This window comes from Peromyscus maniculatus, chromosome 6, assembly GCF_049852395.1.
Source record: "Peromyscus maniculatus bairdii isolate BWxNUB_F1_BW_parent chromosome 6, HU_Pman_BW_mat_3.1, whole genome shotgun sequence".
In the NCBI taxonomy this organism is placed as follows: domain Eukaryota; kingdom Metazoa; phylum Chordata; class Mammalia; order Rodentia; family Cricetidae; genus Peromyscus; species Peromyscus maniculatus.
The window spans coordinates 89,096,775-89,383,442 of record NC_134857.1 but is presented as its reverse complement, the minus strand read 5'-3'; the positions used below and the strand labels follow the sequence as shown (position 1 = coordinate 89,383,442).

At 44.4% G+C, this 286,668-nt stretch overlaps 7 protein-coding genes across 49 annotated transcripts in view; 4 read left to right on the top strand and 3 right to left on the bottom strand.

The window, feature by feature from the left end:
• The first annotated feature begins 458 nt into the window (after nucleotides 1-458).
• Prpf38b (pre-mRNA processing factor 38B) lies at nucleotides 459-9,856 on the top strand. The gene is made up of 6 exons (XM_006979451.4): nucleotides 459-1,063; nucleotides 4,266-4,334; nucleotides 4,537-4,688; nucleotides 4,769-4,829; nucleotides 7,227-7,450; nucleotides 7,885-9,856. The coding sequence occupies exons 1-6, from the start codon at nucleotides 779-781 to the stop codon at nucleotides 8,735-8,737; spliced, it is 1,644 nt and encodes a 547-aa protein (XP_006979513.1). The 5' UTR covers nucleotides 459-778; the 3' UTR covers nucleotides 8,738-9,856.
• Nucleotides 9,857-26,356: 16,500 nt separating this feature from the next.
• On the top strand, nucleotides 26,357-61,664 carry Fndc7 (fibronectin type III domain containing 7). Of its 2 annotated transcripts, XM_006979452.4 has the most exons (13): nucleotides 26,357-26,552; nucleotides 27,075-27,093; nucleotides 35,513-35,767; nucleotides 36,821-37,081; nucleotides 41,742-41,999; nucleotides 46,215-46,469; nucleotides 47,817-48,074; nucleotides 49,541-49,795; nucleotides 50,551-50,805; nucleotides 53,896-54,156; nucleotides 57,681-57,710; nucleotides 60,574-60,635; nucleotides 60,719-61,664. In XM_006979452.4, the coding sequence occupies exons 1-12, from the start codon at nucleotides 26,490-26,492 to the stop codon at nucleotides 60,615-60,617; spliced, it is 2,214 nt and encodes a 737-aa protein (XP_006979514.1). In that variant the 5' UTR covers nucleotides 26,357-26,489; the 3' UTR covers nucleotides 60,618-60,635; nucleotides 60,719-61,664. The 2 variants fall into 2 exon arrangements, with proteins under 2 accessions (XP_006979514.1, XP_076430969.1); XM_076574854.1 differs by lacking the exon at nucleotides 26,357-26,552 and having other exon boundaries at nucleotides 26,947-27,093.
• A 14,913-nt stretch (nucleotides 61,665-76,577) lies between these two features.
• Nucleotides 76,578-127,211, top strand: Stxbp3 (syntaxin binding protein 3). 2 transcript variants are annotated; one of them, XR_013052306.1, is made up of 20 exons: nucleotides 76,578-76,749; nucleotides 88,313-88,362; nucleotides 88,806-88,887; nucleotides 91,068-91,144; nucleotides 95,446-95,524; nucleotides 96,112-96,212; nucleotides 100,207-100,361; nucleotides 104,786-104,876; nucleotides 107,881-108,005; nucleotides 112,261-112,356; nucleotides 112,478-112,535; nucleotides 116,246-116,311; nucleotides 117,483-117,563; nucleotides 118,932-119,070; nucleotides 119,617-119,723; nucleotides 120,747-120,839; nucleotides 121,580-121,660; nucleotides 122,805-122,890; nucleotides 125,438-125,589; nucleotides 126,520-127,211. XR_013052306.1 is itself a non-coding variant. In XM_006979454.4 (19 exons), exons 1-19 carry the CDS (start codon nucleotides 76,701-76,703, stop codon nucleotides 126,612-126,614), a joined length of 1,782 nt encoding a protein of 593 aa, XP_006979516.1. In that variant the 5' UTR covers nucleotides 76,578-76,700; the 3' UTR covers nucleotides 126,615-127,211. The 2 variants fall into 2 exon arrangements, 1 of the variants encoding a protein (XP_006979516.1); XM_006979454.4 differs by lacking the exon at nucleotides 121,580-121,660.
• Nucleotides 127,212-139,369: 12,158 nt separating this feature from the next.
• On the bottom strand, nucleotides 139,370-174,793 carry Aknad1 (AKNA domain containing 1). Of its 17 annotated transcripts, none has more exons than XR_013052305.1 (12): nucleotides 174,653-174,793; nucleotides 170,043-171,128; nucleotides 168,876-168,915; nucleotides 168,585-168,730; nucleotides 168,402-168,464; nucleotides 158,252-158,379; nucleotides 150,434-150,531; nucleotides 146,935-147,057; nucleotides 146,737-146,844; nucleotides 143,190-143,282; nucleotides 140,429-140,558; nucleotides 139,370-139,768 (listed from the first exon to the last, which is right to left on the bottom strand). XR_013052305.1 is itself a non-coding variant. In XM_076574838.1 (12 exons), exons 2-12 carry the CDS (start codon nucleotides 171,066-171,068, stop codon nucleotides 139,849-139,851), a joined length of 2,124 nt encoding a protein of 707 aa, XP_076430953.1. In that variant the 5' UTR covers nucleotides 171,069-171,128; nucleotides 174,653-174,793; the 3' UTR covers nucleotides 139,370-139,848. The 17 variants fall into 17 exon arrangements, 16 of the variants coding, with proteins under 16 accessions (XP_076430953.1, XP_042135683.1, XP_042135684.1 ...); XM_076574838.1 differs by having other exon boundaries at nucleotides 139,370-140,031; nucleotides 143,190-143,268; XM_042279749.2 differs by having other exon boundaries at nucleotides 143,190-143,268.
• Nucleotides 174,776-233,730, top strand: Gpsm2 (G protein signaling modulator 2). Of its 7 annotated transcripts, none has more exons than XM_042279741.2 (15): nucleotides 174,776-175,109; nucleotides 205,418-205,722; nucleotides 213,410-213,631; nucleotides 214,201-214,336; nucleotides 214,821-214,963; nucleotides 215,858-215,981; nucleotides 216,086-216,201; nucleotides 219,661-219,816; nucleotides 220,131-220,239; nucleotides 221,196-221,325; nucleotides 226,007-226,077; nucleotides 229,157-229,333; nucleotides 230,952-231,105; nucleotides 232,074-232,291; nucleotides 232,991-233,730. In XM_042279741.2, the coding sequence occupies exons 2-15, from the start codon at nucleotides 205,667-205,669 to the stop codon at nucleotides 233,213-233,215; spliced, it is 2,037 nt and encodes a 678-aa protein (XP_042135675.1). In that variant the 5' UTR covers nucleotides 174,776-175,109; nucleotides 205,418-205,666; the 3' UTR covers nucleotides 233,216-233,730. The 7 variants fall into 7 exon arrangements, with proteins under 7 accessions (XP_042135675.1, XP_076430948.1, XP_015853617.2 ...); XM_076574833.1 differs by lacking the exon at nucleotides 174,776-175,109 and adding an exon at nucleotides 176,524-176,595; XM_006979456.4 differs by lacking the exon at nucleotides 174,776-175,109 and adding an exon at nucleotides 192,823-192,971.
• A 271-nt stretch (nucleotides 233,731-234,001) lies between these two features.
• Clcc1 (chloride channel CLIC like 1) lies at nucleotides 234,002-253,103 on the bottom strand. Of its 10 annotated transcripts, none has more exons than XM_042279752.2 (12): nucleotides 253,027-253,102; nucleotides 250,386-250,527; nucleotides 249,885-249,986; nucleotides 247,155-247,262; nucleotides 243,281-243,502; nucleotides 242,727-242,867; nucleotides 240,550-240,643; nucleotides 238,804-238,901; nucleotides 238,294-238,440; nucleotides 237,051-237,392; nucleotides 235,873-236,147; nucleotides 234,002-234,319 (listed from the first exon to the last, which is right to left on the bottom strand). In XM_042279752.2, the coding sequence occupies exons 2-11, from the start codon at nucleotides 250,512-250,514 to the stop codon at nucleotides 235,899-235,901; spliced, it is 1,632 nt and encodes a 543-aa protein (XP_042135686.1). In that variant the 5' UTR covers nucleotides 250,515-250,527; nucleotides 253,027-253,102; the 3' UTR covers nucleotides 234,002-234,319; nucleotides 235,873-235,898. The 10 variants fall into 10 exon arrangements, with proteins under 10 accessions (XP_042135686.1, XP_042135688.1, XP_076430964.1 ...); XM_042279754.2 differs by having other exon boundaries at nucleotides 235,877-236,147; XM_076574849.1 differs by having other exon boundaries at nucleotides 235,877-236,147; nucleotides 252,957-253,067.
• An 8,642-nt stretch (nucleotides 253,104-261,745) lies between these two features.
• Wdr47 (WD repeat domain 47) overlaps nucleotides 261,746-286,668 on the bottom strand; it is a 49,395-nt gene continuing 24,472 nt past the window's right edge. For 6 of the 10 annotated variants that reach the window (XM_006979461.4, XM_042279736.2, XM_076574829.1 and 3 more), the window contains exons 6-15: nucleotides 283,323-283,449; nucleotides 281,748-281,926; nucleotides 278,532-278,789; nucleotides 276,378-276,453; nucleotides 273,391-273,548; nucleotides 269,172-269,341; nucleotides 267,696-267,866; nucleotides 266,925-267,056; nucleotides 264,668-264,886; nucleotides 261,746-263,039 (exon numbers count right to left, since the gene is read on the bottom strand). In XM_006979461.4, coding sequence (XP_006979523.1) covers nucleotides 262,897-263,039; nucleotides 264,668-264,886; nucleotides 266,925-267,056; nucleotides 267,696-267,866; nucleotides 269,172-269,341; nucleotides 273,391-273,548; nucleotides 276,378-276,453; nucleotides 278,532-278,789; nucleotides 281,748-281,926; nucleotides 283,323-283,449 — 1,633 coding nt within the window. In that variant the 3' untranslated portion in view covers nucleotides 261,746-262,896. The remainder of the gene's footprint in view (nucleotides 263,040-264,667; nucleotides 264,887-266,924; nucleotides 267,057-267,695; nucleotides 267,867-269,171; nucleotides 269,342-273,390; nucleotides 273,549-276,377; nucleotides 276,454-278,531; nucleotides 278,790-281,747; nucleotides 281,927-283,322; nucleotides 283,450-286,668) is intronic. The other 4 variants (XM_042279738.2, XM_076574827.1, XM_076574831.1 and 1 more) reach the window with 1 other exon arrangement.

The window sequence follows — 286,668 nt, the reverse complement described above, 5'->3', positions numbered from 1 at the left end:
ATTGGGGCTGTCTATGACTTCCAGTCGGACACACCTCTAAGAAAGCCTCAATGACTCTTTATTGGAGTCATACAGAGAAGTGGGATTCTCTGACTCTAGTCCTTTCTGGAGAACCTTAACAAAACTAACTCTCGAGACCTCGGATGCTCCCTACGAGTCAAGAGTCACGCACTCGCCAAGTACGTAAGGGTCACGAGACCCTCCTCCCTGCTTCTAGAAAAATCAAACCACCGGGAAAAAAAAAACTCTTAACACACAGCGATTGGGTCTACACACCCTGCCCCGAGGGCCAAACTCCCAGGAGAAACCGACCGGCGTAGCCCACGGACCGCCGCAGCGGACCCAGCACGCAGCGACCTCGCGCAAAGCCGGAAGAGGAACCGCCTGCCCACCCGGGCGGCTCTGATTGGCCACGAGCTTAGCGCGAACGTCCGGGCGTGTGGCGTCACTTCCGCTGGGCCCGCCATCTTGTTCCCAGGGGCAGTTGGCGGAAGAGACCGCGCTCCTCGGCCGCCCGCTCTCGCTGCCTTGCGCCCGGAGAGTTCTCGCCGCCGCCGCCGCCGGCGTCTGGTGTCCGCCCCCGGGGCCCGGGGTCCGTGTGTCGGCGTCTCAGTGGCAGTCCCCTCGCCCGGCTGGGGCACAAGCGCGGCGGGCTCCCTGCCCCGACGGCCTTCCATGGAGTAGGTCCGGGACCGTTGTCCCGAAGAGCGCGATCGAGCTTGGCCCCCTCCTCCTCCTCCTCCTCCCGCCCGCCCGCCCTCCTTCCTGCCGCGGCAACATGGCCAACAACAGCCCCGCGCTGACCGGCAACTCGCAGCCGCAGCACCAGGCGGCCGCGGCCGTGGCCCAGCAGCAGCAGCAGCAGCCGTGCGGCGGCGGCGGCGGCGCCACCAGGCCGGCGGTGTCGGGCAAGCAGGGCAACGTGCTGCCGCTGTGGGGCAACGAGAAGACCATGAACCTCAACCCCATGATCCTCACCAACATCCTGTCGTCGCCTTACTTCAAAGTGCAGCTCTACGAGCTCAAGACCTACCACGCGGTGGTGGACGAGATCTTCTTTAAGGTACGCATCCTCTGGGCCTCGGCACGGGGGTAAGTTCGCCAAGAGCGGGTCTTGTCGGAAATCGGTGGGAGCGTCCCCCCCCTCCCTCCTCCTCCCCGCCGAGACCTGAGGATTTGGGGGAGGGGGGGAGAAAGTTGGCCGAGGGAGAAAGCGCGGCGCACGGCTGGTGTGGGACGGGTCGGGTCGGGGTAGGGCCGCCCTGTTTTGTTTTTTTCCTTTTCAGGTTGTGTGTGTGTGTGTTTTTTTTAAGAGCCGGGCGAGCCCGCCACAATCGATCTTTAACCTACCCCAGCCTCCCCGGGGAGCTGTTGGGCAAGAGGGCTAAGGGAGAGGAGGAAAGTAATACCAGAAGCCCGTCCAAGTTGACCATTTTAAAAATGACTCTTTTTTTTTTTTTAAACCCGTGTCGACTAAGCACTCACTCGGGGGTGCTTCTGCGGCCCCTCGGGCCAGCGGAATTACTGAAGTAATTACTTGAATGTCGGCCTCGTGTTCTTCGTTAACTCTCCAATCCAGACAGAAGTTGGTTAGTGTGAGTGTGTCGGGCGGGCCGGGAGGGTTGAGGGTGGCGTGGTGTGCCAGTGCAGAGAGGTAGGTGTACAGAAGGCCTGGAAATTTTCCCAACAGGAAGTCAGGAGTCGGAGGTCTCAGCCACCTGTGCGTTGGGCATAATTAGAATTATCTGGGCCCTGGGCTTCTGCGGCAGGGTCGGTGCTGGCTTGGCTGTGCTGGGGAGCTCACCTGGCGCCTCCTCACTGCACTCTTGTCTCAGTTCTTGTTTCGTTAGCAGGATTGACTCAGTCTTGCAGCGAGGCTCGGAGCAGCCCAGGGTCGCAGGTAGAGGTATGCACTATTAATCATGCTCAATCGCCATAAATGCATTTCCCTGGTTAAATGAATGGCTAATTAGTTTTTTGTTTGTTTTTGGGCCATTGATTTTGGTCTTCCTAACTAGATTCTCCACTTCTTGCAAATTAGGTAGTTCAAAAAATACCTTCCAGGCCTCCGAAGTTAATTTATATTTTAATGAGTATTAATAGTCTTAATGTCTTTTAAGCATTTTCGCTAGAGCATGTAAAATAAAATGCATCTAATTTTCTTGTCTTGATACTTAGAAATTTGAGACAATATTTTCTGTCGTCTAAATATACATGTGGAGATGTTGACAAAAAGAAATTCTCTATGTATTTTATTTACCTACGTTTCTCCCAGTTACATGCTTAGGTAAATGAGAGATTTTTGAGATACTAATTGCTTTTTATAGCAAAACCTTTTAACTGGATAGAGTATAGGAGTACTCTTGGTGTTCTTTTACAAAAGCTTGTTAAGTAGGTGTAACTGATACTGTGGAGTAGATATTTTTAAAACTAGCATTTAAAAGGTAAGACCTTTTCAATGTGGATATAGTATGATGAACAATAAGTTTATGCAGTTAACTTTGAAAACTGGGTCCCTGTGCTTTTGTGACAGGTTGCTTTAAAATATAGGCTAATATTTCAAGTTCATTTCAAATATTGTATTTTGAAACCACTTTTTCCACCAGAAAGGATGTTTAAATTCATTTTTAAAACGCAAGTTTCAGGTGTTGAAGAGATGCCCCGTGGATTAAGAACATATTATTGCCTTTGCAGAGGACCTAAGTTCAGTTCCCATTATCCACATTGGGCAGGTCACAACCTCCTGTAACCTCAATTCCAGAGGATCAGACTCACACATACACGTAATTAAAAATAAAATCATAAAACATGACCTAAACTTACTATGAATTTCTTTGGATCAAATAATCTTTGAAATCTATAGGCTTCCAGTTTGCATTGTATCCACTCCTTTGGGTACTCTGAGGAATAGAAACGGATTGTGATTCAATTCAAACTGGTACTGGACTTACATGGACAAGGCCCTAGGTTCAGCCCCCAGCACTGGGAGCTGTGTGGGGCATGACTTACACTGTATGTTGGGAACTGGAAAGAACTGTAGGAGCTGGGCAGAACAGCTTCAATTTAATGTGGGGTTTTTTTGTGTGCTTTGATTTAAATGTAGGGTTTTTTGTTTGTTTTTTGTTTTGTATAAAACCACTGAAATGAAATGTTACCATGTATGGGCAGAAAGAAAAACTTTGAGAATAAAGAACAGGGTTTATTTGTTTTAAGAAACAAAAACAGATCTAATATTTTTGGCTTGTCTCTTTCAGCCTTAACTTTTTGCACTTTTTTGGTTTTTCAAGACAAGGTTTCTCTGTGTAGTTCTGGTCATCTTGGAACTCACTCTGTAGACCAAGCTGGCCTCGAACTCGCAGAGATCCACCTACCTCTCCCTCCCCAGGGCTGGGATTAAAGGTGTGCACCACTGCTGTCTGGTGCTTTTGTTAGTTTTTAGGTAAAGCTGTTTTTGTAGGGTGTTCCCTTTAGCAAAGGTGGTGCTGTACTATTGATTATATTTGGTATATATATTAATAATGTCACGTTTAGCTTTTGACAGTTTATACTCTGGGTTTGTATCTAGGCTGAAGGATCTTGTGGCTTTGTGATTTTAATCTTTAACTAAGAATGAACTTGATCCAGATAAAAAACTAGAAATAAAACGTCCCAAGCTAAGTGTGGTAGTAATCCAAACACTTGAGAGGCAGAGGCAGGAGGTTCTCTAAAGTTCTGAGCCAACCTGATCTAAGTAGTGAGATCCAGGCCTGCCAAGGCTACAGAGTGAGACCCCATCTCACACCCACCTCCCTAGCCCACAACCCCAGGCCCTAAGCAAGCACCTTACCTTCTGAGCAACACCAGAAGCCCTAGAAAACTTCACTTTATTATATGGATTTAAATTCACCATAAGACTGCAAAAGCTTTTTTCCTTATAATGAGAACTTTTTTTAATTATATAAAAGATAAAATAGTACCAAATAATTTTTGCAAATGTAGGAAATTATAGAAATTTCGTGACCTCCACATAGATATGACCTGTCTATAAAGCTAGTTTAATGAGCTGTCTGCCAGGGGTTTGTTTTGTTAAGTCACACAATTTGGTAGTGTTCTGTCTGAGCAGTTTTCCCGAAGGTGATTTCTATACTTAGTGTGAGTGCAGGGTGGTGTGGATGACACACTACAGCCACACGACACTTGGGCAGAATTGCTCTTGTGAGCTGAGCTTGTGAACTCAGACTCTGAAGAGTACGAATGTTTGTTGTCTTCCTCTTTTTTATTTTCAGGTCACACATGTGGAGCCATGGGAGAAAGGAAGCAGGAAAACAGCTGGCCAGACGGGGATGTGCGGAGGGGTAAGTAGAAGTACGTGCATTTTTTTCCAGTTTTTTTCGAAAATGCAAAATACAAGTTTCTAATGAATTAGGTTAGGAGAGTTATTAGTTTTATGCTCTATTTTTAATTCTAGATCATGGTTATTGATACCTAAAACAGCACCAATCAGTAGGCATTAAGGATCTGTTTATTATTTTTTATTAACTCTGTTTTCCTTTAAAGGTTCGTGGTGTTGGAACAGGAGGCATTGTTTCTACAGCTTTTTGCCTGTTATACAAATTATTTACTCTGAAGTTAACTCGAAAACAAGTGATGGGTCTCATAACACATACAGACTCTACATATATCAGAGCCCTTGGATTTATGTATATAAGGTACATGTGCATTTATCTTAATTTTTAAATAAACATTTTATTTTAATTCCCATAAACTAACAGGTTTTCCATGATCTTAGGTATACACAACCCCCTACAGACCTGTGGGACTGGTTTGAGCCGTTCCTTGATGATGAGGAGGTATGTCAGCAAGGGGAATCGGCTTTCTTCGGCTATTCTGCTCTTGATCTTTTATTTGTTAAAGTTTACTGACCTCAGAATTTTTGTAAATTTATTTCAGTCCTACTTTTGGGATTGTTGTCCTCTAGCTAAGACTTGATGACTTTTCCATGTTAGGTTAAAATTTTAAGTTATTTGAATATGTTTTCAGAGTTAGTATGTTTTAATAACTTGAATAATAACCTTTTCTCTTCCCAATTAGACTGTATTGTGTTGATCCTAACTTGGACAGCTGATAGTGGCTTTCTAAGGTGGTAGAAGACATGTGCTGCCGTACCTGTAGGCATGATAAGTCCCCTGGACCTTTGGTTGTTTACTGTGACTTTTCTCAAACAGCACCATTCATATTTGCTTATGAGTACAGACTTAGAAAGAGTTAAGATTGGCTTAAATGGCCTGACAATTACACTTTTTTTCCAAGGTGAGGAAATAATTATACTTCTTTTCCATTTTCCTTTTGAGCCAGATACTCAGGACAACTGTAAACCTGTAATCTCCCCGCTTTGGCCTCCTGATTAGCTAGGATTACCAACAGGCATTTACCACCTTGCCTGCCTGAGTCTAGCTTTCTCACACAGTATACCATACAGTAGAGACCAGGCTTAAGATTGAAAAACTTACTACTCATCTCTACTCATATGTGCATGGCTCTGGGCTTGATCCCCAACACTGCCGTCCCCAACCCACCCCCCCCAAAAAACCCAACCATTGCTTTTCCTTAAATTAGATTAGCACTTTAGTCAATCTGGTCACCATCTCAAGCCCTGGGACATAATGAGCAAGGCTAGAGTCAGATTAAAATCATACCTGTATTAATTGACTTAGATATTGAAGACGAGAGTATCAGCATACATTCAGCTGTGAGCAATGGTTATTGGTATATCTACTTTTTATCACTATTTGTTTCACAGTTGATATGGTATGGTTAACAGCTACTTAAACTGGTTTGATGCTTAGTGTGGCACACCTTTAATCCCAGCACTTAGGCAGAGGCAGGTGGATTGCTGAGTTCAGACTAGACTGGTCTGCAGTCAATTCCAGGCCACCAAGGGTGAGGCCTTGTCTTAAAAGAATTTTGTTGTTTTTTGATGAATTCATGCTTCTAATGAAAATTTCATTTTTGTTAGATGCCTTCCTTAAAAAAAAAATCTCATTGATGTAGACATAGAGAAAAAACTTTTTTGAGACAAGGTCTTATGTAACTTGGATTAGCCTCAGACTAGCTGAGAAAGGAAGGCCTCTATCCACTACTGCAGATCCTGTCTCATTCCCTGCTGCTGGGGTTACAAGCATGCCTGTCAAGCCCAGCAGTGGTTATTTTCCTTCCCTGTTTTGGGCCTGTTTACCGAGCTGTCTATTTAATTCAAAAGATCCAGAAAGTTAGGTAAAAAATCATGATTGTCAATTTTTTCTTCTATTTACATAAGTTTTTTTTTTTAAAAGAAAGATTAAAGCACTTTTTAAAATTGTTGTATTAGGTTTCTGAATGCTTCTGATTTATCTGCTCTTTATTGTATTTACAAGCCTGAGGTCCTCTATTTGAGCTAACATATGTTTTCTTCTTTAGATATCTGCAGCGATTATATTTGGAAATACTGTATATCTGAACACTTAAATGTGTGTGAGTGCAAGCAGTTTTACCTTTAGCTCTTGTTTTCCTGTTTAGATAACAAATCTCACTTTCCTTGTGTGCTTGCACTATAGGTTTGGGACTGACAATAGCTGACTAACATGTCCTGAGCTGTGAGAGGGCATAGCAAGAAGGCCTTCATGCGGTAATGACCCTTTTCAGAGACAATGGTCATCATGGATTATGCGTTTCCAATTCTTTGTTCATTTATTTCTTTTGTACATAACTTTAGAAACCTCACTGCTTCATGGCAGTTGGTTTGCTATTGCTTCCAGTTTTAGCAGGGCTCCATTTTAGATCGCAGCTGTTAAAAGATAACCTTTAGACAGGCATTATCTGAAAGTAGTTCCTACATAGCCAGGTTTCGGTGCTAGGTCTGATGTGTGCAAATGGTCCTCCAGTGTAGGTATGTGGAGTACAGATTTAAATACTTGTTCCACATAGTTTAACAATGTAAGGGGCTTTTTCATACTTTTGTTAATGAGTGAGTCAGTTCCCTTTATGCCCAAGAGGCTGCAGGGTTTGTTCTCACCTGCATGTATACAATTAGCCCAAATAGTCTTCATTCATTACCAGATTAGGATACAAAAATGGAAATTTTTCTGTTAGTTTTTTATACTTGATTCCAAAGATGGTTAAAAAAAAAATTTTTTTTTTTTAGTGTTCACGTATGTGTTGAGATAATGTGTTTTTTGTTTAACCAGTAGGGTATCTTTTATGTCTCATAGGACCTGGATGTGAAAGCTGGCGGAGGCTGTGTAATGACCATTGGAGAGATGCTTCGCTCCTTTCTCACAAAACTGGAGTGGTTTTCTACTTTGTTTCCGAGAATCCCAGTTCCAGTTCAGAAGAATATTGATCAGCAGATTAAAACCCGGCCTAGAAAAATAAAGAAAGATGGCAAGGAAGGTGTTGAAGAACTAGACCGACATGTTGAGCGAAGGCGGTCCAGGTGATGCAGCAGCCACTGTTTTAGAATGGGCCTCTGCAAAGTTGGCGATTCTTGGGAGTGACAAGTTCTTAGGATCGATGTTTGTTTTAGTTATCCCCCTTCAAAAAATAGTGGGTTTGTTTCTCCCACCACATTTTTAGTAAAATTGTGCATCTCTAGTGAGAACAGTTGAGTTATTTTTTGTGCCCCTTTGGTGCTGAGCATTGACATACGCGTACATGCTAAGCAAGCACTCTGCCACAAGCTACACCTATCCAGAGTTTTTAGAGCAGATTTGGTTGGTTCGTGTGTGCAGAGTACTAGGGAGTGTTTGGTATTGACTGTCAGTCCCAATGGCCTGAGAGTGTGCCAGGCAAGTGTTCTACTGAGCTACAAGTACCCTGGCCCTTCTTGTGTTTTATTTATTCCAGTTTCTTCCTTTCCTCTTCTCTCAGGTCTCCAAGGAGATCACTGAGTCCACGGAGGTCTCCAAGAAGATCAAGAAGTAGAAGTCATCACCGGGAGGGCCATGGATCTTCTAGTTTCGACAGAGAATTAGAGAGAGAGAAAGAACGCCAGCGACTAGAGCGGGAAGCCAAAGAGAGAGAGAAGGAGAGGCGAAGATCGCGAAGTATCGACCGGGGGTTAGAACGCAGGCACAGCCGGAGCAGGGAAAGGCACAGAACTCGCAGTCGGAGTCGTGATAGGAAAGGGGATAGAAGAGACAGGGATCGGGAAAGAGAGAAAGAAAATGAGAGAGGTCGGAGGCGAGATCGAGAGTACGATAAGGAGAGAGGTGCTGATCGAGAAAGGGACAGGGAGAGGTCCAGAGAGCGGTCCAAGGAGCAGAGGAGTAGGGGGGAGGGGGAGGAGAAGAAGCACAAAGAAGACAAGGAGGACAGGCGACACAGAGACAACAAGAAGGATTCCAAGAAGAAACACAGCCGAAGTCGAAGCAGGGAGAGGAAACATAGAAGTAGAAGCAGAAGCAGAAATGCAGGGAAGCGGAGCAGGAGCAGGAGCAAAGACAAGTCGAGCAAACATAAAAACGAAAGCAAAGAGAAGTCCAACAAGAGAAGTAGAAGTGGCAGTCAGGGAAGAACTGGCAGTGTGGAAAAGCTGAGAAAACGAGAACACAGCCCTAGCAAAGAGAAGTCTAGAAAGCGCAGCAGAAGCCAAGACCGCTCCCACAAGAGAGAGCATGGGGACGGCAAGGACCAGTCAGACAGACAGGATAACCAGAGGAGCCAGAGTGGAGAGCCAGAGAGCCAAGAGAAAGAACACAAAAACAAAGATGAGACTGTGTGAAGATTTTGTAAAATTGGATCACATTGAATCCTATAAATGTTGATTAAATTCTGCTTTTCTCCCCCAAGTTGAGATTGTGCAGTAGTTATGCACTCTTTGAGCTCCCTGTAGGCTGTGTTTTCATTTCTTTTGTGTAGGGAAGTGCCTTTGTAATCCCATTTATTGCATTGATGTTTTCACCCGGTTGAGTTGACACCTGATGCACAGATTGTTCTTGCATTTTTGTTTGTTTTTAAAGTGTACAGTCTGTACATATGTCCTGAAAATGTTTTAATTCCTTTGGCATGGTTGCCATGTTGGTTAAATTTGTATAAGGCAATAAACTGCCACTAATTCTATTTTTGTTTGGTAGGTGTGGGATTATGGTTGTGTACTGAAGTTAGCATGGCTGTGCTTTTCATAATAGAATGCTAAAGACTTTGGGAATGGATCTTGGATGTTTGTTTTATGAGAATTATGTGCTTTCAATATACATGAAGGCAACAGTTGTAGGGTTAACATTCTTGTCCACTGTATATTACCTTGGAAGCTCTTGTTAATATGTTATACTTAATATTCTCCACAGTTAATGTTAGAAAATTTATGAGAGGTTTAAATTAGGCTGTGATTTGATCAAAAGTCCTTTTAGCATTCTACCTCAAAGGGACACTGTTAGTATGCCTAAAATTTATTCACTTAGTTTTTTTTTTTAAACTACATTGACATGTGCTTTTTCCCTCCTTGAATTCTTTCTCAGATTTTAAAAGTACTATATTAAAAAAAAATGTGTAAAGCCTGGCATTGCAGCAACCCTATACTGACCAGTGATGGGAGAGGGCGGGCACATGAGGAAAGAAGCATTCAAGCCTCAAGCTTCCAAAGCATTTTTATAAATGGAGAATACTTAAATTATGAAACAGCTTGATAGAGTATCCTTTTTTAAAAATTCAAAACTTTTTTTATTGATAATGAAGACTGCTGTTTGAGTTTTTAAACTTAATCTAGGACAGAAGTATTAACTAATGCAGTGCTGCGTTATTTAAGACTATCAGCAAATTATTTGATAGATTGTTCTTATGACTTGTATTCTGATTTCAGAAAACCATCATGAGTATGGAATAAATACTGGATTAAATCCTTTATCCTGGGTGTTGGCTTCCCCCCCTATTTGTTAACATTTAAGAAAAAATATTGTGGAAACTGGTAAAATGTCTGCAGTTTTGTGTAGAGGATATCTTGAGCAAAAGTGACTTAAAACCATGCATTGCTCAGCCTGTAAAGGTGCTTGCCACCAAGCCAGACCTGAGTTCATCCTGGGAAGGAAGGAGAGCCCTCTGACTTCAACACCATCTCGTGTGCACGTGTGCGCCTGTACACTTTTTTAATCCTTGTAGATTGCTTGCTAGAATTCTTAATGGCAGGGTTTATTGGGATGGGGAGGGGGGGTATGTGTCAGTGGCTTTTTCACTTTGTCCACATCAAAGGTGATTGTTGACATACTTGGATTGTATTAACACCAAGTATGTTCTGAAAATTTCTAAGGTCTTTTTTAGAACAGAAAATAGAGATCAAAAGAGAATGTTGGTTGCAGCATAATGGCCTTCTGTTACGGATTGTCTTAACCCACTGGCTAATATTGGCCAATTGAAGAGCACTCAGAAGTTATCTTACAAGTGTTCAGTGGAGCAGGAGACATTAGTACCAACTATTTTAAGGGGGAAAAAAATCACATTAAAGGAAGGAAATGCTCTACTACAAAAAAATCTAGTACTGTTTCAAGTTAAGCAACTGGAAATAAAAGGGTCAGCAAGGTAGTTCCGTGGATGCTGCCAAGCCTTGACAACCTGAGTGACCTTCAGAAACCTGCAAGTCTTCTGACCACATGTATGCTGTTACTTCCCAAAAAAATTTTTGAAGGAGATTGGAAGAGTATTGAGTAATAGGTCAGGATTACATTGAATTGAATTTGTTTTATTTTGCAGTGATGGGGAGTCTAACCCTGGGCTACCTGGTAGGCAAGTGCTCTCTTGCTGAGCTGTGTCCCAGCTTTTGGGCATACCTTAATTAAGACACTACTATATTTGAAGTATGTGTTGGTGTATTGTAGGCAGAAGGGGGAAAGCTTTTAGAGTGCCTTAAAATGAGATGAAAGTACTCAACAGCTGAGTCTCAGGAAATGTTTTCAAAGGATGCCTTTGGTAGGTTGAGGACATGTAATCCCATTGTCACATGGATACCTGCTTTACTTGGACAGTGACTTCCTATGACTAGGGAGATAAGTTGGCTCTAGAAGATTCATTAATCATTTCTTGGGACCTGGGGAAGTTGGAAGAGTGCTTTAATAGAGCCTAATAGAGCTGGGCATAAAGAAAGGCACAGGCCTTTAATCCCAGCACGGAGAGGCAGAGGAGGCCAGCCTACTCGATAGAGCAAGTTCCAGAACAGCCAGTAATGTCTTGAAAAAGCAAAGGAAAAAAAATAGTATAAGCATCCTTTGTCATTTTCTGTGAACTTAGAAATCTTCCATGTTCTCTTTGCATCTGCTTTATGTCTTTGTTAGGTCTTGTAGATGACTCAGTGTATTGTTCTTAAATTTTAGTATAAAACATTAGTATTTATGCTGCTCAGTAATCTTTATGATTGAGGCTCTCTGTTGCTTTATGGTGGTTTTGTCTGCCCACCCCCATTCTGGGGATCCAGTGCAATGCCTAGCACACACTAAGCACAGATTGTATGACTGCTGCATCCTCGGCTTTAGTGGTTGAACCTTTTAACTAGATCTATTCACGAGGAAACACGTCTTATAAGTCTTGGCTCCCTTTGAAAGCATCTTGTCATTCCTTCCTATAAGATCCTATAGGATTTTCAAATACCTCTGAAGTGACATTACTTGTTACTAGAAGGAATAACATGAACACAACAGTGTTTGTTGCAGCTAACTTCAAATCCAGTCTACTCAGGAGGGCGTGCCTCCTGGTACACAGTGTGGTGCACAAGTGAAATGTGCTGAGTGAGCGCTGTTTCCAGTTAGGCTTGTTCAAGGCAAACAGCTGCCACAGTCTTGTCTTGATTAAAATTCCTAAGAAAACTGGTAGTTTTGATTTTCAAGTGTAGCCCACCAGTCCTCATTTTTTTTTTAAAGATTTATTATTTATTGTGTGTGTGGGGTGGGGGGGTAATTGCAGGTGCCCTTTGAGACCAGAGAGGTCCCACCCCCTGGAGCTGGAGTTAGGAAGCAGGCCAGAAGCACACTATACACTCAGCCACTGAGCCATCTCTAGCCTCTTCATGGTCACCCTAACAGCCTAAACAGGATGTAAAAGTGAATGATGCTTGTTAAGCTGATGAAAGAGCAGTCCTCTCCTCTGATCCCCTCTACCTTGGCATCACCAGTTCCTAGATAACCCAGCGTTCCCAGTAAGGCAGCCAGTCTTACTACTGTTCTGAACATTTTCCCCAGACACTCTTATCCGGCCACCCCCATCCCCTTCCATGCCAAGTTTTGTCAAGCTGTGTGTGGGAACCTCTGCTGGTTTATGTATATCTCGTTTTCTGTGTTGGCTCCAAATCCAGCCTTCCCAGCCCTTCCTTGTGATCTATCTGGAGCTGGCCATTCCACACATTGTTCTCTCCCAGCTGTCATAGGGATACTGGAGGGACACTGCAGAAGTGAGGACCTGGTTCCTAGTAGTAACTGCACTGTGTAGGGGCTTAGCTTTAGGACACCCCAGGGACTTGGCCATCAAATTGCAGTGGCTTCTCAAGGAAGTGAGCAGAGTTTCCAGCAATTCCATAGGAACCCCAGCAAGCTTTGTTCCACCAGACAACTTCCCCATGAGTTTCAACAGTACTCCAGTGTAGGGTGGCCTAACTTTTGTGGGGGAGGGGTAACCCAGTGTGACATTTTAATACATCATGAAAGGATGGGGTTTTCTATTTCTTCGTTCCTAAGACACCTCAAATCTTAGCTATTTTGTAATGTGCATATTTTTAATTGAAAATTCATACAATATATTCTGATCATGGTTTCCCCTCCCTCATCTCCCATGTTCTCCCCACCCATCCAACTCCATGCCTTCTCCCCCCCCCCCACCCCCCAGACAGTTTCTCTGTATAGCTTTGCGCCTTTCCTGGAACTCACTTGGTAGCCCAGGCTGGCCTCAAACTCACAGAGATCCACTTGGCTCTGCCTCCCGAGTGCTGGGATTAAAGGCGTGCGCCACCACTGCCTGGCTTCTTTCTCTCATATTAAACAGGCAAGGAAGACACACACACACACACACACAAACACACAGGGAACAAAACATAAAGACACAGAATTGGAAGCCATAATACACAAGCAAAAGACCAGTAAGATTTTTTATATATATATATTTAATGCCAAATGCTGTTTATTGAAGGAGGGAGGAGGTCTTAAATACAGACTTACAGCACAATGGGAGAACCCCAGAGGGCAGAAGTTCGCTACCAATGTTATAATCTTGCATCTAAGCTGTTAATGCCCATTATGCAGGATACACAGACAAGGAACTTCCCTTAAGCATTCAGGAGGGTGGAACCTGGCAGGGAATTAGCATAGGAAGGATATCAAGGTCAAAGTCAGCAAGCAAGGCAACAGTTACCCAAAACAGGGGCCAGGGCCCTACAGGTCCCCCTTTTACTAAAAAATGAGCTTCTGACTTAGGTTGCGTGGAAGTTTTTCTTTGTTTTTTTTTTTTTTTTTTTTTTTTTTTTTTTTTTTTTTTTTTTTTTTTTTTTTTTTATGCACAAACAAAGCAATAGGAGACAAAATAACCTGCATTGAGTTTGTTTTGTATTGGCCATCTACTGCTGGGCACAGCCCCCTCCCTTCAGTGTGGTTTATATACCCGGTGAAACTCCACTGAAGAAAACTGATCTTTCCTTTGCAAACAGTTGTTGGTTGGAGACAGTTTCTTCGTTGGGTGTGGGAGCTTGTGTCCATGTCCCCTCTGCACTAGGACCCCATGGTCTAGCTACCTTTGACACTCCAGTTCTCCTGCTCCAGCTGTCAACATCTCAGCAAACAGGGCCACAGTTATATCCTCTCCAACGGTGATTCGCAGGCTTGCACGGGTACCATTTTTTTCCTTCCTTGGAATCTCTGCCTCATCCCTAAACGTTTCATTGTTTTTCTATATGCACCATTTCTCTATTTTGTAGATATCTTTATCCTTAGGAATTCATACTCTCCTTACTGGTTAATCATTCCTTGCATCAAACCTTCCTTATTGAAGTGTGTTTTCTGTGTCCTGACTGGATCCAGAGTATTATGATGATACTGGCCATATTGATGCCACCTCTTCACACTGCTTGTGACCTCTGATACACTCTAGTATAAGGAAGGGCTCAGCTGAGCAAGTTTGCTAATAATTATGCAAGTGAATCAGACTGGCTCCCTGCAAGCATTTTGACTAACAACAACATAAGGTGTGGCTGGTGTCCCTCAGCGATGCGTGCTGGCCTGGCATGTGCAAGGCCCTGGGTGGAATCCTCAATGACAAGAACAGAGCGGACCTTAGAAGACCGGACACACAAGGATGGGCACATGAAAGAGATCCCGAACCTAAGTCACTGGACCTTGAATCCGCCTTGTTTCCTGCTGGCTCTCCGGATTGTCTGGTTTTTTATTTTGTTTTCTTTGAGTTTGGACAATGAATACCCTGGTAATTTCTCTGCTTTCCTTAGAAAAGTCTGAGTTTCTGTCCCTTGGAACCAGGAGCCAACCCTGGTTTCTTTTTACCCTTATCAGCATTGAACCTTGATCGGGGAGGTTCTGCCTAGCATTTCCTTACCTAGAAATTCTACCGAGCCTCAGCACCAGTCTGGGGGAAAAAAAAGTCATACTTGATTTGACCAGCCAACCAAAAATGTTTTAGGTGCAATTCCTCTTCCTTGGTAGAAATTCTCTGCCCATGGGTAGAAGAGGATTGGGGGAAAGCAGGAGTGTGACTTGGGGCCACTGAAATGTAGTTTCTTACTGTTTCCTGTGCAGTCAAGCCTGCTTCACCTTTCATCCTTGTAAACACTTGGTGTATGTGTGTCCCGGGGAGGAGACCCAGGTGCAACACGAATCTTAAAAGGTCTTACTAATAAAAACAAACCCAGAGACAGGTATTAGGGTGAATGCTGAAAGATCAGAGAAACAGAACAAGCCACAACTAACCTCACCTCGCCAACCTTTCAGCTGATCCTGTTTTCTTAGACTGGAAGCTTCTGAGTCCTCATGCAAATGGATCTCAGCTGAACTGCTGCTCAAAAGCCTAAAAGCTTAACCAGCTCTGTTCCTGGTTTTCACGCCTTATACACCTTTCTGCCATTATTTCCTGGGATTAAAGGAGTGAGTCACCATGCCTGGCTGTTTCCAGTGTGGCTTTGAACTCACAGAGATCCAGGTGGATCTCTGCCTCCAGAAGACTAGGATTAAAGGTGTGAGTGCCACCATTTTCTGACCTCTATGTCTTTCTAGTGACTGTTCTGTTCTCTGAACCCAGATAAATTTATTAGGGTACATGATATATTGGGGAATACACTATCACCACACCCAGGTCCTTGTGTATTCTAAGCAGGTGCTCTGTCACTGAGCTATATCTCTGGCCCCCAAATAATTCCATTTTGTTTGGTTAGATTTTGTGTTTTGTTTGTTTACTTGATTTTAAGACAAGGTCTCACTATGTAGCCCAGGCTTGGAGCTTGCCACATAGATTAGGCTGGTCTTGAACTCAAAGAGATCCACCTGCCTCTGCCTCCAGAGTGCTGGGATTAAAGGCGCGTGCTACTGCACCAGGCTACTGAATCTTTTTTTTAAATTATTATTTAAATAGGATCTTTCTATGTTGTCCTGACTGTTCTAGAATTAGATATGTAGAAAAGGCTGGCCTTGAACTCACAAAGATCTACCTGCCTCTACCTCCAGAGTGCTGGGATTAAAGGCATGCGCCACCACACCCCGCTCCCTAAACAATTCTCATATATTCCCTCCAATGGCTATTTCAAATTTGGACTCTGCCTCCAAACTCATTTTCAAGCAGACTATTAAGCGGAGTCCCTCAGCTCGATACCTTCTTTTCTCCAGACTGCGAGATTAGCTGCAGTCACACCTGCCTTCCCCACCACCACCACCTGGCCCCTCTTTTTCTTGGAAACACTCTATCCATTCCAGTTTGTGCTGCTCACTGTACTCCGGGATATGTGACCCTTCAGTAGACCACGGTCCATTTGCCAGGCGCCACACCCTTAACGGAAACCGACTCTCCCACTCCCAGAAGCCATCAGTTGCCCACAGCTTCTCGGTTAGGGGTGAGGCTCCTGTGGCTCCCAGTCTCCCTGATGGAATGTTGACCGGTTTGATCTTGTTCTGGCCACATGCCAGCAAGCACAGCTGTTGTGAGTTCATGAGGCTGTGGTCCTGCCATGTCCAGAAGGCACTGTTATTCCAGTCTTCGCCAGCCTCTAGTTCTTATACTCGCTCTGCCCCTCTGACATGACACTCCCCGAGCCTTGGGTGGGGTTGTGTAATAGAGACGTCCCCTGTGTGCTGAGCACACTTCATACACCGATTCTCTTCACTTTGATTAGTTCTTGTTTCTGCATTAACCAGCACTCACTGGGAAGAGTCTTCTGTGATGAGGTCTGAAAGCTGCATTAATCTATGGGCAGAGAGATAAGGGGCAGAAGAAGCCAAAATGAGTATACAGCATCCTCAATTTCAATCTTTCATTTCAGATACTTGTCATTCTCTTCTAATATTCAGATACCCTCCAGATCTTGGTACCACTGCTGGGTGTATGTGTGTAGGTGTTGGTTATCAAACTCAGGACCTCACCCTTGCTGCGTTAAGTACTCACCCTTGCTGCGTTAAGCACCACCGAGTTAAATCTTCAACTGGTTACTTCCAATGTTCCAAGTGTTACCCTATTGCACACTAATGCTTAGTCAGCCCATTTTTTGTTGTTATTGTTGTTGTTTTCCTACTGTTACTGTTGGTTTTGTTGTTTGAGACAATATCCATGTAGCTCAGTTTGGCCTTGAACTCACTAAATAGTTGAAGATGACCTTGAATTTCTGATCTTCATCCTTTTATCTTCTGACCCCTTCCTCCAGGTTTTATGCAGTGCTAGGGATCAGACATTCTGGGCAAGCACTCTATTAACTTAGCCACATCCCCAGCCCAGTAGGCTCACTCTTGTAGCTGACCCTGTTCCCTTACTGTCTAAATTTATGTACTTTCTACTTTGCCGAATCCCATTTCTGAAAATAGGATTCAAACAACTGGTAATTTTGGTAATTCAAAGCTATATACTATACATATACTATATAATTCATTTCTTTAAAAATCATTGTTTTTTGCTGGTGGCCATGCCAGAGGAGCAGCAGGTAGCAAGTGAAGTTCAAGGTGTCAGCCCACCAGGAGGAAACTCTCTGATGGGTCAATCTTGGATAGGCAAGCCCCGGAGATCCCAGACCCCGGAATGTTTTTTTGCTTCTGCTGTGCCTTTACATGTTTGCTGCTGCCGTCTTTCTCTGGTATCTGGCATGGTGTGAATGAGTGTGGGGAGACCCCCACTGCCTGTAATGTAGTATGTTTATCTCATGGAAACATCCCATTCTACTGGGCATTTTTTCCTGTGAATTACTATAAACATGATTTCTTCCTAAGCTGTACTATCTAAATGATAATAATAATGTAGTTTAAATAGAGTTTTGATGATAGAAATATAAACAAAGAAGTGTCACACTGCTACAATACATGAGTTTCTATTGAGGAACTGTATAGACTGTGGCTTAGGTTAATGATTAAGAAAAATAATTGAGTCTCAGTTAGCCCAGCTAGCTTAAATTCTTTTAACCTTAATGTTGGGAGATGTGTTCACAGGTTTCAGAGTGCATCACAGCTGAAACAAAGCTTTGAAAATAACAAAGTTAGACTAAGATGTTTTTGTCAAGTAACTTTGAGGTAAAAAACCCAAGAAGCCGGGCGGTGGTGGTGCACGCCTTTAATCCCAGCACTCGGAAGGCAGAGGCAGGTAGATCTCTGTGAGTTCGAGGCCAGTCTGGGCTATAGAGTGAGTTCCAGGAAAGGCACAAAGCTACACAGAGAAACCCTGTCTTGAAAAACAAAAACAAAAAACAAAAAAGGGAAAGAAAGAGAGAGAGAGAGAGAGAGAGAGAGAGAGAGAGAGAGAGAGAGAAAGACCTAAGAGGATAATCTAAAGTTTTAGAAAGGCATATAGTTGAATGTGGAACTCTTTAAGGTCAGGGGACAAGAACAAAGCAGCCCAGTTATCATTAGCTGACATACCTTTCTTGCTAGGATTGTTTGATGACCAAAGGTGATGATTAATCCCTTGTACCCATTTCTGTCCTCAATCTCCTGATATAAGAAACTATTGATGAGTGGGTATGTACCCCAAAGATTTAAAGTAGAGCTGACTGATTCTTTTTCATATATAAAAGTTTAGATTCCTTTAAGGTTCTTTATAAGATTACCTTTCAAGATAACTAATAAAGTAATTGGCCCTTTCTTTATAACTGCAAAATTAAGCCTACCAGTAAAAGACCTGACTGAGAAGAATATCTTGCTTGCCCATTCAGTTAATCTATAGACAAGTTGCTTGGGTATGAATGTATGGAAATTATGTTGGGATAATTTGTTTTTGAACTGTAATACAGAAAATGTTTAATCATGCAAGGGATATGGAAAACATGCTGTTTTTTACTGTTTGTTTTTATTCACTTGAATAACAGAATGTAACCACAGTGTAATTTTTTTATTACCTGAAAGATTTCGCTGGGGTATATAAGCTGTAAGGGAAAGAATAAAGATAGAGTTAAAACGGGCTAGAAGGAAAACATCAAGAATGAGAGAATTGGGAAGAGAACATGAAGAGAGTTAGAAGAAAAACATCTAGAGAGACAGAAGGGACATTTCTGGACAGAGATTAAAAAAAAGAATATAGAACACAGAACGAAGAATACAGAAGAATAAAGAAGGAAACCATCAAGAGAATGTGTGTCTTTTTCCCTGCACCCCCTCAGAGAGAAAAGTCTTAGTACATGCTGCCTCTGTGGATTCCCTGTGAGCCCTGCGTGGATGGGAGCTGCGCATCCCCCCAAGGCAGTGAAAGTTTTCCAAGCCACAATTTCTCACTCTGTCCTAAACCTCCTGCTTTACTCCCTTTAAAACTAGTGTTCCTCAGTTATTCTTATCATTCATTGTCCTTGGGAGTACCCCCCCCCCCTTAGGGTTTTAACAGTGCTTAGAAATTTCAACAGATGTCTTGCTGGGGCTTGGATCTTATTTGTCTTGTTTTAGTTTGATTTTTGAGACAGGGTCTCATATACCTTAGGCTGGCCTAAAACTTGCTGTGTAGCTGAGGCTGGCTTTGGACTCCTGATCCTCCTCCATCCACTTCTCAAATGCTGGAATTACAGCTGTGTGCCACCACACCCAGCATATCATTTAGATCTTAAAAAACCTCCCAGAGAACCCTGGGGTTTTGTCCCCAACTTGTGGTCTTTTAGGAAGTTATGAAACTTATAGATGGATGTTAAGTCATCAAGGGTGTGCCCATGAAGGGAACATCAGGACTTCCATCTTTTCTTGTCAATCTCTGCTTCTCGTCTGCCCCGAGGTGAGGGGCTTTCCTCCACCTGCCCTGTCTACCATACTGTTCTGTCTCTAGAGGTTCACCCAAAGGCAATGGGACAGAGACCATGGACTCAATCCTCTGAGAGCATATCAGAAATTATATCACAGTAATAGATAGCTGGCTGGCATGTGGCTCCATGCCTCTTCCTCCCTGTTCTTGCCATAGGTCTTTGTGTGTGTGTGTGTGTGTGTGTGTGTGTGTGTGTGTGTGTGTGTGTGTGTTTTGGGGGTAGGGGGAGACAATGTCTAGCCCAGGCTATCCAAAAACTCAAGATCTTCTTGTGTCTGTTTTCTGGGTGCTGGTATCCAGGTCTGAACCACAACCATCTGTCTGCCTTTGGCTTTTTGTTTTGTGTATTTCTTTGTTTGGACTAGAATCTTACAGTGTAGCCCTAATTGTCCTAGAACTCACTATGTAGACCAGGCTAGCCCCTGAACTTGGAGGTGATTCTCTACCTTCTAACTGCTAGGATTTCAGGCATACACTACCATACCTTCACATCATTCTTCCATGTGTTAATTTACTTGGCTGTTGGTCTTTGTGCTGCAAGCACTCTGCTACTCAATTACACCCTGTCCTGCTGCTATAACTGGCAGTGGTTTCAATGTCTACCGAACAACCTTCGCAAGACTGAGGCTCCTTGATCTCCAGTGCTCTCTCGCCCTCCACCTAATCTCAGTTGCACTGCGGTACCATCCCAGAACTAACTGTCCGTTATCAACAGCTAAAACCTGTCCCACCACTCCCGTTGGGACCTATCCCCTAACGGCCCGCATCTCTGTGGAAGTTTCAAACAAGTACACATTGTGTGTTCCTCTTCCTCCCACACTCGCGTGCCCCTGCTTCTCTCCCCACCCTCATCTCCTGTCGGTCTCCTTTGTTCCGCTAGGCCGTTTTACTTCTTCTTTCACATCAACTATACACACAGGCTTGAGTTTTCAATACAAAATGCAGGAACCGTAAGTGAGGGGAAAAACAGGGTATCTATCTTTCTGAGGCCGGCTTAAAATTCGCTTATTGTGGTTATATCCAGTTGATTCACAGCCTGCAAAAACCCGTAACATCACTTTTCTTTATGGCTGAAAAAAAATCCCATTGTCCACATAGACCACGCTTTCTTCATCCGTTCCTCCGTTTTTTGGACACACGGGTTGGTTCTACAATTTAGCTATTGCGAAACCAACTCCACTAAACACTGATGTGTGGGTTCTCTCTGACATGCTGACTTGGAGTCCTTTGGCTGACCACCAACTTCTGTATCTCCTACTCATTCTCTCTAATATCCCATCTAACACTTACCTGATTGCCTGGGTCTTCCAGTCTATTGCCCTGCCAGCTTTTTATTCTCCATGGTAGCCCCACCTCAGCCTTCATCGCAGTGAGTGAGTGCAAGCCTCATTTCCTTGTTTGTCTCCCTTAGTCTCCGCTGCCCACTGTCATAAATCACTTCCTGGCAAACATTTTTGACTCCTCGCTGATGCCTTTTCTAGCATGTCTCTTCCTAGTTACTTAGTGATACCCAGAGGCAAATTAAACACAGCTCTCAGTCTACTCTGAGGCTATAGGCAATTGACTGAATACAAGACAATAATGCTGACTGCTATTATATCATTAAGTACCAAATCAGTTGTAACCTGTCAACAAAGAGGCAGGAAAAGTACATCTGGACAGAGAATATGATGGGAGAATAGGGTTTAATCCTTCAGGATGCAGTGTTGTACCCTAAGGCAGTGAGCACGATTTGGTGCTGAATCCCAAACAGGTTAAGCAAATGGGCCTTGAACCAAGGATGGATGCAGAATTGGCCTTTTTGACCATCGCTCCCAGAATTTGAGCTTCCCACCTCTGGAATTCTGGATGTGCATGCACTTAGGCTGCATCTCTTGCAATACCCCCAGCCCTGGTGGATGACATGGTGTGTTACCCGGTTACCTGAAATCCCTCACCGAGCTGTCCTGGATTCAGGCAAGGGACACTGCTAATCTTTCTTTCTTTCTTTCTTTCTTTCTTTCTTTCTTTCTTTCTTTCTTTCTTTCTTTCTTTCTTTCTTTCTTTCTTTCTTTCTTTCTTTCTTTCTTCTATCCTTCCTTCCTTTCCTTCTTTCTTTTTGTTTTTTGTTTTGTTTTTATTTTTGTTTTTCGAAACAAAGTTTCTCTGTGTAGTTTTGGTGCCTGTCCTGGATCTCACTCTGTAGACCAGGCTGGCTTCAAACTCACAGAGATCCGCCTGGCTCTGCCTCCCAAGTGCTGGGATTAAAGGCGTGCACCACCACCGATGCCTGGCACTGCTTATCTTTCATGCATCAGTCACTGAATGCGTTTGTGGGTGTGCATGTGGCTTTGAATAAGGAAATCAGTTAACAGCAGGTCAGAGAAAGACTGCCAAAGCTCATAGCCACGAATACTCCCAGTCACTGAGTGCCCACACCAAGTGTCCTAACCAAGCCCTTGTCCTCCCAGAATTCTTCCTGAATTTGTATAAACTAGCACTATATCCTTCAGTCCTGGCCCGTTACTCTGGTCAATTTTTCCTTTTAATGGTTTGCACACAGGGTATATTTTATCAGCATAGCTGTTGATTTCTATCTTCCTCTGCTAAAGTGTGTGCTCAATGAGAGCAGGGCTGCCATTCCCTTAGGTCTCTAGCCTGGTGCCCAGAACAGTTCTTGGTGTGGAGTAGTTCCTCCACATCTATTTATCGACCACACAGTTGAAACTACCTCGATTCCTAGTCGTCAGCTCATGGCAGGGTTAGCAGCAGGAGCTTGGGATGTTGCAGTTGGACAGGCTTTGCTTTGAGACAGGTCTCATGTGGTTGACCTTAAATTCACTATGTAGCCAAAGGTGATCTTGAGTAGTTAGTTGATCTTCCTACCTTCATTTCCCAAGTACTGGGAGTATAGGGTGTACCACCATGCCTAGCTAGACTGATCTTTTTACATGTCTTTTTTTTTAAGTGTGTGTGGTTGTGTGGTGGTGGTGGTAGTTGTGGTGGTGGTGGTGGTGGTGGTGTGTGTGTGTAAGTCCCATGGCGTACATGTGGAGGTCAGAGGACAACCTGGAGGCATCAGTCCTTCTACTATGTAGATTCTGAGATTGAACTCAGGTCCTCAGGCTTGAGAAGAGCCCGTACCCTACTCCGGCATCTTGCTAGCCCCAAACTTACTTTATTTAGGTAACACTGACTGTGATAGTTAATATTGATTGTCGGCTTGACCGGATCTAGAATCACCTGGAACACAAGCTCCCTGATACCTGAGGGGTTTTCCAGATTCGCTTCATTCACACCAGAAGGCCCACCTAGCTGTGAGCAACGCCACCCCAGGGGCTGCAGTCCTGGACTGAATAAAAAGGAGACCGTGAGACGCACACCAGCCTCCATTATTCTCTGCTTCCTGACCGTGGACACGTGACAAGATGCTTCAAGCTCCGTCCCCAGGACGTCCCCACCATGATGGACTGTACCCAGAACTGTGAGCCAGAGTAAGCGCTTTCTCCCTTAAGTTGCTTTAGTCCATTTTGTTGTTGTTGTTGTTGTTGTTGTTGTTGGTGGTGGTGGTGGTGGTGGTGTGTGTGTGTGTGTGTGTGTGTGTATAATCACAGCAACAGGAAAAGTAACGGATGCAGCACATTTCTGTTTGAAAGTTACCCGTGAAGCATAAACAATGTTTGACATGTGTGCATAACCTATGAACCATCAGCACCCTTCAGATGATGAGCAAAGCCTCCACCCCTGAGGGGCCTCCTCTGCTTCGTCCTTCCTTCTTCCTACCCTTCCTGTTTCTAGGCAACCATTGATTTGCTTTCTGTTTTTAGAATAGTTTGCATGTTTTACAGAAATTTACCTAAGTGTATAAAGCCAGCCAGCTACCTTCTTCTCCGTTCTTTCTTCGTCTCCCTTCTTTCTCTCTCTCTCTCTCCAGTCCTTTTTCTTGGTTTCTTTCATTCAGTTGTTTATAAAGTACTTTCCTCTTTGAAGTCAGGGTCTCATGTAGCCCAGGCTGGCCTCCAGCTAACCACGTAGCTGCGGATGGCCTTCCATTCATACATAATCCTCTTGCCTGCACTTCTTTTGTTTTATTTATGCATTTAGTAGTAGTAGTAGTTGTTGTTATTGTTGTGTATGTGTGTGTAAGAAGACATCTCAGGTCTCTAGGTTTACACAGGCTTTACCCACTGAACCATCCTGCCAGCCTCCTGCCTGTACCTCTTGAGTGCTGGGATTACAGATGTGCAGCACAGCAACTGGTCTCACTCTTTACTTTATTTTGTGTGTATACGTGTTTGCCTCCATGTATGTCTGTGCACCGTGCGCATACCTGTCACTTTGGGAGGCCACGAGAGCGTTAGAGGCCCTGGAACTGGAGCTGCAGGTGATTGGGAGCTGACCTGTGAGTGTAAGCCGTCTCTCCAGCCCCTCGTTCTTGTCTTCCTGAAATATTCCACATGCTCATAATGTGTCTTGGTTGGTGAACATTTGATTTGCTTATAGCTTAAGGGTTACCGGAAACGATAGTACTGGGGCTGGAGAGATGGCTCAGTGGTTAAGGGCACTGGCTGCTCTCCTAAAGGACCAGGGTTTGATTCCCAACAGGGCAGCTCAAAGTTGTCTGTAACTTCAGTCCTTCAGTCCCAGGAGCTCTGTCGCCCTCTTTGGGGCTCTGCCATCACTGCACACACATATGTACATGCATGCAGCCAAACACCCACACACATAATATAAAAAGGAAGGTTAACATACATTTTACAGATAAATAAAAACAATACTATTCTGAATATTTGTGTATGTTTTGTATGAAGATACGCTTTCCTTTTTTGGCAGCGGGGGGGGGGGGGGGGGGGGCGGAGTAAACATCTAGGAGTGAAATGCTACAGGTAGTCCAGGTTGGCTCAAAATCACAATCCTCCTGCCTCAGCTTCCTGAATATTAGGATCACAGGCATGAACCACCACATCCAACTGATATTGTTCAACTTTTTAAGAAACAGTCAAATTTGCCGGGCGGTGGTGGTGCACGCCTTTAATCCCAGCACTCGGGAGGCAGAGGCAGGTGGATCTCTGTGAGTTCGAGGCCAGCCTGGGCTACCAAGTGAGTTCCAGGAAAGGCGCAAAGCTACACAGAGAAACCCTGTCTCGAAAAAGCAAAAAAAAAAAAAGAAAAAAAGAAACAGTCAAATTGTTTTCCAAGGTGGCCAAACCATTTCACATGCCTACCAATATAACTGTTGCCGTGACTTTTCCTGGGGAGATGAATAAACATTACAAACACAGTTCACCCCAGGTGAAGTAGATAAACAATTCCACCTAAGTCTAGCTTGATGAAGCAATGGTTTTAATTGGGGTTACTTACAAAACTGTGGGTTAAGGACTACTTAAAGGTGCCGGGCGGCAGTGGCGCATACCTTTAATCTCAGCACTCAGGAGGCAGAGGCAGATGGATCTCTGTGAGTTCGAGGCCAGCCTGGACTACAGAGCGAGTTCCAGGAAAGGCGCAAAGCTACACAGAGAAACCCTGTGTCAGAAAGAAAAAACAAAAACAAAAACAAAAAAAAAAGAAAAAAAGAAATACAAATTGTAAAGACTTAAAAATGCATAAATAAATGGACTCAGCCTGAGAAACATAGTAGGATTGACTGACTTCTCCCCAAATTATTAATCCATTAGTAAAAGTAGACTCAAAACCTAAAAATATATCAGAAATGAGAAACTGTGTAGAAGAAAATATTTATGACCTTGAGTTAGGTAAAGATTTTCTTTTTTAAAAAGTGTGTGTGTGTGTGTGTGTGTGTGTGTGTGTGTGTGTGTGTGTGTGCGCGCGTGTGTGCATGCACGTATACATATGCATAGGTGTGTGAATTATTCTCAAAACCCAGTAAGAGAACAATTGAGGGCTGTCGAGATGGCTCAGCAGTTAGAGGTACTTGCCGCTAAGCCTGACAGCCAGAGTTGGATCTCTAGAACCCATGTAAAGGTGAAAAAAGGAAATCAACTCAATTTGTATTTGCCTCCATGTGTGTCTTTGTTCCACATGTGAACCTGGTGCCCACAGAGACCAGAAAAGGGCAAACAATGCCCTGAGATCAGAGTTATAGGTGGTTGTGAGCTACCATGTGGTTGCTGGTAATTGGACCTGGATCCTTTGCAAGAGCAGCCAGTTCTGATTGTTTGTTTTTCAAGACAGGGTTTCTCTGTGTAGCTTTGTGCCTTTCCTGGAACTCACTCTGTAGCCTAGGCTGGCCTCGAACTCACAGGGATCCGCCTGGCTCTTCCTCCCGAGTGCTGGGATGAAAGGCGTGCGCCACCACCGCCCGGCTGATCCATCTCTCCAGACCCAAGTCTTCTTTGTTTGTTTTAAGACAGTGTCTCACACAGTCCAGGCTGGCCTCGCACTCACCATGCCACTGAGGATGTCAGAATGTCCTTCCCTAGCAGGTGGACAGGTCAGCTAAACTGACCCCTCTGGGACCACAAGCCAAAACCAACCTTCTCTCTCTTAAATTGGTTATTCAGGTCTTTTGGCCACAACGGCAAAAAGCTGACTAAAATACACAAAGTCTAGCTAATACATAAGCATCAACTAAAGGCGAAAATAAGACAGGAATCCCCGAGTTTAAAATCACTCTACCTTATCAATAGTTTTCTGTACAGCTCTGTAAATTTGTTTTTGTTTTTTTGAGACAGGGTTCTGACTGTCCTAGAACTCACAATGTAGACCAGGCTGGCCTTGAACTCACAGAGATCTGCCTACCTGTGTCTCCCAAGTGCTGGGATTAAAGGTCTACTATGCCAGGAGTAAAATTTATTAAAAGGGAGAGCATTGAACATAGTTTCTTGAAACCAAGGTTACAGGAGCTTCTTTGGCCTGCCCGGCGTGGCTTTCTCCGACTCTTTTTTTTTTTTTTTCAGTCTTTGCAGTACCTGTTCCTGCCAGTCCCCAGTGTCCCTCATTACAGGTAAGCGCTGCGCCAAAGGAGAGGCGACTTCCAGAGTCTGTTCCCAGGCCTGCGCTCTGCGACCTTCACCTTCGGTGCTGTGCTGCGCCTCTGGGAGCCAAAGAGGACCCAGATCACCGGTTTGTGCTATGTGAGTACTTCATCTAACAGGATGGCTGGAAGACCCAAGAAGTCTTTGTCTGTGATAGGATTCACTCTCCTCTGTCTGACCACGGTGAGTCTGCCTTTTCAATCAACTACAACTAGTTAGGGGGAAAAGATACCCATCTTTCTCTCTTTATGAAGGGCTGAGGAGTAGGGAAATGTAACTAGAAATACCTTAAAATCTTACTAAGATGGTATGTTTTTGTGTTTGAGATGTACTAAGGAAAGGAGACAAGAATATCATCATGTTTCAAGAACAAAGACTTCTGGGGAAAGAAAATCTGTCAACAGCTTCTGACTTAGTTCAACAGGCAGATTCAAGGGGAAAATGAAATAGTAACACAATCTGATAGTGCCCAGGCTCGGAGTCATTTTCAGTGTTGCTTTATGATAAATAAATGAGTTGAACAGGAAAGCACTCACGTGAACGGAAAGCTACTGACTGTGAACAGAAACATCGTGATTATTGTGTTCTGGTTGATGTGTTCGTAGAAACATCGTAATTGATGTGTTCTGGTTGATGTGTTGGTTTTGTTTCCCCAAATGCTGTTTTTTTCCTTATTCTTCTAACTTTCTAAATTTTCCTTTTCAGGTTATTTCATCCAAAACAGGTAACGATTTCTGACATGCAAGTTTTCCTTTCTTATATTTGATTTTAACTCCTACTGTTGATTGCTCTAGTCTCATCTATAAAGACTATCGTAGAGGGCGGGTATCAACATTTGCTGAGCATGCACTCTGGGGGTTAACACCACTCTAAAAGGTGCTGGAGAGCGCATAATTGGTAAGGTCTTGCTAGTGAGAACTATAATACAGCACCACGTTTCCCATCCAGCTAGCTGTGGACAAACTACCACAGTGATCATCAGTCCAGTTAAAAAGTAAAATCGCATCACAACGATCTACCTATATAATGTTCCTACTTGTCTTCTGAGACACTAGAAAACAAACACACAAACAGAAATGCTGCAGTACACTTTCGAGATCCTCTACCAAGAAAAAACACAAACAAAAAACTTTGTTTCAGGTGTGGTGGTGCACACCTGTAGTCCCAGAACTTGGAAGGCAGAGGTGGGAGGGTAAAGGTTGCCTTTGGCTACATAAAAATTGTGGGGCAAGCCTAGGGTGCAGGAGATCCTATCTCAAAAAAGCAAACCAGAGGGGGGGAGGGGGAAGAAGGAAGGGAGGGAGAGAGAGAGAGAAAGAGAGAGAGAGAGAGAGAGAGAGAGAGAGAGAGAGAGAGAGAGAGAGAGCTTTGTACATCTAGCCTTATCTTGAGATCAATCCAGTAATATAATGATTCAGAACTGAAAAGAAGTTTCCTTATTTAAAAAAGATTTCAATCAACATTTTTTTCTTGAATAAATGACTGGAGGCCACAGTAATTTTTTTTTAGAAATACTTTCTGCTTCATACATCTATAAATCTAAGTCCACAGGATAGCAATTTATGTTGAATAGGTTTTAAATTATCGGCAAAAAAACCCCATAAAAATCAGCTCTCTTAGAGATAAACTCTCATAGTGATTTAACACACACTGGAACAGTTTTTATTGTTTTACCAACATCATAAAAAATGTAGAATTAGGAAATTTTACATTGAATATATGGCTACATTTTAATGTTTCCTAAAACCCATACATATACAGTGTAGTTTTTGTTTTGTTTTGTTTTCCAGACAGGGTTTCTTTGTGTAGTCTTGGCTGTCCTGGAACTCACTCTGTAGACCAGGCTGGCCTCAAACTCAGAGATCTGCCTCCCTCTGCCTCCTTAGTGCTGTGATTAAAGGCGTGTGCCACCACATCCAGCTATTTAGTTGGCTTTTAAAACTAACTTTCTGCTTTATTCTTACTCATTATATTATTATTTGAAAAATTTTAAAATTTGTTTATGTGTATGGGTATGTTGTCTGCATGTGTGTCCATGTACTACACACATACATGGTGCCCAAAGAAGCCTGAAGAGGCTATTGGATCCTCTGGGACTGGAGTTACAGATAGCTGTGAACCACCATGTGGTTGCTGGGGATTGAGCCTGGGTCCTCTGGAAGAGCAGCCAGTACTCTTAACCACTGAGCCACCTCTCCAGCCCATCATCATTATATTACTCTTGAGAGACTTCATGATTGTCCAGGAAGCTATGAGAAAGGCTGATTAACCACATTCCTAATGATTTTTTAATTTTTTTACTATTGGTTTTATTTATTTCATTTGAGATGAGTCCCTATGTTGACCAGCCTGGCTTTGATTTCCCAGGCTTATGCAATCCTGCCTCAGTCACCTAAGGAGCCGGCACCGCATGCACACACCACTCTGCTTGGTTGATAAGTGATTAAAAAAATAAAGAGCGGCCCTTTGTGTAGCAAAATCAGACTTCATTGTGTCTTACAAAATCCTGGTAAACCCAGGACTCATTGAGACCTTCAGATGGTCTCCTTTTAGTCACAACATGATCCATCCCATTGGAGAGAAATCAGGAGGGCTAGATTTGATGCCAGTGATGCTGTTAATGAATTCGTCTTGGCTTTTCAATAGATGCACTGTATCTGATTTGTACTGTGGAGAAGGCTCCATCGTGCATGTGTGCACTTCTCTTTGGGCTTTGGCATTGCCGCTGATCTGTGTCTGGGCTTTGAGGACTTTGAGCTGATTTAGATTCTCTGAGTTGGTCAAACTCACAGATGCTGAGAATCAAAGGGTTTCATTTTGGATGCATCAGTGTGGTTATATGCACATCTAGGGAATAAAGTCTTCCCTTTCATCAACCCAAGGAGTGCCTGACACTTGACATCCCTACTTCTCAGTTCTCTCTCTCTCTCTCTCTCTCTCTCTCTCTCTCTCTCTCTCTCTCTCTTTTAGATTGAGAGAGTGGGGTAGATAGGATTTATAATTTCTTATCATTCTTCCCCAGATTTTAATAATGATAAAATAACAATATTAAAGCTGGTCCTGGTGGTGCACACCTTTAATCCCAGCACTCGGGAGGCAGGGGGTGGTGGATTTCTGAGTAGAGGCTATCTGGTCTACAGTGCAAGTTCCAGGACAGGGACAGCCAGGGCTACACAGAGAAACCCTGTCTCGAAAACCAAAAAAAGAAAAGAGAAAGAGAGAAAACAAACAAAAAAGCAAAGGAAAACAAACAAAACAAAAACTCCATGTGTTGCACAAATCCTAAATGGTCTTATGATACAAACCTGGAGCCAGATATTTGGGTAAATGCTGAAAGATCAGAGAGACAAAGGAACAAGCCACAGCTACTTCTCACCTCGCCAACTCCACGAATCTTTTGACTGAATATCTCTGAGTTCTCAGCCAAAAGGCTCTCTAGTTGCTGGGGATGTTTTTCTGTATACTGTGAATGTGTTGCTCTGATTTGGTTGATAAATAAAATGCTGATTGGTCAGTAGCCAGGCAGGAAGTATAGTATAGGTGGGATAAGCAGAGAGGAGAAATCTGGGAGGTGGAAGGCTGAGTCAGGAGATGCTGCCAGCTGCCGCCATGAGAAGCAAGATGTAAAGATACTGGTAAGCCACAAGCCACGTGGCAAGGTATAGATTTATAGAAATGGGTTAATTTAAGATGTAAGAGCTAGATAGCAAGAAGCCTGAGCCATTAGGCCATACAGTTTTAATTAATATAAGCCTGTGTGTTTACTTGGGTCCAAGTGGCTGCAAGACTGGTGGGTGAGAGAGATTTGTCCTGATCACGGGCCAGATAGGACACAGGAAAACTTCAACTACACTAGTTCCTGTCTCCTCACGCCTTATATGCCTTTCTCCACCTACCACTTCCTATCTCAGTCTTCCTAGTGCTGGGATTAATGGCGTGTGTGCTTCCCAAATACTGGGGTTAAAGGTGTGTGCCACCACTGCCTGGCTCTGTTTCTCTGCTAGACTGGATCAATCTCATGTAGCCCAGTGTAACCTTGAACTCACAGAGATCCAGACAGATCTCTGCCTCCCGAATGCTAGGATTAAAGGTGTGTGCCACCACTGCCTGGCTTCTATATTTAATCTAGTGGCTGGCTCTGTTCTCTGATCTTCAGGCAAATTTTATTAGAGGACAACAAAATATCACCACACCCATGTTATTACTAAATGATAATACTATAATTTAATCATCATTTAGCTTGGGGGTGGTAAGCTCAGTTACAGAAGCATGCTTAGCACATGTGAGAACTTTCGCTCAATCTCTAGCACCACGGGTGGAGGGGGACAAAGCTTAGCCCTGTCAACCAGAATCTCCAAGCCTCTTATTAATAGATGCTACCTGGTCTCAGAGGAGAAACAGTGCCAATAGATGTGTCTGCTTCCTTGGAATCAGCTTCATCCCGCTCAGCTATCCCTTCCCAGGCTCTATCTTCTCCCCAAAGCTCTGCATTTATTTTACTTTATGACAAGGTCTTACGTCCCTCGGGCTGGCCTAAAACTCCTGGTGCAGTCAAGGATGACCTTGAACTTGTGATCTCCTTCCTCCTAAGTACTAGGATTATAGGCCTCCACTGGGTTTATGAGGTGCTGGGGATGGACTCAAAGCTTTGTGCTTGCTAGGCCAGCACTCTGCCAACTGAGCCACACCCCCCAGCCGCTGAAGAGCGGCTTTGCTTCTTCCGTTCTTGGAAGGTCTGTTGAAAACTGTCATGGCACCATCTGTCTCCCAGTCCATCCCTCTCACGGAAAAAATGTCCTCAAAGTCTGGTCCCACCTGGTCTCGTTCTGCCACACCAGGACTCCTTTGCACTACAGCAGAGGATCCCACTTGCTCCTTACATCAGGCTCACCGGCTCTGATACACTCAAACGCTCCCATCCAGAGCATCTGCCCATGCCATTCCCCCATGAACACTGGGATGCTGCGTCTTATCTCCTAGAGCAGCGGCTCTCAACCTGAAGGCTGCAGCCCTTTTTGGGGGGGGTCGAATGACTCACAGGGGTTGCCTAAGACCTTCAGAAAACACAGATATTTACATTATGATTCATAGCAATAGCATAATTATTGTTATGAAGTAGCAACAAAAATAAGTTTATGGTTGGGGGTCTCCACCACGTGAGGAACTGTGTTAAAGGGTCGCAGCATCAGGAGGTTGAGCACCACTGGTCTAGAGGGCTCCGTTAATTTGCTTTTGTGGCTGGCACGAGAAAATCTGCTGAGAGCCAACTGTGAACCAGGCATACTCCCCCCCCTCTCTCTCTGTTTCTCTCTATTTCTGTCTCTGTCTCTGTCTCTCTCTATGTCTCTATCTCCATGTCTCGTCTGTCTCTCTGTGTCTCTCTCTGTCTATCTCCCTGTGTCTCTGTCTGTCTCTGTCTCTCTCTGTCTCTATCTCTGTGTCTCTGTCTCTCTGTGTTTCTGTCTCTGTCTATCTCTCTGTGTGCCTCTGTCTGTGTTTCTCTGTGTGTCTCTATCTCTCTGTCTCTGTCTCCTTCTATGTCTCTGTCTCTCTGTGTGTCTCTGTCTCTCTGTGTGTCTCTGTCTCTCTGTGTGTCTCTGTCTCTCTGTGTGTCTCTGTCTGTCTCCTGCCTGTGTTTACCCCAGAGTCTCACTGTCACTGGACCTTCATGGCTATACTATATGATCTGGCTTTTCAAAACCCATCCACACTTGCTTACATTGGTACACACACACACACACACACACACACACACACACACACACACACGGGGTGAGGAATGAGACACGTTCAAAATACCTTTGCATATACATATAATCTTTACAGTAATCATAAGTTACAGGTATTTTACACATTTCAAAGTAATTCCTCAAGTGTAGTTACCCAGTTTCCTCAAAGGAAACTTACACGAGAATAGCTTACATGTCACTCATACACAAAAGTGAAAAGCAGAGGCAGGCCTCAAACCCAGAACGCCTGAATCCAGATGCTTTGCTCTTTCTGCACCCTGATTTCCACTCCGCTGATACAGCTTCCTGTGGGCCCCCTCTCTGCTCAGCGGGATGGGAACATGCAGCGTGCTCAGGCAGTATGGCGGCCTGTGGGAGATAGTCTGTGCACACCGCCTTTTAGCTCTTCTCCATGAAGGTAGCTCCAGGCCTTCTGTGTCTGCAGCTGGTCATTTTCCCAGAAGTTTGTCCATTCCGATGAGCAGTTCTGTCTAGCACAGGAGCTGAAATAAACTGTGGGACAGAGGAAACAGAAGGCATTGAGAGACACCAGAGAATAAGAAGAAAGGAGGCACAGACCACAGGGAAATGACGCCCCGAGGGTGGGGTGGGAAAGCTTGCAGAGGAGAGATAGGGGGACTGGAGAGGGAGGCCCTCCTGGGGGCTCTTGGTTCTGTGGGGACAGAAGGGGCATCCACTCTTCCTGCAGAATCAGCTTCACTGGCAAAAGGCCACCAGGCCCCCGCCTTTCCCCAGCACATATGACCAGCATGATTTTCTTTCTGTGACAAAGAGATACTCCTGGATGGTGTTCCAGAAGTATCTGGCCAAAGGACAGTGAAGACTTTGTACCTTTGGCAGCCTGATTATTTCTGACTGACTGCCAACACGCACTCTCTTGACTACTGGGACAGAAAGAGAAGGTTGTCTGTGTTGTGCACCCAGGGGTTTGGTTGAAGGGAAAGCCAGGAAGAGTTGATGCTGGCAAACCACTTGGCTTTTATTCTGTCTTCTTGCCCTGTGATCTTTTTATTTGTTTGGTTTGGGAATGTTGGTTTGGCCATCGATGGTTTTGGATTTCTTTGGTTGTTGCGGGGCGTTTACCCACCAACCCCACAGTTCCCCAGAGTCTTCTTGAGTGCGAGCAGCAGGAATTATTAGATAGAAGGATTTAGATTGCGGAGATAAAGAGATAGAAAATACAGGATAGGAGGGTCTGGAACCTATTCCAATGGGCCCTGACGGTCTCTGCCTCAGGGTATTTAGAGATGCCAAGGGGTGGAGCAAAAGACCTCCCCCCAGCACAGCCAAGTGCAGACCATCTCAGACACCTGTGGTCCAGTCATCCTCTCTCTGCAGACCTGCTGGGTAAAGCCACAAGGAACTTGAAAACGGGCTCCCACAGGCTGTTGTTTTTGAGACAGGGTTGCAAATAGTCTGGCCTCTTCCAACCCTCTATGAAGTTGAGGACACCACCACCACCACCCCCTCGCGAGTGCTGAGATTACAGGCATGCATGCCATACCTGGCTTTGGTTTGTTGTTGTTTTGTTTGTTTGTTTGTTTGAGCCATGTCTGGCTCGCCCCTCAGTTTTGGCATGCCTTGACTGTGCTCAACAAATGGAGTCCATTAACACTTAAAGGTGGAGAGCCAGTTTCAGAATTAAAAACACAGCATATGTTTATTGATCTCTTCTGCTTGGATCTCCTACAAGATACAGGACAGTGTGTGTGTGTGTGTGTGTGTGTGTGTGTGTGTGTGTGTGTGTATGAATGTGTGTGTGTGTGTGCCTCCCTCCTACAAGATACAGGACAGTGTGTGTGTGTGTGTGTGTGTGTGTGTGTGTGTGTGTGTGTGTGTGTGTGTGTGTGTGCCTCCCTCCTACAAGATACAGGACAGTGTGTGTGTGTGTGTGTGTGTGTGTGTGTGTGTGTGTCTGTGTGTGTCTGTGTGTGTGTGTGTCTGTGTGTGTCTGTGTGTCTGTGTCTGTGGATTTTCTCCAGTGGTAGATCTGATTCTCACACTGTATGTTCCACCCTGTATCATAAACCGAGAGCTCTGCTGTATGCTCATGACACGAACATTCCCACTCCGAACTGCAGTCAGCCCCGGAAGGGCTTCAGTATCTAAGCCTTACTTACACTGAGGCGTATATTTTGGCAGGCAAAGGAAGAATGAGTTTCTTGTATACAGAAGAACCTGAAAGTTGTTCTGCTCCGATAGTAACAAAGCGCTCTGTTCTCCTCCTTCCTGGGTTAGATTAGAGCCCACTTGGGAAATGTGCGGAGTCATGAGAAAGTGACCACAGGCAGCGAGGTGGCCATGGAGGACCCAGCTGGAAGTGGTGCTGCCTGGGTGGGGGCAGGGAGGATGTCAATGACACAGCAGCCATGGTAACTCACAGAACACCAAACCAGAGGAGAAGCCTCCAGAATAAAGCCCCTCCGTTATCTTCTCCCCCTTCCCAGCTCTTTCCCACAGTCTCTTCCCACTCCTACTTAGCTTACTTAAAAGCATGGAAAGTGCGAGTGGCCCACAGGCAGCTGGGAAGTGACGGCTGTGCTCTGGCTGTCTTGGAAAATAATTGTTCCGTCTAGCTTCCCCATCTCTTTCTTTAGCTCTTTCTACTTTTTTAAAAATTTGTATTTTTATTACATTTACTTATTTATTTGTGTGTGTGTGTGCGCGTGCACATGTGCATGCGTGTGTGCTTTGTGTGTGTAGCATGCGTGTGTATGGTATACATGCATGCCTCTGTGTGTATGTGTGTATGTGAATGTATGTGGTGTGCCTGTACGTGCTGTGTGTGTGTGTATGCGGTGCATGCATGTCTCTCTGTGTGTGGTGTGAGCGGGTGTGTGTGGTATGTGCATGCATGCCTCTGTGTGTGTCTGTGTGGTGCATGCACCTACATGTTACAATGCCTGTATAGAGGTTAGAGGACTTCAGATGTCAGCTCTCTCCTTCTGACATGTGGATCCCAGGGATCAAACTCAGATCGTCAGGTTTGGTGGCAAGCCTCCTTGCCTTCTGAGCCCTGGCATCAGCCCCTCTCTTCTTTTCTTTCTTTTTTGTGATATTGGATGTTGAGGCCAGGGACTAGTCAAGTGCTCTACCACTGAGCTACATTCAGATACCTATTATAATCGTGATCATTATTACTTTACATTTTGAGACAGAGTCTTATGAAGTTTTCCAGACTGGCCTTAATTTCATCCCTCTGCCTCTGCCTCTTATGTATCTGGACCACAGATGTGCATCACCACACCCAGCTTCCCTCTTTCTCTGGAAAAGGAAGCTTAAGCTCATGTTCATGGGAAGAACCAGAAAAATGTAGTTTAGGGAGGAAGTGACGAAAGATGTCATCCTTGTAGGGTATCCTGGCTAACGTACAACTTCAAAAATATCTTCCAGCACCCGAAACACCAACTATTGATCAGGCATATTCAAAAATCAGCAATAGTATCACTGTAGAGTGGACGACTGTGCCAGGGGCCACAAGTTACTTGCTCACAGCTGAAGATGGGGACACAGTCATTGAGACCACGGTGGCCAGCTCCCCAGGCACTGTGACAGGCCTGAAGGCTGCGACCTTGTACCAAATCACCATCCGATCCATCGGTGCCTCTGGACAAAGTGATGCTTCATCTCCAAAGCTGGCGAAGACAGGTAAGACAGGTAGAGAGCGGGATGCTAATGCGGTCTGAGTGTTTGCTGGTGACTTAGATCAATTTTAACAGCACTGCAAATGTGTTGTGTGGTTTGTGCACACATGAGTTCCACAATGCAAGGCCCAGAGGCAAAAGCCACCAATTTTTGTTTGTTTTTGTTATTTTGACTCAGCAATTTGTGGAGAAAGTGACACTTTAATGCCTAGTACTCTGCTTTGGAATTAAAATCCACTTCTGGGCAACTTTAAAAGCAGAATGCTTTTAAATCCATGAACAAGCGATTTCTGTTTTTACCCATGCCAAACAGGGAACACATAGAACAGATTTTGTGGCACACTGAGCATATGGCAGATACGGTAACAAACAAAAGTTTTGGGATTTGCTATTAGCATTCAATTCACTTCATAAAGTCACACCTGGGCATATTTCTGAAAAGCTATGTGCAAGGACTGGTGTCTAGTTCGGTGGGAGAGTGCTGGCCTAACATTTACAAGGCTCTGAGTTCACCCTCAGCATTGAAAAATAAAAGTAATTTGCACACAAAAATAGTACAAACAATCATTTTTTCTTATTCATTTTTATGGACACTTTATCTAACTTCTCACCAACTGCAAGTGTTGAAAGTATGGCCTGGTGTTTTCTAGTGTCTTCCTACCTCAGATTTTTTGAGACAGGATAGCCTAACCTGGGCCCAAACTCCAAGCAATTCTCCTGCCTCAGCTTCCTGAGTGCTGGGATTATAAGCGTGCACCACCCCTTCCTGCTTGAGTGTCCACATTTCCTGCCACATCATTTATTATTATTATGTATACTTCAATGGCTTTCCTAAAAATCATACTGTAGAATGAACCCAGGGCCTCCATGGTGTCAGACAAGCAAGCACCGGGCTACGTCCTCAGCTCCAGTTAGCAATTACTGAATGGAACTCCGCCATTATAATATGAATAAAATGGATTGACAACTTGCACGTATTTATCCCTCGATAACTTGAATTATTCTCTACAGAGTTTTATGATACGCATTCACGGTTTCCTTTTGTTTTTACTAACAGTGTTGGCTGCACCAATTCTGGAAGTTGGCTCTCCGAGTCCAGACTCCATCCTTGTGAGGTGGGATGCCGTGTACATGGCCATCGGCTTCTCTGTGTCGGTTATGCGAGCCAATGGCTTGGGAAGAATCTGGAAGGAGAATACCACAAACACCTCCTTGACCTTCAGCAGTTTAGATGCCGGGACTCTCTACACTATAAAGGCCTATGCGTGGAATGCCAATGGAATCCCTGGGGATGACTCCACCTGCAACCAGAGAACCAGTAAGGACTCCTCAGCTCAGCCTTGAACAATCTCCTTTTGATTAATGAGGGGGCTGTGTATCACAGCCGTGGAGAGCAACGATAAGTGATGAGTACGGAGCAGCTGGCAACAGCTGTTTAAATTTCTACGAAGTTATTTATAGTGCCTTGACTATTCCTCGGCAGCAGTTCAAAAGCTCTCTGAGAGAGGTGGAGCCCAGCGCTTCCCGCTCTGGTAGCCAAGTCCACTGCAGCGGGCACATTCCAGATCCCAGAAGGAAAGGGCTCTGGTTAGGTTGACCAGTCAGTCAGTCCTTCCTTGTGCCTTCCTGGTCTTGTTGGACCAACTCAAGCATTCCCTGCTTTTTTCCCTCCTGTGTTCAAGCCAACAGCCTAAACAAAAAGCAACTGAGGCAAATAGGAATTCATTCATTCAACAGACATTTAGTGAGTGTGTGCCGACCTGCAGCCAGCATTGTCCCAGGGACGCAGGCACAGAGAGAGTCCCTGCTGCTCCTGGGCGTGACGTGAGACTCTGTTTCAGATGTTATAGCTCCCCGACACTTTGGCACAAGGCTGAAGCTGACGTGGGGCTGCCCACTGCCCCTTCTCTAGCTGTGAACTGCCCAGTGGGAGTGTAATGTGTTCTCTCAGCCTTCCACCCTAGGAACACGGGGTAGGGGGGGTGGGGGGAAGTAGAGGGGGGGCGTGGGGGGGGGGTAGGGGTGGTGCTCTAAGCATGAAAACCGGAAGTTCAAATTCAGCTGCTAGAATCTGAAGAATCAGAGGGAGCAAGGGTGTGTGTGTGTGTGTGTGTGTGTGTGTGTGTGTGTGTGTGTGTGTGTAATAAATGCCAGACCTTCACCAACCTAACCAGAGTAGATCTCTTAGGGGAGGACCCAGGAAAGGTGGGAAGAAACTGCAAACAGTCTCTTCAGCTTTCTCTAAGTTTGGAATGGGAATCTCATGGCTTATGAGCCAAGCAGAAATTCAGGGAGAAGAGAGGGTTTGCCTTACAGAGTACTCATATGGGGAAAGGATGGTGAGCAGCCCCAAGGTGATTTCAGGGTTGGCTTGATGCCTCGGGGTATTTGTGCCAAACCAGCCTTCCTGGGCCTTTTAGTGGCTTGCCTGCCCTGGCCCCTCCTTCCCTCTTTCCTTTCCTCTCCCCTTCCCACCTTCCCTTCTCTTTCCTCCCCCTTGTCTTCCTGAAAACATTTAGCTGCTGGGAGTACAAGATGAAAAGAAGCAATTCCTGCACCCAAAGAACTGAGCCTGTCCAAAGATGCAGAAATGGACGTTACGGTCACGTGTAACAAAGGACTTTGCTAGAATGTACACGGTACCCTGTGCCCAGAAAGGATCGTCTACACCAGGGCAGGGAACAAGAGAACCACCTGGTTTCTTTTTTAATAATATTTTTATTAGTTTTAGAGAATTTTTTGTTTTGTTCTGTTGTTGTTTTTAAGACAGGGTTTCTCTGTGTAACAGTCTTGGCTGTCCTGGAACTCACTTTGTAGACCAGGCTGGCCTCGAGACCTGCCTCCCAAGTGCTGGGATTAAAGGCGTGCGCCACCTCTGCTGGGTTAGTTTTTGAGAATTTTTTTTTTTTTTTTTTTTTTTTTTTTTTTTTTTTTTTTTTTTTTTTTTCGAAACAGGGTTTCTCTGCATAGCTTTGCGCCTTTCCTGGAGCTCACTTGGTAGCCCAGGCTGGCCTCGAACTCACAGAGATCCGCCTGGCTCTGCCTCCCGAGTGCTAGGATTAAAGGCGTGCGCCACCACCGCCCGGCCTAGTTTTTGAGAATTTTATACATATACTTTGATATTCACCCCTACTGCTCCCCATAACTCCTCCCACACCCACCTCATCCTTCATCCCCAGCTTCATGTCTTTTTTAAAAAAGTGTATATAGGCATTTTGCCTGCCTGTATGTCTGTATACCATGTGCATTCCTGTGGCCTGAGGAAGCTAGAAGAGAGTGTCAGATCCCCTGAAACTGAAGTTACAGACATCTGTGAGTCACCATGTAGACGCTGGGAATCTGCACCCCGCCCCCACCCTCTGGAAGAGCAGCCAGTGCTCTTAATCACTGAGCCATCTCTCTAGTCACCCGCCTTAAGAAATAATCCAGCAGAGGCTGTAGAAATGGCTCAGTGGTTAAGAGCACTGGCTGCTCTTCCGAAGGACCCAGGTTCAATTCCCAGCACCCACATGGCAGCTCACAACTGTAACTCCAGTTCCAGGGCATCCAATGCCCTCATACAGACATACACTCAGGCAAAACGCCCATGCATATGAAATAAAAACAAATAAATTTAAAACAAAAGTTAAAAAATATAATCCAGCAAGACTAATTTGTGCTGCCCATATACTCTTGGGTGTGAGGTCATTGGAGCTTAGTCAGCCTACCAGGGGCCACGCCCTTAAATAAATTGCCCCGCCCTCCTCCAGAAGCCATCAACTGTCAATGGCCCCTCAGTTAATGGCAAGGGCTCCTGAATGCCTTCCCCCTCGATGCTGGGATGCTGACTAGCTCATCTGTGACAGCCTCGGGGAGCAGCCGTAGCCGATTGGAGTTCGCTCACGCAGTGGTTTTGACATGTCCAGAGACGCTGTTCCACGTGGGTTTCTCCCCGACCTCCCTCTCTCGATCTCCTTCTACTGTTGTGTGATGGTCCCTGAGACGGGGCAAAAGAGAATCAGATGTCACCACCTGCTTTCTTCTCTCCTTTTGCTTGTTTCCCCGGGGTTTTTTCTTTTGTGTTGTTGGTTTTTATTTGAGACCGAGTTGCCCAGCTTCCTTGGGGCTCACTCTGTAGCAAGGCTGCCCTTGACTCCTGCTCTGCCTGCCCCCAGCTGTCATTCACCAGGGCACCTCACTGTTTCCTCCTGTTTTAGAGCCTGGATTTTGTCTCTGTGTCAGCTTTCTAGGGCTGCTGTCAGAAAATACCACAGGCTGGGTGGCTTAAGTAATAGAGACCAGTTGTTCCACAGCTGTGGAGGCTGTGCTTACCCAAAATCTAGGCATTGGCAGGGTTGGTCTCTCCTGAGAACTAAGGAAGGATATATACAGAAAGGTATATTCCCCTTGGCCTGCGTGTGGCCATCTTTCTGTTCACATTGCGTTTCCTCTATATGCATACGTCAGTGTCCCGATTTCTTCTCTTTCTAGGGACATCATCTTGTTGGATTAGGTCCCATCCTAATGACCTCATTTAACTAACTTATATCACCCACGACCCTATTTCCAAATAAGGTCACTCTCTGAAGTGCTAGGGGCAGCGAGTCAGCATGTGCATTCTGGAGCACCCAGGTCAGCCCTTGACAGTCTCCCCATGTCCCACCTGTTTCCCTAAGTCACCTATGTTTGGGTTGGAAAGTTAGTTGTCTTCAGACACTCCAGGCAACCCCTCCCAGCCTTGATCCCGCGCTACCTCAAGGGAGAAGCTGAGGGCTCTTTGGGGACGAGCAGACCACGTATGGGGGAAAGGTCCTGTCAAGATGGCCTGTAAGGGAAACAGGGAGGGCGCCTTCCTCCAACAGAATGAGTCAGTGTCTAACTGTCTCCTCAGGCAGAGCCTGCCCTGTACCTCAGATGTGTGAGGAGGATGTGCTCCGTGGAACCAGTCCGTGCAGATTCCCCAGGAGACCTGAGGCCAACAACCTTTCCTCATAAGCGCCTGCTCTCCAGCTTTTTAACAAGTAGTTTTCTATACTTTCGGTGTGTGTGTGTGTGTGTGTGTGTGTGTGACTCATGCCATGACACACATGTGGAGGTCAGAGGACAACTGGCAGGGGTCAGTTCTCTCCTTCCACCGCGCGGATTCTGAACTCAGGTCAGGCTGGCTCAGTCCTCCAGGTCTGTAAACAGTCTAACCATGAAGACATCGAGGCATGTTTATAAGAATGGGGGAAAGACGACCATCACGTGTGAACTTATATTTGAGACTTTTATCCTTTGATTTAGAATGGGCCGCTTGCCTATCTAGAGGCGACTGTGAACTACAAGCTGTTGAGAGTAGAAGTCATCAGAGGTCAAAAACAAAAGGGGGGTGGGGGCTGAGACTGAACCTTGCCCCCCCACTCTCTACGCCCATGCTTGGCAAACACTTCACTACGGAGCTGCTTTCCCAGCCTAAGAAGGGATGCATTTAGCTTCGTGGGTCAATAATAGAGAAAACATTTGACCTGCCATGTGACAGCATACTCAGATGACCCTTTCGGTCTTTCACATGTATATGCCCGTTTTCTTCTTGTTTGGTTGGCTGCTTGGTCTTTTTGACCCAGGGTCTCACTATGTAGCACAGGTTGGCGTGAACTTCCAATGTCCCTTCTTCAGCATCCCAAGGGCTGAATTATACTACCATCCCAGGCTTCCCCAATGTGACTTTTCACCACTTGTCAGTATATTTATGCATTCAAAGTATGCTTTTAAATGTCAGTTATGTGTTAAATAGTGCTCTTATATCAATTTTTACAAAGAGAAAGATTAAATAATATGACCCAGGTTGCATAATTAAGAATGAGTCTGCACAGAAATGGCCATTACATTACCAATCCCAGGTACACTAAGTCCCAATTAACAACTTAACGTTAACCAGCTACTAGTCTCATATCTCCTGATGGCCTCGGCATTACTAAGCTAAATCTTACATGGGTTCTTGTTTCTCAAAAACGTAGGCCCTCGTGCCCCTGCCAATATCCAAGTCGTCTTTGACAGTGGGGCCCTGAAGGCTTCTGTTTCATGGACACCAACGGAAGGAGCGTTCAACTACACCGTGATGGCGTCCAGCGATTCTTCCCAGCGGAGTTGCAGCACAGCTCTGAGCTCCTGTAGCCTCGGTTCCCTGCAGTGTGGAACGGAGTACCTGATTTCTGTCTCGGCCAGTAACGACGCTGGGTCCAGCAGGTCGTCCTCTGCAGTGACCCTGAAGACTGGTATGTGAGAAAGAGTGAAAGCCCTGCAGGGCCGGTGATCAGCGTGGCTGCCATAAGGGGAACAGAAATCCCCAGCAAGCTTCTAGACTATTCCAGAGGCAGTGAAGAACAAAGCCTGGTCTGAGACAGACATATATTTGTAATCTCAACATTTGGGAAGCTGAAGCAGGAGGATTGCCCAGGCTACATACTGAGTACTAAACCAGCCGGGGCTATGTAGCAAGAGCTTGCCTGCAAAAAAGAAAAGAGAGGCTGGTCAGGAGGGCTTAGTGGGTAAAGGTGCTCGCTGCACAAAGCTGAGCTCAGTCCAGGAACCCACACAAAGGTAGAAGGAGACCAACTCCACCAAGTTGTGTCTGCCCTCCACATTCCTGCTGCTGCATCCTCCCCCACCACACTACACATACACACAATATAATGATAATAATAATAATAATAATAATAATAATAATAATAATAATAATAGACTATTTTGTAAAGAAAAGAAAAAAGAAAGCTAACCCTGGTCTAAATGAAAGTATTGAGCTGAGGGTTTTGATGAGTAAGTAATATCAATGGAGAAGTATGTATTATATATTGCAAAAAGCACTTCTTTGACTATTCATTCACAAGTGTGCCTCCACGGAGGCCAGAGCAGGACAGCAGGCATCCTCCCTGTCACTCCTGTCACTCCCGTCACTCCTGCTTTCTTGCCTTGGCAAGCACTCAACCACCTCTCACTGAACCGGAAGGTACCGGTTTGGCCAGTGAGTCTGGAAGATCCGCCCGTCAGATGCAGGGATCACACGCATGCGTAGCCGTCGGCTTTTTGTGTGATTCTAGGAATCGAAACTTGGGTCCTCACGACTGAAGAGAGTGCTCTGACCCATTGAGCTGTCTCCACAGCCCCTAACGTCTTGACATGTTTTATGACTGAGGCTTGGTAGAAGCTGTTTTAAAAACTAAAGATGGGGCCGGGCGGTGGTGGCGCACGCCTTTAATCCCAGCACTCAGGAGGCAGAGGCAGGCAGATCTCTGTGAGTTCGAGGCCAGCCTGGGCTACCAAGTGAGTTCCAGGAAAGGCGCAAAACTACACAGAGAAACCCTGTCTCGAAAAACCAAAAAAAAAAAAAAAAAAAAAAAAAAAAAAAAAAAAAAACTAAAGATGGGAGATTTCTACTTCTAAGTGTGTTTCAGTATTTCCCCAATTATACTCTTGTTAGAGATGTAAAGGCACATACGTGGAGGTTTGCTGCTCCATTTAGAAGTGTCTATTTGTCTGGGGAGTTGGAACAAACGTTTAGTGAGATCTACAACATCTCAGGCACCATAATTACACTACTTAACTCAGGATAGTTTTGTGAATTGTCTCCTTTATTGTTTTTGCTTGTTTGTTGCTTGTTTGAATCAGGCTCTAATAAAGCTCAGGTAGGCTTCAAGTTCACTTCTGTAGCTGGATCTGGCCTTGCACTCCTGATCCTCCAGCTTCCATCTCCCAAGCGCTGCGGTCACAGGCAGGCACCACCAGGTCTGGCTTTTCTTTTCTTTTAGATACAAAAACTGAAGCTCAGAGACCATGTAGACTGTTTACTCCAGGGCACACCGATAATAAGAGGTGCCACCGAGATCTGCGCTCACCCATACCTGATTGCGATCCTCTGGGCTGAAGACAATGTAACCATGTCCACTCTGTTCAATGGTCAGAACTATGTCTTTGTAAGGTGAAAAGGACTCTGAACAGAGGATTGGAGCTCTCATCAAGCTGGTGTCCTCTCTTCTTCAAGGGGAAAAACATAGTCAAACTCTCAGACCCACAGCTTCTTAGAATGGTTAATGAGGTCATCCACACAAGCTTGGTGATTAGACCTTGCTTTTGACAATTACAGGTTCGTGTAGCAGATACAATAAAAGTGATTCTGAAGACAGAGTGGCTGAGGGTGAAGGGAGGGATAAACACTTCAGAGACATAGACATTCTGAGTCAGTCATGTAATGCAGGAGAGAACCATCCTGTGTTCTTAAATTCAGATGCACATCAAAAAGTATGTAGGGAATGCTCCTAAAATCTAAATACTCAAGTCCCACCAAGATCAATTAAAGTGGGATTTCTGGAAATAGAGTCTAAATAGAATGGTTTTTAAAAGCTCCCCAATTGATTTTTAACATGTTGTCAGTGTTAAGTGCTACTGAAAGAGTCCTTCCAACTTTCAATTCCTGCCCTTATTGGTCCAGGAATTACCACTGTAGTGTGGGTATGACAGTCAGTACTGACCATGAGAAAACCTTGATTTGTCAATTAAAGGACTATGTTTAGAAAGGATTATAGTTCCCAAGGGCCCAGAAATGGGAACTCTGTTTCAGGAGGACTTATAAGTAGAGATGACAAAACTTTTGAAAGCTTATGGTTTGAATGGATGACCTTCATTTGAAATCATTCCTTCAGAAGACTTCAGTCCATGCTGATATTAGCTAAAAGAACTATGATCAGGCAGTGGTGGTGCACACCTTCAATCCCAGCACTCGGGAGGCAGAGGCAGGCGGATCTGTGAGTTTGAGGCTAGCCTGGTCTATAGAGTGAGATCCAGGACAGGCGCCAAAGCTACACAGAGAAACCCTGCCTTGAAAAAACAAAAACAAACAACAACAACAAAAAACAACTATCACCTTGATACAAAAACCCAAGCAACATTAGCCAAGGAGATCCATGTCTGTGGAAGAGATAGTGTAACATCTATTGCATGAAATACAAATGGAGGGCATCTGAACATATCTCCTTGGTTTGATTTGGTACTTGTCTGAGCACCTAGCATCTTACCTATCTGCTCAGGATGCTCTCTGGAGATGGAATGGGCTCAAGAATGTGGTTGGGTCACTGAGTGCATAGAAGGCCGCAGTTAGAACTCCCCACTCTATGAAGGTTTTCACGCAGCCCCCAGAAAGAATCAGTCACCCCTGTGTCCTAGTCACTGCTCTACTCCTGTGAAGAGACGCCATCACCATGGCAACTCTTGAACAGGGAGGCATTTAATTGGGGCTTCCTTACACTTTCAGAGGCTTAGTCCTTTATCATCATGGCAGGGAACTTGGTGGCACTTATGGCACTATGGCAGTCCCTGAGACTACATGCTGATTCACAGGCCACAGGAAGAGAGAGACTGGGCCTGGCATGGGCCTTTGAAACCTCAAAGCCCACCCACAGTGACACACTTCTTCCAACAAGGCCACACCTCCCGATCCTTCTCAAATGTGCCACTCCCTGACGACTAAGCATTCAAATACATGAACATCTAGGGCCTGTTCTTATTCAAACTGCCATACCTTACCTTTCTAGCTATATTATCTGGGGCAACTTATTTATCCTGTGTGAGCTTCATTTTATCAGTTATAAAATGATGGTAATTATTGTGAGAATAAAAGTGTTAGCAAAAAAAACCATAATGGGTGTATTTTCGCCTTGAAAAAGATAACTTACAGGCATTTGCTGTTTGCCTCACATCAAACAGACTTCATCTCTGAATAAAGTCAAAATCTCTCCATAAATATCCCCAAAATGAAAACCCACACTTTTTTTTTCCTTAGATGGGGTCTCTCTATGTAGTCCTAGCTGTCCTGGAACTCACTCTGTAGACCAAGCTGTCCTCAAACTCCCAGAGATCCTCCTGCCTCTGCCTCCCAAATGTTGGGATTAAGAGCACACACCACCACATCTGACAAAATCCACACTTCTTAGGTTGACTCTCAAACTCCCGTGGTCTATGCTGGGGATACAGGCTGGTTGCTAACGTGTTTGCCTAGCATGCACAAAGTCCCGGGTTTGAGCTCCAGAAGCACATAAAAAAGCTAGTGTGGCTGTAATCCAAGCACCTAGGAGATGCAGGCCAGAGGATCAGAAGTTCAAGGCTATCCTTGGATGTCTAGTAAGTTTAGGTGAAGCCTAGGGTACATATGACCCCGTTTCAAACAAATAAACACTTCCAATGGCCTATTATTTCAGATAACATTTGTTATAATGAAAGAATTTGGAGAGCTCATTGGTGTCTAATGTAGTCTTTGTTTCTATAAAAATATCCTCTAATGTTTCTGGTACACGGCTCTGCGTGTTTTGCATCAAATTCAATCTGTTACAAAACTCCGAGTTGCTGATTTGGGTTGTCTTGACATCTCAGATAACTGCCAAGATGCAAAGAAAGTCTCCTACGAGAGTCATATGACTGCTTCTCTTTTTATTGCTTCCTAGTGGCTTGTGCACCCGGGAGAGTGACAATCCAAGAAGACCCCCCTGGTCACTTGTCCGTGGCTTGGTCTAATGTAGAGCTGGGCGATTACTATGTGGCTTTCGTGAAGAGTGACGATGGCCTGGAAGTACACTGCAATACCTCCCTCCCTCAGTGCACCTTCCTGTCCGAATGCGGCTTCACATACTTCATCAGCGTATTCGCCTATAACAAAGCAGGGCAAAGCCCCCTGGGTGACGTGTTCAATTACACCACCGGTAAGTCACGGGTGATGCCGGGAAAGAGAGTTCCGAGTTCAGGAAACTCAGCAGCAGGATGAACAACCTCTTGTACTTACTAATTCACTGTCTGGGAGTCATTGTAGGACCAGGACTAGCTCCTAAATCCCTTGTTTTACATTCTCTCCAGAGTAGGGATGAGCCGGTTTCTGAGACCCAGTCTAACAAGAATGCAAGATTAGGAATGAGAGTGGGGGGGAAAGGCATTCGCTCAACCCTACCCTGAAAAACGAAGTTCCCACCCCAACCTCGGGCCTGCTTGAGGTTCAGTCCCTCCATTTCAGGATCACAGTCCTTCCCTGGACACAACAGATGCAGTGGCCCAGATGCTACATGGTGTGGAGGGCTTTCGAGTCGGACACCTGGGATTACGTCCGACCTTGACCCTAACTCACTCACACAGTAGGCTAAGGATGGGTGCGTTCCCGCCCCGTCAACATCCTCCCTCCATGGCAAAATGGGCCAATAATAACAACACAGGTGGGAAAAGGGTCTTTGTGTGTGATAAAGCAGAAGGCAAATATTTTTACTGGCAGCACTATTATTATGTCATTATCGGCATCTGTTGTCTTGGTTACCATCACTGTGGGGCAGGGATGGTGCGCGATTTATTTCTGTCATCGTTTCTAATCCCAGTGCCACGAGCACACGGAGATACTAGATCTTTAGAGAATGGTGGAGTGGGCGCCTTGAAATGAATTATTTATAGCATATTATAATTATAAAGTGTTCCAAGGGTGGATTATGATAAACTCTGCCAGGGTGAGGGATCTGAATAATCAGTGCTTTGGGAATTCAGAAGAGGTTGTCCACAAGGTCTCAAGAGCACAGGAGTGGCCTCCAACCAGAGTTCAAGAATGGCTGGAATGTAGGTGGGAAGAACACCAGAGAAATCTCAAGCCGAACTAGATATTTGTCAGCGGGGTTCTTTGAGCCTCTTTTAAGAGTTACTAGTACAGTCCTCATCTCTATACACACACATCCCCCATCTTTATCTGTTTAGAGTCTAGGCAGACTGACAGCATCTGAGGACTCAGGCTCAGTATGACTTGATCAGACAGAAGAGATCGGGTTTTCTAGCAGAGACCAAAATTCTTCAAGACACAGAGAAGTGAGAGCAAAGGTCAGGCGTAGACCTGGGAGGTCTGATGTACCCTGGGGTGTCATACCGAGGACTTGGCCCCGGGTGCGGTGGGAATAAGGTCGAGGTTGGAGCTGACCAGTCCTCTTGCAATCATTTAGGAAGGCAGTGGCCAGACTCAATATCCCCCTCTGGTGGCATTGCTCCTGTACTGACCTTGGTTCCCTCTGGGATCCCGCTTTCAGCTCCCTGTTGTCCTAACGACATCAGCTGGGTGTTGGTGTCCAGTGACAGAGTGGAAATCGCCTGGTCTCCTGTGCGTGGTGCCGAGCTCTATGAAACCAAGGCCATAGCTGGGTACAGTGTGGTGGAGTGCAACGACCCTGCTCCTGCTTGCACCCTCTCTGCTTTGGACTGTGACACCAAGTACAACATCACGGTGTATTCCTTCAGCGAGGTCCGGGGCAGCAACCTGTCCTGCTCTTCCCACTACATCACCACGGGTACGGTACGGCTACGCTGTCATTCACTGATGTCTAGATGGTCACCCTCCCTATGTGCCTCACGAGGGCTGTTCAGCAAGACCCACACAAAAGGGGGCTGGAGAGGTGGCTCCGTTGTTAAGAGTGCTGCTTACTCCTCCTACCGAGGATAGAAGGTCAGTTGCCAGCACCTGTATCCGGAGGCTCACAGCCTCATGTAGCTCCAGATCCAGTGATCTGATGCCCTCTTCTGGCCTCTGTGGGCACTGCATGCGTGCGTCCAAACCCACTCGGGGACACGCATGGATTACTGAATTCAGGAGAGGCAGAGAAGAAGGTTAAAAAGGGAAAGTGGAAAGGAAGACAGAAAGAGAAGAGGTCACCGAGAGATGGGGGTTGGGGGCAGAGATTTCTGACCTCGCCCATGCTGTTCCTGCTGCCCCCGGAGACTGCCTGCCTGCTCTCTCCATGAGGTGTGCAGATGTTTGTCCTGGGTATTTTGGATTTTGAAGTTCAAAATGTTTTATTTTCCAGTTGGCACAAAACTGCAGGAACCTAATACCCTATGCCAATGTCAACATTTTTCTGCAAAAAGGTTCTGTGAATCTGACCCATGTGCGTGTATGATTGAAAATTGTAGTTTTAGTTTTTTGAAAGAATATTTTTGGGGTTGGGGATTTAGCTCAGTGGTAGAGCACTTAAGCGCAAGGCCCTGGGTTCGGGCCTCAGCTCTGGAAAAAAGGAAGGAAGGAAGGAAGGAAGGAAGGAAGGAAGGGAGGGAGGGAGGGAGGGAGGAAGGAAGGAAGGAAGGAAGGAAGGAAGGAAGGAAGGAAGGAAGGAAGGGAGAGAAAGAAAGAAAGAAAGAAAGAGAGAAAGAAAGAGAGAAAGAAGGAAGAATATTTTTCCACAATTTCATACATACATAATATATTTTACCATTCTGTCATTTTCTCCTTGTATTCCTTCCCCCACCAGGTGATCTTTCTTAATAGATAACTTATTTTTTTTTTTTAGACAGTGTCTCTTTAACTTAGGATGACCTTAAACTCAGAGCAATCCTCCTGCTTGCTTGCAAGTACTAGGATTACAGGCATAAGCCACCATACCTGGCTCCATTTCAATGTACTTTTCTTTTTTGAAGTGGGTCTCATGTAGCCCAAGTTGGCCAGACTCACCCGTGCAGCCAAGGATGACCTTGGACTTCTGATGTTCCTGCCTCTGCCTCCCAAATGCTGGGATTCAAGGTGTGCTTCCCAGCCTAGTTGCTACAGCGCTGGGAATAAAACACGGGGCTTAGTGTGTTCTAGGCAAGTCCCCTACCAACTGAACCATATTCCCAGCCCCGAGGGGTTGTTTGTTTGTTTGTTTGTTTTGTTCATTTGTTTGTTTGCTAGGGGGATGAGAGGGAGAGGAATCCATTTTAGACCAAATGGCACGTGTGGCACTTTTGACTCTGGTGTTCAAATTAATAATCTAACACTTCTTAGCTCCTTGCAGTCCTGAGATAAAAAATATTTCAAAGGATGCATTCTCCACGATTAATGTGCACTGGCGATCTACCAACGAAGGCGCTACTTATACGGTGACTGCCCAGGGGCAGAAGGGGCTGTTCCGGTGTAGCAGTGCCGGGGAGACTTGCATGATTGGGGGCCTGCCCTGCGGCTCCGTGTTCTCCGTCACAGCCGTGGCCGAAACTCAGGCGGGAAAGAGCCTGCCCAGCTACAGCGTGCCCCTGGAAACAGGTATGGAGCAACCCGGACTGGGTGAGATTTGATTTAATCTGCCTTAAGGATGATGGAAATACGGTACTACAATACTCGGTGGCTTTCAAAGAGTCCCAGTCTTAGAGGGGAAAAAAGAAAAAAACTTTGTCATTTTACACACTTTGTAAATGTATCTTCAGAATTCTCTTGTCTTGCCCAACATTCCCATCTAAGGAGCAATACGCTGACCCCGCAGAAACCTTCTCTAGAATTTATATTATCCCAAGCACTGTCAAAACAGCTAACAGGAAATCAGATGATCTGATTCATGTTTTTAGTTGAACCCTTTCAAATTTTTCTCTAAAAACGCTTTCTGGGTTTAGTTTCTGGGGCTGGAGAGATGTATTGGTGGTTTAAGAGCATTGACTGGCTGGGCACTAAAAAGAGAAAACATGGGAAACTTAGGATTTTGAGTAAAACGTGAGCAAAGTCCCGTTCTTTTTATTAGCTATTTATTATTGTGTGTGAGTGCACATGTATGATGGTGTGGGGTGTGTGTGTGTGTGTGTGTGTGTGTGTGTGTGTGTGTGTGTGAACATATCAGATGTGTGTGGAGGTCGGGGGACTGTGGAGTACATTCTCTGCTTCCACCGTGAGCTCCCAGGGCTTGGATTCAGCTTGCTCCTCTTTTAAGGGCTCTAGCCCGAGTGCAGCCTCAGAGCCCGGTGACTGGGTGCCGTCTACAAGCACTCCGTGGAGCGAAACTCAGTTCTGTTCCCTTTTTTCCATTTCAGAGCCGTGCTGTCCAGCTGGTCTGACCGCAGCTCAGGTCTCCCAGTCTCTAATCAACGTGAGCTGGACTGTTGGGACAGCGGCTCAAACCTACGTGGCGGTGCTGGAGTCACACATTGGACAGTCTAAGTGTCACACCCATCAGAACCACTGCCTTCTGGGATGCGTTGCGTGCGGCATCAACTACACGGTGGCACTAAAGGCCATTAGCCCCACTGGGCTGACCGCGGACTGTGCCCACCGAAGTTATTCCTCCAGTAAGTGGACTCTGAACTCTAGCTCTTGAACATGATGTCTGAACTACTGTTCAGTATGACCAAGGCAACGTTTTTCCATTTGTTTTTCATTTTGTTTTGTTTTTCAAGATATAGTTTCTCTGTGTAGCCTTGGCTGACCTGGAGCAAGAAGAGAGAGAGAGAGAGACAGAGAGAGAGAGAGAGAGAGAGAGAGAGAGAGAGAGAGAGAGAGAGAGAGAGAGCGCCTGGGCCTGGCATGGGCTTTTGAAACCTAAAAGCTCACCCCAGTGACACACCTCCTCCAACCAGGCCACACCTCCTCATCCTTCCCAAACAGTTCCATCAACTGGGGACCAAGCATTCAAATACATGAGGCTGTGGGGACCGTTCTCATTGGAACCGCCACAGTCGCTAAGGAGTCCATGATCCCTGGTCTAGGCCCAGTCTGTCCTTCCCTTTTAAAAAGATGGTGTGGGGCTGGAGAGATGGTTCAGTGGTTAAGAGCCGTAGCTGCTCTTCCAGAAGACCCAGGTTCAATTCCCAACACCCACAGGGCAGCTTACAACTGTCTGTGATCCAGCTCAAAGTGATTTGATACCTTTATACAGACATAAATGCAGGCAAAACACCAATGCACAAAATAAAAAATTATTAAATCATTAAAAAAAAAAGATGCTGCATCTCTACCCAGCTTTCCTCAAATTCAGATTACTTTCTTAGCGTGTGTGTGGTAGGGAACAGCTGATGTTGCTAACCATCCTCAGTCACTCATCACCTTATTTTTTGAGATAAATTCTCTCACCAAATCTGGAACTCACCAATTTGGCTGGATTGGCTGGATACTAAGCACCAGGGATGGTCCTGTCTCGGCCTCCCCAGGGCTAGGATTATAGGTACATGCCATCCCAGAGCTGTTACGCTCATTTTCCACATTAGTGCTAGAGGTCAAACCCATGCATGTGTGGCAGACACCCCACCCACCCCGCCATCTCCCCATGCATGTGTGGCAGACACCCCACCCCACCCCACCCCCGCCATCTCTTCATGCATGTGTGGCAGACACCCCACCCACCCGGCCATCTCCTCATGCATGTGTGGCAGACACCCCACCCACCCCACCATCTCCCCATGCATGTGCGGCAGACACCCCACCACCCCACCCCACCCCCGCCATCTCCTCAGCCCTATTCATGCCGAGTAGTTTCTATGAGTTTACAGTTCTCTTTGGCTTGGAACTTCAAAGCTCAGAGGTTTCTGTCGGTGGTTGGGGCATTGCTTCCCCTGGTAAAAAAGGCTGGGCTGTGTCTCCTGAAGGGATGATGGTTTTTTTTCATATGACGGAGAGATCTGTAGTGAAGGGTAACTCAACCTGGCAGAATTTCCGGAAAGCGTTAGGGTGTATCTGTTCTACCTGGTTTGAATTGTCATCACCCTGTGTTTCTCTCTCTCTCTCTCTCTCTCTCTCTCCCCCTCTCCTGAACTATTGCAGCCTTCTGTAGTTTCTCATTTCAACAGGCTGGATGGGAGCGAAGCCTTCTTTCCACAAATGCCAAGCCGTTGGGGAATAACAGGAAGAGACAGCAAGCAGAGCGGACTAGCAAAGACTTCCCCTTCCGTAATTCTAACCTGCTGAGGCAGCTGCTGGGAGGGCCGTTTCGACAAAAACTCCAGAGACTGCCTCCAAGCTAGAGGAGGCATCTCGTGGTGGTTATTAGCTATCTCTTTGCTGGGCCCGGGGCAGTGGGGTTAAAATATCATTTTGGCTTCTTGGAGTCAGTAGAAAATGTCTTAACTGGGAGCCTAAATTAGAAATGGCTTCTTACAACCTTGGTTGCCTTTATTTTCCATGATTCTAGTTCCTTTTCGGTAAGAAAGAAATAAAGGTAATGCCTGCCCGGCCTCCCTGTGGAAGCATTTATAATGTCTTGTCTGAGTGCCAGTCCACTGCTTTCGGTTATTGTTGCCTCGTTTTCCTCTTCATTTCCAGTCCTGAGAAGATGGTCGACTGCTTATTCGTCCACCTAACACTTTAAATTTTAATTAATTAATTTTGTGTGTGCTCCCACGAGCATGTCAGGGTATGCTCATGGAAGTCACAGGACGTCATACGTGAACTGGTTCTCTCCTTCCACCACGTGGGGGCCAGAGACTGAATTCACTTGGTCAGCCTTGGCAACAAGCACCTTTACCAGCTGAGTCACTTTGCCAGGCCTAAAACATTTAAAAAAAAAAAAAAAAGAATAAGTTGAATCAGTCCAGGCAAGGTGGCTCATGACTATAATCTCTGTACTTGGGAAGGACCGGTGGGTGACAGGGTCAGGGAATTAAGGTCATCCTGTGTCACAGGGCAGCCTGTGCTAAATGAGACCCTATCTCAAACAGAACAAAACAATACAATTGTTTTCAATAAGTAAAAAGAATCAATTAAGCCAGGTATATTAGCTACTTTTCTTGTTGCTCTGACAAAAAGCCAGGTGGTGGTGATGCTCTCAGGAGGCAGAGGCAGGCAGATCTCTAACGCAGAGCCCAGCCTGATCTACACCGGGAGCTCCAAGACAGCCAGGGCTACACAGAGATACACAGAGCATCTAATCAGTTAGCACAGATGAAGCGGGGACCAGGCAACTTGCTCACTAGCCCGTCACAGAAGTGGCTTCTTCCAAGGGGTGCTACTGCTCCCGGCTGCTAGGTGAACACAGTGACATATTTCAGCTTAGTCCCACTAAAGTCAAGTGAAATCGGGCATCGTGCTATGTCTTGATAGGATCGTGGGCACTGGACTCATTGCTTGAGTCTTGAGCAGGGCAGCATCTCTCTGCCAACTGTAGACCTTTGATTCGCCAGTGGTCTATATTAGCGACCCCCCCTACACACACACACACACACACACACACACACACACACACACACACACACACACGGACTTCTGATCGTGTAGCTCGGCATGGGAAGAACACATGTGGCCCTTCAAACCTTGCTGTGTTCTAACCAGAGATTAATCATTCTATGCACAGGACTCTAGCTGTGTTTTTCCCTCTGCAGTAACTGTAAACACGGCTGTGCTCATGTGATGATGAAATGAATAATTCTGGACTTGTTTTTCTCCTGTAGGTGCCTGCTGCCCGCTGGGGGTCAAATTATATAGGCTGGGCCCTAACGGCATCCGGATCTACTGGCAAGCCTCCAGGGGCTCTGCCAATTACAGTACTGACCTCTATGGTTCCAAAGGCATCTTCACGTGTGCCCCAAGTGCTGGCCTAAGTTTCTGCGATGTCACCGACATCCCCTGTGGGGACGTATACACTGTGATGGTCTCACCGGTTACTGAAACAGGACTGAAGCTTACATTCTGTCCAAAAAAGATATATTCAGGTAAATCAAGTTATGAGCCTTAGTTTAAAACCCACCTTTGAGCTGAATGCAGCTCAGTGGTACAGCACTTGGCACAGCATGCGCAAGGCCCCAGCGCCCAAAAGAAAAACACACAAGGAAGATTCAAACTAACCCTGGGGCTGGTAGGGTGGCTCAGTGGGTACTCTAGTTTGCTTTCGGTTACTGTGATAAACACCACGATCAAAAGCAACTAAGGGGGAGAAAAGGATTTGTTTGGCTTATGGGTCACAGTCCATCATCAAGGGAAGTCAGAGGCAGGAAACATGGAGGAATGCTGCTTACCGGCTTGCTCTCAGGCTCAGGTTCAGCTCCCTTTCTCAAACAGCCCAGGTCCCCCTGCCTACGGATTGTAATGTCCACAGTGTACTGGGCCCTCCTAGATCAGTCATCCAAAAAGTCATCCATGTCCACAGGCCGATATGATGGAGAAAATTCCTCAACTGAGGCTTCTGCTTCCCAGGTGACTTAAACTATGTCACGTTGATAATAAAAACTAACCAGGACAGTGGGTAAAAGCACTTGCCTGGCCAGACAAGCCCGATGACCTAAGTTCAATCCCTAGGGCCCGCATTGTGTGTCTTCGTTAGGGTTTCTATTGCTGTGATTTAACACCATGACCAAAAGCAACCTGTGGAGAAAAGGGCTTTATTTGCTTGCACTTTCATTACCGAGGGAAGTTGGGGCAGGGGCTGACACAGAGACCGTAGAGGAACACTGCTCACTAGCTTGCTCCCATGGCTTGCTCAGCCAGCTTTCTTACGGAACCCAGCTAAGGTGTGACACCACTCGCAATGACCTGGACCTTCCCACATTCGTCACTAATCAAGAAAACGCCCCACAGGCTTGCCTACAGCCCGTTATGGAGGCATTTTCTCAATTGAGGTCCCCCCTCCTCAGATGACTCCAGCTGGTGTCAAGTTGACAGAAAACTAGCCAGCACACGGTAGAGGGAGAGCACTGACTCCTGCAAGTTGTCCTCGGACCTCCACACACAACAGTTTGTGTACATCCGTGTACCCACACTCTCACGTACACAAAATTAACAAACCCGAAAAATATTAAAGCCAACCTTTCACTCAGCCCCGTGGATTAAGATGCAGGGCAATCCCACTTAACTGTTGGGTGTGGATTGTCTGCAAGCTGCAGGCATTCAGACTTCTTTAGAATTGTGGTGTTTTGTTATTTAATGTGGACCAGATACTTAGTATCTTCATAGAGAGTGAATTGCAGTGATTGGAGATCTGGGGACAGATTTTTAAACACAGTCTAGAGATGCCACTTGACACCTTGTCATGTTGGACCTTCAAAGACTTGAACTTTGCTGGACAACGATGATGCACACCTTTTATCCCAGCACTTGAGATACAGAGGCAGGCAGCTCTCTGTGAGTTTGAGGCCAGCCTGGTTAAAAAGGAAGTTCCAGGACATGCAGGGCTCTGTTACACAGAGAAACCCTGTCTCAAAAAACCAACTTAAAAAAAAAAAAACAGTGCAAGTTTCATTTGCACGGATTGAGAATGAGGATGAGGGAAAAGTTTGAGGATCAAAGAAAAGGGAATTTATAAATCATAAATTTATAAATCATAAATCATAAATCAGGGCTGGAAATATGAGTGGGTAGACAGGCTGTGATCACAAACCAGGGCTGCCAGGCAGGCCATCTCAGCAGAGCTGGCAGGGGACATTAGCAATTCCCTTGTTCTGTGTCCCAGAACCCTCTGCTACCCTACCCAGGGCACAGTCATATATTTTTCATGTGCTTCTAAGAGAAAGAAGAGAAACGCAATAACAAGGCCTTGGAACTTGGCAGGTGAACACAGGAATAAGAAAAGATGAGTCGTGAACCCTTACTAATAAGCAGTCTAATTTTCTAATTAAACGTAGGTGACAGGAAGTCCAGTATGGCTCCTGGGGACAACACATGGCCAGCTCTTCCTGAAGGGGTGTTCCCGAGAGCCTTAGATGTCATGCTTTGAATGTTTTTTTTTTTTCTTTAATCTTGTCCCACCGCAAATAGTCTGGCCCATAGCACAGCCTTCTGAGTGGATTCTTGGGGTACAGATGAGCTCTTTGGAAGATGAGCTCACCACTCAATTACAACATGTCATGTTCGCTGGATATTTTACAACTTAACAAGTGTCCTCACATTTATATCTGGTTGAATGCTCAAAATAACCCTAAGAAGTAGATTCAGCAGACCTTACTGTGTCCGATTTATAAATAAGGAAACCGAGACTCAATAGCTCCCAAGTCTGTATCTACCACAATTCTCTGCAAGTCACTCAATTGTATACAGGCGCAGTTATGCACAGACTTGGAATGGTAACTGGAGGGTCCCTCCTAAAAGCACGCTTGGAGGACATAGTTTGCCTTACTACTCATGAGCCCCAAATCAGTTCAGGCCAGGTCATCCTTTCCATTCTTCCCACCCTGATACACTTGGAATATTTTTTGGTAGAAATTGTCCATGTGTGGTTGTTCTTAGGAGAGGAGAACCCTATCCCACCGTAAGAGAGGGGTGGACATGGAGCTGGGTGCAAATGTGGGTCTGAGGTTGCTAGATGCGTTGTTTGGGGAGGGACATGTGTGCATGGCCTGTGCAATGCAGAGGCGCTAGGCTGCCAAGTACATCGTCAGAAGAGGGGACTCTGTGTACAGCCCGAACCTAGCAGCGTCCCAAGCCACCAAACCATTCACTATGCTTGCCTACTTCAACATTGCCTTCTCTTATTTGAGTTTTTTTTTCTTCTTTATCTTTGGCCTACTTTCCATTTATTGGGTTTTTTGCTTGTATGTTTGTTGTTTGTTGTTTGTTTTTGTTTTTGTTTTGCCTTTTGGGGGGTTGGTTGTTTTTGTTTGTTTTTGGTTTTTGGTTTTTTTGCCGTTCTGGAGATTAGACTCAGGGCATTGTGCATGCTAGGCAAGCACCATACTGCAGAGCTAACATCCCCACCACCACCCCCGGGCTTTTCCCTGGCCTTTTCTTAAAACTTTAGTTTTGAAACAATGGCTTGCTAAATTGCCCATAGTGGCCACAGCTGCCGAAGTAGCTCCGATTACAAGTGTGCACCACCACGCCCAGCCCTTTTCTTCTTTTTTAAATGTGTAGCTTTTCCATCTGACAATAGGGCGGGGAAGATGGCCCAGTGGGTAAAGTGCCTGCCACACAATGTTAAGGACCCGAGTTTGGACCCCCAGAACTTAAGTAAAAAGCCAGGTGTGATAGGTAGCGCACGATTGTAGTCCCAGTGCTTGTTGGGGAGGCGAGGTGATGAGCACATCCCTGAAGCTTATTAAGCCACCCTATCCAAATCAATGATGCTCAGGTTCAGGGAGAAACAGACACTGTCTCAAAGGCCAACAGTGGAGAGCATCAAAGAAAGACCCCTGGCATCAGCCTCAGGCCTCCACACCCATGCAAACTCACATGCGCGCGCCATAAATAAATACATCAATGAGTGTACTTTCAGTGCTTATGTTTTGTTTTGTTTTTGTTTTTACAGTCACCTGTTCTGGAAGTACACTTGGGATGGGTAAGTGATTTTTTTTCCTCCATGGATAGAGATAGGAGAGACTTTGTGATGCTGTGTTTTGTAGTTACTTAATGAAATCGTGATCAAAGCTTATTCAATAATTACAAAGAATGCCAAGTGTTTCTTTGATGCAAGAGAGCCCTGCTTCCCCATAGCCTTTCCCTTATTAGGGTGCTTCCCTTCTCACCGCACAAACCGAGATGAATTCCTTTAGATGCTGAAGTCTTTTTAGTCTGCTAGAGTCCCAGAGAAAAATGCAAATATTTTTTTAGAGGGCAGTTGATTCTTCCTCCTCCCCTCATCCATACTTTAGAAGATGATCCCAGCCATGCTGCACATTAAAATTCCTTGGAGAGCTTCCAATTTCCTGGTGCTGGGGCTCTGGGCCTGGAACATCTGGCAGCATTGTTCTAAGGTGAAGGCCGGGCAGCAGGGTTTTAAAAAGCTCTTCAAGGCCTGAGAGCTGCTGCTGTAAGCAGGGCTCCTCCATACTGTGTGCACAGCTCCCCAGGGCCGCATCAAAGGCACATGGTGACTCGGCAGCGGCAGAGGCTCCGTGCTGCTAATGAGGTGAGGGCTGAGCATGCTTTGAATAGCGCAGCGTTGAGAGAATCAGCCCCTCCCCCTCTCGGAGTAAGTCCTTGGACAGCCTCTGCAGGGCCATGGAAGGCAAATCTAGGAAGAATACAGGACTGGCCAGAACAGAATCCTGGCTGGCAAGGGCCTTCTGACCTGCTAAAATGAGCCCTGGGATTCTGTTTGCTGAAGATTTTGGGGACTTATTGATTCTTGGGTTATCGTAAATCTTGTCAACCCCACTAATTAACATTTGGGAGAGGTGGGGGGTGGAACAGGATCTCACTATGTAGCCTCCTCTAGCCTGAAACTCACTATGTAGACCAGGCTGGGCTTGAATTCACAGAACTCTGCCTGCCTCTGCCTCCCAAGGCCTGGGATTAAAGGTGTACACCACAATGCCTGGCTGAATTGACTTTCTACAAGACAGTTTTGGATTCAAAACCTGCTGCTCTCATTTGCCCTTAGCCAAATTAGTTAAATTCCCTAAGCCTAGTTTTCCTCATCTGAAAACTGAAGTAATAGTCGATTCATAAAACATAATAAATGTAACCAACTAGTGAGAGGCCTGTAGTAATTAGTAAGTGGCAGTTATTAATTCAGGATCAAGTTCATCTCATAAATTTCTATTATGTTCTAGATATTAACATTTTAATGGGCCACCTCTAACATAATTACATTTTAACCTTATAATACTTTAACACATTGTTCTTTAAAATGTGAGTCTGTTGTGCCCTCTGGCGAGACCCCCAAGCAAGACCACCACAGAGCCGATATCTGATGCAAACACACAGAGGTTTTTTAATAACAAAGCAAGCCCTTGGTCCTTATTCCAAACACTTGACACAGCAGGAGGAGGAGAACAGCCCGGGGCACTCACTTTAAGGGGTTTATATAGGAAAGGTTTACATGCAGAGAGTCACATATCTTGGCATTGGATGAGGGGGCTGGGGTGAGGCAGTTCTTTGAAGTTACTGGCTGAACTATAAGCATGAGGTTACTGATGGATAACAGGATGCAGGGTATCTACAGAGACATAGTTTTTTTACTCCCTATATCCTGGTTTTGCTGAACCCAGGATATATACATTCAGATTTATTGTTCCAGTCCTATTTTCTTTTAAGATCAATTTCTGGTCAGTTGAGTGCATTACTCCCCATACCCTGTTTTACCAAGTCCAGGATATATAGATTTATTGTTTCAGCCTTATCTTCCCATGAGTTCAGCTTCTGGTCAGTTCTAAAACTGCTGGTCAGCAAATACCTTTAGAGAAGTGGGGGGGTCCTCTCTCAAGATGGCTACTGATTTTTCCCTTTCAAGTCTAACATCACCAGTGTTTCCTGGTAAGCTTTTAGAAATGCCCTGATACTGGTGGTGGCACACACCTTTAATCCCAGCACTCGGGAGGCAGAGGCAAGCAAATCTCTGTGAGTTCCAGGCTAGCCTGGTTTACGGAGCAGGTTCCAGGATAGCCAAGGCTACACAGAGAAACCCTGTCTTGGAAAACAAAAACAAGAAAGAAAGAGAGAGAGAAGGAAAGAAAGAAAGAAAGAAAGAAAGAAAGAAAGAAAGAAAGAAAGAAAGAAAGAAAGAAAGAAAGAAAGAAAGAAAGAAAGAAAGAGAAAGAAGGGAGGGAGGGAGGGAGGGAGGGAGGGAGGGAGGGAGGGAGGAGGACAGAAGGAAGGACAGAAAAATGCTGTCTCTGGGATTTGGCCAATGGCCTAGTAACTAGGAAATTCTGAGGCTGAGCCCAGCAACTTTGCTTTAACAAACCCACCAGAGTGAAGCGGCCTCAGGTCTGAGGACCAGGGCTGTCATTCAGGAGGGCTCCTTTGCAGGAAGCTTGATGCCTGGTTGGAGGAGAAAGCGACAGGTGGACAGTCTGTGCACTGTGTCGCCTGCCCAACCTGGGGAGCTTTGGGGACTTTCCTCCCCACAACCTCCTTATCAGTTGAGGTTTTATGTTCCCCTCCTGCAAATGCCTGGATGAATGAAATGGTGGCGCTTGCCAGGGACCCAGCAAGTTGGGCTGGGAATGAAAGGAATGTTCCTCATCCAGTCAGCAATGTGAGCTCAGAGACACTTGGAGGGTTGGTTTTGTGAAACGCGCTGGTTAGTCAGAAACCCCTGGTCACTTTGAACAGTTTGGTAGCTTGCTTTCCTCCATGCTTGCTGTGAAATGCTGCAGAAATAGCCATCTGACCGTCATCACTAATCAACTGAGTGCTTAGGCAGAAGTCTGCGCGGGGAACGGGTCTCACGTGTGTCCTCTCCCCGGCCCCTTCAGTGATTTACAGAGGGAAGAGGAACGAGACGGTGGGCCCCAGGTAAAAGCAGACTCTCCGCCAGGTGAGTAGTGAGAATTCATTCTGTATGATTCCACGGCAAAAATTTGTCCTCCGTTTTAAAAATTCTTCTCATTTCTTCTGCAGAGTCCCTCCCTGGGTTGTTCCCGAGCAGCGACGGAAACAAGCTCTTAGAACACAGAATGCCCGTAGGATAGGAAAGGCCCCACTGGCCTTTACAGGGGTAACTCGTACTCTGCATTGACAGCGCAAGGTCAAGTGTGTCATCAGCCGCCGAGAAGTGTGGAGAGCTGTGGTTCGGAGGAATGATCCAGGAAGGCCCCTGGAAGGCTGCCAGAGTGAGTCAGCTCCTCGTCAGAGCCTGCACGCATAAAAGCTCTGCTTAGCAGAAATTTGTTCCGAGGCTTCACATCGAGATGCACCCCAGAACGTTGCCCACCCCAACCCCATGTAGCTCAGACTGCCGCAGCCTCCCAGAGTGCTAGGATTACAGGCACGCGCCTTTTTGCCCAGGACTCCATTATAGACTTGAACATGACCCGTTCATGAGTGTCTCAACAGCTTGCCATACAGCATCCTCCCCGCAGGAAGGATGGGCGTGTACCCCCACAGCAGTCAGGTCACCCTCAGGAGGACAGCATCCACCCCAAGACACGCCTCGGTTGGGACTTTTTAGCTGGAGTCGGTTAGCAGCAGTTGCCAGGGCAACGTGGGGTAACAAACGCCCTCAGCACAAGTTCCCGGGGAAGCTGAGCTGCGGGCCTGCAGACTTCGCTGAGTCAGAGCAGCATGTGAGAAGACATCTGCCAGAGCCTCTGGGAAAAGCAGAACCGCAGGCCAGTGTTTGGAGAGGTTGCCATCACGCTCTCAGGGTGAGCGAAGATGTCGGGTGGAGCGGCAGCCAAGGGCAGAGTCTGAGACCGTGGCCGACTGACACACACGCAGCTTTTCAGGGGTTCCTCAGTCTTGTAGCCTGTTCTGTACGCTCCCCTCACGTTGTAATGGCTTCTTGCCATGTTTTGGAGAGAAAAGGCAGTGCTATATAAACATAAATCTGTCGTACCTAGAACAATGTCTGTCTAATGCCAGAAGCCCGATTTTAGAATGGTGGGAATAAGATTTGCCTCGCACGTGCGCACGCGGCCGTGGGGCTCAGTCCTCAGAGCAGTGGCTCTAGGGTCTGAAGCAACGACTCAGTTGTTAAGAGGACAGGCTGCTCTTGCAGAGGACCTGGGTTCCGTTCCCAGCCCTGACATGGTAGCTCACAACCACGCGTGACTCTTCTTCTCTTGTTCCGCGGTGGTGATGGTGGTGGTGGTGGTGGTGATCCATACCCTCTTCTGGCCTCTGAGAGCGTCGGGCACACCAGCGGTGCACAGACACCCGTGCAGAAAAGATACCCACACTTGTAAAAGAAATCATGTTTTAAAAAGCGTAGCTATGGAGTCAAGAATGTGTGTGCTTGGAAGCGACTCTAAAACACTGCCCAGAGGAACTGGAGCGTGAAGTTAGACATGAGGCCAGCCAGGAAGAGAGAGCAAGCTTCCCTTCCTGCAGCTCCCTTCCAAGGAAACCAATCAAAATCCAACAGAGAGGATGAGTTTTGCTTTTTTGGTTTTTTTTTTTTTTTTTTAATCTATAAGATCAACCAGAAAGCCATGTATAAGGGCACATGCTGGTAATCTCAAAACTTAGGAGTCTGAGGCAGGAGGATCATGAATTCAAGGCCAGCCTGGCAAACATACAGAAATATCTCAATAAATCAGAGATGCAAAATGTGTCACTGGTAAAGAGAGCTTTATAGTATGTAGTTCTAAAATATTTATTTTTATTTTCTGTGTGTGAATGTTTTGCCTGAATGTATGTCTGTGTATCACATGTGCGCCTGTGGAGGCCAGAAGAGGGCATCAGATCCCTTGGAACTGGAGTTACAGGTGGTTGTGAGCTGCCATGTGGGTGCTGGGAACTGAACCTAGGTCCTCCGCAGAAGCAACAAGTGCTCTTAACCAATGAGCTGTCTCTCTGGCCATTATTGTTATTATTATTATTATTGTTATTATTATTAATTTTACAATTTCCTATCTGTACACTTTGCAAACTCAACACTCACTTCCCATTTTCCTATCATCCCTGTCCACTCTCTACAACATCTCTGTCGTGTTCATGTCTGTCTGTTTTATTTAGTGACCCACAAGATTTGCCAGGGCCATCTGTGTGACCCTGGGTTTGGGGTTATCTGTTGGGGTGTGGTGGGCTCAGCAGAGGACACACAACTAAAGACAGCATCCCTCCTCTCATAGGATCTACTGATATCCAGTGCTTCAGAGGGGGAGGGTGGGGCTCCAGGAGCCCCTTGATAAAGAGATCTCCCCCAGAGTCAAGACAGTCCTGAAGGTGGAGTTTAATGTTTCAAAAGCACAAATAGGAAGAGTTGAGTTTTGTTCACTTAAAAAAAATTATTTTTGCCAGTCATAGGAGTGTACACTTTTAATGCTAGCACTTAGGAAACAGAGGTAGATGGAGCTCTGTGAGTTCAAGGCTAGGCTAGTCTATATAGGGAGTTCTGGGCCAGCAAGAACTAGATAATTAGGCCCTATCTCAAAAAACTTTGTTTTCAGTTGGGCATGGTGGTGCACGCTTTTAATCCTGGCTCTTAGGAGGCACAGGCAGGTGGATCTTTGTGAGTTTCAGGACAGCCATGGCTATGTCGAGAGACCTGTCTCAAAACAAAAACAAGTAAGCAATTTATTCATGTATTTTAATGAATTAATTTTTGTTAATGAACAACGTAAGTGTCGTTATGAAAATTTTACATGTATATTATTATTCCTAGCTCATGGTCAGCCCCCGTTATCCTCCCTTGTCCCATTCCGTGAGTCTCCTTTCTCCTTCGTTTCTGAACCCCAGCGAAAGAACAGCAGTCTCTGATGTAGATGCTCAGCTGTCATTCTGGAGACCTGAACTAATTAGGTATGAGACCAGGCCCGGAAATAGCTGTTGGGTTTGTTTGTCTTATGCTCACCCAGTGCTTCTGACATGCAGAAGTTTGGGGAACTTCCTGTGCTTGCCTTGGTGAGTTCTTTTTTGAAGTAAGATTCCAGGGACACTGAGACAACAGAGAACTGTGGCCTGTAAGGAAACACTGGTGAGACCCACGGCGTTCAGAGGAGGTCCATGTCCTGGTGGGGAAGCCTCGCTGGAAGAGAAGTGGAAGCATATTCTGGACCGTGTAGGCTAGCACCCATGTGAGACTATACGATACACTTAGCTGACAACAGGTACCTCAGAATGGCACCTCAGAATGGCACCTCAGAATGGTACCTCAGAATGGTACCTCAGAATGGCACCTCAGAATGGCACCTCAGAATGGCACCTCAGAATGGTACCTCAGAATGGTACCTCAGAATGGGGCCTGTGGATGACTGGAAGAGACAAACAGCTTATGCTGAATGGAAGGGCAGGATCTCTGTTCTCAAAGATAAGCACAAGAAAACGGCCGTATCCGCTTGGCTGTGTCTAAGGCTAAGATGTGCTGGCCAGAATTCCACAAGAGGCAATGTGGGGGCAAAGTTAGTGTTTGCTTCATTTGCTTGTATATGTAATGCACAGACCACACACTGCTAAGGGCTTTCTGCGTGTTCATTTCACTTCCATAAGAACCCCACAAGCTCGGTAAGAGCATCATCCTCTTCCCACAGATGGAGAAAAGAGACCCAGCAAAGTCAAGACACTCACCCACGTTCACACATCTCGCCGGTGCAAACACTTCCGGGGGGTGGGGTGGGGGGTCACAATCAGGAGTGCAATTGCAGACACCTGCAGGTCAGTGTTTTATTTATGGAAAGTTTTTCGCTAGATTATTATGATAAATTCATCAGTTGCTGGGGGGAAAGACCAGCGCTGGATAAAGGGAAATGGGATAAAAGGTGGGCAACCTGCTCTAATTCCAGTGTCGGAAATTCAAGCTATTTTATCTGTTTGACTGCGTTATGACCTGCGCAGCTTTTCATCTCTGGCCAGCGTTGGTGCGCTCTGCCTTCACTCTGCTGTGTCAGAGTCGAGGAATCCAAACACGCCTTCTAATCTGTGTAGGAGAGCCAACTAGAGGAGACCTGAAGAAACAGCTCGGGGAGGCTGTGCAGAGCTAGGAAGCGGGGGAAGGCAGACAAGGGCGCCCGTGATCTTCAGATCCCAGCTCATCCTGCGATCTTACATGTTGGACTTAACCTTCCTCAACCTCGCTTTTCTCATTTGTAAACCAGCAACAAAGATTTTCAGCTTGCTGGGTTTTGCAAGGGTTTGGATGTATATATTCAGGAGCTGAGGAGATAACTCGGTTGGTTAAGTATTGGCTGAGTCAGCACAGGATCTGAGTTTGGATCAAAAGCTGGGCAAAAGTTGGCCATGGTGTTGTGTGCCTGTAATCCCAGTCCTGGGGAGGACCACTGAGGCTTGCTGACCAGCCCGGCTATTCCAAATAGGCGAGCTCCAGGTTTGAAGGGATGTGGCTCTGGCAGGCCTTGCCCCTCTCCTCGCTTCCCTCTGCCTTGCTAAAAACCGTTAGATTACATTCCCGAAGGTGGCCCCCAAGGTCTATTCCCTTATTTAGCCAATCATATCCTCCGCCCCCCCCGCCCCCCCCCTCTTGAGGCTGACTACCAAGGTTCAGCTATCAAAGTACTGAAATCCACCAATCAAAAGCCCCCCATTGGCTCTCCTAGCACAGGGGTGGGGGAGGGGGGGTTGCCCTTGTACCTTTATGAACTGTCATTTCCCCATGTGCCAGGTCTGTCTCCTCTCTGTCCAGAGGCAATCCTTCACCCCTGCCCCATTTCCCTGGTTCCCTTCCCCTTCTCCCTCTTCCTCTGCCTCCTGTCTTTGTCTCTTGTCCCTGACCTCTGTCCCTCCGGGCCAAATAAATGTTCTTTGTGCTGAGAACTTGCTCTTGGGGGTCCTGAGCCGATACTTTTCCTTGCAAGATTTTGTGAGAGATCCCACCTCAAAAAAGCAAAGGTCGCCCGGGTGGTGGCGGCACACGTCTTTAATCCCAGCACTCGGGAGGCAGAGCCAGGTGGATCTCTGTGAATTCGAGGCCAGCCTGGGCTACCAAGTGAGTCCCAGGAAAGGTGCAAAGCTACACAGAGAAACCCTGTCTCGAAAAACCAATAAATAAAAAAAAAAAGGAAAAAGTAAAAAAGCAAAGGTGGTGGAGAAGTAACTGAGGAAGCCACCTGACATTGACCTCTGACTTCTTCCCGCACATCTCCCACACATGCTATTACACACATGCTCCTACACACATGCTCCCACACATGCTCCTACACACATGCTCCTACACACATGCTCCCACACATTCTCCTACACATGCTCCTACACACATGCTCCCACACAGCCTCCCACACAGGCTCCCACACATGCTCCTACACACATGCTCCTACACACATGCTCCCACACATGCTCCCACACAGCCTCCCACACAGGCTCCCACACAATGCTCCCACACATGCTCCCACACATTCTCCTACACAGGCTCCCACACATGCTCCTACACACATGCTCCTACACACATGCTCCCACACATGCTCCCACACATGCTCCTACACACAATGCTCCCACACAATGTTCCCCACAAAACACAAAGATAATGTATCTCACACAGACAGTGGAACCGGTTTGAATCCACACTGTTAGTAAGAATCAGACCTGGAATTTGCACGTTGTGGACTTGTGTATGTGTGCAGTGAAGGCCTAGACTTGTTCCACTACTCTGCATCGTCCCAGGGCCTTGAGGGACACAGGTCATAACCACAGCTCCTGTGACCGTACTTCCAGCTCAAAGGGCATTTTGTGTCATTTCCTGACACCCAGTCTTTTGAAGGGTCCAACACAGAGGAATCTCACCCACCTTACTTCTTCCTCTCTGACCCCCAGGGTGAGCAACTCCAGGGAGATTTGCTCCATTGGGATTTTTCTTATGGGCTGGGCTCCACCCTGCTACACATACTAGGCAGAACTTGACTTAAATTTGAAAGGGTAGTGGGAAAGACAGTGCATATATTTAAAACTGTGAGCAACTGAACCAATTTAAAGGCGGTTTAAAGGGAGCTCAGGCTCCCGCTTCTATTGCCACAAAAAGCTCAAACAGAGAAAACACTCCTGTCGTAGTCTTTTCCCACTCCCCGCCACTTTGTTCTCTGTGTCGAGCAAGCTCAGTCTTCCCCCACTGCAGCACATGCCATGGAATCTTGCTAATTAACAGCATCAAGTCGGCTTCCTTGTTCTGTGGACGGCTTGAGGACAGAAGAGATAATCCACTTCATCTGGTGCGTGGTGTACACTAAGCACTCAGTCAACATTAGACGTGATTAGAGATAGTACTTACTAACCATTTCACCATGTGACCAGTTAGAATCTTTGGAGCTACTGGCTCTTTGCAAAATCCTGTAGGAAAGCTTATGTCAGCCAGTGTAGATAATGGTTGTCAAGGCCCTCAGGAACAGAGCTGGGTGACTGCTTTCAGGGCCCAAGACTGGTGCTCAAGTAGGCTGCGGCCTAAGTTGTCTTAGTCAGAGCTCAAATCAATTCCTGTTCATCAGCTTTCAACAATAATTTGGGGTTTTAAAATATTGATAATCTCCATGTATTTTTTGCACAAACTTGTTGGATAACAGAATATTGTTTTCTTGGTTCATTTATTTATATTCTGTCCTGAAGGCATTCATTTTGGGGGGCAGTGAAGTGGGGGGAAAGGTCTCTAGTCTCAGTTGTGTTAAGCCCACTGGTTGAGAATAAGACCACTACCACAATTTAAAGTCAAAATTGAAGCAAGCTTTAATTAAATACTGGCCAGGTTGATAGACTCTGACCAGGCCCATCTCCAGGTTTCCAGAAAAATGGCCTTTCATTATGGTTTGCAGGGCTTAAAAGGCAAAATCCACAATTCACCACATTTCCCATCAGGTCCAATCAGGAGCAAGCATAAATCCTGGTATATTCCCTGCCTATGTACCTCCTGCCTACATCCAATCAGGGGCAAGCATACATCCTGGTATATTCCCTGCCTATGTACCTCCTGCCTACATCCAATCAGGGGCAAGTGACCCTGATGTGTTTCCTGCCTATGAACGTCCCGCCTACATGTGATCCAGCACATTCAGTGTAGTTGAATCAAACAAACTTGTTTAGGGAGTGAAAACATGTGGCTTGTTATCTCCCATAAATAACAGCCCCCAGCATTTCAGGAAGTATTTGTCCTTGGGCAAGGGGCATATAGGTCACAGGCATTTTTGTTTCATGGATCTCTTAGGCATAATAATTAAAACTTAACATAACTTTAGCTCTCATAGTTGGCCAGGAACTGGGTATGTAGCCAAGGATGACCTTGAACTCCTGATCTTCCTGCTTTCATCTTCCATGTACAGAGACAGCAGATTTGGGTCACCACATCCGGCTTTAAAGCACTCAATGTTTCAACCCTCTTTTGACTACTACAGGATGCTGAGGAACCTGCCTGACTCCATTTTGAAGGCAGGAGCCATTTTATTGTATTGTTAAAAATAAATTCCCAGCCGGGCGGTGGTGGCGCACGCCTTTAATCCCAGCACTCGGGAGGCAGAGCCAGGCGAATCTCTGTGAGTTCGAGGCCAGCCTGGTCTCCAAAGTGAGTTCCAGGAAAGGCGCAAAGCTACACAGAGAAACCCTGTCTCGAAAAACAAACAAACAAACAAACAAAAAAAAAATAAAATAAATTCCCATTTACTGCAAGAGCTGAGTTTCTGTCTTAAAAAAGTTTCTGTTTCTGGGAAGCTGACCTGCTCTAACCCATGACCTTGGCTTGTTTTTGAGGACACCCTAACCCTCCCTAACCAATGACCACATGATGACTGTTTTTTGTTTTTTGAGATTTTCCTGTCCTTCCTAACTGCCCTTTTGTGTCCCCTCTGTAAAGCTGCTTTGCAACTACTTGTGATTTTACTCCTTAAAAGGACCCCAAGAAACGGACTCAGCACTTCTCTCTCTAACCTGACAGAAGACAGTCACTGGCAGCTCTCTGGTGCACCCAAATAAAACAAAGCTTGCTTCAGATATGGCTCAAAATTGTGGTAGTGGTCTTATTCTCACCCAGAGGATTAACATTTTCTGGAGGCCCCATTGAAATAAGACCACCCTCCCAAATTCTAAGGCCATACCTTCACTTCAGGACTCTGGGCTAAAAGGGCCACCTCAGAAGGTATGCACCTTGAGAAGTTCCAAGGTTCCAAGGCATGCTTTTGGTTTCGTGGACTGTCAGAGTGAACTACCACGCTGAGAGAAGCAGCAAGCACCAATGGAGGCCTCCCTTGGTAAGTCACAGTAATTTCCTGTGGCATTTGGTTCTGTTAGAATCCAGATCTGGAATGAGGAGGGGTCTGATAAGACCCAATACTCTTCCATCCAGGACAAAAAGCAAGACATCACCCTGCCCACCTAAGGTTCTTGGTCTGGTTTTGTGTTTTGTTTGTCTTGTCTTTATTCGTCTCGTCTTTGGCCGCATTTTACTGTCTCAGTCTTTTGTACTTTCTGTGTTCTGTGTTAATTGGGTTATCCTGGAGTTGGAGTGACTGAACAGATGGGCAGTATGGGTAATAACTAGCAAGCCCAACAGCCCTCTAGCCTGTGTTCTAAAGAATGACAAACATGCCCCCGCCCCATAGTCAAGGAGGACTATGATTATCCTGTCACTGTGAATTGCCTCCAAACATTCTGTGAAACTGAATGGCCCACATTTTGGGTTAACTGGCCCCTCAGAGGTACTTTTGATTCTCAGACAGCCTGGGAGGTGGTGAATGTTACCCTCAGTAAGCCTGGCCACCCAGATCAGATTGGATACATGTTGCCCAGGCCCTCTGTGGAAATTTGGGCTCCACATTGGGCGCCATTTATAGTTGGAACTTCCTTTGGGCCACCAACCAGCTCCCAAATAAAGACACAGAGTCTTATTATTAATTATAAATGCCTAGCTTTAATTACACTTGTCCCGCTAGCTCTTTTAACTTAATTTAACCTGTTTCTATTCATCTACATTTTACCTTGGGGCTTTTTACCTTTCTTTCATTCTGTATGTCCTCCTTTCCTGCTTCCTCTGTGTCTGGCTGGGTGGCCCCTAGCATCTCTCTGGCACCTATTTTTCTTTCCTCTTTCTTCTTTTTCTCTTCTTCTGAGCCTAAATTTATCCTCCTATTATTTTTCCCTGCCTGGAAATTCTGCCTGTACCTCTTCCCTTGCTATTTGCTGTTCAGCTTTTTATTAGACCAATCAGGTGCCTTAGGCAGGCAAGGTAAAAGGGCAGCACATCTTTACATAGTTAAACAAATGCAACACATCTTTACATACTTAAGTAAGTGCAACACATCTTTGCATAGTTAAACAAATATTCTGCAACAAATGACCAAATGGTAGAGGCAATTGACCATGCTCTGTCACCATGGAGACACTCCTGGGATTAAAGGTGTGTGTGCTTCCTAGTACTGGGATTAAAGGTGTGTGCCACCACTGCCTGGCTCTGTTTTCTCTCCTAGACTGAGTCAATTTCATGTAGTCCAGGGTGGCTTTGAACACACAGAGATCCAGACAGATCTCTGCCTCCAGAGTGCTAGGATTAAAGGTGTGTGGCACCACTGCCTGGCATCTATGTTTAATCTAGTGGCTTGTTCTGTTCTTTGATCTTCAGGCAAATTTTATTAGCATACACAATATATCACCACAGGTGAGAACTATCAGAAATAGCCTAGAAGGTGTTTGATAGCAGAGACAGCAAAGACAATCTTGGAAAAGATTTTGGCAAAGAAGATGGGGTGGGCCACCGTGGCTACACTATAAACTCCAGTCACTTTCAACACTGCCCATGACCTCCATGATTTAAAAAAAAAAAAAAAGGAAACATTTACAAAAGGAGCCCTGTGCCTACAGGTCATTGGAAGAATGAATGTCCATGATGAAAACAGGTAGGCCCCCAAACCCAAGCCAATCCTGTCTGTGGAGGATCAGCAAGGCCAAGGTTCCCTTGAACTAGGCTTCCAGGAGCCTATAGTAATCTTCACCATCAGGGGCCAACCTGTCAATTTTCTGGTGGACATGGGGGCTAACCATTTGGTATTATGGTAACCCCAGGACCCCTTAGCAACCAAATAATGAAAACGCAATAATAATAATAAAAAAACCAAAAAAAAAAAAAAAAAAAAAAAAAAGAAAACGCAGGGGGCAACAGGGGATATTAAAGAATATAAATGAACCAATGACCAGACTGTTAACCATGTGACTCATTCTTGTATCTTCATTTCTCAGTGTCCCTGCCCTTTACTAGGACAGGGCCTCCTGAACAAGCTCCAGGCAACATTATTATTCTCAGAAGACACTCCTAAGTTGCAACTGGGAGGCCCTGCTAAGGCCTGTCCAATAAGTGAGGAATATCTACTCCTTCAAAATCCAACCCTTTCTCTGGATGGGGGGGGGGGAGGATGTAAAAATTTGTCAATCCAGGAAATTCCTACAGTGTGGGCAGAGGATAATCCTCCTGGCTTGACCAAATATGTGCCACCCATCATAGTACAACTAACACCTGGGGCTATTCCCATTTGAGTTAAGCAATACCCCATCAGCTCAGAAGCCAGGGAAGGGATTAAGATTTGCACCAGGTTCCTTCGTGAAACAGGCATACTTACTCCTTGTCAGTCAGTCTGGAATATCCCCCTTGTTTCCTGTCCAAAAGCTTGGATCTCAAGACTATATAGACCACCACAAGACTTGAGGGACGTGAACAAATAGGTAGAAATCATTCACACAACTGTTACAGATCCCTACAGCTTGCTCAGAGAGTAAACTTCACACCTGAAGTGGCCAACCCTGAACCAGGGATATTGGGACCAGTAATCTGGACCACACTGCTTCAAGGGTTCAAAGGGCCTCCCACCACCTTCAATGAAGCGCTCCACCAGGATTAAGGATCTTCCATAGCAAGTACCCTGAGGTAACCTTGCTTCACTATGATGATTTATTATTGGCTGCTGAAGATGAGGAGGGCTGTTGGAGAGCTACCTGAGACCTTCTGGAAACTCTAGCCCAATTAGGCTGTGGAGTTTCCAAAAAGAAAGTCCAAATTTGCTCACTTCAGGTTACCTACTTGGGATATGAACTGGGAGAAGAGAAAGACTGCATTCCCAGGCCCGTATAGCAGCCATACTGCAAACCCAGCTCCAACTACCAAGAAACATGTTAGAGAGTTTCTGGGAGCGATTGCTGTCTTTGGGTACCTGGGTTTGATGAAACTGCCAGACCCTTGGACTCTGCTACAGCCGTGGGCAACACCCCTTTGGAATAGGCAGAGACACATGAACAGGCCTTTAAGAAGTTAAAGGAGATCCTTGTACTCTCTAACTGTCCCGATGTCTCCAAGTCCTTCCATCTTTATGTCCATGAAAGAAAGGTCATTGCCAAGGGAGTACTGACCTAGACCCTGGGTCTAAAGGCCAATAGCTTACATCTCACAGAGACCAGATCCTGTAGCCTCTGAATGCTCCCCATCCCCCCATTCGAGAGCCGTCGCAGCCACCCCAATTCTTGTAAAAGAAGCTGACAGGCTCACATTGGGACAGATTCTAACTGTAACAGCTCCACACACTGTGGAAACCCTGCTGAGGGATGCCACCAATCTGCAGATGTCAGATGCCTGGCTGACTCAGTTATAAGCCTTTCTTTTAGATAAGGACAGACTGGTCTTTGATACATCCTTGTCCATCAATCTTACCACCCTGCTGCTGGACCACAGACAACCCTGAGGAGCCCATCCACGACTCACTGGAGCTGCTAGACATCATCCAGGATATGCGACCCGACCTGACAGACATTCTTCTAATCACCAGAGATGTGACCTCCACACAGATGGTAGCAACTTTGTTCAAGAAGGAACCAGGTATTTGGGGGGCAGCAGTGGTCCCAGGCCAGAAGGAGGTCATTTGGGCACAAACTTTGCCCAGGGGCACATTGTCCCAGAAAGCAGAAATAATTTCTCTGACACAGGCTTTAAAATAGGCTGAGGGGCCTGGAGAGATGGCTCAGAAGTTAAGAGCACTGGCTACTCTTCCAGAGGTCCTGAGTTCAATTCCTAGTAATTACATAGTGACTCACAACCATCTGTAATGAGATCTGGTGCCCTCTTCTGGCATGCAGGCATCCATACAGACAGAACACTGCATACATAACAAATAAATAAATCTTAAAGAAAAAAAAAAAAAAGATGGCCTGAAGGAAAGAAGGCGAACAGCTACACAGACAGCCAGTTTACCACAGCTCATGTTCATGGACAGATGCATAAACAGAGGGGCTTACTCACCTCAGAGGGAAAGACTATTAAAAATAAACATGTAATTGTTCAGTTGCATCTGGCTGCTAACGGAACTGCTGACCAGTAATACACTGGCCAGGACATCTAAAAGGCAACGCCCCCCTCCCCCAATTCAAGGTAACCACCATGCAGATCAAGTCACCAAAAAGGCTGCTCCTGGGGAACCCAAACCCCAGACCACCCTGGGACTCTCTGCTGTCCCTGAGCCCCCACTCTGTCTTGATGAAGATGTTTCTGAGCATGATCAGAAGAGATCAAGTCCTATTCTGACTTGGGGGCTCAGGAGAGCCACAGTGGATGGTGGATCTGCATGCCAAAGGTACTGGGCCCAAACTGGCTAACTGTCTTGCATCACACCAGAATGCAAGGATCAGGACTCATCTTCCCTCACATCTAGCTGCCTGGACACTGGGAAAAACTTCAAAGCATTTCAGATTGATGCCTGACCTGTGCACAGGTATGTGCCGAGAAATACCTGTTTTCCCCAGGACAACAGAGTCAAGGCACTGTACCCAGTGAATTTTGAGAATTGGACTTTACTGAAGCCAAGCCAGAACTATATAGTTACAGATATCTGCTAGTCTTTGATGGCACCATCATGGGCAGGGTAGAGGCCTTTCCATCCCTAATGGAAAGAGCCCAGGTGGTAGTTAAGAAATTTCTGTTTTGCTTGTTTGGTTTTCTGAGACAAGGTTTCTCTGTGTAGCCCTGGGTGTCCTGGAACTTGCTCTGTAGACCAGGCTAGCCTCAAACTCACAGAGATCTGCCTGCCAAGTGCTGGGATTAAAGACATATGCCACCACCACCTGGTTAAGAAATTAATAATGGAATTTCCCTCTCATATTTGGCCTCTCCATATCTCTGGAGTTCAACAATGCCCTGGCCTTCACAGCCAAGTTATCTCAGTTGCTCTCTAAGGCTCTTAACATAAATTGGAAACTTCATTGTATATATTGTCCTCAGAGCTCAGGAAAGGTAGAAAGGATGAAAAGAACTTTAAAGGAAATTTTAAGTAAACATACTCTTGAGATTGGTGGTAACTGGGTTGACCTCCTAGGCCCTTCTCAGGGTCCTCTGTATCCTGTATTAAGAAAAGTCCATGCCCATAGTCTATGGGTAACCACTTCCCATGATCCCTCAGGTACAAGCCGGATTGCTATCAGATTGCCCCACTCCAATCTCTGAGTCCCTAAAAGGATTGCAACTAACCTTGGATAAGATTTTCCCTCATGTCCAGGCTGCTCAACCTGTTGGGTACTGCTTGCCTGAGCACCCATTCCCACCCAAAGATGCTGTACTGGTGTGACGGTTCAAAACCAACCAGTTTGAACCTAGATGGAAAGGACCTTACCTTGTGATTCCCTGGACTCCTACTGCTATTAAGGCTGTTGGTGTTCCTACCTGATTCATCACTCACATCTCAAGAAGGCACCTGAGAAACCCTTGGGATAGGAGCCCAACCCCCAGAGGTGGAAAGTGATTGAAAAGGGACCATTAAGAATCAAACTTTCTAAGTCTGACCATCTAACATAACCTTAAACATTATGTTCTTGCTGTTGGAATCTACACCATGATTGTCCTGTGACTAACAGTTTTACTGTCTTATTTTCAAGCTATGCAAACAGAATCTAAATGCATCTTGACAGGGGAAATAAAAGTCACCCCATCATAGGAAACACCCTGATACTGTCTTGCCATGCAAAAGATTGTTTTTATCTATCATGGATGGAGAGTACTTGGGATGGACGAATCTAAATGACCAATCCCAGTGTAATAATACAGACTTCAGCATAATCAAATATTCTTGAAAAGGTTCTGATAATGGGAATTACAGATGTGGTAAAATAAGAAGGGAAAGATTCATTAATCACTTCAACTGAACTTAGCATACCCAGAGTAACCCTGTCTGTAGCTGTGTAGGTTACAACCTCTGGCTCCATCTAGCACCAGGAAGCCAACAGGAAAACTGTGTCAGAGGAGATCCCTCTAGTGACTACTTGCTACCTAAACATAGTCTTGGATACCAGCAATTTACTGGAATGTGCTGCTTAATATCTCTGATTTCTCTCATACTGTTGACATAGATGGTCTACACCAGGAAATAGACAAAATCTCTTGAACAAATTTTGACTGGCCCACATGGCTAAGATAGGTCTCCCCCTTCATTGATCCTCTAATATTATTTCTACTGGTTATCATAATTGGGCCCTGTGCCCTCAATGTGTTAACAGTTTGATCACCCATCAAATAAACAATGTCACTTGATAACATTAGTAAAGACAGTCCCCTATCAAGGATTTGACAAGGACACATAAGTCAAGGAAAGAATGAGGAACCTGTCTGACTCCATTTTGAAGGCAGGAGCCATTTCGTTGTGTTCTTAAAAATAAATTTCCATTTACTGTAAGAGCTGAGTTTCTGTTTTTAAGCTGCTGTTTCCTGAACCTGACCTGCTCCAAACCATGACCTTGACTTGTTTTTAGGAACACCCTGACCTTCCCTAACCAATGACCATATATATGATGATGAGGGGGTTTTGTTTGTTGGTTTGGTTTTGCTTTTTTGAGATTTTTTTCTGTATTTTCCAACTGCTCCATTGTCTCACTTCTATAAACTTGCTTTGCCACTACTTGTGATTTTATTCCTTAGAAGGACCCTGAGAGCCGGCCAGTGGTGGCGCACGCCTTTCATCCCAGCACTCGGAAGGCAGAGTCAGGCAGATCTCTGTGAGTTCGAGGCCAGCCTGGGCTACAGAGCGAGATCCAGGAAAGGCACAAAGATACTCAGAGAAACCCTGTCTTGAAAAACAAAAAAACAAAACAAAACAAAAAAGACCCTGAGAAACAGACTCAGCACTTCCCTCTCTAACCCAATTTAGGAAGCAGGTGCACCTGAATAAAATAAAGCTTGTTTCAAATTTGGCTTAAAAATTGTGGTAGTGGCCTTTTTCTTGCCTGGTGGGATTAGCAATGCTAGGAACCGTGCTCTATCATTTAAATGGTGAAATTCTGCAGAAGAAGAGGGTCTCTCGTTTCTTTGACTTTTCTGAAAGTCCCGCACAGTTCTGGGCATACTGGTGGCTACTTACAGGTGAACATCATCAGTGATCTTGAAAAATGAGTAAAATGAAGTTGGCGTGGGTAGAGAGCAGACTTTCCATTTGGTAGTTGAGCTGGCTTCTGAACAGTCGATTATGAATCGCTTTGTTAAATGAAAATTTATTTTGCAAAGCAAAACGTCTCCATATTTGGGCCGACGAGATGGATCTTGAGCCTGACAACTTAAGTTTGATCCCAAGACCCACACCGTGGAAGAAGAGGTCTTCTGACCTTCACGTGCAAGCCTGGGCATGCACGCGTGCGCACGCGTACATACACACAAATAAATATAATTTTAAAATACAAAAAGAAAAGACCCTGTATATATAGATTCATAATTGCATGAATTTGTGTTAGTTTTCTGATGCCTAACTGGACACGGGATTTCGGTTTCCGCCAGGGGGCGCCAGACCGCTCACAAGATTCCGCCCACGCTACGCAGCCTCAGTCCAGGCGCAGGCGGGACGCGCCCTTGTTGACGCGTGTGACGTCACCAGAGGGCGCGGCCGGCGGAGGGGGCGGGGCCTCCCTCGCCCGGAGGGGAAGGGCCCGCCCCCGAGCGCAGGTTTCGGGGCTGCCGTAGGTTGCGAGTGGCAGGCGGCGGCGGCGGCGGCTCCACGGCCTGGGGAAGATGGCGCCACCAGTGACGGAGCGGGGGCTGAAGAGCGTCGTATGGCGGAGTGAGTGCGGAGGGGGTCAGGGCTGAGACGGGGAAGGCCGCGCGCGGGTCTGCCGCACCGGGTCCCGTTTCCCCGCTGCAGCCTCTCCCGGAGCCCCGCGCGCGGGCAGCTTGTTGCCCTGGGACCGGGTCCCGGGTAGGACTCCTTCCGGCTTGCCCAGCGGGTCGGATTTCGTGCCAGCGCCAGGGATGGGCGGGGTGAGCAGACGCGGCCTTCTCCCCGGCCTCGGCTACGGCTCGCCCGCCCGCCGGGGTGAGGCTCGGCGGCGAAGCCCCACCCTCGGCGACTCGGGCCGGCTTTCCTTCCCGGGTCCCTGCGCTGTCCCGGGACAGTGCTTCCCACTCCCCCCACCCCCTCGCCCCACCAGGCAGGGACGTCTCTGCACCCGACACAATCTGAGCTCTGTGTGTCTCTACCCCGCCCTCGTTCTTGTGTTTTCAGAGGCCCCTTAGTGTCCGCATTCGTGTTAGCATCAAGGGTTTCACTACCACGCTTTTCTGTGGCTTGTCCTTCAAAGAGGGCGGACTTTGTTGTTCAAGGGAGCCTTCTGCCACTGTTCCTAGAGAAAACGACTTGCTAAAAAAGAAAAAAAAGTTCTTGAGACAGGACCATCGGACTGCTCAAGTCTTATCTAGTGTCAGCACCCTGCGTGGTCTGCTCTTACACTGATATAACTGGTCTGCGTGTTGGTTACTGGTGTTCCGCCGTATCAACCACATTTATTAAAATTACACCAAACCCAGGCCTGCCAGGTTAGAGGAGCAATGAAAGCCTCAAGCCGGAAGGACCTTTCTTGTTTGGCATCTCTGGGTTCAAAGTAATTATAGTGCAGCAGTGGAAAAGGAGTAACATCTTATTAGTGTTTCTTACTCCAGCTTGGTGAACAAGGAACAGAATAGAAATTAGTTAACAGAATTCTGTCTTATAGAATTCCTTGTATAAAATTGAAATCCAAGTCAGTACAGGCAAATACTGTTTTATAGTGTTTACCATCTAGCTGTACTAAATAAGTGTATAAATAGATTTTGTGAAGTACAAAAATTGTCCTTTAAAAATTAAGTTTGGGGGCTTGTGAAGTGTCCTAGTGGGTAAAGAAAGGTGATTGCTGCCAAGCCTGAGGACCTGAATTGGATACTCTAGGACTCACGTAGTGTAAGGAGAGAACTGACTTAGGCACGATGTCTGAATTGACTCTCAGACAAAAATGGGTGGCAAATTGTGTTGTATAAGTTATTTCTGAGTTATAATGATACATTATATATATTAGGGTTTATGAGAAAAAAAACGATACTATAATAGCTAGTAACGCCAGTATCGGTAGTGTGACACTAGGCAAGAGGGAGAGCATAAAGACAGCAGAATTTCCCTCTTAATGTTAACTTGAGGTAACACCAGACCCAGATGGACAGTAAAATACAGACAGGCTGAATGGGAGAAAAAAGATGTAAGGCTGTGCAATATTCTTTTAAACTTGTATAACTAGAAATACAACCCAAAGATAGTAACAGCACAGTGTCTATTACACAAAGCATGTGTGTGTGTGTGTGTGTGTGTGTGTGTGTGTGTGTGTGTGTGTGTGTGTGTATTAAGGGACTGGAAAATGGCTTAGCTAAAAAATGAAGGTAGCTCACATATCCACAGGCTGATGCATGGATGAATAATGCATGCATAAATGGATACAAAAAAGCCAATCACAAAGGACCACATGGAATGACACCATTCATGTGAACAATGTCCAGGACAAGCAAATCTAGAGAGACAGGAAGGAGACTAATGTGGCACAGTCTGGAGAGATGACATTAAAGGGATGGGGTTCTCTTTAGGCTTTTGTTATAGTTACTGTTGTTTGAAACAGGTTTTCACTGTGTGTCCCTGGCTGTCCTGGAGCTCACTGTGTGGTCTGGGCTGTCCTTGAACTCATAGAGCTCCGCCTGCCTCTGCATTCTGAGCACAAAGGCATGCGTCACCACACAAGACTTGGTTTTGTTTTTGAAACAGTCTCGTGTGCCCTGGGATGGCCTCAGACTCTGCTCTGTAGCTAAGAATGACCTTGAACTTGTGATATTCCTGTTTTCACCTTCTGAGTGCTAGGATTATGGGTAAATTCCACAATTCCTGGTTTTATTCAGTACTGACTCAAGGCCTTTTGCATACTAGGTCAGCAGTCTACCAACTGAGCTACATACATCCCCAACCCCAAGGAATGAAGTTTCTTTTTAGAGTAGTGTAAGTGTTCTCAAAACAATTGTGGTAAAGTAGTAATGGATGCATGACTGCTGAAAACCATTAGAGTGTACACTTTTGAGTGAGTGAATTCTGTAGTTTGCAGTTTATATCTTGATAATGCTGTTAAAACGAGCCCTGAAAAGAGCTATTAAATCTAGGCCTAAGAATAAGGCATAATGGCACATGCCTATAATCCTGACACTTAGAAGTGGAGGTAGACATATCAGTTCAGCTGTATAGCGAGTTTGAAGCCCGTCTGAACTTTGAGACCTTGTCTCAAATAAATAAGTAAAATCTACACCTAAAATTTACACCCAGGTCTTTTGTGTTAACGTTTGGCACATCTGTGGCTTCTGTAAGACCCTTACTTAGTCTTACAGGGTCTTATTTTATACACAGTCTACTGCATGAGCCTCCTAACTAACCTCCAGGGTTCTTTGTCTGCCTTCCTCCCTCCCTCCCTCCCTCCCTCCCTCCCTCCCTCCTTCCTTCCTTCCTTCCTTCCTTCCTTCCTTCCCGGTCCATCCAGCAAATAGCTGTCAGAATAATTTCATTTAATAATAATGCTGCCTTGAAGACCTGCAGAGGCACTCAGTTGCCTAGTGTTCATTTCAGTCTACTATTGACTGTTTACTTAGCTCCAGTCTCCCTTGTTTTATAATACTGATTTCCCCCATGCCCATACGGTTTATTCTCATTGCATTATTTATCTTCCTATCTTATCTTGGTGGTCCATTCCTCTGTCTTTTGACCCCTTTCCCTAATTCTTACCTACTCACATTTTAGCCTTCAAGTCTTAGTTCCAATGGGCTTTTATTTTTACCCACCTTCCTTTGTTTTAACATTTAGTTTACCCTTGTCACTACTGCCTCAGGAGAGAGCCTTAAGCTTTGCTTTGCTTTTTTGTTTGTTTCCTTTTGTTTTATTTCCAGACAGGTCTCTCTCTCTGTGTAGCCCAGGCTGTCCTGGAATTTGAAATAGCCCTCCTGCCTACTGAATGCTGAGGTGACAGGCATGAGCCACCATTTACAGTTAGGAGTCTTTTGAAAAGCTTTCAGAGGATAGGTTCACTTTTCTGTCTTACAGTCCTTTAAATTTGTGTGTGTGCACATGTGCAAATTCCAGTACCCGTGTGCATGCTTGCAGAGGTCAGAGGTCGATGTCAGATGTCTTGTCTAATGCTCTCTGCCTCAGGAGACAAAGTCTCACTGAGTCTGGAGCTCCTTTGGCTAGGCTGGCTGGTTAGCCCTGAGAATCCTGTTTCTGCCTCTCCAGAACTGAGGTTACAGCTATGCTCCACCGTGCCTGACTTTTATGTGTGTTTGATGGGTCCAGGTCAGGCCCTCATGCTTGGGGTAGGCACCTTACCAATTGAGCCCTCTCAGCAGCCTCCTAGGGCTGTCAGTTTTTAACAGTCCCCAGCAGAATGTGATAGGTAGTGTGTATTTTTGGTTTTGTGTTAAATAAATGACTCAGTGTCTTAAATTTTCTCATTCCTACCTCAAAGAGCCCATTAATACAGCACTGAATTCCTATTGGAAAGCTAAGTGCTCTTAAAGCTTTCGTTCAAGTAGGGACTAATAGGGACTAATAAAGAAGAAAACTCGGGGTAAACATGATTATCCAGTCTATGACACACAGGGAGCGAGGCTCCACTAAATAGCTGCATCAGGAAAAGTTTATCTGACTAGGTGACATTTCTCAGTCCCAAAACCCGAGAAGGAATCAGCCACTAGGAACCACCGTAAAACTCTTAAAATGAGAGGATGAGGTGATGGTCCAGCTGGTAGGAGCCTGCCTCGCAGGCATGAGGACCTGAGTTTGGAAATCCAGCACTCACATAAAAGTCAGGCACGGCAGTGTAGTCAGCTAGGTAGGCTAGTCATAGTAATGAGCGTGTTCAGTGAGAGATCCTGTGTCAGACAGTCAGGCTGAGAGCGATGGATGAAGACGCAGTGACCTCTAGCCTCCTTGTGCACACACCCACATGAATTCTTTTTTTTAAATTTATTTATTATGTACACAGTGTTCTGTCTGCATGTGTCCCTGCAGGCCAGAAGAGGGCACTGGATCTCATTAGAGATGGTTGTGAGCCACCATGTGGTTGCTGGGAATTGAACTCGGGACTTCTGGAATAGCAGCCAGTGCTCTTAACCTCTGAGCCATCTCTCCAACCCCCACAGGAGTTCTCAAATACACCACACATAATGCAAGGCATTTGTTACAAAGGATGGGGTTGTGTAGACCAAAAGGTAGATTGGAACCAGTTGTTAAATGGTTTAGGCATTCCCTAGGAAATGGAGAATCATTAAAGATGACTTTTCCCCTTCTCAAATAGCAGACACCGGCATTTTTGCAGTCTGTTAATGCCAAAAGGAAGCCATTTCTTGTTCCTATTTTGAAGGGAAATGACCTTTAAAATGTAATTAAGTGTAGTAAGTTATACTAATGTTAAGTGTACAACTAGGTGATATTTTTGCTCATGTAACTACCACCCAAATCAATCTATAGACGGTTTCTAAGCATTTAGCTTTCCCAGTGTAAATCCTCCCTTCTCCCCCAGAGTGAACACCATTCTGACTTGTGTTATCATCCAATAATTTACCACAGTGTTCTTTCATCTCTACACTCATGTTTAAGGAGAATCCTTCAAATTCTTCATTAGATTTTCACATGCATGTGTGAACTTTTTTTACTTTTCTATTTGCCAGTGGTGTGTGTGTGTGTGTGTGTGTGTGTGTGTGTGTCGAGCAAGGACTCTGCCACTGGACTGCATCCTGGCCCTGCCTTTCTATTTAGTTCTTGCAGTAGTCCTTTGTTTCTATAGGTTCTAGTTTCATATACTTTTGAACTAAATATATAAGAGTGAAGAAAATATCAGCCAGGCTTAAAATATAGAGAATGCCTACAAACTGATTAATAAAATAATGGCCCAATAGAAAAATGAACAGAATAAACAAAGAAGCAACCTACAGGTGGTATAGTCTGGTTTTGACCTGGAGAAATGCAAATTAAGACCAGATACCCCCTTAACCTATCACATTGACAGAGTCAGGTGATGTCATGTCGCAGTTGGAAAGCTTGCTGTGGGATTGTGATTAATTACAGCCTGTTGAGAAAACTGCTACTACATTTAATGAGACAGGAGACAGTTCTGGGTGATTCTAGCAATCCCACCATGGGCCTTTCCATAAGTAAAAGTGACAAAAATATACACACATACTTAAAATTTCTTTTCTCAAAGGGTTTTTAAATTAGATTTTAAAAATGTGTTTTCTGTGCATGCACATCTACCTGTGCATACACTGTGGCATGCACATCTACCTGTGCATACACTGTGACATGCACATCTGCCTGTGCATACACTGTGGCATGCACATCTGCCTGTGCATACACTGTGGCAGTGTGTGGAGGTCAGAAGACAGCCTTCAGTACTTGCTGGTCCCAGGGATTACACTCAGGTCAGCAGGCACCTTTACCCACCTGAACTCAAAGTTGTTGTTTTTTTCAACATTATTTTTAAGTGTATGTGTGTTTTGTCTGCATACATGTAAGTGCACTGCATGTTTGCCTGGTGCCTGTGTAGGTGAGAAGAGAGTGCCAGGTTCCCTGGAACTGGAGTTATAGATGGGTATAAACCTCCATGTGGGTGCTGGAAACTGAACATGGGTCCTCTGGGAGAGCAGTAAGCATTAACTGCTGAGCCATTTCACTGACCCCTATTTAAGGATCCCCAATGCAATAGTATAGTAGCAAAAAATGGAAACAAAATAGCAACCTGGTGCATGAGAATAGTTGGGTAAATATAGTCTGTCAGTATTCTTTTTAGTTACTTAAAAAGTTACTAACATTACTAAAAGAATAAGTTATCTCTGTTCATACTTTATATGGCAGCTATCCATGATGCATCTTTAACTGAGAGGGTAGTAACAGAATAATATGTATATGCTGAACCTTTTTATGATAATTTGATTATTAAATCCAGGACAAAGTCATAAAAGGAGAGGGGATATGCATTTGAGACATTAATGGAAGTAGGATCCAGTAAGACTGTAGTTAGGTCATGGTGGTTGGAGAGAAGGTTGGAACTGTGAAAAGGTGGTAAAGAGAAGATGGATGAGAACAGTAGTGAGTTAGGAGTTGGAGTCAGCCTAAACTGACAGTCTGGTCCAGGAGACTCAGTAGTGAAGTTGTTGTTTATTGATGAAGAGAAAGAAGGGATGAGTCTGTGGGAGAAAACAGTTCTGAGTTACAATAGGGTGATCTTAAGTGCTAGTTTAGGCCTCAGGTAGGCATTTGGAGATGTAGAGGTATACAAAGCAGGTAAAGGAGCTGAATTGAAGGTCAGGATTTAAGTCACAGCATGTAGTAGTCATGAAACCATGGATTAAGAAGAGGCAGAGCAATTAGAAAATAAGTATTTTTTTCCAGTCAAAGTAGAAATCTTTTAGAAGTGGCAGGTTTTTTCCTCTATTCCCTTGATTATGACTTCCACATTGTTCAGCTTTTAAATGTCTTTCTTTTCGAATTCTAGTTATTCCTAGGTTAGGTCCTGTTTCTGATCATTACCATGGTCTCAGAAACGTCTCTGTGACTTAAGGTCCTGTGCAATTGTTCTGTTGGCACTGCTCATGGTGTGCACTAACAAAGCTCTGTGTTTCTCCCTTCACTGTGGCCGCCTTTGCATCACAGTTACACATATGTGTCCTTTTGTACCTCAGAGGCCAAGAGGGAACAGGTGGGTAGTTGGTTTGGTGGGTCACTGTTGGGATAGTAGTTGGGCTAATAGAGGATCCTCCTAGAGGGGAGGGAGACGCTAGTCAGCAAGTGTCTTGAATGGTAGAGTTTAGATTTCCTTCAGTGGGCAGAGTGAGCATATGAGTGTCTGAGGGCTTTTCGGGTGGCTGTAACCATGAGTTATGGTTCAGGAAAGGGACTAACGGGAGTGTGAAAAATTGAACACAAAGGGATTGGAGGTGACAAACAGCCATGCCAGATAGGAGACTATTGCACTAGCTCAGGGAAAGATGTTAGGAGTCGGGTGTTGTTGATGTCAGTGGCAGCAAAAATAATGGCCAGTTGCCAAAGAACAATCAATAATTCCTAATATTGAATGTGAGGGAAGGAGAAAATAGCCGAAGGCTATGACTAAGAAAATAACAATAAAGCGACAGGAATGAGGTCTAGAGCAGTTTTTATGGAAGGGTGTCAACTGGAGGTGTGGAGGTGCTCAAAACCTACATACCGTGTGATCGACTGAAGTCTGGAAAAGGTGCTCTGTAAGATTGTTGAAAACTGAAGGGCTGACTAATGATGAAACTTTAGTGAGTGATAGACCCCAGACCCAGGGTACTACCATCTCAGGTGGGCGCCCCAAGAACCCAGACTCTGGTCCAGTTGATGCAACAGCAAGAAGTTTATTGTTGCGGCTGTACAGTCGGGCTAACTCAGCTCCAAAGAGCAAGAGTCACACTTATTGCAATCACATGGGTACTTTTAAAGGAAAACCCCACAAAAGCCATAAGATTACAATTCCCATACAATTTCATTTCGATTGATTTATGTCTAGAGGCTAATTTCATAAGATCATGGTCTGATCACAGGGTGGGTACAGTCACGTCCGAATGCACATTCTTCCTGAAACCTCAAGGGGAGGGTATCAGGGCAGGAGTGGAGTTTACACAAAGGTCACAGTGGTCCTTCCTAGAACACTTGCAATTATCCCAGTCACAGTTGAGCGCTTCTCTTAACAGAGATCTCTTTACATTGTTACATTGTGGCAGGGGTGGTTGAATAATGGCTGAGTCAGGTTGCCCTTGGAACTGGTTTTCTTTTTAGTTCCTTATTCTCCTGGGGCTTGTGGGGGTGTAAGCCTGAAGGGTTAGGGTCTTTCAGTGAGCATAGTCTCTGAGGATGAGTGTGGACTAGGCAGAGCACAGCTAAAAGGATGGTCCTGGTTGCTGAAGAAGGGACTGAGTGATTTTCATTGTATTAGTACACAAAGTACTTTGAAGTCCTGTGACATTAGCTGATGAGATCTCCTTCTCTCTGCTCTCAGCACGTGTTCCCTGTGACCCTACCCCTTTTATCAGTGTTCCCATTCTCTCCGTCCACACTCACTTGTGTTTAAGATACGGACACTGACCGTGCAGCCATCTTTAGCATCTCGGGCTACACAGTGGAACTGCAATGCGAGCTAGATGAGGTAACAAAATTTTGTAGTAGCCATATTAAAAATATAATAGAAATAGGTGAAATTAATTGTAATATGTTTTACTTAACCTGATACAATCAAAATTATTTAATATAAGAATTAATAAGGTAAGGGAAAAAGACTTCATAGGCTATTTTATATCATCCCCCCCCCGCCTTTTTAAACTTTAAAATCTTTCTCTGTTCTCTTGTTTTGGTGGTGCCAGGGATCAAACAAGTCTCCACACATGCTGTGTTCTGCCATTGAGTCACATCCCAGCCCTCTCTTTTGTATTATTTTCTATCTTACTGAACTTTCTTCAAGTGATTTTTTTTTTTTTAAGCCAGATTTACTCTGTGGCCTAGGAAGACCTGGGACTCACAGCAGCCCTCCTGCTCAGCCTCCTATGTGCCAGAATTTTACAAGTAGGAACCCCTGTGCCTGGCTACCACCAGCTCTCTCTCAAGGGCTGCATGGTCACACGTGGCTCGTTGCTGTCATCTGGGGCAGTCAGGTATAAGGTGGAGAACAGTGCCGTGGCTCTGCTCCAGCAGCACTCATTTCTCCGAGAACAGAATCACTGGGAACATGCAGTGTCCTCAGTTTTCGGCTCGCAGTATGTGCAGTGCAGCTGGCCCCCAAAGGAAGTAGTCTCTCGGTGTCTGAGCTCTGCCCTCACATGGCCTTCATGTTTGCTGTCGTGTGGGAGGAGAAGCCTTTGCTTTCTGATTATTTCCCCTGTAAAATATCCTGCCTAGTAAGCAACATGTAATTGCCTTTACTGACTTCTTGCTTTCTTACTATCTTTTGGGGTGTGGTGCACCTGTGTGGTGAAAGAGCCCAGAGGCTGACATTGGGTGTCCTCCTCCGTAGTTCTCCCCCTTAGTTTTTGAGACAGGTTCTCGCACTGAACCTGGAGCTTATGTTCATCTAGGCAGGCCGGCCAGTGGGCTCCAGGCTCCTCCTCTGTCCATTCCACACCCCATTGCCAGCACTTGGGTACAGACACTCCCCCACGGCTGACTTTGTACGTGAATGCTGGGAATTAGCATCAGTTCCTTGTGCTTGCACAACATGCACTCTCCTCAGCCTCCATTGTTTGGTTTGCTTTGTTTAGGTTGGTTTGAAATAGGATTTCGTGTAGCCAGGCGGCCTCCAACCCTGTAGCTGATGGTAATCTTGAATTCTTCTGCCATTGTCATCCTATTACCGGGGACTTGGGTACCTACCATGCCTCCACACTCAACTTTTAACTGATGTTTCTTAACACTTCAAAAATCTTCCTGATTACAAAATCAGGTCACAAGGTTTAAAATTCCATGCAGGGTGTGTATGTGTGTGTGTGTGTGTGTAAGATAGTGCAGGCATGCACAGCCACAGTGTGCCAGTGGAGGTCAGAGGACAACTTAAGGGAGTTGGTTCTCATTCCGTCATGGAACCTGGGGACCAAGCTCCCAAGGTCAGGCTTGGTGAACGAGCACTTTGACCACTAAGTCGTCCCCCAGCCCCAGAGCACAACTTTTTAATACTCCTTTTTCTTGGAATACTTCTAACAGCAGATATGTGTTATTTTTCCTTCTTCCTAACCCGCTCTCCAACTCTTTACGTGCTGGTGGGGTGTCCTGCAGTTCAGTTCAGTTCTGATACTACTTAGGGCCACCGTTGGCAGGGTTAAGGATTCAGACCCATAAGACTGCCCCCAGTTCAGACGATGGCAGCAAGCAGCTCCCACACTTCCCTGGGCCCATCAGGACTTCCTATACTCTGCCTTCCCTTTCAGGTTCTGTAATTCCTGGCTTACAAACAAACATCCTGTTATCAGGGTTTTCTGTTGTTTGATTGTTGCTGTTTCTCTAAAGCATACCAGTCATCAGCCAGTTGAAGTCTGTAGGTAGGTGGAGGTCCAGAAGGGGCTTCCCTCCCTGTGGAGCTGGGTGTGTTACCATTGCTACACATGGCTGCATTCGGTGACTCAGAAAGTGGGTGGGTTGTGAAGTTTCATTGTGTAGGCCTTACTGATGAAATCATTGGCCACTGGTAATTGAGCACACTCTCTGGTCCCTGTTGCCTCCTTAGAAGTCATAGCTTGGTCCTTCTGGTGACCAATTGCTTGCTGAAGCTAAAAGGGTCATGTCACCAGCATACCATAGAGTCTCTGTCACATAAGAGAGTTCAAGGATTTTTAGTTTATACCAGGAACTAGAAACAAAGATCAGATTTTTTTTTGAAGGATGTATTTTTACTTTTAATTATGTGTATGCTTGTACAGGTATGTAGACAAAAGCATAGTTGTCTGTGGAGGCCAGAGGAGGGTTCCAGTTACAGGTGGATGAGAGCCACCCAGTGTGATGCTGAGGGCTAAACTCTGGCCCTCCACAAGAGCGGTACTTGCTCTTAACCACTAAGCCATCTTTCCAGCCCCCTCCCCCGATATTTTTTTATTATGCCACAATAGCATTAAATAGTTCGTTTAAAAATAAAAAAGTTTAAACAATTAGAGTTAGGCATGGTGGTGCATGACTATACTCCAAACATTGGGGAGGTAGAGGCAGGAGGGGAATTGGTTCAGGGTCATCCTTGAAAGATGTCCGATGCCTGTAACTGAAGTGACAGGTGACTGTGAGCCGCCAGATACAGTGCTCACCGCCCGATACAGTGCTCACCGCCCAACCCAGGTCCTCTGCAAGAGCACCAAGTGTTCTTAACCACCGAGCCATCTCCCCAGCCCAGCTACGTGTGTGTATTCTTCAACAAGAGGGTAAATGAGGATGAAAAATGTTTATGCAAATTTGCTTGTCAGATGTAATTTAGCCACGAGCCAGTTAAGGATCTTCCTATCGGTTATTTTTTTCTTAAGATTTAAGAAAGAAGGAAAACCTAAGTCAGATAATAGTTTCAGAAATATTTTCTGGACATGTTCATACACTTATGTTTGAGAATATATTACAGTTTAAATATATAGGTTATGTATTGTATAGGTTTGTATATTAGAGCTTACTATATAGTGTTGATAGAATTCCTCCATACATTCCAGGTTGTAGTTTTTCTCAGCCATTTTGAACCTTTTACATAGTCTTACATTTCTAATTGTTGCTTTAGATTGCTAAACTTTTTTTTTTTTTTTTTTTTTTTTTGTCTTAACAGAGATAAAAACAGCCGTGTTCGATGACTGCCGGAAGGAAGGCGAGTGGAAGGTAGAAGTCGGGTAACTTGTTCTTCTGGGGCGGGGAAGCTTCAGAACATTGGACCCAGGGTGTTCCCATAGGGTCTAGGCCTGGAATATCACTTTCAGACCTTACTGTCCTCTAAGCTGTGGTGCCGTGGGCAAGTCACCGAACATTTCCGTTTCCTTGTCTAGTGGACGGGACTGTGCTTGCAAATACTCGATGTCTGAGCGGTACTTTATGGCAATACATTTTTTGAAAATTTGTTGTTAAATATTAGATATATTTAAAATGTACAAACTCTGCTTCAAAATAGAAATACATCTATTTCTTTACTTGTTGTAATATTTACGTGTATATGTATTGAGAAAGTAAGCCACCGAATCGTGCAGAGGAAGAGGAATTAGAAATCCTGCTTCTCGGGTGTCTGTCAGTTCCTGACGGTCGGCTCTTGCTGCTCTTCTCTGTTTAAGATAATGCTGTTAGACGAGTTCACCACTAAGCTCCTGTCCTCATGCTGCAAAATGACGGACCTCCTGGAAGAGGGGATAACTGGTGAGTGTCGCCACCGCTCAGGAAAGCCGTGCCGTCTGAGTGTGAGTTCCGAGATGGCGGCTTTTTAGCTAGTAGTTATGCTTTCAAGGGTATTGTGTTTTCTTTTTTAGAGCTCTAGCCATAACAGATTCGTCATGTCACTCCTCGGTTGTGAGATGTGGAAGTAAACCCAGTATTCTCCAGAAAGCCCGACCATACAATACTTATGTTTTGATGTTTGTGAACAAAGTGACTTGTTAACTATTGCATACTCAGTTTGCATTTGCTGTTATAATAGCGTGTTTTCAAAAATACAAATTTCTATTTTAAATTTTATCACATTTTTATTGAGTGTGTGCGTACGTGCGTGCATGCATGTGTGTGTATGCGTGCGTGCGTGCGTGCGTGCGTGCGTGCGTGCGTGTGTGTGTGTGTGTGTGTGTGTGTGTTTTGCATGTGGAGGTCACAGGACAGCCTTCAGGAGTCAGTTCCTTCTGTCTACTGTGGAGTCCTAGGGACTGAACTTAGGACATCAGACTTGGCAGTAGGCCCTCTGCTTGCTGAGTCATCTCACTGGCCCCAAGAATTACTAATTAAGCCATGTAACTTGTTTAAATTTCTAGAGGCTGTTCTGATAGAAACAAGTGAGAACCATTTGTACACATGGGAGAGTACTATGTAACTGCAGAGTATTATGGACTGTAGGGAGCTTTGATCCTTTAATAGACCATTGTTTCTTACTGTATATCCAATATTAATAGGTAGGGGTGTGTGTGTGTGTGTGTGTATGTGTGTGTGTGTTGTGACAAGACAACCTGCTGGTGTTAGTTCTTCCTTTCTACTGTGGGGGATCCCAGACTTAGGACATCAGACTTAGCAGTAGGTTCCTTTACTCCTGAGCCATCTCACTGAGCCCAAGAATTGTTTTACTTTTTGATGCATGTCTTGTTTCTCCTGGCGCAGTGACTCCTTGTGCTGTACTCTGGTGCCACCTGAAAAAGGTCCGCTCCGTCCCTCCATGCTGACACATGCTGACACAATCCCATGTAGTCTCAAAGAAGATACTTTTTTTTTTTTTTAGGATTTATTCATTTAGTAAATGAAAAAAAGCCCAATATATATAAATGTGTTTTTTACTATTATTATAAAATGGAAAATACAATGAAGTTTATTTAAAAATAATTTTTAAAAATTTTTCTTTCCTTTTACATAGCAACCCCTGTTCCCCCTCCCTTATTTAAAAATGTTGTAAACTTTAGTTCTAGTTATTAAGTTATTAAGAATTACAGTAACAATATCCAATTCCTTTGCACTTGACAAAATTAGAGAAAATACTTAATTATCTGTCTTATCTTTGTTAGTCTAAAATTTTGTTTCTAATTTACTTTCTATTATAACTAAGGAAAGCTATAATTATAACTATTTAGTCTTCAACTCCATCAAAGACCTCAGAAGGGTGAAATGTTCCCTAATGACAGAGACACCAGACTGTCTGGACAGTCACCCAAAATGTTATATAGTTTTCCTTGTTAACAAATTCAGAAAAGAAACTCACAAAAGAGTATAAAGTGCATAAGGTTGAGAGACATCAAAAGATAGTTTTGGCTTGGTAATGCAAGTTAATTAGGTACAACACTTTGGACTCACCAAGATAGGATAGATAATGGAGTATTTTCTCTGAATTTGTCAAATGCTAATGAGCTAGACATTGTTAATGTAATCATTGCCTGTATATAGTTACTGTACTTATTGTATGTAGTTTTTCTATGTTTGTTAAAACCTTTGCTTTTTATTTAGATAAAAAAAGGGGAAATGATGTGTGATATTTTGTGTTCTGACAAACAAAGCTTGCTTGGAGTCAGAAGGCAGAGCTAGCCACTAGTTAACCGTAGAGTTCTAGAGGTCTGTACAGAAAGGAGACAGGAAGTGATAAGGTGGGGCGGGCAGAGACAGGATCTCTGCCTTTTTGGTCTGAGGAACCATAGAGATAGGAAGCAGCTGTGGCTGCTCCCCTGCTTCTCTGATCTTCCAGGTTTTTACCCCGATATCTGACTCCTGACTTTTATTGATAAGATTAATTAGATTTACACGTCAGTTTATAAATGTGTTTCTTTTTTATTATTATAAGGAAAATACAATGGAGTTTATTTAAAAGTATTTTAAACTTTGGTTCCATCAAATGACTTTGTTGTTGTCGTCAGTTGTAGAGAATATTTACAAGAATCGTGAACCTGTCAGACAGATGAAAGCTCTGTATTTTATCTCTCCAACATCAAAAGTAAGTATCTCCAGTCTTGAGAGCGAGTCGGGGCCGGGGTACAGCTCAGTGGGAGAGTGTGCTTTCACGTGTGCAAGACCCGTCGGACCTGGATCTTACGGTCGTCTCAGTTGACTTTTGGTTCGTGTGTATGGCAGGGTTTCTGGTTTTCTGTATGTGCACACATGTGCAGGGACCCACGGAGGCCAGAAGAGGAGTTACAGGCCAGTGTGAGCTGCCGGGGTGGGTACCTGACAGTGACACAGGTCCTCTGCAAGAGCAGCAGTGCTTGTAACTGCCAAGCCTTCTCTGCAGCCCTCAGCCTTGATACTGAAACACACAACCAACGGCCAGTGTCTTCACGAAGTATTAAATGGGCCTTAGTAGAAGATTCTTTCTACTGACTGCTTTATTTATGAAGTTTTTCTGTATTAAGTTTTATTTGTACTCCTACCAGTAAGAATGTAAAGGAAAGATTTCCCTTCTCCTGTCATATCTGAAAGCAGAATTAATGATACAAAATGATAGTTGCTTTGCAGCACTTGAGATTCACATACCTCCTGTTGACCCTTAATTTTGGAAGAGATGGAAATGTAGATAAGTCTTTTAAAAAATATTTTAAAAAAATATATTTATTAGCCGGGCGTTGGTGGCGCACGCCTTTAATCCCAGCACTCGGGAGGCAGAGCCAGGTGGATCTCTGTGAGTTCGAGGCCAGCCTGGGCTACCAAGTGAGCTCCAGGAAAGGTGCAAAGCTACACAGAGAAACCCTGTCTCGAAAAACCAAAAAAAAAAAAAAAAAAAAAAATATATATATATATTTATTTATATTTCATGTGTATGAGTGTTTTGTGTACATGTAAATGTGTGTATCATATGCATGCTTGGTGCCCATGAAAGCCAGAAAAGGGCATCAGGTCCCTGGAACTGGAGTTACAGGCCAATCATTGTAAGCCCCTCCCCTCCCCAGTGGGTGCTGGGTCCTCAGGAAAAACTGTAAGCACTCTTAGTCTCTGAGCCGCCTCTCCAGCCCTGAGCAATGTCTTTATTTATCTTAGTCACTTTCCTGTAGTATACATGTCTATGTATAGATTTATGTATGTGTGTATGTATTTTTATGTCAAAGAAATTGCTTCTTTTTTTTCCTGACAAGTACAACTTGACTTGCTTCTTGAGCCAAACTTTTAGTATTGGATTCATTTTTTTTTTTTCTGTGTAATATTTTCTTGCTTGTTTTTTTTTTTGAGACAAGTTCTCACTATGTGTCCTAGGCTGGTCTTGAAGCCACTATTTATAGTGACTTCAGTCAGGCTGGTCTTGAACTTAAGACTGCTGGTTCAGCCTCCTGAATGCTGGGATTACAGGCATAAGCCACCGTGCCCAGCTCTTTGTGATGTCTGAGAAGGCATTTCCAACACCTTTCTTCATTCCCACTTCTAACTAACTCTGTTAAAATCAGAGAAGCAAGCAAACAGAAAAACACCACACAAAGAATACATCTGCGTGTTGACTGCTAGGAACATCGTGTTTGTATTTTAAAGATTTATTTATTATGTATACACACACCAGAAGAGGGCGCCAGATCCCATTAGAGATGGTTGGGAGCCACCATGTGGGTGCTGGGAATTGAACTCAGGACCTCTCTGGCAGAGTGGCCAGTACTCTTAACCTCTGAGCGATCTCTCCAGACCATAAGTGGGAGTTTTTTTTTAAATAATATTTTATAATTTATCCATGATATAGTACTACAAGAAAAAAATGCATGACTGGGGAAAAAATGCAACCTAAAAATGCCATGTTTAGCCGAGTATGTGGCTCATGCCTTTAACTCCAGCTCTTAGAAGGCAGGAGGAGGTGGATCTCTGAGTTTGAGGCCTGCCTGGTCTACATAACAAGTTCTAGGCCAGCCAGGGCTACACAGTATGATTGAATCTGTCTTAGAAAAGAAATAAAAAGAAAAACATACTATTTTTCCACCTAGTATTCAGATTGTCAAAAGCGATGTGTGCGTGCACACGCACACACTCTCTCTCTTAGTTATTCTAGCCATCCATGGTTAATGAAGCAAAGCTTGACATATACTCTTACACTGATAGTATCGGTGTAAGAAAATGGATTCACCATTTTCAAGAAGCTTATTAAAATAATTCTGTTTGGAGTTAAGGAATAAATGGTTAAATTAAGATGATAGGAATAAATTGATTAAATTCTGAGAATTTATAAAAGGTAGTATAAAAGACCACGTGGCCATTAAAAATAAGGTTTGTACCAGCCTGGTCTACAGAGTGAGATCCAGGGCAGGCACCAAAAGTACACGGAGAAACCCTGTCTCGAAAAACCAAATAAATAAATAAATAAAAATAAGGGTTGTATAGATTGAATGACTTAGGAATTCATTTTTAATGTTCAGCGACAAAAGAATCCACAGTTGCACATTCAGTAAAGTAGCAGGCAGTTTAGAGAAGGCAGTGCCTGACGTGTCCCTCATACCTACCCACAACCAGCTCAGCATCTCTCCTCACCTTGAATCAGTTGTCTGTGGGCCCTCCAGACCTCTGTGCAGGTGAGTGAGGCCTGGAAGTCTTTGGGAGCACTGTGAAGACTGTGAAGATTGTGAGATTTGCTTCCCGTGGGCTGGGAGAGCCCGAGACCAGCGTCAGGGTTCCCAGATGAGAATCATGGACGGATTTCAGGAGGTTGGCTGGAGGAGATCTAAGAATCCAAGGGAGATCAGCGGCTGCCAGAAGGGAGGGCCTTAGTGATTTGTCTACTTCACTTTGGTGTTGCCCTTGGGAAGAAAAACTTTGCCTTCCTGCTCCTGTGGAAGTGGCTGTATTTAGGACATCCCACAGTTGACTAATTCCCGTGTGTGGTAAAGAAAAGCATCCAGCCGCACGCCTAAGGAGTCCCGGCTGCCAGAGAGAGGAAGTCTGGTGAAATGAAGAAAACATCGAGCTAGGGAAGGAGCCACTTGAAGACCTTGCTGTCCTGAACAGAAAAGGAGCACAGCATGGAGACCCACGTAGCTTCTGAAACGCTTCCTGGAGCCCAGAGTGTGATTGCTTGTTGAAACAGCTGTGGAAGGGAAGGGAACTCTCCAGAAATGTGAATTAGTAGTCTGTGAGATCAAAACGGCATATCTCTAAGACAAAAAGAAAAATTAACCGTCAAAGACTTACAGATCGAGCTATGTAGTAGTATTGCCAGAGAAGTGGCATCAGAGGGAAGGGGGAGAGTATTAACTTAGTGTTTTCATCTTCCCATCCAAATCATTATCTTTTTCAAAAGAATTTAATGGTATAAAACGGTAGTTGCTTTGCAGAATTTGTGATTGACAAAGCTCCTGTTTATCATTTTCAAGGAGTGGATAGACAAGTCTAACAGTGGGAGCAGGGCCATCTTTCGACTCTTCTGCTGACTTTCGGGACCCTATTCATACTGGGCCGCCTGGCCCAGCCTTAATACAAGGGGAGGGGCTTAGTCTTACAGCAACTTGATGCGCCATGTTTTGTTGATATCCAGGGGAGGCCTGCCCTTTTCTGAACAGAAACAGAGGAGGAGTGGATTAGGGGTGGGGCGGAGGAAGGGGAAATTACGGGATATAAAATAAATACATTTTTTAAAAAGATCAGTTTTTATTTTACATGCATGTGTGTTTTGCCTGCATGCTTGTCCATGTACCACGTGCGTTCATGGTGCCTGCAGATCCAGAAGAGGTATCAAATTCCCTGACACTGGGGGTAAGGACAGTTGTGAGCGCCGTGTGTGTTCTGGGAGCTGAACCCCGGTGCTGGGTAAGAGCAGCACGTGCGTTAACTGCGGAGTGGTGTCTCCAGCCTGGCTGTCTCTCTTTAATGAGCGCGTGAAGGCACGAACTGCCAGTGTGGCCCTGGTGTCTCCCCTGAGGACCCACTAGACCTTCTTCTGCTGTAATGTAGCAGTTGCAGTTCCTGCCTTGCTAACACTTCTCCGTGGTCAGTCTTGGTGATTCCTTTTTCATAGGGTACTGCCAGCACCTGGCAAGGCCTCTCCATTCTCCATCTGTTGTCATCCAATAATCGTGTCATCTGTTGTTTGTGTCCTAGACCTCCTCACTGCCAATAATACCGTCAGTGTACTCCTAGTACCTTCTTGCTGGTACCTTAGTGTGTTGTCTTAATAGCTATCACTGGCTGGAGAAATGGTTATCCTTAAAAATCAGTTTGTAAGTTCAACTTTTAGCCAACAAGAGCTTATTTTATTGAAATAAAATAAACTTCAAAGCCAGCATATTTAAATCAATATTTAAGAAAATATGTGTTAACATCTCACTTCTTTTTAAGTCTGTAGATTGTTTCTTGCGTGATTTTGGAAGTAAATCTGAGAACAAATACAAAGCCGCATATATATACTTCACGGACTGTAAGTGCCTTTGTAAAGGTTATTACCTCACTGTTTAACATGCTGGTGCTTTTAGTGTCTGCTTTTTAGTTTACGTCCATGAGCATTTTGGAATCTTAATCAAAATTCCAATTATTAGGAAGAAGCCTATGGGAAAGTACCAAAGAAAATATTCTTTTTGTTTGGCATATTTTATGGGAGAAAAAAAAATCTATCATATTTTCCCCATTGTATACATTTACATGGAAAGCAGAGGAGAGGAAAGAAGTCCTGAGACATTTATGTTTATGTTTTGTTACATAACTATATTTCAATAAGAAATCTGAAACCAGGCAGTGGTGGCGCACGCCTTTAATCCCAGCACTCGGGAGGCAGAGGCGGGTGGATCTCTGTGAGTTCGAGCACAGCCTGGGCTTGAGAGACCTTGTCTGGGAAAACAGCAGTAGTAGAAGCCTGTTATCCCCTGTGTTTCCTGCCTTGTGCTGACCGTCTGTCTGCGGGGTGGTCTGCTTTATAAAATGCAGCTGCTGTGCATAAAAACAGCACTACATGTTAGGGAATGTATTCAGAAGGAGTGAAGACTTACGGACGTGTGCTTTCCTCCTCAGTTTGCCCGGACAGCCTCTTTAACAAGATTAAGGCATCTTGCTCCAAGTCAATAAGAAGATGTAAAGAAATAAACATTTCCTTTATTCCACATGAATCTCAGGTACTGGTCATTTTTATTTTTTGCTTATAATGGGTTTTCACAATTAGTTTTATAAGCTTGTTCCTAAAGCATGGTCTTAGAATGTTTTATGTATTTATTGGTAAATGTTGTACCTAATCTCCAAGTAAATATTCCCATAATAAATAGAGAAACATGAACAGGGATTGGAATATAACATGAATGATGAAAAGAGGAGTTTACATTTCATATCTGGCCCCAAATCCCATGTCTGTGAAGTTTCGTCAACATTCATCAGATTATGAAATTCAGAGATTTTTTTTTAGCTTTTGTAACTCTTTATGATATTTAAACAAAAGCTTTAAATAAATATTTGATACCATAGAACTGGGAACTAACTGTTCATCTGACAGTTAATGAATCTTTGATTATGATAGTAATGATGAGATTAGTAGCCACCAATAGAGTATTTACTCTGGCAGATAGTTTTCTTGGAATTTAGTGATTTCATCTTTTCACTAGTCCTGTGGATACTTCTATTCCCATGGGGTTTTTTTTGTTTGTTTGTATGTTTGTTTTTTGTTTTTAAGACAAGGTCTCATGTAGCCCTGGCTATCTTGGAACTCACTATGTGGACCAGGCTGACCTGGAACTCATAGAGAGTCACCTCTGCCTCCTGAGTGTTGGGATTAAAGGCGTGCACCGCCGTGCCTGGCTTCTGTACCCATTTTAAAGGCTGGAAATTTAAGAGGTTAAACAACATACCCCAAGTTACACAGCCAATGAATAGATAGGCTTGTTATACTCAGTTCTCTGTTTAGATTTTAGATTATACAGAGGAATAGTTGGAGATTTTTTTGAACTACCATGTCTGTATTTAGGAATAGAAAGATCCTAGATACAGCATTCCTCTTTTAAGCTTTGCTATTTGTGACAAAGACTATAATTCAAATTGTAAAATTTTAAGATTCAAAATATTTTTCTTAAAATTCATCCTTTAATACAATATATAAGTTTAGTGTAGGATGAAAATAGGCTTCCTAAAATCGTGTGTAAACAGTGAATTTAAGCAGTAGTGTAGTAAATGCTGTGGACGTTTCCAGACCGTTACTTCACAACAGATAATAGTTTCAGCCCCAGAATTCATTCAGACCCTACATTTGCTGTGTTTTCAGGAAGGAATTCCATAGCAACGTGACTTAAGTTGATGATTTATGGCAGAAAATATCTATGTGTAAAAAGAAGTCCCTTGAGAAAGGTTACTGCCAGTCTGTGAAATATGATTTAAGGTCCTCTTCCTGTATTTTTTCCTATGTTTTCTCTCCTAATTTACTTCCTTGATATACATCTTATGAAAATTTACTTACAAAAATTATTTTGAGGTAGTATCTGATTATACTAATAAGTACTGGGATTACAACTGTCTAATACCATGCCTGACTTTACCTAAGAAGTTTAATTGATATGGAAACATAATGATGATAATAAAAACATATTAGAAATACATGTGACATACTACTAAATTTAAACTTTGAGCTAGGAGCAGAGGCTTATCTGACTTGCTCTCATAATATTATTTCAGGGCAGGGTGTGATAGAGCATGCCTAAAATAGCAGCGCTGGGGAGGCAGAGGCGATAGGCTGGCAAGAGCAAGGCAGCCTGGTCCACAGAGACTAGAGACTGCTGGGTTTAGGGTGTTCCCCTGTGAGATGATGAGTGCAAGAGCTGTCTGTTCTCATTTGAGAACTAGGAAAGAGATACCAAGTATTCCAAAGTCTGCTCGGCTAGGATTAGGTTCAGCTGAACAGAGCAGGAAAATCTAAACTTCAGTGGCCCAAACAGTGTGAAAATGTACTTCTTTCTGCATAAAAGGTCAGGAAATGGGCTTATAAAACTTACACAATAGCTCTACAAATGTCAGGAGCCTATTCTCTTAGGCATTCCCTTCATGAGCCAGATGATTATAGAATTATTATATTCCTAATTGAGGTAGCAGGATAACAAGATATATAACAAGTAGAGAGACAGAATGAAATAAGAACCTTCATTTGTACTGTATTCGCTAAAATGTAGTCCCACGACTACCCTAAGCACATGGGAAATTGAAGATGTCATAGATGGACGTGTATAGCTGTGCTTCCCAGTGAACTGGAGTTGTTACCGTAAAGTAAGGTATATTTGTTGAGGACACATGGCACAGTCAGCCACAGAAGAAGGGTTTACTAGGAGATTGGGGATTCATTTGTAAAATGAATAGAATTTTACATGGTAGCAATTAAGAGGTACAATCTAAGGGGTAAGAATAACCTGAATGCAAAAACAGAAGCAGAAAGATACGGGAACAGTGGGAATATGGGTCACAAGCAGTGCTGGTAGACTAGATAAGTCTTACCATAAGCTGACTGAGACTGTAGACTCTAGGAGGCTCCAGCTTCCTCAAGATAATAGTTACAGATGAGCTGGTACAGAAAACTTTGGACTGATCCTCAAGTCTTAGAAGTCACTATGAAGTCATTGTGATTGGCCAGGATTTTTTTTTTTTTAAACATCTTCTATATCCTGGGACCTAGGCTGAAGAAGGCAATGGAGATGTCACCAGGAAAAGAAAAAATGTTGGAGCCAAACAGCTGTTTTTTTGTTACTCTTGACGGTCATTTTTGTTGTGAGGATTTGTTTGGTTTTGGTAGGTGTTGGAGACAAACACAGGGCCTTAAACATGTCAGACAAGCGTTCTTCCAATGAGCTTACCATTCTACCACCACACTTATGTACACATGTGTGCATGCACGTGCGTGTGCACATGCACACACACATACACACGAGGGGTTCTTAGAGCTTCTTGTATGATACATGTCTCTTAAACTAACATTCCATAGTCAAGACATCAGTGGGTGGGAAATAGGTTCCCATAGGTCAGTGGTTCTCAACCTCCTTAATGCTGCAACCCTTTAATACAGTTCCTCTTGTTGTGGTGACCCCCCCAACCATAACATTGTGTTCGTTGCTACGTAAGTGTAATTTTGCTACTGTTATGAATCATGATGTAAATATCTGTGTTTTCCAGTGGTCTTAGGTAACCCCTGTGAAAGGGTCATTCGACCTCCCCCCAAAGGGATCAAACCCACAGGATAGGAGCTGCTGCCCTAGGCAGAAGTCCTTTAGGTGTGGGATGGGAACACTTCTGAACAAGCAGCACTACCTGCTGCAGTGGAGTAGTCTACAGTTCATGTGCAGAGTGCTTGCTGGTTGGTACGCCTTTGAGAGCAGAGGCCCTGGGTTGGCACAGCTGATCTTCAGTTTCTGGTCGGGCTGCTGCTGTTGGAAGTTGGTTAGAAAGTTCAGAAAGTAAATGACTGAGTGAAAGGAAAAGCAAGGAAGTTTATTTGTACCTTGTTGCATAACCTGTGTTTGTTACTTCTCCCTTCCTACACCCAATGCCTTATCTAAGTTGAGAGGCATTACTCTCACAGTTTTGAAAACCCCAAACATAGTTTACTGGGGAACTCTCAACTCCGGCCCCGTGTATCCCTCAAATAATATAGCAGTAATGGGCCATTGTAATGCCCAGTTCTTTGTTAGCTGAGCGAGTGAACGTATCTGAGATTTCATTGTATTCATGTGAAGTCTTTGGTCAAGGATGTGATTCTAAGCTAGACAATTAAAGAGGTGTAGATGCAGCCTTGGGAAGCACTAGGTTAAGATTTTTACAGTTTTCTTTCTGCCAGGCAGTGGATGTTTTCAGGTTGGTACTTCCGACTTCAGACTCCTTTCTCTGTTGCACAGGTTGTAAATGCAGTCGGTACACTCTGTATTTGAACAAGACTTGGAGGAGGGAGGCAGACTACACAGGAGGAGACTGAGTCAAGAGATGGAGGGTGAAAGCTGAGGCAGAGAGGCTGAGGAAGGAGACAGCTGTGTCAGGAGGCAGCCGCAAGCACTGGTCCGCCAATGGCTCAGAGCACAGCTCGTTTTCCCTGATAGGTGTTTAGAATCAAGTCTCCAGATTGACAGTGTAACTTCTCTTGACCTAACTTAGGTTTACACTCTTGATGTACCAGACGCGTTCTATTACTGTTACAGTCCAGACCCTAGTAACGGCAGCAGGAAAGAAGCAGTCATGGAGGCCATGGCTGAACAGATTGTGACCGTGTGTGCCACTCTGGATGAGAACCCTGGCGTGAGGTATAAGAGGTAAGGCACGGCGGTGTGCGTATTGTTCGTTGTGGTGCGGCCTAAAGCACCACAGCTCCGCTTCTTCGTATCGCTTTCCGGAGCAGAGTTCCCCTGCACAGTTGCCAGGCCCTGCAGGAAGAAGATGGAGAGCGTAGGCTTCAGACTGACGGCACAGTAACCAACAGCCTGTACTAAATTCCAGAACTAAGTTTGGTTTTGTTTGTTTAATCAGCTTATGCTTTGAGAGCTGTTTTATTGGCTGTAATCTTGGCATTTAATAATTAATCATTACATTTCCACCAGTTTAAATGGCTTTATTATCTGGACACTTGTTACAGTGTCTAAGCATTTGTAGTATTTGATCCCAGTGGGCATTTTAAATAAACTTTAGAATTTTACATACCTGGATTTACTTACTTCTTTATAAAAACGAAGTTTACTGTAAAGTACATTCGTTTTATGTATAAGATTTCTTAGTTCATTCCAATACGAACAGTAGCCGCTTGACCCTCCTGTGAAAAACAGCATCCGAAGTACCACATGGCCCCCGATTGCTCCTGGCCACCTCCCCTTTCCCTCCCCAGAGCAAACTGCTGCTCACCTTTGGCATGTGACTTAGTTTTGCCCGATTTTGAACTGCTCTAGATGAGATCATAGGATTTTGTTTCATCGTTTTTGTTCAGTGTTACTTTGTAAGGACTGTGTGTTGTCAGTCACTTCAGGCTGTAATCCGGGCTCTGCTGCCGGCTGTGTTTAATCCGATCCTAGAATTAATAATTAGAAAACGGAATGATGCTGATAGCTCTCTCATGGGGTTGTTAGAATGAAGGGCGTTCACCTGCTCATCACTAAGAGAGATGACGACACACACTGCTGCTCCATGCAGTGAGTGCACATTGACCGTTCCTTGGCACGTCCATTTGCTGAGTATTGGCGTTTGTCCAGTTGATTGGTGAACCATTTCATGCCAAGTTTATGTATTACTGTACACTCGGTCTCTCTTAATGTGGGCATTTTAAAGTCCGCTGTTGGGAGCTGGCAGGATGGCTCAGCAGGTAAAGGGGCTTGCTCCCCAGGGTCTGGTCCTGAGCTTGAGCCATGGGGCCTGCATGGTGGAAGAAGAGAATCAGTTATCACAGCTGTCCCTGACCTCTGTACCTGCACTACTCCATGCTAGTATCCACAAATAAGTAAACAAATGTAGAAAATAGTGTAGCTAGAGTTTTCCTGCTTTGCCCACAGTCAGGACAAATCTTTGTCACCCGCCAGTCCCACAGCCGCTCAGACCCAACCAAGTAAAAACAGAGACTTATATTGCTTACAAACTGTATGGCCGTGGCAGGCTTCTTGCTAACTGTTCTTTTATCTTAAATTAACCATTTCCATAAGTCTATACCTTGCCACGTGGCTGGTGGCTTACCGGCGTCTTCACATGCTGCCGGTCATGGCGGGCGGCTGCAGTGTCTCTCGGCCTCAGCCTTCCGCTTCCCCTAATTCTCCTCTCTCCTTGTCTCACCTACTTCCTGCCTGGCCACTGGCCAAACAGTGTTTTATTTATTGACCAATCAGAGCAATTTGACATACAGACCGTCCCACAGCACTTCCCCTTTCTTTTTTTTAAAAGGAAGGTTTTAACTTTTACACATCTCCAAAGTCAGCTTGGTATATTTGGGAATTTGGGCGTAGCTTCTCTTACTACTTCCTGCTGGAGGGGGGCGCTGTATCTTATGGGGACACAAAGAAAATTTTAGGATCATGGAGTAGTCCGTAAGACCGTATCGTCTGAGCCAGTTGCCTTGAAACAATTCTGGATGTTGGATCATCTGGGCCATGGTGTCATCGGAGACCTTTCAGGTGGTCTTGGCTGGTCAAACCTGATGTATCTTAATCTGGAACAAATCCATAGCCTCTGGCTTTCTGTGGAAACAAAAGCAGAGCCTCCTTTCCAAAGCAACATATCCTTACATCCAAATTTTGATGTTAAGGTACCTTTAAAACACACATTTTGGCATAACTCAACAGCTTTTGCAATCAAATGTTTCTCTTCAGTTACAAATATCAAAGAGAACATAATCCAGATTCTCTGTGTGGTAGCCATCTTTATGTGGCTTATGTTTTATATTACCTTGAGCCTATTGCTTTAAATTGCAGCCTTCTAAGCCTGAAATGGCGCTGTGGCTGCTGGCTCCGCCCACTTCAGCTTCCCAGCATGGCAGTGGTATGTTTTCCGCCAGCTCTGGGAGCCATCGTGGGTCTATGATTTTATCCAAGCAGCGTGTAGCCCAGAAACCTCTTTTTTTGTACTAGCAAAGGCTAAATCCACCATGCAGCTTAATGTGCCACTTGCAGAGGCCTCATTCCTGCCATACTGCAGATCGAGCTTGCATGCTAGGAACCCGCCAGTAGCTCAAACCGGCAGGCTGCCGCTCATTTGAGAGAGAAAATTAGGAAGCTGTTTTTAGTTCCGTTTTAGAATCTTTTCTCAGGTTTTAGGTGGAAACTCTTGCCAACACGTTGGGCGCCATTTGTAGCTAGAGTTTTCCTGCTTTGCCCACAGTCAGGACAAATCTTTGTCACCCGCCAGTCCCACAGCCGCTCAGACCCAACCAAGTAAAAACAGAGACTTATATTGCTTACAAACTGTATGGCCGTGGCAGGCTTCTTGCTAACTGTTCTTTTATCTTAAATTAACCATTTCCATAAGTCTATACCTTGCCACGTGGCTGGTGGCTTACCGGCGTCTTCACATGCTGCCGGTCATGGCGGGCGGCTGCAGTGTCTCTCGGCCTCAGCCTTCCGCTTCCCCTAATTCTCCTCTCTCCTTGTCTCACCTACTTCCTGCCTGGCCACTGGCCAAACAGTGTTTTATTTATTGACCAATCAGAGCAATTTGACATACAGACCGTCCCACAGCAAAATAGTAACACCTGCTGTTAATTATTAAAGCAATATCATCTCTAACTCAGACATCACCAAACAAGCCTTGGGAATTAGAACTTGTAAGAAATATGCTAATTATGATCTGACTTAGTGGAGCTGAGCTAAGTGGTTTGCCTCCTGCTAGATAGAGTTTGGTGTCTTTTAAGCTTCTACTATTGATGTTGGTTATGCTCAGAAAAGTGAGTAAGCATAAACCATTTTATAATCTAATAGTTTGCATTCAGACATATTTATTTATTAAAAATGAAACAATAGCCATAGCTTTAAAAATTCTGGGGCTGGGAGATAGCTCCATTGGTAAAATACTTGCCTCGCAGGCATGAGGAACTGAGTTCGGATCCCCAGCAGTCACAAAAGCCCATGTTCGTGTGTCTGCCACACCAGCACTCAGGAAGTAGCCAGCCAGTCTAGCTGGAAGGGTGAGCTCCAGTGTCAGTGGAGACCCTGTCCCAAACAAATAAGGTGAAGGGTGACAGGAAAACCCCAGTGTTAACCTCCGGCCTCCACAGACACACAGATGGGCTCACCCATACACACACACATACCACATGCATCATAAATACACAAATTCTACCTGTTCTCTAACAGAATATTCCTTTATGCTATATAAACTGTTAAGGTGCTAGTGGAAGAGCATTTTCCACCATTTTTCTTGTAGGTTTAGAAAATAATACTGATACCACTGATCATAAAGATACAACTTAAAGTATGATGCCCCCATTCTTACTGTTTATTATGAAATATCTATTGACTTTTATTTATATATCTGCGTTTGTGCCTGCATGAACTTATTGCACCACGCATTGCACATGTTGCCGCCAGGCCAGAAGAGGGACTGGAGTTACAGGCAGTTAGCTGCCTCGCGTGGGTTCTAGGAACCAAACCCACGTCCCCTGCAAGAACAGCGAGCACTTGAAACCACTGAGCCTCTCTACCAGTGCTGCCATTTTATAAGACAGAGCGTACATGGTTTTAATCAGTAGCTACATTGGAAAACTGCGCAAAGGAGGGAGTGTGAGGAAATCCCAGACTGCTACTAGGGGTATAATGGTCACTTCACTTGGAAAGCAAAGCCGCGCATGCGTATACCCTCTGACCCAGGATTCATCCCTCCATATTCAGTGTACCTAGAGAAATGTATGCATGGAGAAATGTGCCAAGCATATTTTTCCATGTTGTTTTTAATGGTATGAAATGGAGAATGGTTTCGGTGACCATCTACTTTCAGGGGATGAATATATAGAATCTGGTGTAGTGATGGAGGGAGGGGATATGGGAATGGCAACTCTATATGTAACATTCCTTCATATTAAAATATCTGAAGCACATGCTGAAGTTATGGCAATTATGTGATATGTTTAATATCTGAAGTTTTCCATATTTGTAAATTTTTGCATTTTAGAAACATAAAGTTGCAAAATCTTATTTTAGAATTTAACTTTTACAGTATTGTAAAGTGTGTCCTGAAAGATAATTGTTAAAACATTTTTTTCCATTTCTAGTAAACCTCTAGATAATGCCAGTAAGCTTGCACAACTGGTTGAAAAAAAACTTGAAGACTACTACAAAATGGATGAAAATGGCCTAATAAAGGTAATTTGTAAGTGGCAAGTCATGACTTCCCAAAATCTGTATTTCCTTTATAAATCAGAGCAACCTGTGTTCATTCATTTTCTAGTATCGATTTGGAGATCATTAAGATGGATCTACAGTTCTGATTTGAGAGTCCTTAAGCAGAAACCTTAGTAGATAGTGTGGTTTGACAGTGTGGTCTAGGAGGAGGCTGGAGGCTTTGAAGCCATTTAGTGAATAATTATGTTAATTAAGGCATCTTCTTTGAACTAAATTTTTGTCTCTAGAAAGTGGAAATAATAATGCCTATTTTTAAGCTAATGAAAGGATTAAATGAGTTAATGTGTATGGAGTCTTCAGAATAATGGCTTCCACTAAGTTAATATTTAATAAATGCTGGGATTCCCACTATTACTTGCTCTGCAACCTTGAGTTGTTTCTCATCTCTGAAATGAATGAGATAATGTATGCCTTGCTTGGCTGATAGAATTAGATGAGGTAACATCTAAGTATATTGTACATGTAAGAGTAATAAATAGCAACCTTTGTTACTGTCTTCTAAAAATTATGTAATGTAATCAGAGAGTAAGGTTGGGACCTGGGGAATGCCAGCATGTAAGTGTGGCTGGAGAAGGAAGAAGAGCTGAGGAAGGAGATGGACAGGTGGTGTCGGAGGCTGAGAGGCTGTATCACAATAGCTGGATCGTAAGGCAGGAACTGCCTTAGCTCAGAAGAGGAGATGGCCAAGGAAACCACTGATTGTTGGCGCTGAGCTGTCAGCGGCTCGAGAGGCATACACAGAATACAATGGCAACACAGGCTGGGACGTCTCTTACTCTCAACCAGTCTTAGGAGGCATCCTGCAGGAAGAGGCCCCGAGCTTCAAGAATGACTATAGCGTGAGAAAGATGATAATATAATAATAGCTCATAAAAAGGTAAAATTGAGTGTTAGACAGCATGAATGGAAGATGTCAGTTTAGAAGTTCTGCTGGTTACTTGAAAAGTTAGTGACTTTTGCCTTGGAGGTCTAGTGCAAGCCTTATTCTGTTACAAAGGTAGAGTGGCCTTATAAACATAGTGGGCAGTGAATAGAAATATTTGTTAAACCAAAGAATTTTAGTAAATCTCTCTTTAGTCCTGTATAGTTTCAGTGGAAAAAAGGCAAAATGCTCACTTGCTCTCTCCCTCCCTCTCCTTTTTATTCTTTCTCCTGGGAAATGACATGGCCTTCAATTGATACCTTTCTTATTCAAGCACCTGATGAAGGCTTACCTTTTTTCGGAGCCTTTCCTGATTCTTCAAGCCAAGTGCTACCATGGTCTCTCATATCCCAGGCTTTTCTGTAAATGCCCAGGACTGCCTTTTAGTTTGTATGTTTCTGCAGACTCAGCTCATGGATGTTGTGTTTCATGGTAATGCATTTAACCTTCACAACAGTCTCACAAGGGAGAGGTTCTGTCGTTTTTATATCGTTAATACTAACGTAAGAAAGGTGAAAAACTTAGCTGAGGTCATACAACAAGAAACCGACCATGGCTGAACTCAACCCCACATTTGATTCCAAAGTCTTTATCACTGTACCTTTCTGCTTCACCTTTATTAGGAGAGGCGGTAATTCAGGCGCATTTTAAAAGTCTAGCTTATGTGATTTACCTCTGTCTGCTAAGTGTAAAGTCATGGGAAATGACTGAATTATAGTTAGTTACCTCATATTTCTTTGACTAATAAGCTAAAGAGTTATCTACGTTTAAGAGTGAATTGTGAACCAGGATTGGTACCACAGGCCTGTAATCCTAGTTTACTTTGGGGGCTGAAGAAGGAAGATCACAAGTTCAGGGCCTGCCTGGGGTACAAAGTAAGCTCAAGGCTAGCCTATCTCAAAATCAAAAGTGAGTAATAGCTTAGTGGTAGAGCATCTGCCTGGGTTTGATTCCCACTACCACCACCCCCTTCACCCCTCAGAAGAACTGGAGAAGATTCAAACATTAGCAGTAGAATTTCCAAACACTGCTACTCAGCCACTGTTTAGTGGTTGGTGTTGTGTTTGAGTTAATGTTAACAGGGTTTTTATTATGATTTATAGTCTTAGTTGTCATTAATATAATCTCTATTTTTTGTTTCTGGTTTTTTGTTTTGTTTTGTTTTGTTTTGTTTTGTTTTTTGAGACAGGGTTTCTCTGTGTAAGAGCGCTGGCTGTCCTGGAACTCACTCTGTAGACCAGACTGGCCTTGAACTTACAGAGGTTCACCCGCCTCTGCCTACTGAGTGCTGGAATTAAAAGCATGTGCCACCACTGCTTGGCTAATATAATCTCTACTCTTAAAATAGCATAGTAGTCAAAGTACAAGCGTTGGGATAAAGCTGCAATGGCCTCATTGTCATGTGGATATGATAGTGTCTGTCTCAAGGGTTGCTGTAAGAACTGTGACGTGGTACCGCTGTGAAACAAGTATGTCTTTGTTGTCTAGCAAATGTCTAGCACAGAGAACTCAAGTAGTAGCTACTATTCATAATTTATGTCAGCCCTATTTTTTGTGGAACTGAATGGACAGGAAGATAACTTTGGCCAGGAGGAGTAGTAGTATGTGTCTGTAGGTCCAGCACGTGAGAAACTGAGGAAGGATGGTGAGGCCAAAGCCAGCCTGGGTTAGCTACATAGTGAGATCCCGTCCTGGAAAAAGAAGAAAAGAAAAAAAGAATATTTAGGGAAAGCTAGATGTTACTTCTTCAAAGACCATTAGGGACTATTATACTGATGTCTGTAGCCTCTTAACTAATTATGAAAATGTTAGTTGTGTAGTCCTGTTTTTCCCTACTGTGCCGCTCATTTTTTTTTTTGTTTTAATATCATTTCACATCTTAAGGCAGTTAACCATTTGTTTTATTGTGTGTTTTTGTTGAGGGAAAGGATTAAATTTACTTTTATTAAATATTAAAATTATTATTAAAAATTTAAAATATTAAAAATGTGTTCAGATAAAGATACTGAAATTTCTTAAGATAATTTTATCTTGTTATTCTAGGGTAAAACTCATTCCCAGCTCTTAATAATTGACCGTGGCTTTGATCCTGTGTCCACTGTCCTGCATGAACTGACCTTTCAGGCAATGGCATATGATCTACTACCAATTGAGAATGATACATACAAGCAAGTATAAATTGAAGGGCTCATAGAGGGCTTGTAGACAGACTCTTTAATGACTCACGACTCTTTAATGACTCACGGTGACGGCAGAAAGCTGAAAGACCTGGGACCTGCTTGTTCAGAGCCCTCTTTCTCTCTCTCTCTTTCTCTCTCTCTCTCTCTCTCTCTCTCTCTCTCTCTCTCTCTCTCTCTCTCTCTCTCTCTCTCTCTCTCTCTCTCTCTCTCCTGTAACTGTAACCCTGACAAAATGTTCACTCTGTAAGCTAATGGGCAGCTTGCTTTAGAAGCTTTTAAGTGCATTTACCTCCTTAACTATTCCACAACAGAGGTGCATTTAAACAAGTTGAATTAGGACTTTTCACTTACATTCAGAGTAAATGTCAGGCCCATTATTATTTCTTTTTCATTTATTTATTTTTATTTTATGTGCATTGATATTTTGCCTTCGTGTATGTCTGTGTGAGGGTGTCGGATGCCTTGTGGGTACTGGGAATTGAATGTAGGTCCTCTGGGAGAGCAGCCAGTGCTCTTAATCACTGAGCCATCTTTCCAGCCCCCCATTATTATATTCCATATATATTATAGTCGAAATGATTTGGCTGTGTTTATTCTAAATCATATACCCCAAAGTGTCTTGTCAATGTAATTTACAACAGCTATTGAGAATAGGCACGATTTTACTCTTTTCTAGTTATTCATGTAATCTTTAAGGAAGGATATTACTTTTCAAGAAAGGGCAAGTAAGTGAAGTGAGAAGCCATTTTACTTACCATCATTTAATTTACACATATATGCACACATTCATTGTGCTTTTTGACATCATGATATCTAAATTCCAGATAGTCATTTCTCAGCCAGTATTTGCTATTTGAAGCCAGGCATACAGCACACATCCGTGATTCCAGCATTTGGGAACATTTAGCAGAAGAATCATGACTTTGATGCCAGCCTGGACTACATGGCAGGATTCAAGCCAGATTTACCACTTGAACACAGTAGTAAAAATGAGTATTTGTTTTAGGAAATTTTGTGTATATTAATTTAGTAGAGCTGGGTCCAGTGATTCAGACCTATAATTTCAGCTGCTTGGGAGGCTTAGAGAGGCTTAGGCAGGAACATCACAAGTTCAAGGCCAGTCTGGGCAATCTAGTAAGACCCTAACTCAAAAAAATTTTTTTTTACATTTAAATAAATGAATAAAAAAAGGACTTAGTTGTAGCGCCCTTGCCTAGTATGTATGAAGCCCTACGTTAAATCCATTGTACCACAAAAATAACCTAATTAAGTAATAGTAGTTTATTAAATAAATGCAACTTTTGTTAATTATGATACTTTGCAATTTTTCTTAAATTGTGTATTTTCTATTGTGTTTTTTTAAACCTTGGTTTTTTTGAGTTTTTTTTTTAAGTTCTTCTGTATTGTTTGTATCAATATTAGCCAGGAAATCAATAGAGCCATTTTTCTATTGTAAAAATTGTTTTCAGCAGTTGTTTGGAATTTTCAGAAGTATTATCTACACCCCTGTTACCCTATAGGTCTCCAAGCTGCATTGTTCAGTAGGTTTGGAAAAGAATCTGGTATCAGACAATAGAGAATTTGGTTCTAGACTTGCCAGAAGTTTTAGACAGCACTTACCTAGTATTAAAATGTGTTCTCTCCAGGTTTAATTGCTTGAGAAAGTAAGGAAGGTGGTTAATTTTTTAAAAGACAACAATACCCTTTGACCAAGTCACAAAAGTTCAGAGAGAAGACCGACTGATACAGGAGTCTACCCTCCCTGTGTTCCATGACTTCTTATTAACAGTAGTGTTGTGGTGTTTTTGCCGTGCGTGCGTGCGTGTGTGTGTGTGTGTGTGTGTGTGTGTGTGTGTGCGCGAGCTCACGCACGCGCCTTGCCATGCATGTGGAGTTCTGAGGACCGTCATGCAGAGTGGGTTCTCTCCTTCCTCCGTGAGTCCCAGTGGTTGAACCCCAAACTCCAGCCTGACAGCCTTCTACTGTGAGTGCTTTCATCCACCAAGCCAGCCAGAAAGTCTACCTCTGTTACTAAATCCAAAAGTCTGGTCTCACTGCTTCCTAGGGTTGGAGTGTCGTTCTAGTGTTCAGTTTGGGGACTCTGTTTATAGACTTTCAAAAGAACACTTAGTCTCAAGTTTTGTCTGCCATCGGCTCACTGAACCATAACTTCAGATTCATATCAACTCCCTCGTCTTAAGCTTGTGTGTCCACCTGAGTTGCTGGTGGCCCTCTTCAAAGCTCCCCTTAGTAAATGCAGCTCCTATCTCGTAGTTACTTGCTCAGTCATGGCCATTAAGTTCAAAAACACTCAGTTCCGTAGTAAATCTTTAGGACTACATTTTAAAGACCCAATTTTTCAGCTGACCTAGCCTCAAGCTCGTGATGTTGCCCACACTCACTGTCTTCTGTCTTTGGGCCCCGCCCCCTTCAGTTTTTCCCCAACTCAGGAGAAAGAAAATCTTAGTAAGATCCAGGTCAATGCATATTACTTCACTCAGAACCTTTAAATTACTTCCCGTTTTCCTCAGAGACAAAGGAAAGGAAAGTGGGTACAGTCGTCCCCAAGCCTCACATCACCTGTGTCCCCCCATTGGAGTTTGATTTGATGGCCTGCTGTTCACCCCTGTGTTCCACACACTGTAGTGGGGCTCACCTCCCTGCTAATCTCCATCACATACATCCTCCCAGGGCCTCACTATGGAGCCCTGGCTGGTCTGAATTTCACTGTGTAGAGCAAGCTGGCCTTGAACTCACAGAGGTCCACCTGCCTTTGCCTCCTGAGTGCTGGAATTAAAGGCGTGCCACCCTGCCTGGCCTCCATCACAAGTTTTGCTGTAAAGAGGAATTTCTGCTTACTCAGGCTGTGCTTCTATCGTGAGGACCTCTTTAAATTTGCTCTAACGGGCTGTTGTCATCTTGGAGTGTTGCCCTCATGCTACTGGTTTGCTTATGATCCACTCAGATGGCAAAGGCGTTATGTAAGCACACACTGGTAGTTTGCATGAAGAAGGGCTTCCATGCTTAGGTCAACCTTGTCATTAAGCACAGCCATTATATCTTTGTGTATCTTAGACCACACAGGAAGATTGTTGTGTAAATGAAGCCTATAACATGGGGTTATAGGAATTACTGCATTTATAGAACAGAAATGGGGGGCTGGAGAGATGGCTCAGCGGTTAGGAGCACTGGCTGCTCTTCCAAAGTACCCGGGTTCAATTCCCAGCACCCACATGGCAGCTCACTGTCTGTAACTCAAGCTCCAGTGTATCTGATACCCTCACACAGACATGCATGCAAGCCAAATACCAGCACACATAAAAATTAAATAAATAAATATTACTTTTAAAAAAAAAAGAACAGAAATGGACATGTATTGTCCATAGTTCAGAACTAAGAAAATGCTGTGTAGTCCCTAATCTGCCTCAGGAAATTGACATTCCCAAGGACAGTGGAGTCTTTTCTACCTGCACAAATAGAAGAAGGGTATTTGTACTAAAAAAGAAATGGCATTAAGGAAATCAGTCAAAAGCCCGTTTCATGGGTTCCGTGAACTTGAATTGCTGCTTACTCCGGGAGAGCTTGGTAAAGCTGTCACAGTATTTTCACAGCCATGTTAGTTTTTCTCATTTCTTCTGTTCTTTAAAGGAGGTGTGACTATAGGGTTGGTTAGGATAAAGCCTCAGATGATGGGTTGTGAATTTGCACCAAACATTCCCAGCAGGCTGACAGGAGCCATAGCTCCTAGTGGATGTTTGTTTGATGGCTGAACTGTGGGTTGTTAGCATATCACAATCATTTTAAGCGATTAAAGACACAGCTGCTTGTATATTCAGCTTTGTTGTTCGCTTGATTAGTCTTTGTATTTGAGACAGGGTCTCATGGAACTCAGGCTGGCCCTGAACGCTGTTGTCAGGGTGACCTTGACTCCGGTCCTTCTAACTTCTGCCTTCCAGGTGCCGCTGCACCTAGCTGCTTTTATTCTTAAAGCTCACTGTGGGCTGTTGAATTTTTGCTTTGTAAGATGACATTCTGCCAAGACTGTAAACCTAGCATCTGAGAGGAAAAAGATGTTTTCCTAGATTTCTAATAGAAGGTTCTAATCTGCTTTGGGTTTTGACCCCCTCACGTTGCAGACTGAGTCTGTACTCTTCAGTTTGTTTTTCAAAATTGTTGTTTAGAATAACATTTCTTCTGCTTTCTGAGGAAGAGAATCCCAAACTGTTCTCCTTGGTCTGTTTAGATACAGAACAGATGGAAAGGACAAAGAAGCCATTCTCGAAGAAGACGACGACCTGTGGGTCCGGGTCCGGCACCGGCACATCGCGGTTGTCTTGGAGTATGTGAGCCTGTTCTAATTTACTCTGTAGTTTAGGTACTAAATTATTAAAGTATGTTTTATAACTTTCAAATAGTTTTGTAAAGAACTAACTTAGAAATTTTTCTCACATATCTGACAGGGAAATTCCAAAACTTATGAAAGAAATTTCATCAACAAAGAAAGCTACAGAGGGAAAGGTAAGAGTCTTTCAGAGTGATAGCAGAGGAACATTTTTACTCTTAGAGACCTCAAGTTGAAGTCAGTCTCACTATGGAGCTGAGGATGACCTTGAACACGAGTTCCTGCCTCCATCCCTCGGGTGCTAAGATTGCAGCTGTGTGCTACACAGGTCATTTAGTAATTGTGGGGTGTGTCTGTGTGTGTGTGTGCATGACTGTGTGTGTGTGTATGACTGTGTGTGTGTCTGTGTGTGCATGACTATGTGTGTGTCTGTGTGTGTGCATGACTATGTGTGTGTCTGTGTGTGTGCATGACTGTGTGTCTGTGCATGACTGTGTGTGTCTCTGTGTGATATGTGTGTGTGTCTCTGTGTGATGTGTGTGTGTGTCTCTGTGATGTGTGTGTGTGTGTCTCTGTGTGATGTGTGTGTGTGTCTCTGTGTGATGTGTGTGTGTCTCTGTGTGATGTGTGGTGTGTGTGTGTGTGAGAGAGAGAGAGAGAGAGAGAGAGAGAGAGAGAGAGAGAGAGAGAGAGAGATGTGGCGGTCGGTCAGAGGACAGCTTTTGGCGGTTGCTTTCTCTCCTACCTTGCATGGGCTCCAGGGCTCAAGCTCAGGCGACCAGGCTTGCACAGCAGGTGCTTTTACCCACTCCGCCCGCCACCTTGTCGGCCCTGCAGAGGCAAATTGTAAACAAGTTGAAAGTGAAAATGGCCGGGCAATGGTGGCGCACGCCTTTAATCCCAGCACTCAGGAGGCAGAGCCAGGCGGATCTTTGTGAGTTCAAGGCCAGCCTGGCCTACAGAGCGAGATCCAGGACAGGTACAAAGCTACACAGAGAAACCCTGTCTCGAAAAACCAAAAAAAAAAAAAAAAAGAAAAGAAAGAAAGTGAAAACGATGAAAATGACTGTTAGCTTTCCATTTGGGGACCATTCTAGCACAGAGAGAGGTAGAGAAACTCCTGTGTACCCATCACCTCATCTTTGAAAATTAGCGTGTTTACCTGTGTCACTGCCATTACCATTTGGGTTTAAAGGCCGTTCAGTCAGTTTCATCAGGGCATAGATGAGGGCTGGTGGGGTTTTGTGAGAATCTCACTGTCACCTTTGCTGGCTTATAGACAGGGCTGGCCATGAACTCAGAGCTCAGTCTGCTCCCAAGTGCTGAGATTAAAGTCCTGCACTACCTTGCCAGCCCAGATAGGTGAGGCTTTTAGTATTGAAGTACAGTCTGTAGTGCACAGACCTTACTGTGTACCAGCTTGTTTTTTCTTACATGTACACATTTCCATGTTGTTCTCAGTCTGATGCTAGTGCACGTTTTCTTTGTGCTGTTATTATAAATAGCATTAGTTTCAAAATTCTATTTTGTTAGCATATAAAATATAGGTGTTTGTAAATTTTTACTATGGATCTCATGATCCTAATCAACTTATTTTTTTAATACTAATACTTACTTTAAAGATTAGATATTTTATTTTATTTTATTTATTTTTTAGATAGGGTTTCTCAGAATAGCCCTGGCTATCCTGTCATTGAATCTGTACACCAGGCTAGACTCAAACTCGCAGAGATCCACTGCCTCTGCCTCCCGAGTGCTGGGATTAAAGGCGTGCGCCACCACAGCTGGCTTCTTTCTTTGTTACTCTGTCCATGTGATGAATCACAGTCACTGTTTGTCTAGTGCTAACCAGCTGTCTCTCTGAAATGAACTCCACTTGGTCTTGATGCCGTATCCTGAGTACTCATGGGTTCCAGTACTGAGCACTTGTTTCCTGTCTACGGGAATACTTCCTATAACGTGACTCTTTGTGACGTTCTTATCCAGTTGTTATATAAAAATTATGGTTTTGTTTTTTTTTTTTTGGTTTTTCAAGACAGGGTTTTTCTGTGTAGCTTTGCGCCTTTCCTGGAACTCACTTGGTAGCCCAGGCTGGACTCGAACTCACAGAGATCCACTGCCTCTGCCTCCCGAGTGCTGGGATGAAAGGCGTGCGCCACCACTGCCTGGCTCCAAATTATGTTAATCTTATAAAATGAGTTATGATTCTCTCATTTTATCCTGAAAATATTTGTGTAACTTAATTGTTCTATTGTGATTTGAATTCACCATTGAGATAGAGTATCCTTCCCAAAGGTCTTTAGTTATAATTCATGTAAGTTCTTTAGCATGAATATATATGTATATACTTATTTATTTATATGCTATGAATGTGTATATATATAGCATATACACGCTGTGCATGTGTGCCTTTACCAGATTTTATTTCTTGTGTCAGTTTTTTTTTTTTAACTTTTTTTTTTTTTAAAGATTTACTTATTTATTATGTATACAGCATGTATGACCAGAAGAGGGCACCAGACTTTATGGTTGTGAGCCACCATGTGGCTGGGAATTGAACTCAGGACCTCTGGAAGAGCAGTCAGTGCTCTTAACCTCTAAGCCATTTCTCCAGCCCTCTTGTGTCAGTTTTGAGAGACTGCTTTTCAAGAATTTATCTACTATGCTTAACTTTTGAACTATTTTCTTAGCCTTTCAGCGTGAATAGAATGTATACTAATGTTCTGTTTATTAATCTTGATATTATTAATTTGTTTTTCTCATGATTTTTAATGCTCCTACATTTAATATTCTTACTATTTCAAAGAGCCATGGTTATAGCTTAGTGGTCGAATACCCGTCTAACATGAATGATTGCCTGGATTCTAGCCCCAATACTGCAAATATATGTGCTTTTGGCTTGGTTGATTTTTCTCTGCTATAGGTTCGTTTTGTCTGTCTGTTATTGTGTGTATGATGCATGTGTGGTGCATGAGTGCCGTGGTGGACATGGAGAGGGCAGAAGACAGCGTAGTCAAGTCCCTTCTCTCCTTCTGTCTTCGTGCGGGTTCTGGGGACAACACAGATCACCAAGCCTTCGTGGCCAGCAGTTCCCCTGCTGGGCCATCTTGCTGGCTCTGTTGTAGGCTAGTTTTAGATTCAGTTTACTTGTACAGTCTTAGTGTCCTTCCATTTTGTTTGATTTAATTGTTTTGTAGGTCCTTGAATTGAACATTTAGAGTATTAATTTTTTAACTTCTCTCCTACTGTGTCTATTTAGAGTTATTTCCTTCTCAACATTAGCTAAATCATAGGGGATTTGGAATGGCTTTTTTCCTCTTTCTTTTGTTTTTGATTTTGGTTATTTAAGATGTGATCTGGATGTTTGGAGTGTTTGCTTAAATCTTTTTGTTTTGTCTGAATCAGAGAATGTTACCACGTCCTTAGCACTGAGACTCTTCTGAAATCTCTACCCACTGAGCTACCTGGTTAGTGTTTTCCTCCAGGCCTGTGAGTACAGGGAGTCAGGACACCACTGCACTCGTGTTTATCTTGTATTCTGGCTGGTTCCCCTCTCGATGACTCTCAGCTCCTGGACCCTACCTCGGCAACCCTGAAATAACCGTCCCGGGCACAGGCAGGCTGAGCACAGTGGCCAGCTGCCCTGCTTCCCCATCTCCCTCCATTGCCCCGAAGGTACTGTTTCCTCTGTCCCCAGGGAAGAGTAGCCCATATCAGCTGCTTTACTGTGATAGAGTCAGAAGCCCCCTAAAGTGCTTTTAAAACTAGCTTGTTTACTAAATTAGCTGAATTTATTAATACTTAAAAGTTCTGGATTGGAAGCTGTAATGTGAAATAACTGAATCATGGATTTGCTTAAGTTTTTTGTTGTGTTTGTTTTTCCTAGACGTCACTTAGTGCTCTTACCCAGCTGATGAAAAAGATGCCCCACTTCCGAAAACAGATGACGAAGGTGAGCAGTGGCCTGTGTGAGACACTCTGCCTTTGACTGTCTGCTCCTGTGGTCGGGCGCATCAGCGTCCCTGGAATAGTTAGTTGCTGGTCGTTGTCCTCCCAACCTTTACTGTAGATCTGAGAAATGCCCAAACTAACCAAACTAGCCACTGACTTTTCTGTCAATATCATTTGCATTGTTTAAACCTTTTCTAAAACTTTGTCTTAAACAGCTAAACAGAATAATTTTAGTATTTCTCAGCCTCATAGAAAAATTCAGTGTGAGATTATCTAGTGGCTGTTCTGTTTCCAGTACTGGACACCAACCCATACATTTCCTTAAATTAATAGTTACAGATGAGATTTAAAATCATCTACATCCAGATAAACTCACTTTCTTTCCATTCTTTTCCTTCTATCCCTTCTTCTCTCCTTCCATCCATCTGTCCACTTATCCATCAGTCCATCCATCTTTGGTAGGCTGAGATAAGTCTCATTCTAGTTCACACTGAACCGGAACTGACTGTAACCCAGGCTTGTGGCAGACTTGTGGCAGTCCTCTGACCTCATCCCTGAGACTGCTGGTACTGTAGGTGTGAGCCGCTGTGCCTAGCCCAGCCTGTGCTAGCAACAGCTGACTTTTCACATTTTATAATGCATACCCCAGTTAAGAAGCAGTAATAGAAAAGAAACCTTTTGTTGTTGGTTTTAGGCGTTGACTCTTCCTTATTCAGTTTTCAATGCTCTTCAGACTCCACACAGACTCAGCACTGAGTTCTGTTCTTGATGTCTGTTGACTATCCATGAGTTACAGTGATTCTCACTTCCTTTCTTGAGCTGATTGTCTTTCTTGCATGTTTCTTTCTTGCATTTAAACCCATACCATCTTAAAACTTTAATTTGGGGGCTGGAGAGAAGGCTCAGCAGTTAAGAGCTCTGGCTGCTCTTCCAGAGGGTCCAGGTTCAGATCCCAGTGCCCACCTGGTAGCTGACAGTCATTTGTAACTCCAGTTCCACAGGATCCAATGCCCTCTTCTGGCCTCTGGGCACCAGCCTCACACACAGCTGGCACATAAACATACAAGCAGGCAAAACACCCATAGACATAATTTTAAAAAAAAGTTTAATATCATCAGTTACACAAAAAGTAATTAAAATGTTACATATAATCACTTTCCTCTGTTTTTCAGCAAGTTGTCCATCTTAACTTAGCTGAAGATTGCATGAATAAGTTTAAGCTGAATATTGAGAAGCTCTGCAAAACTGAGCAGGTATGTACCGAGCCAGAAACACCCACGTGTGCAGTGCCTTTCCAGATCGACTCTGTAAGCTGGCATCTAACTGCTGGCTCAGTACAGTGGTTCAGCTCCAGACTCTTGGAAGGGGACTGACCTGGGTGATGTTGGCTTCCTGGTCCCTGCTTCCTCCTCACACACACCTGACACGGGAGACTTCTAGTGAGAAAAGGCTTGTTTGGGCTCACAGTTGTGGTGGGTTGTGTTTGGTTTTGGTACTGGGACACACTTGGTTGAGAATACTTGAGATTTACAGTTTTCTGATCAGTTAGCTTCACTGCTTTTAGGCATGTGGCCCCTCACAGCAGGGGTGTCCTTAGATGGCAGCCAAGAGACAAACAGGAAAGGACAGCAGTCCCACTGTCCTTACAGAGGCACAGCCCCAAGGCCTGAAGACCTCCTCTCGCTCCTACTGGGACAAAACCGTATCACATGGCCTTCGGGGGTCATTTCAGATCCAAACTATAGACCCACCAACATCAACAACTCGGCCCTCCTGCTCTGTGGTCTTGCAGTTTGGGTTGTGGAGTGCTTTGAATTATTGAAGCACCTCTTCAAGGTTTTCTCAGGGGTACAGTGTAAGTGCACTAGCCTGCAGGACTCTACACAGCAGGTTTTTGTTTGGAGATTTATATATACGAGTCCTAAGCTGTTTAGAGTATCACATGAACAGACATTGAAGGAAAGTTGCATGTGCTATTAACGATTCTGGTAGCCACATTACAAAGATAAGTGCAACTAATTTTGGTAATACATTTGACCTAACCCAAGACGTTCACACTGTTGTTTCAACATTTAGTTAATATACAAACTGTTGGGCTGGAGAGATGGCTCAGAGGTTAAGAGCACTGACTGCTCTTCCAGAGGTCCTGAGTTCAATTCCCAGCAACCACATGGTAGCTCACAACCATCTGTACTTAGATCTGGTGCCCTCTTCTGGCCTGCAGGCACACATGCTGGCAGTATACTGTATACATAATAAATTAATAAATAAATATATCTTTAAAAAAAAACTGTTAATGGGATATTTTGTTTTTCACAAGTATTCAGAAATCCATTGTTTTGCACCCAGAGCACACTCTGGCTCAGATTGAGCACATCAGAGGTGCACGCACCCTCATTTGTGGTGGCTGTCACCGAGGCTGGCTCCGGTTTTGTGATTTTTCTTTCCCTCTGACTTGCTCTGTGACCTTTTGTATTTTGTGCAATGAATAGTGACAGCTAACATTCACATTTCCTGTGAAATGCCATCAGTGCTCCACCAGAATCTGAGTTTGCTAACAGACACTTTTAAGAGAGAAGGAAACGGGGTTGTAGAGCACTGTCTGCATTGCTGTCGTTAAGGACCTGGCCCTGGGGACGGATGCGGAAGGGCAGCGGGTGAAGGACTCCATGCTGGTGCTCCTCCCGGTGCTGCTCAACAAGAACCACGACAACTGCGACAAAATCCGAGCCGTCCTGCTCTACATCTTCGGGATCAACGGTACTGGAAAGCCTCCCGGGTCTGTGAATGTAGTCACATGGTAACTCTAACCACTCAGGTTCCTTTTACAGTGAGCTATTGCATGTTATTTATATGTGTGTGGTGGGGATGGTACATGTCACGGCCTGTGACTAGAGGTCATTTTATATCTAGGTTTCCGCTCTCGCCAACATTGACCAGTCCCCACATAGTAGCTCCTGTGGTCTTGCAGTTTGGGTGCATTTTGAGGTTCTCTTTCCCCTTCCACCATGTGGTTCCAGGGAGCAAACCCAGGTTGTCAGTCTTAGCAGCAAGCACCTTTACCCCCTGAGCCGTCCCCCGGCCCCCAAGTCACATTTTAACAAATGGCTTGGTACTCACCGTAAGGGAGTCTTAGAGAAGCCAAAAGTAGGTGCAAGTTAAGGTGAACAGAGGAAAACAGGAAGCAGAGAGACGACCAGGGGAGATACGTTTGCTCTTGAAGCTTTAGTCCTTGTGTTGTTACTTCAAACCTAGAATAGAGCAGCAGTTCTCTGACCGTGCACTCCTGCTTTTTACTTCCTTAAGGAACCACGGAAGAAAATTTGGACAGACTGATCCACAATGTAAAGATAGAAGATGATAGTGACATGATTCGTAACTGGAGTCACCTTGGTGTTCCCATTGTTCCCCCAGTAAGGAGCGTGCGTGCGTGCGTGCATGCGTGCGTGCGTGCGTGCGTGCGTGCATGTCTGTGTGTGTGTGTCTGTGTGTGTGTTTCTGTGTCTGTGTGTGTGTGTGTCTGTGTCTCTGTGTGTATGTCCGTCCGTGGTATGTGCATGCTTTAACTACTTCTGGAGTCAGACACTGCCGTTGCATCCTGAGGTTCTTGAATTAACTACTTTTGTCTATGGGAATCTTATAGACATTCTTGATGTCACCTTACAGAATTTGATTATTAAGTAAGCAATTGGGGTTTTTGTTTTCATTTTCTGAGACAAGGTCTTACGGAGTCCAGGCTGGCCACAAACTTACTCTGTAGCCAAGGCTAACCTTAAACTCCTGTCTCTACCTTTCAAGTGATGGGTTACAATTCTGCGCTATCACACCCAGTGTGTGTGCTGCTGGGAATTACTAGGAAAGCGCTCTTACCACCTGAGCCACATACCCACCCCTGATGTTGTGTTTTCACAGGTAATCGGAATTAATATTTTCTAGTGAATTTGCATTTTCAGCTTCTGTTATAACTTGCTACTTATACTTTTCTCTTTATCGATTCATTTGTACCAGTGGTCGAATTTTACATCCTACCATTTATACAGTACAGAAAGAAATTACATTCTCCGAACATAATTTAGGCTCAGGTCGGGCATAAACCTTGATGGTAGAGCACTCCCTAGTATGTTTGAGGTCCTTGGTTCAATCCCCAGTACTATAAAGAAAGAAATAATGGATAATCAAATAAAGTAAGGCTCGGAGTAAAATCCAAAAGAACTCTATTTAGAACCCCACTCGTTCCCAAGTTATATAATACTCTTATGTAAATTAGCACCGTATGACACTCTCACAAATTTACTGCTAAAGTGCAAACACTATTCAGTGACCCAGCATGTGCCAGCCTGCTCTGATTTCTTTTTCTTTTTTTTTTTTAAGTAGTCAGTAAGTTATATTTTTGTAAGTTATATTAATGAAATGGTTTGTCTCTTTCATTCTGTTAGTCCCAACAAGCCAAGCCGGTGAGAAAAGACCGCTCTGCAGAAGAGACCTTCCAGCTCTCCCGGTGGACACCCTTTATCAAGGACATCATGGAGGTAAAACGCCAGCCTTCCGCTGACCCTGAGCGCCGTCTGTGGCTACTCCTTCCTCTTTGTTACCTGTCATTGTAAGCAGAGCTCACATGCAGGAGTTTCTGGAGTGCTTGGAGGGGTCACAAAAGAAAGCTTTATCTAGGGAGATGTTATAGGCAAAGAAGCTTTTGAAGTCTTAAGGACCTCAGAAAAATTCACCAAATAAATAAATAAAAATGGGGACACATATGCTTCATAGAAAGCATTTCTATTCTTTTAAATAACCATGTAACATAAATTAATTTGAATGACAGTTGAACACAATGATATATATATATATATATATATATATATATATATATATATATATATATATATATATATATATCTTAGTAAAAACCCAGGCAGTTGGGCTGCACGCCTTTAATCCCAGCACTCAGGAGGCAGAGGCAGGTGGATCTGTGAGTTCAAGGCCAGCCTGGACTACAGAGTGAGTTCTAGGACAGCCAGGGCTGCACAGAGAAACCCTGTCTCAGAAAAACAAAAACAAAAAACTGAAAAGTATGTGATAAACTGTACACTCCACTATAGTTTGTTGTTAAAGTAGTCAGGTGAATATGCTTTTAGTACTATTTGCTCTTAGAAAATAGCATTAAATATAGGAATTATAAACTTATTTTAAAATTGCCTTAGGAGCTCAATAAAAAACATTTTTCCAGCTTTCCTTTGACTAATTATAGCTCTAATTTCTACTTTCCTTTCAGTGCTAATGCTTTTACTATTACTCTGCTTTTCAAAACTAATTTTCCATCATTTGTAAATGCATGAACACAGTCTTCTACAATGTAAGTTGCCTCCCACCCCAACAATGATTATACCAAAGTAGTTTTTCTTTTTCTTTTTTTTCCCGTCTCCTTTTTCTTTTTTTTAATTTAATTTTATTTTACAATACCATTCAGTTCTACATATCAGCCACCGGTTCCCCTATTCTCCCCCCTCCCACCCCTTCCCCTTACCCCCAACCTACCCCCCATTCCCACCTCCTAGTAGTTTTTCTTAATTGGTTATTTTTTAAATGAAGATAAACTTGTTCAAACTCTTTAACAAGGTTTTGCATGCTAAATCCAGAAACTGCACACTCGATCTGTGGCTGTCTTAAGTTAAGATTCCTCCTAACTTAAAACATCATTTCTTCCTCTTGAATTGCTTTACATTCCTGTGTCCACTTTTCAGTATCTTTGTGCATCATCTATAAAGCAAATTGCATTGACTAATAAAAAATGTAACCATAATAAATTTTAAAATATGAGCATGAACTTGTTGGTTGACCAAATGTATATTATTGTATTAATAAACATTCATAATCTGCTTATATAATATAAGCACATACATGAGTATGTCATAAAATGTAGCACTGAGAAAGAGGGAGCTTTTTAAAACGCCAGTGAGCAGGAAAACACTGCACGGTCATTGGACTGTCTTCAGTGTCTCAGGGTTAGATGTGCCTTCTGTTTCAGAGGCACTGCTGTGGAGGACGGTGGCCTGGGTGCCATTTACAAACCTCGAGCATCCCGAGAGCTGAAAGAGTCTCATACCATTGCAGAACCCTCCAGTAAGGCAGCTCTGAAATCCATGTTTAGTATGTGAATACATTATCCTATTGATTTTTTGTTTTAATTATGTGTGTACATGTGTGGATTTGTGCACCCGAGTGCAGGTGTCCATGGAAGGCAGATGCATTGGGCCCCCTGGAGCTAGAGTTGCAGACAGTGTGAGCTGTCTGCTGTGGGTGCTGGGGACTGGATCTCAGTCCTCCAGGAGAGCACTTGAGCACTGAGCCATCGCTCCAGCCCTAGTGTGTTGATTTTTACTGCAAGTAAGATGTCTGGTGTAAAGAAGGGCTCTGCATCTTTAGTGTTCATAGAGCTGTGTGCAAAACCAATTTCTGATACCACATCTTCTTGATGATGTTAATGTTTTCTTCCCTAGGATGCCATCGATAATAGATTAGATTCCAAAGAATGGCCATATTGTTCTCGGTGCCCAGCAGTGTGGAATGGCTCTGGAGCTGTGAGGTAAACCTATAAACAAAAGTCACTAAAATGTTTGTGCTGGGGTACTACAGACCAATATTGAAAATGCTGCACACTGTTCTCTTTGAAGCGTATAGTAGTATAAAAGGTAGTTTTTCTTCAGCTACAACCTAGTTAAATGAAGTCAGGAAAGCCTAGTTTATAATACAGAATCTGTTCATAAATCTGTCACCTCCCCACACGTCTGTGTCCTTATATAGCATAGTTCCCTTCCTACCTCCCTTCTCTTGGTGCTCTGGTTATTCTGTTTTTCTTATCTGTCTGGGTTTAACCATCTACCCATATGTCTTTACTTTTTCCTAGCTATATTTCTGCCCTGTGAAGTGCACTAAACTGCTTTGTAGGGTTTTGTTTGTGTTCTGATTCTGTGTGTGGATGTACAAACGGCACAGCACATGCAGAGGTCAGAAGACAACTCACGGGAGACAGTTCTCTCCCCCCCCCCCATGTGGGTCCTGAAAATTGAACGCAGGCCCTCAGCTTGGCAGCATGCAAGCCCCTCTACCAAAGGAGCCGTCTCATGACCCGTGAAATTCGGCTTCTACCAGTGGCTTGTCACGTCGGCACGTAGTTCTCGCTTGTTTATTCTGTCTGGGGTTTGTTATGTTTCTTTCCTCTTCATCAAATTTGGGGCCTTTAGGGTTGTGTTTTTGAGGTGTTTTGTTGTTTCCCGGTCCCTTTCTCTGTCCAGAATTCTGACAATTGCCGTTGTCCTGGGGTCTCTGGAGCTCTGCTCTCCTGTCTTTCTCCTTCGGTTGTCTCATGCCTGTCCGCCTCTCGTGCCTTCGAGTGTCACGGCTGCTCTCAGCGCATGTGCTGACTAGATCTCATTGTGCGGCAGGTCGTCTGCGTTGTCCATCCGTTCTTGGTAGTTTCCACTTCTGACTTTTGTTAGGTCAGTCTGTGGTGCTGAAGGTGAAACCTACAGCTAGGCAAGCACATAACCACTAAGTCACCGTCAGCTCGCCTATCACTTCTGCTGGGGCTGCATTGGTCAGTTGACATTTTGAAAACCTTACATTCAGATAGATAGAGATAGGATACACATGTAACCTGCTTTGAAGGATTCCCTCAGTTCAACCTCTACTTTTACTAAACTCACTTCCTGCCAAAGTCCTGACCACATTGTTTCTTCGTATATCTGCTACATTTTATTGAAAATGAACCTTTTAGATAACATAGTACAGCAACTCTTGAGTTGTTTTCCGTGGTGAGTTTTTTTAAAGATTGATTTTTAATTATATGTATATTGGGGGAAATGTATGCATGTGTGTGCAAGTGTCCACATAGCCCAGAGATTCCGGATTCCTGGAGGTGGAGTCACAGGCAGTTGTGAACCAACTCAAGTCTTCTGCAAAAGTAGTACTCTGAGAGCCTTTCTCCAGCCCCTTCTGGTATAGTCTGTGTAGACTTAAAGTGTAGACTTTTTCTCTTGCGTGTAGCGTCACATAGGCCTTCTGAGTTTTCCTTATTTTCTGCGTGGCTTGGTGGTTGTTTCTGTCCATGTAGTTTAGCAATCAGCAGTTGTCTGGGCAGACACTGGTTCCTTCAGACATGTCCCTTCCACCCTTGATCACACTGAGGATTCAGGCCTACCTCTCACACGCCAGCCTCAGGCTCCCTCTTTCCTTCCCCTCTTTCCCAGATGCTCTGGAGTCTCCCTGCAGAGCCTACAGAGCATGTCCCTGGGTTGGTTGGGTTTTAGTCCTTACCTCCTGGATGTTCCTGTTCGGATTCTGACAGATGTGATGGATATTGCCGGTGTCCTTACCCCGGTCCAGACAGTTTTGGCTATCATTCCTGTTGTGGAACCCCAGCAGTGGCTGTCCTAGTACCATGCTAGGTCCTAGTCACCCCTCTTCTCTTCCCCTTCTTGTCTCTAGATCTCACTCTTGCACGACTACATCCCTGATTTCCTAACAATTTCAGCAAAGAGACTTTTCAGGGATAATAGGTCTTCATATAAAATAAAAGAGGGGGCTGGAGAGATGGCTCAGCGGTTAAGAGCACTGGCTGATCTTCCAGAGGACCCGGGTTCAATTCCCAGCACCCACATGGCAGCTCACAACTGTCTGTAACTCCAGTTCCACAGGATCCAACACCCTTCTCTGGCCTCCATAGGCACTGCATACACATGGTGCACAGACTTACATGTAGACAAAACACCATACACACAAAATGAAAATTAAGAATTTTTTAAACATTTTTAAATGAGTGGTTTTTATTTCAGTTTTTGGAAATAAGGTTTTTTTTTTTGTTTTGTTTTGTTTTTATATCTCCATCCATGCATCTCCTAGGCTAGCCTTGAACTCTTGTTTTTGTCTCATCCTCCCAAATAAAACTGTGACTTATTCAGATTGAAATCTGAAGTGGCCTGTGCTGCCTTTCTCTAGCTGGTGAAATTGTACCGTGATTACATCCTTCATTAAGACCAAGACAATTGCTTCCAAACGGGAGTTTGATTGAGTCTACATACAGTGTGACTTCAGGAATGTTTACAGCATGTTTGCTTTATTTTTTACTTTCTAGTGCTCGCCAGAAACCCAGAACTAACTATTTAGAGCTGGACCGGAAGAATGGGTCAAGGCTGATTATCTTTGTAATTGGAGGAATCACATACTCTGAGATGCGTTGTGCTTATGAAGTTTCTCAGGCACATAAATCCTGTGAGGTTATTATTGGTAAGACTTTCATCTTTTCTGTTTCTTAAATGTTTAAGGCAAAATTATACATGGGAAAATGTAAGACTATATTACAGTGTGCAGAAAAAGAATTCATCATGAAACATGTTTTGTAAAATTGCTGGGTTTTTTTCCTAGTTAGTATTCTGATAATTTTATTTTAAAATATTCTGATTTTTAGAGGCTTGAACTTGCTCGTTTAAAACTACATCTTCTGATAATATTTGCTGTAATCATTCCATGCTTTTGTGACATATTAATACATTTTGTACTTCAGAAGTATTTATTTTCATGTATCTGGTCTAACATTGTTGAGGCCTGTGTGGATCTGAGTTTTAAAATACCAGCCGGGCTAGCAAGATTGCTCAGTGGGTAGAAAACGCTCGCCGAGCAAGTCTGACACCTCCAGGCTAGAGGCCGTGGTGGCAGGAGAGAACACACTCTAGAGTCTTCCTGCGGACGCATGTGCCTGTGTGTGTGCCTGTGTGTGTGCCTGCGTGTGTGCCTGCGTGTGTGCCTGCGTGTGTGCCTGCATGTGTGCATGCGTGTGTGCCTGTGTGTGTACATGCGTGTGTGCCTGTGTGTGTGCCTGTGTGTGTGCATGCGTGTGTGTGCCTGCGTGTGTGCATGCGTGTGCGGACACACTGTAGTAGAGTAGATTAGAACTTTCTCCAGTGACTGTGCCATCGCTGCTCAGGGCTTTGCTGGCAAGTGACCACTGCTGCAGTTCCCGTCTCTCCTAGAAACCAGTGTACAGCACAGACCCGCCAACGCTAGTTAGGGAAGGGCAGCTTCTCAAGAGTTCCTGAGCATGCTTACTGACAAGCGTGATGTGGCTGCCATAAAACGCTGTGGAGGTGATATTCAATGCACCGAACATCGGCGCATGTGAAGGTTTCAATTCTGAACATTTATCATTTCTTCCACCAGGTTCTACACATATTTTAACACCCAGAAAGCTGCTGGATGATATAAAAATGCTGAATAAATCCAAGGATAAAGTTTCCTTTCTTAAGGAAGAGTAGTTTCTTTATTGTTGTTTAGAGGTTTTTGTTAATATGTTCACCTAAAACAGAAGATGTTGTGTCATAATTTAAACAATGTAAATATTTTATGGAGTAATATGCTTTTCAAGTATACTTTTTAAGGGACTTTATGTATTACTGGATTTGCCATTTCTAATAATTTAAATACTGTTGCTGCTTTGTACAAGATATGACGTTAATATGCTTTCTAATCGGGAAGTTTTCACCTTTGGAGCAGAATCTGTTAGAGTTATGGGTGGTTTTAATAGCCACCTGTATACATACTAATTACTACTGGATACTTATGCTGAAATACAGTGTTTGGGGCAAAATAACTTTGAATGAAGAGATTATAAAAGTAAAAACTGTAAATGTTTGTATGATAGAATTATTTCTTATAAGTGCAGTTTCTTAAAACTGAAATTCATAATTTTATGTATAAAATAATTCCAGTTATTAATATGACTTCACTGTGTATATTACCTGCAAGATACTTCTAAAGAACACAGTTTTATATGTTTGAGATCATGTCTGCTTAAGTTAGAAACCAAAAATAATCATGAACATTCTAAGAAAATAAAATACATTGTTATCAAATTTTTCTGAGTTTTTATTTCTTTTTGACTCTGAATTGGAGCCAGAAAGAAGAAAAAGAAGAGCCTGTAATACTTCCATCAGTTCAATACCTCATGATTTTCAAAAACAATGTGTTATCTGTGTGAGACTTGGTGGTATAGATAGGTCTGCAGGTGCGTGTGTACCTAAGGGAGCATCATTTCAGAGCTCTGCTTGACCGTGGAGCATTCGAACTTTGAATTGCTCCTGTTCAGACTTTTGTTTTTACAAGTAGTGCTGCACTATCTGGTTGTGAACCTCTGCCAACTTGCATCAATGTTTCCATAATGCAGATTTGCTGCTGGTGGCCCAGCATGTGTGCGTAGACTGTTAGTGGTTATCACTGCCTTCGGTGCTGCTTGCTTCCGGTGCTGGGGATTGAACACAGGTCTCACGCGTGTTAAGGAAGTGCCCTACCACTGAGCTTCGTACCAGCAGTCAGGGTTCTCTGGAATAACAGAACTTATAGACTAGATCTCTCTCTCTCTCCCCCTCCCCGCCCCAACTGATCCAGCAATGGCTGCCTATAATTGGAATGTCTAGCAATCCAGTAGTAGTTCAGTCCACGGGCTGAACGGCTCCCCTGGTCTTCAGTACACGCCAGAATCCTGAAGAAGCAGGTTGTAGGAAGTGGGCTGTGATGCCAGTGAAGGAATGCACTTGTTAACAAGAGCAAGAGCAGCCAGGCAAAGAATAAGGCCTCCTTCTTCCATGTCCTTATACAGGCTGCCAGCAGAATGTGTGGCCCAGATTAGAGGTGGGTCTTCCCAGCTCAAATGATCTGGATTAAAGGTGGGTCTTCCCAGCTCAAAGATCCAGGTTAGAAATGGTCTTCCCACTTCAAATGACTTAATTAAACAAACATCCCTCACAGGTGTGCCCAGCCATTTCTGGGTTTTAGTTAATTCCAGATATAGTCGAGCTGACAACCGAGAATAGCCATTGCAGTTGTTAGGCAAACATTTATAACTTTTCTCTTGGCTTCAGAATTTCACTAGGATTATAAATTCACGCAGTTTCTTCTAGACCGTTTGACTTTTTGCGGTTTGCTTTCATCCGTCTGGAATTGATGTTAACGTATGATGTGTGTGTTCAATATTGGCTCCACCTGTCGACAGCATTGGGCCTTACCTCGCCCGCCGTACCACTGGGAGGAAAAGCTGGAAGTTTCATGGACTCTGGAGTGGAGGTCTGTCATTCACGGCAGGAAGGAGGCAGAGGCCGTCTCCTGCAGCGCACTAGTGCAGCCAGCTGTCTGGAGCAGCTCTGCCCCAGTTTCAGAGCCTTGTTCCCTGCCTCCTGCCTCTCAGGCAGCACTCACTTCCTATCCCCTTGACCATAGACAGTGACAGTGATCTTAATTATGTTTTCTGGATCTGTGGACTTTTCAGTGGTTTTATAAGGATCTAATTTTTTTTAATTATAATTACAACATTTTTCCCCTCTAAATCCTTCCTGCTCTCCTTCAAATTCATGGCTTCTTCCCCCCCCCCCCCGCTAATTGTTATTGCATGCAAATATGTTAATACATATACATATATATTCCTAAATATAACCTGTTCTCTCCATATAATGCTAATTTTCTCTTAAATCGCTTTCTGTTTAAAATAGAGGATGGGGCTAGAGAGATGGCTCAGAGGTTAAGAGCATGTTGATCTGGGTGGCCTATGCAGCCACTGGGGGGCCTTGGTGGCATCTGGCCCAAGCTGCTGCTGAGGGCCATGTCTGGTCCATCATTCTGCTGCAGCTGGGGTCTGTGGTGATGGCCATGGCCCGTTTTTGCACAGGGGGTCCTGTGGAACCATGGTGTGCTGAGCCAGCCCCTCCCCCTCACTGGTCCTAGGATGGCTGGCCCTGCCCCTCGCCGGCAGGTGAGCTTGCCCTATTCCGCAGAGGAGGCCTTTCCTCCCACACTCAAGAAAGATGGGGCACTCAGGAAAGATGGCCCCAACCCTCACCACAGGCGTGCACCTCACCTGGGCAGCACACTAGAGCTGACCCTATGGTCTGGATGCAGGTAAGCTGACCCTGAGGGCATGAGACTAGGAGAGCTAACCCTGCCCCACCCCCCACCCCCCAATACTTCCCACAGCAGTCAGGAGAGAAGGCCCTGCACCTAGCCTGGGCAAAACAGTAGAGCTGGTCCTGGTGATGTGAGTGTAGGGAACCCAGATCTGAGGACCTGAGAGCAGGAGAACTGGCCTCCTCCTTGCTGCAGGCTGCATTGGGTGAGCTAGCCGAGGAAGCGCTGGAAAGCTCACCTAGGTAGTGATGATGAGGGAAAGCTGGTGGGCGGACCAACCCAGCTACCATCCAGGCCCAGAACCAGGGCTATGAGTTGGCCCACCCACCCCAACATCCACCAATCTATGAACTTTTGGAGCATGTGAAGGGGACGAACCTACAGCTCCAAAACAGCAGGATCTCCAGGATGAAGGGCAACAGCAGGATGTCCAAGAGGAGCCCCAGTGAGAGCCATTATTGGTGGTGTAGCAGAGACCAGAGGCCTCCAGCCAGACCAACGACAGGTGAACAATACAGACTAACGGGTAAACTGTATCTCAGCGGGCCACACTAAGCTTCCACAACAAGAGTCTTCTTTTTTTGTAGTTTTTTTTTTCTGTTGTTGTTGTTGCTGCTGCTGCTGTTTTGGGGTTTTTTGTTTGTTTCTTTGTTTGGTTTGGTTTTTGGTTTTTTTTTTAAATTTGGTTTTAATTGGCAGGGAAGGTTTTAAGGTCAGGGGACGGATTCTCGGAGACAGGACATAAGTAGGATCAGAGTGCATAATGTGAAATCCACAAGGAATCAATAAAAGTTTTTAGATTTTTTTTTTTAAAGAGCATGTCCCTTCCAGACGACCAGAGTTCAAGTCCCAGTATCCACAGAAGTGGCTGCCTCATGCATTTGGTGTGCTTACTACAAGGGCGCAAAACATTCATACACATAAGCTAAAGTTAATAATCTTTAAGAAATGGAAAAGGATACCCAGAGAGTTTGTTTCCTGAAGACTTCATGATCTAGCTTCACTATTTTAAGGACACACTGGAGGAGACTGGAGCTAACTGTTGATAGCCACCCGGCCTCAGGCAGGGAAGAACCCCTGGACTCAGTATCAGAAATAGTTTTACATAACTCGCTGGTCTTTCTGGTTTGCCAGTGGACCAGAATTAGAAGAAAGGACATCCCTGAGCTCGGAGACAGGGGAGCACAGGTGGCAGATTGAGCAAGTCCCCCCAGATCAGAGCTTGGTGGGTGCTTTCCCGGAACTTTTTTTTTCTTTTTGAGACAGGGTCTCACTGCCTTTAACGGCATTGCCCCATCCCATTACTTCTTGCATTAGCTGTGTTCAGTGGGTGCTCATAACGACCCAGTCATTGGGGAAAGGAAAAATTACACTTAGAATATGATTCAATAAGACAAAGATGGGACATGTTTTATATAAAAGAAAAAAAGATTGAATTTGCAGGATCTAGGATTCCATGGACTTGTTTCAAGGAACCCATCATTTTTTATCTTTATTTTTTTTTTTTTTTTTTTTTTTTTTTTTGGTTTTTCGAGACAGGGTTTCTCTGTGTAGCTTTGTGCCTTTCCTGGAGCTCACTTGGTAGCCCAGGCTGGCCTCGAACTCACAGAGATCCGCCTGGCTCTGCCTCCCGAGTGCTGGGATTAAAGGCGTGCGCCACCAACGCCCGGCCTATCTTTATTTTTTTATGATTTATTTTTATTTTGTTGTATGTTTCACCTGTGCATCATGTGAGTGCAGTGCCTGTGGAGACCAGAAGAGGGCGTCGGATCCCCTGGAACAGCAATTACAGACTACTGTGAGCCACCGCGTGGGTCCTGGAAGTCAAACCAGGACCCTCTGGAAAAGCAGCCAGTGCTCTTAGCTGCTGAGCCATCCCTCCAGCCCGTATCCATGAATGCTTTAAAAAATGTGCAGAATTGTGTAAGTACCAATATCCTTTTTTGTAGGAGAGCAGAGCATGAGGAAAGGGAGGCTTGGTGACTTTATCTGGGTCTCAGAGGGACGAACCCAAATGTTAAGAACATAAAAAAGTTTAAACTGAGCCAGAGAAGTGTACAATTTTTAAAAAAAAAAATATTATAACTATTTGTAGGAGTATTTTGTGTGCAAGTATGGCTGTGCACCATGTACATGCCTTGTGCCCACAGAGGCCAGAGAAGGTGTTGAATCTCCAGGAACTGGAGCTATAGACAGTTGTGAGCTGTCATGTGGGTGCTGGGAATTGAACCCGGATCCTCTAGAAGAGCAGCCAGTGCTCTTAACCGCTCCTGAGACATCTCCCCAGCACAAAGTGTATAGCTTTAAATTTTCAGCTATTTACTATTTCCTGTGGAGGGCTAGTGTGGGGGAAGGTCAGAGTACCACTGTGGGGGTCAGCTCTCTCCACCTGTGGACTCTGGGGATCCAGCTCAGGTTGCCAAGCTTGGCAGAAGGTGCCCTTCCTCAGCCATCTCAGCAGCCCAGAAGGGTGCAATTTCCAACCTGAGGATGGGATAATGATACTTGGCATACAGAATGGATTGCCAAGTTATAGTTAAACACACTTATGCTTTGCGGAGAGACAGCCCAAGTTACAGAATTAGCAAGTACCCCTGAAAGTCAGAGCCTGGCACTCTCCCAGAACCTTTTAAGAGCATTGCCCATGTTACAGTCTCAGTATGAAGTGTGCCATAGACCATTTTTTAAATATGAGTTCCCGAGTTGCTGGTGCCATTTTGGGAAGCTGAGGAACCTTTAGAGGAAGGGCCAAGCTGATAGGAGCAGGCTTTTGGGAGTGGTGGGCCGTTGAAGCTGACCCTTGGCCTCAAGTCCCTGCTGTACGCTCTGTTTCCTGGGCCACCGTGACTAAAACAGCCTCTGTCACACTGCCCCCATCCTGACATGATCCACCACACCTCCCCAGCTGTGATGATCTGAAAGCCTCAGACACCGTGAGCTGAAGGAATCCCTTCCTCCCTGAGTTGTTTCTGTCAAGTACTTTGGTTATAACCCTGCAAAACTAACAATTTTTTTTTAAAAAAAACTAATGATTTTATCAAAAAGATTTTTTTCAGGGAATTTAATGATCTGATTGGCTTTCGGTGCGTCCATGAACTGGGTAGTGTGAAAAGCATAGAAGAGCTGAGTGGAGCTAGTGAGCCTACAGTCGGAGAGCCGGAACGGAGATGGCAGCTGCTCCTTTCCTAGTTGATAATTGTGTCCCTTGCAGAGGGCAAAGCAGGGATTTCTTTGTCATGATAGTACAGGTTGACCAGCCCTCGTCTGACTGGTGACTGTGAGTCCCCTGTTTAAAAATAAATAACTGGCCAGTTTTAAAGTTCAGCCTGACTGCTTAGCACCTGGCACAAGGCTTCATTCTAGTCTGGTAGGTTGAGCTTGGTTAGAAAAAAAGACGCCGCCCTCACTCTGCTTTTTGTTGTTGTTGTTGTTGATGTTTTTTCAAGACCGGGTTTCTCTGTGTAGCCCTGGCTGTCTTGGAACTCACTCTGGAGACCAGGCTGGCCTCAAATTCACTGAGATCCACCTGCTTCTGCCTCCTGAGTGCTGGGATTAAAGGCATGCACCACCACTGCCCGGCCCTCACTCTGATTTTTTAAACAACTCTTGTTACTAGAGCCCTGGCTAGCCTGAAACTTACTGTGTGCACCAGGCTGGCCTGGAACATGCTGTGGTCTGCCTGCCTGTGCCTCCTGAGTGCTGTGATAACGGGTGTGCCCTGTCACACCCAGCTACCTCCCGTCAATTTTGACAGTGCAGAGCTGATGCCCCCTTCCCGCTCTCAGGCTACTGCCATAGGCCTTTGCTCTCTCCTGCAGTCCCTGGCCTGAACTAAACGTAGCCACGCAGTCAGTTACCTTCAATCGAGCCTCTACGTTATCTCTAGGAACCCGCAACCTAGTCCCAAAGCTAGAAATAGCTGCTCTGAGCTAGACAAATAGCAGCTGCCTCCCTTAGTCCGAAGACCTCAAGGGAGGTGTTCCCGCCTTCTCAGAGCTGCTGAACCGAGCTGGGGGTGGGAAACCTAGAGTTGAATGTTTAGGTGATGGAGTTTGGAGGATTGGGGGGCGGGTGGCAATAATCTGCCACTCTGTCATTGTAAAGGAGGAGCTTAAAGGCAGCAGAATGGGTCGGAGGGTAGAAACACTTGCCTGGCTAGCCTGGTGACCTTCGTTAATTCCCAGAACCCGTGCAGAGGTGGGACGAGAAAACCAGCTCCACAGAGTTGTCCTCTGACCTTCACATGTGCCCTGTGGGACAGGTGCACCAATGCGTGTGCACACACACTAATAATAACAAAGATAAGATATTTGAATAAGAACTCAAAAGCTCTTCTGGTATTCTGTTCATAAGCCCTGTGGTAGCTATTCTTGGTTGTTGTCAACTTGACTACTCAAGCGTTTAGGTACACCCGTGGGGGGTTTTTTTCCTTAATCATTTGAAGTGGGCAGATCCACCTTAAATCTGGGCCACACCTTCCACTGGCAGCCCATATAAAGGACACGGAAGAAGGAAGCCCACACATTGATGCTTTCTCTAGCTCTCACTGGCCTACTTCTTTGGGATTCCTGTGTATACTGAAGACTAGCTGAGACATCCGGCCTCGTGAACTGAGCAACTACTCAGTTCTTTGACCTTTCGTTGGTAGACAACCATTGTTAAATTAGGTGGATCCCGGCTTGTAAACCAGTCTAATAAATTCTGTGTGTGTGTGTGTATGTGTGTGTGTGTGTGTGTGTGTGTGTGTGTTCGTTTAATAAGCTTTGTTCCTCTAGAAAACACTGACTGATACAAGCCCTGATAAGCAGTTTTAATGACTTATTTTTAAAATGTTATTTAGGGCTGTCACTTAATTCTTGAGTTCAAGAGATCATTAAACAACTATACTATAAACATAGTTCTGTTTAGTTTTTGCCATCTGGACACAAGCGAGTCACCTGGAAAAAGGGACCTTCAGTTGAGGAATTGCCTCCAAATTGGTCCATGGACATGTCTGTGGGGCATTTTTGTGATGGCTGGTTAATGTGGGAAGGCCCAGCCACTGTGGGTGATGCCACTTCTGGGCAGGTCATCCAGGGTTGCATAAGAAAGCAAGCCAGTAAGCAGTGTTGCTCTGAAGTTCCCGCCTCTGTGCCCACTCCGCCTAACCTCAATGACAGACTGTGATTGAGAAGTGTGGGCCAAATCAATGACCCACCACCCTACCCAAACAGAAAGCAAACCAATAGAGAAATAGCACAAGAACCCCACACAGAACAGGAAAGGAGGGGAAGCAGAAATTCCTTCTTTTCCCAAACTCAGTTTTATTTCATATAATTCACTTAAGGTTTTTGTGTGTCGTTCTAGAAAATATGCAAGCCCTGTAAAACAATACACAAATGGCGTCTCTGCACATACTGTCAGATGCTTGTATCTCTTGCTGCCACATCGGTTCCTTTTTTCCCTTATTGCTGGCAAAACACCTAACTAAAGCAACCTAAGGAAGGAAGGGTTCAGCCTGTCATGGCCAGGAAGTGTGACAGTAGCAGTGTGAGGCATCTGGTCACGTTGCAGCCACAGTCGGGAACAGATCGATGAACACCGATGCTCCATGCACTTCCCCCTGTTTACCCAGGTCAGGACCCCAGGCCATGGAGGGCACCATTCAGGGTGGATCTTCACACCTCAGTTCAACTCTAGAATGCCCGCACAGACATTCCCAGGAGCTGTCTCCTGAGCAGTTCCGAGTCCGGTCAAGTTGACAGTCGAGATTAACTGACACCCAAACACATTGTTTAAAATCATAACATTCCACTCCTGGACCCCCAAGTCTCATGTTCATCTCATGCAAAATGCATTTAGTCCGTCCCTCAACATCCTGTCCCAGTGTCGTTCTGTGGTGAAGCAGAGGGGGCTTTGCCGTGTCAGCTCAGGTAGACTGGGCTCTGAGAGTCTCCTCCGAGACTGAAAGCAATCTCTTTAAACTGTAAGCCCCTATAAAATAAGCAAGTTACACACTAAAGGTGTGCAGTGGTGTAGAGTACATATCATCCCAAAAGGGAGGAATGTGTCCGGAGGTGGGGGTGGGGGCATAATGAGTATAATAGTCTTCTGTTGTAACAGGCCCCAGGCGTTAGCACAACTGATGCCATGTTAGAGACACCATTCTGACTCAGCGTGTAGCCCAAACAGAAACAAAGACACAATCCGTCAAAGACCAGGACCATGGTTCCAGGATGCAGGAAAGTCCCTAAATATGCTAACCTTGCTATTTGGCTTCTGTAGTTCTGCTTCTGGCTAACTGTTCTTGCCAAACAGGATATAGATGCTGTGCATAAAAGACAACTACCAGGCGGCGGCGGCAGCGGCAGCAGCCGCAGCAGCAGCGCACGCCTTTGGTTCCAGCGCTAGGGAGGCAGAGGCAGGTGGATCCCTGTCAGCTTGAGGCCAGCCTGGGCTACAGAGCAAGTTCCAGGACAGCCAGGGCTGTTACACAGAGAAACCCTGTCTTGAAAAAAACAAAAAACAAAAAACAGGAAGAGGGGGGAGGAAGGAAGGAAGGAAGGAAGGAAGGAAGGAAGGAAGGAAGGAAGGAAGGAAGGAAGGAAGGAAGGAAGGAAGGAAGGAAGGGAAGGAAAGAAAGAGAGAGAGAGAGAGAGAGAGAGAGAGAGAGAGAGAGAAGAAAGAAAGAAAGAAAGAAAGAAAGAAAGAAAGAAAGAAAGAAAGAAAGAAAGAAAGAAAGAAAGAAAGAAAGAAAGAAGGAGAGAGAAAGAAAGGAGAGAGAGAAGGAAGGAAGAAGGAAGGAAGGAAGGAAGGAAGGAAGGAAGGAAGGAAGGAAGGAAGGAAGGAAGGAAGGAAGGAAGGAAGGAAGGAAGGAAGGAAGGAAAGTGTGGGATCAGGGCTGTATGCTGTATGGTTTGGCCAGGTTCCCCACGAAGCTGCTGGCAGGTGACAAAGACTTTTCCACTTTGAGAATGTCTGTGTGTGTTCTCTGGTGGACTTACCTCAGACCACTACTACTGTGATAAACACCATGACCAAAGTGACTTAGGGGAGAAAGGATTTCCTTGGCTTACAGTCATCCAGGGAAGTCACGGCAGGAACCTGGAGGCCGGAACTGACAGATACCATGGAGGAGTGCTGTTGACTGGCTTGCTCCCCTTGGCCTGCTCAGCCTGCTTTCTTACACAATGAAGAACCACCTGCCCAGGGGGAGCACCACCACAGTGGCCTTGGCCCTCCCACATGAATCATTAATCAAAAAAATGCCCCATAGATGTGCCCACAGGCCAATCTGATGGAGGCAGTTCTTCAGCTGAGGCTCCTTCCTCTCAGGCCACTCTAGTTTGGGGATGTTTAGGAATGGACTAAATGCATTTTGCATTAGGTGAACATGAGGCACTAGGGACCAGGAGTGGAATGTCATGCTTTTTTAAAGTGTGTTTGGGTGTCAGGTTGTGGAGAGAGGACTTGTGACAGTTAATCTTGGAATTGTTGAGGAGACATGTGTGGGCATGTCTGTGAGATTATTTCTAGAGTTGAACTAAGGTGGGAAGGCTCAGGCCAGGGAGTTTTGGAGGACACTGGACTAAACACACTGGAGTCTGGCACAAGAGAGCCCTCTTCACTCAGAGTCCACTATCGACACATTTAAACAGCACAGGACAGCTAACCAACATAACGCATTTTTCGGTTCCTTAATTCCACCTCACTCGAGTTCTCAAGACACGGGAAGAAAGGATGCGGCCAGATTCTTGACTAGAATGTGACATGAAGATGGCTGGGCCAGTTCCCAGTGGAGTCCTTGCTCCCCTCTGAAACCCCACCGTCCACATTTCTCTCAGCTTTCTGAGATTTTTCCTCCTCCCCCGCCTGCACGGCTCTGAGCTCGGCTAGGCCACTCTAGCCTTTGTGTAGCTGACAGGACCCTACTCCTCCACAGTCTCCTCTCAGACCAGTTCCAAAGGTCTGTCAGCCACAGGGTCGGGTCTACCTCAGCGACAGCCCCAGCTCTCGGGACCTGGTTGCTGTAGTGGTTATTTTTCTCATTGCCCTGACAAAATCAAGTTCTCGAAGGAAGTTTTAGTCTGGTTCATGGTGTAAGAAGGGTTCCAGCCCATCGTGGACAGCGGGACTGTGAGGCGGCAGGTCACACTGTTCCCAGCCAGGAAGCGATGAGATGGCTGTGGCCACTTGATTTCTTCTTCTGTTAATCAGCCCAGGACCCCAGCCCACCAGGAGTGCCATCCGTTCAGGGAGGTTCTTCCTGCCCCAGTTAAAGTCTCTGAAAATGCCTTCCTAGACCCATCCGGGGCAGTCGCACAGATTTACACACCTCACCAGCACAACTGGCTCTTGTTCTCTCCACCTCATCCTCTCCAGTGTCTGCAGAATGTCCCTTGTTACCTACTGTGGGAAAAGCAGATGGAATGTCCTGTCTTTTCTGTTAAGTGATGCAAAGAAGTTTCGCCTTCAAGGAAACCGGTAAAGATGCCATCTGACACAAATCCCCACCATTTTTATGTGTTTAACGTTGCCTCCTGTGGTGATATTTTATTTGTGCTCTAACAAATAAAGCTCGCCTGGGGATCAGAGGACAAAGCCAACCACTATATTAAACATAGAAGTCAGGCAATGGTAGCACACACCTTTAATCGTAGCATTCGGGAGGCAGAGATTCATCTGGATCTCTGTGAGTTCAAGGCCACACTGGGAACAGAGCCAGGTGTGGTGGTACATTCCTTTAATCCCAGCTCTAGTTAACCATAGAGGTCTGGAGGTCTGTACAGACAGACAGGAAGTGATAGAGCTGGGCAGAAAGAGGAAGTGATGTAGCTGGGTGGAGAGAGGAAGTAAGATGGCAGGGCACAGAAAGGTATATAAGGCGTGAGTTTGCAGGAAGTAGCTCTCTCTTGGGCTGAGGATTTCCTGGTAGTAAGATCTTGTGGTGGCTTGTTCTATTCCTCTGATCTTTCAGCTTTCACCCCAATATCTGGCTCCGGGTTTTTTATTAATAAGATTTGTGTTACAGCTGGCCACTAAGCATGTCCCTTGTGTTAGGAATGGAAACCCAGCAGAGACGACAAGCGATGCGAGCCTGCTGGACCTGTGGCTACAGAGCTTTTTGCACAAGTACAACTTGTTGTGCTGCCCAAGACAATATGGCCATCCTCCTAAGACGCCACAACTCCCGGTCACCATACAGGACACTGGGTGAACCGGCGGCCCTCTTGTATGGGTTTGGTAGCATGCTCGAGCTGTCCGTGAGTTTCCTGTAAGTTCCTAGCAGAGGGATTGCTGGTCAGGTAAGTGCTTTTTGGAATTCTGTAAATACAGTCCTCAATTTAGCAATGGTTGAACTTACACTTTTTTTTTTTTTCAACTAAATGACAGTGTAAAACTGGTATGCGTTCCATTGAAACTATCTCTAATTTGAATTTTGTTTGTTCTTGTTTTTCGAGACAGTGTTCCTCTGTGTAGCTTTGGAGCCTGTCCTGGATCTCCCTCTGTAAAACAGACTAGTCTCGAACTCACAAAGATCCGCCCTCCTCTGCCTCCCAAGTGCTAAGATTAAAGGTGTGCGCCACCACCGCTTGGCCCTCTAATTGGAATTTTTTAAATGTTATATTTATTATCAGTGTGTGTGTGTGTGTGTGTGTGTGTGTGTGTGTGTGTGTGTGTGTGTGTGTGTGTGTAGCATACACAGGTCAGAAGACAACTTTTGGCAATTGGTTCTCTCCTTCTACCTTGTGGGGCCCAGGGATCTAACTCAGGTTGTCATGTTGTGTAGCCAGTGTTACCTGCTGAGCCCTCAAATTTGGATTTTTATCCTCTCCCCAGGCCAATGATAAGGGAGCACAGGACTGTCCTGCTCCTGGGCACCGGCAGCCCCGCAACGCCCCGGCCGATGCACAGGTGCGAGGAGAGACCGTGTGTTACCTTACGTTACTAAGCAATTGCGTTCAGTAAGTAGGTTGGCGTATTCCCAGCAATATTCACCTAAAATCCTTTGAATTTGCCGTGGGTTTGTCGGGACGTAAACCATTGTCAGTTGAGGAATGGCGTCATGTTGCTTTGCTGCAGCGTATGAGAGGATCTGTTTCCCATCTCGCCAAGACAATTTTATGAAACTTTCCAGACTAATAGATAAAAGTGTTTGTTTTATTATTTTTTATTTTACTGTGAATTAGGAAGAACATAGATTCATTTTCACATAAATACATAAGTGCCCTAGGGCTGTTTGCTTTTTGTTTTTGTTTTGTTTCATTTAAGAACTTGGTGTAGTTCGTTTCTTACAGTTCTAGTGTTTTCTCTAGAAAGCCATCTTTCCACATTGTGTCGTCAGTAAAATACTCTGCAGAAGAAGACCCAAAAATGTGACCCTTGGTGGCCTGGGCTGGAGTTAGTAGTGTTTTAGGTGGTACCTCCATCGATGCACTTTGGCGAGGTCTTCTGCAATGGATTTAATCATTTGGTCAGTGGTTTTTTTCAATACAGTTGCTGTCTTTAAGGCATGATCCAAAGCCGAGTTTAAAATCTACAGAGGGAAAGTCCACATATTTTAGTTACAAAAACTTACTAATGCCTCTGATAACTGGATTCACTCATTATTAAACATTACAAGACGGAATTTTTGGAGCATTCTGTTTCCACACAGTTTATTTCTGGTTTTGAGGGTTGGTCGCCTAGGAAACCAGTCCGGGATGGAATGTATTTGTCAAGGGAAGGGAGTGATGTACAGCACGTGACTGATGAACATGAGTCAGAGGGTGGGGTCAGCAGCCTGCTGGCCTGTTCCTGCTGCAGAGAAAAAGAAGAGTTTAGGGACCCCAGGAGGGAACCGAGAGTGGGTGCCCATGGATACCGCACATGCGCATCAAAGTAACCCAGGGTTGCTGTTCCCAGTCTGAGCGTAGGAAATGGCTGGCACCCTTAACCAAGGCCACCAGAACAGACTGCGGCCTTCAAGCCTGGCCCAGGAGAATCCTGCAGCAGCAGAACCATCCACCAACTGCTTTCTCCAGGAAGTTTCCTTTGGATCCAGTTTAGGAAAAATGCAAACCATGAGGCTGTTGAGGCCCTGTGTTTTTAGGTCAGTGCTGAGCAAAGATTGTTTTGAGCACATTTTCTGAAAGCTAGCCGTTCTGTGCTCTTTAAGACCATAAGTCTGAACTGCAAGGATTTTCTCAATCCTCACCTTAGATTCTGTTTCTTCCATGTTATTACGGTCACCTAAGGATTGGATTCCAGGAATCCTGAGGAAGCGGAGGTGGGTCGGGGGTCTTGCAGGGTCTGTGTTACAGGTCAGGCAAATCTTGGGATGTTTTCTAGAAGACAAAAGCACATTGTTACCTGTGTGTGGCACCACCCACATGCACTCTCTCCCGTTAGGCTCAGTAACAGCTTTGTGCATGTGTACAAGAGTGTGCACATGCCTGTGTTAGTACGATCATGTGTGTGTGTGTGTGTGTGTAGCTGAGGGACCCTGCCTTTCATAGCACTCATAGTCCATGAGGCCAACCACAGCTGAGCTTCAGGGAAAAGTGGCCACTACAGTCGATGCAGCACATCTTTCCAGAGCTGCTCTTTTTTTGTTTTGTTCCCTCCAGAACACAAAGAGCCAAGACTCCGAAGAGATTCTTCTCTTGTCATTTTTTGGGGGGCTAACCTTCTACCCTGCATAATCATAAAACAAAAGACACACAAAAAAATTTGCCAGTGACAATACCTGGGCTTGCCTTCATTCACACACCAGGGATCGTGCATGGCAAGGCAGCCAATGCAGAGGGGAAATGAGAGCCGTGGCTCTTTAAGTCAGTGGGGCCGCCTACCCTACCTGCTGCCCTCTAAGGACGGATACTGAGTCTGCCTGTGGTGGATTCAGTGCAGGACCACTGGTGTTCAGGCGCTGAGTGGTTCGTTTCCTTCGCCTATGTGAAGAGGGGCTGCCACCGCACTTGCTGTAGTCAGGTCTGGTGTGGAGCCTCCTGCTTCTGGTCCCTCGGCTAAGTCATTTTTGGGGGGGGGGGGAGGGGAGGAGGCGGACACTTGTGAGCAGTAGCATCTTTAGGGAGTCACTTCAAATGCCTGAGACCTCAGAGCCTCTCCATGTCTCTGTCCCATGTCTTTCATGTGTGTGTGTTCTGCAGTTCACATTGGGGCCATCCTGCAGATGAGAAGCACTCTGTCTCAGGGGCTTCTGACTCATTAAACACACCAGGCAGGGGGTGGCAGTGTAGTGTAGTGGGAAGCGCAGGGGCCTTGGAATCTTCCCCCCATATGGAATCACCCAGCACCTTGAACAGGATTAACGGTTGTGCTGAGTACATCCCTTGTTTTAAGTCTTTTACAGTTCACTCATAGCTCCATACGTGTATGTACCACATCTGTGTAACGCATTCTGATCACACTCATCCCTCTACCCTCTCTAACCGCCCCCGGGCCCCCCCCCCACCATCCGCTCCCTCCTGTCCCACCACCGGGTCTCCATCCCGCTTTGATTTTGTTTTATTTTGTTTTGCTTTGAGACCCACCATACTTTTTAAGCCAAGTACCATCCTTGGTGTTTTCTATGTAGTCTTAGAGAATCTGGTCCTATCATCTCCATTTTACATCCAGGAAAGTAAAGGCCCAGGGAGGGTAAGTAACTTTTCCAAGGAAAGAGACACAACATGAACCCAAGAAGTCTCCAAAAACAACATTCTTTTGTTGGTTTGATTTTCTTTTTTTAACAATCATTTATTTTTTTTTATTTGTGTGTGTGTGTGTGTGTGTGTGTGTGTGTGTGTGTGTGTGTGTGTGTGTGTTCACAGAAGCCAGAAGAGGACCCTAGAGCTGGAGTTTCAGGCATTTCTGAGCTACCTGGTTCTGGTGCTGGGAACCAAACTTCAGCCTCTTGTTTTGGTGGGGTTTTTTGTTTGTTTTTTGAGACAGTCTCATTATGTAGCCCTCTCTGTCCTGGTACTTGCTGTGTAGCCCAGGCTTGCCTCAAACTCTCCCAGGCTTGCCTCAGCCTCTGAGCTGTGATGACAGGCGAGCCCTGCCATGCCTGTTGTATTTTAAATCACTGTACTTTTCTGGGCAGCAGGCTCAGGCTGGAGTTCGTCCAGGGGAGAGGCCTGAACTGTTGCCACTCTGCCCTGCTCTTGGTTTGTCTGAAAGGGCTCCCAGCACCAGCTCCTCTCGCCATCACCCCAGTCAAGCTGCCGTGGTCCCAGTGGACCCCCCCTGCTGCCTCCCTCGGCCTCTGGGCTCCGGTTTCTGCTCCTCTAACCCACCGCTCATTTCTCACTGGCTACAGTGATGATGTCTTCCTGTTTTGTTCTGAGGCGGTCTCCAGCTGGCCTGGAACTCACTGTTGCCCAGGCTAGCCAGAACTACACCTACGCCTTCTAACTGCTAGGATTGCAGTCGTCAGCCACTGTGCCTGGCTACTGCAGTCATCTTTTACAATTCTACAAATTCCCCATTGTTCTGAAGAAGCCCGCCTCCACCTGCTTCATCTTGCCCCTGCCGCTCCCTTTGGCTCCTGACACACTGACGGGTTCCTGAACTTGCCCAAGGGCCTTTTCTCCTCAAAAAGCCTTAGCCTCGAATGTTCTTCACATCTATCCTGATGTCCTCTGATAGTTCATTCATATTTTTCCTTTGAGCTCAGGTTCCCAAATCCCCCCAACATAGGACAGGCAATCTTATCTAGGTAGGTAATGGTACAGTGCATGTACCTGAATAATAAAACTCGACCACGTGTGGTGTGTGTGTGTGTGTGTGTCTGTGTGTCTGTGTGTCTGTGTAGAGTCTTACTCTGCTCCCCACATTGGCCTCAAACTCACCACAGAGTCCAGACTAGACTTCACTGTTGGCAAGCCTCCTGCCTCGGCCTCTCAAGTTTAGAGATGATGGACGTGAGCCGCCACATCTGGCTCTGCTTTTGTTCTTAGTAATAATGAACTACCCACCTTGTGCAGGAATCATGCTCATCTTGAAAGGGTTCTGAGTTCACTCTCTGGGAACAGATCCATTTTGATGTTGAGCAAGCTGAAAAATGTTAGCTGGGATTAAATTCAGAGTATCAAAAATGGCCTCCACAGATCTTTGAGTTAGAGGCCAGCCTGGTATTCACTGCAAGTTCCAGGGCAACCCAGGACACATAGTAAGAGCCTGCCAACAATAAAAAAACAGAAGCCTCCAAATGGTGGGAATGTATCATTTCCTCAACTCTGCAGTATGGATGAAATAGTTTACAAAAATTTAACAACTATGTAAGGAACACAGAAAGCAGAATTTACTTCCAAGAATTCTGAATTCCTCAAGCTCAACTTTAAATTTCTATTACACACATGCCACTGTACTCATGTAGAGGTCGAGGCCAACTTGCAGGAGCCGGTTCTCACCACCATGTGAGTCTCAGGATTGAATCCCCATGGGCAGGCATGGCAGCAAACGCCTTTACCCGTTCAGTCATCTTGCTGGCTCTATTTCTGGTTTGTTGATGGAGTCTCACTCTCTATCCCAGGCTGGTCTTGAACTCAGAACTCACAGTAGTTTTCTTGAGTGCTGGTGTTCCAGGTGTGAACCATGATGACCAACATGAAACTCTGACATAAAACTCTAATAGAGTTCAGGAGACTGAGGCAGGAGGGTTGCCACAAGCCCAAGGCCAGCCTGGGCTACAAAGTGAGACCCTGCCTCAAAATACTAAATGAATAAATATTTATTTCTTAGTAGATAAGGGAGCAGGGATTTATATTCCATGGGTGTTCACTGTGTGACATGGCATCGTTTACAGCTCTGAGTTTCTACTTCAGCTACTAAGTGCAGGGGGGTACAGTTTCCAAAAGGTGAAACCCAAGTGAATTCTAGACTCTCCACCAACTTCAGGAGTCAGAAACTAACCACTGGATTAAGATCATTCCAGAAGAGAAACCAACTTATAAAAAGCAACATGGGAAGTCACTATGGAAACCAAGGAGACAGCCAGAAAGGGACAAGTCAGTGGGGAAAAGAAACCTGCACTGTTGAAGTATATATCAGACCACTTCCGCCCCCACCACCCCAACCTGTTACAGCGTGTACATAAGATGCACTTCTGCCCCACCCCTAACCTGTTACAGTGTGTACGTGAGATGCACTTCCACCGCCCCCACCCCTAACCTGTTACAGTGTGTACATGAGATGCACTTCCGCCCCCACCACCCCTAACCTGTTACAGTGTGTACATGAGATGCACTTCCACCCCCACCACCCCTAACCTGTTACAGTGTGTACATGAGATGCACTTCCGCCCCCACCCCTAACCTGTTACAGTGTGTACATGAGATGCACTTCCGCCCCACCCCAACCTGTTACAGTGTGTACATGAGATGCACTTCCGCCCCCATCCCTAACCTGTTACAGTGTACATGAGATGCACTTCCACCCCCACCACCCCTAACCTGTTACAGTGTGTACATGAGATGCACTTCCGCCCCACCACCCCTAACCTGTTACAGTGTACATGAGATGCACTTCCGCCCCACCCCTAACCTGTTACAGTGTGTACATGAGATGCACTTCCGCCCCACCACCCCTAACCTGTTACAGTGTGTACATGAGATGCACTTCCGCCCCACCCCTAACACTCTTCATGCATTTGAATGCTTGGTTCCAGTTGGTGGGGATGTTTTAGGAGCTGGAGGTCCTTTAGGTGGTGGTAGGACTTGGCTGGAGGAAGTGTCTCTCTCGAGGGTAGATGCTATGGTATAGGCTGGCTCTGTTTCCAGCAGGGCATCCCCCAACTCACACCATCATGCTCTCTCCACTGTGGCAGTCTTTACCCTTTCATCCCATGAGCCACAATGAATCCTCCCTCAGGTTGTTTCTGTCGGGAGTAACATGGCTGCTGGTGAGAAAAGTAGCTAACGTTTCTGTTCCAAGGGCCCCCCCTTCCCCTTCCACCTTCCTCTTCATCCTGTCTTAGGCACTGGCGTCTCATAGAGAGGCTCTGCTCCCCTCCAGAGGGTCCCACTGGACAGCAGAGACTGTTCCTCAAACACGGAGACACAGTGGATGCCGAAGGATTTGGATTTAGGCGTAGGCTCATGAACACAGATGCTTATGAGTTCAATCTCCCTGTCAGCTGTCTGTAATGCAGTTTCGGAGTTGACTGGACACAGACTTTGAAATGAGCCCAGTGTGGTGGGCTCCAGTTCTGGAGCAGTCTGCAGCTGGACAATGGACCTCTCAGATGAGGTACCCGATAGTCATTTCCATCAGCTCCCTTTACTGAAGGTTCCTTCCCAAGGCTGAAGGAAAGCTGACCTTCCCGTGTTCTCCCCACCCAAGCTGCTGTGTTTCCTAAGGGAGTTCGGGATCACACTCTGTGCATTTCACTGTGTATTAGAAGAACAAGTCCAGGGCTGGGATGTGCAGTTTAGTAACAGAACCTTACACGTGTGAAGCTCCGGGTTCCATCCCCGACACCATAGAAGAGGAAGAAGGAAGTGGAGGGGGGAACAGAAGGGTGAGAGGAGGTGGGGGAAGAGGAGGAGAAGGAGAACCCCAAAGACCAAGAAGATGGAGAAGAATTCTACATTGTGGCTTCTGCAGAATCATAATGATTCCCTTTGGAAGAATACGTCCAATTGGGGAATTTGCCAGCTGGGGATCGTGGGAAAGGACCCACTGATTAAGTCAGGTAAATGGCATTCTTTGGTCTTGGGCATTGGCAATTGTGAAGAGCAAGAAATGCTTTGCCTGGTGCTTGCCTCAGAGAGGATGACTTCTAAAGGGATGGAGAAGGGATGTGCCTCTGTCAGAGAAGCCATGGCTGGCTGCTGGAGTGGAACAAGATGCATCTTCTTCTCCCCGTCCCCACAGCATCCTTTGGCCTTGCTTTAGTACCTACCCTATGTGCTTTGAGCTTTCCTTACTTGGGCCCAAGTCCCTTTCAAATGGGAACTTCTTGGGCGGTTGGTGCTGTGCCTTAGTCATCTTTAAAAATAAATGTGGGAGCCGGGTAGTGGTGGCACACGCCTTTAATCCCAGCACTCGGGAGGCAGAGCCAGGCGGATCTCTGTAAGTTCGAGGCCAGCCTGGTCTACAGAGCGAGTTCCAGGAAAGGCGCAAAGCTACACAGAGAAACCCTGTCTCAAAAAACCAAAAATAAATAAATAAATAATAAATAAATGTGGGGTTTCAGTTGTTGTGTTTTTTCAAAGATTGCAAATGTTTGCATTGGAAATTAACAATGGTACGTCTGAGGACACACTGGGAGGGATAGGAACCCTCGAGTCAGCCACTCACTGGTTCAGAGTATACGCTGGCTGCTAACTTGACTGTGGTCACTAACGTCACAGTGGTGTCTCCACCGCCACTTCCCAGTCCCCAGCCCCTGCTCAGCCTGTCACCCACACATAGACCTGTATTTGGAAGTGTCAAGTTAGCACAGGAGGCCTAGGCAGCCGCCTAGAGAGGGCCTAGGAGCCGCAGTTAACACAGAGAGGGTCCTACAGGAGAGGTACTTACAAGATGAAGACATTTTATTTTCGTGTAAGAAGTGGGGCTGGGCAGAGGTATGTCCTCCACGGTGGTTTAAGTCATCCTGCCCTGGAGTGTCGTATCTATAATGAAATTCTAAAAGGAAAAGGTTGGAAGCACAGCTCCTTGCCTGGGAACGATGACTGTCCCTGGCCACCCCTTCTGGAGTCCCCGAGTTGGCCTCACCTTTTGGTGGTTCTTCACTGCAGACCCTCTGGGAGTTCCGCCCCTCACTGCCGCTGTCCTCACCTCTGTTACGCTGCAGTCCAGTGCCAGACTCAGGACGGAAGCTGGGCCCCGGATCAGAACCTAAAAGGGTGTGTAGAGCCTGCGTAGGTGGCTGTGCATAGCCATGAAGCGTGGAAAGTTAATGCCGACACGCACAGTGTGCCTCGGGCACCAAAGGGTGATTTCCTCAGTGGTGCTCCCAAGGGGGAGGTGCCAACCAAGGGTGTCGTCTCGGACCCCTGCTGACAACAGAGATCTTTCTGATGTGAAAGTCCCCAGATGTCCCCAGGCCAGATAGACACACAGCAAAGATCTGAACCACTGTGGGATTTGGTCCACTGGGTTACTGGGTCCTCTTGCAGTTGTAGCTGGTTTTTTCCAGATTTGCCCCAATACACCCAAGTTCCTCATCTCAGATTCTCTTAGGGCCAAGACTTTGTTCTGTCACCCAGGTGACTGCAAAGATAGTTTCCACCTGTGGAATATTCATAGACTCACGGGAGAATCCAAGTGACAAGTTTGCCTGGCCCGAGACGTTAGGAGCAGAGGGCGTGTGTAGCTGGTGCTGATCTAGAACCCGCTGGGCACACTGTGGGCTGTGGAGGTGCCAGGGAACACCAAGGTGTTTAGAAGTACAGGGCCAGGCAGGGGAGGTCGTAAGCATAAATCACAGGTTAAAGACCTGGGCTTGAATCCTGGTTCTGCACTTATTAGCTGTGGTGACTGAAAATATATACATTAATTCTTTGACACCTGCTATCTATCTATCTATCTATCTATCTATCTATCTATCTATCTATCTATCTATCTATCTATCATCTTTCTAACTATCTACTGAGGCAGGATCTCTCTACATGGCCCTGGCTGCCCTGGAATTAACTCTGTAGACCAGGCTGGCCTCAAACTCACAGAGATCCGCCTGCCTCTGCCTCTTCAGTGCTGGGATTAAAGGCATGCGCCACCACACCTGGCAGATAACTTGCTTTGAAAGGTGGCACTTGGCCTAGGGACCATTTGCCTGGCATGTACAATGCCCTGCATTCCATTTCCAGCACCACAGGGGGAAAGGAAGGTCTTGGTCTGATTCTTCTCTCCTTGAGTATGGGTTCATATCTAACAAAATAAAGCAGTAATGACAATCTAATAACCTCTCTCTGTGAGGTCCCTTGCTCATAAGGTAGCTGGCTGTCACATCTCAATGACAAGCACAGTGGCCTATTGGAGGCTCCACTGAGTCTCCTTGTCAAGGACCAAGTGAGTCATCCACTTAGGCCCCTAATCAAGCCTTCAGGCAATCTCAGATCTGACGGACATCCTCCTAGGGGACCCTGTGCCTGGACCATGCCACCCACTTGCTCCTAAATGCCAGACCCACAGAAACTGTCAGACAATATTGGTCACTGTTTTGAGTCACTAGGTTCTGGGATACATTATGATGAAGTGGTCAATAACTAATATACTGGGTCTTTGACCCAGGCTAGTTAATTTCTTCGAGTTGTACTTCCTTGTCTGTAAAATGAAGATAATACCCATCTCACAAAGGTGCTATAATAATTAAAAGAAACTATGCCAGAGCTCCTTACATTAAAATCAAGGACCCAGAGGGTTGGAGAGACCCAGCAGTTAAGAGCATCTGCTGCTCTTGCAGGAAATCCAGATTCTGTTCCCAGCACCCACATGGTAGCTCACAATCATCTGTTACTCTGGTTCCAGGAGATCTGATACTCTCCTCTGGCTTCCACCAGGGTGAAGCATGCATGTGGTATGCATATATCTACATAGTCAAACACTATACACATAACAACAAGTAAGCCAGGTATAGTGGTGCATGCTTTTAAGCCCAGCACTCGGGAGACAGAGGCAGGTGGATCTCTGTGAGTTTGAGGCCAGCCTGGTCTACAGAGCAAGTTCCAGGACAGCCAGGGCCATATAGAGAGACCCTGCTTCAAATAAATACATCTTTTTTTAAAACCTCAGCTACATAGAAAATTTGAGGCCAGCCTAGGCCACATGAAACCCTGTTTCAAAAAACAAAAAGCCTCCCCAGGAAGAAATCATCACAGAATATTCAGTTCCCCAGCTGCAGATAGGCTCCCAAAGGCATCTTGATATGTAAAGTATAAACCATTTCAGTATCCAGGTCTTCCTAAGGCTAAGTGAACAGTTCTGAGGATTCCTTTAAGTTTAAACTGAGACATTACAAATGCTTTATTACTTTATTTAAAAATAACAAGGGCTGGGATGTGGGTGGGTGGCAGAGCTCTTAGCCTGTGTGAAGCCCTGGGCTCAGTCCTCTGCACCATCAATGACAGCAACAAGAAATGGCAGAGGGCCACCTGCCTGTCATCCTCACTGCCCAACTGAAGCAGGAGTGTCCAATTTGGGGACAGCGTAGGCAACATAGCAATACTTTCCCTTTGAAAATAAAGTAATGAATTTGTCCTATGTTAACAAAGTAATATATTTTAAGTAAAAAACAAAAAGCAAAAAACAAAAAAACAAAAAACAAAAAACAAAAAAACATTTTTTTCCCAAAAATGAAACCCAAAGCTAATGAGAAGAGTGTCATCGTTTCATGCTTTGGTAACTATTTTGGTAACTATCTTTGGCTTCGTAGCTGGGAACTGGGTTCCAAGACAGCATCTCTATTGACATATTACGATACTGGCCTTATATCCCTACGGTACAATACTATTGAGTAAAGGAAGGACCTCCTTGAGAGGGCTTTGAAAGCTCCAGGTCTAAGTGTGGAGTTTAGCAAGTGTTCAGTCCATGAAGCCTATTATTTGAAGAGTTATTTATGTGAGTGAGTGAGTGTGTGTGAGTGTGTGTGTGTGTGTGTGTGTGTGTGCATGTGCGTGTGTGTGCTCAGGTGTCCATGGAGACCAGAAGAGGGCATTAGATTTCTTGTGAGCCTCCCAAACTTGAGTTCTGGGAACGGAATCCTAATCCTCTGCAAGGGCAACAAGTATTCTTTGCCGCTGAACCACCAGGCCTCCTGGTCACCTCTCTGTCACCCTCAGCAGTCTGGCCAGAGTACATTGCTCTACACTGTCTTTGGAGCACGGCTCTTATGACTGACGTCATCAAGTCCCCGTACTCACGCCCTCGGCTCCCACCCCCAGCTGTCCTCGCTTCTGTGAGGTGTATATGAACGAGTCAGCAGCACCTCCCACGGACCTGGTAACCTTACCAGGTGCAGTTCTGGGTCCTGCCGGGAGCATGCTGACAGGCGCAGAGTCCGTCTAGAGGCGAGGATTGGTACTTCATTCTGCGGAGCCATTTCTTAGTTAAATGGCCCATTACTAGTTCTTTGCATTTTGAAAAAGGTTAACAAACGCCACCCTAGCCAAATGCCGAGCTGTGACAACGGCAGATGGCAAGCTGGTACTCACTGTGAGCAGACCTCACAGAGGGATCTTTAACAAGTACGTGCACCCCAACCGCTCCCGCTTACCCAGAGGTGAATCATGGCGCAGCGTTTTCTCATGGATGGTACTGGAAAACTTTCCATAGTTGGTCCTTCTGTGGCCCCCTTTCTCCATTTTCTGTTTCCTAAAAGGAAAAAAAAAAAAGAAGTCTCAAAATTATAGTGTTAGTATGGGTAAACTGAAGTGTTAAATTTCCCTGATATTCTCCAGGCTGGTTGAGGTAGTTCAGTGGGTAGGGTCATTTGCCACCAAGCCTGATGGCTTGTTTGATCCCCACATCATGGAAGGAGAGAACTGATGCCCACAAATTGACCTCTGACCTCCACATATATGCCATGGCTTACACACACACACACACACACACACACACACACACACACACACACACACAAACACACACACTACTTTAAGATGTAAAAAAGAATTTGCAGTACAGAGTTGTAAGAATTGGTGTTTTCTTCATAATGCTATTTCAAAATCAGTTTTTGGGGCTTGGGAGATTTTTGTTTGTTTGTTTTTCAGGCAAGATCTCGAGCTAGTTCAGGCTGGCCAGAAACAATAAGTCTGCCTCCAACCTCCACAGTACTGGGACTTCAGGCCAAGCCACCACACCTGTCTCAGAGCAGACCTTGTCTGGAGAAAAAAGCACGTTTACATTAATTAGTACTGGATTGCATCGCTCTGACCCTCTAAGTACAAGCTAAACCGCATCCAGGAAAGTGGATTGAGGAGCTGATGGCTGGGAGCCTGGAGTTCACGCTAATAGCATACGGCCACCAGGGGGCGTCAGGAAGACGCAAGTACAGTCAGGAGACTTCTCTGGCCTGTGTAATTTCAGCCTCCCTCCACACAGATTCTAACTCCTCCAAAAGAATTTTAATTACTAACAGCTCCCAACAATGCTCTTGCTCAGCCCTGGGATACAGTAACAAGCCCTGGAGGAAAGTGTGCGTTCTAATGTGAAAGGCATGGCGTCCAGGACATCCTGGTGCAGACGGGACAGGGTTGCCCAAGGCTAGTTAGAGAACTTGAAGCATTACTGAGCAAACACATGTCAGTCCAGCTGTGCCTAAGCCTGCTGGTAGTGGAGAGGGGAACCCATTTGGGGGTTCCTGAGGTTGGGACTGGAAAGCCAGGCCCTTTCCAGCCCTTTCTTCCTCTTGGAAAAACATGCTCTCCTCCTGAGTCATGTATTTTCTCACACCTCATTTGGTGTCTCCACCCTCTGCCTCTGGGGCCTGTGAACATCTGCTCTCCGAGTGGGAAACTTGGATGTCGTTCAGGCGAGTGCAGTCCAACGCATCAATTACGTTTCTCTGCTGCTTTTAGACTCCTTTCTGCACTAAGATCTTCTGGCCAAACAGAGCCGCCAAGAGCAATTCTGCTGGAGAAGGCAGTTTTTCAGCCAGACAAAGCGGCTAACATATACCCTCCAATCCCAAATCCGGCATCTGACATAGCACATTGGGATGTGAATTAATATGTCACATCAGCGTATTTACATTTAGGCAATTTACAATTTGTGCATTATCAAACTCCATAAAGAGCTTAACCCCTCGATGACAGTTAAATTGAGACTTTGAACACAAAGGGCACAGCTTTCCTCCAGTGAATAATTCCTCAGGGCTGTCGTGGACGTTACCAAGATTCAATTCCTGAGTCCTGTGTAAGACCTCCCACAGTGGAGTCACATGTGTGATTTTATACTGAGTTGGGCTTATCTTCCCACCTTCTTCTCCATTTTAAATGCTCACTCTGGAACACGGGTCCCGGCCAGAGCTGATATGTTTTTGATATGTTTTTGTAGGCCTTAGATTAGGAATTTGGAAAAGCAACAATTGGTACTTCAATGCTTAATCTTTTTTTTTTTTTTTCCTCCCGAGTCAATGTCTCACTATGGAACTATGTAGACCAGGCTGGCCTCTAACTCAGAGATCTCCTCGCCTCTCCTAGGATTAAAGGTGTGTCACCAGGCCCAGCAATCAAAATCTTTTATAAATGTCAAAATAGTTCATTAGACCTAATAAAAATCTTTTTTTAAGGATCCCAAATCTGGATTGCTGATTAATTCAATACCCTAAAGATCACAAGCCTGGGCTGCCCGGGTGAGCAAGCTTCGGCGGGCGGCGGCATTCTGTGCTTTGAGAGCTTAGAGGCGCAGTCCCACGCAAAGGCTGGAAGCGCTGGCCCATCCCAGGCCATGCGTGGTCCTCTGTAGCCCAACCCATGCTGCTGTTTCTTTTTCTTGAGGCAGGACGTAATAGAGCACTCGTGACAGGTGGCTTCCATGGAGCAGCGCTTTCTAACAGGAAGTGACAGTCCTCCGGAGCTTGTCATCCGCTCTTATTGGAGCGCATTATGTACTTAAACAGCGGTTGCAAAACAGCCCTTCCCTCCTTGACCCTTGACCCTTCCAGGTAAATCAGCTGAGCTTTGTACCAGGAGGTGGTGCCTTGCCTAACTGATAGGAGCTGCAGACGTCCTGAAAGCGCACAGGCCAACTGCTGTTCCAGTGGGTGTTTCAAAGTGTTGCCGACTTCTCTTTAGGGTTTTTATAGCTTCCAGCCTGTTAAAGCTGAAGGATTTCTTCCTTAGGAATTCAAAGGTCTGTCCTGAGAAGAGGAATGAGGCTTGTTTCCCGTGAGATTTGGGGGCTCATGTGAGACCGAATAGGAAAGACTCTGTGTGTGTGTGTGTGTGTGTGTGTGTGTGTGTGTGTGTGTGTGTGTGTGTGTGTTGCAGGCACATGAATGAGTATGTCGGTATACATGCTTACAGAGGCCACTGATCTCCACCTTATTGCTTTGAGATAGGATCTCCTACTGAACTGGAAGGCTGGCTGACCATTGAGCTTCCAGGTTCATCCTGTCCTTGCGGACACACACACACACACACACACACACACACACACACACACACACACTCCTGCAAATGCGAGGGATACAGACATCCGAAGCCATGTCATGCTTTTTATGGAGGTTTGGGGGATTTGCACTCAGAGCTTCGTCTTGCACAGCAAGTATTCTTACCCACAGAGCCAGCCCCGGGAAAGAGTTTTGCTCACCACAGATAGCAGTGCAGGTGAGAGCTAGTCTTCACTGCGGACTGTGACGCCCCAGCCGGGCAGTGTTCAGTCTGCAGAGCGTGGTGCGCATGCTGTGGCTGGTTCCTCCTTAGGGATGCTCATCAGAATCACCAGGGAGACTATAATGAATGGCTCCTACCAGACCACCCCTCCCAGCAATGCTGGCAAGGTAGGTGGGGTGGGGGCGTGCTCATTATTGAAAAAAACTTCTGCAAGGGTTTTGGATGCTCTCTGCAGTCAAGAACCAGCGATGACTGATTTTCAAAGTGAGGGGGAACCCAGCCCTGAGATGCAGGCTTCTGCAGCCAGCCAGTGGCTTAGTTTAGCTGTTAGCCATGCTCACTGGGATTATGAAGCCATCACTGCCTTCCACCCATCCTCAAGAAGCCCTCACCACCAAGGAGGGGGCAGCAGAAAGCCCAGTGCGGCTGGGGCGCCATCATATCTGCATGTACCTGCCTTCCCCAGACACTGTAGGATTCTCCTGTGCCACAAAACACAGCTCAGACCTGGATAACTTCGCCACATCAGGACCAGAGATAATCGCCGGGCAACCCTTACAGACAGGAAGTGAGCCCGGGGGACCAGAGGAAAGCGCTCTCCCTTAGCTCTGATAGCTCTCACTGGGGACAGAGCCTCTCATGGCCCGGTTTGGAGAAGGGAAGCTTCGGTCCTATTTGCGCTTCTTTCTTCCTCCAAAAGTATTTTGAAATCTGGAGTACAGATGAGAGAGAATACGTCCCCTTCCCCGATGCTCACCTTATTTTCAAAGTCCTCCACCCTCCACCCCAAGATGAACAGATTTGGGAAGTCGTAGGGATTTCCTTTTGTTGCAAGGATGCAGTGAATCCATGCCAAGCAAGTGATCTACAGCCTGCCCCCCGAAGATGCTTTTTAATGGTCTATTTGGAGAGAGAGAGAGAGAGAGAGAGAGAGAGAGAGAGAGAGAGAGAGAGAGAGAGTGAGAGTGTGTGTGTGTGTGTGTGTGTGTGTGCGTGCATCACATGCCATGGTGTATGTGTGGCGGTCAAAAGACAAGTTTCAGAATCATATTCCACCTTCTACCTTGCTGAGACAGGTCTCTCTTTTTCTTTCTTTCTTTCTTTCTTTCTTTCTTTCTTTCTTTCTTTCTTTCTTTCTTTCTTTCTTTCTTTCTTTCTTTCCTTCTTTCTTGTTTTTTCTGAGACAGGGTTTCTCCGTGTAGACTAAGCTGGGCTGAAACTCGCTCTATAGACCAGGTTGGCCTCGAAATCTGGTCTCTCTTGTTCCTGTGGATGCCCTGTGTAGTTTGGGCTAGCCAGCACTGCCCTGTCTCCACCTCCCAGCTCTCTGAAGGAGAGCTGCTGCATCGGTCTTTAACACGTGGATTCCCGGGTCCAGGGACCACATTTGAGTCCTCAGGCTTAGACAGTCAGCGCTTTTACCACTGAGCTATCATCCCCCAGCCTCTAGAAGAAGACTTTTAAACCACTGGATACTCCAGCTCAAAGTTTTTTTGTTTGTTTTCCAAAGAAATGTATTCATTCATGAATTAGCATGAGATCTAGGGACCACTGGCAGCCTAAGTGGTGGGAACACACATACACTCCTTAAACACTGTCCGATTGCACAACTGAATGCACGGGCTGACAGGCCTGCCATGCCGTTTAGCTGCGGTCCTCTCATCCCTCACGAAAACAACATAAATGCCCCCTTTCCACCATCATAAACGAGGCTGGCACAAACATTACCGCACGCGTGGGTTTTTCCACATTTTGAATTATTTCCTGAGGAAACATCTGGGCCAAAGGTTTCGAGCGTGTTTGTGCGATGACGCGTCTTCCAGATCGCCTTCTATAAGTTTCGTGATTGGATTAGACAGCTTCCACCGATGTGGGTGCCTCAGCTTGACCACGCCTTACTCAGCACCAAGAAGAATCTCCTGAAAATGTTTTCGCTGACTTAAGGTGGGCGGAGCAAGATGTGTGAGTTGGCATCTTTTCTAGTTTCAAACAAGGTGAACGCTTCTCTCACGGTTTTTTGTTTGTTGGTTTTCTTTCCTATTCACTTTTGAACTCCCATCCTATTTGATCATTAATTTTTTGAAGTGCTTTGGTATTTTTTTTTCCTTTGAGAGAAACAGCTACAGTCCGTGCTGTTTTCCCGTTGTGTTCCAGATGCCTCTCATGCACCTCATCTGTGACGTTCTGTCGTCGCAGCTCTGCCGGCTGCACTTCGATGATGGACAGAATTAGACGCAGGGAACTTGCCAAGGTCACAGGAGAGTGAGCCGCCGAGCCGCCATCTCCCCTGTACCGTGTGGCTCACACGAGTGCGTTCTTAACCCCAGGTCTGCTTCCTTGTGGGAGCCCTGGACAGAACGAAGATTTCCACACCAACAATACACACTCTCCTACTTTCCCAACTGTCTGCCTTAAAAATAAATAAATGACTGAGGCTTTGGCGTTACCTATGCAAGTAACAGAGAAATCGTGAGTAGCCACTAAAGGAACACCGGTGAATTTCACCAATGGTCAACAGAAACCAACAGGGAGACACCAGGTTTTACCTCCCCCACCCCTTAGCAAAGGTTGGGAAGACAAGACTCTCTCGGGCGGGCTGAAGTAGGAGAGCCTGGCATTCCCACGTGGAGGTGGGTCCTGAACACTGGCATCCAACTGCTTCGCGGGAAGGTTAGGTGTGCACTGTGTGACCCATGACCTTTCTCGGGGAAATTTCTTTTAGGGAAAGGTTCTTGTTCTGTATCTCTAGCTGGCCCAGAACTCATTGTGTAGACCAGGCTGGCCTCAAGCAATCCTCCTGCCTCTGCTTTCCAAGTACTAGGACTACAGGAATGTGTTACCATTCCTGACCGGGAACTTTTCTCTACCCCTTCATCATTTCTGAGTGCTTTTGTAATAAGAATATTACTTGTTTTTTTTTTTTTTTGTTTGTTTTTTGAGACAGGATTTCATGTAGCCCAGGCTAGCCTTGATCTCCTGTTCCTCCTGCCTCTACCTGCCACCACACCTGGCTCTCATATTTATAGTTCCCCTGCCATTTTTTCCCTCTTTTCTTCTTGTATTACCACTAAGCTCACAGAGTCATCCCCACACTTAACATTTAAACTACAGTCAGCGGCAGAATGGAGACGTCCTCAAACAATTTGGGAGATTTGGGTTTTATTATCTTTCCTGTCATTTGTCCCATGTAGGCCTCACCCCTCTGAAGTATTCCTCCTCGGCAAAAAGTCTTTATAAACCAAAGCTCCCAACCAACAGAATTATTGTATTATTATTATTTTCTGCCTATGACAATTAGGTTGTAATTTTGTCAACTGGGCACAAGTTACAGTCATGTGGAAAGAGGAAATTGAATTTGAGGAAAAACCTCCATCAAACCTGCCCCCAAGCATGTGGGTCATTTTCTGGATTAATGATTGATGTGGGAGGGCCCAGCTACTTGGGATGGTGCCATCCCCGTGCAGGTGGTCCTGGTTGTATAAAGTAGGCTGGGTAGGCCATTGGGGGAAAAGCCAGGAAGCAGCGTTTCTCCACGGCTTCTGCTTCAGTTCCTGCTCTGACTTCCCTCAATGGTGGACGTGACCTGTGAGGTGAAAGAAACTCTCCCCTCCCCACATTACTTCAGGTCACCGTCTTTATCACGGCAATAGAAACCCAGTCGCGACACAGACCCGAGATATTTACTCCCTGTAGATCCTGGTTACCCAAATGCTCATCCCCGGATGGGAACCAGCACCACTGGCACCACCTGGGCTCTAACTGCGGAAGCACATGGTCTTACCGGACCCACTGAATCAATGCCCATTTTTCAGTAAGATGCAGGGCTGACCCCTAGGCCCAGAGAAGCCCTGGTCTGGGTTCCCCAAGTCCCTCCAGAACTGGAAGGGTGGGAGACATTAGCCACAGCGGTATCACTAACACACACCAGGCCGCCTGAGAGGTGTAGAGCCTGAGCTGAGGTAGAACTGAGTGGGAAACTGAGTTTGCGATGCCAGGGCTCTGGGGTCAGGTGAGCCAGTCGATCTAACAATCCCAATGTTCATCATACTCAACAACAAGGTTTTGGAATTTGAGTTTGGGCACCGAGGGTCAAACCTCGGGCTCCGTGCATGCTAACTCTGTGCTCTACTCCTGAACCACATCCCTAGTCTTTTCCATTTGTTTAAAATTTTGAGACAGGTGCTCATGAAGTTGCCCGGGCTGGCCTGGAACTTGCAACCTGGGCAGGCCTTGGATCTGTGAGCCACCCGCTTCAGCCTCCAGAGTAGCTAGAATTGCAGGCAAGCACCACAGGCCTGGCAACAGGAATTTTAATTAAGGAGCCAACGGAGCAAGCGGTATGGAACCAGGTGATGCTCACAGGATCAGAGCAGCCTGATGGCCGTTTGATCCATTTAATCCCGGGCAGCTATATTCCTACTTGGTCTATGTAGGTAAGTAGGTTTTGTTGTTGTTTGCTTTTTATATAAAGAGGAAGAGAAGGCAGTGTGCATGTTAACATTAATTTCTGAACTTCCTTCTCCAGGTGGGGAAAGGCCCATGGGAATTTAGTTCAGTGCTCCTGGGCCTGTGGAAGGAGCGACCTATGGGACAGTGTTGTGAGGATGTCCTGCAGCTACTGTCCCTCTGTCATTCTTGGCTGTGTGGGACCTTGGCCCTCTGCCTCTGGGCTGTGTGGCCGGATGCAGGCAGGAGCCCCCACCCCATCCCACTTCAGGCCCGATACCGAGTGGTGGAGGCATCCGGAGAGGACTCACATCTTTGGGGCCAGCTCACTGAGCTCCCTGGAGGTGACCTTCTGTGGCCCTGCCTCTGGCAGCCCTGTCACCTCCCTTCTTCGTGAGCTCCGGGGTCCTGGGACACAGCCAGCGTGCTCCTTGGTCATCTGCAGGAACACACAGAAGGAGCCATTAGGACTGCGGCTGTAGGAAATGACTCAATCAGGTCAGCACCCAAACACCCCCAAGGTTTACCTGGCTTTACCTCCCGTCCTTTGCTCCAGGCTCTTCACCTTGCCGGGGTCTCACCTTAGGACTTAGTTTAAATGCCCCTGGCCGCCTTCTGTCCCTTAGGATGGGACCTCCCATGCTTACTCGGTCATATCCCATTACTTAATAGGCATGACAAGCTAACAGCCAGGCGGTACCTCACTCTGAGTCCTGCCCTGTTTTAAGTACCTGACATCCATTAGCTCATCTAAATGAGCTAACCACCCGGCCAGGCAGGCATTGTTCTCCCCATTTTCCAGAGGAGGGAACTGAGGCACGGAGAGGTTGCATAACTGTCCCGAGATCACAAAGCTGATAAGTGACAAACTAATATTTGAACTGAGGTGATCTGGTTTCGGAGCCGTGCAGGATGCATTGTTACCCCTCAAGGCCCTTTTTATCATTCTGCAGTCATTCCGACTCTTCCTCACAGAGGCATACGTATCTCCGTGGCAGGTGATTTTCTGTCCTATACTACAGTCTTAGAAAAGTGCCTACAGTTTACCAATAATCGCTGTAAGGATGAATGGATTGCTGAATGAGTAGGGTTATTCGTAGACTCTCGGGACTATATACTTTTTGGAGTATATAAGATGTCATCCCTTCACCACAGTTGCTGTGAACTTTAGGACCACATAATGAGCAAATGCAGACTTGTTGCGCAATGGCTGGGCCTCTTCAGGCTCCTCCCACTGCTAACTCAGGTTCAAGCTCAGGGGGACATCATGCTGAGAACCTGAAGCTAATGCAGATTCAGGCTTAGCAGGGTACCACCACACCAGTGCTGGCGTCCTGGGCGGCACTGAGACTGTTGTTAAGGCTAAAGGGCTCCGGGCTTCTGATATGGCGCTCCCACCCCATGTCGGGTATTTAGGATGTCGGGGCACAAAACAAGTCAGACTCAAGCTACGATTTCCCAAAGGCTGGAACAAGGAATCCCGCTTCGAAAGAGGGGGAGGGGGAGGCACACAGAACGCTATTCCTCTGAAGCTGGCCTTCCACTAAGTGAGGTTTGGCCAGGAAGCAAGCGCCTGGAGGAGGCAGGCATACCTCTTTGGAAGAGTTTACACTTATATAATATCTTGGCTTTAGCTGACAAAAGCTTCATTCAGATTTGGAATATCCCCTTCAGGCTGGGTCTTCATTACTGCATGAAACTAAAGAGCCTGGTGAAGGCAATTATTTAGATGACTCAGTTTCTCAGAATTCTAGCGCAGTCTGAATTGTTCTGATAATTGAGGCTGAATTGGGTGTGGTGGCTGATGTATGTAATCCCTGTACTCTGGGAGGCAGAGGCAGGAGAACCAGTCCAAGTTTGAGGATAGTCTGGTCTTTGTGGCAAGTTCTAAGACAGCCTGGGCTACATAGCAAGACCCCATCATAAAAAAAAGTTAAATACAAGGGCCGGGAGGATGCTCAGCTGATAAAGTGCCTGTGGTGCAAAAACTGAGCACCAAAGAGCAGAGAAAGCCACTGCAGGTTGATTCTCAAGCCTGCAGGTATAGAAAAGCCAAAAGATTCTAACGTTCGAGACAGAATGCAGGAGGGGACTCAGAGGAAACCATTAGTTTACTGAGCTTGCTTTTTTTGGTTTTTTGTTTGTTTGTTTTCGTTTAAAAGGGGGACTACGGCGGATGGAGAGATGGTTTGGCAGTTAAGAGCACTTGCTGCTCTTCCAGAGGACCTGAGTCTGATTCCCAGCAGCCACATCAGGCGACTCACCTTAACTCTTGCCACAAAGGGATCCTCTGCCTCTGCCTCCACTCAGGTACATATACCCACACAGAGACAAGTACACATAATTAAAAACAATATTTTAAAGAGGCGGCATAAAATTAGGAAGAAAAGCCGGGCGGTGGTGGCGCACGCCTTTAATCCCAGCACTCGGGAGGCAGAGCCAGGCGGATCGCTGTGAGTTCGAGGCCAGCCTGGGCTACGGAGTGAGTTCCAGGAAAGGCGCAAAGCTACACAGAGAAACCCTGTCTCGAAAAACCAAAAAAAAAAAAAAAAAAAAAAAAAATTAGGAAGAAAAATCTTTATCCAGGCATGAGCCACGGGAGTTTTGTTATTCACCCGGAAGAGCTAGCTCTTTAGCGTCTTGTCATTTTGAACTGCAGTGTTGAAGCCTAAACTAATGCAGTGTCTCAAAAATTAACACTTGAAATAGCTTCCAATCATGAGAAGCTGGCTCCATTTTAAACAATATGACTCATGAGGCTTTGGCAAGTCAAAGATTAAGACAGAATCCAGCAGGCCCACGAACTGAGAGTGCTTCTCATAAACAGTGCTTCTCCTGGTGCCGCGTTAGGCTGGCAGCTGCTGGATTGCCTCATCTGAGGCTGAAGAGGACACAGATCCACAACATCCAGGGTGAGGGGAGAGCACTGGGGGGAGAGAAGGGGCCCAAGGACACGGGTGTGCATCAGTTTTCCCTTTACGATCTTCAAGTAGTACAACTAACTCGAAGATTACCCCGTTCACTTCTTGAGTGGATGGATACATACAGGCGTATTCTGGGCTGTATAGTCAGCCCTCAAGCTAGGGACAACAGTTCATAAACAGGACCCTGGGCTGTGTTATTCATGTCCCCTGTCTTCAGGCAGGAAGGACAATGCACATGTGCCCGAGGGGCATCCTGTTTAGAGTTTTGTTCCAGCAGTCCAGGCTCCAATCCTCGCTCACTGCCTCCAATGTCTCCTCTCTACCCTGGCATGATTAACCTTGCTTCTCTGGACCTGATGATGTCAAGGTCACTCATGCTTGCTTTTTTCCCCCCATTATTAGTGTGTGTGTGTGTGTGTGTGTGTGTGTGTGTGTGTGTGTGTCTGTGTCTGTGTGTGTCTGTGTATGCAAGTGTGCTACAGCACTTGTGTGGAGGTCAAAGGCGTGGAAGCTGGTTCTCTCCTGTCTGTGGACCCCAGGGTATAAACTCAGGTCATCAGGCCTGACAACATAGGCCTTTACCTCCTGAGCTGTCTGGCCAGCTGCTGAAGAAGCTACTCATTTCCCGTGAGTTGGATGCTAAGGCTTTCTGCTGAGCTGTTGAAAGGGAACCCAGTTCTGTGTTGAGGATCAAACCTAAGTGAGCGTGAGAAGCAAACCTCATCCCCAGCTCCCACTCTCACAGTCCTAAGAGCTGTGATTCGGAGGAAATACTTGTTAATGTGAATTTACAGGAGGGCAAATATAAATCCCCAGGCGGTGGCGGCACACACCTTTAATCCCAGCACTCGGGAGGCAGAGCCAGGCGGATTTCTGTGAGTTCAAGGCCAGTCTGGTCTACAGAGTGAGATCTAGGACAGGCACCAAAACTACACAGAGAAACCCTGTCTCAAAAAACCAAAAAAAGAAAAAAAAATCTAACAAGTTTGTTATGAATATATGTACATATATAAGAATATACTTTATCCAACACTCACCTAAATAACTTTGGATTAAATAGGAAATTTTAAAAAAGGGAATCAGGGCTGATGAGATGGCTCAATACTTAAAAGTACTTGCCACCCAAGCCTGACAATCTGAGTCATCACGTGAAAAACTGGATGCATATGATGGTGCACAGCTGTACGCAGCTGTAATCCCAGAACACCTGTGGTGGGGTGGGAGCAGGAAACAAGAGAATCATCCAGGACCTTCCGACCAACTGGCCTGGCACAGACTCGCCTCAACCATGAGGAAGGAAAGAACCAACACCCAAAAGTTGTCCTCTGGCTCCCACATGCATGCCATGACACTCATGTACCCGCATTCATACACACACACACACACACACACACACACACACACACACACACACAAATAAACAAAAACTGGAGATCGGGGACAAGGAGAGACCGTACCTTAAGACAAAGAAGTGAGGGCTGGAGACACAGTTCAGTGGTGGCGTGCTTGCCTAAGACCTCAGTGACTATCCCGGTGCTGTGTTAAGACACTATGACCAAGACAACTTACAGGAGGAAGGACTTATTTGGACTAACAGTTCCAGAAGGATAGAGTCCATCATGGCAGCAAGCAGCAAGCATGGCAGCTGGAACTGAGAGCTTACATCTTCAAATGCAAGCATGAAGAAAAACAAAACAAACAAAAACAAAGCAAAAATGAATGGGAAATGATACAAGTCTGTGAAGTCTCAAAACCTGCCTCCAATGACATACTTCCTCCGACAAGGCTGCATCTCCTAAATCTCCCCAAACAGATCTACCGTCTGGGGACCATGTGTTCAAATACATGAGCCTGTTGGGGACATTCTCATGCAAAGCACCATATCCAGCACACACAAGGCCCTGGCTTCAAGCTCCAGTAGGAATAAAACGTGAGATGAGAGAGAGCAAGACCCCAGGTAGTATAAAGTGGAGGGCTCAAGGACATGCCTGGAGACTGCAGGTGGTAGCTAAAGAAAAAAAAAAAAAAGACATGGAGATATAGGAAAGACATTTAGGAGGGAATTTATGTTCTTTTCTGTAAAATGGAAGACAAGATTGTATTCTGGAAATATCAGGGGGAAGGGATTGATGGAGATAGACTAATTTCTTGACTACAGATTCTTCTGTTAATGTGTAAAAAAACAAATGCCTATTGGATAGATGCTAATGAGCAAGACACATCAGATCCAAAATTATTGAATCCAAAATATTGCATATTAATTTGTGTGTATGTGTGTTGCTAGGACTTTGTGAGTGCTAGGTAAGCATGGTGTCGCTGAGATATATCCTGTTTTTTAAAATCTATTTATCCATTTCTTTAGTTGAGATGGAGTCTCATGGAGCCCAGGCTAGCCTGGAACTCACAGAATAGCTGAGGATGACCTGGAATTGCTAATCCTTTTGTCTCCATCTCCCAAATGCAGTTGATGGTTGTGTGCAGCTCTACATGCTTGATTTTGATTTTGATTTTGATTTTGAGATAGGATCTTATGTAGCCCAGCCTGGCCTTGAACTCACTAGGTAGCCAATGCTGGCTTTGAACTCCTGTGTGCTGAGATTACAGGTGTTCAGCACCACACCTGGCTTCAAAAGGTAACATGGTTTTAATAAGAGCACAGCTACCAGAGAAGCAAGCAATTAATTACTCAACAAATTTGCCAAATTCTTGCCCCTGTAGCAGACATTATCTACATTAGCTACTGGGTAGACCTCTGCTAACGTTCGGCACTCTGCAAGACCCTGATATTGCATGGGATGCTGCCCATTGCCCTGTTAGCCCACATGAGGCTGAGAGCCCGTCTTGAGCTTTCGGCCCTTGCTTGTCCTGACGTGGCTCCAAATAAGTGTGGGGAAAGACTGAGTCCCTCCCTTCTCCCAGTGTAGAGAACTTCTCCCGTATATGGGATATAATTGCAGCTCAAACCCTTTTGATTTATATTCATACCAGACACAGTGTGGTTGTAGCTAGGATATAAATAAACATTGTATAACTTTGGTCTCACTGTGGACAGAGGCCTGTCTTGAAAATGGCTGCCAAAATGAGAGATTCCTTGGAAAACAAATATACTTACTCTATTAACTTCCTTTAAAAAAGCAGAAACAGCCGGGCGGTGGTGGCGCACGCCTTTAATCCCAGCACTCGGGAGGCAGAGCCAGGCGGATCTCTGTGAGTTCGAGGCCAGCCTGGGCTACCAAGTGAGCTCCAGGAAAGGCACAAAGCTACACAGAGAAACCCTGTGTCGAAAAACCAAAAAAAAAAAAAAAAAAAAAAAAAAAAAAAAAAAAAAAAAGCAGAAACATGTGGCAATTTTTCCCCCAGGAACAAAAATAAAAACAAGCCCCTGGGGGGAAACCAGTATTAAACCCATTGCCGCTGGCTAATTATGCAGCATTGACAGAAGGTAGGCAGCTTTCATTTATTTTTCTAAAAAGTAAAATTGTGCCCCAGGGAAAAATACATCAGGATGCTTTTTCCACACGTCAATTGTTAAAATATTTTGGCATCAAAATTTCCTGTTAAAATGCTATGAGTGGAAAGAGCTGAACTTGACAGATTCTAAGTCTACTCAATGGATTCTTTTAATTCATACCAGGAAATTCATGAAAATAAGCTTAGCCTGGCGCTCTGGAATGAATTCTAAAATTACTTAGAGTGGAGAGGGAAGAGAATGACTCCACAAAAATGGAAGTTCAATATGAGGGTGAATTCAAGTGTCTCATATGACACTTTAGCATTTAGCTTTAGCATTTTTCCTTTGTCTATGGGCCCCTGACCGGCAATCTAAGCCATCTACAGAATGGGTATCCTGTTTGCATCATGTAGAGCTGAAAACCCATTAAGTCAAACTATCCTGAGTTGGTTTCATCTGCGCACATTCAGTAGATTTCAGCTGCTATTACTACAGATTCCTATTAATACAGAAATGACTGGGCATGGCGGCACACACCTTTAATCCCAGCACGTTGGAGGCAGAGGCAGGTGGATCTCTGTGAGTTTGAGGCCAGCCAGGTTTGTACAGCAAGTTTCAAGCCAGCCCAAGCTACATAGTGAGACCCTGTCTTAAAAAAAAAAAAATACTAAACATGAATAAACGTGACTTTGGAAACCTATTGGCTCTTGGGTATACAAATGGCTGGGTTGTTTTCCCTTCTCCCTATGGCTGCCCTCTGTCTTTCTCTGCAGGAGGCTGGCCCTGGCTCCACCAACTACCAGGACCCTTCTACCCTGGCTTCAGTAGTTGTGAGCCAAAGGAAGAGAGCAGCAGGAGAGAGGAGCTGGCCAAAGATGAGGCGAGAGTCCTGGTTTCTCCGATTCCCCCATTGTTGTGCCATCACAGACAGACTGGCTGCATCCTTCTACCAAAAGCCACAGACCCTCTCAGCTCCTCCTGCAGCTGCAGCTGCTCCCTTGGGCCGCAGGGCACGCATTTCCTCTGCTCCTTCAGGCCTGGGGATGAGGTAGCTCCCCACAGCCTGCATGAGTTTCCCTTAGCCTTACCCAGGCTGCTGGAGAGCAATGCCTTTATTCAACTCTCCTCAGTTACCACATTCGCGTCAACCATCTGGTCCCTGCCAGGACGCTGGTTGATACTGGGGGTCTCACAGATGTCACTGGGGTTTTAGGATGGGAGGTGGAAGGGGTGGGACAGGTCTGACTGAAGTGAGGAGGAGTGAGAGCACCAACTCGGGGCAGGGCAGAGTTCACAGTGCCCATGAATGTCCAAGGGGAGATGAACACAGACACTGAGAGCCGTAGGCAAAAAGTGGGGGCTAGCCATTAGGACTCTAAGCTGGAGAACGGCAGTGGAAGCTATGAGAGGGGACTAGGTGGTCAAAATAAAGAGGGGAAGAGGGAAAGAGAAGGCAGGCGTAGTGGTGCATAGCCGTGATCCTCCGTATATGGGAGTCAGAGACAGGAGAACCATCTCAGGTTCAAGGCGTCTACACAATGAGTTCTAGGTTAATCAGGGCTATATAATATGACTCGGTCTAAAAGAGCAAAGGGATTTGGGTATTTAAGTCACATTTCTGAAGGCGGCATGATTTATCTCATTTCGTTTGCTAACAGTGCTGAGATTAAGGACATGCGACAGTATGTCTAAAATGACCTATTTCAAGTTCAAACTCCTTGCACTCTGCTGTACTAAGAAGGTTGGTTTTAGCCCTTCTTCCAACACTGTGGGCCTGCAACTCTCAGACTGACCCCTAAGGGGCCACTTTAGGTCCTAAAAGTCCCACCAAGAATGCCCATTTAGCCTGTACAACTAGAAAGAAACTTCAACTGAGGCCTCTGGGGGCCAGTGACTCAAATCAGTTCTGCTTTGCTGTGCCCTTTAAAAGTCCACATTCTTGTGCCAGGAGGTGGTGGCACACTCATTTGATCCCAATACTCGAGAGACAGAGGCAGGTGGATCTCTGTGAGTTCAAGGCCAGCCTGGTCTAGAGAGTGTGTTCCAGAACAGCCAGGCCCAAACAGAGAAACTCTGTCTGGAATAACCAAACCAAACCAAACCAAAACGTCTGCATTCTTCCATTTGGACAGTCCTTTGTCAATCATTTATTCCTTAGTCCTCCCTGGCCCCACTGGCTTCTAGATCTAGCTTCCAAGACTGGCCAGGGCCCTGAGGCCAGCTCGCTTGCGAAATCCACCCGTATCTTCCTTTCCTTGAGCACATGCTGCCATGCTGCCATGCTGCCCACTCTGCTTCTCAAAGCCTTCTTTCCCCTGGCTTCAGTGGTTCCGCTCCTTCCGGTCTGCTTGGCCTGGAAGTCCTTCCTCTTTTGCCTCCTTTGTGGGTTGCTGTTTTTCCCCTGTTCCCCTTTGCCTGGGACTCAGTCCTTGACCCTTGCCACATATCACCCCGTGGCTGTTTGTTGGGGGCGGGGGCATCTCACCTACACCACGACTTCAACTATTTCGCCAAAGCATCTATTCTGACCCAAATACCGCTAAGGGTCAGGTCCATTGCTCCAACTTCCTGCTGCTGGATCTCCTCACTTGAAGGTCCTTAAGAGGACCTCAAACTTCCTAAGCTATGCTCGATTTCTGGCCTGCTTGCCACACCCTTTCTGAACAGGATCCTCCACTTTGATTTCTGACTTCGTTTTCCAAACCAGGACCCTGTAAGAATCCACACCTCCTCCTCTTCTTGATTTTTTTTCCCCTTTCAAACTGTCACCCTGTCTCCATCCCCATTGCCAGCACTGGTTCAGAACTTGCCCAGTATTGGCATCCTGACCAGTCCCTACCTCCAGTCTCTCCCCATGGCGCCTGCCATGCCCTGGCTTCGATTCCTTCCCCGTTGCTCCACCATCAAACCCAGGGTGCAATCCAAGCTCCTTTCGTGACATGGTCCTCGTCCGTCCCACTAGTCTCCGTGTGCACTGAGTTCAACCTGGTGAGTTAGGTGATCACACAGGTCCTCCTCACACTAGTTCCGTGTGGCCTCTGTGCTATAGCGCTTGCTGTTTCTTTTTGGTCTGGAAGATTCTTGTCCCCTGCTCTGCCAAGCTCACTCTGTTCCTCTTGTAACACCCAAATGAGCAGTCCCTTTGAGGACCATCCAAAGCACCCCCCCCCCAATGGCAAAGGATGAACTTCCGATAGGCTGCAATGTGCATCAGCTATCACGTCCCTCAAGCTGCATTTTAATGATCTCTTCATCAATCTGTTCCTAGCAGAATAAAAGACATTTGGCAAAGGAGGTCTTTCTCTAACTCCCTGCTGCATGGGATGTTTAAAATGATGCTTGATAAGTGTTTTCTGAATGACAGAGCAGTTAATTAATATGATGAGTAAACAAATAATCACTGGGTCCTTTCCTGGGTTTGGCCCATTGTGTGGGGTTTCTTCGACCTGGTTTGCCCTGAATATTGCTCAAACCTACATTAGGTCTTCTGGCTGTTCCCTGTGTTGACCGCATGGCCTAAACTCCATCTTCCACATCTTCAGCTCATGTTTCAACCTTTGCCCCCTTGCTACACTTCCATTTCCTATGACAGCAAAGCTGCTGTGGTGACAACAGGCATTTGTCATTTGATTGGCTGTGATCACAGGCATGGTTGTGGAAGCATGTTGGAGGTGACAATCTGCAAGCCCTGCTTGGAGTTTCATTTCTAGGTGTTTTCAGAGTCTTGAAGGTCAAGTTGCCAGATACCAGCTACTTTTACAATCGGAATTTACCAGGGCCCATTCACTATGGACAAGGTCATCCTTTAGAGTGGCTTCCATGGTCTCCTCTGGAACATTCCATGGTCTCAGGTTTATCATGAGGTGACTGGTGAGGTAATTACAGCTTCTTTGAGAAGAAAAGAAGGATAAATACATATAGAAACAGAATTCTAAACCATGTAGCTCTAGAAACTAAGATGGGCTGATTTTCCTTCCTCCTTTCTATTCCTACCACTGTACAGACTGTCCAGTACCGTGGAAGCCTCCACATTTACCCACTGGAGTCCCCAAATAAAGATCGAAAAAACTGAATTAAGTTCATTACCAGTCTGATGTCTTGCAAATGGCAGAGAGGGTCCTGTTTTATTCTTTTGGAAAATTCTTGTATCTGCAGTTTTAAAAAAATGCAATATTTCATTCATGGCATGGCCTCTTTTGTTTGGTGCACACACACACACACACACACACACACACACACACACACACACACACACACAATAAGTATTACCTTAGTCTTCAGTTGGTCAGTCTGTTCTTTCAGTTTCTGGCACATCTGTCTTCCTTGGGAGATCTTTTGAAATATGTAAGAATTTAGGGAAGGGTCTCTCTGAGTTGTTGGTGTCAACTTCAAGTGACATTTCACAGATTTAACTCCTATGCAAAAGAGGCTAAGTTTGGCTACCATTCATTTCGACTCAGCACAGTTTTACTAAATCTTACAAATAGGAATCTGTGACAATGAGCACCATTTTTATTAAGGTTTCAAAATGCTTCTCTAAATAATAGTTTAAGACACTACCTGTGAGAGCTTCTTGGCAGGTGTGTGTGGCAGGCTCCATCTGCAAAATTAAAGAGTGAGAAGGCATTGGTCCTGAAGACTGACCCGTGACACTGTTGTTCAGAATGCCTTGTGTCCTGGTCATTGAGGAGGCAGCACAAAGCTATGGTCCAAGCTGTGATCGATGTGTTGAGGTAGAATTTCTCTGTGACACTGTAACTCTGACTGAGTGACACTGCTTGTTGTTGCTCTAAGTCTCCAAGTTCTCGGTGGTAAAGTGGGGACAGTCGAGAATGTACTTTATAGGGCTACTCTAGGGACTAATTGGGGCACACATGAATGTGCTGACACTAACATGTGGACTACTCCAGCATTTCTCCTAGACGTAAGCTGCATGAGGGCAAGGACCACTGTCAATCTCGGCACAGCTCTGTTGCTGATGCTCTTGTTAATACCAAACATGGCAGCCAGATTCTAGGAATAATACAATATGCATTAAATGCTAACCGCATCAAGATGGTGGTGGTTCCTACTGCTGCAGGATGACTGGACAGGGGTTAAACTCTTGAGTGACTCACCTTAGGGTCTTGAGAAACACACATGCCAGAGAGATACACGACTGTTCAACGTTGACTCTGACCATTATGGATATATCCAGTAAAGAAACCTATTGGGTCCAGCTCTCTAATTTAAGCTGATAGGACTGGTGGGGGAAAATATCAGAGGCTTGACCTCAAGCACACTGACAAATTCAAGCACTGCTGAGGAGAGATAAGTGGACATCTACTCTGATCCCACGATCCACGGGCCACTGAGAGCCGGCCACGTATGAAGGTGCTCTTGTAAGAAGAAAGAGGAACCCCAAAGCCTCCCAATATCACAGGAATGTAGATTTCTCTAGGACAGGAAACAGCCAGTCAGGTCAGGTGGGCTACTGGCTGCAAGTGTGTGTGTGTGTGTTGTTGTTGTTGTTGTTGTTGTTGTTGGGGTGTTTGTTTGTTTGTTTGAAATGGACCCTTTATGGTCCTGGCTGACTTGGAGCTCAAAATGTAGACCAGGCTGGCTTTGAACTTACATAGATCCTCTTGCCTTTGCCTCTAGAGTGCTGGGATTAAAGGTACACGCCACCATGCTCTCCAATACATTTCTTAAGTTCATCAGTATTGTTAGGGACCGTTCTCCACTTACCTGGGTTTCCTGGGAAGGTTCAGTAAGTTTCCTTTTTTGCTCTGGTTGATGTTTTCTAACACAATTTGGCCCAGACATGGCTCCTAAACTATCTTGCACAACTGTTGATTTATTTCTCAACCCAGGAGAAAAGCTGGCTTGGTTAGCTATTGTAAGTGGTTTATTAGTTATGGTATTTCTAGGGATTTTCACTTGGGGAGCAACCCTAGAAAAATCTGGAAGCTGGTAATGCACTTGACCTGGACTGTATTTGAACCGGTGGCCTGAACTTGCTTTTTCAGTCAGCCATCTCTGGGGTGTCTGCCCTTGGCAGTTTCTGTGTTCATCACCGGGACCTTTAGTTCTACTTAGAAAGCTTGGAGCTTCTTGGTGGCTCTGCCCAGCAGTCACTGGTGTTTCTAAGGGAGAGCTACTATCTCCTGTTGTGCCTGGAGAGAAGCTGGAACTACTGCTATTTTCTGTACCACTTTTGGAACTGGGTTGGTCAGTGAATTCTGGACTTTGTTCCTTGGGGCAATAGCTCTTTCCATAACGTGAAATGACACTTTTAAGAATGGCTGTGTCATCAAGATGGTCAGCATGCAAGGTCTCTGGGAGATTTTCATAGCCAGGGCCTTGTCCCCTTAAGAATTGCTCCCTGGAGAGTCGATGGAGTAAAACATCCGAAATGTGTGACTTTGGGGCATCTCCTTTATTAGCTGGACCACAAGAAGCCAAGGTGCACTGTTTATCTTTATCATGCCTGTTGTTGACAACATTTGCAGTGACCACCGCTGTGTTCTGGCACATCTTACAGCAGGCAGACTTTTCCTGAGGGTCCTTTCCCGACAGAACAACGTCTTCCCAGACAGCAGGGTTGTTGTTTGTTGAGGTCAAGTTGTAAGAGCTGCACATCTTCATCTGAGAGAAGACCCCATCGTAAGGCAAGTCTTCCTGTTGTTTACAGGTTGTGTCTTCTGAAAAGTCGGCTTCGTCCATGATGGTGTGGGCTGATGTCTGTGGTCCTCTGCTGCCTGGCCTTGGCATTCTTAATGGTCACAATATGTCGTCTGGCTTTCATTGAATGTCTGCACTGTGTGTTCTATGCTGTCAGAAGAGAAAACAGCTTCATTAGAAAATGTATCAGAATAATGTATGAAACAATGCTTGTTCTGGTTTCTGTGGAGGAACAGAAACAGATGTTTTTCATTTAGAGAAATTCAATTACAGACCTGAAAGCAGAAATCTCAACCAAAGGATGACTCATCCTAAATACTGTTGAGAAAAAGGGTGAGGGAAGGGTAATAATTTTTAGCCATTAAATTTTAAGGAGATGTGCTCTGTACTTAACCATATCTTGATCACTCTCTTGGGAGGTTCCATTTGGCGTTTGTTCTCATCATTTCTCAGCCTTTTGGTGAAGATCAAATGTGGAGTTGTTCTCTCAGAGTGAGAGCTTGAAACCCAGGTAACAGGTTATTTAGAGTTGCTACCCATTACTTATCTACACATCCCTGACGTCTCCGAGTCACGTGATGCTTGAAGCTGGCTCAGCTCAGACATGGCCACTCAAGTTCTCCATTCTGTTGCCTTTTCTAAAGTAGTATTTTATTTTCTAATTGATATACAATAGTTGCAAATATTTGTGGCACACAATATGATGTTTTTATACGTATATGAAGTAGTAGCATTTAAAAAATACAGGGTCTAACTGTATAGTTCTGACTGACCTGGGACTCACTATGCTAACCAGGTTGGCCTCCAATTCAAAGATCTGCCTGCCTCTGCCTCCCAAGCGGTAGGATTAAAGGCGAGCAGCACCACACTGGGCCTAAGAGTACCTTATTTATCACTTTGAACACATTATTTTTTATAGTGAAATATTAAAAATCTTCTCACTGGGTGGCGGTGGTGGCGCACGCCTTTAATCCCAGCACTTGAGAGGCAGAGGCAGGCAGATCTCTGTGAGTTCGAGGCCAGCCTGGTCTACAGAGCGAGATCCAGGAAAGGCGCAAAGTTACACAAAGAAACTCTGTCCCGAAAAACAAAACAAAAATCTTTTCTGAGAGCTATTTTGAAATATTTATCTTTGTCAAGTGCCTCATTGTGCACTAGAATATCAGGACATACTCTCCCTAGACTAACTTTGTAGCCATTGACCAGGTCCTCCCCATCCCTGCCACAGCTCTGCTAACCATTGTTTTGCTCTCTGCTTCTATGGGATCAGCTTTTCAATGTGTGTGTGTGTGTGTGTGTGGTGTGGTGTGGTGTGTATGTGTGCACTGATTGAATGAACATATGTTTGTGGGGGGGTGTGCTTGAACATGTGTGCATGTGGGGTTTCTGAGACAGGATCTCTCATTGAGCCTGGTGTTTACAATTGACTAGACAGGCTGGCCACTGAGCCCCGAGGACCCTCCCACCTCTGCTTGCTCAGCACTGGTTCTACAGGCACCTCACAGCACACCCGGCTTCTTACATGGGTGTTGGGGATCAAATTCAACTGCCCGTGCCATGCAGCAGGTGTTTTATTGACCCAGCCATCCCCCAGCATGGGATTAGCTTTTCTGGATTCTACATAGGAATGATCAAGTACTTGGCTTCCTGTGCCCGGCTTACTTTACCTCACATAGGTCTCAGTGCTCTTTCCCCTCAGCTGTCTTCCAGTGGTTTCCTCTTGTTGTGTCTTAGAAGAGCACAGAACAGTGGCTCTCAAACTGTGGGTTGTGGCCCCTTTGGGAGTCACACATCAGATATCCAGCATATCAGATATTTACATTATGATTCATAACAGTAGCAAAATTACAGTTACAAAGTAGCAACGAAATAATTTTATGGCGGGGGGGGGGGGGTGTCACCACCACATGAGGAACTGTATTCAAGGGTCTCAGCATGAGGAAAGTTGGGGACCACCAGCATAGAAGGACTGACAGGAATGTGCACAGGTGGGGTCTTTTGAATACCTGGAAGACAGGCTGCAGCCAAACATCCCTCTTCTAGGGGGGGGGGGGGCCCAGGCCAGAAGCTTGCCAGGGAGGCTTTGCCTCAGCAAGCCCCTAGCAGCTGCCATAGCCCAGAGGGCAGGGTGGTGGCTGCCAAGTGTCTTGGGGATATTACTGGGAAATGGTCAGGGTACAGCTGGCTGCCACTGGGTACAAATGCTTTTTGCTACAGAAAATCTACAACATTCATTTAGAAGACCGCTCTTGATTGATGAACACCTTAGAAGTAGTAAAATCACCTCAGCTTTTAGACGGCTCCTGCTCCCCAAGAGCACCAGTCAGGTCCTGAGCTCTACTGATGCAGGGTGACCATAACCACTGGCTAGTCCCGCCCATCTGATGATGGGGTTAAGTGAACAGATCTTTGAGGTCCTTCCTCATCCAGATTTTTATGTCCAAGAACTTGTGATTTATTAGTTAACCTCAAAGGCTGAAATAATATGCTTGACAAAGAAAAACATTGAACTAAGTTTCCCTCCCCACACCCTCTCAAAAAAAAAAAAAAAAAAAAAAAAAAAGAGGAGCAGAAACTTAAGGCACATGGGAAACACCAAACAAAGATCATAGTTTGTGGTTGCACGCCAGTGTTACAGAGCCCGGATTTTAAAGAGTGAAAACTGCTTTGGGGAGGGGAGGAAGAGACCATGGCCACAGGATTACTTTGCCATTTGTATAGAGGCGGACGCTGACTGCAGACGGGAAGGCACATCTGTGTGAGCAGAATTACGAGTCACTCCAGCCCAAGCCGAAGGCAGCAGGAAATGTTTCCTGGGACAGACGAAGACACAATGGGAGAGCTAGAGTCAGCCCTGGACCTGGTTCTTCCGCCTCCACCATTAGCTGGAAGGCATCTAGTCGTTTAGTGTTCTCTCCCTCTCTTCCTCCTCCTCATCTACCTTTTCTGTTGTTCTATGATAAGAACTCACTATAGCCAGCTGGCCTCAGACTCCTGGGCTTACATGGCCCTTCCGCTTCAGCCTCCTGAGCAGCTGGACCTACAGGGTGTGGTGGTGCACACCTTTAATCCCAGCACTTGAGGCAGAGCAGGCAGATCTCTGTGAGTTCGAGGCCAGCCTGGTCTACAGAGTGAGTTCCAGGCCAGCCAGAGCAACATAGAGACCCTGCTGATAGATGATAGATGATAGATAGATAGATAGATAGATAGATAGATAGATAGATAGATGATAGATGATAGACAAACAGATAAGAAAGATAAAGGGCTGAAGAAATGGCTCAGTAGACAAAGGTACAAGCCCCATGTTCAAACCCTGGGAACCACACACAGGAGGACAAAACCAACTCTTGAGATTTGTCCTCTGACCTCCACACACATGGTGTGGCACAACACAGCCACAGTCACACAGATTCTCTCTCTCTCTCTCTCTCTACACACACACACACACACACACACACACACACACACACACACACACACACACACACTGTTAAAAGAAAAAAGGAAAGACCTCACAAAGATGAGCCAGACGTCCAAGGAATTCCCTCATCACACACAGAAAAGCCAGCTTCAGAACTACTGTTGTCTCCCTGGGTGCACACCCAGAACGTCACAAGGCCCTTTTCTAGAACAAGGCACCCCACATCCTTTGATTATCCCAACAAGCCCCTTACAGGCAGCTGGAAAGAACCGGAACATCTTCGCGATGCCACCCAGCGCAGTCTTGGAATCTGAAGGTGTCTTCTGAGAGATTCTGGTGAGAACCCAACAGAACTTTTGGCATCACAACTGCCCCCACAGTGACTCGAGTATTGTGAACTCAGCGGGGGCTCGCAGTCACTCTGTGGGACAGAGGAGCCCCGGGGCCCCAGCCTGTGAGAACACCTTAGTCCAGCCCTGAGCAGAGGTGTGCAGGTGCCCACTGGGCTGACAGCTCTTCCCAGTGTGGTTTACGACATCGTCAACTCTGAACTGGGTGCCGAAGCGCTGGCCTAAGCCCACTAACTTGCCCGTGGAGGAGAGGATGGCTGGAATAGCTGGATTCTGAGAAATCAAAGATATCTTCAGTTTGGAGGTGGGGGACCACAGTGTAGAGGCAAAGGTCGGTCGGCTGACCCTTGTTTCCGGCTGGTAGGTGGTGTTTCTTCTGTTTACTGGGTCGGTTTCATGATAGCATCACTTCACATCCTGGGAGGTCTGTTTTCATCACTGGGTCATGGGTTGGATTTGTTGGTGATGTTTTTGTTTGTTTGTACTGTAGTACCTGGGGCTTGAACCAGGGGCCTCACAGATATTAGTATCCTACCACTGAGCTACATCCCCAGCCTTCGATGCTGAGGATGACCTTGAACTTCTGATGCTCCTGTGTCTATTAGAATTTCTATTGCTATGGTAAAACATCATGACCAAAAGCTACTGGGGGAAGAGAGGGTTTATTTCATCTTACAGCTCTTGGGTCACACTCGGAGTCACTGAGGGAAGTCAGGACAGGAACTCACGGCAGGAACCTGGAGGCAGGAGCTGAAGCAGAGGCCATGGAGGGACACTGGTTCTTGTCATGCTCCTCATGGCTTGTTCAGCCTGCTTTTTCACCAGGACCGCCGCGATCCTCCCCCAAACATGGTCAGGTCTGTCAGCAATACTCCGTTCCCGGTACTAACCTCTGTCTTAAGAGTTTCTAGCAGGGCGGTGGTGGCGCACACCTTTAATCCCAGCACTCGGGAAGCAGAGGCAGGCGGATCTCTGTGAGTTTGAGGCCAGCCTGGTCTACAGAGTGAGTTCCAGGAAAGGCGCAAAACTACACAGAGAAACCCTGTCTCAAAAAATACCAAAAAAAAAAAAGAGTTTCTATTGCTGTGATAAAACACTGTGACCAAAACTAATCGGGGAAGAAAGGGTTCATGTTACAACTCCTAGGTCACACTTCAACACTGAGGTAAGTTGGAACAGGAACAAGGCAGGAACTATTGAGGCCACAGAGGAATGCTGCTCACTGGCCTCTTTGTTCAGCCTGTTTGCTTTTATATATATACATATACATATATACATAATTTATTCATTATGCATACAGTATCCTGCCAGCATGTATCCCTGCAGGCCAGAAGAGGGCACCAGATCTCATTACAGATGGCTGTGAGCCACCATATGGTTGCTGGGAATTGAACTCAGGACCTCTGGAAGACCAGCCAGTGCTCTTAACCTCTGAGCCATCTCTTCAGCCCCTAGCCTGTTTTCGTAAAGCACCCAGGACCACTGTCCCAGGGGTGACACTGTCAATTGTGGTTGCTTGAATGAGAATGGCCCCCTTAAGTTCATAATTGGTGGACAAGTTTAAGAAGGATTAGGAGGTGTGGCCTTGTTGGAAGAGGTGTGTCACTGGGAGTGGACTTCGATGTTTCAAAAGCCCATACCAGGCCCAGTCTCTCTCTCTCTCCTCTCTGCTGTCTCCTCTCTGCTCTCTCCTCTTCCTCCCTTCCCTCCCCTCCCTCCCTCTCTCCCCTGCATTCTGTTTGTGGATTAGATATAAACTCAGAGCTACTGTTCTAGAACCATGCTTACCTGTCTACCTGTTGCCATGTTTTCCACCATGATGGTCACAGAATCAGCCTCTGAAACTGTAAGCAAGCCCCCAATGAAATGCTTTTTTTTATAAGTTGCCTTGATCATGGTGTCTCTTCATGGCCATAGAACAGTAACTAAGACACCAATAATACACTGGGTCCTTCTACATCAATTATCAATCATGAAAACACACCATATGCTTGCTTGCCCATAGGGCAACCTAGTGGCGGCATTTTCTCAACTGAGGTTCCCTCTTCCAAAACGACTCTAGCTTTTATCAAGTTGACATAAAACTATGCAGTACATAATAAAGCTGATTAACACCATGGAAAGATGGACTTTGGACTACAAACTGGTCAGGACAATTTAGAGATGACTAGCTGAGATGATCCAGCCTAACAGACTACTCACGCAAGGACTTGTGAAAAGTCCTGAACTTTCCTATTGTGACTGGACAAATGATACAGGACTTGACAATTAACCCCAAAATTTTCTTTTCAGAATCCCCTAAAGATGCCTTCACCCTAGAAAGAGGAAGTAATTTTAAGAAAACAACACCCACATTCCCAAGAGGTGGGATGGGAGATTTTTGGTTGTTTAATGAGTTATGGATATTGTCATTGTTTATGATGGTTGGTTACAAGTTGTTAATTGTTAATGGTCAGGAAAAAAGCTGAACATGGAGATTAGATTCAGAGGTTTTGTTTAAAAAGAAAGAAAAAAGAGAAAAGAATATGAATATGAAATAGATCACTGAATCTATTCTGAGAAAAAAGATAAAGAATAATAGGATAAATGGGTAGATGACTGAATCTACACTAAAAAGAAAAAGAGGAAGATATAAAAATGACAAAAGGTAGATTACTGAATCTATAATGGAAAGAAAAATACTTTTAAAAAGGAATTACTTGTTTTAAATAAGATAAGTAATGAAAATTTTTAGAGTTTATCAGATGTTACTGGACTGGATATTGTTAATATATTAATGGAGTTTTTTTGTCTGAATCTGTCAAATGTTAGTGGACTAGACATCATTAATGTAATTTTGACTGTGTATATTGTATATACTTATTGGACATAATTTTTCTTGTATTAGTTATAAGCTTTTTTTAATTTTAGACAAAAAAGGGGAAATGTGGTGGTATTGTGTTCCCCAAAATATTGTGCACCCTAATAAAGTTATCTGGGGTCAGAGACAGAACAGCCACAATATTAAACGTAGAGGATAGGCAGTGGTAGCACATGCCTTTAATCCCAGTACTTGGGAGGCAGAGCTAGGCAGAAATCCATGTGTTCAAGGATACAGCCAAGCATGGTGACTCACGCCTTTAATCCCAGAAAGCGAGCCTTTAATCCCAAGGAGTGGTAGTAGAAGGCAGAAAGGTATATAAGGCGTGAGGACCAGAAACTAGAAGCATTTGGCTGGTTCAGATTTTAGGTTTTGAGCAGCACAGTTCAGCTGAGAGCCATTTGGCTATGAGGACACAGAGGCTTCCAGTCTGAGGAAACAAGACCAGCTGAGAAATTGGCCAGGTGAGGTTAGCTGTGGCTTGTTCTGTCTCTCTGATCTACCAGCATTGACCCCAATAACTGGCCTCAGGTTTGATTTTATTAATAAGAACTGTTAAGATTCCTGCTACATCTGGTGCCCAACATTTGTGGTACGAATTCATGAAAAAGCTGCTTGCCTGTGGCCTTGTGGGCCCCAGCTCAGGCCTGAGCTACACTCAGCTGGTTGTGGTGGCGCACACCAGTAGGATTTACTGAAGGAGGCAAAGATAGGAGAATTCTGAGTTTGAGGCCAGCCTAGGAGGCTTGGGAGAAGCTTCGGCCCGGGCTGAACCACAAACTGTGGTGGGACCATGGAGGCAAAAGCTGCTCCGAGTTGCTGGCTCCTTCTCATCATGTTGGTGACTGTGGTGATGCTGCTACCTGGGACGAAAGGTTTATTACTGCTGGTTCAGAGAAAAATTGCCAGGACCATCGTGTTACAAGAAAGCATCGGCAAAGGTCAGTTTGGAAAAGTTTGGCAAGACAGATGGTGGGGAGAAAATGTGGTGAAGATTTTCTGTTCTAGGGAAGAATGTTCATGGTTCCGAGAGACAGACATTTATCAGACTGTGATTGCTCCAAACCACAGAGGAGGCAAAAAAAAAAAAAAAAAAAAAAGTCTGCAGGGAACCATGACCATGCCTAACAGTGACTTTGAAATCTTCAAAAAGATGACAGGATCCCACAATGATGGTTCCACATGAACTATGATAGTACATCCTGTCTCTACCCGCTGTGGGGAGGATTACAAGTGTGCCTCATCATGACAAATTCATGCTGGGGATGCAATCCCAGGGTTCCTGTATTCTTAGCCAATGCTTTACTGACAAAGCTTCCATCTGAGCCCTCATTTTATTTTTTGAGACAGGGTCTCAGTTAAGTTGCCCAGTTGGCCTGGGACTCACTTTTACAGCCTACAACCACCTTGAGCTTGTGATCCTCCTCCTGCTCAGCCTCCCTCACAGCTGGAAACGTGGCCCTGTACCACCAGGTACAGTTCCATGACCATCTTTTGATCTCAGAGGCCCCCATCTTTTGATCTGCGAGCCAGGTAGATGGGAAGATGTCTGTGGCCCAGCTGTGGAAGAGAAAGCCAGAACAACTTCTTAAATCTCATCTCCCTCCTGCCCTCCCCATGTGGTACCCATCAGCTCAGCCACCTCCCTCTCATGATCCCAAACCCACGCTTCTGAGACCACCTGTGCTGACTGAAATGACAGTGTGGCTTAACTATTAGAGACAGTGATGGGAACCTCCCCCCGCACCCCCGAACTCTTTCTTATACTGTCATTTAGAATATGACTGACTTAGAATCAGGAGCCTCGAGGGCCCGTTCCGTCACATTTTGTCCCGCACAATGTAACATGCTACCCTGTCGTCAGACGGCAATGTGACAGTCAGCACTGTGGGTAAAACAGGGGTGGTAGCAGGAGAAGCTCACCTGCATCTTGGGGTCCCAACATCCCACGGTGAGGAGTCTTGCAATCCAGGCGAGCCAGCCTTTAACTCGAAGTCGTCATGTTTTATTTCTTTCGGTCACCGGAAGTTGGTTGCCATCGAACGACAGAACAAAAGCAGCCCTTCAGAACTGTGGTGTGTCGCCTCTCCCGGGTCCTTTTAAGCAAGGGATTGCTCTGAGAAGTCTCACGGAGCTTCTGATGTGATCTAAAGTTTTTTGTCTTTGTTTTCAGAGTAGTCAGAGAAACACGTGGTTCACTCTTAATCTTTATGTGCTCTGCCTTTATTTCTAGCTGTGGATTTCTGTTTATCTACGAGGGGAAAAAAGTCAGCTGGTTCAAAATAAGTCCCAAGCCACACCCAGGGGTCAGATAGTCAGGGGTTTTTGTATCCAGTCTATGGTGTTTCTAGATTAAAATATTTGCAGAGGTAATGTGATGAGACCGCCTCCGTGAGGGCTGCCTTGGATTCCCAGCTGGTAATCCGACCCGCTAACTGGCTCTCAGCCCTCTGGCTGCCCACAAATGCGGTGTCTATGACGGTAACTGTATCTCATTCTGTGTGGTGGCCCAGCTTCCTCTTGTCATTGTGGAGTGACAGCAGGAAACTGGGATGGAGCAAGAGATCAATCCTCCCTCGAGAGCCAGGTGGGTGCATTATTTATAGTCAGGCTTGGGGCCACCGTTCTTCCACGAGTGGGCATGAATGCGGTGACCAGCTGCGAGAGCGTTCACCTAGAGGCTATTTTGAAAGTCTTTGAAACTGAGCAAACCAGCATTTGGAGAAACACCTTCTCTTCGCTGTCGTTTTGTCCAGTTTTCCTGTTCATGTAGCCCTGTTCTCGTCATAGACAGTTTAATCTGCACCATACATAACCCATGGACCTTGACCATGCTCAGGGAACACTTGGGAAGCAATTGATTTTCTGAAAAATAATTCTCACCATAGACTTCTTAAGTGTTTATGGGATATGTATACATTCACGTGAGGGGATGCGCGTGGGGGTGCAGGTATGTGTGTGTGAAAGTTAGAGGACAGCCTCCCATGTAGGTCCTCAGGCACCTTCCACGTGTTTGAGACAGTCTGTCACTGGCCTGGCATTTCACCACGTAGGCCAGGCTCTATTTCCCACCTCACCGTCACTGGGATCAGACGGGTGGGCCATTGTGCTTGGCTTCTCTCATGGGTTCTGGGAATCTGAATTTAGGTCCTCACACTTGCAAAGGAAAAGCTTTTACAGACCCATCTCTTCATAAGATTTTAAACACACTAGATTTTAAAGAAGTATTATACTAATAACTTCCGGGCCAGTAAGACAGTTCGGCAGGTAAAGGCCCTTTCCGCATAAGCCTGGAGACTTGAGTTTGGCCCCCGAGACCTACTCCAGGCTTGACAGAAGCACTTTTACCCACTGAGCTATCTCAAGGGCCCAAGAGATGGACATGTGAACAATGCCTGCGCTTAGGAGGCAGAGGCCAAGGATCACAAGTTGGAAACTAGCCTGTTCCACATAGCAAGTTCCAGGCTAGCCAGGGCTACATAGTGAAATCCCATATGTGCTAGGGGTATTGGTAGAGTGCTTGCCTAGCATGCATGAAGCCCTGGGTTGGATCCCCAGCATCAAATGAGCCACGTAGCATGCACCTGTAGTGTTAACATCCAAGGGGTGAAGTCAAGAGGATCAGGAATTTACGATTATCCTGGGCTATAGAGACAGTGACTTCAGGTCAGCCTTGGACCCATCTAAACAAACAAAATCAACCAAACCAACCAGCCAAACTCTTACCATATCGCTATGTGCCTGATACTGTTGTAATCAGTTTACAAACATCCATTATTACATGTGATGTTTTAAATATTGTATCTTACTGTGAATGGGGGAAAGGGTTGTGGGGAATAGGTTAGAAAAAAACTCCTGAGAAAAACAATATTAGAGAGAAAAGGTTTTCTTGTCAATGTCGAGGCAGGAAAGAGTTCTGGGAGGACAAGCATTTCAGACTGGAGCCTGAGGGACTGGAGGGACCCAAAGTCAGCTATGCGAAGTGTGGGGCGTTTACCCACCAACCTCACAGCTCCCCAGAGTTTTCTTGAGTGTGAACAGCAGGAAATATTGGACAGAAGGATTTATATTGCAGAGATAAACAGATAGGAAATAAAGGATAGCCTCGAGAGGGTCTGGAACCTTTTCCAACAGGCCCCGACTGTCTCTGCCCCAGGGTATTTATAGAGATGTCAAGGGGTGGAGCAAAAGGCCTCCCCCCCAGCACAGCCAAGTACAGACCATCTCAGACTCCTGCACTCAGGCCCGTGGTCCTGATCATCCTCTGTGCAGACCTGCTGGGTAAAGCCACGAGGAACCTGAAAACAGGCTCCCACAGCAAAGAGACAGAATGTTCTGGACTGAGGTGTCAAGTCTACAAGACCTGAAAGTGAGAAAGAACTTTGGGTGTCGGCAAGTTGAAAGCCGGTGCGGCGGTGGCAGCGGCGAGGCCTAAAGAAGTACATTTCAGTACACATGAAAAAGCTTAGAAACCAAGCAAGTGTATGTGTGCAGTACATACAGTACAGGAGAAACTGAGGTGTACGTGTCCAATACATATGAAATAATTTGGGGAGAAACTAAAGTGTGCGTGTGCAGTACATATAATTTGGGGAGAAAGTTAACAGGCACTGGCTTGGGAGAGCGCATGAGAAAAAGGAAAAATGAACCTGCCTCCTTGGCCACACCTGCTATTTTTCTGGTATTGTACAATAGAGATCACACAGATCAATATGGAAATGACCTCAAAGAGCAAAAGATGTGGAGTAACAGAAAAATACACAGGGCACACAGGCCTAGGAAAAGATTGTCTGTGTTCACCTTTGTTAGAATATTCTGTCTCAGGTGCTGAACACATTTGTGGTCAACTAAGGTTTACTTTTTAAAATGAAAATTGTAAACTTTTGTGATGGCGTTTCATGCGTCCCACGTTGGCCTCGAACTCACTATGTAACGGAGGATGCCTTGAACTTTTGATCCTCCTGCCTCCACCCGCAGAGTGCTGGGATTACAGGCACTAGGAATCAAACCCAGGGCTTTGTGTATACCAAGCAAGCACACCACCACCCGAGCCCACATCTCCAGCCCTAGGCTAGCACAGAACTATAAGAAGCAAAGAGAGGATGACTTTTTAGACACAGCGTACCTCCCAGACAAAAGAGTTGTCTCAGTGGCCTAAGTGAAGCTGCATCTTTGTTTTGTTTTCAAAACAGGGTCTCACTATGTAGCTCTGGCTATCCTGGAACTTATTGTGTAGACCAGGCTGGCCTCAGAGATCTGTATGCCTTTGCCTCCTGCGTGCTGGGAATAAAGGTGTGACCCACCATGTCCAGCCTGAAGATGTATCTTAATTAAAAAAAAAATCACTATTGCTTTATTATATGTGTATGGATGTTTTGCCTGCATGTATGTCTGTGTACCAGGTACAGGTCAGAAGAGGGTGCTGGATCCCCTGGAACTGAAGTTATAAATGATTGTGAGCCACCATGTAGATGCTGGGAATCAAACCCTGGTCCTCTGGAAGAGCAAGTCAGTGCTATTAACCTATGAGCCGTCTCTCCAGGACCTTTATCTTTTATATAAAAAAGTATATGTTGTTGTTGTTGGTGTGTATGTGTGTGTGTGTGTGTGTGTGTGTGTGTGTGTGTGTGTGTGTACCTGGGTGTGTGTATCTGCATGAAGTGCCATTAAAGCCAGAAAAAGATATCAGCTCCCCTGTAACTGGAGTTAATAAGCAGTTGTGACCCACCTGATTTGGGTGCTGGGAATTGAACCTGGGTCCTCCGAAAGAGCAGCAGATGCTCTTAAGCCTGGATCCAGCTCTCCAGCTGTAAAGCTGTATCTTCATATATATGTTGATGATGTGCTGCCCAGGAGGCCTAGCTTGTCTCTTTGCAGAAGACAGTCTCAGACTGTAAACATCTGGAGGAGGAAGCTGCAGGCCACGCTTTCTGAACACTCTGGCAGCATTCACACACACACACACACACACACACACACACACACCCCGGAGGAAGGCTTTACCAATTCCCTGACCCTGACCCTGACCCTGACCCTGACCCTGACCTGGGGGACGGCTTTACCAGTTCCTATGGGTCTGAGGCATTGGGGTTTTTCCATTATACACAGTCACAGGGGTTTCCCTCTGTTCTCCACAATTCCTCTAAGAACAAAAGGAGAAAATGTGTTTACTTCCTCTACTATTGTCACACATAGGAGTGGAAGCTAATGTACTATAGGACCAAAGTCCTGGGCCTTACTAATCCTCCTCCACCCTCACCCCGGCATGAGCCATCCTAAGCCAGCTATATATTGGGAACATTGTAAACAAATAAATGCAGTGCATTAGGGTTGGGCTGTGTCTATTTTAGCTTTAACACACACGTAGAATTTAGAGCAGTGCTTGCCATATAATGTCTCATAAATACCAGCTTGAAAGCAATATAACTGAAGCCCGTGGGATGGTCCAGCCGCCGAACCTGACAAGCTGAGCTTGACCCCACACAGTGAAAGAACAGACTCCCCAAAGCTGTCTTCTGGCCTTGCCACAGGTGTCATGGCACAGGGGTGCCCACCAATTCAATGTATGCACACAGAATGAAATGAATTAAACTGTGTGACCAAATATTAAAAGGGCTGGGGGTATAGCGCAGTAGTAGAGCACTTGTCTAGCATCCCAGTGACCCCAAATTTAAGCCCTACAATTGTCAGGAAAAAAATAAACTATATAGCTATTATATAGGAATCTTAGCCTTTCAGCTAATCTGTATCATTTTAAAAGCTAAGGATTTGAAATGCAAACCTGTTATAAAGTTAAAAAAAAAGGCAGTTATCAGTACTCCCATAACTCTTGTAAACAAACAAACCTACATAACTCTTCAGAATAAATTAGAAACCCCCATGATTATGAAGAAAATATTAGCTCAGCTGATGCTGAAATGCCAACCTTTACGGGACAGTATCAGCTTCTGTATTACATACCGGAAGTGGAAGTGACGCCCATACTTTAGGTAAACAATCCACATTTAGCTTTTTAAGATAAGCTTGTGTAAGCTTAATAGGCATTAGCTAACTCTAGGTGAGGTATTTCTCTCCTCTCTCAAGCAATGCCATCATTTCAGAGGTGGGAACATTATGATGCTGAATGATTTTGTACTGGAAACTATGATCTGCTCAGAGCACAGCAGCGCTCTGTACCTGAAACATGCTTTCGGCCACATCCAGTCACATCACAAACCTAATTAAACACTAGGAGGGAATTAATGGCGTCACCATCTGCATTCATGGGCTGTTCAAGGGAGAGGAAAACATTTAGCTAAAATTATGCCTTGATCCAGGCTCATGTTGATTACCTGGCACCTAGCATGAATGATATAATCCTGGTTTGGTGTGGCCTGCTGAGGCTTCAGACGAGAGCTTAATACAAGATAATGACCTTCCAAATAAACCTTACATAAAATGATTACAAATTTAGTGACACAGTACAGAACAAGTTTGTTGTCTTTCAGTACTTGAAGCTGGAAGTCAGTAGATTCACTGATCAGAAGTCAAAGCACTGGCATTCTAAGTTCCCTCTGGAGGCTGCGGGGAAGTCCGTCCCCTTGTGCTTTCCAGCTTCTAGGGATGTCTGCATCCTGTGACCCTGACCCCTTTCTCCATCTTCAATGACATCACAGCATCCTCCATCCTGCTGCCTCTGATGTTCCTGCCGCATCCCTCTATCACTTATCAGGATCCCTGTGGTTATCTTGGAACTACCCAGATAACGTGGAGACCCTTAGTCATGTCTGCACAATCCCCTTTGACTTGGAGGGTAACAGATTTACAGTTGGGAGATTAGCATGTGGACCTCTTTGAGGACCATTTGATTTACTATGGTGCTCTTTTGTGTTTTAGAAAACGACTTTCATCCTTTCATCCCCAAACAGCATCCTTTGTGTCTCCAGAGGACGCTTTAACCTCCAATACCTATTCTGATGTGGGGCTTTGTTACCCCATGGAACCACCAGAATTTGTTAAGGTGTAGTAGATACAACTGGAGGGCATATCTCAAAAATGTTTAATGTTTAAAATCAAACTTTAATTAAAGTTTTGATAGTTGCAAATACAAGGGTGAATCTTAATTATGCTACCTGAATTTTTTTAAAGGCTATATATCACATTCTATTTATACAAAATTTCAGATAATACAAGTAGATAATTAGTTGCCTAGGGAAGAGTGGAGGTTAGGGAGCAGGAAGAGGGATTTCCAAAAGGCAAGAGGAACTTTAAGAGGTGTTAGATGAATAAATCGGTTGTAGTGATAGTTTCATTGGTTTTCTTAAAGAACTTACCTCACATGTATGTATGTATGTCAGAACCTGCCTTTAAATGTATACTATTTATTGTATGCTGGCTCTAGTTCCAGCAAGCTGTAAAAGAATAACACAGTGTGGGCTGGGGATATGGTTCCGTTGGTAGTGTCTTGTCTAGCGTGCACAAAGCCCTGGATTCAGGGCTGGAGGAAAGATGCCTTAAAGGTTAAGAGGTTGTATTGCTCTTGCAGAGGATCTGAGTTCAGTTCTTAGCCTCCATGCCAGGTAGCTCTCAACCACCTGTCACTCCAGCTCCAGGGAGATCGGATGCCTTTGGCCTCTGAGGGAACCTTCATTCGTGTGAAGATACCCCCTAGCCCCCTCACATACTCAAATAATTAAAATACCCTCCCCCCGACGTCCTGGATTTAATCCCCAGGACTACGTAAACTGGGCATGGTAGCACACGCCTGTAATCCTGGCACTTGAGAGGTAGAGGCAAGAAGATCAGGAGTTAAAGGCTATCCTGAGCTACATAACTTGTTTAAGGCCAGTTTGGGCTTCATGAAATACTCTCTCAAAAAAAAAAAGTGTGGAGGGGGCTGTAGTAGTACCTCAGCGGTAGAGTATTTGCCTTGCAAGCGTTAATACCCTAAACAATTCCTAGTTCCGCCACACAAACGAAGCCTTACAACATTAAAATCCTCCAAGGCACACAAGAACTTCATAAATGAGAGCATGTATCGCACCAGAGTAACCTAATCTATAAAGCTCAAATACCCCATTCAGATACTGGTGTTTCAAGAAGAGTGAGGAGTTGAGAGTCTTATTTCCCACGTAGGCAAAGCTCCTTAGCATCGAAGAGGAGTTCCTTTGTGGCCGGAGGCTGCTAACCCCGCCCACTTGCCCTCTGGCCACACCCACTCGACAGTCTGGCTTCAGGAATCCTGAGCCTCCCATGGGTTCCCAAGCTCCCCTGGTGCTTTATACCCTTATGTCTCTGAATACGTTGCTGGAAAAGCCCTTCTGCCTCTGGCCTCTTTAGTTAGGTGGGTGGTCCTTACTCTCCCACTCGTCACCTCCACTTCCTATCTGAGCTTCCTCGCCATCTTGTTTTTATTTTTTTCGAGACAGTGTTTCTCTGGGTAGTTTTGGTGCCTGTCCTGGATCTCGCGCTGTAGACCAGGCTGGCCTCGAACTCACAGAGATCCGCCTGGCTCTGCCTCCCGAGTGCTGGGATTAAAGGCGTGCGCTGCCGCTGCTGCTGCCGCCGCCGCCGCCGCCGCCGCCGCCGCCGCCGCCGCCGCCGCCGCCGCCGCCGCCGCCGCCGCCGCCACCCAGCTCCTCGCCATCTTTTAACTAAGTCTTTTACTCTGTCCCTGTCACTATTATGTATTAGGTTCTGCCAACCTGGGCACATAGTGGAGATTCAACTTTTATATTATGGAATTGGAATTGGTAAATGCTGGAACCATCAATGTGTCTATATGGGAAGGAGCTCTGGTAAAGAGTTCAAAGGTCACTGGAAGAAGGGACAAAACTACTTATAAAAGTTGGTGGGAGTCATCCTCCTGCAGCCTAAACCAGAGCAGCTAGCTGGTACTCAGAAGGAAGGCAGGTCAAAGCCGGAGGCTTCAGGAAATGGAGACTTAGTGCTGGTATTTAATACCTGCAGATTGGGTTAGAAGCAAGACACAGAACAGTCCTGAACAACATGAGTCCATCCCACATGCCAATGAGACTGTCGTGTATTTAAAACAAAAAGCAAAGATAGAACCCGTTTGCTATGGAAAGATCACGATTGTTCTTTTCCTGGGTAGTTTGGGTGAGTGTGGGTACAGTGAGTGATGACATTCAGAATCTTCTTCCCAAAGGAGCTACTTTCAAACTTACTCTTTCTTAGGCCCCTGGCCTGCCCCTCCTCAAATACACTGTTCCCTGCCCGCTGTGGGCCTTTTCTTCACGCCATTCTTTCTGTGTGAGGCACATGCTCCACTTTCTTTCTGCTTTCCTTCCTACCTATTTCTTCCTCATCTCTTAGCATGTCACTCACTCCAGAACCTTCTCTCACCCCAGCACTAGGGCAGGGTCCTCCGCTACAAGCCTTCAAAGCTCTCAGTATCTCTGCGATGACATTTATAAGGGCATCAACTATTGATGGGAAAGGAGAAGTGAATGAGAGCAGTGAGGTGGGGGAGGCGGGTGTGGAGAAGATCCGCCGGTGTGTGTGAGGAGAGTGGAAAACCACCAGCTCAACAAATGCACGAAGCTGAGGTTGTAGCCCCGTCAGATGTAGCTCCGTCGGTGGAAAGGTTGTTTAGCGTGCATGAAGCCCTGGGCTGGATCCTCAGCACGTGGTGGCGTACACTTGGAATCCTAGCACTTGGGAGGTAGAATGAGGAACAGAAAAGTTCAAGGTCATCATCTGCTCCATGGTGAGTTTGAGGCTATCCGGAGATATGCAGGACTCTGTCTCAAATAAAACAAAATGGGGCTTGAGAGAAGATGACCCAGCGGGTAGAGGCTTGCTGCCAAACTTGAGGACCTGAGTCTGACCCCCAGGGCACATAAGACAGAGGGAGAGAAACGACTCCTGCAAATTGTTCTCTGACCTCCATGTATATACTGTATCCCAATGGATAAAACATGCAACAACATCTTCGAAATCAAAACAACAATAAAAACGAGGGTTGGGTTCTAAGCTCCGTCTTACTGAGAACCTTGGTAAGTGGTCTGAGGATCTGAACCTTTTTCTCCCTCATCCACAGGATGGGAACGGAGGCTTGTACAGGGATCAATGAGGTGAGTAGACAGAGTAGCAAGACCTTGTCCTTAAAAAAAAGTTACTTAGTTCTTTATATCTCTGAGCTAAAGGTCCTACAGGGTCATGCTGGTTCAAAAGCCAATGTCTGGGAAACATCCGTGACAAATAATTGAGGTGGAGTGTAACCACTAAGAGTAAAAAGAATTCTATATGATGATGATTTAGGTTGCTAGGATATGCCATCCAAAGGAACCTCTGGGCACATTTGCAATCCCATAATTAAGACTGATAATAGCACCATAAAACAGAGGAATTATCTTCAGAGGAGAACATCTGAGCAAGAGCAGTGAACCAACTCTTTAAAGTTAGGCTCAGGACAGTCATAGAGACTCCTGCCTCTCTTCTCTGTGACTTACCCTACTCAGTGGTCCTCTGAGCAACAGGGTAGTTCGTTTGCACATGGCACCACATGGATCAAAAGCACTTGGCCTCATCTGCTGCCTGGCAGCCTCCAGGTCATCCCACGGCTGTTTCGTTTGCATTATTCAAAAGCTGGTGAGGCTGACGTTCCTGTGAAGCCACACTATGGCCTAGAGTTCCCATTGCCAAGCGCTGGTCCAGCCCTGTGCTTTTCTCCTGGGTTGTTGCCTGTATTTATATTAGATCACTTAATTCCCTAATAGTTCTTTACATACTAAATATTTAGTATTGATCCTTTGTCAGTCACATAGGGCTCTACTTGTGATTTCATTTTGAATTAGTAGGGGGCATAAAGCGAGATATCAAAAGCATAGCCTTGAGACAGATCGGTTCTGCTGTTTACCGGGCAGGGTTATTTAGCTTTCTGTCACTGTGATGAAATACCTGAGATAATAATCAACTTAATAAAGAGACGAAAAGTGCTGGCACTAAAAGCATGCACCACTGTGCCCTGCAATACACACACACACACACACACACACACACACACACACACACACACACACACACACGGTGTTGGGAATTAAACAGGGTCATACATGTGCCGGGCAAGCACTGTGCCACTGAGCTAATATTCCCAGCTTTCATCTTTGAATTAAACTTTTTTTAGATCGTTTTATGAGTGTTTTGCTTGAATGTGTGTACCACATGCCTGGTACCCAAGGAAGTCAGAAGAGGGCATCAGATCCCCTGGAACTGGAGTTATGGATGGCTGTAGAGCCACCATGCGGGTGCTGAGCCCTCTCTCTAGCCTATCATTTTACGTTTTGACCAGACATGCGTTGGACCATCTTTTTATTTTTCACATTTCTCTTTTATTTGGAAATATTTTGCCGGGCAGTAGTGGCATACTCCTTTAATCCCAGCACTCGGGAGGCAGAAACAGACAGATTTCTGTGCATTTGGGGTCAGCCAACAGAGCAAGTTCGAGGACAGGCAGGGCTACACAGAGAAACCCTAGCTAGAAAAACAACAACAAAACAAAAATGTCCTGGGTTGTACCTCCTGGTTCACCGGCTCTCCATCCATCGGTCTCTTAGTTTGTCAAACCTGGGCACTGAATTTTAAATTTCAGTTGTTTCCCTCTTTGATATTGCTTTATTCCCTATTATTTCAGTTGTTTCCCTAGAAGTTTTATTGGATTCTTTTTTAAAAACTGCCTTTTTTTTTAAGTCCTTGATCCATACTTTTATGTCTTTAAATAAACATTCTTATTTTATGATATGTGTCATACTTCAGTTTCAAAGTCTGTGTGGCTAGATTCTGCTGCCTTTTTGTCCTCTGTGGACATTCTCATTCCTTGTATAAGCTATCATGTTTCTTTGTGTAAATTCTGATTTGATGAAGAGTTCCCATTTCTTGGAACTTTTTTCTATATAATTTTTTGAGGATCTGGTTAAATTTGGCTTCTCTAAAGATAATTTGGTTTGCCTAACTGGTTGGGAATACCATCAAACCAAAATCAGGTTAAAGCAAAATGCTCCAGGTTTGTTGGTTTGTTTTTGACAAGCTTTAATTTAAAATTAAGAGGCAGGTAAGACTGGAGAGATGGCCTAACTCTTCTAGAGGACCAAGTTTGGTTCCTAGCATCCACATCAGGTGGCTTACAGCTGCCTGTGACTCCAGCTCCAGAGGATTCCATGTCCTCTCTGGTTCCCATATGGCATCATTCACATAGGCACACACATATAGGTGAATAAAAATAAACTTAAATCTTTACAATTTAAAAGTAAAAAGCATTCTCATAGGATAGAGTTCTCTAACTTCTCAGCGATGTCCCACCAGCATCATTGAAACATGGTATTTTCCTTGTTAATATATATTTTGTTTTTTGTAGTCCTTCATTCTTATTTTCGTGTTTTTATTTCTTTAAATATTTAAACATTATTTTATGATCTATGTCTTGTTTCAAAGTCTGTGATATATATTATATATAAAATGCTCTTAATTGCACTTATTAAAAAGTATATATGTAAATATATATATTTTGTTTTTTAAAGATAGAGTCTCACTATGTAGCCCTGGTTGTCCTGGAACTCACTCTGTAGACCAGGATGGCCTTAAATACACAGAAATCCACCTGCTTCTGCCTCCCAAGAGCAGGGATTAAAGCTATGTGAGGCAATCAACACCCAGCTCTTGTTACTTTTTTTTTTTTTTTTGACCATTAAATGTTTTCAAGTAGAAGAATGCACAGTCTGATGTATGTATGTTTTTGGAAAAATGATTTGCAAGACCCTTCAACCTGAGTGACTAGGAAGATGCACATAACTGATAGCAGAGACAGAAAGTCAAATCTACAGAGAAGAGATGCAGGAAAGAAATGGTTCACTGAAATACTTCCATTGTGCTTTACCATATCAATAACCACAAGGAATTTATGAATATGGAAGAATTATAATACCTACCTCTGAAATAGTACAAGCAGCTAATTCAGTTGTTTCTAAGAACCCGGTATTAAGGGAGCTGGCTGAGAATAACAATAAGGGTACCATTCATTTATTCAGCAGCTTCGATGTGTCAGCAGCGATGTTAACCATTTCATAAACTTTACCTCCTGAAGCATCATAACAAACCTTATTAGAGGAGAGCTCATTATCTGCGTTTTACAAGTGAGGAAGCTAAGGCTACAGAGGACGCCTAACTTACTCAAGATCACCCAGTCGGAAGGGGCCCCGAGCTGAAACTCAAATCCAGGTCTACTGGCTGCCAACACTATCTCGAAACAGTTTTCCATGACACACACCTAAGGAGAAAAGTTCCTTGGAACAGTGGTCATGGCCATCACCAGAGAGATACTGAAACCAGGATTTCTTGTGTCCAACCCAGTAAAACATTAAAATTTCATCCCAGTGGAAAAATAACCAATGGCTATAATATAATGTAACTGACATCATCAACTTCACACCAGAGAGACTCTAGTTTGAGTATTTTATGAAGAACAAACTAAGATCTATTCTTTGGTGAACTCGATATGGAGACATAATGGAACGGGAATGTAGCTGCTGAAGCTGAGTCAGCTCGCCTCTCTTGTTTTTCCCGGGAACCAGCGCTCCTGACTTCAAAAGGAAGCTTGCTTTTCCAACAGCTGGAAACGCCAGAATTGTGACACAGTCTCAAGAACTGAGGCTCCTTGTTCCGACTTTCACACGGGACCCTCTGTTCCTTCCACACAGGCCCCTTTCTTCCTCACATCTGCCTCTTGGAAGACTTCCCCGGGGCGGGACAGAGCCCGCAGGGAAGGAGGCACTGGCGTGGGGCTCCGGCGTTCAAAGTCTGAACTAGACCCGGCCTGAACTCTGATGTTTATTGTTCCACTTTTCGGCGTCTGAAGGAGAAACTCGAGAACAATAAGCTTCTAGTCCGGTGGCGGAGGACCGCTCGGGAAGCAGAGCAGGACCGAGCCCCACAGCCCGGGAGGCAAGCTAGCAGGTTTGCAGAACGAGGGAACCACGGCTCGCTTGGCCCCGCCCCCTACTCGCCCGGCCCCGCCCCGCCGTCGCCATTGGCCGGTCCAAAAGACGCGGGGCGTTGTCGGTTTGAATGGGAGAGCCTGGAGCTAGGCGCAGGCGCAGAGGAGCGCAGGCGCTGAGGGCTGCTGGCCGACGCTGGGACCCTCGGAGAGGCCGGGGCGGGGGGGAGTCCGGAGCTCTGGCCCACGTGACCTGCCGGGGGCGGGCGCCGGGGGCGCGGGCCGGCCTCCCGCGGTGCCCCTGCCTGGCTCGGCGTCGCCGCCGCGGGGACCCGCCTGGGGCAAGCGCCGCCGCGGTCCCGAGTCCGCGGCCGGAGGCACTCACCCCTGCAGCAGCGGCATCGCGTTCCCGGCCGCCGCTGGCCGGAGGGAGGTGAGCGGAGCCTGAGGGGCCGACCGAGAGGGGCGTGTGTCGGGGCTGGGGGGCGTGTGACGGGGGCTGGGACGACGCTGGGACCTCAGGGCTCCGCGGGGGGCTCAGCACCCGCACCGGCACCAGCGCCCGACTGTTTTCCTCGAGATGAAGGGAGCCTGGGGAGCTGGTTCTGCAGATCTTGAAAACATTTGCTGGGATGCAGCGACTTCACGCGTTTCCCGAGCGGAACAGACAGACAGGCATCAGGGTACAAAGCCCGCTCCCCGTGGAATCGAATCCGAAGCGCGTCGCCAGCCCCCCCCGGTCTCCAGACCAGACAGTTGTTTCAAGTCCCATTTAAACTCGTGAACTTTGGGAACTCAGACCTGTCGGTCTTCTGCTGGCTGGTGAAATGGATAGATTGTTGCAAACAATTTTAAAGCAGGCGTAAAATGTCGAGACCTTTCCCCGAAACCTGTAAACCTTACCTTCAAAAGAAAAGTGGGAAAGCCAGTTTGCTTGTATGTTAATGGCAGACAGTTAGGTAATTTCAGCTAGTTATCATTTGAACTCTGCTGAAACGAGTAAGGGTGGAAATTTTTATTTGCCTCAATGCATAATTTAACCGTACTGTAGAATTAGAAGAGGTGCGTTCTTGACTTTCGGTGGCGCCTATTGATTGGAGAGCTGTGTGGTTTGTGTTGGAAGTGCCTGTCACCAACGGAGCTGAATTTTCAGGCTGCTGCTTTGGAAGGTTACACTGAAAATTCTCCGACATGTTAGTGGCCATCATGATTGCTTCGAATAAAGAGCGCTTCTGTGTGTAGTTTGTACATGTCAGAACACCGGCTGGGTAGCCGGAGTACAAAGGGGACAATCGCTGCCGTTTGACTGAGGAGGGTGGGGGCTCAGGGATGCCGGGCCAATCCCTTCACTGTTCTCTCCAGGCTTTCTTAGGTTCTTCTTGCAAGCTATTTCTAACTTAGAATTCAAGGATCGGACTGCTTATGAACCTAGAAAATGTGGAGTGTTGTGGAAGCATGTCCCACAGAAAAGAAGTTTAACTGAATTTTCATTAAGTCAGACATACAATTTTACAAATATGTTTTAATGTAAATCTGAGATTTAATGCTAGGCTAATTACAAAAGGTAATGGAATATAGTAGTTTTAAGCGTGGCTCCCACACGCCACCGCCTCTATGCTTGGATTTGAACCCTGAGCCATGTGAACACTAGGCAAGAGTTCCATCACTAAGATGCATCCCAGCTTATTTGTTTATTTAAGACAGAGTGTTGGTAGGTTTCCAGGGCTGGCCTGCAACTTAGAATCCTCCTGTCTCAGCCTCCCCAGTACCTGGGATTATAGCTGTGCACACATTATACCTGGAGTAAAATGGATGACTTTTTTTTTCTTCTTTCGTTCATTCGTTGTTTTGAGACAGGGTCTCAGATAGCCCAGTTTGGTCTTGAACTCTTTGATCCTTCTGCCTTTACCTTCCCAGTGCTGTGATTACAGGTATGGACCCCACCATGCTTACAGTCAAATCCAGGGCAGCTGCATGCTAAGCAAAAATGGAGCCATATCCCCAGCCTTTGCCTTTTCTTATCTATAAAATATTCCAAGATTTACCTAAAAAAAAAAAAAAAAAAAAAAAAAGGACACCAGCTGTGGGCATTTATTTTAAGATTCTGTAATTAATAAGTTACTGACAGGATTGGAGCTGCTGCCCAGTCTCAAAGCGCCAGCTGTATGCAGTACATTTAAATCCCCACATGTCCCTGTCCCATTTGTGGTACATAATTCTAATTAAAACCACCTACAGGGCCAGTGTTTTGTTGCAGAGTGTGAAGAAATATTTCTACCTGTCCAACTATGGGCTTGCTTTTATTTTCGTTTAAACCAAGTTAAGACTTCCCATAGCTTTTAACCTTTCTAAAAACATGAGTAAAATGTTCTTACTTTTTCATGAATATAAATATAGTCTTCCCTGTAAAAACAGAAATGTGTTAAACTCTTGTCTTTGCATTCTTACAGAATTCTTTTTTGTCTTTGAAGTGCTGGGGGTTGAGCCCCTGTTCTTCCCCTGGCAGGCTCCCACTTGTACTCAGCTGCGCCCCCTACTCCAGCATTAGTGAGTTCTTGGCTACCTCACAGTTTTTTTGTTTTTGTTTTTGTTTTGTTTTTTTGTTTGTTTGTTTGTTTTGGTGTTTTTGAGACAGGGTTTCTCTGTGTAGCTTTGCGCCTTCCCTGGATCTCGATCTGTAGACCAGGCTGGCCTCGAACTCACAGTGATCCACCTGGCTCTGCCTCCCAAGTGCTGGGATTAAAGGCGTGCGCCACCATTGCTCAGCCCTACCTCACAGTTTTTGTCTTCTTCTCAGGCAAGAAACCCGGGGAAGATGGTTGGACATCTGTTGTGCACAAAATAATGTACTTGGTGTTCTGAGATGGCAAGAAAGGCTTCTGAGTTTTTGCAGCATTTTTCTCCTCACCCTGCCCCACATCCTCCTAACAGCTAATTTTGCTATTTCTTTGTTGATAAACAGAAACAAAAAGAACCCTACAAGGTTCCCCATTGCAGAAATATACTGCCAAATATGTGCCTCACTCAGATAGTGAAGTCTCAGAATTTGGTCCTCTCCTACCTTCTGAGAACCTCACTCCTGACCAGGGTGCTTGCCCAGGGCAGTCTGAAGACCCAACTCTCCTTTTGCTTGAGTCGGGTCCCTTAAATAGAATGCCTTGCTTCTGTTTGCCTAATAAGCTCCACCATCCTTCAGTGCCTGCAGTACTGATTGCCTGGCTTCCACAGAGGGTTGTTTCTTTTTTCTTTTCTTTTCTTTCTTTCTTTCTTTTTTTCCTTTTTAATCAGAAATTCTTCTCATATAACCTCATAAAATTAAACTGAGTAGAAACATTTCCTTCCATAGAAGATGATTATAACTTATATATATAAAAACATATATATATATATATATATATATATATATACCTATAAAAAATTCTAAACTCAAACTTTGTAGGGCCTTTCCTTTTGTTGATTGTAATGGTCTGCATTTAGGGTTCATGTTTGAAGTTGATGTTGCCTTTGGAAGAAAACTGACATAGTGCTGTTTACTGAGGAAGGACCAGTTCTTTTCAGTCTCGCTGTTCAGTTTTTAAATTGTATTGTGCATGTATTGACTGATTAAAGTTGGCGATTGACCAACATTGTTACAGTAGCCTGTCTTATCCACAGGGGATACTTTTAAGACCCCCAGGTTTGAAACCTTGAGGAGCACCTGTACAGACGTAGGTGTAATACCTGTGATAATTAATTTATAAATTAGACAAAGTAAGAAATTAACAACAGCTATAATAAAAGGGAGCAATTGTAGCAATATACTGTAATGGAATTGTCGGCATCTCGACTGTTGTGCTTTGAAGCCATTACTGTGTAAAATAAAGATTGCTTAAGCCGGGCAGCGGTGGCGCACGCCTTTAATCCCAGCACTCGGGAGGCAGAGGCAGGCGGATCTCTGTGAGTTCGAGGCCAGCCTGGGCTACCAAGTGAGTCCCAGGAAAGGCACAAAGCTACACAGAGAAACCCTGTCTCGAAAAACAAAACAAAACAAAACAAACAAACAAACAAAAAACAAAAAATAAATAAAGATTGCTTGAATGAGGGCTGCAATTCTGTGACATTTACTGATCAGGATAGTTACTGGTAAATGACCAACAGGGCGGGTAGCATATACACCAGGGATACACTGCACACAGGGATGAGTCACTTTCTTGGTAGAACTAGGGAATTTCACCATGCTACTCAGGATGGTTCATAAGTACAGGCTTGTGAATTATTTGCTTTCTGGAATTTAGCACTTAATAATTTTGGACTGCCATTGATTGTAGATATTGAAACTGAAAAGGAAAGTCACAGATCGTGAACTGCTGTGGTAGAAAATGGCCATGGGTCGTGTTTTCAACTGGGCTTGGTAACTTTTTTAAAGTTTTCTCAGAGTTGTATGCTTTCCGCTGTTGACTAATAATTGTTCCCTCTTTTTCTGTAACAGTAATAGTCACGAGACGATTTTACATTTATTTCTCTGAACACTTAATTATATAGTGTTTGTTCAATAATTTGTGTCATCTCTAAAAAGGTTAAATTTAAGCACATCCTTATTTACTAACAAAAAAACTACAGATAGGAAAAAGAAATGACAAATATATATGGATTTTTTTTTTCTTTTTAGAAATTGGGCTGAGTCTGTACTTTAGTATTTTTGTGTTGCAGACCTTCCTGAGTTTGTTTTGTTGTTAGTTTATTCTGTTTTTTTGTTCTGACATGAATAGTCCTTTAGAAAGTACTGAGAATGTGTTTAATTAAAGTTTAGAATGTCTTTAAAAAGCTACGAAATTTTCTGCTGGTGCTGTGTAAATAACCTATGAAGGTCCAGGATGCAGAGCAGCAAGGTGCTTTTGAATGTAGGCCTTTTTCCAGCTCACAAGCCCCATCCCATCCTCACAAATGCCTTTCCTTTTAATAAGCGACCTCTATTTCATTCTTTTATAAAAGTTACCACATTTTCTGCAGCTGGTTTTTATATGAATAGACCCAATTTAAGTATTAATTGTAACTAGCTAGAGATCATCTTTGCTCAAGCCATTACAACTCATTGAAAGTACAGACTTAGTGGCACATTCCTTTATTTCTAGCACTTAGGAGGCAGAGGTAGGTAGATCTCTGAGTTCAAGGCCAGCTTCATCTACTTCACAGGTTCCAGGACAGCCAGAACTACATAGAAAGACCTTGTCTCAAAAAACAAAACAAAAAAAACTAAAAAACCCAACTCATTGAAAGCTTGTTAATTTTATTGATGGACTTAAAAGATCATGGCTATTTGAAATAGTTTTGGTAGAAATGAAAATTTTAAATTCTGGAGTTCAATATGATGAGAAATAAAAGCAACTAATGGGGAAGTATTGGTTTTACTGTCTTGAACGTATTTAGTGTAAAGTCTGTTTCTTTTATTTGAACATGTTTAATGGTCTTTGACCCCACAGTGGGTGCTAGGAATTAAACACCGTTCCTCATGAATGCTAGCCGGGCGTTCTTCCACTAACACCCCAACCCTAGCACACTCATCATTCTAAATGTCAGTAGTCTTGTTGGAAACAAATCCTCATGACACATGCCTGTACTCCAGTCACAAGGGAGCAGGAGGGGAGATCAGGGTTCAAGGTCTTCCCTGGCTACATAGCTACAAGGCTAGCCTGGGTGACAAGTCCTGTCTCAGGACCCCCCCCCCAAACAAACAAACAAACAACAGGGTTGTGATGCTGTGTGTCTGTGATCCCACACTGTGAGGCAGAGACAAGGAGGGTTGTGGGGGTTTGCAAGCCAGCAAGCCAGCTGTGTTGGCAAGATCCAGGTTCGGTGAGAGACCCTGTCTCAAAAAAATAAGACGGAGAGCAATAGAGGAAGATACTCACCATGACCTCTAGCCTTTATACGTGCATGTGAGAGCACACGAGTCTGCATTCATATGTGCACACACAGCCATGTATCATCCACGCATAAAAATAAACACAAATTTTTGGGGGGCAAGATTTTTAATTTAGTAATTACTGTGTCAGAGACAAAAATGGCCAAGACTAGCAATGTTGCTAAAAGCAACCTTTCTTTGACATGGAAGATTTTAAGTGAATGGTTCACTCTCTATTAAATTGTTCCAATTGCTAAAGATTGTACTCAGAAGACAGCAGCTTTTGACCAATCTTGGTCAAGCTGACCCCGTGTATAATACAAAAAGGGTTGGTGATCACCGCAGCCCGCAGCTTCTTTCTGACATAAGTGCTGCTAAACCCCAGTACACCGGAAAGGTGCCATGCACTGGTTACAGCTGCAGTGCTTGGTAGAGATACTGGGACGCTGTTGACCTACACGTGCAGCATTTGGCAGGGAAGTAGACGCCTGCACGTGTAACCGCTGTTACTGATGAATGCTAGAGTGAAGGCTGACCCTACTCAGATCCCTTTCTGTTAGGCTCCAGGTGGCCTGGTGTTCCTTCACTTGGAGATATCATGTATGGGTTTTACTCTTGGGTTTTGGCAATCCAGGCAGCCGGATTCCTTTTAACTTTATATGATGGAAAAAATATAAATGTATGTCCGACTGAGAAAGGACGGTTATACAGTTATCCCTTAGTACCAAGTGGAGTGGTCCTAGGACCCTTGAGATATCCAAGAATAAAAATTGTTTGAGGAGGCTGGAGAGATGGCTTGGCAGTTAAGAGTGTTTGCTCTTCTTCCAGAGGACCGAAGTTCCATTTCCAGTACCCACATTGGCTGGTTCACAACCATCTGTATCCAGTGCCAAGGGATCTAATTTCCTCGTCTGGCCTCTGAGGGCGCCTGTACACACTCATGCACACATACATAAATAAAAATGAATCATTAAAAATAGCTTGGGATTGTGATTTTACTTTCATGGTATTCTTCATCATGACCAATATGAATTAATGTTAGATGCATTTGAATTAATTCCATATCACTTTTAGGCCTTTTCATAAAATTAAATGAATTCATTTCAGGTATTCTTCTGTCAGGTATGCTCGTTTGGAATCATTTCAGGTTCATTTGGAATCTCTAACTCTTGCCTTGACTGTTTGAATATTATCCTATTCATTTAGCTGGTTGGTTGATAATCACAACTTAAAGTTCTTGCTTTGTTTATTTTGTCCTTCTGGGGACCAAACCTAGAGCTGTATGTGATACACTAGGCAAGCACTCTGCCTCTCAGCTCTCCTCAGCCCTCAAGTTTTGTGGGGTTTTTTTGTTTGTTTGTTTTGTTTTTACTATTTATCTCATGCACGCACACGTACACACACATGTGCATGAGTGTATGTTTGTGTACAACATGCACATAGGAGCCTGAGGAAGTCAGAAGAGGGCATCAGATCCCTTATAATGTGTGTTTGCTGGCCCTGATGCTATTTATTACATTTGGGTTTCCAAACTAATTGGTGCTAAAATCTTGCCAACTTAATGATGCTTACTAAGACTTAATCTTAATTGGAGTACATACTTTAGGGGTGTGTGTTGCTCAGAGAGACCTTTGTCAGAACAGTTTTCACAGTGTAACCGATGAATCTAGTTTTGAAGCGTACGTGTGGTAGATTTTTGTAAGTCTTGTCTCCACAGCAGTTGAGAATAAGAGGACCTGCTGAAGTGCATGGCCATGTTTATTTTGTGAATTTGGATTGTCAACTAATATGTACTTGGTATATATGTCAGTTAATAGTAAAACTACACATAACACTTAGATATTGATGGATATTTGTTGTAGAATATTATCTTAAGATGTGTTACATTTGTTTATGCTGTGAAATATTTGTTTAATGATGCAAAGATGTGTTGCATTCTTTTATGTTGCATTTGTTTAACTCTGTGAAGCTGTGTTACCTTGCCTGTCTAAAACACCTGATTGGTCTAATAAAGAGCTGAATGACCAATAACAAGGCAGGAGAAAGGATAGGCGGGGCTGGCAGGCAGAGAGAAGAGAGGAGGAAAAATCTGAAATCTGGGAAGAAAAGATGAAGGGCGAGAAAAGAAGGGACCAGCCACCCAGCCAAACACAGAACAAGAAGTAAAGATAGATATACAGAAATAGAGAAAGGTAAAAGCCCAGAGGCAAAAGCTAGATGGGATAATTTAAGAAAAGCTGGCTAGAAACAAGCCAAGGCTGGGCTGGGCGTTCATAAGTAAGGCTAAGCCTACAAGTATTTATTGGATCCTGGCATATGTATGCCCACCCACACTCTCACACACACACCTCCCGGTCCCCCACCTCCCCAGTAATAATAATGATGATAAAGAAAATAAATTCAGGAGCATCTGTCACTCATATTTTCTTCCTTCCAGACCTTTACCTATTTTTCAGATTGTTGGATCTCGAGCATGAGATGCTCATTTTTTAGCTATCGTTGCTGAATAGAGTACTTTGTGAAGCGCAGTCTACCCCATGTAAGCAGGCCAGTGTCTTCCTTCCCAGTGCAGCTTAATGCAGCTTGCCGGTCCTGGAAATCCAGGACTGGCACGGTTCACACTAGGTCTTTCCCCTCGCTGCCCCCCCCCCCCTACTGCTGGGGGTGAGGTATAGACACATGCATCTTATGTTCCCCTGTATTAACATCCCATGCTTTTGTGTTAGGATTTTTTTTTTTTTGGTTTTTCGAGACAGGGTTTCTCTGTGTAGCTTTGCGCCTTTCCTGGAACTCACTTGGTAGCCCAGGCTGGCGTGTTAGGATTTTTTAATCCAGAGTTTAAGATTTATTTCATTTTTAATTGTGTGTGTGTGTGTGTGTGTGTTGTGCAAATCACCTTCCTACACTTACTGTTCTCTTAATTTTGCATGTATTAATCTTTATACGTGCCAACTGGTTTCCAGTTATCTTTCGAGTAGAGTTGGACTAGAAATAGACTCTGAGGAGCTGAGGATGCAGCTCAGTGGTAGAGCGCGGACTTCGCCTGCCTGAGGCTGTAGAGCAGTGCTCAGCACCTAGTGGAGTGGGTTAGAGCCATGTCTACTCACAGGCACAGAATTAGACTCAAATTAAACTCGAAATAACCAGTTCACCTAGGATAGAGTCCATTCCAGAAGTGGCTGTTTTGGCACCCTGCTTTGTTTCTTCCGTAATCACCACGATGTGCATGGGTTACTTCTGAGTTCTAATATGGCACGGCCTTGTTTTAAGTGTGTTCTCGATTGTTCCTCTTACTTACTCCTGCTCACACTCATAAACGGCTGCTGTATTTGACATGAAATATTATAACTAGATGGACTTAAGGAATTTGAATATGCCTTAGAGGAAATTAATAGCATGCGAAAGATTTAAAGAGTTTAGATGACCCGAGGTGGAGGTAAGAAAAGTAAGTTATCTCATGAGTATTGCCAATACCTGTACATCTGTTTTTAGTGTTTATTTTTTTGGATTTATTTTATGTGCATGAGTGTTTTGCTTACGTTATGTGTGTGCACTGCAGGCATGTCTGGTTCCTGCAGAAACCAGAAGGGCATCGGAAACCTTGGAACTGGGGTTATGGATGGTTGGGAGCCATGAGGGTCCCGAGACTGGAACCTGGGTCCTCTGCAAGAGCAGCAGGTGCTGGTAACCCCTGGGCCACCTCTCCAGCTGCGTTTGTACAGACCTCTGAGGAAAGAAGCAGACTGAAAGCTACTGTCATTCCACTGGAGTCAGGAGCAGATCGTTTAGGTGGATTCATAGAAGTGGAAATGTGCCTATGTTCCTTCCATCGGTTCCCCCCCCCCCATAGTGTGCGAACTCTGCTGTCAGGGCAGGAAACCTGGGGCGGGATTCTAGTCTCCACTTGGTGCATAGTTGTGCAGTGGACAGCACCTGAAGTCCACCAGCTGTGTCTGGGCATCTTCCTGTGTGGCTTTCTAATCGAAGAGTTATATGCCACTTCCTTCCGTGTGTACGCTTCTGCCAGTTCCCGGGATAGGGGGAAATACCACATTCTCTTTATTGCTTAATGGTCAGACAGAAGAATACTGCTACCACTGCCCTTGGTTTTTGGAGCATTGTTGGGAGACGCTGTGGGGGATAAATGTGTCTCGCAGATTATTAGCTGTGAGTCTCACTGGAAGTCGGGATTGAAACTTGGCCACTTTTCACTGTCCTTTCAGAAGTCTCCTTTTCATTTGCAGCTCCTGTCATTCAAATCTCATTCTAGTGCAGGTTAATAAGTGTTGAGATTGTGATTAGTGTTAGTATATATGTGTGTTCATATACAATACATGGATCTTACCAATATTACTGTCTATAAATATGCACATAACAAATGTAGTGCTAAATATGAACTGAATTTGTTAACTCTGCAGTATGAAACATGGTGAACACATTGTTACAGAGTTGGCTGAGCAGTGAGTCATGAGTCAGGAATGGCTTGTTTGCTCAGTGAGGGAGAGGTTTTAAGATGTCAGGTACAAGAGCACCTGAGAGCGTGTTGAGGCCCTGTGTTGAGAGAGAAGAGAATGAAATGCTACACAGAGTGTAATGCAGAGTAAATTTGGGGGAAATAAATTTGAGAATACTAAAACCAGATTAGCAATTTACTTAGGAGTTGCTTGTGGTGGGGCATACCCTTACTTTCAGGACTTTGGGGTTGGAGGCAGGAGGATCAGTTTCTTGGCTAAGTAGGGAATTAAGGCTAGCCTGGGCTATATGAGATGCTAGATTTAATAAAACAACGACAAACTCACAAATCCCTCCAGCAGTCATTGAGTCCATCTATGTGGTCTTTATGAGCAGTTTCCATCAGGTAAGGTCGTTGAACAACTTCATCTGTGTACGTTTGCTAATTATTAAACATGGAAATGTCTTACATTTTCACAAATATGAAGCTCACATTTTAAGTTATTAGTAAAAGTTGGAATTCCATTATCATCTTGTAAACAAGATATTTAAATACAATTTAATTTTAAGTTAGACAAATCCTAATACCTTTCCTTGCACCTCATTTTATAAATGAAGCTAAAGCCCGCAGTGAATAACAGATGACTGTCTGGTTGCCATTTTAGCTGGATGTGTCATCTAGATGTGCTTAGAGCGTCTACACTAATTCCCTTCAGTCATGTTTCTAAGAGGGAGCAAGATACACAATGGAATGGGGGGGCAGGGGAAGAGGAAGAGAGTTGTTGGGTTAATAGCTGTGAGTTATCCTTTCATCCTTAAGTTATTGCTTCCTTTGTTGGGGAGAGAAGGAATAGGAAGAGCAGTGTTGTATGCTCCTTACATGCCAAGCTGGTTGTTTATGTGAAAAGCTCATTTCCTCTAGGAAAGGTTGCCAGTCTCCCAAGACTGAATCTCCCCTCCTTACTGCTCGGCCGCTCTATCAGCAACCACTACAGAGCAAGGCTTGTTCGTTATTTACACTACGGCTGTACCATAGCAGTGACACTTGCAGGGTGTTATATGGGAGAAGAATTGGTCTTTATTGTAGACGGCAGCAGGAAGAAAACCCCAGACAATGGGTAGAAATGAAGACTGCTTAACATAGGAGATAGCCTTGCAGTGGGACTCAAAACAGGCAGCAGCTGCTCACTTTGCAAGCAAAGTAAAAAGTTGGGCAGTCTTACGTGTAAAGGCTTGTTTACAAGGCTGAAATTCCAGGACTTACAGTTACATCGTTGCTTATTTGTTTCCTGGTTTTTGCCATAAAGGTTACAGTTTCATCTGATGCGCTGCTTCTGTGCTCTGTCTGGGCGTGGACCAGCTCTGTGTTAGGGCTTGTGCTGATTCCTGTCTGCCCATTGGTGCCTTTAAGTCTGAAAACGGCTTGGTCTTTGTTCCTTAGATTGTATCTGCTCCTCTTTCCTTCTGGTGTGCCTGTTACGTCTGTTAGAGCCTCTCGGCTTGTTCCTTCTTGCGCTCAACTGCTCTGTAGGGCTTTTTCTTCTACTCATCTGTTTATTTTTCTAACTATGTCTGCTCTGCTGCCTAACTAATAATACATAAACATAATCATACATCGGATTATGAATACCAATCTTTGTGGCAGTTCATTTCATAACAGCAAAAATAGGAATGAAGGTGTTTACAGTCTGCCCATCAGCAGCAGATTGAGAAATACACTTGCTATATAATGGAGTGTGATATGGAGATAAAAATGGGCACATTGTAGCTATGGGCAACAATGATTTGGGTGCATCTCAGAAACATAATGTTGAACAAAACCCTAGAAAGCGAAATGATGTGTTGCTTAGGGCTTGTACACACTTGAGGTAAAGTTGTTAAGATAACAAGAGAGTCCATTCAGACATCATCTGACAGCGGAGTGAAGGCAGAAGTTGGGGTATCCAGGAGAGCCTCAGGGTGGTGGGGTGCACGTTGTCTTATACTGGGTTGTGTTAATTAAATATTTTGTTCTCATTCTTTCTCATATATACAGATTTCCTAAATTCTTTTTGTACCTATTTGATATTAATGCAACTATTTTAAAGAACTTAAATATACTCAGAGCATATGAATACAAATATAATTTAATTACCAGTGTGGTATCATTGAAAAAACAGATTTATAGAGTTTAGTTGACTTATTTAGATAAGTGTTGGATCTTTACTTGATTTGTTAATAGGCGTTTATAAGAGCTCAAAGCATCATGATCTTATTTTCAAATATTAATCTGATACATTGCTTTTGCTCATGATTGCTAATAATTCCGTAAGATAATTATACTTCAAACCGGTGTTAAATTGAAGTGCAGGTCTCAAGCAAACATCTTAGCATCACAGCCTTGCTTCTAATCTCTGTGGCAGCAGTCCAGCCATCCGCCGTGTCCGTAGTGCCTGGCCTGACCCGCAGCCGATGGCCTTAGCTCTTGATCGTGTACAGCTCACGTTACTTTAGGTTAATCTTTGAAAACAGGACCTCCAGCAAAGCATCTTGTATTCCTTTTACAGAAATGTTGCTGAAGTGCTGCTGAAGGGCCAGAGATGCAAGGATCTGGGACGCATTTGCACCTTTAAGCTGTCTGGCCCTGACCTCCTTTCATTATTAATAAGGAAGAAGCAGGAGCTTAGGATGTATTAGCACCAGCTCATTGCTGTACTAACCGGACAGTGCTCTGCAAACGCCTCTGCACTCTAAAGAACTCTCGACTGGCGCAGCACACAGTCATTTCGCACTTTCTCAGCTTATACTATGACTCGATGGAGGGAAATTTGATAAGCATGAGGGAAGACCATTCTTTTCATGTTCGCTACAGGTAAGACTGCTGCTCTTAGCGTGTGGCTCTTCGTCTGTTTAGACATCTCTCTAGCGCTTGTCCATTTCAGTGTTCAATTTCAAAATTCTCAAAATATGCCAACTAAATCTATTCTGCAAGCAGTTTGGTGGTGGTGGTAAGTTTTGTATACTTTGGTGGGAAAACGGTGGTAGAGACCAGATGTTCTGTAACTTATTAATATTCTCTGGGAGAACTTCTGAAGAGCTGCTTTGTATTTTGTAACTTGTGCATTGTAAATATAAAAATCTGTATCTTCAGACTGTCGTGGGTAATGGTTGGATGAGCTGTTGTGACAGTTTCTAAATGGTGGTCTTTTCTAGTTGGCCTTTCACAACAGACGGGTTCAATCAAGTTGGAAGAGTAGATACTTTCTAAACATGGCAGATCAACAGGCAGCGTGATGTTTGGTAATGAAATACTAATGACATGTCTGATAGGAACAGAGCAAGCATATTTCTGTTATTTGACATTTATTCTAGAAGTTCTGGTCCAACCATAAAACAGTGACTCAGGTGATTATGTAACAGAAGATCCTTTCTCAAAACGTGTTGATGAAACAGACACCAGAAGTTCCTAGTGATGAGGAGAATTCAAATCAGTGTCTGTCTCTCTGTTTCCCTCCTCAGGGGGATTGAATCCATGGCCTTGTGTGTGGTAGTCAAGTGCTTTGCTACTGAGTTAACAGTCTCAGCACTCAGACTCTTCCGTGTGAAGGTGTTTGTACTAAATCCTCCATCACCCCCCCCACCCCACCCCACCCCACCCCACCCCCGTAAGGCAAGGTTTCTCTGTGTAGCCCTAGCTGTCCTGGAGCTAGCTCTGTAGACCAGGCTGGTCTTGAACTCACAGAGATCTGCCTGCCTCTGCCTCCCAAGTGCTGGGATTAAAGGCGTGCGCCACCACTCAGCCTTTATTTTTTTTTAATCCTCCATTTTTTCTTAATTATTTATTTTTATTTCATGTATGTTGTGGTTTTGCCTGCATGTATGTCCGTATAAGAGTCTTGGATACTCAGGAACTAGAGTTACAGATGGTTGTGAGTTGCCAAGTGGTTGCTGGGAGTTGAACCCGGGTCCTCTGGAAGAGCAGTCAGTGCTCAATCCTCCATTTCCTAACATGCATTTAATAGGAGATTTATACTGTGAAATAGATGGTTTGTATTAGGGCATGGTGCCAAGAAAGGTTATATAAAGTTAGGGTTCCTCCCTCCTTCCCTCCTTCCCTCCTTCCCTCCTTCCCTCCCTCCCTCCCTCTCTCCCTCTCTCTTTGTGTGTGTGTGTGTGTGTGTGTGTGTGTGTGTGTGTGTGTGTGTGTGTGTGTGTGTGTTTGGGCCAGGGGTGTATACGCCATAGTGTATATTTGGAAGTCAGAAGACAGTTTGTGTGGATTGATTCTCTACTTTCACAGTGTGGATTCTGGGGATGAAGCCCAGGTCACTGGGGTCGGTGATAAGCACCATTGCCCACTGGGCCACCTTACGGGCCTAAAACTCATGTCTTTATACATGGGACTTTTCTAACCTGACTACCTCCCAGCCTAGTAAGGACATCTTTATGAAAGATTTAAAAACATCTCAGGCTGGTGAGAGCACTCAGTGGAAAAGGCACTTGCAGCATAAACTGGCAGCCTGAGTTTAATCCATGGTGTGCACTGAATGTCCGGAAGAGCTGACTCTCAAGGGTTGGCCTCACTGGCATGCGGTGGGACATGTGTGCAAGTGTGTGTATGCACGCAAACTTACAAGATGGGGCATGTGTGCAAGTGTGTGTATGCACGCAAACTTACACGATGTGACTTGTGTGCAAGTGTGTGTATGCATGCACACTTACACGATGGGACATGTGTGCAAGTGTGTGTATGCACGCAAACTTACACGATGGGACATGTGTGCAAGTGTGTGTATGCACGCACACTTACACAATAAGTAAATGTTCTTTTTTTTTCTTTTTAGTCTGAGGCATGATGGCTCAAACTGTAATCTCAGCGCCCAGGACTGAAGCAGGGGTATTGCTGTGAGTTCAGCTAGCCTGAGCTACATACTGGGTTCTAGTTTAGGCTACAGAGTAAGAGCTTGTCTCAAAAAAGAAGGAGTGTTTTCAGATAAAGGCCAGTGGAAGGCATTCAGCCTAGGGCAGGCACTTACTGTGAAGCACCTGAACCCCAGGCCGTGCCTCCGCAGACCTGAAAGCTCACTTCCCTCCTTGCCACGTACCCTGTCTGCGGCACGTGCTGCCACTGTGTAGATCCGTCTGCCCATCCGCACCTCCCGCCCTGCAGTGGTTCAGGTCCCCAGTCTCCCTCTCTACTCCCAGCATTGCCCACTCTTACCTTCCAGGAGTCACCTTAAATTTGCCACTGGGGCTCAGTGAAAACAGAGTTAACCGTGCAGCCCAGGGTGGCCCCTCGATGCTGGGAGCCAAGCTGAGCACAGTGTGAGATGCTCCCCCTCTGCCTTGGTACCTGGGCTGTACACTTTCCCTCTGCTCTTCCCCATGTTGGCGTGGAGCTCTGCACACTGTGCAGGATTGTGTCTCAGTGTTTTTGCTAAGGTTGTGCATGATGACTTGAATCCCCTTCCTGCTGCCTTGGTTTCGCTCATTCTACTCGGTGTCTAAGATTCAGCCCAGAGGCCCTGATGGAACCTTTTCTGAGCTTCTCAGTTTGCCCCCTTTGTGACCTGCGTATTCCTGTCTTAGCACAAACTGTAGTTAGATGGAAGGCTGTTTTTCCTTCTTTACCTCTCCCTTGTTTCGTTGGTTGTTAGTGCCTCGGGCCGCCCAGTCGCTTAGCATTTGTTTGGTTATGCATGCCTGTTGAACTTTGTAGGCCATAACCATCAGATGAACCAGGAACACGGTTATCTGTCCTTTGATCGTTGTAAAGAGTGGTGCGTCCGCCCTCTGGTCTAGTAAAGAACTTAGAGGAGGAGGACAGGATTGGGCCCCTGCCTGTAGGGAGATCTTAGTTTTCTTCTTCTTCCGTGACAGGTCAGACCTGACTTGCACACTGCTTTAGGACTTCACCGAGGAAAGACTTGTAACTGTCTGTAGTAAAACATACCGAGCAGCACACCAGACTCCATGCACAATCTAACACCGCATTCTGGGGAGTGTAGGTTATGTGCAGTTTCAGGTAACGATGCGAGCACTGTGTGTTAGTGTGCCCTGTGCCATGTTCGATCCATCTGGTTCCTTCGCTGTAGAATTCCTCATCTATCCCTCAAGAAGTTTCTATAGTTCAGTGACAACAGCTTTGGAGTATTTCCCTAATAATTGAGGAAGCCCCCCTTCCTGGGGACATCAGAATACTTTAGGAAATACTTCACACCTGCTTAGGAACACGTGTGCTGATAACAAAATTGAATACATTTCTAAACTTTAAAAAATCATGGTTGGCTTTAGAAAATTTTAAGTGTGATAAAATGACCCCCCCCATTTTGAGACAAGGTCTTACTGTGCCCAGGTTAGCCTCCAACTCCTGAGCTCAAGTGACCTTCCTTACCTCTTTCTTCCAAGTGCTTAATGATATTAAAAATACTTTCTAGCAATACACACTAAACATTTGTTAGTGAAATTATGTGCACTTTGGAATATACTTCAAGATAATCTGGGGTTGGAGTGAGATTGGGAGTAGAGGTGAAACATTGACTATTGGCAATTGCGAAGTTGAAAGATGGATACATTGTATTCATTACACTGGCTTCTGTAGTTCTGTGTTCCTCTGGGGCCTGTCCTTGTTTGTCCTTGTCACGTGACTAACAAACACTTAAGCGCTTTGATATCACAAGGGTCAGACTGTTGCATTCAAGTGAAAGGAGTCACTGTATTTTGTGATTATAAATATTTGACTGAGTTTAGGGAATTTGTCATAATATTAACTTGTCTCCTCATAATATATATAATAGAGTCATAGAATGTCTCTGCGTTAACAGTCCCCTAGATAGTTTTGAGTTTTATCTCAGATGTTAATTAACATAATAACATTCTCACTTACGATCTCAGGACAGTGATGTAGGTCAGCAGGGTTCTGGTTGACTGTTATGGTCTCTGGTGATAATTACATCAAATGTCTTCCAAACGTGTGTACTTGGGCTAAGGAGATGTCTTAGTGGGTAACGTGGATTACAGGCATAAGGGCCTGAGTTCAGGTCTCCAGTACCCGTGGAGTGTAGCTGCTGAGTGTGGGAGCACATTTGTAACCTCAGCCCTGGGAAAGCAGAGACCACTGAGTCCGGAGCTCACCAGCCGGACAGTGTAGCCAGGTTGATGAGCTCTGGGTTTAGACTGTCTGGGACAGACTGGGGCAGACTGTCTCAAAAGTACGGTGGAGAGCGATGAAGATGACACTTGACCTCAGTCCCTGACTTTCCCAGCTGCAACACACAGGCAAGCAAACACTCACATCCATGCACACACAAATGTGTAACTCTTATGATACCATTTTGTCTCCAGCAGATATACCAGCAGACAGAACACACCCATATACATAGAATAAATAAAATAAATTTTGTTATGTATCATGTCATTTGGACTGATGATATCATGTTGTATAAAAAAACGTACAAATCCAGAAGGTCGTGTATTTGTCCTGGTGATACTTACTGTATATGTATGTTTGCTTTATATGGATGTAGGCAAACACACAGGTCTTGTTTGTGAATGCCTTCCACGTGACTACTTCTGTTTGTCTCCGATGTCCTGCGTGACCCAGTCACCCAGGATTGAGATCACTGCTGCCTGACCACCTCCCTGCTCTCCCCCTCTGTGGAACTGTGTGCCGTGCGTGGTGGCATGTAATTCCTTCTTCTTTGTACAGTTTTATTTATGAGTATGGGTGTTCTGTTTGTGGGTTTGTCTGTGTACCACATGCCTAGTGCCCAAGGAGGCCAGAAGAAGGTGTTGGATCCTCTGGGACTGGAGTTACGGATGGTAATGAGCCACCATGTAGACGCTGGTAATCAAACCCAGGTCCTCTAGAAGAGCATCCGGTGCTCTTAACCACCGAGCCATCTCTCCAGCCATACTTGTCATAGCAGTCTTTTGCTGCTCTAAATCTCCTTGCATAGACATCTTGTGAAATTGTGGAAATATACACTGACCTTCTGTTCCTAGAAGGGAAAATGCTTGATATATATTTTTACATAATTAGAATGTTTAGGTTAAATTTTTAATAGGAAGATTTTTATACACACACACACATATACATACACACACTTTTTTCTCTTTTCCAAATGTTTCTCCTTGATAATTCTTAGGCATTCATTGGTTGGGGTATTTAGACAAAGACAGCGAGTTCAGATATCTCATCTAGCAGTTTTCATGTAAAGGGAACTTTTCACTTGGGAAAGACAAGAAAAGTTATATTAATTTCAAACCTGCATATAAAGAAATGTAAATAGCTGCTGTGGTGGTGCATGCCTGTGATCCCAGCACTCTAGAGACTGAGGCAGGAGAATCTCCAGTTCAAGGCCAGCATAGGCTACATAGTGAGCTGACTCAAGAATAGGGAAAAAAAATCTACAAATAACAGCTGACTAAATACCTGCACAAGACTGGGGCATCACCATTCCATCATGGATGGGGGAGGGGCTGTGAGACACCCCCCCCCCCCCCCCCCCCCCGCGCCTTTTCCTGAAGGGCTGTGGACAGTTAATAGTTGCTAGGAGACAGGGGGTCATATTCCCAGTAAGTTGCCCGGCTAAGTGAATGACCCCCTGCTCATGCTCATTCAAGCAACCCTAACTAGATTCAGTAGGGCACCAACGCCCTTACACACACACACACACACACACACACACACACACACACATCATAAGTGTTACACTCCCACCCAGGAAGCTAAGAGGACTCCTTGTTGGGAAGAAGAATGGTTTGGCATCCAAGGGAGGGGGTAAGAGAGGGTCAGGGGCGTGAAGTACATTGTATATCTGTGTGAAATTGCGAAAGAGTAAGTAAATTGTAAAAAATATAGCTGTTACGTTTCGGATTAGACTGATTTAATCTGTCTGTGTACTTAGTTCTCCCTGTGTCTAATTGATTTCACCTAATGTTGAGACATGTTAGAGCCTTGGTTACATGGACTTGGGTTGGTTTATAAGTTCATACATGGAAGTTACTGCTCTAGAACCAAGCAGTAGACATTGCTTAAGTCTTTTGAATTGTTAAGGAGAAAGATACCTGAGTAGAAAATTGAAAATTCCCTGTTACAGATTGCGGGTAAATCTGCCTATTCTAATTCAGGAGTCTGTGTGCAGTTGGCTCTTAGTTGATCTCAGTCCATACTTTCCCTAGTTCCATCAGGTTTCTACTCTACTTTTACAAATCCATTTTAATGGGTGGCTCTGAGGACAGCCTGGCATGTCATTCTCAGGAAGAGCATACTCCTCCTCTGACAGCTTCTCACTACTCTAGAGGTACCGTCTAGGCCAGGTTGGCTGACCAGCAAGCCTGTGGACCCTTGCCTCTCCAGTGCTGGGTGACAAGCATGTGCCGCGCCTGGCATTTTTACATGGGTCTGGGGAATGAAATCAGGTTCTTTTGCTTGCAAGGCAGGTGCTGTACCAGCTAAGCCCTCCATCCCATCCCGGAGATGTGTGAGCTAAGCCCTCCATCCCATCCCGGAGATGTGTGAGCTAAGCCCTCCATCCCAGAGATGTGTGAGCTAAGCCCCCCATCCCCCAGCTGTGATGGCTAAGCCCCCCATCCCCCAGCTGTGATGGCTAAGCCCCCCATCTCCATCTAAATTAATTGCTTTCCAGGAAAGCTTCTTGATCTTTAGTTCTCTGGTAATCAAGATATTTTGTTCCTTTATTCAATTACACTAATTGCTTGTGTGCTGGTAGGAAATGAAAAGGAGTGTGTGTGTGTGTGTGTGTGTGTGTGTGTGTGTGTGTGTGTGTGAAGTACGAGACTGAGAAAGGTAAATGGAATAATGGACGGTGGGTGGAAACACTACTTCAGATAGCCTCACTAGTAAAGTGGGTTACTCTGGGTGGGCCACTTATAATGAACTCCATAAAAGATATTTAACGACCCAATCCCAGAGACCTGAGGCTCAGAGAAATTTGAGTAGGCACATTAGCTTCAAGTTGCTTCAAGTAAGCATTTACTTTTTATCAGTAATTTGTATGTAATTCAACCAAGAGTTGGTCTGCTCCAGAGAAGCCACAAAGTCCATGTTTATGTAGATGTAACCAATCGTCTTATTAAAATAAGAAACACAGAGCCAATGTAAAAGAAAAAGCCGAGAGGTCAGAGCTCAGAGATAAAATCTTACCTCCTGCAGTGCTCCTAGCTTCCCCGAGAGAGAGCTACTTCCTGTTTGTCTGTGTTTAAATAGTCTTTCTGTTCTGCCTTCTCATTGGTTGTAAACCCAACCACATGACTGCCTCATCACTGCCTGTAAGTACCGCCCTCCAGGTCTTAAAGGCGTATGTCTCCAATACTGCCTGTATCCCTGAACACACAGAAATCTACCTAGCTCTTCTAACCATCACACTCTTGGCTATGGCTCTAATAGCTCTGACCCCAGGGCAACTTTATTTATTAACATAAAATAAAAATCACATTTCAGTACAAATAAAATATCACCATACGTTTACATTATTGGGAGTTCATCACCGGTATGGCTGTAATGTTCCAAGTATCTGTCCTATATCATTTTGCAGAATGGAAGCTTCCTGCCTTGAGCTGGCCTTGGAAGGAGAGCGCCTGTGTAAATCGGGGGACTGCCGGGCTGGCGTCTCATTCTTTGAAGCTGCCGTTCAAGTTGGAACTGAAGACCTCAAAACACTCAGTGCTATTTACAGCCAGCTGGGCAATGCCTACTTCTACCTACATGACTATGCCAAAGCCTTAGAATACCACCACCACGATTTGACTCTTGCAAGGTAATGTCAGCTTCTTATAGTCTCCCTCTCTCTAAATTAACTTACTTAGCAAACAAACAAACAAACTTCCATTCTCTTAAAAAACCAACAGTGTATTTAATGACTTCTAATTTAATGGCATTACTTTTGAAAACTAATTTTTAGGCAAAACAGTTTAGTTGAACAGTAATTAAACAGCCCTAGAGCTTAATCAAATGGTTGAAAATTAACTGTAGAAGTTTTTTTATTATTTAAAATAGGTTTCAAGATTAATGAGTTTTATCTTAACTATGCCTCTTCTCTTCTAGGAAACCTGTTCTTTGACTTCTCTGTCTCTCTCTCTGTCTCTGTCTCTCTCTCTCTTTAGGTTTGTTTGTTTGTTGTTTGTTGTTTGTCTGAGACAGAGTTTCTCTGTGTAGTCCTGGCTGTCCTGGAACTCACTTGGTAGCCTAGGCTGGCCTCGAACTCACAGAGATCCACCTGTCTCGGCCTCCCGAGTGCTGGGATTAAAGGCGTGCGCCACCGCCCGTCTGTATCTTAAGATTTAAAGATAGTTTTAACATCATTCACTTTTCACATTTATGTCCTAGGACTATTGGAGATCAACTCGGGGAGGCCAAAGCCAGTGGCAATCTTGGAAACACCTTAAAAGTGCTTGGGAACTTTGATGAAGCGGTAGTGTGTTGCCAGCGACACCTGGATATCTCCAGAGAGCTTAATGACAAGGTAATAAAGACGGGAGGCCAGATGACGGTTATTTCACTGAAATAGTTTTGTGTTCCAATACTGCTTCTGTAGTTTATCTATAAAGTAAAAGAGAAAACAGATTTAAAAAAAAATAGAAAAAGCAAATAGCAAAGGATCCTTCTTCGTGAGTAAAATCATGTATTTGACCCTCTGTGGATGGCACTGGGGATACCTCTTTTCCTTGACAGTAGTACTGAGGATGTTATAAACATGGGGACTGGCACGATGGCTCAGTGGGTAAGGGCGCTTGCTGTGCAAGCCTGGTGATCTGACTTCAATCCCGGGAACCTGCGGAAGGGCGGGAGGAGTGAGCCCTGGTCTCCACATGTGCCCGGGGTACACGTACTGCCACACACATCACGCACACACACACAGCACTAACACATAAATAAACCATGAGATAAGCAGTGTAGCCCCTGGCCTCTGATTTCAGAAAGTAAGCTTTGTTGATGTCTCCATCTAGGTGGGAGAAGCGAGAGCACTCTACAATCTTGGAAATGTGTATCATGCCAAAGGGAAAAGTTTTGGTTGCCCTGGTCCCCAGGATGTAGGAGAGTTTCCAGAAGAAGTGAGAAATGCCTTGCAGGCAGCCGTGGATCTCTATGAGTGAGTACAGACTGTGTGGGCCTGTGAGCCTGGATGCCTCCAGGGTGTTCTTTACTCAGTAGTAGGTTTCCAGGTCTGTCAAAGATGGAGCAATAGCCGGGCAGTGGTGGCATACCCCCTTAGTCCCAGCACTCCGGAGGCAGAGGCAGGTAGATCTCTGTGAGTTCAAGGCCAGCCTGGTCTACAGAGTGAGTTCCAGGGCAGCCAGGGCTGCACAGAGAAACCCTCTTGGAACACAACAACAAAACAAACAAAAAAGAGGTAGGACTCGTGAGCTGGTCAACTGACTGTGGTAGCACACGCCGGCCCTACCAGTTTCAAAGTCCACATTCTGAGTTCCAGGATGGCGCAGTGAGATCCTGTCTTTAACAAAACCAAAAACCTAAAACAAAAGCTGGAAAAATGATAGGCTAACGGGAAAACTAACCATTGGAAACAGTCGTTTAAATGGTACTGCAGTGCCGGAAAACTGCAGTTTCGCTTCAACTGCAGACCAGTGCCCCTTAGTGGTGAAAGCAAGAAATAGCAGTGCTTAGTTTGGGGTAAATTTAGTGTTTGGCCAGTACTATTGCCTGGCTATGGGGCTCCAAGCTCATCTCTTGCTGACTCTGAGTAAAGACCAGATGTTCCAGTGAATAAAGAATTCCAGTATTTCATTACTGCCCACCTCAGAATGTACCTCTAAGATTTTGCCACTGTAACTATATGCTGACTTTTTTTCTGATACAAAAAAAAACTCTGGGGCTGGGAGTATAGCTCAGTGGCCAGCACTGGCCTAGATGCGCTAGGTCCTGGGTTTAAATCCCCAGCTATGAAAAAGAGAAATTCTGTCTGTCAATCAACTAAGAACTTTCCCCTAAACTTAACAGTCTCGTCCCTTTTTGTCATCATTAGGGAAAACCTGTCGTTGGTAACTGCTCTAGGTGACCGAGCCGCCCAAGGACGAGCCTTTGGGAATCTTGGCAACACACACTACCTCCTCGGCAACTTCAGGGACGCGGTTATAGCTCACGAGCAGGTAAGCAGAAGGCCTCGGAGCCAGAGCGTTTCCTCCGTCGGGGTGGAGGGCCGCGATCGGACGGTCTTTGGTTCTCTGTGTCTGATGAAGTTTTTCTGTTCCAGCGTCTCCTCATCGCAAAAGAGTTTGGAGATAAGGCAGCTGAAAGGAGAGCGTACAGCAACCTGGGAAATGCGTACATATTCCTGGGAGAATTCGAAACCGCTTCCGAATACTACCGGTTAGTCAGACACTTCCGTGGGTAAATGTAAAATGAGTAACTGTGCATCCTGGAAGAGCACATTGGCTTTGGGGGTGAGACTCGTTGGTCTCACCGGGGGTGTCACTGGGTGTGCGCCAGTGTCAGGGCCTAGGCTCCCAGGCCTGTCTCGTCATCTGTGGTAGGCAGCAGGATCTGGATTTGGGGGTGTCGTGAGAACTGGGTGAAAGGATGTGTTCACTTACCCGGTCGGTACACAGTGCTCAGGAAACATCGTCCTCAAGTGTTATTTTTTTCCTGGGAGTCTCACCTGGTGGCCTTGAATTTGCAATCCTCCTGTCTCTGCCTCCTGAGCGCTGTCATCGCAGGCCTGCATCATCAAATGTAGCCTTTACCTACTACAACAGCAGCAGTATGACGTCCTTAGTGTTTTTTTTATTACTTTTTATCTTTAAAATGTTTTGTTTAAAGTTCTAATCTTCTAAAGTCCTGTATAAACCTGTTCAGCATGTAGGGTATGTGTGGGTATGTGCTTTATCTCACCCAATTATGAGTTGTAAGAGAGGCCAAAAGAACGTTTGGTAACAAAACTAGGTCTTGTCTGAAGAGTACTAAAGTTAAAAAAAAAATAGGTCTTAGTCTCCACCAGTGATCATGGAATTTTCCCTCTTACCTCAGCCCTTAGCAAAAGGTTTCCCTCCCTTCTGTCCAGCATCGACTCCGCGAACGCTGAGGCTCTGTTCCTCTGCCTGCAGCATTGCCCGCTTGGGCTCCTGTGTCAGGAGCCCTGTAGCCCATCAGTGTCCTGGAAACAGAGGGTGGCGGGTCTAACCTGCTCCTGTGTCAGGAGCCCTGTAGCCCATCGGTGTCCTGGAAACAGAGGGTGGCGGGTCTAACCTGCTCCTGTGTCAGGAGCCCTGTAGCCCATCGGTGTCCTGGAAACAGAGGGTGGCGGGTCTAACCTGCTCCTGTGTCAGGAGCCCTGTAGCCCATCGGTATCCTGGAAACAGAGCGGCAGGTCTAACCTGCTTCAGGTTGTCTGCTCTGTCCCGTTAGACTGTTGAGGGTTTTCTGCGCTTAGCGTGCTTCGAACACTCACTCAGACTGAACCAAGAGCACAGGGCTTGATTTGCGCTGACACTTTGGAGGTTCCTGTATTCAGAATTCAGATAGTTTGTCATCAAAACAGCAACAGAAACGGTGCGGCTCTTGGTGTATGCCTTTCCCGGGTCACTCGTCCAGCCCGTCCTTAGGAGTACCTTTCCCTTAGTAAACTTTCTCTATATCTGTTACTTGACAAAGAAAAGTTGGCGTGTGTGGCACACGCCCTTAATCCCAGCACTCAGGAGGTGTAGGCAAGCAAATCTCTCTGAATTTGATGTCTACCTGGTCAACAAAGTGAGTTTCAGGCCAGTCTGAGGTCCACAGCGAGACCTGTCTAAAAACAGAGAAAAGAAAAACTGAGTTGCTTCGGTCCATCTAAAACATTAAACGGTGCTGTCTTTCTTTAAACTTCTACCTGTGCGTGGTTAATATTTATTGGTTGATTATTGATTAGCTCATTGTTTCTCAACCTTCCTAGTGCTGTGACCCTTTAATACAGTTCCTCATTGTTGTGGTGACCCCTAATCATACAATTTTTCATTGCTATTTCATAACTATAATTGTGCTACTGTTATGAGTTGTAATGTAAATATCTGATATGCAGGATATATGTAATCCCTGTGAAATGGTCATTCAACCTCCAAAGGGGTCATGACCCACAAGTTGAGAACCACTGAATTAGCTAGATATGAAATTTCCTCCTAATATGTCATGGTGATGAGTATGATATACATTTTTATTTTAACTGTCAAGTTTCATATAATTTTAAACAAAGAATACAGAATTAAATGTTGTGCCTGTGCTAAATATTGAAAAGTTGTGTTACAAATTGGTTGGTGGCTTTTTGACAAAGAAGTATGAGTTCACTGTAATGGCTCGCTCCCCTGCAGCAAGCAGGCTAGAACTCAGAAATTTAACCTGTGTTCCAAAGACACAGGTTAGTGGTGCTTTTGGAACTCACCTTCAGAACTGTCTTCAGGCCCATGTTAAAGTGTGTGACCCATACTTTGCAGGATACAAAGCGGTGCCTTGGCAAACAGAACTAAGTAATTGAATTTGGTTCTGGATAGATTTCTGATCATTTATAAATCAGCTACACACAGAATAATGGTGGAGCAGAAGCAGCTATACTGTGGGGTCTGAAGGCAGTTGCTGAAGTCTCAGAAATGCCCACGAGGACCTGTCCGTTAGAGTAGGCAGGAAACTCTCAGGGTGGCAGCTCTGGTGTTAGCATCATTCTGTGTAGAACTTGTAATTTGTGTTCTTGAAAAGACCCGTCTTATTACCATATTTTAATTTTTAAGTAGTTATGGGTGGTATGAAGTAATTGTGCTGTTGGCAGAAATTATGGAAAAGGGTCATTTAGATTATTAAGCCCAAATTATCAATCTGTAGGTTTAAGCACTGATACAGTTTATAGACATACGGATTCGTCTCCACCTTCCCAGAAGTCTTGTGAGTACTTCTCCCATCCGTTATATATATGAGAAACGGACAGAGGGCTTGAGTAGCTTGCCCTCAACACACAGCTAGCAACGGCAGGGTCGGAACCAGCAGCGCTGCCCCGGCCCCTGCTCTAACCTCTTACACTAACTTCTTGCTGACAGCGCTGCATGTGTTAGGTAGACTTTGGGAAGGTTCAATGAAGTGATGGGCATTTTGTATGAATCAGTGACTATAAGCCTACATCTAGGGACTTTCCCTAGACACTCTAAATGTTGACAGAAGGGAAAGGTGACGGTAGGATTAAAGACAGAGGCTGGAGTTAGGGAGATGGCTTCTCGGGCAAGGTACTTGCCGGACAAATATGAGGACTTGAGTTGGCCCAGCCCCCACCTGAAGAGGTAGGCACAGTGGTGTTACCTGTAACCCCAAGTGCTGGGAGTAGAGATGCAGAGACAGAAAGATCCCCAGGCTTGCCGGGCAGCCAGCCTGGCCAGGTCAGTGAGAGACCCTGACTCAAAAAACAGAGAACAGTGAGGAAGACAGCAGACTGATATCAACTCTGGGCCTCCACGTGATGCGCATGCACACACACATATGCACAAGACAGCCGTTCCCTGAACATGTGGGTTATTGTCAGCACAAAGGGAGAGAGCTTCTAAATATCTGAAGTATTTCTGCTCTCTAGAGGCATTGGATCTCATGCTTCAGCCCTCCTGTATTTTGGGGAGCTATTAGGACTCAAAGTCTGAATCCGTTTTTTTACACTTCAAAGCATCTTTTCACTTTTTCTAGAACAATGGGAAAATATATTGGACTTTCAAACAGACTTATTTAAAAAGCAGCAGAAAGCAACAGAGATGAAAAACGTCAGTGCTATGATTCGTAGAACCAACATTAAACATGGGCATTATGTGAATTGCTTTCTCTTAGGAAGACGCTGTTGCTGGCTCGGCAGCTTAAAGACAGAGCCGTGGAAGCTCAGTCTTGCTACAGCCTTGGGAACACATACACTCTGCTTCAGGACTACGAGAAGGCCATCGATTACCATCTGAAGCACTTAGCAATTGCTCAGGAGCTCAAAGATAGGTACGTCACACCGTTCCTAAGTTAACTGCAGGTGAATTACTGAATTCCGGCTTTTTGCCTATGCCTCCCAAGTGCTGGGATTCAAGGTCTGGCTACTGCATATTTTTAAAGACTGTTTCCATGTTTTAATATCTGACTTTGAGTTTGGTACTTAGTATTCCCATCTTTCTGTCTAGACTCCTCATTGCTATATCTGAAAGGTTAAGTAAATCCAAAGCATGCTTTAAAAACCTTTAATTATCGCTTGGTTGCATTTATTCTGTACAAGGGCCTCGTTCCAGATCACTGCATGTTAATTTTTAATTATATTTTAGAATTGGTGAAGGAAGAGCATGTTGGAGTTTAGGAAATGCATACACAGCTCTAGGAAATCATGATCAAGCAATGCATTTTGCCGAAAAGCACTTGGAAATTTCCAGAGAGGTATGAAGCTAAAGAAATCACTGCCCATCCCGTTGTCATTTACAAATCAGTGATGGAGTAGCGTGTTTTTCCAGAGCATTCATATAGCTGTGTGAGCACATAGAGGACTGTATTGCCCTGATCTGGGGGCGGGGGGGCAATAAGATGAGCTGAGGCATGTGGGAATAGGGTGTGATCAAAATACTCCATCTTCTTACCCTCGTTCCCAGTAGAGAAATATCGTGGTTTTTAAAGAAAAAGTTGATACTGAGAACCAAGGTCTGGCTCTTGTTACACCCAATGGCTATTTGAGCTTAGATATCTTTTCTGAGCTTCATTTCCCTCGTATGTGAAATTGGAATGGTAATAGATACCTTGGGAATTGTTCATGTGCGCATGCACACACACACACACACACACACACACACAGGCACACATACACACACACAGGCATACACACACACAGGCACACATACACACACAGGCACACATACACACACACAGGCACACATACACACACACAGGCATACACACACAGGCACACACACACACACAGGCACAGGCACACACACAGGCACACATACACACACAGGCACACATACACACACACACACAGGCATACACACACACAGGCACACATACACACACACAGGCACACATACACACACACAGGCACACATACACACACACAGGCATACACACACACAGGCACACACACACACAGGCACAGGCATACACACAGGCACACATACACACACAGGCACACATACACACACACAGGCACACATATACACACACAGGCACACATACACACACAGGCACACAAACAGGCACACACACAGGCACACATACACACACAGGCACACAAACAGGCACACACACAGGCACACATACACACACAGGCACAAACACACACACTGAACCGATGTTGACCACTTGTCTGTGTCGCTCTAACATAGAAACACTCGTGGTTATAGGTTGGGGACAAAAGCGGCGAACTGACAGCGCGGCTGAACCTCTCAGACCTGCAGATGGTTCTTGGTCTGAGCTACAGCACAAATAACTCCATGATGTCTGAAAACATTGAACTCGACGGCAGCTTACATGGTGAGTAGCAGCTTTAAAACCCTGAATTCTCACGCTTACGATTTACTTCGCACTTGGGAAAAGAAAGGCTCTTTAAAGTGCTAAGGAAGTGTGTCTGCTGACCTCAGAGAGTGTGACAGAAGATAACTTCTCCTGCTTCTGTGGTTCACACAGTTCAGTTAACCCGTGAACACGGAACACAGCATTTTATAACTCTTACTGTGAACGTAGGAATGCTGAAGGTATAATCAGTTTCTTTGGTTAAAAAAATACTCAAATGCTGTTAAATTAACCTGTAGGTTACTTCAGAAATCTATAGATATGAAGATGCTAGAATGAAAACATTTCGTCTATGCCTTTATATTTCACGTATTTATAATATATCTGATTTTTAGTGAGTTCTTTTTCTCCCCCATTTCACTTCTGATGAAACAGCTTGGGATGGTTGTCTCTTTCTTTAAATCAAAAACCTCAGGAAATCTTCTACCATGGTTCAATGGGTAAAGTATTTGCTGACGGGCCTTATGACCAGAGTTCAAGCCCCAGAACCCACATGGTAGAAAGAACCAACTCCTAAAGTTGTCCTCCGACCTCCATGAGTACTATGGCACATGCACACCCCACCCCAACAATCAATCAATCAATGTAGTTTAAAAAATACATGTGTTCCCAAGCTTACACTGCTGTGGGATGGTCTGTATGTCAAATCTGTTGCTCTGATTGGTCAATAAATAAAACACTGATTGGCCAGTGGCCAGGCAGGAAGTAGGTGGGACAAGGAGAGAGAAGAATACTGGGAAGCAGAAGGCTGAGAGAGAGACACCGCCAGCCACCACCATGACCAGCAGCATGTGAAGACGCCGGTAAGCCACCAGCCATGTGGCAAGGTATAGATTTATGGAAATGGATTAATTTAAGCTATAAGAACAGTTAGCGAGAAGCCTGCCACAGCCATACAGTTTGTATGCAATATAAGTCTCTGTGTTTACTTGGTTGGGTCTGAGTGGCTGTGGGACTGGCGGGTGACAAAGATTTGTCCTGTGGGCAAGACAGGAAAACTCTAGCTACACTTACACTCACAGTTGAGGGCTGGAGAGACAGCTCAGTGGTTAGAGCGCTGGCTGCTCCTCCAGAGGCCCTGGGTTTGAGTCCCAGCACTGACTGACATGGCGGCTCACAACTGTCACCCTAGTTCCAGGGGATCTGATGCCCTGCTCTGCCCCTCAGCACCGGGCAGAAAAGCGGCACACAGACATATGTGCAGGCAAAACACCCATACACAAAAGTGAAAAAAGAGATTCTTGGTCTGAAGAACATTGGCATGAATATTTCAAACTTGAAAGCCAGTGGAAAAAAATTAGCTTTGTCACTGGAGTTTCCCTCTAAACTCCGAGAGGAAGGTGACAGCAGATCTGTACTCATGACCTTAGGATATCCAAAGAGCAGTTCATCAGAGTCTAAAGTGTGGGGTGTGTAATAAATTGCAATTGTGCTCGGTAACTGGTAATTGTAATTGGATAAAGTTTGCCCGTGTTTAACTTGTAAATCGGTATATTGTAGGAATCCTCATCTTTCAAAAGTGTCATGTGTCCTCATGAGCTCCTCTAGCTACAGACCCATGCTAGTGTCTCCTTCACCTCCTCATGTCCCCGGAACCCATTCACTGGAGCGTCAGGGCAGCTAACACCTCCTGTCGAGGTCACTGGGGACCTGTGTTTTCCCAAATAAACTCACCCGGGCTTTAACCGTGGTTTGCTTTTGCTTGCTTCCTGGGCAGTATTTCCTGTAGCTGACCACTCCCCCTGAGCTCCCCCTCTGCACTTCAGGTTACACACCCTGGCTGTCCACTCACAACGCTCTCTCCTCTCTCCCGCCCTCCATCCAGCACCTCTGCCATGCCCGGGGCTCGGTCCCTGAACCTCCTCTACCCTCTCTTTCCCTCTGTCGCTCTTCCCATCTATCATTGGAACAGATTTTATCCTTTTTCCTTCTACTCCATGTTCTAGTTCAGTGCCTTCAATAGAACCTTTTAGAATGGCAGAAAAATTCTTGGGGCTGGAAATGGCTCAGCATTTAAAGTACTGGCTGTTCTTCCAGAAGACCCTGCTTCCATTACCAGCACCTGCATGACATACAGCGCCCGCCCTCTTCTGGCCTCTGAGGGTACCTGTACTCACAGGTACATACAGCACACATATGCAGACACATGAAATTAAAATCTTTAAGAAATGGAAAACACAGATTTTATGAAATATGAATGCTGATCACTTCACAGCTTGTAGTCAGTATTTAACCATAAGGCTAACCCAATAAAGCGAATAAAAATTTCAGAGGATCTGTATCTCATAGATAGCCTGTCCTCAACACAGGGCAATTAAGATGGAAATTAGTATCGAGAAAGTAGCATAGAGGTCTGGACCTAGTGACACACGCCTGTAATTCCCACCACTGAAAGGGCAGTCGAAGGCCAAGCTGGGCAACTCAGTGATGCCAACCTGAAAACTAAAGAGCATTGTGATGTGGCTTAGTGATAGAACACATGCTCATAGCATGCACAAGCACCGAGCCCCACGTACTACTACACACGTGTACACACACACACACACACACACACACACACACACACACACACACACACACACACACAAATATAGAGCATCCATTTGAAAACTTAAAAGCATACTTCTAAGTAACTTATAGATTGAGGAAGGAATTCTTAAATAAGATTAAATATAACTTAGAAGTTACAGTGAAAATTAGTATTTCAATTAAAATTTTTATTTTATGTATTTGGATGTTTTGCATGCATGTGTGTGTTTGCCCACATGTGTGCCTGGTGACTGAGGACTCCAGAAGAGGACACTGGGCCCCTGGAACTGGAGTTACAGATGGTTGTGAGCCACCATGTGGCCATGTGGATGTGGGAACTGAGTCCAGGTCCCTCGGCAGAAACAATAAATGCACTGAACCATCTCCTCACGCCTTTGTATTTCCATTCTTGTGGCATGTGACTTATATTGGTTCTTTAGCAAAATTTGTGTTTAAAATAATTTTTTAATCTTTTGTATGTACATGTATGTGTGTATTAAGACAAAATGCAATGGAGATTTTCTTTAAAGTTAAAATTTGGTTCTGAAAAGGTAAGCAAATCTACAAGATTATTTTACATAAAGAGAAATTTAAAAAGAGAAGGGGACATACAAACTAGATGTACAGATTGAAAGTGAAAGGTTTAGTATAATTTTAGAACAATCTGTTTCAAAGCCTAGGAGAAATACCAGTTTCTAGAAACATAACAAATCATAAAGAAATTAGGTTAGTAATTAAGTCTTCCCTCTAGGAAACATGAATACTTAGAGTTGTCCCCATCTTTTGATGGGGTTACACCCTCTACCATGAGCCCATCCTAAGTTGAAATTTTCATAAGTCAAGAATGCATTTAATATGCCTTGCTGGGTGGTGGCACACGCCTTTAATCCCAGCACTCGGGAGGCAGAGGCAGGCGGATCTCTGTGAGTTTGAGGCCAGCCTGGGCTTCACAGAAAAACCCTGTCTCGAAAAAACCAAAACCAAAAAAACCAAGTCTGTGGAAGGGCGTGGCTCAGTGCTAGGGCGCCTCGGAAGCACTGGTGAGGCCTCGGGTAGATCTCTAGCCCCGGGGAAGAAAGAATGCAATGGCAAATGTATGTACAGGGGGCTTACCCAGACAGGTGTCTGTGGTGTTCATATTTTAAAGCCGGATGGGAGGTGTCAGCTGTGCTTTGTATTATGCCCTTTTGTTCTTGGTAGTGGGTTTGTTTGTTTTAAACAAGGTCTTGTTGTGTAGACTGGCTTTGAATTTTGATCCTCCATACTCAGCCATCTATCTGAGTGAGGCTAACATGCAGTGCCATGTCTAGGTATATTATTCTTTAAAAAATTCTGCTTAGGGGCTGGAGAGACGGCTCATTGGTTAAGAGGACTGGCTGCTCTTCCAGAGGACCTGGGTTCAGTTTCCAGCACCCACATGGTGGCTCACAACTGTCTGTAACTCCATCTGTAGTTCCAGGGGAACCAGACACCCCTTTTCTGGACTTTTGGGGCACCAGACATGTACGTGGTGCAGACATACATGCAGACAAGACATCCATGCACGTAAAATAAATCTTTAAAAAAAATACTACTGAATTTTTAAAGGATTGTTTGGTTATAGAAATTCTGTACTTAATATTTAGCAATATGATCGAAAGATGTTTTTGAGACACTTTGCTTTTATTTGACTTGTCTCCTGACTGGCAGGGAACCTGTCTGGAAATAGGAAACCTGGGAAAAACTGTGTGGAACTGGAGTGTTATTTTTAATTCTCTCAAAACTGAAGGCCTACAGCTTTCCCATGATTTTATTCACTTAGACCACAATGTCTGTGGGTTTCTTTGAGGCTATGTAGAGAGTATAAGCCATTCATTACAAAATGCCTTTTCTAAATCAAGGGGTAATGTTGGTAGCCAGTGGTTAGCTTGCAACCAACATGTGGCTTCTGACATCAGAACGTTGTGGAGGGACTGTCTATTTTTATGTAGTGTGGAAAATATCTACTCTTTTCAGATGTTCCTTCCATGAGGGTTTGTGAATCGGATGTTAGAATGGAATCAAGAGGCGATGCTAAGTTTGTGTTCTGAAGGGCTCCCTGGTTTACTTGAATGCATTTGTTTTTTTTACAAAGGTACACGCTCCAAGCTGGGACGAAGACACAGTATGGAAAATATGGAACTTATGAAGTTAACACCAGAAAAGGTTGGCAGGCCTATGTTTAAATTTCCATGAACTGTAACCGTATTTCAGTAACTTTTAAGTGGAAGAGGTTAGGCTTGTCCTATGTGGAGATCGCTTAAAGATGTGTTTTTAACTAGAACCAGAAAAAGTCCAGTGCAGAAGGAATGAGAAGAGCATGCTGTCGTGTGCTAATAAAGATAAATGCATATGTATTCTTTGTAGGTGCGTGCAGCATTTCTGGAAAAGTACATAGCAAAAGTTACAGTAGCTGCTTCTAAAAGTGCCTGGGATAGGCTAGAAATATTTTATAGGCTATTTTAAACTGTTTGAACATTTTGTCTTGTGTAAAAAAATATTTTTAATTGAAAGGATACCAGGTAGATTAAAAGCAAGAACGATACCTCTCGTCATTCACTTACATAACAGCATCACTGCAGAGCTGTGCGTGAACAGGTGTGTGCTCGTGCGTTCCCAGGCTGCACGTGTGGACGTCAGGGAACAACTTGCTCTTGCACCTCTTAACAGAACGTTGGTGTGTGCCAGCGGTGGTCAGTAGAAGCCAGAAGACGGCCTGTATGAGTCGGTCCCCTCCCTCCATCATGTGGGTCCCCGGGATCGAACTCAGGCCATCAGCCTTGGCAGCAAGCACCTTTACCTGCTGGGCCCCTTCCCAGCCCCCACCTTGCCTTCTGAGACGGTGTCTCCCCTGCTCCGCCCTCTTTCCCTCCCGCTCTCTTCTGCACAGAGTAGCCCAAGCTAGCCAGCCGGTCCACAAGCCTCTGGCTGATTTTCATGTGTTCACCCTCCTCCCGCTCCTCCATGGGGAGCTCTGGGATTACTGACTTTTTCTTTTTGTGTGGTTCTGAGACTCAAAGCATCAAGTACTTGTACTGCAGAACCCTTTTCCCCGCCCCGTGGAGCTTTTCCACCTTTTAGCTGAAGTGCCTTTTATTTGAGATGCTGTGTTTGTGTTTGTGTTTTGAGACAGGGTTTCTCTGTGTAGCCCTGGTTGTCCTAGAACTCACTCTAGACCAGGCTGGCCTTGAACTCACAGAGATCCACCTGCTTCTGCCTCCCCAGTGCTGGGATTAAAGGTGTGCACCACCACCGCCCAGCATGTTTGTTTTTGTTTCTGACAGTAGATGCAGAGAAGAGATTATGATTGGAAGCTGTTATTGGAAGACAAATCAAGGCTATTTCCACTTTGATTCAGCTTAATTTACATTGTTGAATAGACCTTTGTTGCTTTGTATTATATAGAGTACTTTCTTTTTTTTTTTTAATTCTATTTATTTTACATCCTGGCTGAAGCACACACACACACACCCAATCCTCCCCTCCCAGCCCCTCACCCTCATCCCTCCTCCCACTCCCCAATCCACTCCTGTCTCCATCCAGGAAAGGGCAGGTCTCCCTTGAGTATCAACAAAACATGGCATATCCAGTTGCAGTAAGACTAAGCACCTCCCCATGTGTTAAGGCTGGGCAAGGTGACCCAGTATGAGGAGTAGGGTCCCAAAATCGAGTAAAAGATTCAGAGACAGCCCCTGCTCCCACTGTCAGGAGTGCCACAGAGGCCCAAGCTCACAACTGTAACATGTATGCAGAGTGCCTAGGTCGGTCTCATGCAGGCTCTGGTTGTCGGTTCAGTCTCTGCCAGCCCGAGTTAGTGAGTCTTCCCATGGTGTCCTTGACTCCTCTGGCTCCTACATTCCTTTCTCCTCATCCTCTCAGGATTATAAAGTACTTTCTTATAAAATAGATTCATTATAGCAACTTTAGAAAATTAGAAGAAATCAAAAGAATCAGTAATCTCCTATCCCAGTAGTAACCTCAGATATTAATAACTGTCCAGTATTCATTTGAATATTATAGATGCTGTTTTCTAACAAGCTTCGTGCATGAAGAACATCTTTCAGCTGGGCATGGTAGCACGCACCTGTAACCTTAGCTGGCTGAGGCCAGCATGGGCAATGTGTGTGAAAACCAAAGTTCGTCTTTGCATTCCCTTAAATGCTCTTCTGTTAAAACTAGCATATGGTTTTTAAAATATTGATACTTTTCAAATAACTAGCCTCTAAAAGTCCAGATCTAAGATTTTTTTTAAAATTTGAACAAGATGTTTCAAAATGTGGGCCTGGGAGATGGCTCCTGGGATAAAGGTGCTTACCACTCAGCCTCACAGCCTAGGGACAGACTCCCGCAAGGGTCCTGTGTCCTCTCCTTGTGTGCTGTGACACACACAGTCAATAAATGTAATTTAAAAGTAGTTCTAGGGGGATCAGCTTTTTTTTTAATTAAAATTTTTTTTCATTTTACATACCAATCAGTTCCCCTCCCTTCCCTTCTCACCCCACCCACTCTATCTCTTAGAGGAATCAGTTATTTAAAAAAAAATTACCAGGGGGGGTATGTGTGTGATTTTGTCTACTGAGAATTTATTTCATATTAGTGAAATCACTAGTTTTATCAACAAATTACTTATATAAACTTTAGATACTAATTTTTAATTAAAAATTCTACATATACTCACAAGTTTCTGGCTGTAACAGAATTTTATGTAATTTACATCCAGAATACTACTTTGTCTTCTCTGACCATTCAAAATGTATTTTTAAAGGACTTGGGTAAACTTTGTTTTCTTACTCTTTTTTTTTTTTTTTTTTTTTTTTTTGGTTTTTCGAGACAGGGTTTCTCTGTGTAGCTTTGCGCCTTTCCTGGAACTCGCTTTGGAGACCAGGCTGGCCTCGAACTCACAGAGATCCGCCTGCCTCTGCCTCCCGAGTGCTGGGATTAAAGGCGTGCGCCACCACCGCCCGGCTTTGTTTTCTTACTCTTATGTTCATAAAAGCATTCACAGTCTGCATTTGATACATGCTGTCGAATTTGTTGAATGGATTCATTAAATGATATTTGTGAAGCTGAGGCAGAAGGCTCACAGGGCCAAAGTGAGTTCCAGTACTGCTACCTAATGAGACCCTTTGTCTAAAAGCAAAACACAGTAACAACGCAAAGCCACCCAAGGATCTGACTCTCCCACGCCGAGAGTAACCATGAAGGCGGGGTTTCTCATGGCTTGCTTTCCACTTACCATCCATAGGTACCAAACTGGAACAGCGAGATTCTCGCTAAACAGAAGCCTCTGATCGCCAAACCTTCTGCAAAGCTCCTGTTTGTCAACAGACTAAAGGGCAAGAAGTACAAAAGCAGCTCCACCACTAAAGTTCTCCAGGACGCCAGCAACTCTATGGACCACCGCGGTCCAGACCCTCCGAAGGTATCAGTCAGAGTTATAGCCTAAGTGCCCAGTTGTAATTCTTAGTTTTCCTGACTCACACCAGACTGGGATAAACGGGTAAAATATGTACTAGTCAAAGAATGTGTCTCTCGCAGTCTTCTTTAGTTCTTAGCTGGGACCTGCTCTGGTCATAGTAAATTGCTCCATTGTTTTGGACAGCGATTATTACTATTTTAAGGGACTGTTGCAAAAGTACTATTGTACTGTTGTTAGTAAGACAAACACATGTGAAGTCAGAACAAACTGATTCAGATATTCGGGGTTTTTGTTTTGTTTTGTTTTTTGAGACAGGGTTTCTGTAGTTTTGGTGTCTGTCCTGGATCTCACTCTGTAGGCCAGGCTGGACTTGAACTCGCAGAGATCCACCTGCCTCTGCCTCCTGAGTGCTGCCATTAAAAGCATGCACCACCACCGCCCGGCTTTCTTTTTTAATGAATTAGTTTTATAGCACTAGATGTGGTGGAACAGAAGCCCATGGAACCCACCTCTACCTTTCAGTCCATTGTCCTATAAACAAACCTTTAGAACTGTATTTATCAGTATAAAGCATCTCCAAAAGTGTCCGTTCATTTTTAAAAGAGCCAATACAGATGCACGAGACTTTAGCTGACTTACTTACTCCCTTCTTAGACCTGTAACATTTTGTGTGTACTGTGATTTTGATGTTAGTGTAATACTTAGGAAAATCAATTGCTTGCATTAGACATTACATGCACCATTCAGGTTTGGAGCACTCTGAATAAAAGGCCCCTTTCTTCCCTCAAACACTTAATTGAAGTTTTTTTCCAGGTCTTCAATCCTTAATAAAAGGACTTTGGAGGGGGAGGGACGGTTTCCTGAGGGTTTATGCATTGGATCCCTAGCACTGGTGTTCCCATATGGGAAAAAACCTTGGAGATTGTTACGTTAGGAAAATATCTATGCTTTTCCAGTTAGTTTACAAAAACTAATTTACTTAAATTCTGTTGTGGAGTCATTGAGCCTGGGTGCCTCTGTGTTGCTAATACAGCAGCAGGGTGACATTTCATTCTGACAAGACCACATGCATACAGGCAGTCTACACTGTATCACATAGCCTAAGCATGCAGTGGGTTCCTACACTCACCTAGGTCTGTATTTCTCAGGTGTATCCCCACCACCAATTGACATGACTGCACATCTCTAGCATTCCTCTGGAGACTGAGGTGTTTTTTTCTTGCAGTGGAGATTAAATCTAGGGCCTCAAACAAACTGTGTAATCCACCACTGAGCTACAGCTACATCTCCAGAACTTCTGCAGAGTGTTATTTGGGACACTCACCAAGTTAGCCAGACTTGGCCTTGAACTTTGTGCTCTTCCTGCCTCAGTTTGTAAGAAGCTAGGATCATAGTTGTGATGTCCAAGCCAAGCTTTAGATATATTACTTTGGCCTAAGAAATACAGGAATTAAAAGTGATTCTCGTGGGGTCAGTATGGGGCATTTTATTACCAACATTGCCACTGAATTCTTTTTGTTTTTAATCTTTCCCTTTTGCATTTGATTACATCATGACTTGTTCACAGATGACCTCAGGATAAAGGAGAAATCATGAAGCATATTACATTTTTTTGTTTTAGAAAATCAGTGCAGACACTGTTGGAGATGAAGGATTCTTTGACTTACTGAGGCGGTTTCAAAGCAACAGGATGGACGACCAGAGGTGCTCCTTACAAGAACACTGTCGCACAGCATCCACGGCAGCTTCCTCTACCACCCCCAAGATGACGAAAGGTAAGCCATCTTGTTTCTCTAAGGCATAGCCAAGGCTGGCTTTGAATTCCTGATCCTCCTGCTTCCCTCCCAAGTGCGGGGATCACAGATGACCATCATGCATGCTTTTCCTGTTTTAATAGTTGTCTTTGGTACTGTCCTTTCAGTAAAAGATCCCATAATCCTAGCACATGGCACTGAGACAGGAGTATTAAAGTGAATTCAAAGCCAGCAGGGCTGTTAGATAGGGAAACCCCGACTCAAGAGAAAAAGGCCACTGCTAAGCGGTAGAGCATTTGTCTAGCAAATAGTGGGTCCTTCATCTGCAGCACCACACACATACAAGGTAGTTATTTATATATTACATACAAATAATAAGGCATACATTTCATCTGAAATTTAGAAGTCTAAAATACATTACTTATATTGTTGTATTTCTCTACTAAAAGATGGCTTCTACCATAGACTAAGATTGGCCACTCTCAACCAGGTGGTGGTGGTGTATACCTTTGGTCCCAGCACTTGGGAGGCAGAGGAAGGCAACTCTCTGAGTTGGAGGCCAGCCTGATTTACAGAGTAAATTTCAGGACAGCCAGGGCTACAAATATAGAAACCATGTCTGGGGGTGGGGGGGGTGGGGGAATTGGCCGGTCTTTTAAGTCTTTAGTTCACTAAATGATTCCCATCCAGACATGGGAGGAAACAAAACAAGAGACATTAGATGAAACTATATAAGGAAAGACCACCACCATTTGTTCACCTTCTGAAATCCAGCCCCATACCTGTTATTTTTGGGTGAGGACTACATTTAAAAAAGGGAGAGATCTGAGTACATCTGAAGCACTTGGGAACCCACCCTTCCCACCCTGCTGGGACAGGTCACAGGAGCGGTGGTGCCCTGCAGGAGAGCAGGGTGGAGAAGAGCAGCGTGCGCACAGGTGTCTCAGCACGTAACAGTCCCGTGTTGTTCCTTTCCCACCCGTCCACAGCGCCGTCGGTCTCTGTGGTGTCCCCCAACACAGACGAGTTTTTAGATCTTCTTGCCAGCTCACAGAGCCGCCGTCTGGATGACCAGAGGGCCAGTTTCAGTAATTTGCCAGGGCTCCGTCTGACAAAAGCCAACAATCAGTCTGTACTTGAGCGCCTGATGACAAATGACAAGAAGGAGCCTGACGAAGACTTCTTCGACATCCTTGTGAAGTGTCAGGTGAGTGTCCACACACGTTCATCTGTAGACGAGCTCAGGCTGCTGTGGCAGTGTTCAAACCCTTGTGAAGGGCTCGACCATTGAACACCACTGATGTTACAGGTACAATTTGAGATATCAAGGATGCTCTTGCTTTTGCAGGGTCCTGCATTTTAGTGGGAAGCTAGAGGGCAAGTGTGTATGTACACTGTGCCAGAGGCAGGCAGTGGTCCTTGCTGTGAAGAAGGGTAAAGGATGAAGGGCAGCGGGTGACCAGGATGGATAGTGACTGGGGGAACATCTGTTTTGTGTACCGTCAGTTAGGAAAAACCCTTCTGGATTGCCATTTTAGACTATTTGTGCAGAGAGCTTCAGAAGTAGGCATGAAAGTAGATTTCAAAAGTGTAATCTAGTGATTCTAGTTTGTTGGGCCCTGGCCAAGGTTATTCTAGAAATGTACACAAAGCCTGTAGCGGCTGGGCAGTTATTACCGACAGCTCACACCTGGAGAGCTGCCCTTGCATTTCAGTGTCTGATGGCTTGTGACCAACTGTGATGGAATGACAGACTTGAGGCCCGTTTCTACCCAATACTGTATATTCTCATCCACCAAGTCTGGAAAAGGCCACAAGAAATGCTTACAGATGGAGCTTGTGGCTGACAGACACGACAGCTTGGCACTGTCCCCCCGTCATTGTTTTCATTTCTCTCCGTCTTTAGGGGTCCAGATTAGACGATCAAAGATGTGCTCCACCACCTGCTGCCACAAAAGGGCCAACCGTCCCCGATGAAGACTTTTTTAGCCTCATTTTACGCTCTCAAGCTAAAAGAATGGATGAACAAAGAGTTCTTTTGCAGAGAGATCCAAACAGGGACACTGAGTTTGGACTAAAGGAACTTTTGCAAAATAATGCTTTGTTGGAATTTAGGCATTCAGGAAAGTAACTAGCAAAGCACTAGACGCTGTGGTATTTCCTACTAAAGACGACTAGTTCCCTTCGGAAGACTGCAGGGAAACTCAACCTTTTTCCTGAGGAGGCAACTGTACAGCACTGGAGGTACCATATCTTTAGGGTAGAATTGCTGAGGTGCTCAGGAACTGACATTCTTGTAGACGTTTGTTTCAGGGCACAATGTCCTGTTGGTGCTCCAGCAAACTTACTTATTAGATTCCTTGACTAGCATTTGTAAACTAGGAATTTAAATGAACCTTACATTAGAATTCAGTCCTCTTACTGAGGTCATTTTTTTAAGGATCTAATTGACAATGACTTTTTTACACTTACCCTTGAATATAGTGGATTGCATTGTTTATTGAAAATAATGTAAATGTCCTATGTAAAGAAGATGAAAAATAGTCAGAAAGTCATAAAATTCTAGTTTCTTTAAGAAAACTATATTCAATATATTTTTAGGCAGAGCCAGTGGGGGAAATAAGAAATAAACTACTTTTAGCATGCTTTGGGCTATTTGTCTCTTTATATAATACTGCTATATAGACTTACTGTTGGGAAAACCAGAAAAGCGTGTGGTTTGGTTAAAAATGCAAACTGTATAAGCAGAGAACACAAGAAAAGTCACATGAGCTCGCAGGCACGGCCCTCAGCCATCCTTAGACCTTGCCTCATCCAATCTACTAACAGGCCTTTATAAGGTAGTGCTTTTTTGACAGATACTTTTTCTTATAAGAAAATTCATTTAAGAAAGCAAAGACTACATACCAGATCAAAATAATGTAAAAATAAGTGTTTATTTTGTGTTCACAGTGGTTCTTAAGACCCTGTAAGCATTCAACATTTATTCCATTTTAAAAAGTGCTTTTAACAGCTACCTACCCTGTTCTTAGTTTCTTAAAAGCCAGTTACAATATGCTTTAACCCCAGTGACAAACCCTTGCTAGTCAAGTGGGACACGCCTTCTCTCTTTCCTGCAGTACACTGGCCTGGACATGTCCCCCTGCTTTAGTCAAGTCTTCCTGAACTGCTGTAACCACTCAACAGCATGCCGCTTTGCTAGCTGTCAAAGGAGACTCCATTCCCAAATGGGGATCTGTAAGGAAAATACAAAGATGAGGTTGTAAAGGTTTTTTTTTTTTTTTAGACTGTAAATATTTTTAAGTATTCATTTTTGGATTAAAAACAATCAGTAGTGCTAACAGTACTGCCTTTCCTCTCAGGAACATCTGTTACAGGAGGTATTTCTCTTTAGACTCATACCAGACCTCAAAGGACAGTTCCCACTTTGGGAGTGCATTTACCAGTTAGGGTGAATGGGTCCAGTCCAGAGATAACTGCTTTTATGCACAGATGTTCAAAGTCTAAAGCTACATGCATCCTTTCATCCATTGGGTACATGTCTGCTACAGGACTGTCTTAATGCAAAATCCTTTTGTTTTGGAAGGGAGAATTTTTACCTTCCTGAAGAAATACTAAATAAGTAATGCTGACATAATAAAATTAGTTTTTTAGATACCCAAGTATGAAAAATGGGGGAATAGCATACATTTGTATGTAAAAAAAATCAAAGTCAACTGCTCTGAATGTCCTTGCGATAATTTCAAGACTTACTTGAGTGGTATCGTTGTTTGGAAAGCAGCTGAATAAAATGTGCAGTGTGGACATGGTTACAACAAAGGACACCCCAGTGTCCATAAAAGAAGCCACAGCTAGATTCCTGTCATTTCTAGAGTCTCTTGTACTTACAGCTTTCTCAACAGTTTCTAGCTGAAATTCAAACATTGTAAATGACAATACCAACTCCTTTATGTCCCTTTAAAAAAACCAATAGTTATGCTATAAAAGACTGATAACTAGGGACTTGTACAAAAATATATAATATGCTTTTTAAGGTTTAAAATGGAGAATGCATCTTAAAATCACAAAATGTTGATTTAAAAAATGATTGACAATCTATCCACAGGTAATACATCGTTCCCTATCTACAGCTCTCTGAAAACCATAATTGCATTTGGCCAAGACATTATGGTTCACCATAATAAAAACTGACTAGCATCAATTGCTAGGTTCTGAACATGGGAACTGGGTCTTTATAAAACCAGCACCTCATGGTAGAGAATGAAGCCATTGTCAGAGTCACCGGTAAAGTGTGAAACTGAAATACTGATAGAACCAGACCATCCTCAGGTTGTCCTAGTGAGACCTAACGTAAAATGTGTGACAAGGAAGCCTGGTAACCAGCAGGTCCCATTGTTCTGCAGGTGGCCTACCTGAACATGGATCACATGGATCACATGGATCGACACTCTGGGGCTGAGGCAGTTGCCAGCCTGCATTAAAAACCCTTTGCAATGGAAACACTGAATCTAAATCAAAATCAACAACTCTGAGTAACTAGGTTTCACAGGCCCTTCCCCCAGCTAACAGACGCTTTGTTAACAAAAACACACTGTGATTAAGGCGACTGCGTGACAGTGATGATCGCCATAGCATTCATATGAAAACGTCCAAAACCCTAAAACCTAAAATTAGGAGATACATCTTAATAGCTAAGAGATTCTACTGGTCTGTAAAATTATTAAAGTTGGCAGCTTTGTAGTAAGTTTCAACGTATTTTTAGGGAAGGATGAAGAGTTAATACTTTACAGACTTCAAAGATGACTTCATGTTTCTTAGCCACACGGGCTGCTGACAGGATCAGTCCCGCATGCTGCAGCTCCTGGGCTGAGTGTGGCACCTCCCTGTGGGCTGCATGCAGAGTCTAGCTTCAGCGGGGCCTTCTCCGCTGTGGGCAAGCCTTCCGCAGTCCCTGCAACTTGGCTGGAGACAGCCTCGGCAGACTGGCTGTGTTCTGTTGAGGTGCTTTCTCCTGGGAGTCCACTGGTCTCTTTGAGGTTGGTATTCACGATGGACGATTTATGCTTTAAAATACAGAGTTGTACTTTAACTATTTAATAAAATAGGAAGGTTTCATTGTCAATTCTTACCCCAATCTACTGCAGTGTGCTCCAACATTTTAAAATCCTGGTTCTAGAGCTGCATCGTAATTACAGCACTAAGCCTCACAGAACTGCGAATGGAGGAATGCAATACTTAAGGTACTGTAGGTGGTCTACTGACCCTGCTTAGGAGAGGCCAAGGAGTGGCTACCAGTGATGCTGCCTCTTTCTGCCTGGTGAGAACAATCATCTCATAAATATTTAAGTTTTAAGTTATAGAATATAGAAGGAGAAAAACACAAAGACTGCTCCCATAGGAACCCACACTTCAGCGTGGGAATGAATCAGACCGGGTACAAGAGTATTACATCTGAAGTACAGGCTACATGAAGAACTCGTCATCTTGCAGGTAAAAGTCCAGTCCTGCCAACCAAGCTATTGCTTTCTTGAACATTGCAGAATCGATAGGGATTCTGGGAAGAGACAGGGAAAGCAGAGCTTCTAATCCCTGCCCACCCGCTCTCCAGGTGGGGCCATCAGAGCTCCGCAGGCAGTCCACTAGCACTCTTAGGCCCTCGGGGAGGCCTTCTCTCTACCTTGTCAAAAGCAGAAGTGTCAGTCAGACTCACTGGCTGGCTTCCTGTTTGTTTTCACAGGAAATACCTACCACCTGTTGTAATGAATACGGATAAATCGTATTTAACATAAAAGGTAAACCTCACTTTCTGAGGCCGCCAGACCGGTGACTGAAGTGAGAGAGAATAAAATAACTCATCATCCACTGGTGACTTAATGACGGAGGGTAAAGAATAAACACACATCTGTAAGAAGCTCTTGGGCCCAGAGTGAACAGGCAGCGGAATAAACAAACGGTTGCTGACTTACGCTGGGTACCACTTGTGGATGCTCTGGCGCCTCTGTGTCAGGTAAGTCAAATGCCCGGAGCACTTCGGGGCTCTTGTTGCCAGTGTGAAATCTCCTATCAACGTCTCTCTGTCTCAACACATCTCTTTTACACACATGCGTTTTGTCATAGGGGCCTTGCTCGATGGAGCCAGCTGGGCCCCTGTAAGAGAAGTCTGCATCACCTGCTCCACCCTGGAGTCTATAGTCAGGCTCCTTCAGCCGGCGTCTGCCATCTGGCTCAAGGGCCCGGGGAGCTTCTCTTTCAGGACCACCCAAGTGTCTCAGCATGGGGAATGACCTTCCAGCACCATAGCAGAAGCTCTGTAAGGAAAAAGACATCCTGAGGATTTCGTAACTGACAGAGAATGAAGCAGGAGCTATTTATTCAGGATTTAACAAAACCGCCTTAGTACTGTGGACATAAAATGTTAACTTCTTTAGACTAATAGAGGCCAAAGCAACCAATGAAATGTACTAAATAACTCAATATTAAGTAAACATTTCAATCAGCTGGACACACTTTGAATACATAACAAGATTATTCTTAGACCTAGAAATTTAAATCAGAGAGTTCTAGAAATTCAAATTTCAAAGCCTGATCATTGCTCATGTTTCTATTCATACTCATACAGGGCAAATGATGAAGATTATTAACCCCCGACTTTCATAATCAATCACACACCAAGGCAAAACCCAAAAGAACAATTCAGTCAGTGCACACAGCATTGTAAACTCCAAATCCCCGGGGTCTTCATTTTTGATTCAAACAGCAAGTGCTTTGGGAAGGCCATGGCCATCAACAACAGGATAATGAACCAACTGTGGGAGACCACGAGCAGTATTCTTAGTAAATATCTCTTCTTGGACCACCCCCTAAACTGCTTTTCAGTACCCACACCCACTCCTCCACACCCCCCTTCTGTTCTGTTCTGCAAACTCAGACTGGAATAAAAGCTCATTTCTCTCCAGCGGAATCAATTGACCAACTTCCCGAGTGTTCAAGTTAAAGTTAAAAAGAAATTATTCTAAATCATTGCTATGGTGCCTACGAACCACAAGAACTACTGATTAGAGGAATCTATAAAGTCTTAACTCATTAAAAATCACCTTATACCTCTGAGCACAGTATTACTAATCCAAAGAAGTCTAATGGTTTTAAATTGCCTTCTTTCTCATAAATCAGAGTCTTGTTAACGATCAGCAGTCGGGCTCATGTACTAACCAGGACAGCCAATGCTATAATCACCAGCACAGGAATCTGCAGGAGCACCGGGATCTCCTTCATGAGGGCTTTAATGAATTCACCCGTTCCTTTTCCAATGTGCTTTAATGGTTCTGTCACAAAGTTCGTGAATGTAACGGCCAGGGCCTGAAACCAAAGACCAGAGCAACTTAACTCCAAAGACGAGACATCCACACGTGAAATGTCACTGTGCATAGAGCTCAAACGACACAAACTGAGATGCACGTGTTTATGTGTGCAAATGTGTGTTCTGAGAGCGGGTCTCTCCTACAGCTCAAACTAAGCCACCAGGCCTCGACCTCTGTCCTCCCACCTCTGCCTCCCAAGTGCCAGGATTGTAGGTGTGCCACCACGCCCAGCGAAATTTGAAAACCACTGTCTAATGGAAGTATTGTTTCCATAGGAGGAAGGTTTATTATGAACCCTGTCAATCCTTTATAAAGGCAAAGAATGTGTGATACTGTTATTATTACAAAATATAGTCTATACCTTTGTTGGCGGGACCAACCAAATAGGGTTGATTAATAAGAGCTCATAGTACTTTTGGCATGGGTCATCCTTATAGGTCCATGAACTTCTAAACCACTCTATGTAGAGAAACAGACAAAACAATTAAGAAAAACAAAGTTGCATTTCATTCACTATTAAGATTATTTTGGTTTTGATCATCCTTGCCCACCCACTAGTAAATTTTGAGTTGTTTTATATTTAAATAGACTCTCTGTAATGTTAATTATTTCATATCAAGTCCAAAATCATATTTTCAAAATCCATTCAAATTTGACAAATTTTATGAAGACAAAAAAATAATCTTAGATTTCCAAAGGGTAAATAATTTTTTATACACACAAATAAACATAAGTAAAACTGAGACATGTGAGTAAAACTAGTCGGTCGGTTAATATCCTGGCTCAATGGTGTATGTACTGTGGTAGCTGTATGAAATGTTGTAACTGGGGGAAAATACCTCCTAATCTAATGATCTGGGTAAATTTCACTTTAAAAAGTCCACCCTGACCAAGGTTTCCGGCAGACCAGTCTCCTGATTGTTCTGACGCAGCCTCTGCATGCCTGGAAACCGGCCTGCACTAGAGGCGCCCGCTGTCCCCTGAAGCCACGCTGAACTGGTTCAACCCCACAGCTGGAAAGGGGGACGGGCTGGACGGGCTCGGTGGTGGAGAGTACCAGTACTCAGGTCTCGCTAATACCAATGCAGGTCTCAGCGCCCATTAACTCCAGTCCAGCGCCCATTAACTCCAGTCCAGGGGATCCGATGCCTTCTTCTGAACTCTTTGGGCATCAGGCACACATGTGGTACACAAAAATACATGCAGGCAAAATACTAAACACATTAAATAAAAAATCTAAAGAAAAAATTTTTAAGTTAATTCTGGGACCTACTTGTAGAATCCACTGAGAATCTACCTGTGTCGGTCACTGCAGACTTGTGTTTAAAGTGTCTCTGAACAATAAACCATTCTAGTCTAGAATTCAACAGTTACAGTGCTCAACACTAGTGAGAATTTTTACAAAATCTGGAAAGATAAAAAGCAAACTTTCACTTAGTTAAAAAACAAAACTAAATTGTAGGAAAGCTATAAAATAATAGTTTATGTCAATCTAAGGAGATTAAAGCTTAAACAGCTCCTATTTGAGCTATACATTTACTCACTTTTAGTAAACTTCTGCTAAGGACCTAGAAAATGCTATGGGCCAGGTGATGAAAAGGGAGTCTGGGATCCTTCAGTCTACTGCAGGAGACTGAAGACATGCAAACCACAGGTACACAGCTGCTGCCTTTCCTGTGACCTGAGATGCGCTCAGTACGTCACTACTGTTGGAACTTAAGAATGTATGTTTTCTTGCTTTTGTTTTGTTTTTGAAAAAGGAATAAAACCTAGGGTGTTTCACAAGATGGGCAAGAGTCTAACACAGAACTATATCCCGTCCCTTTCATCTTGGGATCGGGTCTTGCTAAGCTGCTGAGCTCGCCTCAACTCGTGAGCCTCCGGAGTAGCTGGCTTGCTGCCCGTCTCTCCCCAGCCCTACCGCATGCACCCTGTCCACGTTCTTCTCACACAAAGACAGTCATGGGAAGACTCGTCTGGCATTCCATCATTTTGTCATTACTGGTGGATTTTGTTTTTTATCCCTCATTCTCAGAAATTCTACTTATAAATAAAAAATAAAAATGATAAATTACTTATAAGTGACAAATAAAAAAAAAAACCTTACCCCAGAGACTTCCAGTCCAATCCAGCTTCTCAACACACACATCATCCAATGGCGCCATCTTGGCAACGTTGGCCTGATGCTGAGCAAAAGCTACCTGACCAGAACGAAGAGAGATAAAGAAAGAAAGCCGACAGTGAAGGCCTGGCCTGCGCATCCCACAAGATTTATCCCAACACTTTCGCTATCATTTATACAAGCAAGACTTTAATGTTGCTTTTTGTAAAGCTTTTTAAATGTTTTGAGACCAGTTTCACTGGATGGCCTGAAACTCACTCTGTAGACCAGGCTGTCCTCCTGCCTCTGCCTCACTAAAGCTGGGATTAAAGACACATACCACTACATCCAGCCTACATTAAGAAAAACAACATTTGTAAGGACTGGTTATTTTCAGCTCATGGAAAAGTACTTTTTTTTTTTTTGAGACAAAGTCTTTTATATTCCAGGATGGCCTTACCATGGTAGCTGGAGATGACTCTGAACTCCTGATCCTCTTGCTTCTACCCCCAAGCACTGGGATTACAGGTGTGCATTACCACACCCAGCTAGAAAAGCAGTCTTTTTTCTTTTTAAAGATTTATGTATTTATTATGTACAGTGTTCTGCCTGCATGTATGCTTGGACACCAGAAGAGGGCACCAGATCCCATTATAGATGGTTGTGAGCCACCATGTGGTTGCTGGGAATTGAACTCAGGTCCTCTGGAAAAGCAGCCAGTGCTCTTAACCTCTGAGCCATCTCTCCAGCCCCAAAAAACAGTCTTAATTCAATAAAAAGGTTTAAAAAAATAGTAAATATAATGCCTCATACTAGCTTTGTACATAATTATGATGAAGGAAAACTTCTTTATGAGACTTTTTGTTGTTGCTGTTTTATAGGACAGGGTTTCTCTGTGTAGCCCTGGCTGTCCTGAAACTCACTCTGTAGACCAGGCTGGCCTCCACCTCACAGAGATCCACCTGCCTCTGCTTCCCAATGCCTCCCAAGTGATTAAAAGGCATTTGCCACCACTGCCTGGCAAGACTATTTTGAAAAGGAATTCAGATATAGTTCATGCCATGACTGAAAATATAAACAATTCAAGATAAAATGGTGTTTTCCTCTGGGTGGGTTTAACAGAAATGACTACTATCCAATAACGGGCTGAAAAGACTGCACAGGCATTAATCATGTCCAGCCATCTCCCCAGCACGTAAACTGTATTAGGTGTAAGGGACTCAGAGATGATTTCGAGTACTGAGAGGCTACACACAGCTTATATTCAAGTGCTACCCCAGAGGAGGGGTCTCCAGACCCATTCATCCCGGGGCAGGTGTACAGTTTTCATAAAACCACTTTCCCAGGGGGACTCACTAAAGTAACAAACACTCCACCAAGACCTATGTGCTAGTGTGTAAGAGATTTGTTTCAGGACCACAGGGTAAAGGAAATGTAACCCCGATCTCATCAGAAGAACTCAATGTCAGCAAGACTGAAATTAAAATGTCCCTTCAGGGATTATACTACTCTGTTAACAGTAGTCCTTTTAAATTTCTACAACCTTATGACAATTTTGAAAGATAATTAAGATGTCGGAAAAAAAATACCTCAAAAATATCAACAGGCCAGATGTTGTGGCATATGCTTCTAATCCCAGCACCTGCAAGGCAGGTAGAGCTGAGTTCAAGGCTAGCCTAGTCTATTATGGAGACCCTTTCTCAAAAAAGTGGATAAAAATTGAACAATGATTATTTCTAGGTACTAAGACTATAAGTCAGTTTTAAAAGTTAGTTGGCCTGTATCTTTGTTTTCTAATTTCTCTACAGTGAACATACCTAACTTTTATAATCAAAAGCCTAATTTTTAGAGTTAATATTTTCTATCATAATTTTGGTGTCATTTCTAATAGGATAAAAGCTCATTTCCCAAATTGAGTTTCTAAAACATGTCCATTTTGCTCTGTGATGGCCAACAGTAAGCAGGTGATAAAAAGTAGAACTACTTTTCCTCAGACCTCCTAAACCACATGTGGCTGATAATTACCAATTTATTTATTCCCACTACTGATAATCCAATCACTGTCTTCAACCATATCTGAGGCAAGACTGCTCTAAGTGTGGATAGTGGATTAGTCTCCAGTTACTATGAATTTACATTTAACTAAAAAACAAACAAAAAACAACAAGCCCCAAACTTAATACCTTATACAGATAGATCCAATTCCATCCCAAGCTGAAGAGAAAACTGATGATAAAAACTCGTCTCAGCTGCGTGTACCAGCGAACGTACGTCCACAACTCCGTAGCCACCAAGGCCACAATGCAGAGCAGACACAAGAGTACCTTAGAAACAGAATGGGAATCAGAGACATCGCTAAGTGTCTTCCCCACCAAAAAAACCCCAGAGACCAGTTTAAAAAAAAAAAAGGCTAGACTTGGCCAGGGAGGCAGCTCAGCAGGTTACTGCGCTCGCCATCAATCCTGATGAGTTGAGTTCAACCCCAGGACCCACACAGCAGAAACAGGGACTAAATCCCACAAGTTGTCCTCTGACCGCTGCACACACCCTCATACACACATAGTATGCACACCAAATGAATGAATGTCATTTTTAAACAGCCTTAGAAGAACCAGACTCAAACAGAATTCTTTGAACAACTTCACTGCTTATTCATCCTCTAATGAGGATCTAAGATCTCAACTGTGTTGGCATTTTGGAAGTATTTTCTCAACAGAAGCTTCTCATCTCATCTTACCATAAACACATTGTACGGGTCCACTCCAAAGGAGTCTTCAAATCGCCACTTCCATGCTGCTGAGTCATGACACTTAAAGTTGATTAAAATATCACTTAACGCATCATCCAAGGCGCCTGGCTTCCACTCTTCTCCACGGAGGAACTTCTGTATCTCCAGTAGTGTTTGTCTGGTAAGGAGAATCTCGGCATCGTAATGCATATCAACTTGGTTTTCATCAGGCTGCATCAGTTACCAAAGACAAACAACAGAAATATATTATTACATTATTCAACGAGACATTAAGTTTAAAAGGAGTTTGGGCCAAATATGATTTCACACACCTCCAATCCCAGCTCTCAGGAGGAGGATGCAAAGAACTTCAAGTTCAGGGTTAGCCTGGGCTACATACTGAGACCTTATCTCAAAAAATAAAAAACACTTTGGAACTCAATAAGGTGTAAATAGTTCTAGGTGCCAGCACGACTTAAAAAAAAAGTGTATTAATTCGTGATATTTCATAAGTATATTATATACTTCTCAGAGGTGAGCATGAAACCCAAATCCATGTAAAAAGCACTAAAAACATGGCCGACTTCTAAAACAAAGCTACCTTCACTAAGGCAGCAGTTGGTCTCTCTGTGTGAAGTACACGGGCTCTACAAAGCCACTGGAAAGTGCTGTCCCACAGTCCTACAAGAAACACAGGGTTAGGTGCCTGTGCACCCCTGGTCTCAACACCTGTCAACTGATCAGTGTGTAACTTTGTCTCTGTTGACACCTTAACTAGAAATATTGGTGACTCGTAACCACTGAACACATGGCCAACAGTCCTGTAATTCATCTGGATGAAGTTTGTATGACATGTTTTTTTTTCTGTGGGGCACGTCATGGGCTGCTTGCATTAGGGACAGTATGTGGTACTTCACATCTGGGAGCCATTCCAAATGATGAAATTACCTTAAATAAAGAAATCCCTCCCTACCCTGAAGTGTGGAAATTGTAGCATGTAATAGGCCACACTAAACTGCAGGAATAAAAACATAATCTGCAGTACTGGACCTGAAACAAAGTGGCCAAGCTTTGTTGCCTTACCCTGCCTTAGCAAACCCAGGACCTTGCACATGCTAGGCCATAGTGTTACCACTGGGCAGTAACCTTAGCTCCGATTTTCCATTCCTTCATCCATCATCCATCCATCCATTCATTCATTCTCCAGCACTGGCTCATGTACAATGACCACAGAAACAGCTCAAGTAGGGATGGTGAGACGGCCCAGTGGAAAAGCGCTTGCTCTGCAAGGACAAGAGCCTGAGTTCAGATCCAGCATCCACATTAAAGCCAGCTGTGGCGGTGCAAACCCGCAGTCTTACCCGGGACGTGAGACAGGACCCTGGGGCCTGCTGGCCGGCTAGTCGTGCCCAACTGCTGAGCTCCAGCTCAGTTAGAGACTTCGCCTCAGAAAACAGGGTGGAGAATGACTGAGGACGACACCCCAAACTGATCTCTGGCCTTCCCATTGTGAACACACACACACACACACACACACACACACACACACACACTTTAAAAAATGAGCAATTTTTAAAAATCACCAAGTATTGATTTTGATGAGACAAATTTTAGTGAATAGATAAATTCACAGACATGAGAACTGCAAAGAATAAAGACAGACTGTATCTTTATGATTCCATTTATGAGTTCCATTTGCTGACACAATTTTCAGATAGCCTAAAACTTACAGTAAGTCAAATAAACATTTAAAAATTATTTAAAAAGAAAAATGTGTTTCCTTAAAAAAGAAAACACTATCTCTTTACTAGTGCAAGTTCACTCAGAGAAATCACTGTACGCAACTGACATTCATTGACCAGTTGATATATAATTTCGATTTTAGTTCGAGACAGAGTCTTGTTAAGAAACCCAGAATGGTGCAGGGCGGTGGTGGCGCACACCTTTAATCCCAGCACTTGGGAGGCAGAGGCAGGCGGATCTTTGTGAGTTCGAGGCCAGCCTGGTCTACAGAGCGAGAGCCAAGAAAGGCGCAAAGCTACACAGAGAAACTCTGTCTCAAAAAAAAAAAAAAAAAAAAAAGAAACCCAGAATGGCCTCCAACCAGTGTTCCCCTGCTTTAGCCTCCTGAGCACAGGGATTACAGGCGTGTGCCAGGACACCCAGGTTTTATAGTCTGAATGTCCAATGTCGCCCAACGGTCCATGTGCTAAGGGCTTGAAGCCCAGGGCACCACTATAGGGATATGGTCGGACCTTTAGGAGGTAGGACTCAGTGGGAGGAAGTTAGGAACATGTCCCTGAGAGGAATTATGGGTCCAGTGCTCCTCTCTCCGTTCCTTTTGCTTCCTAGCCATGACATGAATAAGTACAACCCACCACATGCTTCTAGCCATGAACATCTGCCACGCCTACTGAAGGCCAAGTCTCGGACTGGAGTGTCCAGAGTCACAAGCCAAACAAACTTCTCTCTTTGTTGTTGTTGTTGTTGTTTTAGATTTTTGTTTGTTTTCTGTTTTTGAGACAGGGTATCCCAGACTGGCCTTGAACTTGCTATGTAGCCATGGATGACTTTGAAATTCTGATCCTCCTGCTTCTACCTCCTGAATTCGGGGATTGCAGGCATGCAAGCCAATGCCTGGTTTATGGGGTGCTAAGGATGGAAGCCAAGGCTTTGTATAAGCCAGGCAAACACTATGAACTCAGGGGCCTTTCTTTGTTAACTATCTCAGGTGTTTTGTTATACTGAGAAAAGACTGCCTAATACTACAAATAGGAATCTCCTGTGCTCGCTCTGGCTGCCCATATTATTACAATTGGAGTGATGGAGAGATTTCTACAAACCTTGCAAAAGGATGACATGCCTATTTCCGATCTTTATGGACCACATAGGATTTTGTCGCAAAAACAAACAAGAAGTTAAACCTGTGGCCTGCTTTTGATGGCTGGAAGGCATGGCCAGATCAAACAAAAGTCTGTCTCCGACCCCTAGACCAATGCTGGTGACATTAACCAAAATACCCTCATGGGTCTACAAATGAGCTTTGAATACACTTCTCAGCTTCTGGCTAAGATGAGTGTAAAAATGAGCTTTATAAGTATAACATAAAATGCAAAATTATAAGTTTTCATCACGTCTTGATTCCCCAAACTGAAACAATGATTCTAAAAAAGATGAAATAATGTACAAACAAACAAATATATAGAAAACTGGAGCTAGGGTTACTGCCGGGTGGTAACACTATGTATGACCTAGCATGTGCAAGGCCCTGGGTTTGCTCTCCAGCACCGCAAAACAATACCAGGAACTCTCACCACCATAACTAACACATGTGCATGATCTACAATCCACAAAGAAGGACCTACCACAATAAACAGCAAAGAGAAAGAGTACTTAGAACACATTTTTCTTGTCCTCAAATGGTGACTCTATACTTTATGGCTATAAAGTATGGGAACAGGGAAATGAGAAGAAGGGTTACAACAGGATTATCTATCTCCCCATCTCCTCAGGTCCACTAGTCGACCCCAGTGGAGCTGATGGAGCTAGTCCTCAGGGCGCAGGGAAAACAGCATGGTCTGCCCTGCTCACCTTCCCCCGGCACCACTGTGATGCTGGCTGGTTCCTACAGTCTCGTATAACAGCTTTTAGGAAAAGGCGAAGCAGCTTATTTTCTGTTAAAGCACAGTGAAGCTTATTACTTCACTTTTTTTTTTTGTTTTGATACAGGCTGGGCCAGAACTTGGAAATTCTCCTGCCTCAACCTCCTGAGTGCTAACATGACAGATGTGTGTCACATGCATGGCACAACTTCTTATATTATGTGAAACAAATACTCAGAGTATCTACTACAATAAATAGTATCATGTCATCAAACACTTACAAGTCCAAGCTTGCCGGCTTCAATTAAAATCTTATTTAAGTATCTCCTAAAAACAGGATTACTTTGACTTTCATAATCTTTCATTTTCTTCTTTTCACAGTCATCAACCTGTAATCAGACAATAAAGTCAGTAGCATTAAAGACTAATGAGAAGGTCAAGTTCTAGTGCTGTGAAATATTATTTTAAGATGTGTTACATTCATTTGTGCTGTGGAACATTTGTTTAATGATGCAAAGATGGGCTGCATTCTTTTAGGGTGCATTTGTTTAACTCTGTGAAGCTGTGTTACTGTGTCTGTCTAGAACACCTGATGGTCTAATAAAGAGCTGAGGAGCCAACAGCGAGGCAGGAGAGGGGGATAGGTGGGGCTGCCAGGCAGAGGGAATAAATAGGACGAGAAATCTAGGCTTGAGAAAAAAAAAAAAAAGAGAAAAGGAGGAGAGGAGAACGCCAGAGGCCAGCCATGGAGTAAGAAGGAAAGAAAGACATATAGAATAAAGAAAGGTAAAAGCCCAGAAGCAAAATGTAGTTAAAAAGAAATGAGATAATTTAAGTTAGAAAAGCTGGCTAGAAACAAGCCAAGCTAAGGCTGGGCATTCAAAAGAAAGAATAAGTCTCCCCTGCTGGGCGGTGGTGGCGCACGCCTTTAATCCAGCACTCGGGAGGCAGAGCCAGGCGGATCTCTGTGAGTTCGAGGCCAGCCTGGGCTACCAAGTGAGCTCCAGGAAAGGCGCAAAGCAACACAGAGAAACCCTGTCTCGAGAAAAAAAAAAAAAAGAATAAGTCTCCTGTATTTGTGATGATACTGTGTTCCCCAATATATTGTGCACCCTAATAAACTTATCTGGGGTCAGAGAACAGAACAGCCATAGATAGAGAGGCCAGAAAATGGTAACACTCACACCTTTAATCCTAGCATTCTGAAGGCAGAGATCCGTCTGGATCTGAGTTCAAAGCCACACTGGAAACAGCCAGGCATAGTGACACATGCCTTTAATCCCAGGAAGTGACAGCAGGAAGCAGAAAGGTAGGTAAGACGTGAGGACCAGGAACCAGAGCCTGGTTAAGCTCTTAGGCTTTTAGCAGCAGTTAGCTGAGATCCATTCAGATGACTCAGAGGCTTCCAGTTTGAGGAAATAAGATCAGCTGAGGAGTTGGTGAGGTGAGGTTAGCTATGGCTTGTTCTGCTTCTCTGATCTTTCAGAATTTACTCCAATAGCTGGCACTGAGTTTTTTATTAATAAGACCTTTTAAGGTTCATGCTACATGTACTTATTTGGGAGCTGGGTGGAGGGCCCCCAAAGAGTAAAAAAAAAAGCAAACCAAAACAACTACATTCTAGCTTGGTGATGCTCTCAGAATTAAGACAAACACCTGGTTGCTGTTTTTTGTTTGACAATGTATAGGATTTACTGTGCGTATGTCTAAAGAGCAAGTAAGCAAACAGAAGCCCCCGAGCTTGATCGGGACACAGGTGGACCTCAGTTAACACTCTTACTGTCTCACAGATGGACAGAGCTCCCATTCACTCTATCTACTCACTGCCCTTGTCCTCACCTATAGAAGATCCACGTCTATCTTTTCTCCTCATCCTCGTCACTGGGCTATTTGGACCGTCAGCACCTCTGCACCTCCTCAAGGACCACATGAAAACCTCCCTCCCCGGTCCAAGCTTTTCCATGCTGCAACCATGGAAACTGTCCACACAACCAACAGAGTGGTTAGCACAGTGACCAGAGGATACACTCCAATCCCTTAACATTCTATTCCCTTTCAGATAAACTCTGCATTTAAAAAAGAGAGAGAGAGCTGGGCAGTGGTGGCGCAGAGGGAGGTGGATCTCTGTGAGTTCCAGCCCAGCCTGGGCTACTAAGTGAGTTCCAGTACAAGCTGCAAAGCTACACAGAGAAACCTTGTCTCAAACAAAAAACAAAACAAAAAATTTCTTCAAGCTTGGAAAGAAGAGCTATCCTCACTAACTTGTAACCACCCTTTACATTTGGAGAACGGTTACAACCTTTAATAAGTCAACTGACTCATCTGCTCACCTGCTACATCATCAATGGCGCAGCAGTATGGCAGGTGACGACAATCATGATAAATCTATTCCTGTACCAACTTTATAATCTCACAAATAATTATAATAAATGTTATTACAAAAATAGTAAGTACTGTTTTTAAAAACAAGATGTAACTAAATTATATCGATAAAAATATTTAATTGTATAGAACACGGAAACATTACAAATAGAAAAATTAGCAAAGGCAAGAAAACAAGTAACTGTCTTAGTTAGGGTTACTATTGCTGTGATGAAACACCATGTCCAAAGCAACTTGTGGAGGAAAGGGTTTATTTTGTTCCATGTCACAGTTCATCACTGAAGAAGTCAGGGCAGGAACTCAAACAGGGCAGGAACCAGGAAGCAGGAGCTGATGCAGAGGCCATGGAGAGGTTCTACTTGCTGGTTTACTCTGCCTGCTTTCTTATAGAACCCAGGACCACCAGCCCGGGGTGGCACCACCCACAATGGGCTGGGTCCTCCCCATCAATCACTCATTAAGAAAATGCCCTACAGGCTTGCCTACAGCCCCATGTTATGGAGGCATTTTCTCAATTGAGGTTCCCTCCTCTCAGATGACCTCAGCTTGTGTCAAGTTGACATAAAACTAGCCAGCACGATAACTTAAAATAAGTAATATTTAATTTGTGAATGGAAAAATAATCAAACCTTGTGAGTCAAAGAATCAAGTCTGTGCAAACAGTCTGATAATTCCTCGGCATTTGACAAGTCAGGGTTCACTTCCGTTTTCTCAGATGTACCATATTTCACCTAAATCAAAGCAGAGATTTTATTCTTTATGCTTGAGTTGTAAAAACAGGTTCCAGTGAATAAAGACTACAAGCTTGACTATCGTTTTATGACTTTGCTTCTTAAATTCTTCACTTGCATCAAATCACCAAGAAGTAAGAATCAACTATACACGCTAAGAACCAAAACTAAACAGGCTCTCTCCTCGATGGGCATTACATCCAAATCCAAACAGAAATAACCAGATGGGTGAGTGCTTGTCTATCATCGTAAGGCCCTAGGTCCAGGCCCCAGCATGGAAGGGGAAAAGTATCAAGAAAATACCTTGCACAACTGCTAATCATTTACAAAACACAACAGAACTGGACTATTCCCACCATGGTGGATAGGGTCTTACCAGTGCACTTAAAGAATAAATACCTGAGATTTTCTCATTGTTCCTGAAGCGGCATCATAATTAAGCATATCTGTGGGGTCAATCCAGTCATCATCATGAGCATAACCAGTTATTGGCAAAAGACATCCACAAAGGAGCAGCAAATACAGCATCCTGAACGAGGCTCTTAAGAAAGCAATGAAATACTAGTTTTTACATAGTTGTTAGGTTAACAAAAATTAACTCCTTCAAGAGTTAACACTTTCTGGATAAAGAACACAAAGAATGTACATGAAGTTAAAAAACAAACCAGTAAAATGTCTTGGGGTGTAGCTCAGTTAAAAGCACTTGACTAGCAAGTACAAGGCCCTGGGTTCAATTCCCAGCACCTCATAAACCAGGCATTATAGCTCACCTGTAATCCTCACACTTAGGAGGTAGATGCAGGAGGATCCGAAGTTTAAGGATCCTTAGCTACATACTGACTTGGAGACCAGCCTGGGATGCATGATGCAGTCTTTGTTAAAAACGCAATAAAATGGTATTCACATCTAAATGCATATGCATTTAGTGGTCTCATTAAAATATAGGCAATTTTTACATGGCACCGTCAATTCCCATCAACCACAAGGTGGCTCACAACCATCTATCTCTAATGGGATCTGATGCCCTCTTCTGGCATTCAGGCATACATGCAGGCAGAGCACTCATACATAAAATACATAAATAACTAAAAAATTTAAATAAGTCTTGTCAGAAAAAGTCAGGCAACAAAAGCCAAGAGGCCCCAGAAGAAACCAAGCAGGACACACCTTCATCCAATTAATTAGGTCTACTCTGGAGACAGAAAAACTGAATAACTGTCTTATTTCTAAAAAAGAAGAAGAAACAGCCTTCAAAGAACTACATGCAGAAGAACGTGGGGACTTAACTAGAGGAAGAGGCAAGAAAGAAAAAAAAAAAGCAAAGTGAAGACACCGAGAAAAGGGCTGGAGAGATGGCTCAGTGGTTAGAAGCACTGGCACCCACATGGTTCCCAGGGATCTGACTCCTTCTTCTGTCCTCAGCAGGTACAGCATGCACAAGGTGCACATGGTACACAGACATGCATGCAGGCAAAACACCCATAAACACTGAAAATTAAAAAAAGGGAATTAAAAAAAAAAGACACCAAGGAGGGGCTTAGTTGAAAGAAACAAATATTAGTCATATTCAGCATTTCAAAGAAATTCAGTAAAGCCTGAGAAAAAGTCATTGGATGAGTTAATTCATTGACCATTTACTAAAAATTAGGGAAAGACCTAATTCTAAAGAGTTAAGAAGTAGGTGAGAGTATATAAACTGAACTGAGGCTCTGAGAAGATGGGAGTTTATAAAATCAATGTTCAGGAAAGGTACCCTGTATCCCTTCTTCATTAATAGCACGAATGAGAAGGAAGACAAACTTTTTCAAATAAACAAGGGAGGTTAGGGTGGAGGTAGTGGAGATTTAGAAACCAAAGCAGAGGGTACTATACGAAGGAAGGTGACTGGAAGCCTGCCAGCCATCTTTCTCCAATAATGGCCAGCAGGTGCAGAGTTAACCAAGACTACAGAATGATTAAAATGATGGGAGACCAGAGGGTCAGATGCCACCGCAGAACGAGCTGGGAAATCAAAAAAGATGGGGAGGAGTATGAAAGAAAACACAGACTCAGATGGGAATCCAAGCCCTCCTGTCAGAGTCCTGTGCTCATTAACTTAAGGCTAGAACTCTTTGAAGAAAAAAAAAAAATAGAACCGATCTCGCACTTCTTCCAAAGCTGCATCTAGACCTGCTGCAAGCTTATTTTTAAAGGAAATTTCTGACCTAGGGCTAGCTTGAGCTGCATAAAGAGACTGGCTCAAAAAACAAAACACCATCAAAAAACATCGTATGTTGTTTAGTTTATCGAAAGAACATGTGTTACTCTACGACTTGTCAGTGGACTTGTCTGTTTCTACCGCTTTTACCATCTTCTTTTTGGTTTTTCGAAACTGTTTCTCTGTGTAGCCCTAGCTGTCCTGGAACTCACTCAGTAGACTAGGCTGGCCTTGAACTCAGAGATCCGCCTCCGGAGTGCTAGGGCTAAAGACCACCGCCCGGCTGAGAATTTGCATTTCTAATGTGTGCCCAGACGACGCGGGGAATCACGTGTCTGGGCACACATTAGAAATACTTCAGTGTCACGGAGAAAGCCTGACTTGTTTTCAAACCCAATCATAAACACACACGCTTACGCCCTCTCCGAACTTTATAAACTCAAATTAGACTTGGAGTTTTAGATCATTAACAAATATATATATATATATACTTTCTAGCAGCCAATAGTTGTTGCAGATTATGCCTAGTTTTCAGGGAAAAAAAAAGAAAAAAAACACGAGCAAGAAGCTCTTTCCCTAGGCCAGGCCGCTCAGTATTCACAGGGCAACGGAAGGTGAGGCAGGGGAGTGACTGGCGGGAGCTATCTGCCCGCGTTAACACTGAGCAGGGGCTCGCCACAGGCCCAGGCCCCGACGCCGGCCCGGCGCCTCCCGCACCGCCTCCCACGCAGCCCCCGCGGGTCACCCCGACACACCGGAGCGCGCCCACTCACTTCGACGGTCACCCTGCCCGCCCAGAGCGACGGCGGCCAGCCCGGACGCGGAAGACGCCGGGCCGCCTACCTCTGACGCCGTGCGCGCGCGCCGGGCTCCAGCGCCGACTCATCGACTCGCTCGGCCCGCGGCTGTGCGGCCTTCCCGCGCGCGCCGCTGATTGGCTGAGCCGCGGGGGCGGGGCCGGGGCCGGGCGGGGGCGGGACTCGCTCCTCGGCTCTGAAGTTCGGGCTTTTTTTCAATTACCCAACCACCAATTCAGTTCGAGGGATCTGTCGGAAGGATCTCTTCAAGTGCGTTAAAGGGATACAAAGTACATTTTCTTACTATTAGCTGGTTTTTATGTGTTCGACCGTATAGGGTTTGCAATAAAACCAAGTCTACTTCGAGCATAATTTTCTTAAGATTTATTTGACATGCATTGTTTTGCCTGCATGTATGTGAGAGAGAGCCAGACAGGTCCTCTGGAACTGGAGTTACAGACAGTTGTGAGCTGCCTTGTGGGTGCTGGGAATTGAACCTGGGTCCTCTGGAAGAGCAACCAGTGCTATTAATCGTTGGGCCGAATCTCCGGCCCCAAGCATAATTTTCTTAAGTGGAAGGTAATGAATAACTGTAGTACAACATTGAGGCCGGCAAATGGGAGTTGGCACACTATAGAGCATTTGGATGTAAGGTTTGTGTAGCCGGAGGGCTTCTCTCCAGGTTCCCCAAGCCCCGCAGTCCCACAATCCACATATAAAATAATCACTCAGACGCTTATATCACTTATAAACTGTATGGCCGTGGCAGGCTTCTAGCTAACTGTTCTTTTATCTTAAATTAACCCATTTTTATAAATCTATACCTTGCCACGTGGCTGGTGGCTTCTCAGCGTCTTTACATGCTCTTCTCCTGGCGGTGGCTGCAGTGTCTCTCCCCTCAGCCTTCCGCTTCCCAGAATTCTCCTCTCTCCTTGTCCCACCTACTTCCTGCCTGGCCACTTGCCAACCAGTGTTTTATTTATATATAGAGCAATATCCACAGCAGTTTGTTTTGTGTTTATCTTCAACTTCTGGCTTTGCAATATCAAAAAAACTCACCAAAGAGGAACCCCACCCCACTCCAGAAGTGGATACAAAAATTAACTGGCAATGAATTACTGCTGGTGTATAATTCGGTATTCTTAGGTATATATATGTTGTTTACAACTTTTAAAGATTTTTTTTTTAATTTTCATATTTTTAGATTTATTTATGTATGAGCGCTTCCCCTGTATGTATTTTAGGTGTTCCACCTGCATGTCTCATACCCATGGAGGCCAGTAAAGGGGGTCAGATCCCATGGAAATTGAGTTATGGATGTTTGTGAATCATCATGTGGGTGCTGGGACTCAAAAGCAGCATGTGATCTAAACATGCTAAGCCATCTCTCTGGCCCCAAGATTTATTTTATGTTTAATTATGAATGTGTGTCTGTGTGGGGTCCTGCCCTACCTGGAACTGAGGTCACCTGTGAAGAGGTGGCCTGGAACCCAGAGGTGGGTTCCCCAGCATCCCTCTTACCCACCTGGAGACAATCAGACACAGGTCGCAGCAGGTGTCCAGTCAAGCTCGAACTCATTTATTGTTAGGCGGTAAGACCCTTTTATAGCAAAACCTCAGAACCCTAGGAGGGGGTAAAGGAACCAACCAATCATTTTAAAGGTCACCCTATACTCATTCTTGTTTCCGAGTTGTTTATGCCCTGACATCTTAGTGTCTTACCAGCATAAACAACTTGAGCTAACTTCCTTCCTCACTATTTGTATCTAATCTCCATACAAACAACCCAAACTAACTTCCTCTCAGCATGTCCTTGTATCTACTCTCTGCATAAACAGCTTAAACTAACTGCCTCTGGCACCATTTGTATCTACTCTCTGTGTAAACAGCTTAAAGCTTAAGCTCTATTTGTCTAACTTTCTCTGGGCACCCTCTTTGCAACCCATGTATGCCCCACATGTCTGTGCATGTGAATTCAGGTGCCAGCGGAGGCCAGAGACATCTCATCTGATACCTTAGAGGTAGAGTTATAGATGATTGTGAGCCACAAAGCACAGATGCCTTGGGTCCTCTAGAAGAGCAGTATGTTCTTTAACAGCTAAGCCATCTCTCCAGCCCTTGTGTCTGTTGCTGGTTGCCCACCAGATCTAGTTGGTAAGATTCTGTTACTGGAGAAATCACATGCCTAAGTCAGACGGGAACTGAACTGGAAGCTTACTCTGGGTTGGTTAGCTTTCATAGCCCCAGAGGGTGCTACAGGCTGCTAGAGAAGTCATCAACTTTCTTGCCTCACTAGGGACCTTGTGCTACCCTTCTGACCTCCCAGGCAAGATGTGCCCACTTGTGCAATAGTAGCAAGCTGCAAAGTGGGTAGCCAGCCTCTTTCTGATTTGAGTTGAGGACAGAATCCATGCCTGGCACGGTAGACCTAGACAAAAGTCTGTGGCCGGGGAGATCATATTCCCTGGTGGGGAAGCTACTATTCTTTTGCTCAATAGATAAGTTGTGCATATCAAACAGCCTCCCAAATACTGATGTTTCTACCCATAGATTAGTACTGCTTTCAGTTCTGGTCAAAGAAGCTTCATTTTGCAGTAGCAGTGGCTCATACAGGGACTCCTAACTGCTCAAGGTGCTGAGAACAAGTGACTTCAATGTTCAGCCCTAAATGGGATATCCATATCACTCATTGGGGCTGGAGAGATGGCTCAGCCGTTAAAGGCTAGGCTCACAACCATATCACTCATTGGCTCAGGGAACGTCACAGGAGGGGTGTGGGAGAATCTAAGAGCCAGCAGGGCAGGAGTGCTGTGGAACATTGTCCCCCTGGCTTGACATGGTCATCACAGTCATGACTCACTAGTAACTATGACCACCTACACAAGACCTGTTCAAGACAGTACCGGTCTTGACATTATTGTGAACATGGCAAAGGGCTCTTGAGGCCCCACTCTGCCCTGAGGCGCTATGGGCAGTTAATGGTTGCTGGGGAGAGGGGGTATTTTCTTTAGTGGTACAGCAACTGGTAAGTCACCCACTCATGCTCCTGTAAATAACCCCTCACCTATGCTCAGGTGCTCAACCCTAATCAAACTCCTAGAGCTGTATTCCCACTCTTTTGATTAGCATGCATTAACTGTGGATACCGGTTACATTTTATTTTCATATGTTTATAATGTATTTTGACCAAACCCACTTACCATAACCTTTTGTCCCCTTCCCCCTCCTTTGGATCCCATTCTTCACATCAGTCTCCCTTCTACTTCCACATCTGTGTGTGTGTGTGTGTGTGTGTGTGTGTGTGTGTGTGTGTGTGTGTGTGTGTTTCATTATGGATGCTTACATGTGAGCATGGGTGAGGAGCATGACAGCCGGAACTTGGAAGCAACTAGTGATATATTATATCCTTCATCAGAAAGCAGAGCACGAGTGATCAAGGATACTAGTGCTCAACTTGATTTCAGTTTTTATTCAGTCCAAGACACCAGCCCATGAAAAGGGGGTGCCCACAATTTAGGTGGGTCTTCCTACTTCTATTAACATAGAGGCATGCCCAACGACTATCGTCAGGTTGACAATATTAGTAGACACCACACTATTTACCCAAACATAATTGATGAAATCTCCGTTCTGTCCTTTGTCATCTTTGACTGGCACATCAGGTGGTTGAGCCTGGCATGTTGGGACTTAGTGCCAGGACTCTGGTCCTAAACTCCAGCAACAGATATTTAATTTTTTTTATTTTAGAAGACTTGTTTCATATGAATAAATGTTTTGCCTACATGCATGTTTGTGCATCACATGTGTGCCTCCTAGGATCCCCCAGAACTGAGATTATGAGTTGTGAACCACCATATGGGTGGCTGGGGATCGAAGCCAGGCCTCTGCAAGAGCAACTAGAGTTCTTAACTACCGAGCCATCTCACCACCCTCAGTAACATATTTAAATGTAGGACTGCTGAGTGGTAATTTTATTTTTTATTTAATTCTGTATTTTGTAACAGGGTCTTACTAGGTAGGCCCCAACAGGCTCGCATGACATAGTCCCTCCCCCTCAGCCTCCCAGGGCTGGGACTGCAGGCAGATGCCAACACACCTGGCTCGCATTTTAACTTGGTGGGAACTGCCAACCTCTCTATAGAGCATTTTATGATCACAAGTGTGCCCAAGGAAAATGTCCTGCATCCTCAACTGTGTTTGAATCCTTTTGTGGAGGTAGGGGGAGATAATAGTGTCTTGTTTTGTTGCCCAGGCTGACCTCAAACTCTTTTTTTTTTTTTGAAGCATTTTTATTTTATTTTATTTTATTTTATTTTATTTTATTTTATTTTATTTTATTTTATTTTATTTTATTTTATTTTACAATACCATTCAGTTCTACATATCAGCCACAGGTTCCCCTATTCTCCCCCCTCCCAACCCCTCCCCTTACCTCCAGCCCACCCCCCCATTCCCACCTCCTCCAGGGCAAATCCTCCCCTGAGGACTGCGAGCAACCTGGTAGACTCAGTCCAGGCATGACCTCAAATTCTTGCACTGCCTCCCAAGTGGCTAAGCATACAGGAATGGAATTGCCTCCAGAGAGAATCTTTTCATGCTCTTCTTTGATGAATGACTATTCAAATCCCTTACTTCCTAATCAGGATTTTTGCTTGGCTGGTTTTGAAAGTTGTTTCAATTTAGTAATCTTCTGTTTGTGTGTCTGGGACAGGGTCTTTATCACAACTCAGGAAGGCCTGAGATTTACTATGTAGCCCAGGCTGGCCTTGAACTTGTGGCAATTCTCCTGCCTCAGCCTCCTAACTGCCATGTCCAGATAAATAGATATAAATAAATAAAGTGTATACATGTGTGTGTTTGTGTGTTTGTTTGTTTGTTTGTTTGTTTGTTTTTGGAGACGGGGTTTCTCTGCCCAGCCTTTGCTGTCCTGGAACTCAGATATCTATCCTCCTGCCTCTCCCTTCTGAGTGCTGGAATTAAAGGAATGCACCACCACCACTGCCTAACTATAATTATACCTTCTTAAAGATTTGTGAATGTTTTCTCATGTTTTATAGGCTTCCTTTCACTGTTTACTATATATTTTGGGCTTACAATTTTTGAGGACAACTAAATATTTTTTGTATTGAAAACAGAAAAACAAAGAGGAGGGGAAATTTGCATTAGACCTCAGAGTCTAGCACTACCTTTTACTCAAATTCCTTCCTCACATCTGGCAGCAGCTGGTAGAGCAGACACTTTGGTCTTGGCATTTCCTTTTGTGTATGCAGCTCAGAATCTATTCAACCCCATGGGGAAGACAGTGCAGAGACACACGGAATGGACATAAGTATCTAAATAGTTACTGCAAGTAATTTCTGGTGCTTTAAGACAGTTCAATAACGGAAAGGAAATCCAGGCCAGTGAGTGACTCAGCAGGTCATGCGCTTGCTGCCATTGCTGACGACTTGAGTTGGATCCTTCGGACCAATAATGGTAGAAAGAGAGAACTAAATCCTAGTGGCTGTCCTGACCTTCCTCCGCCCGCTACAGTGCTCACAGAGAGACACATACACACACTTATGTGTGTGTGAATAATGGAATAGAAATGTCAAAGAGAAATGAATTTCACACCTCACCTGAGAGGGTCCTGAAAGCTTTCTCCCTGGCAATGATTAAAGTAGGGTACATAATTTTATAAACTTGGGGGAGGGGTAGTGGGAAGTGTTGAGAATCAAACCTAGAGACTCACACACATCAGGAAGCTAATGAGCTAAACCCACTGAGCTAAATCCCGAACTCTCTCTCTATATATAATTTACTTATTTGAATATGAATTTTTTGAGATAGGGTCTCAGGCCCTCCAATTTGCTATACAGGAATGTAGCACCATGCACATCTGCCACCATGAAACTTCACAGGTGTAGTGGGTAGCTATTCCAGCTTGGTTCTGGAAGTTCCAACCCCCATTGAGACTCTGGCAACTGTCACACCTACGAGGCGGGGCCAAGGGAGGCGTCTGGAGACCCGAGACCTGGATGGGCAAGCGCTCTCTCTGTTCCAGGACCCTGGACGGTGGAGGTTGACTGAGCAGAGCTCCAGAGAACACTGCTGGACTGCGATACACCTTCCCCAGACCCCCGCAACCTATCTATTCCTTCATTTGTAAGTCACCCACTAAATAAATCTCCCTTTTAACTACGTGGAGTGGCCTTTATAATTTCCCCAATACACAGGTATATTGGTAAGGTTTTGATATTTCATTATATACTAGGGTACGTAATGTACCACTTCAAAAAGCTGAAAGAATGAAACTACACAAAGGAATGGAAAATCCCATAGTATCCTATAAATACAGACAATTTCTATGAGAAAGGATGAAGTGGGAGGGGGGGAGGAGAAAGGAGGAGAAATGAAAGGGAAAGGGGGGAAGAAAGAATTATCTGTCCTAGAATGACTGGGTAGCTGTGAGCATGGAGGTCCTGGAGTTGCTGCCCAGGGAATCTCCCTATACCTCATTTGTAACTTTTTTTTTTTTTTTCGAGACAGGGTTTCTCTGTGTAGCTTTGCGCCTTGGGACTCCTGGAACTCACTCTGTAGTCCAGGTGGGCCTCGAACTCACAGAGATCCACCTGCATCTGCCTCCCAAGTGCTGGGATTAAAGGTGTGCACCACCTCCGCTCAGCTCATTCATAACTTTTATGTATTTTATGATAAACGAGTAATTTTGCCTTTAGGAAAAGCAGCTAACAGGAACCATGAAAAAATCTGCTCCTAAAATGTAGAGAGCTCAGCTATGGAGATGCCCCATACAGAACAAAGGTGGGCTGTGGTTATGGAGGTCCATACAGAACAAAGGCAGGCTGTGGTTATGGAGGTCCACAGAGAACAAAGGTGGGCTGTGGTTATGGAGGTCCACACAGAACAAAGGTGGGCTGTGGTTATGGAGGTCCACAGAGAACAAAGGTGAGCTGTGGTTATGGAGGTCCACACAGAACAAAGGTGAGCTGTGGTTATGGAGGTCCACACAGAACAGAGGGTGGGCTGTGGTTATGGAGGTCCACACAGAACAGAGGGTGAGCTGTGGTTATGGAGGTCCACACAGAACAAAGGTGGGCTGTGGTTATGGAGGTCCACACAGAACAAAGGTGGGCTGTGGTTATGGAGGTCCACACAGAACAAAGGTGGGCTGTGGTTATGGAGGTCCACACAGAACAAAGGTGGGCTGTGGTTATGGAGGTCCACACAGAACAGAGGGTGGGCTGTGGTTATGGAGGTCCACACAGAACAGAGGGTGGGCTGTGGTTATGGAGGTCCACACAAAACAAAGGTGGGCTGTGGTTATGGAGGTCCACACAGAACAAAGGTGGGCTGTGGTTATGGAGGTCCACAAAGAACAAAGGTGGGCTGTGGTTATGGAGGTGCTCCACTCAAACCTCTAGTAGAAGAACCTGCTGAGGAAAGCATGGTGACCAGCATTGACACCTTGGTCTCTAATGCATTCTTGCTAAGCACCACTTCTCCTGGGCTGTCAGACAGAGCACAGCAGGGCAGAGTGCCTAGCCCATCAGTGAAGAAGAGAGGCGACCCTCAAGTGCCAACTTCCACTCAGTGACTGGTGCAAACCACCGACAAATGGGAACCACAAACTGGGCACACTCAAACCCAACCTACACTCATTGCATATCACACACCATTCTACACATGGCGAGAACGCTGTGTATTCTCTGAATGTTCTGATCCTGGGAAACAAAGTCACTCTCTTGGTTTGTCAAAACCGTTGGTTGTCCAAGAAAGAGGGAGCAAAGTCTGATTTGGGAAATGAGAGTAGCATCACCACATTCTTAGCTTAACTTTTGCCAAAAGCAAAATAAGATCATGTTTCTCTGTTTTTTGCCATCCCCTGCCCTAGTTTTTAAACTTATCAAAAAAATGACCATTAAAAACTCCTAAAATAGAGCCTGTAAAGGTAGTGCACGCTTTTTTGGAGACAGAGTTTCTCCATGTAGCCCTGGCTGTCCTGGAACTCACAAAGATCCTTCTGCCTCTGCCTCTGGAGTGCTGGGATTAAAGGATGTGCTGCCCCACCCGGCTATGGTGGTGCACACTTTGAATCCCAGCACTTGGGATGCAAGTAAGTCTCTGAGGTCCAGACCAGCTAGAGCTAAGAGTGAGACTGTCTCAAAACAAAACCAGAAATCCTAAAATTCATGAAATTGTGCATTAAACTAAACCAAGGAGACTTAACTTTAAGACACTGGTTTTTACAGTGTCCCCTCTGCCTCCGTGTGGTGAAGCTGTTCAGCATTCAAAAGCTTCCAAACCCCACTGGAGCACTGAGTTAGAACGTGTACACCCCACTAGGCACTCGTTCCCATGGCCTGGCTTCCTGATAGTGCTGAGGGCAGAACGCGGGCCTTCTGCACGCCCTGCCAGGGCCTCACCACGGAGCTATGTTCCAGCCCTTGCTGTGCCGGGCTCTGTTAATTAAAAACCACAAGGAAAAGGAGGGCCTGCAGCTCAGGAGCAGCAGGTGTCTGCTTAGCATGTGCAGTCTTAGGTTCAATCCTTCAGCACCTCAAGAGTGACCCGAGAAAGGACAGGGTGAGGGCGGGACAGAGAAGTGCTGTCTGTTGTTAGGAGCTGCAGAGCGAGCTAGTGAAAGAGCTTTAGGACAAAGTAAGGAGCAGGGTACGCGTGGTCTTTCTTTCCACCTTCTCCAAGTACACTGGAAGCAGCACTCTGAACGGAGTGCCACAGACTTAGACTGTGAGAAACCGATAGAGTTTTAGGTGTCAAGAGGTCTTTATTGAAAGAAAAGCACAGTTACACGTCTATTACCCTTCCCACTTGTGGGCTATAGATTTAAAATGCTTACTACATATAGTGAACAGACAGGTCAATACAACTGCAGTTGAAATAAATAAAATAGCCTATTTAATAACTTAAAGTAAAATACTGAACAATATGAAAATAAAGATACATAAAATGTTAGAATCTATAGTACTGTACAAATAAAGTCATTATTCTTCATTACACAAAACTGTGCCAGAAAAATCCAAATAAGTTTCTGGAGTGCAAAGTTTCAGTTTTCCATTTTAAATTATCATGCAGACAGTTTTTCAAGCCATGCTAGGGTCATGGCAAAGTCTTTAATTTTTAGGAGGAAAATGCTACCCAGTAAATTACCCCTACCGTCAAATATTGTTCCACATAACTGTAGCTGCTCTGCTTCTACAGTATCGTTTGGAAGGGAGGTATCATGTGCATTCAAAAAAATTGAAATCAACGAGTTTCCAAAGCAAAATAGTTACTTTTTAGCCTGAAACAAAATAATGTGGCAAATGAGCAACCACAGCCTGGACTAAGGAAAGAAGTGGCTGCTGCAGAATGAGCCGAGAAGCAGTTTTCCTTTCATCTGTGAACTCCAATAATGACCCCTATGTAAAGACAATCGTGTGAAATTTGAGACCTCCCAAATTCTGACCTCTAGAAGACACGTGATACAATATGGGATTGTGACAAGAGCAAAGTACTTTCTGAACACCTATGTTTCATCTGGGGAGAACGTGGCTGTATTATACGTAACAATTATTTAAATATTAATTCCATATCAGTGTGTGTATAAAACTGTTATCTGGGGCAAAACCCAAGGAGTGCATTTAATAATAAACCATAAACACATCCTGTACCTTGACTCGGCGTGCACACCAACCTAAGAGCTCTGCAGATTTGGCAAGAAGACTCCCAGCAGCCTGAGCACACATGGAAGACTGAAAACCACCACCCGACACCTTCTGTGGCCAGGACACAGTATCAAGGGGCTTCCTTGTGCTACAGTCTTTCTGGACAAGTCTGTTCCCCGGCCTGTAGTCCTCCTCACAAGTCAGTAGTCTCGAGTCTGTGCTCTGACTGCACGGCCCTGCACGGGCGGCCTCTAGCCGCTGTAAGTCCAGAGGGTGACAGTCCTGTCTGCGGAAGACGACAGGAAGGAAAGGTCCCGGGTGTGCCATCTGCACTGGATCACCTTGTCCTTGTGCTCCCCCACCACCATGAGAGGGAGCTGCTTGGTGAGGTCCCCTGGATTGAGAAAGAAGAGACACTGGCTGATCAGGGGAAGTAAGCAGGTACACGGACTGTACACACCTCCTGCTACTTTGGGGTGCTACAGCAGAAAGGTCTCGGCAGAGAGAAATGTCAGGACCTGGCAGCATACGCATGGCAACATCTGTCACAGCTGCCGCCCTCTCCTCCAGTGCTGCTCATCTCACTCAAGGCCTTCACTGATTTTCCTTCCTTTCCCAATTTAAAGTTTGATGGGTGCCTGGAGTCTGCTGGCAGACCTCTTCTGTCCCCTCTGTATCTTACTTCCTCTGAAATCCCATCTATCGCGGATGTTTGTGTGCCTATGATTCACACTCACTTTATCCACAAACCTAACTGCAGATTAATAACCAAGTAATTTTTTTTTTTGAGATAGGGTCTCCCTATGCAGCCCTGGCTGTCCTGGATCTCACTCTGTAGACCAGGCTGGCCTTGAACTCACAGAGATCCACCTGCCTCTGCCTCCCAAGTGCTGGGATTAAAGGTGTGCCACCACATCCAGCCTTTAAACATCTGAATTAAAATACCCTTGAATTCGGTTACTTCTTCCCCTCCACTTCATACCTCATTCCCAGACACCACCCTCCTCAGGCCATGCCAGCAGCACCGCCTCTGATTCTGCATTTCTATTCCTGCCCTGCTAACGACACACACAGGTAGGAACTCAGATGACTTTAAGAATCTAATTAGATCATATTACTCCTTGATTAATGATCTTCCAAAGGATTCATGTTGTCATTTTTTAAATGCTGGCAGCTCATCAACAACAAATGTACTGTTCTGGTGGGAAACTGACAATGGGGAGGACGCATGTGAAGGGCAGATAGCACGTGGGAAATTAATCTTTCTCTTGATTTTTCTATTAACCTAAAACTGCTTTTAAAAACAGACCTTTTATGCCAATAAACTTAGCCTCAGAAGTAGACTTCTGTATCTCTTCCCTTGGGTTCACTCTGTTCCAGCCATCTCCACCTCCTGCAGCGTCATGACCACTCCAAGTCTGCCCCTGCCTCAGCATCCTTGTCTGTGCTATGCTCTTTGCGAGGACCTTTGTATAGCTTGTTCCTCCTCATGATTCAGGCCTCCATACAAATGGCATCTGTCTAAAACAGCCATCCCCTAACCAGTCACTATCTCCTACCAGCTAATTTTTTAAATTAAACCTAAAAAATTACATCATTTGTTAGTTTATTTTTCACTGGCCTCTAAAATACAACCTCCATCAAGATGGAAATTATTTAATTCATCTGCTCTTAGTTGGATAGAGCAAACATTTAGTTAATGAATGTTTAAAGATAAAACTAGACACTGAAGGACTAATTATATAAATTGTACAATGTTATTTTTAAGGATGCTAAAGGGTGTATAAATCCATCACTTATACCACAGAATAAGTCACTGTAGTAAAAATAAATTGAATAAAATGTGTTTTATTAAATAAAATTTCACTCCATTTACTTAATAATTTACTACAAGAAATCTTAATTTAGTCTTCTCAATAACTTTAAAATTAAAGCTTAAAAATGTTAGCCAATCATATCAGACTAGAAAAAAGGCCCACATAGCACAGGAGACTAAAAACAAAGAGAAGCCAATCTCATCACCTTGCAGGTCTGTCACCTTGATCTTCATATCGTAAGAGCCCGTCAGTAAGTAGTGGGCTCCAGGAGAGAAGCGAACAGAGCGCACATCACTGGAATGAGGGTGGTAACTCTGGACCATTCTGCCACCTCTTATGTCATACAGCATGCAGCTGGAGTCTTCTTGACCCGTGGCTAAGAGACGGCCACTAGGATCCACAGCCACAGATGCCACGGCACTGCCTACAGTGGAGAAATGAAAATTGCAACACAGAAAGTTAATACACTTATGACACAATGTAGCTATTTATGTTCACTGAACCACACACTAATGGTCTGATGTAGCTTATCAATACTGTTATATTCATTTGGTAAGGAATGTATTGTATAAGGAAAAATCTAAATTAACTAATAACCACTGTATCTTTTTTAGAAGCAAGGATAAAACTACATCTGTAAGAAATTAGAACCTATTTCTTGTGAATTGAAAAACCTCCAGCATAACACTGTGAAACAGTGCTAGAAAAACACTTCTACCCCAGTGAGTTCACTACTAGACAAGTCCTAAAATATACCTCTATACTCAGCTTAGAGTATCTAGCTGTGGGAACAAGAAACTCACTAACAAATTTTACTGTAAAGCAACAGTGTAGGAAATATCCAAAGGCAACCCATGATTTATTAACAACAGAAATTAAGTTCTGAGTCTGAAGGACATAGCCCTAACTACCATGTATTTTCAATGGAGTTACTCATAACTCCAAGCAAACATAGAAAGATGGCTAAAAAAATTAAATGCGGGTGGTGGTGGCGGCGGCGCACGCCTTTAATCCCAGCACTCGGGAGGCAGAGCCAGGCGGATCTCTGTGAGTTCGAGGCCAGCCTGGTCTCCAAAGTGAGTTCTAGGAAAGGCACAAAGCTACACAGAGAAACCCTGCCTCGAAAAAACCAAAAAATAAAATAAATAAATAAATGCTAATGATCGTTTGTGGACCTGCCAAAACTCAACTGTATGTAAGAAAATTTCATTACTTAGAATTTAAGTTTTTCTTGGTAGGAAAATGATTTGATTTTTCTCCTAAAAGGAGATCAATCATGAAAATAAGACTGAAGAGTTGTGCTCAATACCCAAGTAGTTCAAGCAGTCTGTGGAAACATCACAGGAAAAAATGATATAAAGTATATCTTGAAAAACAGTAAACAGTCTAAATAATGGTACCTATGTATACACAAATGTAAACTAAGATAATCTTTCCTTGAAACCGACAAGAAAAAAGAAACGTTAGAGCCTGGAAAAATTACAAAAGCAAACATTAAATAAAATGATGTAACAGCTGAGAGATTCAAGCAGTAAGGGCAGACATGAGAGGCAGTTTCAGGGGATCCGACATCCTCTCCTGGCCTCCACAAATAATGTATGCACATGGTGCACAGACATCCAGGCAGGCCAAACACCCATGCACATAAAATGGAAATACGTTTTTAAAAAATAATTGTATAAGATCTGGGGTTCTTTAGAGCCTGTGCGATGGTCGGTCCAAATAGGTAATGGCACTTGCTGCCAAGCCTGATGACCTGGGATCAATCTTCATGTCCAGATGGTAAAGAACAGAATGACTCCCACACACTATCCATTGACCTCCATGTGAACATGTGCCCTCACATAAGTAAGTTAATTAATTAAAAGGTGTTAAGTAGCTGAGATCTGGGCAGAGGGCATGCCTCAGCAGACAAAGTCACTGCAGCCAGGTCTGGAACTCAGGCCAGTCTCTGGAAGGAAGGAATGGTCTTCCACAGTTGTCTTCTGCCTCCACAATCGCAATGCACACTGCTGGGTGTATACACTCACATACAGTACATATGTAATAAATAAACAAATCAATATATATTCTAAAATTGCCCTAAGAGGCCAATTTGGAGCACAATATTTGATCTATATTGGTTTACAAATATGGTAACATATGAACGAATTCTAAAAGAATTGAAACTAATTGATAAAATACAAAGTCAGTCTCCCCCTCACCCCCTCACCCTACCCCGATATCCTTTCTTTTCCCTTCTTTTTTTTGAGTCTCTTGTAGCCCAGGCTGACCTGGTTTGTTCAGTACTAAGAATTAAACTCAGAGCTTCACACAGACTAGCCCAGCACTCTATCAGCTCAGCTACATTCCCAGCCCTGGTACTCTTTGTCACCTAAAGATGGGGGTAGGGAAGCAGACACTAGTGTAATTTATAAAGTTCCTTTCTCATAGAACTTCATTCACATCTATGGAAAACCTACCAGTTCCATGGAATGTTGTGCCAACCACACGAACACAGCTTGGTACTCGAAGATCCCAGAATCTAACAGTCTTATCCTGGGAACCAGATGCAATCATCCAGCCACTCCAGGTATAAAGTGCTAAAATATGCCCTATAAAAGACCATACACAGTTACTGCTGTGGGAAAAGGTCAAAAAGTAAGTTCTTCTCCTGACTGGTTAACCAAAAATGTCCTATCATAGAGATTTTACATACTATCAAATAGATTAATTTTTTAAATTATTAAAACATATCAAAACCACTCTGAACAAATTCAAACTTTCTTTGGTGACTCCACTAGTAGAATAAGTCATTTCTGTATTTCAAGATATAATAATTAGTACACACAAAAACTTGTCACTTGAAATAATGGCGACTTTTTCATGAAGACAATATAGGCAGTTATTCTGTGGAGTTAGATTACTAGCTTTGAATGACATGGATATAGACTCCTATCTTAGATCTGTCACTTCCTGGCTTCCCCCTTTCTGCCCCACTGCCTTCATATATAAAGAGGGATAAAACTTCCGACATCATATAATGTCTGTGAAGATTAAAATAAAAGAATTCTGTGATGAATAAATGGATAATGCCATTATTATTTCTCTGATATCCAAAACTCACAATGAAAGTTTTTGAAATAAAAATCTGTCTCTAAACGATCCATTATGAAGAGATCTATTCCACAATGAAAACAGCACACAGCACAGTTTGAGCAAAGGAAAGAGCACACAGAGCCATGACTACATACCAGTGTGTCCACTCAAAGCATGAAGACCCTGTCCTCTTTGACAGTCTGTTGTGTAAATGTTACAGTCTCCTGCCCCGGCACTTATTAAAATAGCTCCACCACTCTCCGGGCCTTCCATAAATGCCAAATCTCGGATTGTCCCATCATGCATGCTAAATTCCAGATCGGGTCCTGAAACAGCAGTAAGAATTAAAAAAAAAAAAATGCTGCTCAACTTCCTGTGTGAAGAGGATGCTAAGTGCCTGAGCACCGGCAAGGAGAATGCACTAGTTAACATTAGAGCAAAGCGTATTGACACGTCCATGGGAGAACATCACAGTGAAACCCATTGTCTTGTATGCTAACCTAAAAAATTAATTAAAAAACAGTGCAGTAGTAAGACTTATTTTTACGCCGGGCACTGGTGGCACACGCCTTTAATCCCAGCACTCGGGAGGCAGAGGCAGGCGAATCTCTGTGAGTTCGAGGCCAGCCTGGTCTACAGAGCTAGTCCAGGACAGGCTCCAAAGCTACAGAGAAATCCTGTCTCGGAAAAAAAAAAAAAGGACTTATTTTTACTTAGGGATTGACATAACCAACTCATTTATTGAACACAAAACTAAAAGAAATTAAAATACGGATTCAGTATTACTGTCCTTAAAACAGCTATAGAAAGTTCATCACCTCCCTGTCTTTATTTCAAACAAAAAGGACAGGTAGACTCTAGAAAATATTCATTAATTCAATTATGATAGTTTTTTTTTTTTTTTTTTTTTTCGAGACAGGGTTTCTCTGTGTAGCTTTGCGCCTTTCCTGGGACTCACTTGGTAGCTCAGGCTGGCCTCGAACTCACAGAGATCCGCCTGGCTCTGCCTCCCAAGTGCTGGGATTAAAGGCGTGCGCCACCACCGCCCGGCTATGATAGTTATTTAAAAGGTTCTCTCTGTCTCTATTTCTGTCTCTTGTCTGTGTGTGTGTGTGTGTGTGTGTGTGTGTGTGTGTGCATGCACACATGTGCACAGTTATGCACACTCTTCAAGTAGTCTACCACTCAGCTACATCCCTAGTCCATAAAAATTATTTTCACTTTGATGTTTTTCTCAAATTCATATACCATTTGGCTATGTGTAAGACTTATTTAAAAGAATAATACCTCACTGGAGTGGAATAATCAGAACAAAAATAATAAGTTCCAGCCAGGCGGTGGTGGCGCACGCCTTTAATCCCAGCACTCGGAAGGCAGAGGCAGGCGGATCTCTGTGAGTTCGAGGCCAGCCTGGACTACAGAGTAAGTTCCAGGAAAGGTGCAAAGCTGTACAGAGAAACCCTGTCTTGAAAAACCAATAATAATAATAATAATAATAATAATAATAATAATAATAATAATTTCCTTAAGCTAATGTTCTGAGATGTCGTTAATGGCAACAGAAAGACACAGTACAGAAAGAAACGTACAGGATACTGTCTACCAGCTACTGCTGCATCCTTGGGCCCTACCTGTTGCGTTACACGTCTCTGCATTGAAGGGCAGCACTTTCACATATTTGTCATTTGATCCGGTTGCTAATAACTGTCCACAAGGACTCCATGCCACACAATAAATGGATCCTTTATGATGTTTGTTTCGTTTAAATCGTACCACTGGCTGCTTAGGCACGTCATGTGCACTGAAAAGAAAAAGTACGTAAAGATATTTCCATTTCTTGATTTTTAAAATAAGTTAACAGAAATTCCCTATTATAAGAGAAGGAAGAGAAGACTATCCAGCAGCAAGGTTGGATTTCCTGGCTTCCTGAGATATAGTTACAAAGCCGAGATAGCTCTGAACTCAATAATCCTTCTGTCTCAGCCTCCAGAATGCTGATGCTAAATGTGAAAATCACCATATCCAATCGACAGATTATCAAATTTCTAAGATCATAAAAGAAAATAATATAAACCATACTTTAAACCAAACAGTAAAATGATAACTATTATATGAATCTCTCATTTCAGATCACATAATAAATAGGATATGTTTTTTAAATCTCCATTTACCTTTTTTCATAAATTTTTCTGAGGAAAAAATAAACAAAAGAAAGCTAATATAAACTAGGAAAGTGCAATAAGTATTTATTAACAAGTAATAAACAATGTGTCTGAGTTTAAGAAAAAATGAAAATGGATAAAAATAAAAAACCAGATCTCTTTCCAGAATTTTAAAAATCTAGTTGCAGTAGATAATGTCATGACCACTACGTGTAAGTCATTATGGGAAAGTACAAAGTTTGAGCCCTAAAAGAGAAGATTATTTTTTCCAAGAAGTAAAGTCAGAGACTAGCTGCAGGGAAAGAAGCTATGGATGGAGCGCTTGCTCAGGATGTGGCATAGGTCTCAAGCTCAGGGCCAGCCTCCAACAAGAACCAACCATCTCATTCCCTCTACACACACAAGTCTTTGCCTGTGTCATCATAACTACGATTTTCCACTCCCGATCTAAAATTTGGCTTTCTCCTTTTCAAATATCTCTATTTAGTAATACAAGGCTGGAGAGACAGTTCAAAGGTTATGAGTATTTGCTGCTCTTGGGGAGGACCTGGGTTCAGTTCCCAGGACCCATGTAACTACTCACAACTGTCTGTGACTGCAGTTCCAGAATCTGACGCCCTTTCGACCTCTGTGGGCACTGCATCATGTGTTGTACTTACAGACATACAAGAGCATATATCCACTCTATTTACTCATACAATTGTGAATAAAAAATTTTAATGTCCTTGGAGGCAAGAACAAGGTACTGAACCCCTTGACACTGGACTTAACAGATGGTTGTGAGTCACCTGATGTGAGTACCAGGAATTGAATGCTGGTCCTCTGAAAGAGTATCAAGTGCTCTCAACCACTGAACTATCTCTACACCTCTTATCTAAGTCTTTAAATGCTTTCATGGGGCAAAAGTCAAAATTATTATTCAGATATAGAGACAATAAAAATAATATAAAAACTCCACCAATCCTATTCTGTTAGAGTTATAATAAGTCTTTAAATGTTCTTTAAAAATTGGTACTGTTGCCAGGCAGCAGAGGCACACACCTTTAATCCCAGCACTCGGGAGGCAGAGGCAGGTGGATCTCTGTGTTTGGGGCCAGCCTGGTCTACACACTGAGTTCTAGGACAGCCAGGACCACACAGAGAAACCTATATTTGGAAAAAAAAAAATTAAGCTACTCAAAAACCTATTATAAGGGGATATCATTGGCCCGGGGGTAACCTACTATTGCTGATTTGCTAAATATTCATGCTGTCAAACTGTCCTCTAAATATTTATATTTATACCCATAGATCTGTGCTGCTCTCAACCTTGGCAAAAGAAGCAAAAGCTTATTTTGGCAGTGGACAATAGTTAAGATAGAGACGAAAAACTGATCAAAGTGCTAAGAATCAGAGACTGCCAGTGCTCAGCTCTAACCGAGACAACTGTGTCAACCAGCAGACCACTGGGAAGGAAAGTGTGCTATGAGACGCTGCCTTCTGCACGACATGGCCACTGCACTCATGGACCCACAGCAGCTGGGGTCCTATACTAGACCTGCAGATGCTTAAGCCATCAAAATCCCAGCAGTGGACCAGAGAGGGGATCATGGAACCCCACTGTTAGTTGAGAAGCTACCGGCAGTTAGCAGAGAGAGTCAGTTTTCTCTGATTGGTAGGTTACCCACACACCAGTGGATGGCCCCATACTTGTATGTATATGGAAAATACTAACTAGATTCAGTGTGTATTTAACCTAAACAAACAAACAAAAAGAAAGTAGGGTAGTGATGGTGCACACCTTTAATTCCAGCACTCAGGAGGCAGAGGCAGGTGGATCTCTGTGAGTTCGAGGCCAGCCTGGTCCACAGAGTGAGTTCCAGGACAGCCAGCGCTATGCAGAAGAAACCCTGTTTGGAAAACAAAACAAAACACAGAAGTGTATGAAGTTGAGAGGAGGGTGTATGTATGCTTGCCGGGGGGGGGATCTAGCAGGAGCTGAAGGGGAGGAGTGGATATGACCAAAGTACATTATATACATGTATGAAATTCCCAGATAGTAAGTATTACATTAAAAACTCGCTTTAAAAATCCAAAACAAGCCAGGTGGTAGTGGCTCACAACTTTAATCTCAGCACTTGGGAGGCAGAGCCAGGTGGATCTCTGTGAGTTCAAGGCCAGCCTGGTCTACAGGACAGGCACCAAAGCTACACAGAGAAACTCTATCTCAAGAAACAAAAAAAATAAATAAAATAAAATAAAAAATCCAAAACAATATACCTCATAGTACTTGTAATAATTAAAACTTATAGCTTTAGAGCTGGAGAGATGGCTCAGTGGTTAAGAGCACTGACTGCTCTTCCAGAGGACCTGGGTTCAATTCCCAGCAACCAAATGGCGACTCACAACGACCTGTAATGAGATCTGGCGCCCTCTTCTGGCGTACATGGACACGTGCAGACAGAGCACTGTATACATAATAAATAAATGAATCTTGAAAAAAAAAACTTTTAAAGCTTTATATAGCTTGCTTGGATATCTTTCTTTTGATATGAAAACTAATTTTTCCTAGATAGGCACATACTTTCAGAGTTTTTTCATTTGAGTCAACAGCATATAAACTACCACTTGAATGAAAAGCCACTGTTCTAAAAGCTTGTGTGTCTTCTAGAATATTAATATAGTTTTATTTCCCTCACCACAAAAATCTGCCACACATCTCATAATCTTTATAAAGCTTATTTTTTATTTTATGTGTATGAATGTTTTGACTGCATGTGTGTGTGTGCCTTATATCTGTGTCAGAAGTCCCAGGATATTAGTTCTCCTGGAGTTACAGATGGTTGTGAGCCAACATGTGGGTCCTGGTACTCAACCCAGGTCCTCGGGAAGAGAAGCCAGTGCTCTTAACCGTTAAGCCATCTCCTCGCTCTATAATGCTAGTTTAGTCATAGCAGGCATTTTAACAAAAACAACACCTTATCAAAAAGTTCCAATCTAGATTCCTGTGAAGTTACATCTAAAACAAAAACTATTTTTCTGAAGTGTTGGGGACTGAACCCAGTCCAGACTGGTGCCTTGTACATCATAGGCAAATTCTATACCACCACAAAGCTATAAATAATGTATATTAGCATTCTCATGACATATCTTTTAGAATATATACCTAGTTTTCAAATCCTACAATTTGCTAAAACAAGAGGGTAAAAATCATTGTTAGGTTAACCAAATGAAAATTTAATTTTTGTAGGTTTAAAATGGCCAAATATCAGCAATTACTATGGTTTAATTACTATATCTAAACTCCTCTGAAACTATAGAAAAAGGTATGGTGTCAGGTGCCTGCAAGGGAGAAAGAGGCAGAAGGATCTGGAGCTCAAGGCCAACCCAGGCTACAAGTGAAATGCTGCTTCATAGAAAAAAATATATCTATGTTCTCAATCTGCAATGAGCTATAACCTAGTTTTTGTTTTGCATCATTAAATGGAACGTAAGAACTCTGCAGATAAAAAAATATGTCATGGAAATAAGACTTACTGATGCAAAATGGAATAATCAAAAATATTTTATGGAGAAGTGAATAAATTAATAATTATGGATGTATTCCTTGGAAGAACTGAAACATTAGTTAATAACAAATATGAAAAGTTAACCAACACAGCTACTGAAAACTTAGGCAAACAGAACAATGCAAAGCAGCTATTCTTACCTTGGATCAATTTTTTCAGGATAGGCACATACTCTCAGAGTTTTTGAATTCGAACCAACTGCATACAAACCGCCACTTGGATGAAAAGCCACTGCTCTAACAGCTTGTGTGTCTTCTAGAGTATTAATACAAACGAACTGCTTTTTTGACTTGTCATCCTATGGAAAGAATGAACATGAGAGTCATTATGTGGAAAAAACAAGCTTGAGTCCCTTCATCCACTTCAAATTCATTTCAACCCTATTATTCTGGTTTGATCGTAGTAAGTGCCAGTAACCTTTAAGTGACAAACCAAATTAATCAAGTTTCTCATTTTTGCTAACCATTACTAAACCAAAGTCAGACAAACCAAAACAAAATATAGGGTCTGAAGAGATAGCTCAGCAGTTAAGAGCACTTGTTACTCTTGTAGAGGAGCCAGGTTCAGTTCCCAGCACCCACATGGAAGCAGTTCATCATGCATTAACTCCAGTTCAAGGGAACTGATGACCTCTTCTGATCTCTCAGGTACCAGGCATGTATGTAACGTACTTACATACATGCAGATACACAAAGTGTTGCCTTAAAGAAAGAAAGAATTATATATATTCTCAATCTGTAATGAGTCTCAAGTTTTTGTCTTACATCATTTAACTGGAAAATAAAAAATTTACAGATAAAATATGTCACAGCAATAAGATTGTACTGAATGCAAAACACTCAAACTAACAAATAAAATCTTTAAAAATTAAAAAAAAAAAAGAACGTAGAGAGCTAACTCAGTAGGTAAGAGCACTGGCTGCTCTTACAAAGGACCTGGGTTCAATTCCCATCAATCACATGGTGACTCAGCCATGTATAACTCCAGTTCCAGGGAATCTGATACCCTCTACTGGCTTCTGAGGGAACCTGGCATACACATAGTGCACAGATATACATGCACGCAAAACACCCATGCACATAAATAAACACTAAAATTAAGATGAATTATAACATTAGAAAACATATTCCCATATTAAGCTCTCTTTAACTGTCAAAGGGGAAACTCACATATAGGGTTCTAGTTAAAAACAACAGAGCATCATTTGTTTGCCAACAGGAAATTCATGAGCTGCTAGTTGAGAGGCTGAGGCAGGAGAAGTAGTTCTAGACCAGAGCTGGCAACATAATCAGATTACTCTCAGGAAGAAAAGAAGAAATATAAAAGGCTATTATTAATTCAACCCACTTACAGTTAACAACAGAAGCTTACTATTATCTCTGGCAATTAATATTTCAGCATTTCAAACTGAAATTGTAGAAAGGCCTTTTGAAACTGTGAAAATGATTTTAAACAAAATGTATGAAATTAGTGTTTATTTAAAGTCTCAGTCTCTGTGCACAGCACTCTCCAGAGAGGCGAGTTGAAGCAGTTCTATACAGAGATGTCCATAGCTCCTGCTGTTTTGACCTCCGAAACAGGACTGCTACTTTGAGCAGGACTGACTGGACTGGGAACAGGGATCTCCAGGCGGCATGGTTGACAGCCTTAACGTAATCTTGTCTTTGGGAAATACCAATGTCAAGTACACAAAAACACAAATCACTTGGGCTACGGTCACAGCCTGTGGACTCAAGAACACAATGACCAGTGAAGGGACTTTCCCTCTCACTACCAAAGCTCTCAGGATTCACACAATGCGCCCTCCTTAGGGAAGCAAGGCAAAACGAACGCACACATACTTTTCTTATCTAACTGAATTCTGTTATTCATATGGAGTTTAGTCCATGCACAGGAAATGGACATGTAAATGAGTAGCACGGGGGAGATCTCAAGAGAAAGAGGAGAGGGATGGCTGACTAACACGCTTCTGAACATTAATATTAGGAGTTTCTTTATGGCAGAAGTAACATAAGTTGATTTTATTTGTGCCACAATGTGTTTTCAATTTTTTTAAAATGCAGCACTATGCACAATAGGAGACTTGATATAAAAATACAGATGCTAGCTTTTCTTGAGATCAAAGAAACTGGAAACACTGGTATTGTGCATTTCTTTGTACAAAGAACAAATATTTCTGAGTACTTATCATGAAAATGGTAGACACTATTCATTTGTTTCCTGTTTGACCCCTACAGGCATCTGAAAAAAAGGCATCAGGTTCACTTCTGAGCTAGGAAAAAAAAGATTAGTAAGAAAAGGATACCTGATTCTAAAGCACAAAACACATTGAGATGAAAGGCCCAGCAGAAATACCAATAATATCTGAACAAAGCCATCATAAAGTTCAGAAAGCAGCACAGTCTCAGTGAGAAAATTCAAGGTCACCACTAGGCCATTAATATGAATACTTACAAATGTGTTTTCATTTTTAAATTAACTATGTGTGTGGGAGTGCACATAAGCACACTGAGATCAAAGACAACTTCTGGGAGTCAGTTCTGTTTGCACCATGTGGGTCCCGGGGACTGAACTCAGCTTTCAGGCTTGGTGATAAGCACTGTCCCACTGAGACAGCCCGCCCTGTGGATCTCCAAATGCGGTTTCTCCTCCTCCTCCTCCTCTTTTTTTTTTCGAGACAGGGTTTCTCTGTGTACCCTGGCTGTTGTGGAACTCGTTTTGTAGACCAGGCTGGCTTCAAACTCACAGAGATCTGCCTGCCTCTGCCTCCCAAGTGCTGGGATTAAAGGTGTGCACCACCACTGCCCAGCTCCACATGTGTTTTCTAAGGCAAACTCTCCGTGTAGTTCAGTGAGATCTATTCCACTACTTTGAGGTAAATAATGACCATTTTTATAGTTTTCTTTGAATTAAGAATCTTTTTTGGCAAGGCATGATGGCACACACCTTTAATCCCAGCACTTGGGAGGCAGAGGCAGGAGGATTTTTGTGGGTTTGAGGCCAGCCTGGTCTACATAGCAATTTCTAGGTCAGCCAGAGCTACACAGAGAGACCCTGTCTCAGGAAAAAAAAAAAAAAAATCTTTGCAACATGTACACACACAGAAAGAAACTTCTCCAAACATTACCTCTTCCCCTTTTGATCTTGATAGATTCCCTGAAGAATCTCCAAGAGATGGCTTACTGACAGAATGTTCTGATGAGCTGTGGGAACAGAAGTTCAATAAAGTTCACTCTGAAATTCAACACAGAAACTAGGTTAACTTAACCTTTCAATCTTTATTTGTTATTTAATTATTTATTTATTTTAAGCAAATGATCTTCAGTGACGCTATTCAAAGCTACTATATGGGGACATCAGGAGCTCTGGGTTTGGTGATACCTAGGAGAGTTGTAGGGAGAAGGTGAGATGTCATTCTGGAAAGAAGGTCAAATCTCTACACCATAAAGTGAAGGGTAGAGAACCTCTCCTCTGCTTGCCCCACAGTCCTTCTGCAATGTTTAATTCTACCCCAAGCACAAGTCTAGAGATTGCTCTTTAGGAAAACTATCTAGCCTTGGAGAAAAAAAATAAGAAAATGAAAAATAACCAAAACTGACAGTTATCCCTTCCTAGAACAGTATTTCCAATTAATCCTTGTTTTGTAAGGCCAAAGACAGATAAATCATGCAGTTCTTTTCTAAGAAGCTGAAGGAAACCCTCAGGAATTAGACAGAGGCTTCCATCGAAGAAGCCCTCCTCATGAAAGTTAAAAGACTGAAGCAGCTGAGCAAAGAGAAATGCTTCAATGAACAAAACCCCAGGACTAAAATCATAATTACACTCTTTACTGACAAGAGGACTTCATCTCAGAAAAAAAATGCAGTACTTCTTTACAGTAAATTTGTAGAGACTGAGGATCCTGGTTAAACATCACAGCAGGGAAAAACATCACTAGGAAATGGAGAGGAGGAAATTACTAAGCACCTTTCCTAACTTCCTGAATCTTAAATTCCCAGCAAGGCCCAGGGGTATTCAACAGAATGAAATTAGAGAACATCTGGGAAGAAAGGGACCTAAAAATCCAGAGTGGAGAAAGCAACAGGCCTTACACCAAGGATTGGGAGTGAAAAGGACATCGGACTTTTCCTAGGAGCATTCATGTCACAGGCTCAGAAATGGTTACCATCTCGAATTCTACACCAACACTTTCAAATACTATAAACATGAGCAGATACGCATGGTCAAAGAAATTTTACCTCTAACATATGTCCCTTTTCAAAGAACTCTATGAAATCCTTCAAACAGGGGATCCAACACAGGAAGATAAGGAGAAAAGTCCCAGGATTCTCTACACCTGTTCTTTTAAATAATGACTTAAAGCCAGTAAATACAAGCAAGAATGATCCTGGAGCCATGTCCCAGGGAGAAAAGAGACAACAAATTATTGGGTGCTTTTTACCCTAATGAAACGGTTTTGTTTCTTACATTTATTTATGGTGTGTGCACGAATGTGTGCAATGCTTTGTGCATGTGTGCATGCATGGGTGTGTGCATGCTTCATGAATGTGGAGGTCAGGGTGTTAACTTGCTGTCTTCTCAGATCTCAGATCCTCTGAATAAAGCATAACTTTAAGATTTAATTCCTGTTTCTACCCATGGATAGCCTGGGATCCAATAGCCCAGTTACAAAAGGAGAATATGACATTAATTACAAGGCTAGTTTCTACAAGTACTCAAGTGACAAAAGGAAGTTATACATTTCTAAATTAACCTACCTGAGAAGTGTTTTATGGTAATGCAAGAAAATGCCCCTTGACTATTCTCATTGCATAAATTAACACTTGTTTACTAGTGATAGGAAGATTAAAAAAAATGCTCTAATTGGTGAAAACATAAATATGCAAAGTCTTTAGCTGCTATAATTTTTTTCACAGTTGCCAAAATTGCCCTTCTGTAATCACGCCAACATGTTGTAAAAACACCCTCTTGTACCCCAAAAGTCTGTGAGATTATCTGTTTAAAAAATGTCAAAGACAACGGGTAAAAATCAAGATAAAGCCTGAAACTATAGACTCTCTCAGTAACATGGTTTATAAAAAACAGAACCATCTTGGTGCTGTCGAGGAAGCAAAAGGAAAACAGAGGGGAAAGGAGAAAGACAAAGAAGGCAGATCAGAGAGAAATCGGGAGTTAGGATGGCTCAGCTTTGAGGGTGGGGGGAGCTCCAGAGAAGCTCAAGCTTATGTTCCTAACACTAGAGTAGAAGTTCATATTTCAGGTTTCACAGTCAAGCACTTACTTCTGGCTTCCACAAGGTGATTCTTCAAGAAACGGGATGTGATTTGTTGATCCTGGATGACGAGGAGTGCTTGTGTGAATATTTGAAGTATCGTGTATTAACCTCTGGCTGGCATCTTGGGGTGGTGTACTAAAACTAGTCACAGAAGAACTACTTGATCCGTTGGTTTTGTTCCCAGTGCACTGCTGGTTGAGCACTGGCACCTCATTACCAAGACTATCCATTCCAATGTTTAGTTCACCAAGCTTTTGAATAGACCTATAAGAATAACAACACAAATAGTTTAAAATAAAAATGTAGTATAAAATATTCCTAATATATCCAAGGCTAAAAGCTTGAAAAGACAAACACATGCACATATATAATCTAGGGGAAATTTTATTTTAAATATGATCTCCATCAATTTAAGACATAACCAAGATACTAAAAAAGAAAATCCAATGCCTTTAATCCCAGCACTCAGGAGACAGAGGCAGGAGGATCTCTGAGTTTGAGGCCAGCCTGGTCTACAAAGTGAGTTTCAGGACAGCCAGTTTACAAAGAGAAACCAGGTCTTGGAAAAAAAAAAAAAAAAAAAAAAAGGTGATCCACATTTTTTCACAGCATCATATTGTAAAGGAGACAAGCCTGGTGGTAGAATGTGTGCTCAGCACATGTGACGCCCTGGATTTAAAAATAGGAAACAGCTTCTCTTCCAAATATTGTCAATAATAATATTACAGTACCAAAATTTCCTCTAATAAAATAAGCCATTTTCATTTCACTTATCTCTAGTAATATCCTGTCAACAATGACATGAAAGATTAGAGCAGATCACAAATGTCTAGTGGTGCCTCTATCACTCAGATCTGCATTCATTCACTCATCCTGTAACTAGCGTCTGGTAGACTCTGACTGGGGCACGGGAGAGATAAACTCAGTACAACTCTCTCCAGCAGCCCCCATCTGCATGGCCTGACTCCTGGGGGCTCAGGCTTATGAAAGGGACGAAGAGGAAGGTACCAGGCTCTCTCGGATCTGGGAAGCCTTGGTGGCATATATCTGTAATCCCATCACAAGGGATGTTAATGTAGCCTGACCTACATAGTGACAACCTCAAAAAAGCTTAGGTCTAGAACTGACCCACGATCACCCTTTCAGCCAAGAGTCACTATGAGAGAAGACTAGCACAGTAGGTATGATTATTGATTATATTATATTATATTATATTATATTATTATATTATATTATATGATTATAGGTGTGGTAGTTCACTGTGCTTTCTCATTTCCCTTTACTAACCATATACGCGTGTTTGTTTTTTGAAGGAGTCTTCTATTAAAGGCAGGTATATACATACAAATGTCTATAATCATCCCAGTACTTGTAACGCTAGGCTAACCTGAATTACACAGACATCATCAACTCAAAAAACAAAACAAAAATATAATAATAACAAAAATCAGAAAAAATTCAGTATTTATTAAATATTTATTAGGTACAAATTTAATTAGGCAGAATTTCCCAGACTATGTTTTTGTGAAACATTAACCCTGTGATATGCTCCCCTCAAAAAAGACCTAAGTAAATATGGACATTAAGTGTAAAAGAGACTTCAAAATGCTCACATTAGTCTGCCTGTCACTTTGGGGGCTTTCTTTCTTTCTTTCTTTTTTTTAGAGTCAGGGTCTCATTTTATAGTCCAGTCTCTTTAAAGTAGAGTAGAATGAAGGCAGGACAGAATATGCCTATAATAAGTGTCAAATCAGTGATGCCAATTATAATACTGATCAAACAAAATAAACAAATAAGACAGTACTCCCCAATGTGAATATTCAGAGGCCTACTTAGGTTGTCAGATCATCATCATAAACATTTCCTGTGTGAAGATTTGATGATAGGATCAGTTTCAGGGTCAAATGCTATATACACCACTCAGAGTGTCAAGCACATCTTACTTCTAACACTGATGAACATGAAGAACTGAGAGTCATCACTGTAGCTGCCTAACCATAATTATGATAGCTAAAGCACATTCCTACATGCCAGAACTGGTCTAAGTACATATGCAGATGTATTGGGTATATACATGCAATCCTCCAACAATCTCTGCTCATCTAAATACATATATTTTGGTTTCTTGATTTTTAAAAACTCACATAGGCATACACATTCAATCACTAAAGACAATATAGTTAATAGTTTAAGAAGAAATTTTAAGAAGGAATCATTTTAATATACTGAATCCAAAAGAATCTGCAGATTGCTTTTTTTTTTTCTTCTTCAGATAGTCTCATTTTGTTGGCCGGGCTGTTCAAACCTTAACTCAAATGAGTATCCCACCTTGACCTCTCAAACAGCTAGAACTATAAATACATGTCACAATGCCTGGCTGAATCTGAAGGTTTAAAACTAATAACTAACTATTACAATCACAGTATCATGCTCACAGCATGCCAGGTACTGCTCTAAGCACATAAACAGATTAACTCATTTACTCTGGACCCCTGGGGAAAGTGGATGAGCAGACAGAAACTACTAAGTATGGGCTGGAGAGATGGCCAGCAGTTAAGAGCACTGACTGCTCTTCCCGAGGGTCTGGGTTCAATTCCCAGCACACACATGGTAGCTCACAACTATCTGTAGCTCCAGTTCCAGGGATCTGATGACTTCCTCTGGCCTCTGTGAGCACCAGGCATACACAGAAACACTAGTACACATAAAACATTAAAGTTTAAAAACAAAAGAAACAAAGTAACTTCTACATCCTCATCTACCTTGGGTAAAATGAGATTCACCTAACCTACAAGCTCCTAGGCCGTGGGCTGAACCACCACACTGCAGCTGTAGTTACTTGAGGAAGACAAAACTAGATTTTGTAACTGAAAGACATTATGTAATTCCATATTACATGAAACATTTTTAAAATCTTGAAAATTTCAAACTACATAAAAAGTAGCAGTTACTGCATGTTTTTTAAATATTTATTTTATGGGTTTGTCTGCATGTACACATGTGCACCACATGTGTACTTGGTGTCCACACAGGCCAGAAGAAGAGCTAAAGTTGGTGGGGAGCCTTCTGAGTCCCCATGTGGGTGCTGGGAACTGAAGCTGGGTCTTGTGAAGCAGCAGCATGTGCTCTTCATTGTGAGCCATCTCTGCAGCCCCAGCAGTTCCTGCAGGTTTAAATGGCCCTGAATGAATCTCTTGTTTACAATGAGACCTATCAACAGACCTATTAAGGAACTGTTCGGTGAGATTCTGCTGCTGCTCAGGACCGTCCTCTTGGTTCACGCCTCCTTCCAGTAACATCTGCTGGTATATCTGCCGCTGTTGCTCCTTCTGTTCTAAATGCTGTTGATAGCGTAATCTCTGCCTATAATATTCTTGAAACTGTTCAGTGGAATCTCGAAGCTTAAAAATATTAGAAAAATGATACATATGAACAGATCATTACTGAATTATGTTTTTACAATATCACCTATAAATGCTGAAAAAGAATTACAACTACAACAGTTTAAAAATTACATTGCTCTGGCCGGATGGTGGTGGCGCACAACTTTAATCCCAGCACTTGGGAGGCAGAGGCAGAAGCAGGTGGATCTCTATGAGTTCGATGGCAGCCTGGGCTACTAAGTGAGTTCCAGGAAAGGTGCAAAGCTACACAGAGAAACCCTGTCTCAAAAAACAAACAAAAACATTACATTTCTCTTTGAAAAATAACATAGCATCTATGTCTTAACAGTCACAGATTATTGGCTCCTTCACTCTGTAACAACCGACTGAAATGACTGATTACTGTGTGTTCCTGACTAGCCCAAAGTAAACATGCACACTAATAGTTATAACAGGCACACAGTCCGAGAATATGCATGTAGATACTGATAAATTTGATATTACTTAAATTAAATGTCCTTAAAGACTATATTACTATTTAGTAAAAATATTATTAACCTTATCAAAGGTATTTAATACTAAGCATGCAATAGGTTTCTATAGACAAAAACATGTACTTGCTTAAAAATTAGGTTCCAAATGTTCTTTCGTGAGTAAAAACTGGTTTTAAATTCAGCAATCTCAATATTTCCCATTCACCCTCCTAAACAATTGTGTAGGGGCTAGAGGGATGGGCAAATGATTAAAGATGCCCACCATCCAAGCCTGACAACTTGAGTTTGATTCTGCAGTCAAATGCTCTACCACTGAGCTATACCCCCTGAGTTTGATTCTGGAGAGAACTAACTCCCACAAAATTCTCCTCTGACTTACACACATGCACTGTGGCATAGGCATGAGCGTGCACACACACCAATAATTAAAAAAAAAAATTTAAAGAAAAAGAAAAACCACATTTAACAACTCTTCTAAATGGAACAGTACATAAATCTATATTCTATGTCATAATACAACTTCCTATCAGAAACACATAAAAATGGAACCTTAGATTTAGATAAAAGTATTGCTCTATATTATACATTTTAAATTTCTTATCCATTAAATACAATAAATAAAATAGAGAATATATGCCTTAAAATGAAAAGTAGCCACATGTAATCTAAATTCAATTATTTGAGTCATGAAATATGTGGCATTTTAGATTTTTAATAAAGTCCTCTACCTATGAAATACATAACAACTAAACATACTATAAATTCTTTGGGGAGAAGCCAGAAAATGAGCCAATAATCAGAATATCTAAAATCTTTGTACTACTCCCAAATACAAAAGTCTTTTACATTTTATAGAAGAAATCCTATTAGCTCTTACAGATTGAGTAACTGTGAGGCACATTACATTCAGTAAATATTACCTCGTTTTTCTCTTGTTTAGCCGGTACTGGATTCTGTGCTCCATTGGCAGGCTCTTTTTCCAAACCAGAACCCTGGCACGTGGGCTCACTGTTGACAGGCTGCTGGGCCTCAACCGGTGTATCACTTCTTCCAAGAGAATAGAAAAAGCAGAGATGGGGTGAAAAAGGCATTTTAGAGGAACTTTTCTTGCATTAAAAGGAGAGTATTCGTAACTACATAGAATGCTTTCAAAATGTAGAACATGTTTAGAGAGGAGGTGTTTGTTTTTGAGACAGGGTCTTGCTGTGTGGTCTCAAACCTCTGAGCTCAAGAGATCCTCAGTTTCCCACATACACATCTGCAGGTGTGTACTGTCATGGTCCTCAGCTCTCACATTCCACATCTGCAGGTGTGTACTGTCATGATCCTCAGCTCTCACATTCCACATCTGCAGGTGTGTACTGTCATGGTCCTCAGCTCTCACATTCCACATCTGCAGGTGTGTACTGTCATGATCCTCAGCTCCCACATTCCACAGCTGCAGGTGTGTACTGTCATGGTCCTCAGCTCTCACATTCCACATCTGCAGGTGTGTACTGTCATGATCCTCAGCTCTCACATTCCACATCTGCAGGTGTGTACTGTCATGGTCCTCAGCTCTCACATTCCACATCTGCAGGTGTGTACTGTCATGATCCTCAGCTCCCACATTCCACAGCTGCAGGTGTGTACTGTCATGGTCCTCAGCTCTCACATTCCACAGCTGCAGGTGTGTACTGTCATGATCCTCAGCTCTCACATTCCACAGCTGCAGGTGTGTACCGTTATGCCCAGACAGAACAAACATTTACATGAAAAGCAGTGTCTCTAACCTAACATCAGTAGTATGTGTTTTCAGGAATTCATTTTCATTCTTCATGTCCCAGATTCATCTACAAACTAGATAGGCTTGAGGATATTATACCTATATTTTCTTCATAAAATATGAATTGTAATTTTGTTACTCAAATATTGTTTTTCCCTCTCACATGTTTCTTTAGAGTTTTAAGACTTCAGAATTTTTTTTTTCCTGAGACAGGGTTTCTCTATGTAACAGCCCTGGCTGTCCTGGAACTCTATTTGTAGACCAGGTTGGCCTCAAACTCACAGAGATTTACCTGCCCCTGCCTCCTGAGTGCTGGGATTAAAAGGTGTGCACTACCTAACTGCCCGGCTAAGACTTAAGATTTTATTAAGAGATTTTCTTTATTTACACTGAACATAAAAGCAAAACAGACCTTTCCACTTTAAAAAAATTACTTGAGTCTTCTTTTCTTTTTTTTCTTTTTCTCTTCTTTTCTTTTTGGTTTTTCAAGACAGGGTTTCTCTACATAAAAGCCCTAGCTGTTCTGACTAGCTCTGTAGATCAGGCTGGCCTCAAACTAACAGAGATCAGTGCTGGGATTAAAGGCGAGTGCTACCAACACCTGGCTATTTAAGATTCTTTCTTTATTATTTATTTATTTATTTATTTATTTATTTATTTATTTATTTAGACAAGGTTTCTCTATTAAAGGCGAGTGCTACCAACACCTGGCTATTTAAGATTCTTTCTTTATTATTTATTTATTTATTTATTTATTTATTTATTTATTTATTTATTTATTGAGACAGGTTTCTCTATACAGCCCTGACTGTCCTGGAACTAGCTGTATAGACAAGGATGGCCTCAAACTCAGAGATCTGCCTGCCTCTGCCTCCTGAGGGATTTAAGGCACACACCATCATGCCTAGCCTATCTTTCCACTTTTTTAATAAATGATCTTATTTAATAAAGGATTTTATTTCAGGTTGTTCCTAATATTCTTTTAAAACACTAACAATTTCCGCTTTTCATAGATATCAAAAATGTTAATAGTGACCCAAGTGTGGTGATGCACACCTCTAATCCCAGCACTTAGGAGGCAGAGGCAGGTTGGTCTCTTTGAGTTTGAAGCCAGCCTGCTCTACACAGTGAGTTCCAGGCCAGCCAAAGCTACATACCTTGTCTCAAAAGAAAAAAGAAAAGAAGAGAGAGGGCGGGGGAAGAGGAAAGAGGGAAGAGAGAAAAGAGAAGAGAGAGAGAAATGTCATCTGAAGACAATGAATACCAGACACACAGATTTGGCTACTGCTAGAAAACACAATGGAAACAACTATGGAAGTTAAATGACCTTTCTCTTTAAAGAACTGGATTATACAGTACTGACCTCTCTAGGCAGAGTATATAAGGATATGTCAAAACATAGCTGTAGGGGTCAGGAAGGCAACACTGGACAGCCACTGTTGTAAAGGCACCTTTACTTAGGAGCTTGTCCTGACTACCTAAGCAAGTGTGCATGTGGAAGAGAGTTCACTACCAGACTTCTATAAATTACTAACTATGATAAGTGCCCACACACAGAGAACTATGGTTAAAAAACAAACAAACAAACAAAAAGCATGGTATCAGCACAAAACCAGACACAGACAAACAGATAAAATCAGAGGACCAGAAATAAACCCACATATGTTGGAGCATAGACAGCCTTTTTACCAAATGGCACAGGGGAAACTGGATTTCCACATGTCGATGAATGAAACCAAATCCATGTATCTCATGCTACATAAAGATCAATTCAAAGTGGATCAAAGCCCTTACAATCTGAAACCTCTCAAGGAAAAGGATGTACACAGAAGCAAAGACTTTCTGAAAGGACTCTAACCACACAGAAAAGAATCATAAGAACTAGAAAAAAAGATTATTGGAAAAAAGAAATTAAAAGGAGTCTGCAGAGCATACGGATGGGAAAAAGTTCTGCCAACTATACATTAAACAAGGAAATAGTATCTAGAATATAGAAGGAGCTGCAAAAATTAAACACTAAAGAGAAAACTTCATCAAATCAATAAATGAGCTAATGACTCAACAGGTAATTCTCAAAACAAGAAATATAAATAACAAGTAGTATACGAAGTGTTCCATGTTCTTAGTCATCAGGGAAATGAAAATTAAAGCTGCCTTGAGTTTCCACCTCACCTCCAGTTAGAATGGCTATCATCAAGGAAACAAACAATGACAAAGCTGGCACGGATGTGGGAAAAGAACCCACAATTCACTGTTGGTGAGGACGTGAACTTGGGCAGCCGCTGTGGGAATCAAGATGGACGTTTCTCAAAAACCTGAAAACAGAACTGCCAGGTAACCCAGCCATCTTAGTCATACTACTCTCATGAGTATGTGCCCAAAGGTTCCAAGTCAGCACGGGAGCAAAAAAAAACAAACAACAACAACAACAACAACTGTAGTATATTCTCCTCTAGGGCCTGTAACCTGCCCAGCCACAGGCTTAGTACCAGGCATGTGTT

Coding starts and splice junctions, on each gene's coding strand:
- Prpf38b (XM_006979451.4), top strand. CDS start 779: ATGGCCAACAACAGCCCCGCGCTGACCGGCAACTCGCAGCCGCAGCAC. Junction 4,830..7,226: donor CGTTCCTTGATGATGAGGAG/GTATGTCAGCAA, acceptor TATGTCTCATAG/GACCTGGATGTGAAAGCTGG. Junction 7,451..7,884: donor GTTGAGCGAAGGCGGTCCAG/GTGATGCAGCAG, acceptor CTCTTCTCTCAG/GTCTCCAAGGAGATCACTGA.
- Fndc7 (XM_076574854.1), top strand. CDS start 27,003: ATGTGTTGGTTTTGTTTCCCCAAATGCTGTTTTTTTCCTTATTCTTCT. Junction 27,094..35,512: donor GGTTATTTCATCCAAAACAG/GTAACGATTTCT, acceptor AATATCTTCCAG/CACCCGAAACACCAACTATT. Junction 50,806..53,895: donor CCACCGAAGTTATTCCTCCA/GTAAGTGGACTC, acceptor TTTCTCCTGTAG/GTGCCTGCTGCCCGCTGGGG.
- Stxbp3 (XM_006979454.4), top strand. CDS start 76,701: ATGGCGCCACCAGTGACGGAGCGGGGGCTGAAGAGCGTCGTATGGCGG. Junction 104,877..107,880: donor ATGAAAATGGCCTAATAAAG/GTAATTTGTAAG, acceptor TTGTTATTCTAG/GGTAAAACTCATTCCCAGCT. Junction 119,071..119,616: donor CTACATCTTCGGGATCAACG/GTACTGGAAAGC, acceptor TACTTCCTTAAG/GAACCACGGAAGAAAATTTG.
- Aknad1 (XM_076574838.1), bottom strand. CDS start 171,068: ATGCCAAGGCCAGGCAGCAGAGGACCACAGACATCAGCCCACACCATC. Junction 168,731..168,875: donor CTGCCAAGAAGCTCTCACAG/GTAGTGTCTTAA, acceptor TCTTTTGCATAG/GAGTTAAATCTGTGAAATGT. Junction 143,269..146,736: donor AAATAAAATGTCTTCATCTT/GTAAGTACCTCT, acceptor AACATTTTTCAG/CTTGCTCAACATCAAAATGG.
- Gpsm2 (XM_015998131.3), top strand. CDS start 192,670: ATGGGAGAGCCTGGAGCTAGGCGCAGGCGCAGAGGAGCGCAGGCGCTG. Junction 213,632..214,200: donor CACGATTTGACTCTTGCAAG/GTAATGTCAGCT, acceptor TTTATGTCCTAG/GACTATTGGAGATCAACTCG. Junction 226,078..229,156: donor TGAAGTTAACACCAGAAAAG/GTTGGCAGGCCT, acceptor TACCATCCATAG/GTACCAAACTGGAACAGCGA.
- Clcc1 (XM_076574853.1), bottom strand. CDS start 250,514: ATGCTGTATTTGCTGCTCCTTTGTGGATGTCTTTTGCCAATAACTGGT. Junction 238,441..238,803: donor GGTTGGTCCCGCCAACAAAG/GTATAGACTATA, acceptor CTTTGGTTTCAG/GCCCTGGCCGTTACATTCAC. Junction 236,148..237,050: donor ATCCACAAGTGGTACCCAGC/GTAAGTCAGCAA, acceptor TGTATTTTAAAG/CATAAATCGTCCATCGTGAA.